Genomic DNA, 285,990 nt, shown 5'->3' with positions numbered 1-285,990 from the left:
TCTCTGTGAGTTTGAGGACAGTCTGGTCTACAAGTAAATCCCATGACAGTCAGAGCTATGTAGAGAGACCTTTTCTAAAACAAATATTCAAAAGTCTATAGATAATTATGAACATTAATAAACTACTCCCAATACTGCTGGCACCCATAATTTGTGTTTCTATCTAACAAAAATCACACAAAAATATAATTTTAAAACATACAATTTCACCCGGGTTGGTGGCGCGCACCTTTAATCCCAGCACTTGGGAGGCAGAGGCAGGCAGATCTCTGTGAGTTCGAGACCAGCCTGATCTACAAGAGCTAGTTCCAGGACAACCTCCAAAAAAAAAAACCAAACAAAAGAAAAACCCCATACAATTTCAGCCAGGCAATATGGTATATGCCTTTAATCCTAGCAGGCAAAGACAGACAGATCTCTATGTGCTCAAGGATAGCCTGATCTATATAGCAAGTTCCAGGACAGCCATAGTGAGACCCTGTCTTAAAACAAAACAAAACAAACCAATCAAAGAAACAAAAATAACATTTATTGGGCTAGAGAGATGAATTAGTAATTAAGAATGCTTCCTATTCTTCCATAGGACCTGAGTTCAGTTCTTGGTACCCACATAGGATGGCTCACATGTGCTTGAAACTCCAACCCCATGGAATCCAACACTATCTTCTGTACTCTGAGGGCACATGCATACACATGCATGTATACACACACACACACACACACACACACACACACACACACACACACACACACACGCACACACACCAAAAACAAAACTCAAAATTAAAAAAAAACCTCTTTATTGTGATGTCTAAAACAGTCAAATATCTAGGGATTAATGGACTACGTATGTGTCCTTCATGGAGAGAAGCATAAAACTCTACAGAATTAAAGAAGAGTTACGAATGAAGACATAATTTGTGTCCATGATTTAGAAGACTCAATTTCTTCAAGTTGTCAGATCTGAATCTGTTCTATAGATTAAATGCAATCCTTGAAAGTTTATGAAACTTACCAATTTTTTGATATGTATGGAGTTGTAATAAAACAAGAACAGCTAAAGTTGCCAGGGCATGGTGGCACATCTTTATAATACCAGCATTCAGGAGGGTAAGGCAGGAAGATTTCCATAAATTCAAGGTGAGCTTGAAATACACAGTGAGACTATCACATAGAACAAATAAAAAGAAAGGGAACTGGAGGTGTGTTTCAGTGGTTAACAGCACTTGTTACTCTTGCAGATGAGCTAGGTTCAGTTACCAGCACAAACATGGTGTCTCACAACCATCTATAACTCCCATTCCAGGGGATCTGACACCCTTTTTTGGCTTATACATATCTTCAGGAAAAACACTCAAACACATAACATAAATTTAAACAAATTTAAAATAAAAATAGAAAATAGAGGAAGAGGAGAAGGAGAAAGGGTGGAATAGATCAAATTAGCCAGAGTACTGTAGAGAAACAAAGTCGGAAAACCAACCTTCCAAACTGTAGTACCTTATGGTATGGCAATGAAAGGAGTGTGATTTAGGCATGCAAAGTGAGCCAATGAAACAGGAGAGAGAGAGGGGGGAGCCTAGAGACACATTTACACATATTCAGACACTTGATAATATGAGTGAGGTAGCTCTTTTCACAATAATAGGAGAAGGATAGTCTTATTAAGTAGTACTAGGCATACCAGGTACCCATATGAAAACAGAAACTGAGACTAATCAGGGGTGAAGCAAATACTGGATCCACACTACTGTAGTTAGAATAACTGAATACAGAGTGACTCCTCAAGCAAATATTAGCTGATATGCTTCCTGGGGCAAAGGTAAGAATGGAAAAGTACTGGATGGTAAGATGGCTGATTCAGAGCACAGGATAGGTATTCACACAGCTGTCTTTCAACATGTCCATGCCTTTTATGGTCAGCCAGCTACAGTTCAAGCTAGTCATTGTTCAGAATCTGCTTTTGCTCCTTGGAATTTATTGCTTCTTGGAATTTATTGCTTCTTGGAATTTATGACAACTGTTTCTTTTTCTTTATTCCTAGAACTGCCTTTAGGTGCAGAAGTTCAGCTCAGAGTTCATGTGTGGAAAGTTGTAACTTTCAACGATATGAAATAATGAGTGGAATCATACTACAAAAAATCAGTTTCAAGCAACTTAAGGACATAAACATGAAAGGCAAAATTGGAAACTTTCAGAAAGACAGTATATTAGAATTCCTTTATGCCTTTGGTGAAGAAAAGGATTTTGTAAATACCAAAAGCAACAATTATCTCATTAAATACTTTTCATTAAAAAATATCACAGTGTGAGGCACATACCTTTGATCCCAGCACTCAGAGGCAGAGGCAGGTGGATTTATGAGTTCTAGGCCAGCCTTGTCATCAGAGTGAGCTCCAGTTCAACCAGGGCTACACAAAGTAACCATGCCTTGAAAATCAAATCAAATCAAAATGAAAAAAAACAAAAATAATGAAATAAAATGTAACACAAAAATAAATGACCCTGGGGCGGTCGGTGGTGGCACATGCCTTTAATCCCAGCACTTGGGAGGCAGAGGCAGGCGGATCTCTGTGAGTTTGAGGTCAGCCTGGTCTCCAGAGTGAGTGCCAGGATAGGTTCCAAAGCTACACAGAGAAACCCTGTCTTGCAAAACCAAAATAAATAAATAAATAAATAAATAAATAAATAAATAAATAAATAAATGACCCTGTGACTGATATTTGTATTCAAGCTTCAAGCTGGAGCTTGGAAAAACAAAACAGCTGGCCACTAGCTCTTACCTCTACCTCAGCTCAGACCAAAGGGGCCATCCTCAAACTGCTTCTGACTTCACTGCTCCTCAGATTCACTCAGACTGCTATGCTCTCCTCAACATGTCTAGAGACTCCTGAGACTGACTACTGAAGACACTGCTCCTATCTTTTATACCCCTCTAGTGCTGGGATTAAACGAGTGAGCTCTGTAACTCTCTCATAGCCTTGGGTGTCCTTGAACTCAGAGAGATCCATCTGCCTTTGTCTCCTGAGTCCTGGGATTAAAGGTGTGTGCCACCACTGCCTAACCTCTATAGTTTGATGCTGACTTTGTTTTCTGAATCCTCAGGTAAGCTTTACTAAATCATAAAAATTATATCACCACAATTCCCCTTTTTCATTTAATACAAAAAGAAGGCTACAACTAACATAAGAAAAACAATATACAATAAACACAATAAATATATACATTATATGCAGGCAACAATTTCATTAACAATGTCTAGTCCATTTGCATTTTGACAAATTCAGAGAAAATATCTAGTTCTTTTGCATTTGACAACTTCAGAGAAAATGTCTAGTCAATTTGCAGTTGAGAAATTCAGAGAAAATATCTCCGTTATCTATTCTATCTTGGTGAGTCCAAAGTCTTGTACCTAATTTATTTTCTATTGTAATTTGCATTATCAAATTATCTTTTTACGTCTCTCAACTTTATATATTTTACATCTCTTTAGTGGGTTTCCTTTCTGAGTCTGGTAAACAAGGAAAACTATCACTATAATTATCTAGTCTTAAACTCCCTCAGATAATCAAGAAAGAAATATTAACTGAATAAACAGGAAGTGAAAGCAAACAACTTCCATAAATGTGAGAAATGACAAAACAGGTGGCTGCCTGGACAGTCACCCAAGGTCCTGTTTATACAATTTGGACAGCATACTGTCAGCAGTTGAGGCAAGGGCACTTTCTTGCCCCATGGCTACTTTTGCCACAAAGAAAGTGAACTCCATGTGTAGTTTCTTTGATGCCCATCATCTTCTCTGAAGTAGATTGGTGCTGCCACAAGCAGATATGTCTCATTGTCATAAATATACCTATGTTATTAAAATGTTTTAAATGACATATTCTGTAGATCTCTTGAAGTGTTTGAAGATGACCTGTCCATCTGAAATATATCTCTGACTTTGAAAACATACCTAATGTGATTACAAGTTGAATTGTAATAGGTAAACTACTCACCTCTATTTCCTTTTTATCTTTTATATTTGGTAATATTACTTTCAAGAACTAGAAATTTTCATCACATTGATAATTGAGCTATATAGGTATAATATCTTGAACAAGATTAGAAACATATGTACAATATATCTTAACAAATTAATCTCAAATTTGTATCAATATACAATATTTATATACAATATGTAGAAGTCCAATTAATGTAAAATATTTAAAACTAGAAGTTGCTTTTTAAAAGTAGATTCAATAATCTACTTTTATATCTCATGATATCCATATTTTTAGAAGTAGATTCAATAATCTACCTTTTTATCTTATATCTATATCCTCCCTTGTTTCCAGAGTAGGTTCAATAATCTACTCTTTTAACTTATTATATCTGTATCCTTTGTTTCAAAACAAAAGCCTTGAATCTAATCTCCATTAGTCAACTTTCTTCCTGACTGTAACCAACAACATTTTGTAGCCAATCCCCCTAAACAATGACAAACATCCATAACAAATGAGTGACCAAAAATGAGTGACCAAAAATTACCCACCCTACCCCTTGGGAATGTGGGCATTGTCTTCTTAAAGTTACTTCCTGCTGTCAGAGGGTGACAGCATCTTTAGGGGATCCTGAAAAGAAAAATTTTGGGTTAACTGTCAAGCTGTATTATTTTTGTTCAGTCTTTCCATAATGAGAAAGTGCAGGGCTTATATCATTTCCTGGTTAGAGTAGTCTGTGAGGCTGGATCATCTCATCTAGCTTCCTTGAAATTGCTATGAGCAGTGTCTGTGAGGCTGGATCATCTCAGTTGTCCTCGAAATTGTCTGAGCAATGTTTGTCAGACTGGATCATTGCAGTTGGCCACCTTGAAATTATTCTGAGCTGTTTGTAGTTCAAAGGCAATCTTTAGTTGGTATTGTTAATCTTGATGGTGTTATTAAAGTCCTTGGTTCCTTCTTCTTCTTCTTCTTCTTCTTCTTCTTCTTCTTCTTCTTCTTCTTCTTCTTCTTCTTCTTCTTCTTCTTCTTCTTCTTCTTCCTCTTCCTCTTCCTCTTCCTCTTCCTTTTCCTTTTTCTCCTCCTCCCTCTTCCTCTTCATTTTTGTTTGTTTTGTTTTTCAAAACGGGTTTTCTGTCTTTTAATAGTCCTGGCTGTTCTGAAACTCGCTTTGTAATCATGCTTGCCTGAAATCACTGAGATCTGAATGTGTGTGCCTCTCAAGTGGTGGTATTAAAGGCATCCATCTGTAATATAAAAAATAAATGACCCAGAGACAGATATTGGGGTTCAAGCTGAAGATTAGGGAGGCAAAGCAGCTGGCAACTAGCTCTCACCTCTCGCTCAGGCTGAATGGATTGATCCACACATGAACTCTTCACCAAGTCTCAAACTGCTGCTTCTCCTCAGTGTGGCTAGAGAACTAATGCCTCCTGAATATTGAAGACACTGCTTCTATATTTTATGCCCCTCTAGTGCTGGGATTAAATGTGTGTGATCTGTTATTCTTTTAGACTGATTCAATGTCGTGTATCCCTGGGTGGTCTTAAACTCAGAGAGATCCATCTACCTCTTAATCCTGAGTCCTAGGATAAAAGGTGTATACTGCTACCTCCCAGCTTCTGGCTGCAGGGATTAAAAATGTGTTTCTGGCTTCTATGGCTTGTGGCTGACTTTGCTTTCTGAATCCTCAGGCAAGCTTTAATAAATCATAAATAATACATCACTATATGCATCATCACCACCCTGTTGGGATTCTGTCCTCTTTTTGGAGACATCAGACCACATTAGGTCACATTACTTCTAATCTTGGTTATTATTTTCTTGGTAGTTCTCCCTTCTTCTTTGGATGCATATTTGTTCCACTGTCTCTAAATTCTTCAAGATGGTTGTTTTTATTTTTCTGAAAAAACAAAAACAAAGCCATTCTCCAATCCTAACTTTGGGAAGGTTCCCAATCTAATCCTTAACAATTTAAATTATGGTTTCTCCTGAAAATTTTGTTTTACTTTTAAAGCTCTTCTATAATCCAGAAAAATATGTTTTCTTTCAATAGGCATTAGGTTATTTAATTATACTGGGAAGTATTGTCCAGGCTTCCATGAAATGAATGAACTGAATTTGGCATGGGTTTTTTCAAGAGCCCCTCAAGGCATTTCCCAAGGCAAAGTAGTCCCTTGACAATCTCTTGTTGACCTACATTCCTTTGTTAAATGCCTGCATTTACCATGCCTTATGCATAATCCAGAAGGGAGGGGCATTCTGTTTGAATTATATTTATAAAAAGAGTTGTTTCAAAATTTACAAAGAACTCAAGAAGCTAGTTTCCACAACACCAAATAATCCAATTAAAAAGTGGGGTACAGAACTAAATAGACAATTCTCAATAGAAGAATAGAAAATGGCTGAAAGACATGAAAGAAAGTGTTCAACATCCTTAGCCATCAGGGAAATGCACATCAAAACAACTCTGAGATACCATCTTACTCCTGTCAGAATGGCCAAAATCAAAAACAACAATGACAGTTTATGCTGGAGAGGATATGGAGGAAGAGGAACACTCCTCCACTGCTGGTGGGAGTGCCAACTTGTACAGCCACTTTGGAAATCAGTATGGCTATTCCTCAGGAAAATGGGAATGAGTCTACCACAAGATCCAGCAATTCCACTCTTAGACACATACCCAAAAGAAGCACATTCATACAAGGACATCTGTTCAACTATATTCATAGCAGCACTATTTGTAATAGCCAGAACCTGGAAGCAACCTAGATGCCCATCAACTGAAGAATGGATAGAGAAAATGTATTTACACAATGGAATACTACTCAGCAGAAAAAAAAATGGAATCTTGAAATTCACAGGCAAATGGATGGAACTCGAAGAAACCATTCTGAGCGAGGTAACCCAATCACAAAAACACAAACATGTTATGTACTCACTCATATATGGATTTTAGGCCTAGAACAAATGATTACCAGCCTACAATGCATACTGTCAGAGAAGCTAGGAAATAAGGAGGACCCTAAGAGAGACATACATGGTCCCCTGGAGAAGGGGAAAGGGACACCATCTCCTTAGAAAATTGAGAGCATGGGGGGGAGGGAGCTAGGAGAATGAGAAGGGGAGAAGAGGGTGTGAGGAGGACATGAGGGAGCAGGAAGGTTGAGTCGGGGTAAGAATAGAGGAGAGCAAGATAAGAGATAACATAATAGAGGGAGCCATTATAGGTTTAAAGAGAAATCAGGCACTAGGGAAATGTCCAGAGATCAAAAGGATGACACCAGCAATAGTGAAGAGGCTACCTTAAATGCCCTCCCCTGATAATGAGATTGATGACTAAATTATTTGCTATCCTAGAACCTTTATCCAGCAGCTGATGGAAGTAGAAGCAGACACCCACAGCTAAACACTGAACTGAACTGGAATCCAGTTGCAGAGAGGGAGGAGTGATGAGCAAAGGGGTCAAAACCAGGCTGGTGAAACCCACAGAAACAGCTGACCTGAACAAGGGGGAGCTCATGGTCCCCAGACTGATATCTGGGAAACCAGCATAAGACTCTCCAGACCCCATCAATGTGGGTGTCAGTGAGGAGGCCTCGAAAATCTATGGGGCCTCTTGTAGTAGATCAGTACTTATCCCTAGCATAGGAATGAACTTTGGGAGCCCATTCCACATAGAGGGATACTCCCTGAGCCAAGAAACATGGGGGAGGGCCTAGGCCCTATCCCAAAGGATATGACAGACTCTGAAGATCTCCCATGGAAGGCCTCACTCTCCCTGGGGAGCAGAAAGGGTATGAGATAGGTAGGGTGTTAGTGGGGGGCACGGGAAAAGGGGAGGGAGAGGAAACTGGGATTGATCTGTAAAACAATCTTGTTTCTAATTTAAATAAAAACTGAAAAAAAAGAATTGTTTCTAGAAATATCCTGATTACAATTCCGTTTCAGGTGACCTTGTCTGCCACAACTAAAACATTTGATGAAGGCAGGCTTAAAGGAGTCCACAAAACCCAGATTAACAGGTATTTGTTAGGGCAGGACTTGCACAATGTTGGTAGATAACCACTGTGGTCTTCCTGCTCCTAAAGATGTAGTCTTTGCTCTTACAGATGCTCAATGACAATGAGAGAGAGAGAGAGAGAGAGAGAGAGAGAGAGAGAGAGAGAGAGAATGAGCCAGTCTCTCCTCTTTCTCATGAGGCGTCACATCTGAACACCTGAAGCTATGCCCCTAAGATGCAGCCACCACCCCAAGTCCATTGGTGGAACAAAATATCACTGTAATTTGACATTTTGATTTTTTTCAAACCTCTTGAAATCATGTCTCCTATCCATGTATTATCATCATGGTCATGTGCTTCAATATTAATTGTATCTCAGATCCAATCCTCTAAAGATGCTGACCTTTCTTTTAAAGGCCTAATTATTCTTTTGCATTGAGAGCATTTTTCAAAATCCATTGTTTCAATTATTACTTTTCTAATTTCTGTGTCTGATACCATTCTACTTACTGCTAATGACAATCTTTGTACAAAATCTGTGAATTCTTCCTTTGGGCCCTGTATTACTTTTATAAATGATTCAATTTTCTTTCTTGCTTCTCCAATTCTTTCCCAAGCATTCAAAACTTCTGCATGGCATAAACCCAAGAGATTATCATCATACTGACATTGCCTTTCTAAAGTAGCAAAATCTCCTTCCCCAAGAATTTGATCTTGGGAGATATCTATGCCTCTAGCTTTATTTAGCCTGTTGTTCAATATTCTTAGCCTCTTCTCTGAACCAGAATGTCCATTGTAATTATGGTCCAGGCTCTAGGACAGCTTTACTCAAACCTATCCAATGTACAGGGATAACCCTATTACAAACTGACCACGTATTTATCATCTGCTTCATAATGGTGAATGGATGGCATACGAGGCTACAGCTTCCTTGAATTCCCTAAATCTAACATTGGCATAGACTTCCAAGTAGCTCTTATGGGATCTTTTTCATTTGTCACTTCCTGTAATGGTTACTGGATATATTAAGGTTGGTTTTCTTAAGACTTTAGCGTGTTCCTTTTTAACCTTAAAATGCAATGCTGAATTTGTTTACCCATGTAATTCCTCAGTCTGTGTTTCAATATCTCTATAATCTATTTTAATCAGTTTTTCTAAGGCCCTAATCTTAGCACTCATATAAGCCAACATTTTTAGAGATAAATCAAGAATTATCAAAATGACAACAAAGATTATCAAAATGATGATTAACAGTATGTCAAACCTGGTTAAGTTGATTATCCCTTCATGTTCCATTTTTAATCCATCAATTATGTAATCATATGCAACCTAATTGTCTCCATTTTAATAGTGTTTTCCATTTTTAGTGTGGGAGAAAAAAACTTTTTTAAAAGATTTTATTTATTTATTATGTATACAACATTCTGTTTCCATATATATCTGCACATCAGAAGAGGGAACCAGATCACATTACAGATGGTTGTGGGCCACCATGTGGTTGCTGGGAATTGAACTCAGGACCTCTGGAAGAGCAGTCGGTGCTCTTAACCTCTGAGCCATCTCTCCAGCCTCCCCAAAAAACTTTTTTAACTAATCCCTTCCTTTAAGAATTTCCAATTAACTTACCAAATCTGCTGGCAATGTCAGTGAATTGTGAGGTGTAGCACATCTGAATCAGAGAATTAGCTTGTGGCCATGAGCTGAGAGTGTCAGCCCAAGGAAAGGAGCTCTAAGTAAAAGCCCAAAAACCTCTGGTGTTTTGATGGCAGCTGAAGACTGTTTAGAAAAGCTACAACTGAAAAATCCCATACTTGCTCAAAGATTTGAGGAGAAAACAAAAGAAACCTAACTGGTTGTGCAGGCACTCAGATAGGCAGGACTCAGGCAGGATTCCAGTTTGCAGCTCAAGCTTGGGGCTGGGCCAGTGGCCTCAAAGTGGCTTTTTCATGAATTTGTATTTTAATGTTGGGTGCCAGTTGTAATACAAAAAAGAATAAATGACCCAGTGACTGATATCTGGGTTCAAGCTGAAGATCAGAAAAGCAAAGTATCTGGCCACTAGCTCTTACCTTTACCTCAGCTCAGACTAAAGGGGCCATCTTCAAACTGCTTCTGACTTCATTGCTCCTCAGATTCACTCAGACTGTTATGCTTTCCTCAACATGGGTAGAGACTCCTCAGACTAACTACTGAAGACTGTGATCCTATCTTTTACACCCATCTAATACTGGGATTAAAGGTGTGACCTCTATTACTCTTTTAGACTGATTCACTGTACCTCAGAGTGGCCTTGAACTCACAGAGATTCATCTACCTCTGTCTCCTGTGTGCTGGGATTAAAGGTGTATACCACCATTGCTTGGCCTCTATGGCTAACTAGTGTGGCTGCCAGGATTAAAGGTGTGTGCCATCACTGCCTGACCTCTATGACTGTGTCTAGCTTTGTGCTCTGATCTTCAGGCAAACTTTATTTGTTAGATCATAAACAAAATACCACCACAGGGAAATTTAATCAAAAGGCCTTATACATATTGTAATTTCACAGTGTTGCCAGGTATTGGTGGTACATGCTTATTATCTCAGCACTTGGGCAATAGAAACAGGAGGATTTCTTCAAAGCCAGTCTGGTCTACATAGTGAGTTTCAGGCCAGTCAGGGGCTACGTAGTGAGACTGTGTCTCAAAATAACCCTAATTTTATGAAATTAGTATATCTTATTTTAAAAGGATTATAAAAAACTGGAGGCACTAAGCAGAAAGACAAATGGTATAATTAAACATATTTTTAAAGCCAGAAATTCCGGGCATTGTGACAACTGTCTACTACTAGCTACTCAAGAAGATGAAAAAGGAAGATTATTTGAGTCTATGAGTTTGGGGCAGTCTGGCAATATAGTGAAATCCACCTTCAAGGAAAAGAATCCTGGGTGTAGTAGTTCATCCCTGTATTTTCAGTACTAATGTGGCTGAGTCAAGAAATTGTTGTGAATTAAAAACCAAACTGGCCTACATAGTAAGTTTCAGGTCAGCCAGAGCTACAGAAGAGTACCTTGTCTCATACACAAAACAAAACACCCCAGGCCCCCTGAACATGGGTGTCAGTGAGGAGGGCCTCGACAATCTATGGGGCCTCTGGTAGTAGACCAGTATTTATCCCTAGTACACAAATGGACTTTGGGAGCCCATTCCACGTGGAGGGATGCTCTCTTAGCCTGCGCACATGGAGGAGGGCCTAGGCCCTGCCCTGGATGATATGACAGACTTTGATAATTCCCCCATGGAGGGCCTCACTCTCCCTGAGGAGCAGAGCAGGGATGGAGTGGGAGGTTAGTCGGGAGGGGGGAGGGGAAGGAGAGGAGGGAGAGAGATCTGGGATTGACATGTGAAGCAGGCTGGTTTCTAATTTAAATAGTAAAAAACACCAAGAAATTAACACAATATTATGTTTTTGCAGATTTTTGTGCGTTGTTTTAATTTTTATAAAAATAACATATCCATCCCCCCATTCCTTCACCCTTCCCTACTCCTATGTCCCCACCCAACCCCCCCCAACCAACCCCCCTGACTCCTCCTCTCCAGGGATAGTGGGGCCCTCTACGAAGGACCTACAAAGTCTGTTATATGGTTTGGGGGAGGGTCTAGACCTTCCTTGCTGTATCTGGGCTGTGACAGTATCCCTCCATAGGGAATGGACTCCCAAAGTCCATTTGTGCTCTAGGGATAAAGACTGGCTCCACCGTTAGAAGTCCCATAGACTGTCTTGGCCTCCTAGCTGGCACCCACATTCAGAGGGCTTGGTATGGACCAATGCTGTTTCCCCAAGCTTTATGACTAGGATCTCCATTCTATCAGTATGTCAGGTTCACTGTTTCTGCAGGTCTCTCCAGCCCTGTCTTGGCTCCTTTGCTCAACCCTCTTCCCTCTCCACAACTGAATTCCAGTAGTGTGGTTCAGTGCTTAGCTGTGGGTGTCTGTTTCTGCTTCAAACAGCAACTGGTTGAAGACTCTCCTTCCTCTCCCTACCCCCGGGCTCCAATTTGGTCAGGGGTTCTTGTCCCCATCTCTTTCTTCGAGGGACTATGCAATCTACTCTTGGGGTCCTCCTTGTTTCCTAGCTCCTCTGGGAGTGTGGATTGTAGGCTAGTGATCCTTTGCTCTATGTCTAAAAACCAAAAATGAGTGAGTACATACCATGTTTATCTTTTTGTGATTGTGTTACCTCACTGAGGATGGTTTCTTCTAGTTCCATCCATTTGTCTGCGAATTTCAAGATTCCATTGTTTTTTCCCACTGAGTAGTACAGTAGATTTTTTAATTTGAATTAGAAACAAGATTGTTTTACATGTTAGTCCAGTTACCTCTCCCTCCCCTACTCCCCTACTATCCTCCCCTAACTAAAACAATGAAAGATTTTAGTTTTCTGAGAGAAAAAGTTTTGAAAGATTTTAGTTCACAGAGAGAAAAAGTTGCCCACAGGCCTTGGCCCATTACCAGGAAGTGGCCCCCAACCCCGGGCACGTCCTATGGTTTAGACAGGGGCAATCGCCAAGACAACACTCTTTGGGTCACACCTGGCTGGCCAACAGACAATCAAGGACCTTTCAGGGTACGTTCTATGGTTTTTCCTTTGTAGAAAAGCAGGTCACACCTGGGTGACCACTCTAACATGAGATCATACTTTGTAATCAATCACTTTGTGCCCCTTGCCTGTGTGCTGATCTGCGGTTTTTTCCTATATAAGGAGCCTGTAACCCTTGCTGGTGTGTGCAGCTTCCCCTATATTGCTGACACCCGAATGTACATTCGTTCAATAAACTCTCTTGCTTTTGCAGCTCTTGGTCTGGTTTCTGAGTCTTGGGGGCTCCTCGGGATCCTGAGGCCCTTAGGGGTCTGGGGGGGTCTTTCATTTGGCGAGCCAGCCAGGAGCTGGGAATTTGAGGAGACCTCAGACTCATTGCCACAACTGAGAGAAGCTAAGTCTGGCTGGCACATTTACGTTCATGTTCTATGTTTGTCTGTCCATCTGGAAGCCCTGTATAGGCTATGCAGGCTCTGTAGAGACTCACGAGGTAGACTGACGAGTCGTTCCTCTCTGAGTCCGACCCTGGAGGATGCTCCACGGGTGATCTGAATGGCAGAGGGCAAGCAGGCAACCCTCGTCCCTGGGAGCAGTCGACCAAAGTCTGTGCCCCCCCCACCCCACCCCACCCCACCCTACTCCCCCCCCATCTGAATCTTTGGTTTCGGTTTGGCGCCAATCTGTAGCAGTGAAGTCTGTTTTTGCCCTGACTGTCTGTCTCAATGTTTGTCTTTTTTGTTTTTTGTTTTTTTTTTTCATCATCTGACCACCATGGGACAACAACTAATAACCCCCTTAAGCTTGACTCTAGACCATTGGGGAGACGTTTGAGACTGAGCCAACAACCAGTCCCGGACGTCAAGAATAAAAAATGACAAACTTTCTACAGTTCCAAATGGCCAACATTTAATGTTGGCTGGCCTTGGGACAGTTCTTTTAATCTTAAGATTATTTTACAGGTAAAACAAAAGATGTTCAATTCTGGACCCCACGGACACCCCGACCAGGTTCCCTACATCATAACCTGGGAAGACCTGGCCCACAACCCTCCACCTTGGGTGTGCCCTTTCATTGTAACTTAAATTCCCCATGCAGCACCCCACCCTGATCCTTCTGCAATATGTAGATGACCTCCTGCTGGCAGCCCCGACTGAACAGGACTGTAAACAAGGTACTGGGCCCTTTTGGAGAAGCTAGGGACCCTGGGGGTATGGTGCCTCAGCTAAAAAGGCACAGATTTGTCAGCAGAAAGTCGTAAAAGTGTCAGAGAAGAATGTAAGCTATTTACTATGGGCTCTCATATCTACAAATAGTAAATTTATAATAATAATATGGGTTAAAAATTTTAACCACACCAGATTAATTCTGTTTAAAAGTTTTATTTATGTCCCCCCCAAATTAATTCTATATACTTGTTAAAAGGTTCTATCTGTGTTTTCTGGTATAAACGTAAATTTTATTATAAGCCAAAAGCCAAAACAAAAAACAAAAATGGTTCAAATATTTTTACTGTCTAATTCTAACAGTAGCCAGTCATTTGTGGACATAGCTCCGAGCTCTAGTCATTAAATTTGGGTTATCAGGAATTCAGATGTCTTTTCAATAAAGATAATATTAAAACTGTTTCATGGTTAAATCTGTCAAAAGTTAAAACTAGTAACCCTAAAAAATGACAATATAAATTTAATAGTCACCCAGATGATAATGATTTTAAACACATCAAGGATATTTTATTTTTGATATTCTTACAAAAAGACATTAAAAGATTTTTAATTGTTTAAACTTATAAGGTTATAAGATATTTATGCTTCTGTTATATTGCAAATATTTATGCTTAAATCAAAAGAGCTAAAATTTAAGATCACAGCCATAAGTTCCATATGTTAATAAAAATTTAAGCTGTTTATTTCTTATGGTACAGTAAGACAATGACCTAAGTTTAACAAAGGGCTTAAAATAACTGCTAAGCCCATAGGTCTCAATTCTTTAGAGTTTTAAAAACAAAACTCTTTTATAAGGGTAGCCTAGGACCATCTATATGTCAGATGTTTACATTGATAACAAAAAACACAAGTTACTAGCCATTCTTATAAATAAACAAGCTGCCAGACTTACCTAGGCAGACTTCTAATACTACAGAGATCTACAGAATATGACATTTAAAATGGTAACTAAAAAGTTTATAATATCAGACAGAGAATTCCAGATCCTGACAGTGACCCAAGGTCTCTAAAGAAGATTATGGGGCTCCATAGATTATGACAACGCTGACCAGTGAACATGATGCTCAGATGCTACACCTGCTGCCAGGTAGGACCAGGCTCAGACTGTGGACAGGCTACAGGACACTGGAGAATTGATTGCACCATCTTTGCCTAGACAAAATAAGGTCAGTCTTTCCCATGTCCCTCTTCCACAGAGAGAAAAAACTCTCACTATATGGACCTGGCAAAGATTTACTTCTGCCCCCAACACTATTGAGACTTGGGTATGGCTAACTTTATATGTACTGGACCCTGTCATTTTTAATAGATTCAGAAACTGTGTAAAATTTATCCTTCTCAGATCTCTGATAGTATTAATGGTTAAACTATAGCCAGCTTAATAGCTCATTTAATAAAGTTCTGATAAGCTGATAAAACCAACTACCTGCTGTTCAGTCACAAGCTCAAGGTTTACTTTAGTTGTCATCTAAATATAAACTTAAAGGGCTTTTCATCAGAGGCACCTCTGTCCAATCTATACCTGACTCTCTGGACAGAAGAAAAATGTACAAGCTTCTAGCCCAAATCTATAGTTTTTACTAGAACTCAAAGGTATAAATATATTTCTGCCGTTCTACAGATACCCAGTATCTGCTTCTTCTACAATAAAGATTTCAATACAGATTATTAATAATAAAATGTCTAAAACTTCTATGTCCTATTATATAATAAAGTTCATACAAGCTTCAGAGGATCAAAAGTCATAAAGCTTGGATCCACTTCTCACAGGTAAAAAAGACTCCAGATAAGTACAACTTTTGTTATCCCATCTATTTGTTCCTGAGGATGGGATTTTCTCCCTTGTCTTGGAACTCCTGTCCTTCTTGGTCACTAAAAATATGGGCCTAAGAGTTACAGTAAGATATATAAGTTTTAACTTCTGTTCCCAGTTTAAACATGTCTCAACAGATTTCCACTTCTGGCTGACAATTATCAGTTGCTGACTACAGCCTGCTCCTAAAGACTGTGAGCCCTACCTAGACTTGCTATGGATGTGGACCAGTCCAGCTGATATGGACACCTCCTATCTCTGCAACAGAGTCTGCCAACCAGAATCTCCTGATGGATTCCCCATTGCCTAAATTCCCTTTTTTGCTTTTGACTAGCATTTCAGCCTTCTTGGTCCCTAACTTCGTCCCAAAGTCAGCAGGAAGTAGCTGGGAAAGAATACGTCACCTATTTTCCCTGGTTAAAATGCTAAGTCAAAAGGAACTCCCTTACACGGGGGAATGCCAATATCTCTCACTCCCTGATGGGGACACTGGAGAGACAAAAATTCCATGATTACTCTATGCTGCCATAAAAGAGGAGTGCTGTTTCTATGTTAACCATTCTCGAATTATTAGGGATTCCATGGCCAAGCTCAGAGAAAGACTCAACCAGTGGCGAAAGGAACGGGAGTCCCAACAAGGCTGGTTTAACAGCTCCCCTTGGCTCACTACCCTAATCTCCACCCTTTTAGGACTTTTGGGCCATGCATTCTTAATCACCTACTCTGATTTATTAAAGAAGGCTTATCCATAACCCAAGCCCTAGTTCTAAATCAGCAATATCAGGCTCTCAGACAATAAGAAGGACCATAGGTTTTAGGGTTAAAACCTCACAAAAAAATGGGGGAATGAAATATTTTAGTTTGCTGAGAGAAAAAGTTTTGAAAGATTTTAGTTCACAGAGAGAAAAAGTTGCCCACAGGCCTTGGCCCATTACAAGGGGGTTGGCCCCAACCCCGGGCACATCCTATGGTTTAGATGGGGGCAATCGCCAAGACAATCCTCTTTGGGTCACACCTGGCTGGCCAACAGACAATCAAGGACTTTTCAGGGTACGTTCTGTGGTTTTTCCTTTGTAGAAAAGCAGGTCACACCTGGGTGACCACTCTAACATGAGATCATACTTTGTAATCAATCACTTTGTGCCCCTTGCCTGTGTGCTGATCTGCGGTTTTTTCCTATATAAGGAGCCTGTAACCCTTGCTGGTGTGTGCAGCTTCCCTGATATTGCTGGCACCCAAATGCACATTCGTTCAATAAACCCTCTTGCTTTTGCAGCTCTTGGGCTGGTTTCTGAGTCTTGGGGGTTCTTCGGGATCCTGAGGCCCTTAGGGGTCTGGGGGTCTTTCAACCCTACCTATCACATATCCTTTCTGCTCCTCAGGGATGGTGAGGCCTTCCATAGGGGGTCATCAGAGGCTATCATATCCTTTGCAATTGGGCCTAGGCCCACCCCAGTGTGTCTTGGCTCAGGGAGTATCCCTCTATGTGGAATGGGCTCCCAAAGTCCACACCCATGCTAGGGATAAGTACTAAACTACTATAGGAGGTCCCGTAGACTTCCGAGATCTCCTCACTGAAACCCACATTCTTGGGGTCTGTATCAGTTCCATGCTGGTTTCCCAGCTATCAGTCTGGAGACCAAGAGCTCCCTGTTGTTCAGGTCAGATGTTTCTGTGGGTTTCACCAGCCTGGTCTGGACCCCTTTGCTCATCACTTGTCCTTCTCTGCAACTGGATTCCTGTTCAGTTCAGTGATCAGCTGTGGGTGTCTGCTTCTACTTCCACCAACTGCTGGATGAAGACTATAGGATGGCATGTAAATCAGTCATCAATCTCATTATCAGGGGAGGGCATTTAAGGTAGCCTCTCCTCTGTTGCTTAGATTGTTTTTTTCAACTTTTTTTATTTGAATTAGAAACAGGATTGATTTACATGACAATCCCAGTTCTCTTCTCCCACCCTTCCTCCCTTACCACCACGCCCCCCCCCAACAAAAACCCTATCTATCACATGCCCTTTCTGCTCCCCCTGGATGGTGAGGCCTTCCATAGGGTGTCATCAGAGTCTATTGTATCCTTTGGGATAGGGCCTAGGCCCACCCCTGTGTGTGTTGGCTCAGGGAATATTCCTCTATATGGAGTGGGCTCCCAAAGTCCACACCTAGGCTAGGGAAAAATACTGAACTTCTACAGGATGTCCCGTAGATTTATGAGGTTTCCTCACAGAAACCCATGTTCCTGGGGTCTGGATCAGTCACATGCTGCTATTCCAGCAATCAGTCTGGGGAGCAAGAGTTCCCCCTTGTTCAGATGAGCTGTTTCTGTAGGTTTCACCAGCCTAGTCTTGACCCCTTTGATCATCATTCCTCCCTCTCTGCAACTGGATTCCAGTTCAGTTCAGTGTTTAGCTGTGGATGTCTGCTTCTACTTCCACCAGCTGCTGGATGAAGGCTATAGGATGGCATATAAGTTAGTCATCAATCTCATTATCAGGGGAGGGTATTCAAGGTAGTCTCTCCTCTGTTACTTAGAGTGTTAGCTGGTGTCATCTGTGTAGATCTGCAGACATTTCCCTAGTACTTGATTTCTCTGTACACCAAAAATGTGTCCCTCTATTATGGTATCTCCGTTCTTGTTATCATCTATTCTTCCCCTGACTCAACCTTTCTGCTCCCTCATGTCCTCTGCATCCCTCCTCTTCTCCCCTTCTCATTCTCCTAGCTCCCTCCCCCCTCTTCCCATGCTCCCAATTTGCTCAGGGGATCTTGACCCTTTCCCCTTCTCCAGGGGACCATGTATGTCTCTCTTAGGGTCCTCCTTGTTTACTAGCTTCTCTGGCAGTGTGGATTGTAGGCTGGTAATCCTTTACTCTATGTCTAAAATCTGCATATGAGTGAGTACATACCATGTTTGTCTTTTTGTGATTGGGTTACCTCGCTCAGAATGGTTTCTTCTAGTTCCATCCATTTTCCTGTAAATTTCAAGATTCCATTGTTTTTTTTCTGCTGAGTAGTACTCCATTGTGTTAATGTTTTTTCTCTATCCATTCTTCAGTTGAGGGGCATCTAGGCTGCTTCCAGTTTCTGGCTATTACAAATAGTGCTGCTATGAACATCGTTGAACAGATGTCCTTGTTCTATGAATGTGCTTCTTTTGGGTATATGCCTAAGAGTGGAATTGCTGGATTTTGTGGTAGACTGATTCCCTTTTTCTTGAGGAGTAGCCATACTGATTTCCAAAGTGGCTGTACAAGTTGGCACTCCCACCAGCAGGGGAGAAGTGTTCCTCTTTCTCCACATCCTCTCCAGCATGAACTGTCATTGGTGTTTTCGATTTGGCCATTCTGACAGGAGTAAGATGGTATCTCAGAGTTGTTTTGATGTCCATTTCCCTGATGGCTAAGGATGTTGAACACTTTCTTATGTGTCTTTCAGCCATTTTATATGCCTCCTTTGAGAATTCTCTATTTAGTTCTGTACCCCACTTTTTAATTGGATTGTTTGGTGTTTTGGAGACTAGCTTCTTGAGTTCTTTGTATATTTTGGAGATCAGCCCTCTATCAGATATGGGGTTGGTGAATATCTTTTCCCAGTCTGTGGGCTGCTGTTTTGTCTTGCTGACTGTGTCCTTTGCCTTACAGAAGCTTCTCAGTTTCAGGAGGTTCCATTTATCAATTGTTGACCTCAGTGTCTATGCTATTGATGTTATGTTCAGGAAGCTGTCTCCTGTACAGATTAATTTAATGGTATTTCCCACTTTATCTTCTAGTAGGTTCAATGTGGCTGGGTTTATGTTGAGGTCTTTGATCCATTTTGACTTAAGTTTTGTGCAAGGCAATAGACTTGGGTCTAACTGCAGTCTTCTACATGTCTACAACCAGTTATGCCAGCACCATTTGTTGAAGATGTTTTCTTTGTTCCATCGTATAAGTTTGAACTGTTTATCAAAAATCAGGTGTTTGTAGGTGTGTGGGTTAATATCAGGGTTTTCAACTCTATTCCATTGGTCTACCTGTCTATTTTTGTGCCAATACCAAGCTGTTTTCAGGTCTATAGCTCTGTAATAGAGCTTGAACTCAGGGATGGTGATACCTCCAGAAATTCCTTTATTGTACATGGTTGTTTTGGCTATCCTGGGTCTTTTGTTTTTCCATATAAAGTTGAGAATTGTTCTTTCAAGGTCTGTGAAGAATTGGGTTGTGATTTTGATGGGGATTGCATTTGAATCTGTAGATTGCTTTTGGTAAGATTGCCATTTTTATTTTACTATGTTGATCCTACCTATCCAAGAACATGGGAGATCCTTCCATTTTCTGGTATCTTCTTTAATTTCTTTCTTTAGAGATTCATAAATTCTTATGGTACAGGTCTTTCACTTATTTTGTTAGTGTTACCCCAAAGTATTTTATGTTCTTTGTGACAATTGTAAAGGGTGATGTTTGTCTGATTTCTTTCTCCACTAATGTATCATTTGTATATAGTAGGGCTACAGAATTTTTTGATTTTATCTTGTATCATTCCACTTTGCTGAAGGTGTTTATCAGCTGTAGGTGTTCCCTGGTAGAGTTTTTCAGGTAACTCATGTAGACTATCATATCATCTGCAAATAGTGAATGTTTGACATCTTCCTTTCTGATTTGTATCCCCTTGATCTCCTTTTGTTGTCTTATTGCTCTAGCTAGAACTTCAAGGACAATATTGAAGAGGTATGGAGAGAGTGGACAGCCTTGTCTTGTCCCCGATTTTAGAGGAATTTCATTGAGCTTCTCTCCATTTAATTTGATTTTGGCTGTTGGCTTGCTGTGTATTGCTTTTATTGTGTTAATGTATGTTCCTGTTATCCCTGATCTCTTCAAGACCTTTATCATGATGGTGTGTTGGATTTTGTCAAAGCTTTTTTGACATCTAGTGAGATGATCATGTGTTTTTTTTCCTCAGTCTGTTTATATGGTGGATTAGATTACATTGATAGATTTTCATATGTTGAACCATCCTTGCATCCCTGGGATGAAGCCTACTTCATCACGGTGGATGATTTCTCTGATGTGTTCTTGGAATCGATTTGCCAGTATTTTATTGAGTTTTTTTTAAAGATTTGTTTATTTATTTTATGTATATGGTGCATATAGAGCCTACATGCCAGAAGAGTACATCAGATGGCTGTGAGCCACCATGTGGTTGCTAGGAATTGAACTCAGGACCCCTGAAAGAGCAGCCAGTGCTCTTAACCACTAAGCCAACTCGATAGCCCCTTATTGAGTGTTTTTGCATCAATGTTCATGAGGGATATTGGTCTGTAGTTCTCTTTCTTAGTTGTTTCTTTGTGTGGCTTGTGTATCATGATTACTGAAGCCTTGTAAAAAGAGTTTGACAATGACACTTCTGCATCTATTGTGTGGAATACTTTGAGGAGAATTGGTATTAGCTGTTCCTTGAATTTTAGTAGAATTCTGCACTGAAGCCATCTGGCCCTGGACTGTTTTTTGGTTGGGAGACTTTTGATGACTGCTACTATTTCAGTAGGGGTTATAGGTTGCTTATCTGTTCTTGATTTAATTTTGTAAGTGTAATCTATCCAGAAAATTGTCCATTTCCTTTAGATTTTCAAATTTTGAGGAATACAGATTTTCAAAATATGATCTGATGATTCTCTGGATATCCCCTGTGCCTGTTTTTATGTCCCCTTTTCATTCCTGATTTTACTAATTTGCATGTTAACTCTGCCATTTGGTAAGTTTGGATAAAGGTTTGTCTATCTTGTTGATTTCCTTGAAGAACCAACTCTTTGTTATATTGATACTTTGTATAGTTCTCCTAGTTTCTACTTTATTGATTTCAGCCCTCAATTTGATTATTTCCTGGCATCTGCTCCTCTAGGGTGCATTGGCTTCTTTGTGTCTAGAGCTTTCAGTTGTGCTGTTAATTCTCTAGTGTGATTATTCTCCGGTTTTCATGTGGGCACTTAGCACTATGAACTTTCCTCTTTGCACTGCTTTCAAAGTGTCCCATAGTTTGAGTATGTTGTGTCCGCATTCTCATTGAATTCTAGGAAATCTTTAGTCTTTTTTTTATTTCTTCCTCAACCCAGGACTTGTGCAATTGTGCTTTACTTAATTCCCATGAGTTTGTAGGGTTCCTGCAATTCGTGTTGTTGTTGAATTCTAACTTTAAAGCATGGTGGTCTGATAAAATACAGGGGGTTATTTTAATTTTTTGTACCTGTTGAGGTTTGCTATGTTGCCAAGTATGTGGTCAGTTTTACAGAAGGTTCCATGTGGTGCCGAGAAGAAGGTATATTGTGTTGTATTTGGAAGGAATGTTCTATAGATGTCTGTTAAGCCCAATTGGGCCATAAGTTCTATTAGTTCCTTTGTTTCTTTGTTAAGTTTCTGTCTGGTGTTCCTGTCCAGTGGTGAGAGTGAGGGTGTTGAAGTCTTCCACTATAAGTGTGTGCAGTTTTTTTTTTTAGGGGGGGGTTTCGAGACAGGGTTTCTCTGTGGCTTTGGAGGCTGTCCTGGAACTAGCTCTTGTAGACCAGGCTGGTCTCGAACTCACAGAGATCTGCCTGCCTCTGCCTCCCGAGTGCTGGGATTAAAGGCGTGCGCCACCAATGCCTGGCTAAGTGTGTGCAGTTTTATGAGCTATTTTAGTAATGTTACTTTTCTGAATGTGGATGCCTTTGTATTTGGGGCACAAATATTCAGAATTGATGAAATCAATTCAGAAATCATCATCCTGATGGATTTCTTCTGTGATGAATAGGAAGTTTCCTCCTTCATCTCTTTTGATTGATTTCAGTTCAAAGTCCAATTTGTTGGATATTAGGATGGCTACCCCCACTTGTTTCTTGGGTCCATTTGATTGGAAAATCTTTCCTCAACCTTTAATTCTTAGGTACTGTCTGTCTTTGAAGTTGAGGTGTGTTTCTTGTATGCAGCAGAAGGATGGATTCTGTCTTCTTATCCATTCTGCTAATCTGTGTCTTTTTATAGGCGAGCTAAGACCATTAATGTTGAGGGATATTAATGACCATTGTTTGTTCATTCTTGTTTGTTTTGGATTTGGTGGTGGTGGTGAAATTATGTGTGGGATTTTATCCCTTTTTCCTTTTGGCTGTTGGTAAAGTGGGATTATCTATTGCCTATATTTTTCTGGTTGTAGTTAACTTCCCTGGGTTGCAGTTTTCCTTCCAGAACTTTCTGTAGTGCTGGATTGGTGGATATGTATTGTTTGAATCTGGTTTTGTCATGGAATATCTTGTTTTCTCCATCTATATTTATTGAAAGCTTTACTGGGTATAGTAGTCTGGGCTGGCATCCATGGTCTCTTAGTGTAGGTAGAATATCTATCCAGGACCTTCTGGCTTTCAGAATTTCCATGGAAAAGTCAGGTGTAATTCTGATAGATTTGCCTTTATATGTTACTTGGCCTTTTCCTTCGCTGCTCTTAGTTTTTTCTCTATATTCTGTATGGTTGGTGTTTTGATTATTATGTGGAGAGGAGACCTTTTTTTTAGTTCAGTCTATTTGGTGTTCTGTAGGCTTCTTGTATTTTCATTGGCATGTCCTTCTTTAGGTTGGGAAAGTTTTCTTCTATGATTTTGTTGAATATGTTTTCTGTGGCTTTGAGTTGGATTTCTTCACCTTCTATTTTTTTTTTTTTTGGTTTTTCGAGACAGGGTTTCTCTGTCTCGAAGCCTATCCTGGCACTCGCTCTGGAGACCAGGCTGGCCTCGAACTCACAGAGATCCACCTGCCTCTGCCTCCCGAGTGCTGGGATTAAAGGCATGCACCACCAACGCCCGGCAAGTGTATTCTTCTTTTAAAGATTTTATTTATTTATTATGTATACAACATTCTGCTTCCATGTGTATCTACACACCTGAAGAGGGCACCAGATCTCATAACAGATGGTTGTGAGCCACCATGTGGTTGCTCGAATTGAACTCAGGACCTCCGGAAGAGCATCCAGTGCTCTTAACCTCTGAGCCATCTCTCAAGCCCTTCACCTTCTTCTATACATATTATTCTTTGGTTTGGTCTTTTCACGGTGTCCCATATTTCCTGGATATTTTGTGTTAGGGATTTGTTGGACTTAAGATATTCTGTGGTTGATGAGTCTATTTCTCCTAGTGTATCTTCAACTCCTGAGATTCTCTCTTCCATCTCTTGTATTCTGTTGGTTATGTCTATATCTGAGTTTCTGATCATTTACCCAGCTTTTCTATTTCCAGCATTCCCTCAGATTGTGCTTTCTTTGTTATCTCCATTTCAATTTTTAGGTCTTAAACTGCTTCCTTGAAAGATTTGTTGGTATCTTGTATTTTTTGGTTTGTTTTTTCTTCCATTTATTTATTTATTTATTTATTGATTGATTGATTTATTTTAAAAGATTTTATTTATTTATTTATTTATTTATTTATTATGTATACAACACTCTGCTTCCATGTATTCTGCACACCAGAAGAGGGCACCAGATCTCATAACGGATGGTTGTGAGCCACCATGTGGTTGCTGGGAATTGAACTCAGGACCTCTGGAAGAGCAGTCAGTGCTCTTAACCTCTGAGCCATCTCTCCAGCCCCTTCTTCCATTTATTTAAGGGGTTTTCACATATCCTTTTTGAGGCCCTCTATCATTTTCATAAAGATTTTTTGAAGGTCATTCTCTTTTGCTTCATCTGAATTGTGATGTTCAGGTCTTCCTGGTGTATGGTCCCTAGTCTCCGGTGTTGTCATATTGGTTTTTCTGTTGTTGAATGTGCTTTTACATTGTCTTCTTCCCATCCTTTCTTCCGGTGGGTGTAGCAGAATTCTCTTCCTGTCCTGGTGGGTATGGGACCAAGGTTCCCTTCTGGTAGATGCAAACAGTTCCAATACTCTGATGTCTGTCCTCTTCTCATGAATGGAGGCAGGATGTTACCAGGCCTTGGCAGTCTTTGGATGTGTTGGTTCCCACCAAGTTTGGATCCCGTGAGCAGACCCCTGGCATCAGTTGTCCCTGAGCAGGGCAGGGGAATCCCCACAACATTATTTTTAAGATTAAAAAAATTAAGCTGGACATAGTAGCACATGCCTTTAATACCAGCATTTGGGAGGCAAAGGCAGGAGGATTTCTGTGAGTTCCAGGCCAGCCAAGGCTATATAGTGAGACACTAGCCCCAATTTACTTTATTTTAATGAAAAATTATTTTATATGTATGAAGGTTTTGCCTGAATGTATGTCTGTGTACCTCATGCATGCCTGGTGCTCACAGAGGCCAGAAAGAGAGCATCATAGTCCTTGTAACTGAAGTTAAAGACAGTTGTGAATCATCATGTGGGTGCTGGGAACTGAAATTAGGTCCTTTGAAGAACAGCAAGTGCTCTTAACCTCTGAACCATCTCTCCACTTTAAAATAACATGATCACAACCTCTCTTTCAACAGGGAGATTCTCATGATGTAGCCTTGGCTGTTCTGGAACTCACTCTACAGACCAGGCTGTCCACTAACTCAAAGACCCATCTGCCTCTGCTTCCCTGGTGATGACATTAAAGGTGTGCACCACTATGCCCAGCTAAAATAACTTAGTCTTAAGGATACCTTAAGGAGAGCTGAGGGCCTAAAATGCGAATTGGTACAACCAGTATGTGGAATAATATTTTAAAACCTCAATATGATCATGCAATATAACCCAACATTTCTACTTTTAGCAATCCATGTTAACAGACATAACATAATATTTAGAGTATATGGCTGTAACAAATCCTCTAATAATAATAGGCAGAGCTATAGTAACATACTCAGAACAGTGCCCAGTTTACAGAAAACATTCAACACACATTCCTGGAATGAATGATTTTAAACTCAACAGCAAGAGGGAAAAAGAAAATTAAAATTTAAACTATTACTTGCATTACATTTATAATACCAAATACACAGAAATACCTTAAATAATATATTTGGATATAGTTAAACCACATATTCACTATGTTAAAAAATCAGTTTATAAAGGTTCTTAAAATTTGGGGAGTAAATGAGCATATTTGCATGTGATTAATCTAGCATCCCCGAAACATTATTGATGACAGAGCCCTGTTGTTTTATAACACTTATTTAGACAGAACTAATGTTTTACAGTCTTTGAGAAGCAAGTAATATATACATTAAAAAAATCTCAAAAGAAGTGTGGTGGTTTGTATGAAAATGGCCCCCATAGGCTCAGAGGGAGTAACTTTATTTGATGTGTGGCCTTGTTGGAGTAGGTGTGGTCTTTTTGGAGGAAGTATGTTACTGTGGAGATGGGCTTTGAGGTTTCTCTCTTGCTTCCAGCGGCCTGCCAATCCAGATGTAGAACTCTCAGCTCCTTCTCCAGCACCATGTCTACCTGCATGTCACCATGCTTACCTCCATGATGATAATGTACTAAACCTCTGAAACTGTAAGCCAGCCCCAATTAAATGTTTTCCTTTATAAAAATTGCTGTGGCCATTATGTCTTTTTACAGCAATAGAAATCTAACTAAGACAAGGTGGTACATTAAATTGTTAACATTTATCCTAGGTGCCATAATTATAAAGACTACTTTTTCTTTCTGCATTTTCTGTAATAATACTACTTTCATAATAAAATCTATAGCAAAGCTATTTATATTTTCCAACTGCATCTTTTTTTAAAGATTTTATTTATTTATCATGTATACAACATTCTGCTTCCATGTATATCTGCACACCAGAAGAGGGAACCAGATCTCATAACGAATAGTTGTGAGCCACCATGTGGTTGCTGGGAATTGAACTCAGGACCTCTTGAAGAGCAGTCAGTGCTCTTCACCTCTGAGCCATGTCTCCAGCCCCCTCAACTGCATCTTTTAAAGGGAAAAAATAAAGCAAAGGTATTTTAAGATGGAAAAATAATTTAATCTCACTTTAAGCACATAGCACATTCTCCAGCTCTTTGAATCTGTTGAGTCAGATACTACACTTTCCCCAAAAGTCTTCCAGTTCTTCAGTGGACTGGTTCACCTACAAAAAAGCTAAGAAAAGAAGATATGATGGTTAATGCTGAACTGTTTGCATCCATATCCACTCTCTTGATCTGCCTGGTGTTACCATATAATCATATTATCTGTTTTGATGTGGTGTGTATGGGGGTGTATGCACACATATGTGCAAATGTATTTGGGAGTGAATACTCTTCTGTAAATTTCTGTAGAGGCCAGAGATTGGTGTACATGTTCAAAGTCTAGGTTCAGTGAAGAGTCTTTGTCTAAAAAATAAGCAGAGGGGCTGGAAAGATGATTATATTGATAAGAGTGCTTGCTGCTATGCAAGCTTACTGAGCCACATTTAGATCCCAGCACCCATGTAAAAAGATCAGCATAATCATGCTCACCTGTAATCCAGTACTATGGGGGACAGAGACAAGAGTCTTGGGATTGTTGGTTCCTACCCTTCATCCTGATACAGTGAAAGACACTGTCTCAATAGGAATAAGGTTGACAGTGATACAATATAACACCATGCCCTTCTTTGGCCTCAGGCACTCCATTTGAGAACATACATATGTACATGTACCACACACATATACCATACTCACATATATTGACATAAAGCTCACACACACACACACACACACACACACACACACACACACACACACACACACACACGAATGTGCTTGTGGTAGTATTCAGAAGTTGTGGTAGAGTATGATCAAATTACTTATTGAGCCATCTCTGCAGCCCCCACATTTAGTTTTTAATAACAATTTGGGTAAACTGTATGCTTATTATAATTTGTTTGTTTTACTCAATATTCTTTCATAAATATGTTTCCACGTAAGTATCCTTCCACATGAACATTATAGTGTCTATATGAATACACAATGTTTTATTTCACCAGCTCAGACTGATGAACATTTAAGTCGTCTCTGTGATTTTTTTCTCAACATTATAAATCATGCTACACACTCCTTGTTTATGAATGTTTGTATACTTGTTAGAGCCAGTGAGTCCTCTTGGCTGCCAGCACTGCTTCCAGAGCACTGGGCAATTTACCAGGTTTCCCAGGTGATTGCCTTAGGTAATGAGCTTATGGCCTAACCATTCATCTTAGCTGCAGCTCATGGTAAATAGACATATACAGGATGCTCAGCCTAGACACAGGGGGGAAGGCCTTGGTCCTGCCTCAACATGGTAATGGGGCAGACTTCATTGACTCCCCATGGGAGGACTTACCCTCTCTGAGGAGCAAAATGGGGGTCAGGGGAAATTGGGGGGAGTAAGAGGAGGGGGGAGAGAGGTAACTGGGATTAATAAGAAAAAGAAATAAAAGCTTTACTACCAAAAAAGGAAAAGGAAGGAAGGAAGGAAGGAAGGAAGGAAGGAAGGAAGGAAGGAAGGAAGGAAGAAAGAAAGAAAGAGGCACAGAGAGGTTATTGCAGTCCTTACTGTGAAATGTTCTAGAAAAAATAGTGTTACTGAGACTCCACTGTGTGTCCACTACCATGCTCCCTTTATGACTATAGACTCAAGACTTCCTTTATTTCTACAGTGAAAAAATTATCTTTAAGTGTTTTATATTTCCTGGTTTTTGTTCTCTTTATCAAAGAAATCATGTATCTCCTGTATAGACTATTTTTAAATGTTATTTTCACTAAACAATTTATCTCCATTAAAGCTCTGCTTGCTTTTTAAATCATGTGTGCTATGTCTTTTATATGTTTTTATCAATGTCTCTTGTGTTTTGTGTTTCATTTAAGTGAGGGTTTTCTTTCAGATTGTCATATTTTTTCTTGAGAAGAAGGAACAAGATCTTTCTTACCACTCATTATCTGTGTACTTTTCCTTATACAAAGAATACAGCCACCATGTGATATATATGGAAACCTGCCTCCCAGATGCTCCCTTGAGAAAAAACTTGTTACTCTAGCTGCTCAGCGTACGGTAGGTAAACAGCCTCTACAGTTAACTCCTTTAAAGCTTGCCTCTGTTGGAGAGGGCTGCCTTGTACTTCTTACTACAACCCTTGTCCAGTAATTTTCAAAATGGGGTTATGATGGTGTGATTCAGGGTACTAAAGGACAAATCTGATGAAGTCAACCAAGGCTTGCTGAAACTTGTAAGGAAGTTCACATAACTCCCTCTGCCTTCTATAGGTATCAATACCTGGTTACAATACCCTGGATAGCAAATTCTTGCCTCCCTGTGTGCTTCTAGAACACATGATACATAACACACCTTTTCCACAAGACTACAGTTTCTTTCATCCAGTTCAAATTCCAGTGTGGTGATATATTATTTATGATTTATTAAAACTTGCCTGGGAGTTCAGAATGCAAAGCTAGCCACAAGTCATAGAGCCTGGCATTGATGATACACATCTTTAATCCTAGCAGCCATACTAACAAGCCATAGAGCCAGGTGGTGGCATCACACACCTTTAATCTAAGGACTCAGAAGACTGGCAGATAGATCTCTGTTAGTTCAAGGCCACACTGAACTACACGAAAGTGATCCAGTCCTAAAGAGAAACAGCTCACACTAAGGTGATCTCAGCACTTGGGATCACATGCCTTCAACCCCAGGATTTGAGAGGTATTAAAAGAACAAGCAAAGTCAGTCTCTTAGGATTAGTCTCCAGCAACGTTAACAAGAGGCAGCAGTCTAGGATTGCAGTCTGAGGATTCATGGAGCTAGCTGGATCACCCTTTCAGTCTGAGGTAGAGGTAAGAGCTAGTGGTTGGCTGATTTGCTTCTCTGATCTTCTTCTTGAAGCTTGAAACCCAATATCAGTCTCTGGCCTTTTATTTTCATGTTACACCAGAGTATTTGGATATTTCTTGCTTTTTCTAGTATGGGAATTGTTCTGCTTGGTTAAGTGAACTGAAGCTTTTTAAAAGGCTGTTCGGAGTTTTGCTACCAGAGTGTTTTTCCTTCAAACTCTCCCTTAATTTCAAATGAGCAGTTGAGGGGAAGCCTGAGTATTTCTATCCCCCAACCCCTCACATTTCCTCTTCTTTCATCTCCTCATTGTATAGTAGCTTACGTGAGGCAGCAGAGGATCCCCATTAATGCTATGGTGACAAAAAAAGCAAAAATGGCTGCTCGAGGTATGGAGCTCTTGAAGAAATCTGACAGATGGTTTTTAAACTTGCTCATCCAAGATCTCTGGAGTCCTGCAGAAAGCATATGCATTCATTGAGAAGTCAAGGCAATCAAACAGTTGTCTCAGATATTATGGTCTTAGAGTTGTCCAGAACACATGATATATGCACTTTGCTGTGTTGCCTCAAGCTAAAACCATTATTTTAGAAAGGTTCTCTTACGTGGATATAATTTTGTCATCAACCAAATGGGAAGAATTATGTCCACCTCAACTATCTGAAGTTCTACTTTGTGAAAGAGAAGAATTGGTAATAAGACAATCTTAACATGTTGCTACCTAGAGTATATCTGAAAGTGTTAAAGGAGACTGATGGAAACTAATGTCCCAGAAAGAGAAAGAAGGCCATCGGCCCTGTAGGATTAGAAAGGGTAAAGACAATTGAGAAAAATAACTTTTTGGAAAGTCTGGTGATTAATATGAAGCTGGAGATGTTGGGTCTTCCCCTTAGATCATTTGGGAAGGGGGATTTGATGCAACTCCAAGGAAAGAGGCTGAGGAAAACTAAACTGTCTACTGCATGAAGTTCAGAGGGCACAACCACTTATGGAACTTGAACTCCAGAACATAACAGATCAGAATGTATGTGTCTGGTGGAAATGGTGCTTTGAAGGGTTCCCACTCCAGATCAGTTGACTATCACTTATATATTTACTTTCTTTTACAAATTTTACTACCCTTGTGAAACCTTTCCCTAGTCCACCCAGAACAACTTTAGTTTCTCTCTTGTCCTCAGAGAGCATTTTTCAAAACAGCATGAAAGCATTTTTTTCCTGACCTGAGACTTGAATCTTTTGTCTTTTGAAGTCGGGAGCATTCATCCTAATAGCAAATACACTTACTGCACCGGATTTCACTCCTGCTTTTTCTTTCACTTCAAAGGTAAGTAAAGCTGAAGGAGTAGCTGCCTCTAACAAGAGACAAACCACGGGGTACAACAACAGTCCTATGCAGAACAGCTTCAGAGGCTTCATGTCTGAAGCCCGCTTTGTCTGAAAAGTAAAAAACACAATTGTTCATTTATTGCAAAAAGCTTCCTGAATGCCATACAAGAAGGTAATTCATTGATTTATACCAGTGGATCCTGAACACAGTCTGTGGGTCTCCCAAACAAAATGTACTCCCTCCTCCAAAACAATGAAACAACCTCCACAGAACTATGTTCTGTTGAGTGCCATGCAAGTATATTTTCTCAACTTTGAATCCTACATCTTATCCATCAGAGTAATTCTGTTAGCTTCATGAACTTCATAGACCCCTCATCATCATCCTTGTTCTTGCTTCCCTTCAGCCTGTTCTACAGTATGCAAGCAGATCTTGTAAGTAGAAGTCAGATTATGTCTGTGAGTTCATGTCCTACTAGGCTTTCCTTGATCACTGTAATCCAGCTCCATGTCTTCTTGAATAAGCTTGACTTATCCTTGCCTTGGAACTGTTTCACTTCCTATCCCCTCTTCAAAGAATTCTCCCCAACCCAGACATGTTCATGTTTTATTACCTCACATGTGTAAAGTGCTCAAATGTCATTTTCTCAAGGTAGATTTCCTTGGGATCCCTTTTATTAAAGTTGTCCTACTTTCAAATAAACCACCTAGTCACTTTGCCTGTTTGAGTTTTTGTTGTAGAATATTATTTGAAGATGTGTTACATTCATTTATGCTGTGGAATATTTAACAATGCAAAGATGTGTTGCATTCTTTTACATTGCATTTGTTTAACTCTGTGAAGCTGTGTTACTTTGCCTGTCTAAAACACCTGATTGGTCTAATGAGATAAATGGCCAATAACAAGGCAGGATGGGCTAGCATGCAGAGAGAATAAATAGGAGGAGAAATCTGGGAAGAGAAGATCAAACATCAAGAAAAGGAGAAAGAAAGGTGGACATCAGGGGCCAGCCCACCCAGCCACTCAGCCAGACAAGGACTAAGAAGTAAAGAAAGGTATATAGAATAGAGAAAGATAAAATCCCAGAGGCAAAAAGTAGATGGGATAATTTAAATTAAGAATAGCTGGCTAGAAACAAACCAAGCTAAGCCTGGGCATCATACGAAAGAATAAGCCTCCATGTGATTATTGGGGAGCTGGATAGCAGGCTTCCCAAAGAGTAAAGAGAGAAAAAAAAAACTACAAGTTTTCTTTATCAACTTTATCATGTGGTGATAGCTTGTTTGTACAAATAAAACGAGTCTGAAGGCCAGAGAGATGAAGGAGCAAGGCACAGCCACACCTTTCCTCGAGAACTTCCCAGCTGAAAAGAGAGCGAGTTCCTGTTTCCTCCTGTCTATCATCCTTTCTCTGCCTAGTCATCTCACTTCCTGTCTGTCTGTTAGCTAGTGGCAAGTTTCACCCTCTGATCTTCAGACATGCTTTATTTGTACAAACAAGATATCACCTCATAGGTGAGGTAAGGTGTAGGGGAAGCTGTAGCCACGCGTACTTAGGGACTGGCTACAGCTGTGCCTGACCACACTTGCAAGGGCGTGGTCAGGGTGACGTAGGGTGACTGCATTTTCTCTTTCCATTTCACTTTTGGGCTTGCATACAGACCACTGCCACGCATGGCTGGCTAGGTTGCTCTGTAAGTAAGGCTTTTCCCTATTAAATACCCTTATATTTCTACCTGACTCCATATTGGTAATTTCCCACTATAGTAAGGTGTGGCTGTGGCTTGCTCCTTCATCTCTCTGATCTTCAGCATGCTTTATTTGTACAAACAAGATATCATCACATTATCAGATCTACTTAATCTATTTCATCATTTATTCTGTGTCTTTCTGAAATATGGCATGAGCTCCATGAGTACAGAGGGATTTTTTGTATTTGTTATTGAACATTACCTATAAAATATTCAGTTTTTAATACTTTTTTATTTTAATCTACTTATTGTGGTATTGTGTAAGTTTGGGAACATATTTGCCATGATGTGCATATAAGGCTAACTTTTGGGAGTGAGCCAGTTCTTGCCTTGTATTTTGGGATCTAGTGATGAAATTCAGGTTGTTAGGCTTGTGAGGTAAGTGGTTTCATTTGTAGAGCCCCAGTCCAATAAATATTTTTGAATGAATGAACGGTGTCTGCTATGAATGAGGAATAGTTATAAATGGCCATGAATGATTTTATAGTCATTCACTTTTTACTTTTCATTTCTGTATCCTACAGGCAAAAGACTGAAAAACCTGAATCCTACCTTTCCCAACCAGTCAACCTTGCTGTGGAAACATGTTTTGGCCTTGGAAGGCAGCATTCCTGGCAAGAAAAGCTTTGATGAGGTTTAGGTGACTTAACAGATAATCTTACTCAAGATGTGGGAAAGAGTATCTTCTCATAAACTCAGTAAGAATTCAGTCATTGTGGAACTGGAAGCTGTGCTTTCGTTTGTGCAAATGTAACCCTTCATTTGAATGTCATAATCATGTTGCACATCTCTTTCTGTCTATATAGCCAGGCTGTTCAGGTCATTTTTTAGTAAGCTAGGAGAAACTCTTCTATTTTGCGTTCCCACTCCCCGGTGTTACAACATTAGATCTATTCAATAAAAGGCTTTCCCAGAATGCAATTATCTTGGCTGTTTTTTTTTTATTCTGAGTGAAGTTGAATGAGCTAGTAGCAGTGGAGTATAGAAAAGGTTGTGGGATCAACAGCACAGAGGATGGCAGTGGCAGCAGAATAGTGAAAGAAGTTTAGAGAAGGCTGAGTGATGCGTGAACGACTACAAGTCCCAGGCATTGGAAAAGTTCCTGAGTGCTACCAAACATTAAAGGCTGAGAAGCTGGACACCCTAATGCTAGGAGTTGTAACATTATCTGCTTCTAACTGTTGTTGATTGTTATTGTCATCAGCTGCTGTTTAGAACTGAGAAGTTTTACTAATCGCCAAGTTATGTAGAGCAGTAAAGCCTGAGCACCTATAGCTGTAAGTTTTTGTTTCTAAGGCCAGGGGCCTTAAGTCTCTGGTTCTCTTAACTTGGCAATATATTCCTCTGATTTGGGCACCCTAGCCTGTAGGGCTTTGACACTCAAGTGTCCAAGACTACTAACACTAGGAAACTTTTTCCTCACATATCCACAGTTTCTATCCAAGTACAACAATAAAATCCCAGCCATCCCATTGATAACATAACTGGTACATTTATTTACAGTTTTGACAGGGCTTAAAGAGAGGTAGGTCTGTTGTGAATTCACTTACCTGAAAATTAACTAAGCACAAAGGTAGCCAATGAAGCAGTGGGACTGAACTGTGGTATTCAGAGTCTAAACACCCTCAGAATAAGCTAACCACTCATCCTCTCAAGTCTCTGGAGTTCCAGCTAGAATCCCACCACTCTATGATATCATTAACCATCTTTGACACTCATACAGGGTCTAGTTGGTAATTAAATGTACAGACACCCTTTTTCCACCTATGCTTGCAAATGTATGTTGATACTTAAACCCATTCTCTTAGTAACTATACTCTCTTAGGTGTGAAAGAATCCAAAATACATTTTTTACTACATGGTATTTGCTACATCTTATAATAATGCACATAGCAAACTCTAATGAATAAAGATGATATTTCATATTGTTAAGGGAAATCATTTAATATTCCAGGATTAGGGATAATTAGCTGGGAAATACAGGAGACTTGGGAAGGGAAAGTGACTTTCCCCTCATTTAGTTATGATTTCCATTTCTCACTAGCTGATACCCAGGAATTTTTATATAATTGACCAGATTACCTGCAAAAATAATTGTAATTTCTTTTCTGAGATATAAACAAAGTTATTAAGATGGCTAATAAACTATGCCTTAAGTCTTATCTCATTGTAAACAGAATAAATAACCTTTGTTTATGATTTTTTTATCTCAACTAGCATTCCTTTCACCAGCTGCTAATCTATATAATGTACTTTAAAAGATTTGCTCTTTGGAAATCTGGCACTAGGGAATTGTACAGAGATCCACAAGGATGACCCCAATTAGGAACCTAAACAATAGTGGAGAGGCTACCTTAAATGCCCTTCCCCTATAATGAGAATGATGACTACCTTAAATGCCATCCTAGAGCCTTCATAATGGAAGCAGAAGCAGAGATCCACAGCTAAACACTGAGCAGAACTCCTGGAATCCAATTGCAGAGAGGGAGGAATGATGAGCAAAGGGGTCAAGACCAGGCTGGAGAAACCCACAGAAACAGCTGGCCTGAACAAGGGGGAGCTCATGGACCCCAGACTGACAGCTGAGAAAGCAGCATAGGACTGAACCAGGCCCCCTGAACGTAGGGGAGTGGATGGGGGATGGGATGGAAGGTCGGTGGGGGGCATAGGAGGATGGGAGGGAGAGGGAACTGGGATTAATATGTAAAATAAGATTGTTTCTAATTTAAATAAAAATTATAAAAAAGTTTTCATCTTTGAGTATAAAATGCTTTGGAAAAGAAAAATAAATACATCAGCATGTATTTTCTGTAATAATTAAGCTTACTTGCAGACTAAGTAGCTTCAAAGCCGTCAAATCACCTATTGACTTGCTCCTGAGACATTTAGGAGTGGTTTCTAATGCTTACACTTGACTCTTACAAATGTATCTTATGTTGATGTTTAACAAATAACCCCACTAATTGTGCTTCTCTCTGATTCATCCTGAAATCTTTTAAAAGAGATTTTATTTATTTATTATGTATATACTGTTCTGTCTGTATGTATGCCGGCAGTCCAGAAGAGGGCACCAGATCTCATTACAGATGGTTGTGCGCCACCATGTGGATTGCAGCAAATTGAACTCAGGGCCTCTGGAAGACCAGCCAATTGCTCTTAACCTCTGAGCCATCTTTCTAGCCTTCATCCTGAAATCTTATGTTGTGGCAATCAAGAACATAGGTGTGTCTGAGCACAGGCCTTTGTGACTCTAAAGGAGTTTTCAGGCTACACTGGCAGCAATATTAAGTAGCATTTCTCACTTCTGATTTCAGAATGATTGGATATTCAGTGGAATGCACTGAAGCAACAACAGCCCTTTGTACAGTATGCAACATGATAAATACTATATGAGGTTAGGGACACATAGCTCAGTGAAAGTATGCTTTCCTAGTATGTGTGAGATCCTAGGATTTATTCCCAGCAATGAAAAAACTCTGTTGATCAGGGACTAAACAGAAATTAAAGTTTCTTTTGAGCTTAGAATATTTTTCCAAAGGCATTACAGATTACACATCGAAACCCTTTGATAATGGAATAGTTAATGTTCTAAAGAAGAGACCTTTAAGGAAGTGTTGAGCATTATGATACTGCAAACTTAATGAATTCATACATAAAGAGAACCTAAAAGGGAGGACACTACAGAAAGGGAATATGAAGTAAAGTTAGAAAAAGCAAGCTCATATCGGCAGTCTGAAGGACAAGCTGGAGCCCAGTAAGTTGATTTAAAGGTTTCATCAATTTTGTTACTGTTTTTAAATGTTTTTAATATTTTATTTATTATTATGTATACAACATTCTGCTTTCATGTATATCTGCACACCAGAAAAAGGCACCAGGTCTCATTACAGGTGGTTGTGAGCCACCATGTGGTTGCTGGGAATTGAACTCAGGACCTCTGGAAGAGCAGCCAGTGCTCTTAACCTCTGAGCCGTCTCTCCAGCCCCTTCTTACTGTTTTAAAGCATGATCTCACTATGTATCTTTGGCTATGTAGACCAGGTTGGCCTCAAATTCATAGAGATGTACCTACTTCTGTCTTCCCAGTGCTAGAATTAAAGATGTGTGCCACCACACCTAGCATATTTCAGTTCTTAAATACCTCCAAACTTTCAGATTTGATGTTGGTGTTATTTGCATGAGAAATTAAACTTCTTCAAATTGCTAAGTGTAGACCCTTCCTTGAATTTGGAAGAGCTGAAGGATCCAGCAGGAGCTGGAAGAGTTTCAAACTTGACCAAGGTCCTGTGTTCTTTAGGATTACTTATTATCTTATTCCTCTAGGTCAGAAAATTTGGAATTAATTAGCTGAATGGTTTTGGATGTTGGGTGACAGTACCAGGCTTTTTTTTTTTTTCTCTTGGGCCACCGATAATCTCCCAAATCATGACATGGAAACTCATTATTAGTTTTTTATCTTTAGTAAGCAATTTATTAAAGAGTAAAACATTTAGGGTGAGACAAACACATACCAGCTTAAAGATTTTCTTTTTAAATTCAATTTTTTTTAGTTTTAAAAATTTATATAATTCATTTTTTATTAGTTCAAATTAGGAACAAGCTTGCTTCACATGTCAATACCTTCTCCTTCTCCCTCCACTCCCCCCCAACATCCCACTTGCTCTTAGCCATCCCCCCCTCCACTCCCCAGGCAGGGTAAGGCCCTCAAAAGGGGCTCCCCAAAGTCCACCACATCATCCTGGGCCAGGACTAGGCCTTTCCCCATGTGTCCAGGCCAAGAAAGCATCCTTCACATGGGATGGGCTCTCAAAATCCCTTCTTTTTTTTAAAGACCTTACATATTTAATACAATGCATTACCCCTGTACAAATGGAAAAAAATTAAGTTCAACATTTCTAGACCAATATGGCTGTTGATTTTTGTACAATGCCAACTCAACATGGTAAACTGGGATACTTTTTTCCAAAGTTGACAGCACAGCTAAAGTTTCCAAAAATTCAAATTATATGTTTATACATATTTATATTTATATAAAAAGACCAATATGGCAGTATGTTATGCATCAATAGCAGCAACAGCTTTTCCAGGTTCTGCAGTCATTTGAACAAAATTGTAGAGACATCCAGTACTCTCCATTAAAAAAAAGTAAAAAACAAAATCCCAGAAAAAGAGCACACTTCTGTTATTCTTGTGGTACCTGGCACCATTTTTTTTAATTGGCTTCTCAATCATCATCTGGAAGGAAACCATTCTGAGCAACATCATTAAAAACAGCTCTGATAAAGCACGGTCACTACTATGTATCATAAAGCAGGTCCACATATGAGTGAGTACATATCATGTTTGTCTTTTTGTGATTGGGTTACCTCGTTCAGAATGTTTTTTTCTAGTTCCATCCATTTTCCTGCAAATTTCAAGATACCACTGTTTTTTTTTTTTCTGCTGAGCAGTACTCCATTGTGTAAATGTACCACATTTTCTCTATCCATTCTTCGGTTGAGGGGCATCTAGGCTGCTTCCAGTTTCTGGCTATTACAAATAATGCTGCTATGAACATGGTTGAACAGATGTCCTTGTTATATGAATGTGCTTCTTTTGGGTATATGCCTAGGAGTGGAATTGCTGGATCTTGTGGTAGACTCATTCCCATTTTCTTGAGGAGTCGCCATACTGATTTCCAAAGTGGCTGTACAAGTTGGCACTCCCACCAGCAGTGGAGGAGTGTTCCTCTTTCTCCGCATCCTCTCCAGCATAAACTGTCATTGGTATTTTTTATTTTAGCCATTCTGACAGGAGTAAGATGGTATCTCAGAGTTGTTTTGATTTGCATTTCCCTGATGGCTAAGGATGTTGAACACTTTCTTATGTGTCTTTCAGCCATTTTAGATTCCTCTATTGAGAATTGTCTATTTAGTTCTGTACCCCATTTTTTAATTGGATTGTTTGTGTTTTGGAGACTAGCTTCTTGAGTTCTTTGTATATTTTGGAGATCAGCCCTCTGTTAGATGTGGGGTTGGTGAATATCTTTTCCCAGTCTGTGGGCTGACTCTTGCTGACTATGTCCTTTGCCTTACAGAAGCTTCTCAGTTTCAGGAGGTCCCATTTATTAATTGTTGATCTCAGTGTTTGTGCTACTGGTGTTATGTTCAGGAAGCAGTCTCCTGTACCGATTAATTCAAGGGTATTTCTCACTTTATCTTCTAGTAGGTTCAGTGTGGCTGGATTTATGTTGAGGTCTTTGATCTATTTTGACTTAAGTTTTGTGCAGGGTGAAAGGCTTGGGTTGATCTGTAGTCTTCTACATGTTTGCATCCAGTTATGCCAGAACCATTTGTTGAAGATGTTCTCTTTGTTCCAGCGTATATATTTGGATTGTTTGTCAAAATCAGGTGTTCGTAGGTGTATGGGTTAATTTCAGGGTTTTCAACTCTATTCCATTGGTCTACCTGTCTATTTTTGTGCCAATACCAAGCTGTTTTCAGGACTATAGCTCTGTAATAGAGCTTAAAGTTAGGGATGGTGATGCCTCCAGAAGTTCCTCTATTGTACAGGGTTGTTTTGGCTATCCTGGGTCTTTTGTTTTTCCATATAAAGTTGAGAATTGTTCTTTCAAGGTCAGTGAAGAAATGTGTTGGGATTTGATAGGGATTGCATTGAATCTGTAGATTGCTTTTGGCAAGATTGACATTTTTACTATGTTGATCCTGCCTATCCAAGAGCATGGGAGATCTTTCCATTTTCGGGTATCTTCTTTAATTTCTTTCTTTAGAGACTCAAAATTCTTACGTACAGGTCTTTCACTTTTTTGGTTAGTGTTACTCCAAGGTATTTTATGTTGTTTGTGGCAACTGTAAAGGGTGATGCTTCTTTGATTTCTTTCTCCACCAATGTGTCATCCGTATATAGTAGGGCTACAGATTTTTTTGATTTAATCTTGTATCCTGCCACTTTGCTGAAGGTGTTTATCAGCTGCAGGAGTTCCCTGGTAGAGTTTTTCAGGTCACTTATGTAGACTATCATATCATCTGCAAATAGTGAGAGTTTGACTTCTTCCTTTCTGATTTGTATTCCCTTGATTTCCTTTTGTTGTCTTATTGCTCTAGCTAGAACTTCAAGGACAATATTGAAGAGGTATGGAGAGAGTGGACAGCCTTGTCTTGTCCCCGATTTTAGAGTAATTTCATTGAGCTTCTCTCCATTTAATTTGATTTTGGCTGTTGGCTTGCTGTGTATTGCTTTTATTGTGTTAATGTATGTTCCTGTTATCCCTGATCTCTTCAAGACCTTTATCATGATGGTGTGTTGGATTTTGTCAAAGCTTTTTTGACATCTAGTGAGATGATCATGTGATTTTTTTCCTCAGTCTGTTTATATGGTGGATTACATTGATGTATTTTCGTATGTTGAACCATCCTTGAATCCCTGGGATGAAGCCTACTTGAGCGGGATGGATGATTTCTCTGATGTGTTCTTGGATTCGATTTGCCAATATTTTATTGAGAATTTTTGCATGAATGTTCATGAGGGATATTGGTCTGTAGTTGTCTTTCTTAATTGTGTCTGTGTATGGCTTGGGTATCAAGGTTATTGTGGCCTCATAAAAAGAGTGTGGTAATGACCCTTCTACTTCTATTGTGTGGAATACTTTGAGGAGAATTGGTATTAGCTATACTTTGAATTTTTGGTAGAATTCTCCACTGAAGCCATCTGGCCCTGTGCTTTTTTTGGTTGTGAGACTTCTAATGACTTCTTCAATTTCATTATCCGTTATAGGTCTATTTAAGTTGATTATCTGTTCTTGATTTAATTTTGGTAAGTGAAATCTGTCCAGAAAATTGTCCATTTCCTTTAGATTTTCAAATTTTGAGAAATATAGGTTTTCAAAGTATGACCTGATGGTTCTCTGGATTTCCTCTGTGTCTGTTGTTATGTCCCCCTTTTCATTCCTGATTTTATTAATTTGCATGTTCACTCTTTGTTGTTTGGTAATTTTGGATAAAGGTTTGTCTATCTTGTTGATTTTCTCGAAGAACCAACTTTTTGTTTTATTGATTCTTTGTATTGTTCTCCTAGTTTCAATTTTATTGATTTCAGCCCTCAAATTGATTATTTCCTGGTGTCTGTTCCCCCCTGGGTGTATTGGATTCTTTGTTTTCTAAAGCTTTCAGTTGTGCTGTTAATTCTCTAGTGTGATTATTCTCCTGTTTCTTCATGTGGGCATTTAGCACTATGAACTTTCCTCTTAGTACTGCTTTCAGAGTATCCCATAGGTTTGGATATGTTGTGTCCACATTTTCATTGAATTCTAGGAAATCTTTAATTTCTTTTTTATTTCTTCCTGGACCCATGAATTGTGCAATTGGGTGTTACTTAATTTCCATGAGTTTTTAGGTTTTCTGTAGTTCTTGTTGTTGTTGAATTCTAATTTTAAAGCATGGTGGTCTGATAAGACACAGGGGGTTATTTCAATTTTTTTGTACTTGTTGAGGTTTGCTATGTTGCCATGTATGTGGTCGATTTTAGAGAAGGTTCCATGTGGTGCTGAGAACAAGGTAAATTTTTTGTTTTGGGGTAGAATGTTCTATAGATATTTGTTAAGACCAATTTCGCCATAACTTCTATTACATCTTTTGTTTCTTTATTAAGTTTCTGTCTGGTGTTCCTCTCCAGTGGTGAGAGTGGGATGTTGAAGCCTCCCACTATAAGTGTGTACAGTTTTATGTGTGATTTGAATTTTAGTAATGTTTCTTTTACAAACGTGGATGCCTTTGTTTTTGGGGCATAAATGTTCAGAATTGAGACTTCGTCCTGATGGATTTCTTCTGAGATGAGTAGGAAATGACCTTTTTCATCTATTTTGACTGATTTTAGTTTAAAGTCCAATTTATTGGATATTAGGATTGCTACCCCCGCTTGTTTCTTGGGTCCATTTGATTGGAAGATCTTTCCACAACCTTTAATTCTTAGGTACCATCTGTCTTTGAGGTTGAGGTGAGTTTCTTGTATGAAGCAGAAGGAAGGATTCTGTCTTCTTATCCATTCTGCTAATCTGTGTCTTTTTATAGGGGAGTTAAGACCATTAATGTTGATGGATATTAATGACCATTGATTATTGTTCATTCTTGTTTGTTTTTGATTTGGTGATGGTGGCAAGATTATGTGTGGGATTCTATTCCTTTTTTCTTTTGACTGTTGGTAAGTTAGGATTATCTATTGCCTATGTTTTTCTGGTTGTAGTTAACTTCCCTGGGTTGCAGTTTTCCTTCCAGAACTTTCTGTGGGGCTGGATTGGTGGATATGTATTGTTTGAATCTGGTTTTGTCATGGAATATCTTGTTTTCTCCATCTATAATGATTGAATGCTTTGCTGGGTATAGTAGTCTGGGCTGGCATCCATGGTCTCTTAGTGTAGATAGATATCTATCCAGAACCTTCTGGCTTTCAGAGTTTCCAAGGAAAAGTCAGGGGTGATTCTGATAGGTTTGCCTTTATATGTTACTTGACCTTTTTCCTTTGCTGCTCTTAATATTTTCTCTTTGTTGTGTATGTTTAGTGTTTTGATTGTTATGTGGCTAGGTGACCTTTTTTTGGTTCAGTCTATTTGGTGTTCTGTAGGCTTCTTTTATTTTCATTGGTATGTCTTTCTTTAGGTTGGGAAAGTTTTCTTCTATGATTTTGTTGAATATGTTTTCTGTGCCTTTGAGTTGGATTTCTTCACCTTCTTCTATACCTATTATTCTTAGGTTTGGTCTTTTCACGGTATATGGGATTTCCTGGATATTTTGTGATAGGGATTTGTTGGACTTAAGATTTTCTTTGGTTGATGAATCTATTTCCGCTAGTGTGTCTTCAACTCCTGAGATTCTCTCTTCCATCTCTTGTATTCTGTTGGTTATGCTTACATCTGTAGTTCCTGATCGTTTACCCAGCTTTTCTATTTCCAGCATTCCCTCAGATTGTGCTTTCATTATTGTCTCTATTTCAGTTTTTAGGTCTTGAACTGATTCCTTGAGAGATTTGTTGATATCTTATATTTTTTTGGTTTGTTTTGTCTTCAATTTCTTTAAGGGATTTTCTCATGTTCTCTTTGAGGACCTCTATCATTTTCCTGAAGATATTTTTAAGGTCATTCTCTTCTGGTTCTTCTACATCGTGATGTTGAGGTCTTACTGGTGTATGGTTCCTAATCTCCAGTGGTGTCATATTGGGTTTTCTGTTGTTGGATATGCTTTTACCTTGTCCTCTTCTCATCTTTTCTTCTCGTGGTTGTAGCAAGTGTTTCTTGTTCTCCTGGTGGGAGTGGGACCCTTGTGGTAGATGCAAAAAGATCCAATACTCTGATGTCGGTCCTCTTCTCATGAATGGAGGTGTCACTGTTCCCCGGTGTCGGCAGTGTTTGGGCGTGCTGGGTCCCTCCCGGTGGGCAGTTGGAGGCAGAGCTGTCACCAGGCCTCGGGGTGTCGGGTTCTGCTGCCGAACTCCTTCTGGCAGGCAGGTCGCTTGCGTCAGGTGACTCTGAGCAGGAGCCGGAAACAGCCCCTGGCCTACCTGGGCTGGTGGATGGAGGCCAGGCTGCCTCTGGGTGTTCGGTGTTCGGAACCTGCCGCCGCCGAACTGGGTCCAGCATGCAGGTTGCTTGCCTCAGATGACTCTGAGCATCGATGACAAAACCTCATTATTAGTTTTGAATGCTGGGCCTTAGCTTAGCTCTTTTCTGGCTAGCTCTTTTAACTTAAATTAACTTGTTTTTCTTCATCTCTTTTTGCCTCAGGGATTTTTACTTTTTTCTGTATATCTTACTTTCACTGCTTCTCATGTCTGTCTGTCTGGTGGCAACTGCCTGTTTTCTTGCCCTGGGTGTGTCCTTCATTTTCTCCTCTTCCTCTTCCTCCTCCTTCTCCTACCCATCCTAGATTTCTCCTCTTATTTATTTTCTCTGCCTGCCGGTCCCACTTACATTTTCTCTGCCTAGCTATTGGCCATTCAGCTGTTTATTAGATTTAGGCAGGCAAAGTAAAACAAACACAGGACATCTTTACATATTTAAACACTCATCCTTTCATCATTAAAGAAATACAGCACAGACAAATGTAATATATTGTTACATGGTTAAAGTAAGATTCTGCAGCAAAACAAATGTAACACATCTTTACATATTTAAAACAACATTTTACAATAGGTGACCACCAAACAGAGGTAACCTGTACTTGCATTAATGCTCTGATATCACTGTGTCAATGATTTTATCATTGACTTTTTGGTTTTGTAGGGAAATTTGATGGGGCCATGGAGCACAAGAATAAGCAGAATAAATAAATGAAGTATATGTGTTCTCTTCCATTCTTTGTAACAGTTTGTACATGGTGTTCAGAATAGAAGTTCAGAAAGATTCATTGGGAGTATGGAACAGGAGATTACTTTGAACCAGAAAAGGGCAATGGCACTCATAGACAACAAACAACTAGAGACTCTATGATTTCCTTTCTTATTTACGCTACCTTCTTGTATTAACCAGCCATCCATCCCAAAACTAATGATGTAGAAGGAAAGAAAATGTTGAGATAGTTTCTTGGTTCATTGCTATCTAGTAAATTTTAACAATTTCAATTTATTAGCAGAACTTTACTGTTCAAATTCATTGTAAAGTGTCCCTTTCAAATGCAAATACAAGTCCAATGAACTAATATGTAAAACTACAGAACTATACAAATTATGTTTTATAGTTTGTACCTACACATCTTTCTTTTCATAACAGTGGAAAGGATGAATAAAGATAATTCAAGTTTTTCAGGACTATTTTACACTTCTTGACATGGTGTATTGCATCAACATTTTCTACCTTGTGTATGCGTGTGGATGTTTATGTTTGTGCAAGTGCACATGTGTATTCCTGTGCATAGGTCATAGGGTAACCTTGAGTGTTGTTCCTTAGGGACCATTCATCTTAGTTTCTTTGAGACAGCTTGTGCTGCTAGCCTGAAACTCGCCATATAGGCTAGGCTGGCTGGCCAGTACGCTCCAAGGATTCTCCTATCCCTACTTCCTAACCACAGGTTACAAGCACATGCCTCTATGCCCAACTTTTTGTTTTTAATGCAAATTCTGGGGGTCAAATTAATATGCTTATGCTTTTAAGGCAAGCACTGTACAAACTGAGTTATCTCTGCTGCCCAATATTCTTGAACTTTTAGGTGAAAGGTTATTTCTTTACAGTACATTGATATTCCACTGTAATCTGGCTTCCATTGTTGCCAATGATGTATCAGTCAGTTTTATCTTTTTTTTCAAAAGTTATTCCTTTCTTCCCCGTCTTCTCTTGTCTTTCTTCCTTTCTAAATACCAACTTCTCATGTCCCATCTCTCTATAGGCTCTTGTCACAGACTGAAGCTCCACTTGTGATTTTCCTTTCCTCTCTCATAAATTATATCATACCTTGATTCAGAATATTTGTTTACTGTGTGAAGCTGTGTCTATGTTTTGCCTCACCTGCCTAAGGCCACTGATTGGTTTAATAAAGAGCCAAATAGCCAATAGCTAGGCAGAAAAGGATAGGCAGGATTTCCAGATAGAGAGGGGGAGGGAGCGAGGGAGAGGGAGAGGGAGAGGGAGAGAGAGAGGGAGAGGAAGAGGAGAGGAACCTGGGCATGCAGGGGACACCAGAGAAACATAGAGCAAATCAGACATACAAAATGAAATTGAGGTAAAAAAAGTGCTGATATCCCCTTTGTTGAGCTGTTTCTTTTATGACTGGATCAATTTCGTGTAGTCAGTGTGGCCTTGAACTAACAGAGATTTGTCTACCTCTTAATCTTGAGTTCTGGGAGTAAAGGTGTGTACCACCACCACCGTGCTCTAGGGCTTCTGGGATTAAAGATGTGTATCACCACTGCCTGATTTCTGTCACTTGAGGCTGGCTTTGCTTTCTGAATCCTCAGGCAAGCTTTAATTAATCCTCATTAATAATGTAATGCCACATAAACCCTTTCCTTTTTATTTAGACAAAAGGGGGAAATGTTGCAGAATATTTGTGCACACTGCAAAGATGTGTCTTTGCCTAAGTCACCATCTGATTGGTTTGTAAAGTGATGAATGGCCAATAGCTAGGCAAGAGAGAATAGGCAGGATTTCTTGGGAGAGAGAGGAAGAGGAGGAATTTAGATCCTCAGATTCACCAGAAAATGTGAAGAATTTAGACATATGGTACAGAACAGAGGTAACTGAGTCATGTGGCAGAATGTAAATTAATAGAGACTGGTTAATTTAAGTTAGAAGAGCTAGTTGGAAAAAAGCCTTAGCTATGGCCAAGCTTTCATAATTAATATTAAGTCTCCCTGGTGTTGTGATTGGGGATCTGGCTGTCCCACAAAACATAATCTGATAAGAAAGCTTCCTACAAACAACCCTAAGATAAGGTCAAGCTTTCATATTAATAAGAAGTCTATTGGGGAGCTGGCAGTCTGACAAAAAGGACCAATTACACTTTCTTATTCTGGATTCAATTTAATCTGGTGTTACAACACACAAATTGGGTTTTCTAGTATCCTCTATACTAATGAATGCCTTTATTTGTTTTTACATATAATATTTTAATAATTTATTGAGAATTACACACATGTATTTTGATCATATTCATTCCACATTCTCCCATCTCCTCTCAAGTCTGCCCTTACCCTCTTATACCTTACAACTTCATTACTTCTTTATTTTTAAAGTATCAATCATTGTTCACATTTTTATTTCTAGTATAAAAACAATTTTCAAAGGCATTTATTTGTATGCATCAATGTTTTATTTAACTGATGTCTGAAGACAAAACAGATAGTTTCAAGAACGTTTGAGAAATAGTGCTGCATCACCAATGGAAAAAGACTGTCAAAATCAGATTATTTTTAGATATAAGTGGTTAGAATCTTATAGGCAATAAAACCATATCATCTGTAGTTTTGTCATTTGTGGATAATAACAGTTGTGACAGTGGTATCATAATTCTCAAAGAGGTCACAGAACGGTCAAGTAGGAATACTAGAAAATGCACTAGGATGAAACAACAGCCACATGCATTCTTTTGCTTTTTCTGAGACTGAGATACATTTTTTTCTCTCCTATTTTCAAATCATCCTGGGCTGCAAAGTTTGAATGTATACTCTGGTGGACTATCATTTGCTACCATGGTGTGTTTCTGTAGTATATATGTAGAAGTATAGATGTAGTATAGATTTGTTTTCATGTAGTCCCATCTGTTGATATTTGGGGTTAGTTCCTGTGCTGTTGGTGTTTGATTAAAAAAGTTCTTGCCTGCCCTGATATCTTGAAGGGAACCCCTGTATTTTCTTCTAAAAGTTTCAGTGTTTCAGGTTTTAAATTAAGGTTTAAATGAAGGTAAAGTGTGCAGGAACATGGATAGACTTAGAATGTATATTATTAAGCTAGGTCATACAATCCAGAAAGGAAAACCCCTACATATTCTCTCTCATATGCAGAATCTAGCCAATAGCATATGTATATATGTAAACAAATGTACATCTGGGTACTATATAACATTAAGAAAAGAGATCAAGAAAGGGTAAATATAAGGGAATTAGGAATGACTGCAAGTAATGGACATGAGTTATTTAAGAAGGGCATAAGCTGATTGTTTTTCTAGTTTTGATTCTGACACAGAGTTTTTTTTGTTTGTTTTGGTAGTGCATAAAGTATATTTGATACTGAAAGTATAAAATTTAGTGTGATGCTTTACAACTTCCATTATGAATCTCTTGAGACTTAAGTTTTCATAAAATGTAGAATTAATAATTTGGAGTCTTTCAGAGTAGAGTCATATATGATTGTACGGTTTTAAAAATGATGGGGGCATGAGCAGTGGGGGGCAATACGCATGTGGAAACTTTAGAGAGATGCTGGTCTTGAATTGGTGAGGGGATATCCTTGTGGTTTGAAAAGAAAGGCCCCCGTAGTCTCATATATTCAAATTATTAGTCATTAGGGAGTAGAGTTACAGGGAAGGATTAGGAGGTATGGTCATGTTGTAATAGGTGTGGCCATGTTGGAGGAAGTGTCACTGGGGATGGACTTCGAGGTTTAATAAGCCCATGCCAGCCCCATTCTCTCTCTTCCTCCAGTCTGTGGATCCAGCTGTAGAACGCTTATCTATTTACTTCTCCAGCACCATGTCTGCCTACATGCTACCATGCTCCCCACCATGACAATAATGGAGTAAACCTCTGAAATTACAAGCAAGCCACAATCAAATGCTTCCTTTGATAGGAGTTGCCATGGTCATGATGAATCTTCACAGAAATAACACACTGACTAAGACAATCCTGGAGCTGAAGAAGGAGGCAAAGGGTAACAAGCAGAGGATGCAGAAACCACCTCAGTACAGCGGCTGTGCTTCACATCCCAGGATCTCAAGCCTAAGGGCAATTTGGTGCTCCCAGATCTGGGGGTGAATTCGAAGATATCTAGTGAGTAATGGTGGGTCTAGAGAATTTACCATAGGTGTGGATGAGTCCTGATTGCCCCGAAAAACCTGAAAGAGAATAGATACTATTTATTAACTGACTGACAAAACAAAAGTACCATTTATACCACCACATTCTTGCTAGAAGCCTCAAGTTCAGTTTCTCATTGCTCTGTCACTCATCCATATCTCCTCTCCCTCATGGCCCTTTCCCCTCTTTTCATCTGTCATAATGCTTATCACAACATGTGAGTGACTTACTTTAATTTGCTTTTAGCATTTTAAGATTGAACTCTGGGAGATTAAATGAATCCATGGACCAAAAAGTTGTTTTGACTTGTAGAATTGAGATCAAGCCACTTATCTGCTATGTAGGACTGCTCTAGCTAAGCCTTACATCTGAAATATTCTAACCCATGTCCAAAAATCTCAATAAAACAAAATGCTTTGCCTGAGGTCATAAACAATATTCCTGTGCCAGGTAATCTGGAGGTGGGAGTCAGGACTCAACTAGTTGACTCCACAGTCACTGCTGTAAGGTGAGTTATAGCACAAAAATTAAAAGACCCAGAAACTGATACTGGGGTTAAAGCTTCAAGCTGAAGATCAGAAAAGCAAAGCAGCCAAGCCAGTAGCTCTTCCGTCTACCCAGCTGAAATGGCAATCATGTCTCCACAAATCCTCAGAGGCAAAAGGCTCTGAATTCCTGTCTCCTCCTTATATTCATTTTTCTTCCCAGCCATATCACTCCTGTCTCTACCTCTCTAGTGGTGGGATTAAAGACATGTGATCTCAGGTGCTGAGATCACGTTTGTATGAGCTGTTTCTTTCAAGACGGGATCAATTTTGTGTATTCAGTGTGGCCTTGAACTAATACAGATCAGCCTACCTCTTAATCCTGAGTCCTGGGATTAAAGGTGTGTATCACCACTGCCTAGCTTCTGTAGATAACTAGTATGGCTGCTTTACTATTTTGATCTCTAGTGGCTTTAATAAATCATAAGCAATATAATACCACAATGAGTATATAGTAAATGGTAGGTAGTGTTATTAGTCACATATGCTGTTTTCACACATTTTAGCAGCAACACAACAAAGTGTGTAACTTTACAAGACAGGGTGAGGAAGAGAGAAATTTGGGAATAAAGTCCAAGATTCAAGGTGTCTTGCCACATTGAGATACTGGAGGTAAATCCACTTGTAAGCCAGTCATATTTGAGGACATAAAAGTATGTTGTAGAATATTATTTTAAGTTGTGTTATTTTTGTGTATGTTGCATTTAACTCTGTGAAGCTGTGATGCTTTGCCTGTCTAAAACACCCGATGGTCTAATATAGAGCTGAACATCCAATAAGTGAGGCAGGAGCAAGGGTAGTCTAGGTTGGCAGTCAGAGAGTATAAATAGAAGGAGAAATGAGGAAGGGAGGGAGTAGCAAGAGAACAAGGAGAGGAGGACATCAGGGGCCAGTCACCCAGCCAGCCACAGAGAAAAAGTGAAAGTAAGATATACAGAAATAAGAAAGAAAAAGTCAAATAAGTAAAAACATCTCACAACAAAATGGTGCACCAATGTGGGACTAGGATATCCACCTAGAACCTGAGAAAGCTGGAAAGAAGACACTGCTCCTTTAAGAGGCAATGCTGTTTAGCTGGTAGTGCTAAAGAGAAGCTAGAAATGGCAAGTTAAGTAAAAGCCACTTGTGGCAATTCAGGTACTGGCTTCATAGCTAGAAAGGTTTAGGACAGTTCTCAGCCATGAACCTCCAACCACACTGTGAGCTCTAGGCTTGGCTTTTCCTGACCCAAGAAGTAGGTGGAGCCAGCTGATAGAGTTGTACTTGGAGGAGCCACATGTAGCTTAACTTGTTTGCTCGTGCAGTTTGCAAAGACTAGAAGAGATACTCAGTAAAAGAGATCCAGATGGAAAATCCTCTAAATAGGTTCCAGGGTGTTTTACAATGTATATAGGCTTAAAAAAAAGAAAAATGGTATTGACATTTATAGAAAGAAAGAATTGTGAAAATTAAGTCTGTAAAGAGACAGTAAAAGTAATATCAAAGAAAAAAGCCACATAAAATGGGAAATATACAGGGAGTCTGAATCCTGTATAATATTGTGATGATTTTGAATTTTTTGATTGCCGAAAAACAACAGACAGTTACGAAGAGACCTAGAATTGAAAGAGTGACTGTGGAAATAAACCAGCCTAGTTATTTTAAGAATGCCTTAACTCTAAAAAAGTAAAAAATGTATTTGTCAAATGGAACTAAAAAAATGGTTTGGAAAGCAGTTTTGCTTTTGTTTCCACAGGAAACAAGAGGCTATGGATTTAACCCAGGTTGATTTGGATCTGGTCTGATCAAGGGAGACTCCTGAAACTTGAAAGGTGACAATTATCAACAAAGGTAATAACTGTTCTTCCCAGGTTGGTCATTATTTCAAATTTCCCCTCTGGAACCCTAAAAACACTTCACCCCCATTCAGCAAGAAGAAGTCCAGAAAATATAATGTCACATTCCCAAGACAAAAGGAGTATGGGGGGGTCTTTGGTTATTTTGTTGGTCATGGATGTTTGTTATAATTTAGAAGGAGAGACTTCATCCTGTTGCTGTTCGAAGCAGAAACAGACACCCACAGCTAGGCACTGACCCACACTACTGGAATTCAGTTGTGGAAAGGGAGGAGGGTTGAGCAAAGGAGCCAAGACAGGGCTGGAGAGACCTGCAGAAACAGTGGACCTGACCTGGCAAATGGAGACCCTTGTCATAAAGCTGGGGAAACAGTATTGGACCAAACAAAGCCCTCTGAATGTGGGTGCCAGCTAGGAGGCTAAGACAGTCTATGGGACCTCTAACGGTGGATATATATATATATATATTATATATATATATATATATATATATATATATATATATATGTCTACTGTTGTTTAAAGGATTCTTGTATATTTATAAAAATTTAAGGTTATTTTTGTTGCAACAAGTTGTATGTATGTTTCTGCTCTTGTGTAAGGTATTGTACCTAGGCAGTTCATTTAAAAATTCAGGGTAAAATTCTAGTTTTGAAAGCTACTACTATGAACTATTTATGATAATCAAGAAACACAGGTCAGTAGTTAGTCATCAATAATAATCAAATTTGTAGATATGTTAGGTATGCTTCCATATCATATAGATGTATTTTAAATAGATGATCCTCAAAACTTTCAAAGATGTACAAAATATGGCATGTTTAAAATTTTTGTTGGCCGGGCGTTGGTGGCGCATGCCTTTAATTCCGGCACTCGGGAAGCAGAGGCAGGTGGATCTCTGTGAGTTTGAGACCAGCCTGGTCTACAAGAGCTAGTTCCAGGACAGCCTCCAAAGCCACAGAGAAATCCTGTCTCGAAAAAACAACAACAAAAAAAATGTTTTGTTATCCCCTTGATCTCCTTTATGACCCAACTGGGTCATAACTTCTGTTATTTCCTTTGTCTCTTTGTTAAGTTTCTGTCTGGTGGTTCTGTCCAGTGGTGAGAGTGGGGTGTTGAAGTCTCCCACTATAACTGTGTGAGGTCTTATTTGTGATTTGAGTTTTAATAATGTTTCTTTTACAAATGTTGGTGCCTTTGTATTGGGGCATAGATGTTTAGAATTGAGACTTCTTCCTGATGGATTTTTCCTGCGATGAATATGAAATGACCTTCTTCATCTCTTTTGATTGATTTTAGTTTGAAGTTTAACTTGTTAGATACTAGGATAGGTACCCCAGCTTGTTTCTTGGGTCCATTTGATTCAAATATCTTTTTTTTTTATTTTATTAGTTCAAATTAGGAACAAGTTGATTGAAATATCTTATCAAACCCTCTACTCTGAGATAATGTCTGTCTTTGAATTTGAGGTGTGTTTCTTGAATACAGCAGAAGGATGGATTCTGTTTTCGTATCCAAACTGTTAGCCTGTGTCTTTTTATAGGCGAGTTAAGACCATTAATATTGAGGGAAATTAAGGTCCATTGAGTGTTTATTCTTGTTTGTTTTTGATTTGTTGTTGGCAGTGGTATTGTGTGTGTGGATTTACCCTCCTTTTCTTGGCTTTTGGTAAAGTGGGATTATCTATTGCCTATGTTTTTGTGAGTGTAGTCAATTTTCTTAGGTTGGCGTTTTCCTTCCAGTACTTTCTGTATGGCTGGATTAGTGGTTACATATTGTTTAAATCTGGTTTTTTTTTTGTGGAATATCTTGTTTTCTCCATTTATAGTGATTGAAAGCTTTGCTGGGTATAGTAGTCTGGGCTGGCATCCATGTTCTGTCAGAGTTGGTAGAATATCTATCCAGGTCCTTCTGGCTTTCAGAGTTTCCATGGAGATAGGTTTGCATTTATATGTTACTTGGCCTTTTTCTTTTCTTGCTCTTAATATTCTTTCTTTATTCTGTACGTTTGGTGTTTTAATTATTATGTGACGAGGGGATTTTCTTTTGTGGTCCACTCTATTTGGCATTCTCCAGGCTTCTTGTACTTTCATTGGCATGTCTTTCTTTAGGTTGGGAAAGTTTTCTTCTATGATTTTGTTGAATATGTTTTCTGCGCCTTTGTATTGGATTTTTTTCACCTACTTCTATACCTATTATCCTTAGGTTTGGTCTTTTCACGGTGTCCCATATTTCTTGGATGTTTTTTGTTAAGGATTTGTTGGACTTAAGATTTTCTTTGCTTGATGAATTTATTTCCTCTAGTTTTATCTTCAGCAACTGAAATTCTGTCTTCCATTTCTTGTATTCTGTTGGTTATGTTTGCATCTGTGGTTCCTGATTGTTGACTCAGCTTTTCCACTTCCAGCATTCCCTCAGTTTGTATTTTCTTTATTGTCTCTATTTCAGTTTTCAGGTCCTGAACTGTTTCCTTCAGCTGTTTAATTGTATTTTCTTGGCTTTCCTTGATTTTTTGCATCTTTTGGTTTGTTTTTTCTTCCACTTCTCTGAAGATTTTCTGATTTCCTCTCTTAGGGTCTCTATCATCTGCACGAAGTTGTTTTTAAGGTTGCTCTCAGCTGCTTCATCTGTGTTGGGATGTTCAGGTCTTGCTGGTGTAGAGTCCCTAGACTCTGGTGGAGTCATATTGGTTTTCCTGTTATTGGATGTGTTCTTATATTGTTGTCTTCCCATCTCTTCTTCCAGTGAGTGCAGGTAATGTCTCTTCCTTTCCTGGTGTGTATGGGTCCGGAATTGTCTTCATTTGGTTGCAATTGACTCCAATACTCTGATGAGTCTCAAGGTGGGCGCAGGCAGGTCTGAGGCACTTGCTCTCCAGGTGGGTGAGAGCAGGACTGGGGCAGAGATGTCAGTAGACTCTGGGTTGCTTGGTCCTCAGGAGCCAAGTCGACCTACCTGCAGACCCCTGGGCAGGAGTTCCCCGAGTGGGAAGGCAGAAGTTGGGCCCAAGTCAGAGGCCAAAACAGCTCACCCCTGCACTCTCTGCACTCTGCACTGCTCCAGGGCAGAGAAGCCCAGCAATCTCAGCATGTGTCTTCCACTTTCATGTGCAGCAAATTCTTAGTTGTATTTTGTTCTTTCTTTGGAATTTTACTTCCTTGCTTGCAGTTGCTGTGTTCTCTCAGAATGTCATTCACAGTGTTCTGTTAATGTATGGACTTAGTAAAGTTTGTTCTGAGAGGGTGGTCACAAATCATTCTAGTTCTATCTTTAAATGTCAAGATCTATGACAGGCATTATGCCTTTCATTAATTTTTTTACGGCAGGGTCTTACTCTGTAACTCAAGTTGGCCTTGAACCAAGTGACAATATTATAGGCTTGAGTCACCATATCCACTGTACCTTTCTTGTGAGAACATACCTTTACTTTGCCATTGTGTAAAATGTGAGTCCAGTGATGGCCATCTTGACTGCTGGAGATAAGGAACTCTTTCACAAACATGCTGGTAAAGAGAGATTTCACTCCCTGGGTTATTATTCCAGTGACTTTCATTGTCTTTTGTAAGTCCACTTGCAACCATTCTTTTGGATCATTCACCTGAGGAAGAGATATTGGAATAATATTTCCTTTGTCACTATTTGCTTCCAGAAATTTACAACTCTCTTTTTAACCACACTGCAGTTCTTACTACCATAGATAATGGTTTGCCTTCTTTCTTTATTTGACTAAGAATCCTGAGAGCCACATTTTTCAAAATTATTTGTTTTAATCTTCTTGGGTCACCCACTTAATAAGTTCCTAGAAAGTGCCAAATGAGTATCTACTAGAATATAAAGCCTGGCAATATAATAGACAAACTCTTTCATTCAAAATAATAATACTCTGGACTTTAAATTTTTTATTGCATTTACTTATTTGTTCTGGTGTGTGTAGTGTGTGTGTGTGTGTACACTCATGGGCCATGGAGCCTGTGGGGGGGTGAGGACAAATTAAAGGAGTTGGTTCTCTCCTTCCCCTATGTGAACTCTAAGGACTGATCTCAGTTCATCAGGTTTGGTGGCAAGCACTTTGATCTGCTGAGCCATCTCACCAACTCTGTATTGGGCTTTAGCTACCATGATGAGTTCACAGATATTAGCCTAGTATTCTTCCAGGTAGTTAATTAATGATCACTTCTTTCTTCAGTGAATGCTGTGTAAAATCACATGGTATATCAACTAAATGCCTGTGGAGAATTGTTGACCTCCCTAAACATTCTTCTTAGGAACAGTGAAAAGAACCAACTATGAAAAACAAGGGCTTATCCTATTTTTCCCAGGCTCTATTATATATTTTTTATTAGTTAAGTGGTAAATATGTTGTTCTTACCTGAGGTCGCCAGGCATTAGTCCTTCCCTGGAGGTGAAGTCGAGCTTGTGAAGGATACCAACTGGCAAACATATTGGTGAAGTAGGATGAGGCAGTAATTTGTGTATCTGATATTACTTTATTCTCCATTCCCAATGGTATGCTACAACCTCAAAGAAACAAAATTGCAATGTTGTCACATGGGTAGGCTGCAGCCTAGGTTTCACTGACTGGACTGCCTTCAATCCTCTAGAGATATTGTCATCATGATAATTTTCAGGCATCAACTTTTACACAATTTCTGCCGTTGCTAAAATGCCTAGATTTTGTTGTCAGTTTTGCTTATCACTGCTTGATTTTAATTTCCTTGTTGATAGAAGTATAAGAGATGACTGCTTCTGATGAACCCTATAGTTAGTATAACTACAGTAACAAAGTCCTATTTTTTGTTTATTTCAGGATTGTGCTGGGGTTTTTGTTGTTGTTGCTGGTTTTTTATCAGTGACAGTTCTGTATTCTGTGATAGAAATCCTCCTCACAGTCTCAGGATAACTAAAACAGGTATTCTACTTTTGGTTGAGAAAGAAAAGAATATGGGACGACTTGGCACTTACTGTTTAAATCACAGCCCATCAACTCCATTCGAAGAGTACTGCGGATACTAGAATGAGTGGGATGTAAACGAATATACCGAGCAATAATTGGAGGATTAAAACTATTGTGCTTAATCCCAGATGAATCCACATTGCCAAAGAAGACCTATTATAAGAGATTATCAAAAATATGTGGAAAGTAAATACAAAGAATAAGGAAAAGTGGTTTTATTTACATTTTCCTTCTGGCATTTTTTTCAATATACTGAATAGATAGATGTATGCATGGTATACATGAAGTTTTTTTAAAGCACCAAGAGGAAGAGTAGAACAAGGTAGTTCAGTGTGGTCTAGGTGAAATGAAGTGGTTTTCTACCTTGGGTACTTCATAAAAGTTGAGGAAGCCATTAGCACTTTGTAACTCCAGCACAGCATCACAGAGCAATCAGAAAGGCGGAGTTTGAATAGTTACACCAGTAAGCTGGTGAAATAAGAGATATCTAGCTCTCATTTCACAGGAAAAACAATTTGCCAGGCATCTTGGGATGCACATAGGAGGCTGAGAAACACTATGGAATCACCAAACCAGGTATAGATGTTTGACATCAGCCTACTGCCTGTAATCTTGATTTTACACTCAGAAGTAGACTACATTTTGTGGACTGAGATACAACCCCACTCATGTGTAGTCCTAACACTAGCCCTATCCACCCAACTACTTTGGAAGGGCCATTTTCATCAGCACCCCTAGTAACATGTAGCTATTGTTTGGGTTAGTTTTTTTCTTAATTTTGTGTGTTGGTGCTGATGCTGAATGTGGTGGTATTGAAGTGTTGTGGTAGAGGATAAGAAGCTGGCCTGCTTAGTCTTAAATTATTCAGTTTGATAAAGCAACAGTTTTGTCCTGAGCTACTCCATTTTGAGAGTAAGAACCAAGTGATAATGATTCTATATCTTGTTTACACAAGTGATAACCACTATTTGACAGAACACTAGGAGGCATAAAATGACAATTTATTTACACCAGTAAATAATATATCCAAATATATTAAGACATACCAGAAACACCAGGCACATGAACTAAACAATACAACCACATAGAACCCCCTTACTTGGGACAGTGGAAGAAGGAGCACCTCAAGACCAATGTGTGGTAAGCACACTAACCAGTCACAAGGTCACTTGTCATGAGTCTTGTCCAGGAACTTTGCCACATCAAAAGACTCTGCCTCTGTTCCTGAGCTCAAGCTGTAGTGCAGTTTCCAGTTTCTCCTGATTGTGACACTTGGCCAACATCAAACTAACAGCTAAAATGTCTTGTCAACTGTAACTGCATCTGACATTTCTGCAACTGAAAACAGCTCTGTTCTGTGCTTCATAAGACTTCTTATTTGGTCCCCTACAGACTATCCCTTGCAGTTTGCATCAGCTCTCTTTCTATTACTTCAAGATGGTATCTCTGAAATCTACAGGCTCTTTAACCATTTTTAGTCATTCTGTAACCTTCATATTTGTTTATTATTGTGTGAAGTATTAATACATTTTTCTGAGAATTAGTAATTATAATTATATTAATAATCAAGAATTAATATTAGTAAAGATAGAAATAAAAGAACCCATTTTTTTCCAATAGCCAATTATCAAGGTAAATTGGAACTACTTGCCAAACCATAGCTAATAAAATCAACATAATTTATGAATTTATTTTTCAATAAATTTAGACCTTGTAGAAAGATACAAAAAGTCCATCTAAATTTCATTTTTTGTTCTCATAAAATTTTTTTTCAATAAATTTTTTTTATTTAGAAACAATCTTATTTTACATATCAATCCCCCATTCCCTTTCCCTCCCATCCTCTCATGCCCCCCACTGACCCCCCAACCCACCCCCCAACTCCCCAAGGATAGTGAGGCCTTCCATGAGGGATCATCAAAGTCTGTCACATCATTTGGGGGAGGGCCTAGGCCCTCCTTGGTGTATCTGGGCTGCAATAGTACCCCTCCACAGGGAATGGGCTCCCAAAGTTCATTTGTGCTCTAGGGATAAAGACTGGCTCCACTGTTAGAGGTCCCATAGACTGCCCAGGCCTCCTAACTGGTACCCACATTCAGAGGGCTTGGTTCTGTCCAATGCTGGTTCCCCAGCTTTACGACTAGGGTCTAAGATTTTTCTTTAGATTTTATTTAAATTAGAAACAAACTTATTTTTCATACCAATCCCATTTCCTTCTCCCTCCCATCCTCCCACCCCCATCACCCCCCCATCCCATCTCCCATCCACTCCTCAAGGATGATTGAGGCCTTCCATGAGGGATCATCAAAGTGTGTCACATCATTTGGTACAGGACCTAGTCACCCCCTACCCCCCGTGTATCTATCCATCTAAATTTGTAGCATAGCATCTTCATGATAGGTAGGCAAGGAATTAGAGAAGTGGGAGAAAAGACAGATTCTTTTTTTTTTTTTTTTTTTTTTTTTTTTTAGTTTTGCCTGCATGTATTTCTGTGTAAGGATATCAGATCCCCTGCGACTGGAGTTATAGAGTGTGTGGGTGCTGGGGATTGAAACCAGGTCCTCTGGAAGAGCAGCCACTGCTCTTAACCACTGAGCCATCTACCCCGAACCTGAGAAGACAGATTTTGTTTTGTTTTGTTTTTTTTGGTTTTGTTTTGAAACAAATTTTCTCTGTGTAATAGCCTTAGCTGTCCTGGAACTAGCTCTGTAGACCAGGCTGGCATTGAACTAACAGAGATCTTCCTAATTGAGCATCCTGAGTGCTGGGATTAAAGGCATGCACCACCACCACCACCACCACCACCATCAGGCAAAGACAGGTTCTTAATGAAGCAGTTAAAATTTTTTTAAGATTTTATTTATTTATTTATTATGTGTACAACATTCTGCTTCCATGTATATCTGCACACCAGAAGAGGGCACCAGATCTCATAACAGATGGTTGTGAGCCACCATGCGGTTGCTGGGAATTGAACTCAGGACCTCTGGAAGAACAGTCAGTCAGTGCTCTTAACCTCTGAACCATCTCTCCAGCCCCAGTTTAAAAATTTTTAATGCCAACTTTCTCAGCAGAATGCAATTTTCAGGCCTATTTAAATAAAACCCTTAATAAACAAAGACTTGATACTACTTCATTCTTTGTTATTTTCCTAAATGGCTTGCCTTGTCCTTCCTTGCAAGATATAATATCCTTTCCCTAAACTCTGGTTTCATTAAAAATTTCCTTAACATTTCTTCTGGTCTCTGGTTCTTCTTCTGGGAAGGTACTCTAGGAAATGTGTCCCCAACCTTTAAGGCCATACCACAAAGGATTGAAGTGACTCCAATTATCCATTAATAGCAGGCCCTTTGAGAGATAGAACCTAAGCCTGGCATGATGGCATGTAACTTTAATTCAAGTACTCAGGAGCCAGAGGTGAACTGATTTCTGAGTTTGAAGCTAGCCTGGTCTACTTCCACTTAGGGAATCTACGACAGCTGGAGATACACAGTGAGATGAGAGGAGAGAGGGGGCAATGGTGAGAGGAAGAGAAAGAACCTAGTAAGAGGACATGGGGGGGCATTGTCTTCAGATGGAATTGGGGTAGTTCTTGTTGAATTCTTGTTCTTATGCAAGATTAAGTTGTCATAAAAGAGAAAACCTCATCCTGAATCATTCTCTTATTCCCTATATTGCCAATATGATCTTTCTCATAGATACTTCTACTAATGTGATGCTATGTTCCATCTGGATCTCAGCAGAGATGAACAGAAGCTAATACCATGACACTGAACCTTTAGAAGTATGAGTTATACAAATATCTTGAATTTATAAAGTTCTGAGATATTGTAGTTTGAATGCAGATGGCCTTCAGAAGCGTTCATGTTTGGAACATTTGGTCTCAAGCTGGTGGCACAGTTTTGGAAAATTTTGGTAACTTTGGGAAGTAAAATCTTGATCCAGGAAGTAAGTCACTGGGGTTTTGGCCTTGAGGTTTACAGCCTGTCCCTACTTCTTTTCTGCTCCCTCCTTCCCAATGCAATGTTATTAGTGTGACAGATCGTTAGTATCCGGATTACATAAATAAGTAAAAAACAAAAGCAAAACAAAAAGCACCTTATATATTGAGAAAACAAACAGCCAGTGTGCCCACCTTTAATTTTAGCACTCTGGAGGCAGAGACAGGAATATCTCTGTGAATTAGAACAGTGGTTCTCAACCTATGTGTCACAATCTCTTTGGGGTTACAATCAGATATTCAGCATATCAGATATTTATGTTAAAATTCATAAAGTAGCAAAATCATAGTTATGAAGCAGCAATGAAATAATTTTATTTTGTGGGTCACCACAACACAAGGAACTGTATTAAAGGGTCACGGCATAAGGGAGAGTGAGAACCACTGAGTTAGAAGCTAGCCTTGTCTACATAATGAGTTTCAGGCCAGCCAGGGCTACATAGTGAGGCACTGTCAAAAAATACAAAAAGAAAGAAAATGAAAGAAAAATTAAAAACCACCAAAAGAAGGGAAAAACACTCAATTGAAAAATACAGCATGTAACTAAAATGAGAGTTCTCAAAAAGTGAAATATAAATTCCTCAGAAACATTTTTTAAATGTCCAACATTCTTAGCCATTAGGGAAATGAATTTTAAAACTGCTTTGGCTAAGATTTAAAGAAAGGACAACAAATCTGGCATGGATTCAAAGAAAGGGAAATACTTTTTCATTGCTGGTGAGAGTACAAACTGATGTAGACAGTATGAAAATTTATGTGGAGGTTCCTAAAAAGCTAGAAATAGACCTACCACATGATCCAGATATATTACTCTTGGGAATATACCCAAAGGACCCCATTTTATACTACAAAGATGCCTGCTATTCATTCATATTCATTGCTGTTCTATTCACAATAGCTAGGAAGTGGAAATGGCCTAGATGTCTATCAACTGATGAATAGACAAAGAAAATGTAGTACACAATGGAATATTACTCAATCACTAAGAAAAACAAAATTAGCCAGGTGTGGTGGAACACACCTTTAATCTAAGCACTTGGGAAGTAGAGGCAGACAGATACTTGTGAGTTCAAGGCCAGCCTGGTCTATATAATGAATTCCAGGACATCAAGGGATATGTAGAGAGACTCTGTTTAAAAAAGAAAAGAAAAACAAACTTATGAAAATTTCAGATATATCAATGGAGCTGGAAATAATCATTCTGAGTTGGATAACCTAGACCCAGCATAACAAACATCATTTTTTCAAATTTGTAGATTTTTGGCTTTGAATCAGATACATGTATTCTATGTGGAATACCCATGGAGGTCAGGAAATTAGTAAGGGGCTATAGAGGGGCTTTCAAGAGAGGGAAAGTAAAACTCACTTGTATATAGGGTTAAAAGGGAATAATGGAACAGGAAGGGTTATATTTGAGTGGGAGTGGGTAAGTCAGGTTAAGAGGAGGGAATATGAAGAGGTATAAATGACATGAAGGCCATTTTGAATAAGTCATATGAAAACCTACTACTGTTGATGATACTAAAATATACTTATATGGAGAGAGTTATAATGGAATTACCTTATAAAGAGACAGCAATATCCCCACTAGGTAGCAGAGGCTAACAAAGTGAAAGCCCAGTGTGAGGAATGGGCTATGATTTTTGCATGGCCAGTGAGTTTACATAGGCTCCCAAACATTGCAGGCTGTTTCCAACGTTATAAATTACCCCACAGAACTTTATGGTAAGACCATATTGCTGAAGACACCACACACTTCAGTCATATAACATAAAACTAAGCTGGCTCTGACAAAAAAGATTTATTCCTATTAGCTAGTTTTTATAGTGATGTGATGCAATGTATGCACACTTCCAGGGCAGAGACATAATCAACAATCTTACCCAGCTATGTACCCTGTGAGCTGCAATAATGACAGGTTTGGCCTGATTTTTTTTCTACTGGTTTAATAATGGCATAAATCTTATGAAAGTAACCAAACACTTTGTGCTTAGATCTAAGGCCTGTTCCACAAGATGAAACCCATAGCTAGCAACATTTTCAGGCCAAGAACCTGTTACTAGAGAGATTATAGGCCCTAGAAGAGAACTCAATACTATTATTCTGCCAAATTAACAGTATTAAACCACTCATCATCACTTATTACTGTCAACGCTCATCAGAGAAGCCTCTCTTTAAAGTAGATGGTGATTAACACAGAGACCCACAACTGGCCAAGGTGCAGAGAATAAGAGACTGCAGAATGCTCACAGCCCTACATGTAATGTACACACACACACACACACACACACACACACACACACACACACACACACACACACACAGCATTATATATATATATATAATGCCCCTCCTCCCAAGCTCAAGGATTATTGTGGAAGAGGATGTATAAAGAGTATAAAAGCCATAGGTAGTTGATAACTGCAAGGAAATGGTGTCTTCCAGACATAGCAGGACAGTTACACATATGAACTCTTAGTGGTTGTGTCAATATGCACAAGACCTACACAAGTTCAAGTCAGACCAAATCTCATCACAGAGAGGGGAGGTGGACATGAAGTCTCACTCCTAGTCAGGGAACTATTTATAACTGATAGCTGCTGGGAAATGTATAATCTACACTTTCTTTAAAAGTGTAGCTCAATCCAAGAGACTACAAAAACATACAGCTTACTGCTGTTGCCCTTGGTTGATCCCAGAAGCGGAAGGTAAGTTGCTACTGCTGAACACAATATGTACTTCAGAAACAGGACCCAGAGACTCTTAAGCTGAATGTGCCCTCTATGAGGACTAGCTTTCATGGTACCAGAAGGCACCATGCAAGCTTCCAAAGGAGGGAGGCAACCAATAGTCATACCCAGCTACTATGCCCATGAAATACTTCAATGACCAAAATGGCACAATAACCCTAAGGGTGCAATAGTGACATGCATAGCTTAATGGTAATCAACAGCTCTCTAATTGAATTTAAGACCCTCTCAGAAAGAGGGATATCATGCCTGGCACTGGAAACCTAGCTAACTACTCAGTGCTAATGAGGTATGGTTATTAGAGGAAAAGAATCTATAACCACTACTTTATGAAACCAGCATAATACCTAACAACAATCTATAAACATTTTTCTAATACCCATAGATAAGTGTAGTCTTGATCCCTCACCACTTATGGAAAACAACAACCAATCAATATTCAGAGTTGTGGATATATATCTACAAAACACTCCCACACCTAAGACTTAGGGGACATTGTAGAAGAGGGAGTGGAAAGATATTAAGAACCAGAGGATCAGAGAGTTTGCTGTGAGATTGTCTCTCCCAGTAATGTCAAAATCTATACCCATAACATCTCACCAACATGACTACCCAAATGTGAGTGGAACAAGGATGACACTAATGGACATGCTAAAATAGACAGGGAAACGCCCAAGAGGCTTCAACCCTAAACAAAGAACGATAGACAACTGAGGAAAGCCAGGAGTATTTGCTTGTTCAGTGCCAAATGGCCAGCCCTGAAAAAATAAATGCAAGTAATATTATACAGACTGAGCAGGTTATATTTAGGAACATATATTCATGCAATAACAATTGAAAAGGAGGACATGAATTTGAAGGATAGAAGGGTTATATGGGAGGATTTGGAAGGGAAAAATGGAAGAAAGGAATGTTATATAATAGTATGATAATAACACACACACACACACACACACACACAGAGAGAGAGAGAGAGAGAGAGAGAGAGAGAGAGAGAGAGAGAGTCAGACAGACAGACAGACAGACTGACCGACCGACCCCTGGAAACTCATCAGACTTCAGCAGGAGGCTCCACATTTAAAAGTATATGGGCAACATAAATTGGTGTAAAAAAAGTAAAGAAAAAGAGTAGCATTTGCTGCCATTGAAGTCTTAGACCCACCTGCACCCTCCAGAAGAGGTGAGCGTGGGGCCTTCTCCAGCCCACCTTCTACCCCTCCTTGGAGTCTCCTCACCCAGGGACTGCATGCAGTAGTCCCATCCCATGCATTGAATCCCTCAGAGACCTGGGGGCAGGCCAAACCATCCAGCATTTGCAGCCATTGGAGTTTTGGACCCCCCTGAACCCACTTGGAGAGAGCCTTACCAACTGGGAGAGGGAGAGACCCTACCTGCACCCACTGGAAGAAAGGGTGGGAAGATGATAGTAGAAGAACACATTCAACAACAGAAAGACTGATATGACACCACCAGAGCCTAGGGATTCTACACCAGCAAGACCTGAACATCCCAATACAGATGAAGAGAATGACCTCAAAAACAACTTCATGAGTCGGGTGATGGTGGCGCACGCCTTTAATCCCAGAACTCAGGAGGCAGAGGCAGGGGGATCTCTGTGAGTTTGAGACAAGCCTTGTTTACAACAGCTAGTTCCAGGACAGCCTCCAAAGTCACAGAGAAACCCTGTCTCAAAAAACAAAAACCAACAACAAAAAACAATTTCATGAAGCTGATAGAGACCCTCAAAGAGGAAATGAGAAAATCTCTTAAAGAAATAGAAGAAAAAACAAAAAATGCAAGAAATGGAGGAAAAGACAAAAATGCAAGAAATAAACAAATGATGATAAATGGGCTGAGAAAGAGATTAGAGAAACATCACCCTTCACAATAGCTACAAACAACATAAAATATCTTGGAGTAACTCTAACCATACATGTGAAAGACCTGAATGACAAGAACTTTGAGTCTTTAAAGAAAGAAATTAAAGAAGACACCAGAAAATGGAAAGATCTCCCACACTCTTGGATCGGTAGGATCAACATAGTTAAAAAGGTAATCATACCAAAAAAAAAAATCCAAAATTTAAAACAAAAAAACCTACAGATTCAATGCAATCTCTATCAAAATCCCAGTAGAATTCTTCATAGACCTTGGAAGAACAATATTCAACTTCATATGGAAAAACAAAAAACCCAAGATAGCCAAAACAAGCCTGTGCAATAGAGGAATTTCTGGAGGCATCACCATCTCAGACTTCAAGCTCTATTTTAGAGCTGTAGTCCTGAAAACAGCTTGGTATTGGCACAAAAATAGACAGGTAGACCAATGGCATCAAATTGAAAATCCTGATATTAGCCCACACACCTGCTAACACCTGATATTTGACAAAGAAGCTAAAGTTTTACAATGGAATAAAGAAAGCATCTTCAACAAATGGTGCTGGCATAACAGGATGCTGACATGTAGAAGACTGCAGATAGATCCTTATCTATCACCATACACAAAACATAAGTCCAAATGGATCAAAGACCTCAACATAAATTTAGCCTCTTAGAAGAGAAAGTGGGAAGTACCCTTGAATGAATTATTACAGGGGACCACTTCCTGAACATAACACCAGTAGTACAGACACTGAGATTGACAATTAATTAATGGGACCTTCTGAAATTGAGAAGCTTCTGTAAGGCAAAAGACACAGTCAACAAGACAAAATGCAGGCTACAGAATGGGAAAAGATATTCACCAACCCCACATCTGACAGAGGGCCGATTTCCAAAATATACAAAGAACTCAAGAAGCTAGTCACCAAAGCACCAAATAATCCAATTAAAAAGTAGGGTACAGGGCTGGAAGAATAGTTTAGATGTTAAAGGCTAGGCTTACAACCAAAAGGTGGGGGTATTAAACTAAATAGAGAATTCTCAATAGAAGAATCTGAAATGGCTGGAAGACACTTAAGAAAGTGCCCAACAAAATGGATGGAACTAGAAGAAACCATCCTGAGTGAGGTAACCCAGTCACAAAAAGACAAACATGGTATGCACTCACTCATATATGGTTTTTAGATATAGAGCAAGGGATTGCCTGTCTACAATCACACTGCCAGAGGAGCTAGAAAACAAGGAGGACCCCAAGAGAAGATTGCATAGTCCCTCGAAGAAGTGGGGGGACAAGAGCCCCTGAACAAAGTGGAGCACGTGGGGGGGGGAGGAAAGAAGGAGGTGGGAAGGGGAGAAGGGGAGGGGAGAACAAGAGGACTGAGACAGGGGAGGAATAGAAGAGGGCAAGAAAGGAGATGCCCTGATAGAGGGAGACAGTACAGGTTTGGAGAGAGGTCTGGCACAGGGAAAATGTTAGAGGATCCACAGGAATAACCCCAACTAAGAATCCAGGCAGTGGTGGAGAGGATACCATTGATACCCTTCCCCTATAATGAGATTGGTGTCTACCTTGGTTACCATTTGTAGAGCCTTCATACAGTAGCTGTTCAAAGCAGAAACAGGCACCTACAGCTAAGCACTGAATCATACTCCTGGAATCCAGTTGTGGAGAGGGAGGTGGGATGAGCAAAGGAGCCAAGATGGTACTAGAGAAAGTCACAGAAACAGTGGACCTGACCTACTGAGAGCATGGAGACCCTAGTCATAAAACTGGGGAAACAGCATTGGACCAAACCAAGCCCTCTGAATGTGGGTGCCAGCTAGAAGGCCAAGGCAGTCTATGAGACCTCTAACAGTGGAGCCAGCATTTATATGTAGAGCACAAATGGACTTTGGGATCCTGTTCCCTATGGAGGGATACTATTGCAGCCCAGGTACAGCAAGGAGGGCCTAGGCCCTCCCCCAAATGATGTGACAGACTTTGATGGTCCCCTGTGGAGGGCCTCACTATCCCTGGGGAGGAATTGGGAAATGGATTCGGGGGGTTGGTGGGGAACATGGGAGGATGGGAGCGTGAGGGAATGGGGAGATGGATATGTAAATATGAGTAGTAATTAAAGAATAAAAATGTTCCCAATAAAGAAGGAAATTAAGAAAAAAAAGTGCTCAGCATCCTTAGCCATCAGGGAAATGCAAATCAAAACAACTCTGAGATACCAACTGACAGATACCTGTCAGACAGCTAGAATCAGAAACATAAATGACAATTTATGCTGGCGAGGATGTGGAGAAAGGGGAACACTCCTACATTGCTAGTGGGAGTGCGAACTTGTAAGACCACTCTGCAAATCAGTATGGTGGTTTCTCAGGAAAATGGGAATCAGTCTACTTCAAGATCCAGCAATTTCACTCTTGGGAATAAATCCAAAAGAAGCACATTTATACAACAAGGGCATCTGTTCAACTATGTTCATAGCAGCATTATGTATAATAGCCAGAACCTGGAAGCAACCTAGATGCCCCTCAATTGAAGAATGGATGGAGAAAATGTGGCACATTTACACAATGGAGTACTACTCAGCGGGAAAAAAAAAAACAATGAAATCTTGAAATTCGAAGGCAAATGGATTGAACTAGATGAAACCATCCTGAGTGAGGTAACCCAGAAACAGAAAGACAAACATGGTATCTACTCACTCATAAGTGGATATTAGACATAGAGCAAAGGATAACCAGCCTACAATCCACAACTCCAAAGAAGCCAGGAAACAAGGAGGACCCTAAGAGAAACATAGATGATCCCATGGAGAAGGGGAATGGGACAAGATCTCCTGAGCAAATTCGGAGCATGGGGGAAGGGGGGAGGGAGGTAGGAGAAAGAGGAGGGGAGAAGAGAACATGAGGGATCAGGAAAGTCTAGTTGGGAGGAGAATAGAGAAGGAGAGCAAGAAAAGAGATACCTCAATAGGGAGAGCCATTATAGGCTTAAAGAGAAGTCTGGCACTTGGGCAATGTCCAGGGATCCACAAGGATGACCCTGACTAAGAAACTAAGCAATAGTGGGGAGGCTACCTTAAATGCCCTTCTCCTATAAGGAGATTGATGACTACTTTAAATGCCACCCTAGAGTATTCATCCAGTAGCTGATGGAAGTGGAGACCCACAGCTAAGCACTGACTGAGCCAAAGTCCTGGAATCCAGTTGTAGAGAGGGAGGAGTGATGAGCAAAGGGGTCAAGATCATGCTGGGGAAACCCAACTGGTGACCTGAGCAAGTGGGAGCTCACAGATCCCAGTCTGACAGCTGGGGAGCCAGCATTGGACTAAACCAGGCACCATGAAGGTGTGTGTCAGTTGGGAGACCTGGGCAATCTATGGAGCCTCTGGTAGTGGAACCAGTATTTCTCCCTAGTGCACGAAAGGGCTTTGGTAACCCATTCCCTATAGAGGGATACTCTGTTAGCCTAGACACATGCGGGAGGGCCTAGGTCCTGCCCCAAGTGATGTGACAGACTTTGATGACCCCCCATGGAAGGCCTCACCCTCCCTTGGGAGTAGATGGGGGTGAGAATGGGAGGACAGGAGGGAAAGGGCACTGGGATTGGTATGTAAAATAAGATTGTTTCTAATTTAAATAAAAATTCATTAAAATTTAAAGACCCATAAAATGATTGAGTGTATATATGATAAAAAGAACTTATAGCTATTTAATTTCCTTGAACTTACTTTTAGAGAATAAATTTCCAAGGTTTTCCCATCCTTTCATGTACAAGATAGATCTTAATCTCCATTCATGGTTTTGGCTGAGAAACTATAGATCCCTAAGAAAATTCACATTGTCATAATACAACATGTTTGTATTTTTATCATGTATGAAAGCATTAACACTTTGACTTTTTTGTATGTCCATAAACATTAATATTAACCTACAGGAAGAAAATTCATTTTGGGGGATTTTAGGCTGTACCATCTGTCAAACTCTCTTTAAAGTTTTCATGCACTCTCATGAAAGAACTAATTACATACCATTAAAGTTCCAGTGGAATTTCCTCGATAACTCAACCACTTCTTTCCATCAAGACTATACATGATGATAAACTGTGAGATGTAGAGGCTGGAAAATTTCTGACGGGCACCCTGAGTCTTGATGCCATGAATAATCATTGGTGTCAACAGATCTACCTACCAATTAAAACAACAACTTATTTTATTGGTTTTAAAGTGCATATTACACTCTGAAAATAAGTATTTATTGTTATTAGTTATCTACTTAGGAAGACTCTAGTGCTACAAATTACCTTGCATGGTAAGGGGAAGCAGGCACCAGTGTTGAAATATGAACATGTATGTATTTAAAGCCATGTAGGAAAGATATTTATTGAATTATCGATTTCCTGGTAAACCAGGTCACTTTCAAATCACTGAGTCATTTCCTCCTCATATACATCCATGGGGCTGCACATAGAAACCAGAATGGTCTAATGCTTTACCAATACTTTTGCACCAACTAAAACTAATTTCCTCCCCTTCCTAGATAGAACTATCTCTGTAATACTATCAGGAATAAACCATTATTGTAGCACGAATTCTAATTGTTATTAGCTGGGGTTAAAGCTGAAGATCAGAGAAGCAAAGCAGCCAGCCACTAGAGAGTTCTCACCTCTACAGGCGGTCCTGTCCTCAGACTGCATCTCCAGACTGCATTTGTCTCCACCAAACCTGAGACTGCACTGAGCTCCTGTCTCCTCCCACTTTATATTCCTTTCTAGTGCTGGGATTAAAGTTGTGAGATACCGAGTACTGAGATTACCTGTGAGTGAGCTCTGTTTCTCTTTTAGACTGGATCAATTTCATGTAGCTCAGGGTGGCATTGAATTAACAGAGATCTGTCTGCCTCTGTCTCCTGAGTGTTGGGATTAAAACTGTTTACCATCACTGCCTGGTCTTTATGGCTAACTAGTGTGGCTAGCTTTGCATTCTGATCTTCAGGCAAGCATTATTTGTTAGATCATAAACAAAATATCACCATACATTATACCTCTTTCAAATGTTAATTGAAAAAAATATTTTTCATGCTTAGTCTTCCCTGACTCAGACAAATTAAGTACTGCTTTACCTGAGTTTCTACTTCATGTTATATATAATACCTTTATTCTAGCAAATTATTGTACTACATAATAAAGGTGCTTTGCTTGTCTTCCTCTCTTATATTGGATTGAGTTCTTCTTATGTCCTTGTTTATATGTAAAGTGAAGGTAATGTTTATCTCGAAGGATTAAAGAGGTAATAAATGTAATATGATGAATCTAATAACTAATACACACTAATAAATAAGCAAGTATTTCATCTATCTCTGGTATCTAACATGGTAGTATGTAAATGTTGATACTTAGAAAATGTTTTGGAGCCAGGCGTTGGTGGCGCATGCCTTTAATCCCAGCACTCGGGAGGCAGAGGTAGTCAGATCTCTGTGAGTTCGAGACCAGCCTGGTCTACAAGAGCTAGTTCCAGGACAGCCTCCAAAGCCACAGAGAGAAACCCTGTCTCAAAAAAATGTAAAAAAAGAAAATGTTTTGGGTCTGGGTTACCTCACCCAGGATGATTTTTTCCATTCCATCCATTTGGCTGCAGATTTCATGATGCCATTGCTTTTTTTCTACTGCTGAGTAGTACTCCCTTCTATAAATGTTCCCACTCATAAGTAGATATTAGAAGTAAAGCAAAGGATAACAAGGCTATAATCCACAACTCCAGAGAACTATGTAAAAAGGAATACCTTAATACCTCATTTTGGCCAAAGAAGCTAAAATTATACAATAGAAAAATGAAAACATCTTCATCAAATGGTGCTGGCATAACTTGAGGTTGGCATGTAGAAGATTGCAAATAGATCCATATCTATTTCCATGAACAAACCTCAAGTCCAAGTGTATCAAAGACCTCAACATAAATCCACACTGAGCCTCATAGAAGAGAAAGTGGGAAAGTAGCCATGAATGGATTGGCACAGGAGACAACTTGCTAAAAATAAAATGCCAATATTACAGACACTGAGAGCATCAATTGATAGATGGGACTTCATAATACTGAGAAGCTATTGTAAGGCAAAGGACACTGTCAAGAAGACAAAATGACAGTCTACAGAATGAAAAAATATCTTCACCCACACCACATCTGAAAGAAGGCTGATTTCCAAAATGTACAAAGAACTCAAGAAACTAGTAACAAAAACACCAAATAATCCAATTAAAAAGTGGTGTACAGATATGAACAGAAAGTTTTCAACAGAAGAAACTCAAATGGCTGAAGGACATTTAAGGAATTGCTCAACACCCTTAGCCATCAGAGAAATACAATAACTTTAAGAAACCATCTTACACCTGTCAGAATGGCTAGAATCAAAAACACCAATGACAGCTTATGCTGGAGAGGATGTGGAAAAGGGTGAATACTCCTCCATTGCTGGTGGGAGTGCAAACTCATACAGCCACTTTGGAAATCAGTATGGCGGCTTCTCAGAAAATTGGGAATCAATCCACCTCAAGACCCAGCAATACCACAAGGACATCTGTTCAACTATGTTCATAGCAGCATTATGTGTAATAGATAGAACATGTAAGCAACCTAGATGCCCCTCAACCAAAGAATGGATAAAGAAAATATGGTACATTTACATAACAGAGTACTACTTAATGGTGAAAAACAATGACAGATTGAAATTTGCAGACAACTTCCCCTATAATGAGATTGATTACTATCTTAAATGCCATCCTAGAGCCTCATCCAGTAGCTGATGCAAGCAGAATCAGAGATACACAGCTAAGAACAGAGCCAAAGTCCTGGAATCCAATTGTAGAGACAGAGGAGTGATGAACAAAGGGGTCAAGACCATGCTGGGGAAACCCACAGAAACATCTGACCCTAGCAAGTGGGAGCTCATGGACCTCAGTCAGACAGCTGGGGAACCAGCATACAACCAAAGCAGGCCCCCTGAACGTGGGTGTTAGTTAGGAGGCCTGGGCAGTCTATGGGGCCTCTGGAAGTGGAACCAGTATCTATCTCTTGTGCACAAATTGACTTTGGGAGCCCATTCCCCATGGAGTGATATACTCTCAGTCTAGATACACAGGGGAGGGCCTAGGGCCTGTCGTGAATGATGTGACAGACTTTCATGATCCCTCATGGGAGGCCTCACCCTCCCTGGGGAGTTGATGGAGTTGGGCAGCGGGCATGGAAGGATGGGAGAGAGAGGGAACTGGGATTGGTATATAAAATAAAATTGTTTCTAATTTAAATGAAAATTATATAAAAAAAGAAATTTGCAGGAAAATGGACAGAGATATAAAAAGAAACAGAGAGAGGTAATACAGATACAGAAAGACAAATATGGCATGTACTCACTCATATGTGGATTTTAGACATAAAGCAAATGATAACCAGCCTACAGACCACAACCCCAGAGAATCTAGGTAACAAGGAGTACCCTAAGAGAAACGTACATGAATCTGCCAAGGAAGTGGAAATAGACAAGAGCTCCTGAGTAAAATGGGAGTATGGGAGGGAGGGGAAGAGTAGAAGGGGAGAGAAGAGGAGTGAGGAGGTGTGGTGAGAACAGGAGAGAATGAGATGTTCAAGTTGGGGGAAGGACAGAGAAGGAGAGCAAGGAAAGAAATATCTTGATAGAGTGAGCCATTATGGGGTTAACAAGAAACCTGGCACTAGGGAAATTCCAGGAATCCACAAGGATAACCACAGATAAAACTCTAAGCAATAGTGGAGAGAGTGCCTGAACTGGCCTTCCCCTGTAATCAGATTGAAGACTATAGTAATTGTCAGCATAGAACCTTCATCCAGTAACTTATGGAAGCAGATGTGGAGATCCACAACTTACCATTGGGATTCCTGGAATTCAGTCAAAGACAGAGAGGATCAGTAATATGAGCAAAGGGATCAAGATCATGATGGGGAAACCCACAGAAATAGCTGACCCGAGCTGGTAGGAGTTCACTGACTCCAGACTGACAGTTGGGGAACCTGAATAGGACCTAACTAGGCCCTCTGTATGCAGGCGACAGTGGATGGCTTGAGAAGTTTGTGAGGCCACTAGCAGTGGACCAACATCTAACTCTAGTAAATGAACTGGCTTTTTGGAGCCCATTTCTTATGGAGAGGTACCTTGCTCAGTGTAGACACAGGGGGGAAGGGCCTTGGTTCTGCACCAATGTGGTGATGGGATAGACTTCATTGACTCCCCATGGGAGGCCTAATCCTCTCTGAGGAGCAGATGGGGGGAAAGGTTAGAGGAGTAGGAGGAAGGGAGGGGAACTGGGATGGGTATGTAAAGTAAAATAAAAAAGAATGCCCCCCATAGGCTCATTTAATTGAATGCACAGTCATTGGGGAGTGGCACTACTAGGAGATGTGGCCCTGTTGGAGTAGGTGTGGCCTTGTTGGAGGATGTATATCACTGGAGGTGAGCTTTGGGGTTTCAAAAGCTCAAGCAAGCCCCAGTGCCTCTCTCTTCCTGATGACTGTGGATCCCGATGTAGAGCTCTCAGCTCCTCTTCCAGCACCATATTTGCCTGCATGCTGCCATGCTTCCCAACCATGATCATAAAATGCAATAAACCTCTGAAACTGTAAGCTAGCCCAATTAATTGTTTTCCTTTATAAGAGTTGCAGTGGTCCTGTTGTCTCTTCATAGCAATAGAATACTGACTAAGACAAAATACATATTACTATGATCACTTGACTTTTTGTTTAATGACCATCTTCTGTTGATTATAAGTAACATTCATATAGCTACCCATTAAAAGAATATTTCTAGTGTTTACTATGCATAAAACATTTATAAAAAAAGAAAGAAAATTCCTCAGTCAGGAGGGAGGGAAAATTGGCTGGGAGATTCATATATATATATATATATATATATATATATATATATATATATATATATATAATGATTGGGCTATACAGAAACTATACAGAAACCTGTATGACATTTTCTTAATTAGTGCTTTAATGGGGGAGGTCCTTCTGTGTATATGATTGTCTTATTGGTTGATAAAAGGTACTGTTGGCCAATAGGAAAAAAAGATAGGTGGAACTAGGAGTCAAGGAGGATTCTGGGAAAGGTAGGAGAAAGTGCAGAGTCACCATATGAGCCTGGGAAGATAGACATTTGCTGCTGGCATCCAATAAGTCTTATAAAATATATAGATTTATGATAATTAAGACTGAGCTAGAAGATGAGAAATCCTAGTCATTGGGCAAGCAGCATTTGTACCTAATATAAGTCTCTGTATGTTACTTGGGACCTTAACGTGGTGGCAGGCAGAACTTGGGTGTCCTGGTGGAAAGTGCCCACGTGGCAGCAGGGCTTGGGCGGCTTGGTGGAAAGACTTATTGTTACAGTGCTTGATGTGATAGGGCCCATTCTATTGGGGGTGGTTCCATCCCTGGGTAGTCCTGGGTTTTAAAAGAAAGCAGGCCAAACGAGGCATATTGAGCAAGCCAGTGAGCAGCACCCCCTATGGCCTCTACATCAGTGCCTGTCCCCAAGTTCCTGCCTGTTTGAGTTCCTGTCCTGATTTCCTTTGATGATTAACAGTGCTATGGAAGTGTAGCCAAAAAAACGTTTTCCTCCCCAATTTACTTTGGTCATGGTGTTTCATCACAGTGATAGAAACCCTAAGACAAGATCCTCCCTTTCTTCCATTTTGGAATTGTAATGTATATTCTGTACTATTGTACATTGGAAGTATGCGATCTGCTTTTTGGTTTTGATTTTTTACAGGGGTTACTGTTAAGAGATTGCTCTGAGTCTCAGAAGAGACTTTGAGTTGTGGATTTTTAACAGTGATAAGCCTGTGGGAGCTGTACTGACTGACTGACTTTATGTGTCAACTTGATACAAGCTAGATTCATCAGAGAGGAAAGAGTACCAATCAAGGAAATGCCTCCATGAGATCCAGCTTTAAGATATTTTATCAATTAATGATAAATGGCAGAGGGTCTAGCCCATAGTGGGTGGTACCATCCCTGGTATGGTGTTCCTGGCTTCTATAAGAAAGCAGTTTGAGCAAGTCAGATGGAGCAAGCCAGTAAGCAGCACCCCTCCATGACTTCTGCATCAGTCAGCTCCTGCCTCCAGGTTCCTGGCCTGTTTGATTTCCTGGCCTGACTTCCTCCAAATGATGTACTATTGATGGGGAATGTACTACTGTGTATGTTTATCTTATTGATTATTGAATAAAATACTGTTTGGCCAATGAGACAGCAAGTTAGACGGAACTAGGAATCAAAGAGGATTCTGGGAAATGTAGTAGAGAAGTGCTGATCCAGGCAGGAAGTGACATAGCAAGGAGACTCATATTTAAGCGAAAGAGAAACAGAAAGGGCCCTCTTTTTTCCCCTCGGCTCCTGCTCCAATGGCACGATGTGATCCACCAGCTAGGAGGGATGCCAATAAGGCGTCCGATAAGGTAAGTCTTATAAAATATATAGATGTATGATAATTGAGACTGAGCTAACAGATGAGAATCCTAGTCATTGGCCAAGCAGCATTGTAACTAATACAAGTCTCTCTGTGTATTCATTTGGGCCTAACTCGGGCAGGCGGCTGTCGTAAAGCTCACACGTGGCAGTGGGGCTCAGGCGGCTTTTGGCAGAAAGATTTATAGTAACAGACTATGATCTGGAAGTGTAAGCCAAATAAATCATTTCCTCCCCAACTTGGTTTTTGGTCATGGTGTTTTGTCTCAGCAATAGAAACCCTAACTAAGATAGGAGCTTTAAACTTAGTGTAGTGGAAACTTCCTGAAGTTTATGAGGGTGATCATACTAAAGACTCCTAGTAATGAAAGATATGGAGCCTGAACTGGACATCTTAGGTAACCTGGCAAGTCTCTCTGTGGTTAGACCAGGGCACCAACCTAGCCACAAAACCTTCAACCCACACCTGTCTAGCCTGCAAGATGTGTTGAGGCAATGGTTGCTCAGAGCTTGTGAGAGTGGCCAACCTTTGACTGGTATAACTTGAGAGCCAAGCCACAAGATGGAGCCTATGCCTGACAATGCTTGGATGACCAGGAACCAGAAGCTGATGCTCAGGGTAGAACCAAAGATAACCTACAGAAAAAAGGAAATAATTCCTAACAATATTCTGCTATACTCTATAGACCAGTTCCTAGTCCAATTGTCATCAGAGAGCTTCCTCCAGCAGCTGATGGGATCAGTTGCAGACATTCATAACTAAACATTAGGCAGAGCTCAGGAGACCCTGTGGAAGTAGGGAAAGAAGGACTGTAGGAGCCAGAAGAGCCAAGGATACCAGAAAAACACAGCCCATAGAATCAACTAAGCATGGATCATAGGGGCTCACAGAAATATAAGTGGCAATCACGGAGCCTGCATGGGTCTGCAAAGGTCATTTGCATACACACTGTGGTTGTTTAGCTTGGGGTATTTGTGGGATTCCTAATAGTGGTAGAGAGGGTATCTCTGATTCTTTTTGCCTGCTCTAGGGACCATTTTCCTCCTACTGGATTGCCTAGTCTTTTTACATCTTGTTATGCTATGTTTGGTTGCTATCCCTGGGAAGCTTGTTTTTGAAGGAAACAGAGGAGGAGTGGATCTGGGGGAGAAGGGATGGAGGGCTGGAAGGAGTGGAGGGAGTGGAGGCTGCTGTCTGGTTGTATTGTATGAAAGGAAAATATATTTTCTGCCTTGTGATATGACTACAAACCTATAGGGGCCAGGGAGTGGAATACTGTGGTTTGAATAAGAATGGCCCCCATAGGCTCATACATTCAAATATTGGTCATCAGGGAGTGGCACTATTTGAGAGAGATTAGGAGGTATGACAATAAGCAAGCTCCAATTAAACATTTTCCTTTTTAAGAGTTTCCATGGTTCATAGTGTCTCTTAACAGCAATAGAATACTAAGACTACTATACTAATTACTACTAAGACTACTACTACTAACCTACTAACCTACTACTGTAGAAGATACACATACATACAGAGAAGAGGGGGATGCAGGGAGAGAATGGGAGAGAGAGGAAAAGAAATAGAGAATATTAAAATGGAGTTATTCTACAATAGAGCAACAATGCCTCTACTAGATTCCACAGATAACAAATAAAAAGCCCAGTGCTAGGAATGGGTTACTATTTTGGAGTTCTTAGTCAATGAGGTCACACAGATCCCCAAACATGGCAGGCTATTTCTAATGCTATTGTTTACCCTCTAGAACTTGATGGTAAGACCCAACTGCTGAAGACACCATGCACTTGAGTTATAGAACATGGACAAAATCAAGCTGGCATTGACCTGGAAGCTTCACCCATAGTGGCCAGCTTTCATAGTGCAAGAATTTTCTATGCACACTGCCTGGAGAGAAAAGTAGTCAAAATATTTTCTAACTATGAACTTTGTAAACTACAGTAACAACTGATCTGACAAGATATGTCCACTGGTGTGATAATGGCACAAATGTTATTGAAGTGACCAATAACTTTCTGCTTGAATCTAAGACATGTCCCATGACTCAGAATCCATACCTAACACTGTTAAAGGGTCCAAGAACTTGTGTTTAGATAAGTCATAGACCCTAGAGGAGGACTGTTGTATAATAAATAAAAGACCCAGAGACTGATATTGGGGTTCAAATTTAAGCTGAAGATAAAATCAAAGCAGCTATTCACTAGCTCTTACTCTATCTCAGACTGAAAGGAGATCCTAACTCTACCAAACTTCTGACTGTAACCTCTCTTCAGCATGACTGGAGAATCCTGGGATTTCAATGTCTTTCTATCCTCAATGTGGCTGGAAAATGAATCCTCCTATCCTCAATGTGACTGGAGAATGAGTGCCTGATCCTGACTACTGAAGACCCTGCTCCTGTCTTTTATACCTCTCTAGTGCTGAGATTAAAGACCTGTGATCCCAGGTCCTGAGATCGTCTTTGTGTGAGTTGTTTCTCTTTTGGACTGAATCAATCTTGTGTAGATCTGGGTGGCATTGGACTCACAGAGAGTTATCTACTTCTTAATCCTTAGTTCTAGAATTAAAGGTGTGTACCACTACCTCCTAGCTTCTGGCTGCTGGGATTAAAGGTGTGTATCACCACTGCCTAATCTCTCTATTTTGAGGCTGACTTTGCTTTCTGAATCCTCAGGCAAGATTTAATAAATCATAAGTAATACATCACTACAATCCCCCTTTTTATCTAATACTAAAAGAAAAACTACTGACATAAGAAAAACTATATACAATAAGTATATTCAATATATACAGGCAACAAGTTCATCGACAATGTCTAGTTCATTTATATTTGACAAATTTAGAGAAAATATCTAGTTCATTTGCATTTTGACAAATTCAGAGAAAATCCTTCATTATCTGTCCTATCTTGGTGAGTCCAAAGTCTTGTACATAATGTAATTTTTCAACAAATTTTAAAATTAATTTTTTTACATTCCAATCCCTGGCCTCTTATCTGCTCCTCAGAGAGGGTAAAGAATCACCTAGGTAATCTACTAAGTCTGTCCCATCATCTCATTGAGGCAGGACCAAGGCACCTCCCCACCCCACACTCCTGTGTCTGGGCTGGGCAAGGCATATCTCCACATAGAATGGGCTCCACTAAGTCAGTTTGTACATTAGAGTTAGATCTTGGACCAACTGCCAGTGGTCTCATATAATGCCACAGCTGCACCATTGTCACCTATATTAAGGTACTCTAGTTTGGTCTTATGCAGGTTGTCCATGTAATTTATTTTCTATTCTAATTTGCATTATCAAATTGTTTTTAATGTTTCTCAAGCTTTTACACTTTACATATCTTTTAGTGAGTTTCTTTTCTGAGTCTGGTAAACAATGAAAACTTATAACTCTTCAATTCTGTCAAAGACCCAAGAAGGAAATAATATTAACTGAGAAAACAGGAAGTGCAAGCAAGCCACTTCCAAAAATGTGAGAAATGACAGAAATAGCTGACTGCCTGGACAGTCACCCAAGATTCCTCTGCATTGTTGGTGCATCCATCTTTGGACTATAGACCTAGCATCTCTGACAGACTTTTCTGTGAAGTAGGATTTTCTGAAGGCTGTCTCGCCTTGCCTTGGCAAGGTTTTGCAGTCACACTCTTGTGTCCTGCTAGTCCAATTTGGACAGCAAACTGTCAACAGTTGAGGCAAGGGTACTTTCTTGCCCCATGGCTACTTTGGCTACAAAAAGTGAACTCCATGTGTAGTTTCTTTGATGCCCATCATCTTCTCTGAAGTAGATTGGTGCTGCCAGGAGCAGACATGTCTTGTCATAAAAATATCTATGTTATTAAAACATTTAAAATGACATATTCTATAGATCTCTGAATTGTTTGAAGATGACCTATCTATCTAATATATATATATGTTTGAGTTTGAAAACATACCTAATATGATTACATGTTCGATTGTAATAGGTGACTAGTTACTCACCGCATTTCCTTATTATCTTATATAGCTGGTAATAATAATTTTCTAGAACTAGAAATTTGCATTACATTGATAAATGAACTATATAGGTACAATACCTTGAACAAGATTAGATACATATGTACAATATGTTTTAACAAATTAATTTCAAGTTTGTATCAATATACAGTATTTGTATATTACATACAGAAGTCCAATTCATTGTAAAATATTTAAAAGTAGTAGTTGCTTTTTAAGAGTAGATTCAATAATCTGCCTTTTCATGTCATATCTGCACTTCTTAGAAGAGATTCAATAATCTATGTTTTTATCTTATGATATCTGTATCCTCCCTTTTTTTCAAGAGTAGATTCAATAATCTATCCTTTTATCCTATCTGTATCCTTTTTTCCAAAACAAAAACCTTGAATGTAATACCCTTTGTTCAACTTTTTCTTGACTGTAACTAATAACATTTTGTAACCAATCCCCTTCATCAATGACAAATATCCATAACCTATTGAGTGGCAAAAACCCACCCACTCCACTTCTTGGGAATGTGGGTGCCATGTTCTTAAAGTTACTTCCTGCTGTCTGAGGGCAACGACATTTTTAGGGGATCCTGAAAAAATGGGTTAACTGTCAAGCTGTATTATTTTTGTTCAGTCTATGCATAATGGGAAAGTGTAGGGCTTGTCTCAAGTCTTGGGTAGAGTAGTCTGTGAGACTGGATCATCTCAGCTAGCCTCCTCAAAATTGTTCTGAGCAGTGTCGATGAGACTATATCATCTCAGCTGGTCACCTTGAAATTGTTTTGAGCAGTGTCTGTGAGATTGGATCAACTCTGCTGGCCACCTCAAAATTGTTCTGAGCAGTTTGTAGTCCTAAGTCGATCTTTAGTTGGAATTGTTCAGCTTAATGATGTTGTCACAGTCCTGGTGAAATTATTGTGAGGTTCCATATTCTTTTTTTAAAAATTTGTTTGATTGTTTTGTTTTGCAAGACAGGTTTTCTCAATACCATTATTTTGTTAAATGGACATAGTATTAAAATGACTTCTAATGACTTATTGCTATACTTATAGCTCAGTGTATTTCTCAACCCTCATCCTTTCTTTATAAGAATTTCTGTGGTCATGGTGTTTCTTCAAAACAATAAAAACTCTATCTTATCTATCTATCTATCTATCTATCTATCTATCTATCTATCTCTATCCAACTGGTCAACATCCAAAGAATAAGAGACTGTGGAGTACTCAGCCTTAAGTGGGACATACATATCAAACCCCTCCTGCAACTCAGGAATTTTTATGGAAGATGGGTTGGAAAGATAGTAAGAGCCAGAGGTACTCAATAACAACAAGGGAATAGTGCTTTTCAAATATAACAGGGTAGTTATATATATGAATTCAAAGCCATTGCGACAATATGCACAAGATCTGCACAAGCTCCAGGCAGAAAAATATCAACATAGAGGGAGAGGCGAAGTGGGTGCAAGATCCCACCACTAGCTGATGAGCTTTTGGCATTAAAAAGCTGCTGGAAAAAGAAAGTCAGTGTTCTTCAAGATGAGCTGTACAATACAAGCTAGATTTGAAATGGAAAGAAATAAAAGAAAAAATCTTAAAAGTTGGGTGGAAAGGTAAGGGAGAGTAGAGAGAGTGATTAAGGAAATGGTTGTGGGGAGGTTAATATGTTCAAAATGCATTATAAAAAATTCTCAAAGAATTAATAAAATATTTGTAAAAATAACATGAAGAGTAACTGACAAATACAACTGACATTAATCTCTGGTCTCCACATGCATTATGCATAGGTGCACACATACATGTATATAAATACATACATACCACATATGCATTCACACAAAGATTAAAAATAAAAAGATAAATTTCATGTTCATTTTAATATGGCTTCTAAAAATGCAAAATAATACATTTGATTTGCATTTGTGGTGCACATCATATCTCCATTAGTTAGGGTTCCTCTATAAGAAATAGCAAGGTGAGACAAGTTGAAAGACTGCATGCATTTAAAATAGTTGAGCTAACCTGCCTAAAGCATTACTCCATTTAGTTTACCATATTTGACTACATTAATAATTAATACACAAGGGATACAAATTCCTGAAAAAGACATATTTAATTATACAAAAGAAGCTACAATGTACTTGCCTTTAAGATGAAGGACTGAACTACTTATTTTGTACAAAATGAAGATCATCAGAGGACTCAGGGGTACCTACTCAGGTGGAGATATATATCATAGAATGTAGAATATATGGTCTTGAAAGGTAGAAAATTCAATTATAGAATCATTGTGATGCTATATTCCAAGTAGAAAGAAATGGGACACATCTGTATATTTAATTCTATTCCCAAGTGTCTTAATTAGGGTTTTCTTGCTGTGAAGAGACACCATGACCACAGAATCTCTTATAAAGGACAACATTTAATTGGGGTTGACTTACAGTTCAGAGGTTTAGTTCATTATTGTCATGGCAGGAAGCATGGTGGCATGCAGGCAGACATGGTGTTGGAAAGGTAGCTGAGAGTTCTACATCTGGATCCACAGGCAGCAGAAAGAGAATGTCACTTGAGCATCTAAGACCTCAAAGCATGCCCTCATTGACACCTTCTTTCAATGAGGTCACACCTACTCTGCCAATGCCATACCTCCTAATAGTGGCATTCCCTATGGGCCTATTGGGGTCATTATTATTGAAACCACCACACCAAGTATTCATTTGTGAATATTTTTGCACAAATTAATAAGTCACTCTATTCTACAATTTCCTTCTAAGTTATTGGATGTTTTATGGGAGACACTACAGAATAAAAGGGCATAATATCATGGTTTGAATTTGTCGAATATTGATATATTTCTCATAGTTTTCTGACCTTGATCCAAGAAAAGGGCTCCTTGGTACTCCAGGCATTGATTGATCCAGAATGATGAAGTCTGGCCAGGTTTGGGGTCCACTGACCTTTGTCCAAGAAAGAAGAGAGAGATTATATTATTTTATATTCAACTGTATCTTAAAAACGTTGGAACAATAGTATTATCTAGAGAAAGCTTAATACTTGCTGTGGAAGAGATAGAGAAAAGCATAAAAGTTTTGTAGTATGATAATATTGATTAGTGTTTAAATAATTTGTTTTTTGATATTATATATACCATACTTTATTTTTTATGGGGTGCGGTACCAGGGAATGAACCTGGGCCCTTCCATGTGTTAAGCAAGTACTCTACCACTGAGGTATATATGAAATCTTCAAGTGGTACTATAGTATTTCTTTATCATATAATGTACATTTATTATTGTAAAGCCAGAAAATTTAAAAATAGTAAAAAAACAAAATGAAAAACATAGTCTTTCCATCCAGAAATTCCTTAAATAATACTCAAACCTTTTTTTTCTTTCTCTTTTAAAGTAGAGGTTGACAAAATTTTCATGTCAAAAGACGGATAGCAAGTACTTAAATAGTGGTAGATTAGATGGTCTCTGTTTTAACTACATAACTATCATTTTAGCCATAGATACTATGTAAATGAATGGGTATGACTTTGTTGCAGTATAAGACTTTTATGGACATATCAACTTGAATTGTATAATTTTAATGTGCCATGAAACATTTTTAAATTCATTTAAAAATGGAAAAGATGGGCCAGTGAGATGCCTCAGTGAGTAAAAGTGCTTGCCACTAAGGTCGATGACTTGAGTCTGATCTACATATCAGAAAAGAAAGGACTCATGTAGACTGTCTTATGACTTCTACATGTGCACACAGGCATGAATGCGTACACACATACACATAAATCAGTATATTTTTTTGTTTTTCAAGATAAGGTTTCATTGTGTAGCCTTGGCTGTCCTGGAACTAGCTCTGTAGACCAGACTAGCCTCAAACTCACAGAGATCCACCTGCCTCTTCCTCCCGAGTGTTGGGATTAAAGGTGTGTGCAACCACTGCCTGACAGTATAATAAATTTTTTCAATGAATAAATTAACTATTTTGGAAGAGGAAGCAGACTAGAATAGTGGGAATAGGAGTATAAGAGTGTAATAGAAGACTGTGAGTACAATCAAAGTACAATATATTCAAATAGGAAAACAAAAATGTCACAATGAAATCCATACTTCTGAATATGTAATATACACTAAAAATGGAAAATTATTCTTAACTCACATATGAAAATAGGTAATGGGCCTATATACAAGGATCTGTAAATGTTCATTCTAGAATAACATGTGAGAATTTTCTATAGCCTCTATTCAAGCTTTACTAGCACTGTTCCAAAGAGAGTGTAGCTTCTTACTATGCTCAGTAGAATGAACTCACATGAACAGTACTAAAGTAGGGAGCTTTTTTCAGGAGTTAGTGCCATTGTCCAGGTAAGAAATGAAAGTGGCCTGAATTAATATGGTCACAGTGGAAAATGGAAAGAAGGATACAGACTTGAGAGGAATATACTGAGCAGAATTAAGAAAAACATGGAGAGGGCCGAAGAGATAGCTCAGCAGTTAAGAGCAATTGTTGCTCTTCCAGATGACCCAGGTTCAGTTCCCAGCACCCACAAGGAAACTCACAACCACCTGTAACTCCAGCTCCAGGGTATTCTATGCCATCTTCTGGCGTCTGCAAGCACCAGACATGCCAGTGATGCACAGATGTATATGAAGGCAAAACATCCATATACATCTATATCTATATCTATATCTATGTCTATGTCTATCTATATCTATATCTATGTAAAAAGAGAGAGAAAATCATGGAAGGCAGTAGATTGGTTATTGTGGTGATATTTTGTTTATGACCTAACAAATAAAACTTGCCTGAAGATCAGAGTACAAAGCTAGCCACACTAGTTAGCCATAGAGGCCAGGCAATGGTTGCACACACCTTTAATCTCAGTAGCCATACTAGTTAGTCATAGAGGACAGGTGGTGGTGGTGATGCATGCGTTTAATCCCAGCACTCAGGAGACAGAGGCAGATGGATCTCTGTTAGTTCAAGGCCATTCTGGGCTACATGAGATGAATGTGTCTAAAGGAAAAACAGAGCTCACGCAAAGGTGATCCCAGCACTTGGGATCACATGCCTTTAATCATAACACTAGTAAGGTGGAGACAGGAGTGATATGGTTGGGTAGAGAGAGGAATATAAAGCAGGAGAAGACAAGAGAGAGAGGCAGTGTGAAGTTTCATAGAGACAGATGCAATCTAGGCAGTCAGTCTGAGGAGGCAGTCTGAAGACAGGATCATCCCTTTGGTCTGAGCATCGGTAGAGGTAACAACTCTCTAGTGGCTGGCCACTTTGCTTCTCTGATATTTCAGCATTAACCCCTATATCTGATTCTGGGTTTTTATTATTAAGATCAATTAGAATTTGTGTTACAGGTTATTTCAAACTCTCCAATAGAAATAAAAAAATAGCTCAGATTCTTATAGCAAAATTAATAGTATTTACCATAGTGTCCTGAAGCTGTAATCTGAAAATCTTTGATGCTTCCAGAAGCCATTCCCAGAGGAATCTGGCACTCTGAAATTAAATACAGAAGCCAGGAATGACACAGAACCCATGAAAACAAGGATTAATTATAATGTTTTTAGGTGAGTGGTGGTTCTCTTGTTTAAAGTTATATCTCCAAACTCTTCCATGTGAAGTTTTTAAGTTATCTTTGGTAATTGAATCAAAATTAAGTCCCAGAATTTACTACTGTGAAATTGAAGATTGTTTAAGCACAAGTTTGTTAAGTACCACAGATTCATATTCAAAGGGTCAAAAGCTTCTATCTCTTCTGAAGACTGATGGTTTCTACCAGCAATACTTAATTTAACTTTAATAATAATGCAAGGCTGCATTTATTTCTTGACCAAGGCACCACTTGAGCAGGAGGAAAGTTCTACAGAAATAGACTGAATAGTTAGTGAGCTTCTACCCAGAGTTACTCACGCTTGCTGTACACCAGAAAAAGAGTGCTCATTCCAGACTGTAAGTGCTTGCCAATAAGGCATTCTACTCGCCAAATTCCAGCTCTGGATGGTAGCATTTCCACTGTCTCAAAAACTCCTTTTAAAATCAAATGAAACAAAATTATTTTTCATTAAAAATGGGTATGAAATACATTGGCTTATTTGTTGTGGAATATTATTTTAAGGTGTGTTACAATTGCTTATCCTGTGGAACATTTGTTTTAATGATGCAAAGATACATTGCTTTTGTTTAGGCTGCATTTGTTTAACTCTGTGAAGCTATGTTACTTTGCCTGTCTAAAACACCCGATTGGTCTAATAAAGAGCTGAATGTCCAATAGCAAGGCAGGAGAGAGAAATAGGCGGGGCAGGCAGGCAGAGAGAATAAATAGGAAGAGAAATCTGGGAAGAGAAGGAGCAAGATAGAACAAGGAGAGGAGGATATCAGGGGCCAGCCACCCATCCAGACAAAGAGTAAGAGTGAAAGTAAGATTTACAGAACTAAGAGAAGTGTAAAAGCCCAGAGGCAAAAGGTAGCCAGGTTAATTTAAGAAAAGCTGGCTAGAAACAAGGCAACCTAAGGCCAGGTATTTATAAGAAAGAATATGACTCTGTGTTTGACTTATTTGGGAGCTGTGTGGCAGGGCCCCCCAAAAGATCTCAAAGAGCCAAAGAGTAATAAAACACAAACAACACTTATTTACAATATGTATCATCACAAGAGTTATGAAATTCAGTTCCATCATTCTCAGATATCTCAAGCACAAAAGACTTTTCATGTACATTTTTGCTATGAAAAGTCCTATAGGTGTCTTTACTAGTGACCAGATGTAACCTGAAAGGGGAAGAAAAACCACAGTAAGATCATCTTGGATCCACAGCACTAGGTAAAGGGACTTCAAGTTGCAAGAAGCTGGAAGGAGGGGAGAAGCTGGACAGGTAGCTCAGCAGTTAAGAGTGCTAGTGTTCTTGCAGAGGACTTGAGTTTGGTATCAACTTCCTATGTCAGGTGGTTCACAACTACCTACAATTACAGTTCTAGGAGTTCTGATGACCTCTTCTGGTCTTCATGGGCACCAGGCACTTATATGTACATACATACACACACACACACACACACACACACACACACACACACACACACACACTGTTTAAAAATAAAATTGTGTTTTGATCAACACTTTCATTAGTGCTTCACCAATATATTGGTTACATATATAAACAAATAAGCCTTGATAAGTACTGGTGTCATGTGGGATTTGAGGGGAAATGATAAAGGATTCTTAGGAAAGTACTACATGGTACTAATTATTCATTTCTAGTAGTTTTATGCCCCTAAAATTATCTTGTTCATTTGCTAATTTATTTCTCTGTATAGGATAAAATTACTTGAAAAAGCAAGGCATTTTAGAAAGGAGATTCTCTCCTGTGTTATTGTTTATATTACCAGTACTGAAACCATTTAGAGTAAGTATTCAATACAGAGAGCAGGTAGAAAAAAATGAACAAACTATCTCACACCTGGATAGAGGTTGTACACTGCCATTTTGTACTCCTCTTTTTTCCGTACAGTGAACACATGTCCACTGAAATGAATAGATTGGATGTTCTCATTGCTACCCATGCTGAGAAGATACCATCGAATTCTTTGATCTTGAGCCATTACTAAGCCTGGTAGGGTATCCATCACATAACCATTGATTGCTGGAAAAGAACATAGAGAAAATTATTAAACTATATCACTAAATTTTGCTTCCTTTTTCTACACAGAAAATCCTAATACCCATCAGGATTTAACTTCTCATTACTGTTCAAATCTCTGGCTCAAAACTCATATGAAATAATACACACTACATTTCACAATGAGTAATATTTATGTGTCGATTATGTTACCATGAAAGCGATAATTCTCTTTCAAAGTGGGGTCTTCCATCTGGATATTGCATGGTGTCTTGCAGTTCCTTTCTACATTTTCAGTGAAGTACCAGCTCTTGGTCTCATCAAAGATAGTGAAAAACAGAGCAAATTCCTGTACTGCCACTTGTCTCCCATGAGCAGGATTCAGTGTGTTCTCATGGCAAATCAGTATGGGTCCAATTAATCCTGAGTGCATATCTTTTTCCTAGAGTCCCAGGATGACATTAATTGTATTAGTGTATGTTCTCTCTTATCAACTTGTATGCCAAAGTAACATTTATTCTCTGCAGTAGATTCCAGAGTGATATTTCTAACACAGAAAAGGGACATCACTTCCCTGACTTTACAGATATACACTGAGCCGAAATCGGGAATTTAGTTGAAGAGAGGGAGGAATGAAGAACGATGGGGTCTGTACCAGGCTGGAGAAACCCACAGGAACAGTTGACCTGAACAAGGGAGAGCACATCGACCCTAGTTGTTGTCCGGGAGGCCAGTACAAGACTGATCCAGACCCCTGAACATGGATGTCAATAAGGAGGCCTCTGCACTCCAGGGAGCCTCTGGTGGTGGATTAGTATTTTTCCCTGGTGCAAGAAGGGACTTTGAGAGCCCATCCTACGTGAAGGGTTACACTCTGGTCCTGGACACATGGGGAAGGGCCCAGGACCAGCATAGGAAGACTTGGTGGACTTTGCAGAGCCCCAGTTGAGGGCCCTACCCTGCCTGGGGAGTGGTGGGTGGATGGGGTGGGGGGTAGTCTGGGAGTGGGGGAGGAGGGTTGGGGGTGAGGGGAGGGAGAGGGAGAAGGGACTTGAAATAAGCTTGTTCCCTAACTAGAACTAATAAAATAAAAAAAAAACTTCTCATTGTGTTTAGGATAAATAACATAATTCTTATCATAGAAGATAAAAATCAGGCTAGAAAATGGCTCAGTTGTTAAGAGCACCAGCTGCTCTTCCAGAAGATCTAGGTTAAATTTCTAGCACCCACATGGCAGCTCACAACTGTTTCTAACTCTAGTTCCAGGGAATCCAAAGCCTCCTTCTAGTCTCTAGAAGCACCAGGCATGCACTTGATGCACAAGCATACACACAGGAAAAACACCCATACACATTAAAAAATTAAAAAAGATAAAAGCAATTTCTTTTAAGTAAGAATATGACTATACCAATAAAGAACCACTTACAAGATCAACATCAGAGAAATAAGCCCAGGCCTTGCAGTCAAACTCATCTTCCGTGGGTGCCATATGGTGTTGTACTTTCCAAAAATAAATTTTGGTTTCATTAGGCTTGACAAAGTTTCTTCTAGGTTCTTCTTGTCTCTGATCTTCCTTATAAGAAATGAGGCTAGAATAGAAGGAGTAGGGACGAGAGGCCTGGTTTCTGAAAGTTACCTGAAGAGGAAAAAAAATCCAGAAAGAATAATTTTTTAGAATAATAAAATCTTCAAGAGTTTTAAAGTTTTATATCTGTATCCCTTTAACTTTTGGTCTTTATCCAATTTTTATTACCTCAGACCTTAAGAACAAAGTCATGAGAAAATTTTGAATTCTAATTTTATAAATGAAAATTATGGAGAAAAATTCTTAATCACTTAAAAGTAATTCAAAAGTAAACAGAAAATGTCACTATAACTTCAAGAGTGACTAAGTTTTGCCATAATAAATTCCAAGGTGGATGTGAATTATCTTTTTAAATTTTCTAAACAATGTATTTTGATTATAGTTACCTCCACTTTTCTTCTGTATCAAACCCTACATCCCTACTCACCAAAATTTGTGTCTTCTTTTTTTTAAAGGTTTGCTTTTTAGATTTAAAAACCTATGCATATTCATCATAGAATACATGCAAACTAATTGTAACATGAATAATAAAAACCCAGAGGCAGATATTGGGGTTCAAACTTCCAGCTGAAAATCAGAAAAGCAAAGCAGCCAGCCACTACCTTTTACCCTACCTCAGGCTGGAGAATAAATCTCTGAGACTGACTACTGAATGCCCTGCTCCTATTTTATATACCTCTCTAGAGCTGGGATTAAAGGTGTGGGATCCCAAGTACTGAGATCTCCTTTGTTTGAGCTGTTTCTCTTTTAGACTGCTTCATTCTAATGTAACCCTGGGTGGCCTTGAGCTCACAGAGACCCACCTGCCATTGTCTCCTGAGACTTGGGATTAAACGTGTGCATCACCACTACCTAACTAGTGTGGCTGGTGGAATTAAAGGTATACTTTACAATTTCCTGGTTCTATGGTTGTGGCTAGCATTGCATTTTGATTTCTAGGGGCTTTATTAAATCATAAACAATATATTACCACTCTTCCCCTTTTTTGTCTAATACAAAAAAGACTACAACTAACATAAGAAAAAAATATATAATCTCTCAGTGCACGAATGAGCTTTGGGAGCTCATTCCCTATGGAGGGATACTCTCTCAGCCTAGATACATAGAGGAGGGCCTAGGCTCTGCCCCAAATGATGTGTCAGACTTTGATGATCCCTCATGGGAGGCCTCACCCTCCCTGGGGAGTGGTTGGGGGATGGGATGGGGAGGTCTGTGGGGGGAATGGGAGGAGGGGAGGGAGAGGGAACTGGGGTTGGTATGTAAAATAAGATTGTTTTTAATTTAAATAAAAATTTATTTAAAAAGAAAAACTATATACAATAAGTATAATAAGTATATACAATATATACAAGCAATAAGTTTGTCAACAATATGTAGTACATTTGCATGTGAAAAATTCAGAGAAAATATCTAGTCTATTATCAATCCTATCTTGGTGAGTCCAATGTCTTGTACCTAATTTACTTTCTATTCTAATTTGCATTATAAAATTATCTTTTAATGTCTCTCAAGCTTTTACACTTTGTGCCTTCTTAGTGGGTTTCTATTCTGAGTACGGAAAACAATAACTAGCCTTACACTCCCTCAGAGACACAAGAAGGAAATATTATCTGACTAAGCATGAAGTTGGAGCAAACAGATTCCAAAAAATGTGAGAAATGATAAAAATATCTGGACAGTCATCCAAGGTTCCTCTGCAATGTTGAGGTATCAATCTTTGGCCTGTAGACCTAGTATATCTGACAGACTTTTTAAAAATTTTATTTATTTAATTATTTTTAGTTCAAATTAGGAACAAGCTTGCTTCACATGTCAATCCCTTCCCACTCCCCTCCCCCACAACCCCCCACCTGCACCCCCACCACATCTACCCTCCACTCCCCAGGCAGGGTAGGGCCCTCAATGGGGATCCCTAAAGTCCACCACATCATCCTCGGCCGGGCCTAGGCCTTTCCCCATGTATCCAGGCGAAGAGAGCATCCCTTCACGTGGGATGGGATCTCAAAGTCCCTTCTTACACCAGGGAAAAATACTAATCCACTACCAGGGGCCCCCTAGAGTGCAGAGGCCTCCTCATTGACATCCATGTTCAGGGGTCTGATTCATCTGACAGACTTTTTTATGAAGCAGGATTTTTGAAAGACTGTCCCACCTTGTCTTGGCAAGGTTTTGCAGTCACACTCTTTTGTGTCCTGTTTGTCCATTTTGGACAGCATACTGCCAGCAGTTGAGGAAAGGGCACTTTCTTACCCACTGGCTTACTTTGCCACAAAGAAATCAAACTCTATGTGGAGTTTCTTTGATGCCTATCATCTTCTCTGTAGTAGATTGGTGCTGCCAGGAGCAGACATGTCTCATTGACATAAAGAAGAACCTATGGTATTAAAAACTCTTACAAGCCATATTCTGTAGATCTCTGAAGTGTTTGAAGATTACCTGTCTTTCTAAAATATATGTTTGACCTTGTAAACATACCTAATGAGACTAAAAGTTCAATAGTAACAGGTGACTACTAACCTGTATTTCCTTATTATCCTATATTGTTGGTAATAATAACTTTCAAGGACTAGAAATTTGGATTACATTGAACAAAATATATAGGTACAATACCTTGAACAAGATTAGAAACATATACAGTATGTTTTAACAAAATTAATCTCAAATTTGTATCAATATACAATATTTGTATACAATATACAGAAGTCTAATACAATGTAAAAATTTTAAAAGTAGATTCAATAATCTACTTTTTGCCTCCTCATATCTATATTCCCCCCTTTTTTCAGTGATACAATACTCTACCCTTTTTATCCTGTAACATCTGTATACCCCCCTTTTTGATCATTACCAACACTACTTTGTAACCAATCCTCCTAAACAATGAGAAATATCCATAACCTATTGAATGACCAAAAACTATCCACCCCACCTCTTGGGAATGAGGGTTCTGTGTTCTTAAATTTACTTCTTGCTGTCTGGGGGCAACAGTATCTTTAGGGGAACCTGAAAAGAAAATTTTTGGGTTAACTGTCAAGTGGTATCATTTGTTGTCCAGTCTCTGTAATGGGAAAGTGCAGAGCTTGTCTTAAGTCTTGGGTAGAGTAGTCTGTGAGGCTGGATCACCTTAGCTAGCCACCCCAAAATTGTTGTGAGCCATGTCAATGAGGCTGGATCATCTCAGGTGGCTACCTTGGAATTGTTCTGAGCAGTGTCTGTGAGGCTGGATCATATCAGCTGGCCACCTCAAAACTGTACTGAGCAGTATCTGTGAGGCTGGATCATCTCAGTTGGCTACCTCAAAATTGTTCTGAGGAGTTTGCAGTCCAAAGCTGATCTTTAGCTGGTGTTGTTAAGCTTAATAATGTTATCATAGTTCTGGTGGGATTGTCATTGTGGGGCCCCATCCTCCTTTTGGAGATTTCAAAGGTTGCTGTTAGGCAAGGTCATGGTTCACTGTAGAAAACTGGTAGAGAATCAAACCCAAAACCATTAACAGGAAGGTAGATGAACCCTTTTTCTGGAACTAGTTAGTACTCTATACGACCATTAATATGATGACAAAAACTTTAAAATACAGGTATATTAATTTCATAAATTTTAAAATAATATACCTCAAGAAAAGCTTCAATGATTAAAAATAAAACCAAAGGATTATGAGATTAGTGGCAATACAATAGTCCCTTAATTTTTTTCTTCTGTTCCATATCAGGTGGCTCTTCTGACATGAGACAGAGATTTTTGATTTTACTTTAACAAGCAAGCTTGGGTTTTGAGAAGGAGAGAGCCACACTCCAACTCCAAAGCCAGCTTTAATCTTCAATTGGACTGGGACTACAAAAAGATCATTTGCATTATATATTTGTAGAAAAAAAACAGAAACAAACATTTGGGAAGATTTATAAAATTTGATTTTGTTGGAGATGTGATATACCAATAGGCCAATTTATTATTTTTCTTGGGACAATTTTTCTGGATGATTTGTCCTTTTTCTTCAGATGTCTCATTTGTCCAGTGGTCTCCAGATTCCATAGCTGGATAACTTTATTCTCCTGAAAAGGTTAAATAAAACCTTTCCCCAACCCTAATTTTGGGGAGGTTCTGTTTTGGCAAGGTATATCGGATCAAATGAAAAGCATTTGTTAATTTTATAATTCATTTAGATTAAACATCCATACTGTTTGATAAATTATCATCTCTTCTAATTAAGGGGTCTCTTGTTCAAATAGAATCTTCATAAATTTTGATGGTATCCATAGATTTTCTTCTCCAGTGGAAACAAAAAGCAAAACCTCTTCCCCAATGTAACACATATCCTGGTTTCCATTTGGAGGTCAACACATCTTTAAAGTATACAAGCTGATTTAATTCTGTAGTTTTTTCTATTATCCAATGTCTCTCTGAAGCTGTTGTTCCTTTCTCAATAGCATTTAGAAAATTCAAAATTAGTAAAGCACCATTCAATCTATTTCTGGGGTTCTTTATCATCCCTTTCTGTTTATTTAGCATACCCTTTAGAGTTTTATTTGATCTTTCTATAACTGCCTGCCCTGTAGGTCTGTGTGGTATACCTGTAATATGTTTTAGTAAAACCTTTTTCATTTTCTTAGAGACATATGTTGGAGCATTGTCTGTCTTAATTTGTACAGGTGTAATTACGAAATCAGCCTTTTCTGAACTCAAAGCAGTTGCCCATTAAAAACATGAATAGGTATCAATGGTGTGGTGTACATATTTTAATTTTCCAAGTTCTACAATAGGAACACATCCATCTGCCAGATTTCATTCCTTTGAGTACCATTTCAGTAACTTCCTGCAGGTAGTGGAAACTGGTTGTATAAAGAATAATAAGGAAATTTTCTTTTAAGTTCCTTGGCTTGTTGCCAAGTGATAGAAAAGTCTTTTTAAAACCTTTGCTATTGACATGGTGCTTTTTATGAAATTCTGAGGCCTTTAGCAGATTTCCTATCAATAGTTGATCAATTTCATCAATATTTTGTCCTAGAGGGCCTGGCAGACATGTATGAGATTGGACGTGTGATATATATATATATATATATATATATATATATATATATATATATAGAATGATTCCTATTCCTGATTATGTCTTGTAATTGAATAAATAATGAAGTCAATTCTGTATTGTTTGGTATAAATTCAGCAGTTTCAACTCTTTCTGGATGCAAAACAACTCTTTCTGCATACTATGGATCAGTAACTCTGTTGAATGGATATAATCCATTACCACCATGAGAATAGTGCATAATTCTGACTTTTGGACAGAATTATAAGGAATTAGATCCATTTTACTTAAATTTTCTGATCTGCAACCTGCCTTTCCTGATTTATTTATATCAATATAGAATGGAGTGGCTCCAGTTTTTTGTGTTTCCTTACAATGCAAGTAAGGATCCATTCTTTATAAGTTAAATTCTATTGCTTTTGTGATAATTGTTGTTAATCTCTCCCTGAAAATTACCACAATCTCTTTGCTAGGGTTCACTTTCTACCAATAATTTGACAGTTTCATCGTTAGTGAAATGTAGTATAATTTCTGCTTAATCTATTCCTGCTAAATGACGAAGTATCAATTTTCCTTTTAGAATCAACTCAGAGATTATAAATTTTTAATTTTTTACTCAGTTTATGTGGTAAAAAGATTCATTCTATGATAATATCTTTCTTCTGCATTAAAATTCCTGTAGGTGAATGCTTAGAGGGTAATATGAATGCAGTTTATCTTTGGGTCCACATAATCCACATGTGAAATCTGTAATTTCTCTTCCATCAAAGCCAATTTTCTCTCATTTTCACCTTTGAAACCATAAGCCAGCCCAAAATAAATGTTTTCCTTTATAAGTGTGGCTGTGTTTGCAATTGTACTAGGAATAGTTAAATCATTTTAAGTGTAATTATGACCTTGTTAAATATATAATGCATATGCATTTGCACTTGTATGTGGGATAGTTATGTTTAGGTTATTGTTTTCATTTGGAAATTAACCATGACATAAGTAGATGATTGTGTGTCACGTTGACAAGTTGTGGACTTGTGATGGCTATTCTTGGTTGTCAACTTGAATATATCTAGAATAAACTACTATCCAGAAATGGATGGCACACCTGTGATCATGATCTTTAGGTGAGAGAATAACACACCTTTGATCCAGACCTTGAGGCTGGAAGACACAGGCTTTTGATCCAGATCTTGAGGTGGAAAGACACACCTTTAATCTGGGCCACACCTTCTGTTGGAAGCCTATATAAGGACATGGAAGAAGGAAGGTTTGGTTCTTTGCCTGCTTGCCCTCTCCTTGTCAGCACATTCATTCTCTCACTGGCATTGAAGCCTACCTCTTTGGGGTTTCAGCATATACAGAAGACCAGCTGAGACACCCAGCCATGTGGGACTGATCAACTACTAGAGTCTCAGACTTTCCCTTCACAGCTAGCCATTGTTGGATTAGTTGGAGTGCAGCTTGTAAGTCATTACAGTAAATATATTATATAATATATATATATATATATATCAGTAAATTACACACACACACACACACACACACACACACACATTCCATAAGTTCTGTGACTCCAGAGAACTCTTGACTAATACACTGGGTATGGTGGCATTCACCTTTAATAATAGCACTCAAAAGGCACAGTAGGATCTCTAGGATCCTACTGAGTTTGAGGCCAGCCAAGTCTACATAGTGACTTTCAGGTCAGCAAAGGTGTAGAGGTTAGACTAAAAATAGCCTCCATAGGTTCATAGGGAGTGGCACTATTAAGAGGTATGGCCTTGTTGAAGTATGCGTTGATTTGTTGGAGGAAGTGTGTCACTAGGGGCTGGGTTTTGTGATGGGGGATGTCCTTCTGTATGCTGTTAATGTGTTTCTCTTATTGGTTGATGAATAAAACACTGATTGTCCAGTAGCCAGGCAGGAAGGAAGTATAGGTGGGGCTATGAGTTGAGGAGAATTCTGGGGAGAGAACACAGAGAGAAGCTGCTGGAGTGCACCATGTAGCTGCCAAAGGAGTTACATGCCAGAGCATTATGGGTAAATCGCAGCCTTGTGGCAATACATAGTTCAATAAAAAATGGGTTAATAATTGAGAGAAAACTAGCCAATAAGAAGCCTGAGCCATTGGCCAAACAGATTATAATCAATATAAGCCTCTGTGTGTATTTATTTGGGACTAATAGGCTGTGGGACCTAGCTGTAAAGAAACTCTGTCTAGAGTTTTGAGGTTTTAAAAGTCCATGCCAAGCCTATTGTCTCTCTCTTTGCCTGTAGGTCTTAGCTAACTCTCCAGCACCACCATGCCTGACATGACTGCTGCTATGTTTCCCATGATGATGATAATAGACTAGACCTCTGTAAGAAATTACTGCAATTAAATGCTTTCTTTTATAAAAGTTTCTTTGGTCATGGTGTCTCTTCACAGCAATAAAACATTGACTAAAACCCAAGGCTACGTTGTGAGACTGTGTCTCAAAGAAACAAAGAAATGAAAAAAGGAAATTATCTAAAAGATTATTCAAAGCACAAGGTTAAGTAACCTATGGCCCCATCAATTTATGTGATAGAATATCATGTAGTCATTCTTTTGTTGTTTGTTTTCTGAGATAGAGTCTCTCTGTCACCATGGCTGTCCTTAAATTCCCTACATAGACCAGGCTGAACTCAAACTCATAGAGCTCCACCTGCATCTGTCTTTGCCTTCTGAGTGTGGGGGTGGGAGAAGGGAGAGGAGTAAAGGCATGTGCAACCATGCCCAGACACATAGTCCTTCCTTCTTACTTAGGAAGTGTTTGGATGATGTGAAATATTTATTGCATAATACGTAATTTAAAAGAGGTAGAATTACACATATTACATATGGCATAATTTCTAATACATAAAGAGAAAAATCAGGCAACAGATAAGGAATATACATCAAATGATAATTATAGGATTATTTTAAACTTCTTAATTTTCATGTACTTTAATTTTTTTCAGATGGTAGAACACATTATTTTTCCCACTGGTGTATAATCATCACTGCACATGGTACTGTGTTATACAAGGATAGTTTCATACATGTACATAATACATTTGAACATATTCCTCACACAGTCCTCTAATCTCTCCTTCTTTTCCTCCTCTCTCCAATTAGTTACTTTTGTTACCATAGACAGACCAGGTGTGTCCAGCCTTTTCACACTGTGACATGATAACTACTAATGTTCACACTGAAGAACTGTACAACTGATTTTCAAAAACAATGCAAAAAATTCCATAATGTTTTAAGTAAGTTTGTGATTTTTGTGCTAGAATACACATATCTATATTTGGTTGCATGTGGTTTAAAGGCTGTAGGTTGGCCATAGACTAGTGGTTCTCAACCTTCCTATTGCTGTGATCCTTTAATATAGTTCCTCATATTGTGGTAACCCCTAACCATAATTTTTTTTTCATTGCTACTTCATAACTGTAATTTTGCTACAGTTATGAATTTTAATGTAAATATCCATGTTTTCTGATAGTCTTAGGTGACCCTGTGAAAGTCTTTAGACTCCCCCAAGAGGTTATGAACCACATGTTGAGTACCACTGGCCTAGACTGTTTAATGTCTACTTTCAAACCATATATACATGTTATTTTTATAATCAGAAGCAAACCAAATATATAGAATTGTTTTTGTAATTCCATTGTTCTTAACTTACCATAATGTTGTCTTCAACTTCTGCTCTTATATATGGCCCCAACAATCCCAAATGTTCATTTAGTTCTCCCCGGTATAAGGGTTGACTAAAGGAGCCATCAGTAAATTCCTGAAAAACTACTTTCTTGAACTGAAGTGCATTACCACTTTGATCCCTGGAGAAAAAGCAGAAGAAAAGCAGTATTTTGATGGACCAATGAGGAAGGATGCCTCATAAGTTTGCTTTCCCTTTATTTGAGATATGCTTAATAAAATTGATAATAGATAATAAATGCAATGTTGTAGGGAGGAGAGAAAAAGATGAAATATAATTTTCAGGGGCAAAAGAGGTGTCTCAGTTGGTAGATTGCTTGCCTATCTGGCATGCAGGGAGTTCTGGGTTCCATTTCCATTGCAACATAAAGTGGGTATGGTGGCCATAACTCCAGCACTCAGAAGGCTGAAGCAAGAGAATCACTACAAGCTTTAAGCCAGCTTGGACTACACAGCAAATCTGAGAATAGCTTTAGGTACCTAAGACCCTTTTACAAGATAAAAGTTAATCTTCAGGTTTCTAGTTTGAACAAATCAATGCATGGTGATGCAATTTTTCAAGATGGATAATACTTGAGGGTTAGATTTTGGTTTGGTTACACATAACACTATGTGAATTAAATTGGCAAATGCCAACTATCTAGAGGTCAGCAGCTCACAAAATTTTTATGTCCTTATTTTGTTAGACAACTAAGAAATAATTTGCATAATTGTTGTTGTTTGAAAGATAATGGACCCTAAAGGCAGTGGCACTTTTAGGAGGTGTGACCTTGTTGGAGTAGGTGTGCCCTTATTGGAGGAAGTGTGTCACTGGGCTTTGAAGTCTGTGCTTAAGTTACACCCAGTGTTACAGTTCACTTCCTGTTACCTGCAGATCAAAATGTAAAACTCTTAGCTTTTTCTCTCCAGCACCTTGCCTGCCTGCATGCCACCATGTCCTGCCATAATGATAATAGACTAAACCTCTGAAAATGTAAGCCAGCCCCAATTAAATGTTTTCCTTTATAAAGTTGCTGTGGTCATGGTGTCTCTTCAAAGCAATAGAAACCCTAACCAAAATAATGGTTAACCATTCCATCTACCTAGAAATATTCTCTTAGGATTATACTAGTATGTAAGTTTCCTAAAAGCAGGTTTCTTTTTTCTATTTTGTCTACTGCTTCATTCCCAGTAGTTGGAACAATATCTAATACAAGGCACATACTCACAATTTATTGTGGAATGTTGAATAAATGCAGGCTTTAAAACATACTCTAAATATAAGAAATTACAGTTTCCATTTTTGTATCTCTTAAATTTAAAAAATAACATTTTAAAGTCCTAAACTGAAACATACACATAAATGTCTTTCATTCAGAAATGCAGACATCTCCCAGAAAACTATATATCCCTTTCCCACTCACACTCTGTTATCTCTCCACTAAAGGTAACCATTCTTCTGATGTTTAGAAAAACTTATTTCTTTGCTTTTTTTTATAAGTTTATCTCTTTTAACTATATATTTTTTTTTCATTTTTCATGACAAGTTTTCTCTGTGTAACTGCCATTGCTGTTTTGGAACTAGCTCTGTAGACAAGATTGGCCTCGAACTCACAGAGATCTACCTACCTCTGCCTCCCAAGTGCTGGGATTAAAGTTGTGAGCCCCTGCAGCCCAGCTCTAACCATACCTTTTAAAAGAGCATAGTTCAGTTTTGCTTGTTTTTTTTTTTTAAGTATATAAGATGCAACAGTGTACATATCCTTGTTTTTTTCTTTCACTAAGCATTACAATTGAGATATTCATCTATGTTGTAATTATAGCTTATGTATTCTCTGTTTTATTGTATTTCAATAGATTAACATACTCCAATTTTGGGCATATGAATTACTAATAAATTTGAGATGTGCAAATAGTCTTGCTATGAATCTTCAGGTATATGTCTTTGGTGAACAAATGAATGTATTTCCTTTGGTGACGCATGCAGGAATTGAATTGCTGGACAGGCATATTTTAGGCTTAGTATATACTGCTACACTGTTTTCTAAATCAGCTGTTATATTTCCATTTTAACAACAATAAAGTGTGGGAGTTGCATTTGCTCCAAATCTTCACAAATACTTAACCACATTTTTACATTTTGGTTAATCTGGTGTTTGCACAATAGTCTCATTGTGGTTTTATTTTACATTTCCATGATCAATAAGGTGGTGTGCTTTTCCATTCTATAGCCAATATCCTCATTCTCTTTGGCATACTTTTTGATGCACACCAAGTTCATAATTTTGTTCATTTAAATTATTTTTAAAGTCTTATTTTTATTTATGAGTATATATGCCCATGTCTGTGTGTTGCATGCATATCAGTGTCTACGGAAGCCAGAAGAGGGTGTCAGAATTCCTGGAACTGGAGTCACAGGCTGCTGTGAGCTGCCATTTGTGTTTGGGAACCAAACTCATCTCCTCTGCAAAGGCAATAAGTCATCTTAAATGCTGAACCATCTCTAGAGCTCCAAGTTCATAATTTTAAAACAGTGAAATAGATTTTTTATATTGGCTAATTCTTTGTGTATCTTGAGCTAATCACTTTTATTTCCCTACCCTGAGATTAATACATCCTGTTTTCTTCTTTCTTAGATGTTTATTGTTTTAACTATTCATTTGATGGCTTTACTCCAAGTGCTTGTTGAAGTAGAATTTCTCCTTATTGGCTCTGATGGAAACATTTTTATGTACAATGATATAAGAAGTCAGTTCATTCAGGTCATTTTTCACTTTTAGTGATATCACTCCATTCTGTAAACTTCAATTTAGATTAACTGCAGGCTTATATAAATCTAGGAAGGCAAGTCTATTTTATTCTTAAGGCTATATATAATAGTTCATCTGAACCAGTTCAGGGAGATATGGAGACAGTAGTCAGTTCAGCACGTAGGTGGGGTGTGGAGAATTTAGTCCACCTCCAGGAATCATCACCAAGTTTCAGCCTGATGGAGCAGCCTGTGATTTTATTATTATTATTATTTATCCCAGTCATCCTTACCTTCCCATTTCACTATATTTTATCATCTAATATTTAGTCCATTTCAAAAATTGGTTTTGTAAAAATATACTATAATGATCAAGATTTCTGGTGAATTAGATCTGAATATGAGGGAAAAGAGGAGTCAGAAATTACTTCAAAGTTTGAAGTCTAAATAAATGAAATGAAGGAATGGCCATTAATAACATGATAAGCAACTGGAGAGATGGCTCAGCAGTTTAGAGTACTTGTTTGAGGAGCCAAGTTTGAGTTCTAGAACACACATGGTGGCTCACAACTGTCTGTAACCCTAGTTCCAAGGGATTGGCAATTTTTCTGATCGCTGTGGGCATCAGGCATGTATATGATGCACATATATATGTAAACACTCATACATAATATAAAATATTTAAAAATGATAACATGATTTTGATAACACCAATCTAGTGGAAAGGGAGAAACTGTGTAAGAGAGAAAAAGAGAAGCTTCTAGAGCAGTGTTTCTCAACCTGTGCGTGGCAACCCCTTTGGGGGGGTCACATATTAGATACCCTGTATATTGGATATTTACATTATAGTTCATAACAGTAGCAAAACTACAGTTTTGAAGTAACAACAAAATAATTTTATGTTTGGGGGTCATCACAATATGAGGAACTATATCAAAGGGTGACAACATTAGGAAGGTTGAGAAACATTGTTCTATAGAAACATTTTTAAGAGTGGGAAAGGAATGAAATAAAGTCCAAAATTTGTATGGTGGGCTTTATATAGGAGTACAGATGGTCCATTTATTATCAGGCTTTTTGTGAGTCAGAGTAATGAAGGGGCTGTATTCTTTCTCTAGGGCCTGTATTGTGTGTTTGGTGCTCAATTCTGCCACCCTTGTGTCCTGCATACCTTGAACTTTTCACTGTACTCCAGTATTACATGTTTTTGTACCTCAAAAGTGTTAAACATGCCTCATTCTTAAAGCCTTTGTGTTTTCTCCCTGTCTTTTCTGAGCTCCATCACTTGGCCTCATTATCTTTATGTCTCAATTCCTCAAAAGGGATTTCTTTTACCATCATAGCTGAGTGGCCCCCAGTCATTGTTTTATATTATTTTCTGAATAGCTCCCTTGAAATAATCTTAATTCTTTCTCTTTTTGTATATGTGTTTACATGTATGAACATTTGTGAAGGCCAGAGATCAACCCTGGATATCATTCTTTGGGAGCCATCCACATTGTTTTTTGAGATGGATATCTCTCATTGAACTTGGAGCTCACCAATTGGGTCAGGCTGGCTGGTCAGTGACCCCACACAAGATATCTGCCTGCTTGTTTTTTCATTTCCAGTACTAGCATTGCAAGTATGTGCTACCACATTCATTTTAAATACTTATTTTTATTACTTTGAGAATTGTGTGTGTGTGTGTGTGTGTGCACGTGCACACACACACACACACACACACACACACACACACGTGTATTCACATGTGTGCATGCATATGGGGATCTGTGCATATGAGGGTGTATGTCCATGGAGGCCAGAAGAGAGCAACAGATCTCTGGGAGCTAGAGTTACAGGTAATTATAAGCTACCTGACACCGGTAATAGAAACTGAACTTGGTCCTCTACTGAACTTAGGTCCTCATGTTTCCACACCAAGCACTTTATTGACTAAGCCATCTCCCTAATTTATTTTTGTACTAGTTGTTATCTCTTGTTATAAGAGAAGGTAAACTCCTGATATGCTGTACTCAAATTACTGCAATATTATCTGTCACACAGTAGGTGTTCCATTATGTTTGTTGACTGATTCTTCATATGTCTTTCCTCTAAACTTGTCTGTGCTTTCTCTCCCCCATCACAACCTCCTTTGGCTCTCCTAAAATCAAATGATTCACTTTTCTTTTGTATTTCCAGTATTTTAGAAAACATCCCTACCTACATCTTTAACTTCTTTACCACACACTTCACGTCTCCATTTTCAGAGATCTTTCATGAAAAGATTGCTCTTGCAGCTCATAAGGTTGCTGGATGATGGTGACTTTTTTTTGTTTTCCATTTTGGCTCATAGTAATGTCAAAGGTCACAATAGCATAGGAAAAAACCTCAATAGATACAAACCTATTTTGTAGAACATGAGGAGATGTACTCATCCCATAGTCCCAGAGCCGCTCCACAGCTGCAATAAAATAATGCCGTGTCTTCTGTTGAAAGCTGCGGGGATCCTGCTTTATATTTTCACCATAAATGTCAAAATCCTCATTTGTTTCAATGGTGATAGAATCATCATAGTCAGTTGCTTCTTGTTCTGACTGAAGTGCACTAAGTTCCCTTTGATGGCGTTTTAAGACTGGTGCATTTTGAGAGTACAACCTTTGGATCTGACCTTGCTTTACCAAAGAGGCTTCTATTTGGGGCCACTTTTGTTTCTCATTTGCCACTACTGAATGATTGTCTTCATGAGGGTTCAGAGACAAAATGGTGTCCTCTCTCTTAACAGATGTAATTTCTGGTGACTTCTCTTTGGATTTCCACTTATCTTTTGGTATCTGTGCAGCATGATGGTTATCCCAAGCAAGATTATCCAGCAGTTTAGAGGGAGTCTTTTCAGAGCTCTCCCTTGTTCCTTTCAGACTTTTCCCATGTCTCTTTGCTTTATCCCATTTAATAGGCCCCCGTGTTTTCTGAAGAAAGACTTCTTTAATGAGATCCAGGTGCCCAGGAGATTCATGGCTAGTTTTTGTAGGTAAAAGTTGTTTCTCATGAATCAAAACTTGAGGAAGCAACTCAACTTTGCCAGATTCTTCAGACAAGACTGGTTTAAAGAGAACAATGTTTCCAAGTTTCTTATATGTGACTGAGTTTGTATTACTTGTCCCTGGGGAGGCAAATTTTCCTTGATTTATGATCATCTCCCATGGTAGGATGGTTAAAGAAGAGTTATTTATTTTGATTTCTTTTAAGAAATGACTGCTTTCTTGAATTCTAGAACTTTTTGTCTTAAAGTCATAAGTGTAGGATGATGCTAGAACATGAAAAATTTTGTCTTGGAATGGAATCCTCCTGAGATCTGTTGGTGGAAATGCTGATGCTTTTACAATGTGTAATCCAGAACTATTGGTCTGAGTGGTGCTTTTAGTCATAGAAGACTCTGATAAGGAAGACTGAATAATGGACGTTTCCCCTTCTTTGCTGTGGTCTATCTGTGTCAAATAGTTCATGGTTTGAGGCCACAGAGTTGAGTCATTATTTACAATTTGTTGCTTTTCAATCTCCATTTCTTCTAGTGGGAGTCTGAATTGTCCCAAAGTTCGTTTACTACGAAGAGCAATAATATTCTTCTGGCTTGGATAGTTCTTTGCTGTTTCTCTGGTTTTATTTACCAAGCCTTCTGAATTTGTTTCCTCATCCTCCCTTCTTTTAAAGAAATGGACCATGTGAATCTCTACTGTATTTGTTGAGTTGTTTATTGATCTGATATCTTGACGTATTGGTATATATATATCTCCATCTAAACTTACCTTTTGCCTAGTGCCTAGAGAGAAAATGTCTTTCAGGAAGTTCTTAGAGCTAGTTGCTATATGCACCTGAGGCAAAACTACTTTTTCTTTGATTGATGCTTTCTTCTCTATCTCTTTCTGAATATCTTTTTCTTGATTGTACATATCATTTTCTTGTACATTAGCCAAGGTGGTAAGAAATATGCTCGTTTTGCTTGGGAAAACCCTGTGTTTGAGTCCCGTGTCCTTTGTGAATTCATCCTTTGCTACTATCATTTTATTCTTCTCTGACAAAAAATTCTGATTTTTCATAGACTTATCTAACATTAAATATACTAATTGCTTTGGACTAGGCCCTTGCTCAGAGATCAAGGAGTTATTTCCATTTGTTTGTTTCATCCAATTTTCTGATTCTGATAAGAATAGAATCTTGGAAAATGGCATGATTGTATTTTCTGTATCTTGTGGAACAGGATCCTCATCTTTTTGATGAAATATTTCTTTATTTTTTGATGAGGCAGTTTTATTTAGCATATGGTTCAGCCCCAAATATGTAGTATTTTTGCCTGAAAGTGTTCCATCATGAATCAAAGATGTTAATTCTTGAATTTCACTATTGATTTTTAATATAGTATCTTGCAAGACTGCTGTACTATTCTCAATTGAAGTTGGGCTGTCAATGTGAGCTTTTTTATTAGTTGCTGAATGATTGTATGTCTTGTTTATTTTCATCAAAGAGGTAATATCTTTGAATAAAGTGTTATCTTTGGCTAAGAAAGCAATTCCATGAAATCTCTTTTCTTTGAGTAATCTATCGCTGTCCATTGATGACATATTATCTCCTGTTGAACTTTGATTATTCATTAAAGTTGTATCCAACAGGTTGGAATCACTATTTACTCCACTAATGCTTAGAGGTACATGAGACCCCATAGAGGGACATGGTTTTTTACCAAATGCAATTGTGCTTAATTTACTAACATAGTGAACTGACCTATCTGGAGATCCTGAATCATCTGTCTTTTCAGAAATTGCTGTCAAATTGTCTGACAGAATTGTGGTCATCAGATTATTTGGCAAACTAGAAACTTGCAAATCAAGTTTCTTCTGCTTTACTTCTATAGTTGTCTCCAACTTTTTATTTGATCTTGACTGGAGGCCTGGCTCAGGATTAAATAGTATTTTCCTACTTTGATAGGGTTCTGCCCTGACTTGGGTCACTTTAGATGGGCCTTCATTGCTGTCGATTGTGTCAGGTGAATGATCATCAGGAATAGCCTCATAGATGGGTTCTTGGTCATCTGATAAAGATAAACCATGTGGAGTAGGATGACTCTGCCCCAAGAGCATCAACAAGTCACTAGAGGAGACACTTTGTACTTTTAGCCACTCTGCTGTCTCTCCAAACTGAGGCTCAATCTTCTCTATATAGTTTTCTAGAATTGTGGTGGCTTTGAATTTTTTTCTAGTGTTAGGATGATTTGAATTCTGGAAAAAGCTTCTAGGTTCAATGACATTGTTATCATTCACCAACTGTGTTGGAATATCTTCATATATTTCTTCATAATAATCACTAGTGCTCTTGTCACAACTGGAAACTTTCAGCAAGGCTGTCATACCTCTTTTCCGAAAGTCAGAATTATGACATCCCAAGACCCATAGCCCTGAAAATAAGAAAGAATAAAACTCTGGTTACTCATAACCTAGGTTCTAGGTAAGTTCTCTATTGGGAGTTCTCTCCTATTACTAGACAAATGAAGAAACGCTAGCCAAGACTATTACATCATAGGTTATTTGGTCAAATTCTCAACATATATAATAATTCAACAATGGTGGTAAAAGTCATTATTGTATTACTGCTACTATGCTATGTATATTTAGATCATAAGAAAGAGATAGAGAGCTTTGTGGGTATAAGTGCTTGATGCCAAGCCCGATGACCTGAGTGCAATCTTTAGAATCTACATAGTAGAAGGAGAGAATTGAGTCCTGTGGTTGTCCTCTTACCTCTACACTTATGCTATGGCATATGTACCCCCCACACATAGTAAAGAAATATAATAAAACATTTGCGATGTTCAGACTATTCCCCAACAAAATAGTGGAGAAAAGATCAGTTATACAAACCAGGGACAAGGTTTTAATTCTGAAGTGGAGAAAAGTCCCAAGCTGATAATTCAGCCTCAGGTCTAGAAAGAACAAGCTCAGAGTTGATGACATTCAGATTATAATACATTATGCTTTCACTCTCTATGGTGTGTGTTTATGTATGCATCTATATGCCATGGTGTAGGTTTATAGGACAGAGCACAACACTGAGTGTCAATACATGCCTTGCCTACCACCATGTTTGAGACAGGGTCTGCCTGTTTTCCTTTGCATATACCAGGATAGATGGCCAGCAAGCTTCTGAGGACTCTCCTGTCTTGGATTTTCTGCCTTGCTGTAGGAGCATGGGGATTATGGATGTATGTGATCATACCTGGCTTTTTCCATGGGTTCTGTGTGGTGATCTGTGTGACAAGTACTTTACTCACTGATCTATCTCTCCTGCCCAAAGTATCTATTATTTAAGGTATTGGATTGAGATGTAAGAACTAATTATAATGTTATTTTTGTTTATATTTAGTTATATTTGTAATGCAAGAAGATGGCTGTATTACAAATGTTCAGGTAATATAGCTTAACTAAAGACAAAAATCTCTTCCTCTCTTCCCACTTCTCTTTCATTTAGAAACTGGGCCTGTGTGACCCCTGCCTGATATAAAGCTCACTGTATAAACTAGGCTGGCCTCAGACTCAGAAATCTGCCCCATCTCTCTCCTGATGCTGGGCTAAAGGAAGGCATTAACAGCCTCACCCTTAACCAAAGAATCTCTGGATTAGAATTCTCCATGTTTAAAAAACTGCACGTCTGTAATCTCAGAGGGTTGGGATGCAGAGACAAGCAGATTTCTAGAGCTTATTGGCCATCCCATCTAGTCAATCAATGAACTCCAGGTTCAATGAGAGACTATGTCTCAAAAAACAAGGTGGAATTGAGAAGGAAAACCTTATCTGATCTGGAAGACTTACTCTTTGACTAAGATTATTCATCTAACAGTGGTTTTATAACTATGGCCTGGGATGAACTTTGTAAAACAGATGCAAAAAAATTGAATATTACATGAAATGAAAATAAATTTTAGAAGTTAACTGGAAAACTACGAGAGAAACTAATAAAACCCCCAAAAGAAACAAAAAGAACATACATATAGATAACGATAACTCTAGAAGGAGGAGAGTACCAGAAAAAGTACTTAAAGAGATAGACAAATATTTTTCAAAATTGATGAGGCAACAAATTACATAACGAGGTAAGACAAAATCACACAAAATAAACTACCTCTCTGTCTCTGTCTCTATCTGTCTCTCTGTCTGTCTCTGTCTCTGTCTCTCTCTCCCCCTAATAATAGAAACATAATATTCAAACTATTGAAAATCAAAATAAGGAAACAAACACACAGAGGCTTATATTAATTAGAAACTGTTTGGTCTATTGCTCAGGCTTCTTATTCTTATTGGCTAACTCTTAATTTTTTAGGGCTAATATTTATTTTTTATTTCTCTAATAAAAATATTAGGTTGTTTAACATGTTCATGTTAACAAGTTGCAAAAATGGATTCTGTGGCTCTAGACTATAGCAGAAAAATATTTAGTTATGCTATTTTAATATTATTGCCAAGAAGATATAATAGAGATACTTTAAGAAATACATTGAGTCATTTTTATTTCTGCATACCACACTAATTAGAAATAGAATACATTTATTAAATCTCTTGATACTATGTACAATAAATAAATCTATAAAGTTTTTCAGTGGCTACACTATTATGATACTTTTGTTATGAATAACAAATAGTGTATTTCCTATACATATTCCTTCTAGCTCAATTTTTCTTTTCTTTTATTAGTTCAAATTAGGAACAAGCTTGTTTCACATGTCAATCCCTTCTCCCTCTCTCTCTCCCTCCCTTGACCCTCACCCCTCCTCCCCCACCCCCGACCTACCCCTCACCCCATCTACCCTCCACTCCCCAGGCAGGGTAGAGCCCTCAATGGGGGCTCCCCAAAGTCCACCACCTCATCCTGGGCAAGGTCTAGGCCCTTCCCCATGTGTCCAGGCCAAGAGTGCATCCCTTCAAGTGGGATGGGCTCTTAAAGTCCCTTCTTACACAAGGGAAATATACTAATCCACTACCAGGGGCTCCCTAGAGTGCAGAGGCCTCCTCATTGACATCCATGTTCAGAGGTCTGGATCAGTCCCGTGCTGGCCTCCCAGACAGCAGTCTGGGGCCGATGTGCTCCCTCTTGATAACTCTTAATAATTAACCCATTTCTATTAATTTGTGTATATCCACATGGTCTTATCTTGCCAGAGAGTGCCTGGGCATCCTACCTCCCCAGTGGCTACATGACATATCTTTGACTCTGCCTCCTACCTTTCTCTATCCCTATTTTCATTTCCAACCCGGCTAAATCCTGCCTACCCACTGGCAGAAACAGCTTTATTCATCAACCAATAAGAGAAACATATATTCACAGCATACAGAAGGACATCTCCCATCATCTCCTCTTTCCTGTCTAAATAAAAAGGAAGGCCTAACTTTAACATAGTAAAATTATATATAACAAAACAGTTATCAAGCAAGAACTAACTATAATTAACAATATTTAGTCCACTAACATTTGGTAAACTTTAAAGAAAATATCCTATCATCTATCCTATCTTTGTGAATCTAAAGTTTTATATGTAACTTTTCTTTTATTATAACTAAAGGAAACCATAGCCACAACTATCTGTGTCAACTCCATCAAAGAACTCAGAAGGATAATATATAAATTCTAAAATTGACAGAGACATGTCACTGCCTGGAGAGTCACCCAAAGTAACATTGGGGCATCCATCTCCAGCTTATAGGCACAGAATATCTGGCAGAGTTTTTGATGAAGCAGAGGAACCTTGATGGACCATCCTATCTCTTGGCAAGTTCGGCAGTCACTTTTCTTTGTAACCTGGTTGTCTAGTTTGGACAGCGTGCTGTAAAGCAGTCCAGGCAAGAGCAGTTTCTTGTCCAAATGGCTATTCCTGTCATGTTGAAGGCAAACTCCACAATGAGGTTTTGCAATGCCCATCTTCCTCTCTGACATAATTGGTGTGGTCAGGAGTAGTTGTGTCTTATTGTCATGAAAATCCCTAATAAACCATTTTAAATGCCATATTCTGTAGGACTTTGAAAGGTTTTGAAGAATGCCTATCCATTCAAAATATATCTCTGTATCTCTAGAAAGCCTAGCCAGCATAAGTTTTGACTATTATAGGTGACTATCTATAATCTGTATTTAATTACACATTACATTTTTAAAAGAGCTGTATAAACACAATACTTAAACAAGAGTGGAAATGTACATATAACAAAATTGACCTTAAGTTTGTATCAATAAACCAAAATCCATACCAATGCAAAGTATTCATTTCCATATCATATTCCCCTTTTTTCTTTAGAAGGAGATTGACTGTGATCATTAACCATTTTAAACCAACCCCTTTAAATGAAAACAAACACTTATAAAAAAATATTTGGGAATTTGGGAATAGTTCTTTCAAAACTGCTTCCTGCTGTTTGGGGGTACTGTCAATTCCATGGGGATCCTGAGAAAACCTAGAACCCTGGCCAAATCCTGGCTGTAGTGGTCTTCAAGGCTTCATGGTCTCAGCTGTTTTGGATTTTGGATCTCCTGGGCCACTGCTTCAGGTGGTCTTGCTTGATCAAACCATATTAGTGTGGAAGGGATCCACAGCTTTTCATGGAAACAAAAACACAACTTCTTTTCCAAAGTAACATGTCCTTAGACTTAAAATTTGAAGTCAAGGCATTTTTCAAAATATATAGGTTGGATTAATCCAGCAGCACTTATAATCAAATGTCTTTTAGCAGCTAGTTCTCCTTCCTCAGCAATCAAACAATTCAAAGACAACACAATAACATACAGTATCCATACTCTCTGTGTATTTTCCATCTTTACATGTCTTTTTCTTATTACTCTATTTCTTTTAGTTTTATCTTTTATTTTTTTGGTTTTCTGAAACAATGCTTCTCTGTGTACTTGAAGGCTGTCTGGCACTCGCTCTGGAGACCAGGCTGGCCTTGAACTCACATAGATCCGCCTGTCTCTGCCTCCTGAGTGCTGGGATTAAAGGTGTGCGCCACCATTGCCTGGATCTTCTATTTCTTTTTAAATGACTTTTTCTTTTTTCTCTCACAAGCTACATATATTTTTAAAAACACTGTAAACTGTTTAGAGGTTATTTTTTAATCCTCTGAATCTGTCTTTACAGTATATTCTCTATCTTTTTTTGACCACATGAGTCTTTAATCTAAACTGCATGTCTAAAATTAAAGCTGTTGCTTTGGTGACTGGCATTGTCCCATTCCTTGGCTTCCTGAGAGTCTAGTTTCATGGTGGAGATACTGGTGAGAACCATGTTTATTGCCACCAATCTGCAGAGTTTCTAGGTCCATGCCACTACCAAGAAGCATGTTGTCTGTTACTCATAAACATCATATAAGTGTTTAGAAGCAGGGCCTCTTAAAAGAGCCATGCAATTTTTGCCACTAATGGTGTTGCTCTCTTAAAAGGAGCAACACCTCTACTTGCCTCTAACAAACAGAACCTGCTTGAAAAAAAATGCTGCTATGAAGCAGCCATACTTGATTCTATTCTTTTGTGTTTAGAATACCTTTTAAGCTTTTGTCAGGTTTTATATGGAAATTCTTGCTAAACATTTAGGCGCCACCTCTTGATGGAAGTTTCTGTCCTGGCTGGTCCTGCAAACATTTAGTCCCAAATAAAAACACAGAGGCTTATATTAATTATAAACAGTTTGGCCTATGACTCAGGCTTCTTATTGGGTAGCTCTACTAAGTGAAGGTTTAGAAATTATTGGCAAGCTAGAGCCCACTGGTATCATTTAGCAAACATACTTAAAATTATAACTCATGTCAGATCTAAAGAAGTCTCTTTTATAGGAAAGGTTGCTTTGCTGCTTTTGTTTTTCAATGTTGAAAATTTAATAAAGAAACTTGTATATAGTAGGCAAGCACTGCAGCACTGAGCTACAATACTTAATTGGTACTGTCATAGATTACCAATGCCTACAGTGGCTGTCATATAGAAGATCCTTAACAAATATTTTAGAAGAATGAATAGAATGTACATTTGAAAGTATTATAAATACAAAGGTATATATGGTAGCATTATTTATAAGCATACTAGTAAAATTTAGAAAAGAAATACCTTATTTATGTTTATGTGTGTCTTTATTGTCTGTAACTCAACCAAGTTCTAAGTTCTTTGCTCCTCATTAAAATACTTTCCAACTACTAAAGCCACATATCAAAGTCAGTTGAAATATTTACTGCCTGTCCAAATATGAGGTAGGAGGTAAAAGAACAGTAAAACAATTACAGTTGTTAGCAAAATGATAATATAAATAGCTAACCTGGGTTTTCCATCGACATAAAGACAGTTTCTCCTGAGAATGGGAACAGGGTAAGTGTGTCTTCATAGACCATTTTGTGTTTGAATGTATATCCAGAGAAGAAGATCGATAAGAAGTCCTTCTGTGCTCCAACACTAAGAATGTACCAGTAGGCCACCTCATGCAAACAAATGGTCAACTGCAAGCTACCAAAGACATAGCCATTGATGCCTACAAAAACAATAGGGAACAAGAGATTGAGCTGTATCCTGAATTTATTATTTTGGATTATGATTGTTAGGATATAATTAGAAAATTATCATATATTATACTCAATACTTTACCACAGAGAAGAGTTATCAATCAGGTAGACTGTTAATATTTAATCACCCAACTCCAATCCCAAAGTAAGGAGAGAGTCACATAAAGAGATTTGGATGTACACTATGGGAAGTTTGATGAGGAACAAGGTATTTGCAAGATCTCGAAGCATTTTTCCTACAAATTATTAGTTGCAATAGAAAAAGGAGTAACTTACATAAACAAACCCAAAACATATGATTAGTGTTAGTATTGTATAATGCTCCATATTCTAAGAAACAAAAGACTAAATACTTGTACTCTGTATCATATGGGATAAATGCAGTGGTAGACACAAATAGAATATACACAACATTACCAAAATGTATTGTATCAATGTGAAGTATATAGAATCTCATGACACTGGTAATCTAAGACAACACATATCTTTATTCAAAGGAAATACATGATGAGTTATGAAAAATAATAGGGCATATCTCCAACCTATTCTCAAGTGGAAAATAACTGGCAAGAGAGTCAACTCCAAAGAATTGTCCTCAGACCTCCACAAATGTACTTTGGAACCATCATGCCAGTATACATTCATTTTCCACATGTTGTCTCTATCTTTCTTTCCTTTCTCTTATACACACATACACAAAATAAATTTCAAAATGTATCACATTTAAAGACTTTTATTTTTAATTATGTGTATGTGTATGATGTGTACATGAGTGCAGCTACCTAAAGAAGATGTTAGATCCCCCTGGAGATGAAATTACAGGCAGTTATGAGCGGCCCAACATGGGTTCTGGGACTCAAACTCTCAGGTCTTCTGAAAGCAGAACACCATCTTAACTGCTGAACAATTGTTCTCATTAGCTTTAGTTGTCAACCTGACAAAGTCTATAGTCATCCAAGAGAAGAATCCTCAATTGAGGAATTGCCTAGATCAGGTTGGTTTGTGGGTGTGATAGCTATTCTTGGTTGTCAACTTGACTACATCTGGAATTAACTAAAACCCAAGAGGCTGGATACACTGGTGAGGAATTTTTTCTTAAATTATTTGTAATGGAAAGGCCCAACTTTAATCCAGATCTTCTGAGGTGGGAAGATAAAACTTTAATCTGTATCGTTTGAAATGTGAAGATCTACTTTTAATCTGGCCCATGCCTTCTGCTGGTAGCCTATATAAAGAACATCGAAAAAGGAAGCTCTCTTTCTTTGCCTCCTTCAAGTTCATTCTGATCTCAAAGAACCTACTTTTTTGGGATTCTGGCATATACTGAAGACTAGATGAGACATCCAGCCTTATGGACTGAACAACTACTGGATTCTTGGAACATCCCTTGGTAGAGAGCCATTGTTGGACTAGCTGGTCCACAGCCTGTAAGACATTCTAATAAATGTCCCCTTTTATTAAAAAATAATTTTTAAATTTAAAAATCCTATTTTACTTACCAATCCAAGTTCCCTCTCCCTCCCATCCTCCCATTCCACTGTAGGCAGCGGGACTCCTCAAGCAGGCAGTCCTAGGATATATAAGAAGCTAGCTATGCATGAGCCAAAGAGTGATCCAGTGAGGGAGCCAGCAAGCAATATTCCCCCATGGTTTCTGTCTCTAGGTTTCTGCCTTGACTTCTACCAGTAGCAGACTGTGGCCTGGAAGTGTAAGCAAAATAAACCCTTTCTTCTCCAAGTTTCTTTTGATCAGATTGTTTTAATCATATGCAGAGGACCATAAGACTGTACAGCAGTGACAACTAGTATTTAACAAGTCAACCCACCGGACATTTTGGGGAGTCCTACTTGGCAAAGCTGATTCACCCGATGTTATTTGGGACCTCCATTTGGTTTACTAACTGGATGACTGGTTGTTCCTGTAACTTTCTCAGGTACCACTGCTATGCCTTCCTAATAACAGCTGTAGGGTTCTTTCCACAGGCCCTTGGTGGTGTGTTTTATACTTGTTGGTCACACATATAGCTATGGATGTCAGAAGGATGATTTCTACTATCTGTATAAATTTTTTTTGATTTCTACTATCTGCATAATTTTTTCATTTTTTGAAGTTTTATTTATTTTATAAAATGTGAAAACTTAATATCATTGGCAACATTTTTTAAATTCACATAAGTTAATGTGCTGTCTACAATCCAGGAGGCAGGATAGAGAAATAAGAGTAGCTCAGACTGGGAACTAACCCATAGAGGCTGTCTCTTCCTCATCACTGCCATCAGGAACTGCATCTGCCCCAAATTATCGATCACCAAAATTCCCAATGCTTGGGATGATACTATCTGTATAATTTTAATGAGTAGAAGTACTAGAATATTTTACATTACTCAGAATGGCATAGGATCCTCAGTCACAAAGACAGCCTTTTCACAGACAGCTACTTTAGACTTCAGAGAAGATTCAAAGCAGGCTGGTTGCCCCTGGAGACAGTATCTGGTTGCTCTTAGAGACAAATACACAAGGTCATTCTCCCAGGTGTTGTTACTGATTCAAGGTCAGAGTTTGAAGCAACTTTAGTTTGCAGTTACTCCCTAACCTCAAGATTCAGCCAATTGTTTACTATCTGGGAACCCTCACCAACTTAGAGCTACATGCAATGCCACTTGGTCACTGGCTGGTCATTGTGACATTCCTAGCCTAAGAGAAACTACGTGACTTAACATTGGGCCCTAAAACATAACATATTTTTCCAGAGTTTGGCTGTGAGAAAAGCAGAGGCAGGGTGAGATAGGAGAGGACAACAATGTAGGGAGGGAGAAAGCAAAGGGCAGAGGCAGCAGGGAATCAGTGGAGGGGCAGAGAAAGAAAGATGTAGAACTAATTAGGGAGAAGCTGCTGAATAGAGCATTGAGAGGAGAGCAAGAGAGATTTTCCAGGGAGGATTTTTTTTTCAAGATGAAATAAAGAGAAAGGTACCATCAGAAAGTATCTGTGCTTTTTTATTTTTTCATCAGATAAAAAAAAGCTCTATTAGATAAGAACTTTTCCTAAGGTATTGCTGCATTCATGGATTTTCTCACATACCCTGTTGCTGACTGGGGGCTGGCCCCTAACAGTCAGCTTTAATCATAGTCACAGTATAAAATTAGTACAGCCATCTCTCCAGCTCCCTTAAAACCATTAGTGAGCAAATGCACCAAACAAAATATAGAGGTCAGAAACTGACATAGATAAAAGTAGAAATTAAATATAATGAAAAACGCAGCAGCTCAGAAAAATAGGTAAAATAATGAGCTAGTTGGAAAATAATTATGGAAAATACAACTGTCTATTTGGAAAACTATATGCCACATCATTTCATATCACTAACAAAAGTGGTTTTCACATGGATTAACACATGTCCTTTTTGAATTATGAACAATTGGAGGTGGGGTAATGTTACTACATTAGCCTGCTAGAGATGTCATAATAATATACTACAGAGTAGGAGTCTGAAAAGACACAAACATATCTCTTCACAGCTCCCAAGGAGAGTGAAAGACTCATTCTATAAGTTCTGTTACTCCAGAGAACCCTAATATACTTGTTTCACTATTTTTAGATTCTATATAACCTTCTCTCTCCTGATTTAAACATTGCATCTATTAAAATAATATAATTTTGCTTACCCTAGTATTTGAAACAAGCTATAGTAGGAAATGGAGAAGTGATGGCTAGAAAAATAAAATTATAGAGAGATCTATTTTATGCTACACTAAAGAAATAATAAAATGCAATTTTCTGTCAGATGGGAAAAATCAACAATAACATCATGAACTTGGAGTGAAGAGGAAGAAAAATGTGTCATCTGAATTAAATAGTATGAATTAGACTCTCAACAAAATAAGACATGTTTTGAGCATATGAAAAAATATAAATGCAATTGAAGGGACTATCAAAACCAAAAGTTTTACAAGAAGGGAGAATAAAGTACTATTGCTCTAGAATGCAATAGGAAACTATTACCAGAAATTCAAACTAAATGTGAGGCTCAGCTTGACTTGAAGCTGAGGACTATTACTATGAGATAAGGGGCATGGAATTCTGATAGAAGGCACATCCTGGAAAGTGAGTATAGCCTACAACCTAAGTTTCCAAGGTTCTCTTCTTTCCATGATTTGGTTAGGAATTTTATTTATACTATATGAAATAGACAGGGTGCTATATGCTTATTCTGACTTCAAAAGCATATATTTAAAAATTTAATACATGAGGTACTCTTCAAAAGAACTATTAGTGTTACTGCCTAGTACTGTATGACAACTCTCTTTTACCCATACCCACTAATAATAATGGCCTCCTAATTTTGCATTTTGATAGGTATGCCATGTTATCTGTCTCACTGATAGAATCCTTTCCTAGTAGTATAGTAAGACTAAACTTTTATTATGTTTTGACTATTCAGATCTGTTTATATAAAAATAATACACATGAATAATTTATATGCTGAATTGTGTTCGCCCAGTTTTTATGTTGATGCTTATATTTCCAAATGTGGTTATATTTGGAAATGGGTCTTTAAAGAGAAAATTAGTCAAAATAAAGTTATTAGTGTAGATGCTAAGTTTTTTATAATAAGTGATGATTATAATACAGAAAGACAGGTACAGAGAGAAGATCATGCAAGGGTACAGGGGCAAGAGAGATTGAAGAAGTAACTAGGTCTTCTGACACTGTGATCTCAGTGAAGAGAGAAATCTAACCTTTTTTACAGGCTAATGCCATGCATATAATATATGATTATATAATAATAGGAAAGTATTTTGAAATGAGCTATCTTGGTATGGAATGGTTTGCAAAAATGAGTAACATAGGAGATAAAATACAAATTAAAAGGACAGGGTAGCTAAATAAATATTGAAAGGAAAAGTGGTTAGTGAATTTTTAAAATACACATTATATGGTCACAGTTACATATTTATTTATAGTCTATACATAACAGATATTATCTAGACATCAGTTGGGGCCATCAATTTCCCTTTGCCAGATGTGCATTAAATACAAACGGTTTTTTTTTTTTTTTTTGAGACAGGGTTTCTCTGTGTAGCCTTGGCTTCCTAGAACTCACTCTGTAGACCAGGCTGGCCTCAAACTCAGAGACTTGCCTTCCTCTGCCTCCTGAGTGCTGGTATTAAAGGGGTGCACCACCACCACCCAGCTAAAAGTGATTCTTTACTCACTGTGCATGATGTTGGAAGTCTGGAACTCAGGGTCCTGGGTCTGTGTATCAGCTGCATTGGGGAGGAAGCGTTGCATGTTCTCTGTGATGTACCAGCTTTGGTTCTCATCAAATAGAGAAAACAGGATGACATTTCTCTTGTCTGACATCATCTATTAATAACATATATTAAAAGGGAGAAAGAAATATCACTTGTAGGTAGGAGCTAGCAGTGTAGGATGGAGGGAGAGCATATACTAATCCTTTAGCTCAATTCATTTCCTCTGAACTGTCACTATTATGGCATGTCATGGAAGAGGGATGGGCATTTTGAGTGATGAGTATATGTTTAGAGCTAATGCAACCTCAAGGCATGAAGGTAGGTGGAACTAGTAAATTTCATTCTTCCTGGACCCAAGATCATATACTGGTACAGTTTATAGTCTCATTTTCTCCATGTCTAATGTAGAGAAATATATACCTTAAAGATAAGTTATCCAAGTCAAATAAAATCAATACCATTCCTAACTTCCTATCTTGCAACTATCTTTACATAAGGCTACCAGCTTATAGGAAACTAAAAATGTGAAACGGGAGTCAGATATGATAGGATGAACACTGAACAACACTAATACTTTAAATATTTTGTTCTAAAATATCCAGTATCTTGGACTTTTGCTTTGTATGGTAAGCCAAATTCATGAGCTAGTTGCCTGGTAATTGAGTATAGGATTTAATATCTAAACTTCACATGTGTAAATTAATTTTGTATAATCCATTGTTGCAAAAGCCAAAATGCCAAAGAGGAAATTGGAGAAAATATATTTCAGTCATCTTCCAAAAAGCTGATGGGAAAAGTATAATTAGGAAACATTTTCAGGACAGATATTTATTCATATCCAAATATTAAGTTCCAAGTCCCATTACTCTGGATTTGTATACCATTTTATATCTGTGTTTAAGTCCTTTGCTCATTAAACCTATGAAATGCCTTCTAACTAGTAGGAATTGACATATCCTAAATAGCCAAAATGAATGCATGATCAAGCCTAAATGTATAGCAATGTGTTCTTCTAGAGCCAAGAAATGAGTTTTTTTAAAACAAAACAAAGCAAAAACAAAAAATCCTAAGTTTTTCTTACTTAGACAATTTTCATTTTTGGTTTGTATTTTCAAGATGGGATTTCTCTGTGTAACAGCTCTGGCTATCCTGGAACTAAGCTCTGTAGACCAGACTGTCCTCAAACTCACAGAGATCCATCTCCTGAGTGCCAGGATTAAAGGGGTGTGCCACCACTGCCAAGCTCAGATTATTTTCTAGAGCAGCCAAAATAATCTAAATTCTAGGCATAATCAAAATAATTTTATATTTTCCTTTATTTTATTAAAAAATATTGGTGCCTTACTAAGTGCCACATAGTGTTGTAGATACTACATGTGTATTACTTTTGTTTTCTGACAGAGTTTTGCTCATAGGAGAAGCTGAACTAGAGCTCCAGGCTTAACCTTGAAATCAAAATTCACCTCTGTCTCCCTGTACTGAGATTGGAGGCATGTGTCACCTCCATGGCTAATTTTAAGGTGGTTTTGATTCATTCATAGTGAGATGTCCAGGAGAGAAACATAGGCTGTAGACATAATTTTGTAGGTTTAAAAAATGATAGAGGCCAGGGAAGTATTTCAGTTGGTAGATGTACTTCAGTTTGCCTAGCATGCACAAAGCCCTGGGTCTGAGCCCCAGTACTGCCTAAACTGGGCATGGTGACACACACCTACTATTCCAGTATTCAGAAGGCTTAGGCAGGGGGACCAGAAATCAAAGACCATCTTCAGCTACATAAGGAGCTCGAGGCCAGCCTGGGACACCTGAAACCCTGTCTCAAATAAAATTGGTCATCTAAAAGTAGGTGACAATTGGAGAGGTAAAAATGGGCAAGATCCTTGGGGGAAATCAAAATCTTAGATTGGGACTGAGTATTATAGAAAGAATCTAGGGTTCTGATTTTTCTGTTTATCCAGAAGGCATCTCTCTCCTCTCTCTCTCTCTCTCTCTCTCTCTCTCTCTCTCTCTCTCTCTCTCTCTCTCTCTCTCTCTCTCTCTCTCTCTCTCTGCTCCTTTTCTGCCTGTCTCTCCTCTCCTCTCCTCTCCTCCCCTCCCCTCTCCTCTCCTCCCCTCCCCTCCCCCTCTCCTCTCCTCTCTCTCCATTCTCTCTTCTCTTCTGATGCTCCTCTCCCCAGAGGTCAGTCTCCCCTCTTCCCTCCCCTTTCCTTATTCACTTTCCTCCAATAAAAATCCCCTCCATGTGAGCTCTGTTGCGTGATGTCTTTCTCGTATGTGCCACTTTTAAAAATTACAACAATAAAGCTAAGTGGAACTCAGCTTAATCACTTTTATTGGGTTATATTTTCTATAGGTTATAGAGGTACCTATATTAAGAGAGTATGGGGGAATATCTAGAGGTTCATAGGCATTTTATTCTACTTTTAGTTTCAAACTTAATACTTGGTAAGGGAAGATCTCACCTGGTTTCCTCTTTGATCTACAGATTCTTTGTAGCAGATGAGAAGAGGGCCAATCAGTCCTGAAGCTAGATCTCTCTCAGGATTAATGAAACTTGAATAATAGCGGGTCAGGCACCGTGGATCTGATTTAGTTGGTCCATCTTCTACACTAACTGTCCATTTATATTTGAATATCTCTCCTGGACGAATTGGCAAATCCTTCACATGCTTTATACCTACCCATACCCCAAACAGAAATAGATCAATTAGAGTATAATGAGCTACATATTTAGTATGTGTTTCAAGTTTGTGTTAAAGGTCTCTGGGCATAGAAACTGCAATATAACTTGGTATACAGACAATTTTAACCTAACTTGAAAGTATACTCTTGTAACAAGTAGCTGAGACTTATCAAATCACAATAACTGAACCTCAAGCTCATTTAAGGGTGAAGCTGTGAAAACACCATACAAGACAACTTCTAGTACAAAATTAATTCATGAATTATTACTTTTCTCAAGTAAATTCTGACAAGTTCAGTGTATCTAAATTTCCCCCTTTAAAAATAATCATGTTTTTATTTCAAGGGAGGTACTAATCCACATGTATAGGTGAAATTTTTCAGCAAACAGAAAGTAAAATGGCACCTGTTATAAATTGAAGATTCAAAAAATTATTTTATACAATAAAAATGGATTCAGGAGACTTAAAAAAACTTTTTATTGATTCTTTGTGGGTTTTACGCCATACATCTTGATGCTATTCACCTCCCCATTCCTTTGTATCTGCCCTAGCACTGCCCCCCCAACAAAATAAAATAAAATTTAAGAGAAAATAAAAACATCATAGTGGAAGTGGTACTGTGATACAGTGAGTCACACATACCCTTTTGTCCATATACCATTGCTTTCAAGTGTTTGTTGCAAAGAGTCATTGGTATGGTTCAAGACTTCTGGTTTCTACTACACTATCAATACTGGGCCCTCAGTGGGACTCCTCTTAGATATCCTGTTGTTGCCCTGTGTTGTGGAGATTCTACAGCTTTGGATCTGCTCCAGCAGATCATATATGGGGTGGATGTTGGGGTGGCCAACTCTATAATCCTGGTTCTGGGCCTGGATGGTTGCAGGGTTGGTCAGCTCACCAGCTCTCCCCTGTCCTCACCACTAGGCTGTGCTCTCCAGCACTGCCCTGGCTAGTTCACCATATGCAACAAACAGCAAGGGGCAGGGCAGTTTCTTCTTCTCTGACACCCACAAGGCCAGCTGACCCACACCTATATCACCAGGGCCAGCTCTACTGTGCTTCCCAGTTGAGGTGCAGGGGCCACTAATTCTAAGTGCTGCAGCTGGTGAGGGGCAGGGCCAGCTCTCCTGCTCTCATGACTGCAAGACCTGCTCTCCTACCTGCCACAGGCAGAAAGGGGTGGGGGATAGGGCCAGGAGGTTTCCAGGGGCAGGCATCTCTCTCTCACATATACCATATTTTCTTAACATGTTAGTTTGAACAAGTTTACCTCTTACTACAAATAATAGAAATAATAAGAATATTTGCACAATACTGCATATAGAAGAAGAATCTATTTTATTTTAATAATAAAATGAATAGGACTGTGAACAAGAAAATAATCATAGCATATTACTTAGTTCTATGGTAAATATATTGATAAAATGACCTTGCATTACTAAAATGATACAAATACTATTTTGGATTTATTATCTTTAGAATAAATACTTAGAAAAAGCAAAGAAGACTTATGTAAAATTACTGTAAAAAGTGTGTGTCAGCTGGGCAGTCGTGGCACATGCCTTTAATCCCAGCACTTGGGAGGCAGAGACAGGTGAATCTCTGTGAGTTCAAGACCAGCCTGATCTACAAGAACTAGTTCCAGGACAGCCTCCAAAGCCACAGAGAAACCCTGTCTTGAAAAACCAAAAAAAGTGTGTCAACAGCTGGAGAAGTACCTCAAGTGAATCTACATGAAGAAAGATCTATAAATTGAGATACTATTTACCTCTTGGCAATCTTCTTAAGTGTAGCGGGCTGACATCAGTGATTCCATGAGGGTAAATGTTATATGGTCGGCTTGCTTGGTTCTTAAATACAATCTGAAAGTACAGGTGAGATATGAGATCAACTCCTATGACAACTGGGATCAATAAGAAAACTGGCCTAGCTCCAGAAAATCAAAAGCTTCCTATATCCACATTACAGGAGTCTAAGGCCTCAATGAAACTTAATATATTCATTCTTTTCATGAAAAGGAAGCTTAGGTAGCTGCTTAGTTTTGTCACAACCCTTTTCAATTTCAATTACTTCAGTCTTGCTCTCACATGAAGTGAAATTTGGGTGTCTGCTAAGGACATTACTTTTCCTCAGCCTTTCTGTATTCTTGGCACCAAATTCCTCAACACTGGAGAAGGAGACAGTGATTCAGGTTATAAGATTTATCACTTAATAAGCAGGTATAACAAGGAAGACAATAAATTTCCTCAGCAAGGGTGGCAGGTGACACTGTCTGATTACAATAGATTTACAGAATAATACAAAAGAAAAATACTAATATGGAAAAAGTACTGAAAATACCTGAAGATTACCTCTAGATCTCAAGGTGTGATTTCTATTTTAAAAGTTAATGAAGGAAAAGAACAACTGATGAAGAAAGTTCTGGAAATATATGTATGTATCAGCCTAAGTAGTGAGTATTTAAGAGAAGTTGAGAGTGTGATTGGTCACATTATATTTTTATTCCATATACTCATTATATATGAGTATATTTTATTTGTAAAGCATTCATAATCTTTAAAAGATTCTGTCCATTGGAGACAATACTGAACTTTGAAGGGTCACATAAACTCAAAACCTTCCAGACTTTTAAAAGAAAGATTTATTTTATTTATGCATATGAATGTTTTGAGCATGTATGTATGTGTACAACATGTATGCTTGGTACCCATGGAGGTCAGCAGAGGGTTTTGGATTCCCTGTAACTAGAATTACAGATGGTTGTGCACTGTCATGTGAGTGCTGAGAGCTGAATCCAGTTCCTGTGAAAGAATAACAAGTGCTCTTAACAACTGAGTTATCTCACAAGCCTTGAGACTTCTTTTTTTTTCTGAAGCAATCTCATATTTTTCCCTTGACTTACCAACAATGTGTCTCCAACTTCCCCATAAAGTAAAGGTCCCAAGATTCCTGATTCATGCTGGATAGTTTCACGGGTCTTAAAGGTTTCATCTGTGTACGCTATAAATCTGACTTTTTTGTATTTCCTACCAATTCGATGAGGACCATTGCTCAGATACTGGCTTTTATAACTTCTGTATGAGAGGCAAAAAGTTGAGGGGTAAGGATAAAAAATTCAGATAGTCAAAAATCCAATTCTAATATGATTTACTCAAAGCAAAGACTGAGAGAAGTATAAGTAGTCTTAGGCTTACCTATGCTAATATTTAATGTTCTATGAATTGTCACAGAATACACATGTATTAAAGGCTTAGTTATCAGGATATGGAGCTAGTGGGAAGTTATAGAACATTTAGAAGTTGGAACCTAGTGGGATAAACTTAGGTCATTTGGGGTATGCTCTTGAATGGATCATATTGGAACCCCAGACCTTTTATCTACACTTTGTTTACTGACAGCTGTGTATGGAACAGGCCCCTTCCACTGTGCACTTTATTGTGAATTTCTGTGCTGTCACAAGCCCAAAGCAGTAGTCAAGAAACTATAGGCTGAAAAATTCTATGAGTCAAACCCATGAGTCAAAACAAACCATTTCTGATCCCCCAGCAGCCAACTAGCTGGTGAGTCCTGCTGGAAGGCTGCTCCACCATTGTCCCCACCCATTGGACACTGTAACCTACAAGACCACTCTGACTCCCAAACCCACTGAACCTATTGTGCTCCCCCTGGGCAAACACCCCTGCAAGAGCCCCTAGAGACACAAGCACTACCTGAACCAATCTGAAAAAGATGTGAGTGATTGTTCTCCCAGAAAAACTACCCCAATCCTTAGACCCTAAGCTCCAGGGCACATTCCCTGTACGTCCCCCTCCCAGTTCAGCAGCCAGCTAGCAGGTAAGAGTCCTGCTGGCAGGCTGCTCCACCACTGCCTCCACCCACTGGACACTGTAACCTACAAGACCCAATGAACCCATCACCCTCACCCTCGCTAAACATATCCCACAAGAGCAGCAGCCCCTAGAAACACAAGCACTGCCTACATCAATTGGAAAAACATCAGTGCCTAGAGAAACAAGCATCACCTGCACCAACTGGAAGAAGTGACCAGTAGCCCTTAGAGACACAAGTACCACCTGCACTAATTAAAAGAAGAGATACGTAGATAGCAATGTAAGAATACACTCAACAACATCAAGAGCAATATGACACCAACAGAACCCAGTGGTTCTACAATAGCAAGACCTGACCATCACAACACAGATGAAGCAAAAGAAAATGGCCTAAAATGGCTTTATGAAGATGATAGAGGCCCTTAAAGAGGAAATAAGATATTCCCTTAAAGAAATTGAGGAAAAGACAAACAAAAATAGGAAGAAATCAATAAACCCCATAAAGGAAGCCAAGAAAACAACAATCAAACAGGTGAAGGAAATGGTTCAAGACTTGAAAATTGAAATAGAGGCAATGAAGAAAACAAAAGTCAAGGGAATTCTGGAAATGGAAAATCCATGAAAATGAACAGGAACTACAGATGTAAGCATAAACAACATAATACAAGAGATGGGAGAGAGAATCTCAGGCATTGCAGATACCATAGAAGAAATAGATTCACTGGTCAAAGAAAATGTTAAATCCAACAAATTCTTAACACAAAACATCTAGGAAATCTGGGACACCATGAAAAGACCAAACCTAGGAATAATAGGGATAGAAGAAGGAGAAGAATACTAGCTCAAAGGCACAGAAAATGTATTCAACAAAATGATAGAAGAAAACTTTCCCTACCTAAAGAAGGACATGACTATGAAGATATCCCCACATCAAACCCCACACACTAATTGAGGGAGGCTTCAACACCCTACTCTCACCAATGGAAAGTCTGACAGACAGAAAATTAACAGAGAAGTAAAGGAATCAACAGAAGTAATGGCTCAAATGTTCTATAGAGATATCTATAGAACGTTCCACCCAAACAGAGAAGAATATTCCTTCTCCTCAGAACCTCATAGAACCATCTCTAAGCTGATCACATACTTTGTCACAAAGTAAATATCAACTGATAAAAAAATTGGAATAACCCCCTGTATCTTACCAGATCATCATGGCTTAAAGTTAGAAACCAACAATAAAGCTAATTACAGAAAGCCTAGAAACTCATGGAAACTAAATAAGGCTCAACTGAATCACTTCTGGGTCAAGGAAGAAATAAAGAAAGAAATTAAAGACTTCCCAAAATTTAAGGAAAATGACCACACAACATACTCCAACTTATAAGATACAATGAAAGCAGTGCTAAGGGGAAAGTTCAAGCACTAAGTGCCTACACAAAGAAGGTGGAGAAATCTTACACTGGTGACTTAACACACACTAAAAGCTCTAAAACATAAATAAGCAAACTCACCCAGGAGGAGTAGACACCAGGAAATAATAAAATTGATAGCTGAAATCAATAAAATAGAAACAAAGAGGACAATACAAAGAATTCATATAACAAAGAGTTGGTTCTTCAAGAAAATGAACAAGACAGACAAACTTTTATCCAACCTAACCAAAATGCAGAGGGAGAATATCTAAATTAAAAATCAGAAATGAAAAGGGGGATATAACAACATACAGAGAGGAAATCCAGAGAATCACCAGGTTATACTTCAAAAACCTGTACAACACCAAATTGGAAAATTTAGAAGAAATGGACAATTTTATGGATAGGTACCACATGCCAAAGTTAAATCAAGACCAAACAAACAGTTTAAACAGACCTATGACCCCTAAGGAAATACAAGCCTTACCAAAACTCTCCCAACCAAAAAACAAAAGTTCAGGACCAGATGGCTTCAGCACAGAATTATACCAGAATTTCAAAGAAGAACTAATACCAAATTGTTCCACACAATAGAAACAGAAAGAACATTGCCAAACTCCTTTTATGAGGCTATAGTTACCCTGATACCCAAACCACACACAGATGCAACAAAGAGAGAGAACTACAGACCAATCTCCCTAATGAACATTGATGCATAAATATTCAATAAAATGCAGGCAAACCAAATCCAAGAACACATAAAAAAGTCATGCAACATGACCAAGAATGCTTCATCCCAGAGATGCAGGGTGGTTCAACATATAGAAATCTGTCAATGTAATCCACCATATAGACAAACCGAATAAAGAAATGAATGATTATCTCTTCAGATGCATCAAACACCCCTTAATTATGAGGGTCTTGGAGATACCAGGGATACAAGGAGATACCTAAACATACTAAAGGCAATTTACAGCAAGCCGGCAGCCAACATCAAGTTAAATGGAGAGAAACTCAAAGACCCTGACATTAGTCCACACACCTATGAACACCCAATTTTTGACAAAAACCCAAAGTGGTACAATAGAAAAAGGAAAGCGCTTTCCGCCGACCAACCCAGGAACTGGGTGAGTGAGTCTCTGCCATTACCCAATTCCGGAGCAAAACATCACTCACCCCGACCACCCACCCCCTCCACGCCCAACCCCCCCCCCCAATCTGGTAGCAGCCCACTCTTTAATCCTTTCCGCCAACCTACACAGGAACTAGGTGAGTGAGTCACTGCCCTTACCAAACTCCTGTGCAAAACATCACTCACCCCGACAACCCGTCCGCCCCCACCCCCACCCCGCCTGCACCTGCCAGCTTGGAGTACACACATTCAGGCAGGGAGGAGCTTCCTGCTCTCTGAATCTGGTAGCACCCCACTCTTCCATCACTCTTCCATCCCTACCACCGACCGACCCAGGAACTAGGTGAGCCTCTGCCCTTAACCAACTCCCACCCAAAACATCACTCACCCCGACCACCACCACCCCCTGCCCCCGCCTGCGCCTGCTGGCTTGGAGTAGACACACCCAGGCAGGGAGGACCTCCCTGCTCCCTGAATCTGGTAGCACCCCACACTTCCATCCCTTTCTGCCAACCGACCCAGGAACGAGGTGAGTGAGACTCTGCCCTTACCCAACCCCCACCCAAACCATCATTCACCCCGACCACCCCGGGCATGCACCCGCCTGCTTAGGGTAGACACGCACAGACAAGGAGGAGCTCACTGAATCTGGAAACACCCCACTCGTCCATCTCCTTCTTCCAACCGATCCACAACGAGTGAGGAGACTACCAGGAGAGGCAAGACCATCCAGAGTTGTGGACACTGAATTCCTGGCCCCCACACACCACTGGGTCACAAGAGGAGATAGAGAGACCCCACCTGCACCCACTAAAAGAAGATATGGGAAGAAGACAGAATAAAATTTCACTCAACAACAGAAAGACCAATATGACACAACCAGAATCTAGGGACTCCACTCCAGCAAATCTGAAAAGCCCAACGCAGAGCATGAAGATGAGATGGACCTCAAAAATTATCTCAGCAAGATGATAGAGACCGTTAAAGAAGAAAAAAGAAAATCCCTTAAAGAAATAGAAGAAAAAGCAAACAAAAAATTACACGAAATGGAGGAAAAGACAATCCAAAAAAATTCAAGAAATAAACAAATCTCTTAAAGAATCTAAAGGAACCCAAGAAAAAACATCCACACAAGTGAAGGAAGTTCTTGAAACAGTTCAAAGCATGAAAGCTGAAATAGATACAATAAAGAAAACACAGAATGAGGAGATGCTGGAAATGGAAAGGCTGGATAAACGATCAGGAACTAAAGATGTGAGTATAACCAATAGAATTCAAGAGATGGAAGACAGAATCTCAGCTATTGAAGACTCACTAGAGGATACACATTCATCCACCAAAGAAAACCTCAAGTCCAACAAATCCCTAACACAAAATATCCAGGAAATATGGGACACCATAAAAAGACCAAACCCAAGAATAATAGGTGTAGAAGAAGGTGAAGAAACACTGCTCAAAGGTACAGAAAACATATTCAACAAAATCATAGAAGAAAACTTCCCCAACCTATGGAAGGATATGCCTATGAAAGGACAAGAAGCTTACAGGACACCAAACAGACTGGACCACAAAAAGAAGGTACCCCCCCCACACACATAATAATCAAAACACCAAATCTACAGAATAAAGAGAAAATATTAAGAGCAGCAAAGGAAAAAGGCCAAGTAACATATAATGGCAAACCAATCAGAATCACACCAGACTTCTCAATGGAAACTCTGAAAGCCAGAAGGTCTTGGATAGATACCCTACAAACACTAAGGGAGCATGGATGTCAACTCAGACTACTGTACCCAGCAAAACTTTCAATCACTATAGATGGAGAGAACAAGATATTTCATGACAAAAACAGATTTAAACAATACATATCCACAAATCCAGCAATACAGAAGGTTCTGGAAGGAAAACTCCAACCCAATGAACATAACTACACTCTCAAAAACACTGGCAATAGATAATCTAATTTTACCAAACACAAAAAGAAACAGGAGTGCGAACCCCATACGCAATGACACCACCAACAATAAATCCAAAACAAAGAAGAACCAATGAACAATGGACATTAATATCCCTAAATGTCAATGGTCTTAACTTACCCATAAAAAGATATATGCTAACGGAATGGATACGAAGACAGAATCCAGCCTTCTGCTGTTTACAAGAAACACACCTCAATTTCAAAGATAGGCGATACCTCAGAGTAAAAGGAGGGGAAAAGATTTTCCATTCAAATGGGCTAAAGAAACAAGCTGGTGTAGCTATCCTAATATCTAACAAATTAGACTTGAAACTAAAATCAATCAAAAGAGATGAAGAAGGGCATTTCATACTCATCACAGGAAAAGTCCATCAAGATGAAGTCTCAATCCTGAACATCTATGCCCCAAATACGAAAGCACCCACATTTGTAAAAGAAATATTACTAAAGCTCAAACCACAAATAAAACCACACACACTTATAGTAGGAGACTTCAACACCCCCCTTACACCACTAGACAGGACCACCATACAGAAACTTAACAAAGAAACAAAGGATCTGCCAGAAGTTATGACCCAACTGGGTTTAACAGATATCTATAGAACATTTCATCCAAACACAAAAGAATATACCTTCTTCTCAGCACCACATGGAACCTTCTCAAAAATTGATCACATAGTTGGCAGCAAAGAAAACCTCCACAGTTACAAAAGAATTGAAATAACCCCCTGTATATTATCAGACCACCATGCATTAAAGCTTGAATTCAATAGCAATACGAATTGCAGAAAACCTCTATTCGCATGGAAAATGAATAACACCCAATTGCACCATTCCTGGGTTGAGGAAGAAATAAAAAAAAAACAAATGAAAGACTTCTTAGAATTTACTGAGAATTTAGACACAACATACCGAAACTTATGGGACACTCTGAAAGCAGTGCTAAGAGGGAAGTTCATAGCACTAAGTTCCCACATGAAGAAACTAGAGGAAAGTCACATTAGAGAATTAACAGAACAACTGAAAGCTTTAGAGCAAAAAGAAGCAAACACACCAAGGAGAAGTAGACACCAGGAAATAATAAACCTGAGAGCCGAAATCAACAAAGTAGAAACTAGGAAAACAGTACAAAGGATCAATGAAACAAAGAGTTGGTTCTTTGAGAAGATCAATGTGATAGACAAACCTCTAGCCAAACTAACCAAAAGTCAGAGAAAGTGCATGCTAATTAACAAAATCAAAAATGAAAAGGGGGATATAACAACGGACACTGAGGAAATCCAGAAAATCTTCAGGTCATACTTTGAAAACCACAAAATTTAAAATCTAAAGGAAATGGACAGCTTTCTGGATAAATATCACTTACCAAAATTAAACCACAATCAGATAAACAGTTTAAATCGACCTATAACCCCTAATGAAATAGAAGCAGTCATCAAAAGCCTCCAAACCTAAAAAAGCCCAGGACCAGATGGCTTCACTGCAGAATTCTATCAGAAATTCAAACAAGAGCTAATTCCAGTACTCCTCAAACTGTTCCGCACAATAGAAGCAGATGGGATATTGCCAAACACTTTCTAAGAGGCTACAATCACTTTGATACCCAAGCCACACAAAGATATGACTAAGAAAGAGAACTACAGACCGATATCCCTCATGAACATTGATGCTAAAATACTCAATAAAATATTGGCGAACCGAATCCAAGAACATAAGAAAAATCATCCACCATGATCAAGTAGGCTTCATCCCAGGGATGCAAGGATGGTTCAACATATGAAAATCCATCAATGTAATCCACCATATAAACAAACTGAAAAAGAAAAACCACATGATCATCTCACTAGAAGCTGAAAACCCTTTGACAAAATCCAATATCCCTTCATGATAAAGATCTTGGAGATAACAGGAATAACAGGAACATATCTAAACATGATAAACACAATATACACCAAACCAATAGCCAACATCAAACTAAATGGAGAGAAACTCAAAGCAATTCCTCTAAAATCAGGAACAAGACAAGGCTGTCCACTCTCTCCATATCTCTTCAATATTGTACTTGAAGTTCTGGCTAGAGCAATAAGACAAGAAAAGGGGATCAAATGGATACAAATTGGAAAGGATGAAGTCAAACTTTCACTATTTGCAGACGACATGTTTGTCTACATTAGTGACCCGAAAAACTCTACCACGGACCTCCTGCGGCTGATAAACACCTTCAGAAAGGTAGCAGGATACAAAATTAACTCAAAAAAATCAGTAGCCCTACCATATACAGATGATAAATCCAATGAGAAAGAAATGAGGGAAACATCACCTTTCACAATATCCACAAGAAACATAAAATATCTTGGGGTAACACTAACCAAAACAGGGAAAGACCTGTACAGTAAGAACTTTAAGGCTTTAAAGAAAGAAATTAAAGAAGATACCAGAAAATGGAAAGATCTCCCATGCTCTTGGATAGGTAGAATTAACATAGTAAAAATGGCAATCCTGCCAAAAGCAATCTACAGATTCAATGCAATCCCCATCAAAATCCCAACACAGTTTTTCACAGACATTGAAAGAACAATACTCAACTTTATATGGAAAAATAAAAAACCCAGGATAGCCAAAACAACTCTTTACAATAAAGGATCTTCTGGAGGCATTGCCATCCCCGACTTCAAGCTCTACTATAGAGCCATAGTTCTGAAAACAGCTTGGTGTTGGCACAAAAATAGACAAATAGACCAATGGAATCGAATTGAAAACCCTGATATTGACCCACGCACCTACGAATACCTTATTTTTGACAAAGGTGCTAAATCTATACAATGGAAAAAACATAGCATCTTCAACAAATGGTGCTGGTACAATTGGATTCAGATATGCAGAAAATTGCAGATAGATCCATACCTGTCACCATGCACAAAACTTAAGTGCAAATGGATCAAAGATCTCAGCATAAATCCAGCCACACTGAATCTTCTAGAAGAGAAAGTGGGAATTACCCTTGAACAAATTGGCACAGGAGACTGCTTCCTGAACATTATGCCAGTAGCACAGACACTGAGGTCCGCAATCAATAAATGGGCCCTCCTGAAACTGAGAAGCTTCTGCAAGGCAAAGGAAACAGTCAGTAGGACAAAACGACCACCCACAGAATGGGAAAAGATCTTCACCAATCTCACATCTGACAGAGGACTGATTTCCAAAATATATAAGGAGCTCAAGAAGCTAGCCACCAAAACACCAAACAATGAAATTAAAAAGTGGGATGCAGAACTAAATAGAGAATTCTCAACAGAGGAATCTGAAATGGCTGAAAGACACATAAGAAAATGCTCAAAATCATTGGCCATCAGAGAAATGCAACTCAAAACAACTCTGAGATACCACCTCACACCTGCCAGAATGGCTAAAATCAAAAATACCAATGACAATCTATGCTGGAGAGGATGTGGAGGAAAAGGAACACTCCTCCATTGCTGGTGGGAGTGCAAACTTGTAAGATCACTTTGGAAATCAGTATGGCAGTTGCTCAGAAAAATGGGAATCAGTCTACCTCAAGATCCAGCCATTTCTCTCTTGGGTATATACCCAAATAGTGCATGTACATACAACAAGGACATATGTTCAACCATGTTCATAGCAGCATTGTTTGTAATAGCCAGAACCTGGAAGCAACCTAGATGCCCCTCAACTGAAGAATGGATAGAGAAAATGTGGTACATTTATACAATGGAGTACTACTCAGCAGAAAAAAGCAATGGAATCTTGAAATTCGCAGGCAAATGGATGGAACTAGAAGAAACCATCCTGAGTGAGGTAACCCAGTCACAAAAAGACAAACATGGTATGTAGTCACTCATATATGAATTTTAGACATAGAGCAAAGGATTACCAGCCTATAATCGTCTTCACCAAAGAAACTAAGAAACATGAAGGACTCTAAGGTATAAATGGTCCCCAGGAATGGAAGTGGCATTAACTCCTGAACTAATTGGGAGCATGAAGGTACAGGGGAAGGAGTTGCTACAATAAGAGCAAGAGAAGAGGAGTAGATGAGAGGAAATAGAAGGGCAGAAATATTGAGTTGGGGGAAGAATAGAGAAGAGAGATACCATATCAGAGGGAGCCACTATAGGTCCGAGAAGAGATCTGGAACCGGGGAGATCTCCAGAGACCTACAAGGATGACATGATCTGACAATCCAGGCAATGGTGGAGAAGATAACCTAAAGCCCTTCCCCTAAAATGCGATTGATGACTTCTCTTTAATTCATCCTAGAGCCCTCATCCTGTGGCTGATGGAAGCAGAGACATGATGAGGAATGTCATGTGTATGTTTATCTTATTGATTGTTAAATAAAATACAATGAGACAGCAAGTAGACGGGACTTGTAGTCAAAGAGGATTCTGGGAAATGTAGTAGAGAAGTGATGATCCAGGCAGGAAGTGACCTAGCAAGGAGACTCTTATTTAAGCGAAGGAGAAACAGGAAGGGCTCTCTTTTCCTCTCTGCTCCTGCTCTAGCAGCACAATGTGAGCCACCGGCCAGGAGGAACACCAATAAGGCGTCCAATAAGATAAGTCTTATAAAATATATAGATTTATGATAATTAAGACTGAGCTAACAGATAAGAAATCCTAGTCATTGGCCAAGCAGCCTTGAACCTAATACAAGTTTCTGTGTATTCATTTGGGCCTAACACGGGCGGGTGGCAGGCGTAAAGCTCAGACATGGTGTTGGAGCTCAGGCGGCTTTTGGCAGAAAGATTTATCATAACAGAGACAGACATCCACAGATATACACTGAGCTGAAATTGGGAATTTAGTTGAAGAGAGGGAGGAATGAAGAATAAAGGGGTCTGTACCAGGTTGGAGAAACCCACAGGAACAGGTGGCCTGAACAAGGGAGAGCACCTCGACCCCGGATGCTGTCGGGGAGGCCAGTACAAGACTGATCCAGATCCCTGAACATGGATGTCAATAAGGAGGTCTCTGCACTCCAGGGAGCCTCTAGTGGTGGATTAGTATTTTTCCCTGGTGCAAGAAGGGACTTTGAGAGCCCATCCCACATGAAAGGTTACACTCTAGCCCTGGACACACGGGGAAGGGTCTAGGACAGCACAGGGAGATTTGGTGGACTTTGCAGAGCCCCCATTGAGAGCCTTACCCTGCCTGGGGAGTGGTGGGTGGATGGAGTGGTATGTGGACTGGGGGTATGGGAGGAGGGATGGGGGTGAGGGGAGGGAGATGGAGAAGTGACTTACATGTGAAACAAGCTTGTTCCCTAACTGGAACTAATAAATAAATTTTAATAAAAAAGGAAAGCATCTTCAACAAATGGTGCTGTTATAACTGGATGTCATTATGCAGAAGATTGCAACTAGATCCATATCTATCAGCCTGCACAAAACTCAAGTCCAAGTGGATCAAAGACCTCAACAGAAATCTAGTTACCCTGTACTTGATAGAAGAGAAAGTGGGAAGTAGCCTTGAACACATGGGCACAGGAGACCACTTCCTATATATAACATCAGTAGTATAGACACTGACAGCAACAATCAATTAATGGGACCTTTTGAAACTGAGAAGCTTCTGTAAGGCAAAGGACACTGTCCATAAGACAAAACAAACAGCCTATAGAATGGGAAAAGATCTTCACCAACCCTCATCTGACAGAGGGCTGATCTCCAAAATATATAAAGAACTCAAGAAACTAAACATCCAAATACCAAATGGTTCAATTTTTAAAATGGGGGTACAGAGCTACACAGAGAATTCTCAACAGAAGAAACTCAAATGGCCAAAAGACATTTAAGGAATTGCTCAACATCCTTAATCATCAAGGAAATGCAAATCAAAACAACTCTGAGATACCATTTTACACCTGTCAGAATGGCTAAGATAAAAAAATACTGAGGACAGCTTATGTTGGAGAGGATGTGGAGTCAGGAAAACACTCCTCCACTGCTGGTGGAAGTGCAAACTTGTACAGCCACTTTGGAAATCAGTATGGTGGTTTCTCAGAAAAAAATGAGAGTCAATCTACTTACCACTCTTGGGCATATACCAAAAGGATGCTCAATCATACCACAAAGACACTTGCTCAGCTATGTTCATAACAGCATTGTTCATAATAGTCAAAATCTGGAAACAACCTAGATGCCCCTCACTCAAAGAATGGATAAAGAAACTGTGGTAATTTACACAATGGAGTCTTACTCAGCTGTAAAAAACAATCACATCATGAAATTTGCAGGCAAATGGGTAGAACTAGAAAAAGCCAGCCTGAGTGAGGTAACTCAGACTCAGAATGACAAACATGTTATATATGCACTCATATGTGAATAGCAGATAGAATCAAATTATAACCAGTCAACAATCCACAGCTCTAAAGAGGCTAGGTCACAAGGAGGACCCTAAGAGGGATACATTGATCACTCTGGGAAGGGAAATTAGATAAGATCTCCTGGGTAAACTGGGGGTGAGGGAGACAGTAGAGGGGAGGGGATGGGGATGAGAACATGAGGGAATGGGATGGTCAAGTCGAGGGAGTGACTGAGAGGGAGAGCAATGAAAGAGATATCTTGACAGAGGGAGCCATTATGGGGTTAGGGAGAAACCTGGTGCTAGGGAAACTCCCAGGAATCCACAAGGATGATCCCAGCTAAGTCTCCTAACAAAAGTGGAGAGGGTGCTTGGACTTGCCTTTTCCTGTAGTCAGACTGGTGAATATCCCAACTAGAATCATAGAGCCATCATCATCCAGTAATTGACAGAAGCAAATGCAGAGATCCACAACCCAACACCCGGCAGAGTTCCGGGAATGTAGGTGGAGAGAGGAGGGAATACACGAGCAAGGGAAGTCATTATCATGTCAGGGAAATCTACAGAGACAGCTGAACCAAACTCGTGGGAACTCAAAAACTATATTGACAACTATGGAGCCTTCATGGGAAAGAATTAGGCCTTCTGCATGTGGGAGATAATTGTGCATCTGGGTCTATTTGAGGGGCCCCTGATTGCAGGACCAATATCTATCCCTGGTGCATGAACTAGCTTGTTGGAGCCCATTCCTTAGGATGGGATGCCATGCTCAGGCTTAATGAAGGGTGGAGGGACTTGGTCTTGCCTCAACTTAATGGCCCTAGCTTTGTTTAACCCCCCCCCCCATGTGAGCCCTTACCCTGTGATAAGAGTGGTTGGGCTGGGTTGGGAGGAGTGGTGGGAGGGATATCTTGTTGGAATGCAAAAATCAAATAAAAACAACTTAAAAAAAACAAACCTTTCCCACTTATAAGCTATTAATTTAGGCATTTTGCCACAGTGATGGAATGGTAGCTAGTAAAACATCCTTACCATTTGATTCCATGACATACTAACTCTTAAATATGGCTTAAGGATTTTTTGGCTTGAATAACTAAGAAGATTTTGAGTACACAGGAGGATAGTACCAAGCATCCAAAGGTGTTTACCCATCATCTGAGGTGAGAACTGAAGGAGCATAGTCCCAGTCTTCCTCCTCAGCAGAAATATAATGTATCCAAGTTTTAGGGTACTTCTTGGCAACAGAGCGAATTTGGATAAAAGGAGAGTTGCCATCATCCAATATGAACATGTCCATTTCTGAATCAAGATCATCATCATAATCTTCCATTTCCTCATTATTTTTCTTCTGCCATTGGGGTTCCTCAGGGCAGCTATCTACTTTGACATAAGCTTCCATGCCATCTGTAGTCAGACAACCCAAACAATGTCAGGAGATTGTTTCTCTCCTTCCTACCTTTTCTTCTTATTTCTCTATAGCCCCTCTATCATGTGTATCATTTTCCTGTACTATAACATATGGATAAACCCCCCATTAAATGACAGTATTTTGATATTGAACTTCCTGGCCTCTTCCACTGTGTGAAACAATAACTTTGTATATTATAAATTATCCTATTTCTGATATTCTGTTCTGGCAATGTAACAGACTAAGCCTTAAATGGACATAACTAAATAAGAGTTATTAGGTTGATCCAAGACAAAAAAATGAACAAAGTTAATAAACAAGAAGAAAATGAAAGTAAAATGATTATTCGATATGAATCTGCACAACTACTACCTACAATGTCTGGAATTGATACTATAGACATACTTGTTTACACAGGACCTTTGCTCATTGCAAAACCTCTATCAAATAGTCCTTTAAAACTTCATGTGATACCTCATTTCCTTGGATTTCTCATCTCTTCTCATAGTACTGAAGCCTAGTTAAAGGGGTCAGGCTGAAAAACTAACAACATACTGTCCTCCATTTTTCCTGTATCATTCATCTCTAAACTATGTCTCTTCCTCCTGTCACAGATATTTAACTAAAAACCCACAATTATATACTCAAGATAAAAATCTTTACACTAGAAGATTTCAGTAGGCATCTAACAATCCTAACTCTATAAATGGCATTTCTGCAACACATTGTATTGTACACTGCCCAAGAAATTACATTAAAATTCGACACAATATTTTATAATACTCATTTTAAGATCCAAAGTAGTAGTACCATGCCTATGGGAAGAGATATGACAATATATCAGGAACTGTCCAAGATCTATCAAGAGTGTCTGAGCAGTAAGGAAAGTTATTGGTGATATTTCCAAGGATGCCTGGCGGTGGTTCCTCACAAGAAATGTGTGACCTTCGAGGAATATTGAGTGTATTTCAGGGGCAGTTCCCATTCCAATCACATGCCAGTAGACTGATTTCCTATGGCATCCAATCAGACCTGTAAAATGGGAATAAGACAGTTATGGCAAAGAAATAAGGAACTTGAAATTGAAAGTACTTGCTAGAAGAGGATGGGCAAAAGGACACTATAAATTTTACTGTTACCTTAACTTATAAATAAAGTTACCAAGGAAGTTAATTATGTCACTGTTAAACCAACAGCTCTTGCCAAAGCCATGGATGACTATCATACTGCTAAATATGAGCATGTTTCTTGAATTTACTTTTTAGTTTTGCTGTAGTACATATTCAGCAGTTGCTAAGGCCTTCCATGGCAGACAACAGTTTTTATTATTCCCCAAAGCTGATCCATCATTTGGCTCTAAATTCTAGCTTGAAAATAATCTTTCATCTAGATCTCTTTTAAAAAATATTGCTCTACTATGTTGTTGGTCTAATTCCTCTTCTTTGGTATATAAACAATTTCTTCCAGGAAAAGCTTCAAACATCTTATCTTGGCACTCCAAATTGTCACAATTATAATTTTGTGTGGGGTTCTGTTTTTATTTATACCAATAGTAGTAGTATTTCTGAATATTCATATCTTTTATTTGTTAGCATTTGTTTTTATTGTTTTCTTAAAGTCAATTTAAAATGTATTCTCAACAAACAGTGACTGCACTGAGCAGACCAAAATGTGACTAACCTCCCAGCTGGACACTAGGCTCTAGGCCCTAGGCCCCAGGGCAAAACAGAGGACCTTCCCTAACCAATCTCAGGTGCACTAGTGGGTCAACCCGTAAGGCTTCTGTGCGCAGGCTGCTCTACCCCCATCCCATCAGACTCTCAAACTCTGTAATCTATAAATCCCACTCCATCCCAAACCCACCTATCCCCCAAGACCTACCTATGCCCCAAGAGGTCAGCAGCTCCCTGAGACACAGACAGTGACTGCACCAATAGAACCAAGAGTACCTCCCTGAGACACAGATACCCATTGCACTAACTGGACCAAGAGGAACAGACACTGCCTGCACTGACTGGAGGAAGAGATGGGTAGACATTAGTGTAACAATACTTTCAATAACCTTAAGAGCAATATGGCACCATAACATAGTGGTTGTACAACAGTAAGACTTGAACATCCCAATGCAGAAGAAGCAGAAGGAAATGACCTTAAAAATAATGGCTGTAAACAAACTTTATGAAGATGATAGAGACATTTAAAGATGAAATGAAAAATTCCATTAAAGAAATAAAAAATCAAACAAAAACCTGGAAGAAATGAATAAATCTCGTAAGTAAAACTAAGGAAAGCAATCTAAGTGAAGGAAACACTTCAAGAACTGAAAATTGAAATAGAGGCAATAAAAAAATAAAACATGCTTTCTGCCGACCGATCCAGGAACTAGGTGAGTCTCTGCCCTTACCAAACTCCTGTGCAAAACATCACTCAGCCCTACCACCACCCCACCTGCACCTCCCGGCTTGGAGAAGACACACCCAGGCAGGGAGGAGCTCCCTGCTCCCTGACTCTAATAGCACCCCACTCTTCCATCCTTTCCGCAAACCAACCCAGGAACGAGGTGAGTGAGCCTCTGCCATTACCCAACTCCCACCCAAAATATCACTCACCCCGACCACCCCCCCACTTGAGCCTGCTTTCTTGGGGAAGACACGCCCAGGCAGGGAGGACCTCCCTGCTCCCTGAATCTGGTAGCACCCCACTCTTCCATCCCTTTCTGCCAACCGACCCAGGAACGAGGTGAGTGAGACTCTGCCCACACCAACCCCCACCCAAACCATCATTCACCCCGACCACCCTGGGCATGCACCCGCCTGCTTGGGGTAGACACACACAGACAGGAGGAGCTCCCTGAATCTGGAAACACCCCACTCGTCCATCTCCTTCTTCCAACCGATCCACAACGAGTGAGGAGACTACCAGGAGAGGCAAGACCATCCAGAGTTGTGGACATTGAATTCCTGGCCCCCACACACCACTGGGTCACAAAGAGGAGATAGAGAGACCCCACCTGCACCCATTAAAAGAAGATATGGGAAGAAGACAGAATAAAATTTCACTCAACAACAGAAAGACCAATATGACACAACCAGAATCTAGGGACTCCACTCCAGCAAATCTGAAAAGCCCAACACAGAGCATGAAGATGAGATGGACCTCAAAAATTATCTCAGCAAGATGATAGAGACCGTTAAAGAGGAAAAAAGAAAATCCCTTAAAGAAATAGAAGAAAAAGCAAACAAAAAATTACACGAAATGGAGGAAAAGACAATCCAAAAAAATTCAAGAAATAAACAAATCTCTTAAAGAATCTAAAGGAACCCAAGAAAAAACATCCATACAAGTGAAGGAAGTTCTTGAAACAGTTCAAAGCATGAAAGCTGAAATAGACACAATAAAGAAAATACAGAATGAGGCTATGCTGGAAATGGAAAGGCTGGATAAACGATCAGGAACTAAAGATGTGAGTATAACCAATAGAATTCAAGAGATGGAAGACAGAATCTCAGCTAATGAAGACTCGCTAGAGGATATACATTCATCCACCAAAGAAAACTTCAAGTCCAACAAATCCCTAACACAAAATATCCATGAAATATGGGACACCATAAAAAGACCAAACCTAAGAATAATAGGTATAGAAGAAGAAACACTGCTCAAAGGTACAGAAAACATATTCAACAAAATCATAGAAGAAAACTTCCCCAACCTATGGAAGGATATGCCTATGAAAGGACAAGAAGCTTACAGGACACCAAACAGACTAGACCACAAAAAGAAGTCCCCCTGACACATAATAATTAAAACACCAAATCTACAGAATAAAGAGAAAATATTAAGAGCAGCAAAGGAAAAAGGCCAAGTAACATATAAAGGCAAACCAATCAAAATCACACCAGACTTCTCAATGGAAACTCTGAAAGCCAGAAGGTCTTGGATAGATACCCTACAAACACTAAGGGAGCATGGATGTCAACCCAGACTACTGTACCCAGCAAAACTTTCAATCACTATAGATGGAGAGAACAAGATATTCCATGACAAAAACAGATTTAAACAATACATATCCACAAATCCAGCAATACAGAAGGTTCTGGAAGGAAAACTCCAACCCAATGAACATAACTACACTCATAAAAACACTGGCAATAGATAATCTAATTTTACCAAACACAAAAAGAAACAGGAGGGTGAAACCCACACACAATGACACCACCAACAATAAATCCAAAACAAAGAAGAACCAATGAACAATGGACATTAATATCCCTAAATGTCAATGGTCTTAACTTACCCATAAAAAGATATATGCTAACAGAATGTATATGAAGACAGAATCCATCCTTCTGGTGTTTACAAGAAACACATTTCAATTTCAAAGACAGGTATTACCTCAGAGTAAAAGGAGGGGAAAAATTTTTCCAATCAAATGGGCTCAAGAAACAAGCTGGTGTAGCAATCCTAATATCTAACAAATTAGACTTGAAACTAAAATCAATCAAAAGAGATGAAGAAGGGCATTTCATACTCATCACAGGAAAAGTCCATCAAGATGAAGTCTCAATCCTGAACATCTATGCCCCAAATACGAAAGCACCCACATTTGTAAAAGAAATATTACTAAAGCTCAAACCAAAAATAAAACCACACACACTTATAGTAGGAGACTTCAACACCCCCTTACACCACTAGACAGGACCACCATACAGAAACTTAACAAAGAAACAAAAGATCTGCCAGAAGTTATGACCCAACTGGGTTTAACAGATATCTATAGAACATTTCATCCAAACACAAAAGAATATACCTTCTTCTCAGCACCACATGGAACCTTCTCAAAAATTGATCACATAGTTGGCAGCAAAGAAAACCTCCACAGTTACAAAAGAATTGAAATAACCCCCTGTATATTATCAGACCACCATGCATTAAAGCTTGAATTCAATAGCAATACGAATTGCAGAAAACCTCTATTCGCATGGAAAATGAATAACACCCAATTGCACCATTCCTGGGTTGAGGAAGAAATAAAAAAACAAATGAAAGACTTCTTAGAATTTACTGAGAATTTAGACACAACATACCGAAACTTATGGGACACTCTGAAAGCAGTGCTAAGAGGGAAGTTCATAGCACTAAGTTCCTACATGAAGAAACTAGAGGAAAGTCACATTAGAGAATTAACAGAACAACTGAAAGCTTTAGAGTAAAAAGAAGCAAACACACCAAGGAGAAGTAGACACCAGGAAATAATAAACCTGAGAGCCGAAATCAACAAAGTAGAAACTAGGAAAACAGTACAAAGGATCAATGAAACAAAGAGTTGGTTCTTTGAGAAGATCAATGTGATAGACAAACCTCTAGCCAAACTAACCAAAAGGCAGAGAAAGTGCATGCTAATTAACAAAATCAGAAATGAAAAGGGGGATATAACAATGGACACTGAGGAAATCCAGAGAATCTTCAGGTCATACTTTGAAAACCTCTACTCCACAAAATTGGAAAATCTAAAGGAAATGGACAGCTTTCTGGATAAATATCACTTACCAAAATTAAACCACAATCAGATAAACAGTTTTAATCGACCTATAACCCCTAATGAAATAGAAGCAGTCATCAAAAGCCTCCAAACCTAAAAAAGCCCAGGACCAGATAGCTTCACTGCAGAATTCTATCAGAAATTCAAACAAGAGCTAATTCCAGTACTCTTCAAACTGTTCCGCACAATAGAAGCAGATGGGATATTGCCAAACTCTTTCTATGAGGCTACAATCACTTTGATACCCAAGCCACACAAAGATATGACTAAGAAAGAGAACTACAGACCGATATGCCTCATGAACATCGAGGCTAAAATATTTACTAAAATATTGGCGAACCGAATCCAAGAACATAACAGAAAAATCATCCACCATGATCAAGTAGGCTTCATCCCAGGGATGCAAGGATGGTTCAACACATGAAAATCCATCAATGTAATCCACCATATAAACAAACTGAAAAAGAAAAACCACATGATTATCTCACTAGGCACTGAAAAAGCCTTTGACAAAATCCAACATCCCTTCATGATAAAGATCTTGGAGAGAACAGGAATAACAGGAACATATCTAAACATGATAAACACAATATACACCAAACCAATAGCCAACATCAAACTAAATGGAGAGAAACTCAAAGCAATTCCTCTAAAATCAGGAACAAGACAAGGCTGTCCACTCTCTCCATATCTCTTCAATATTGTACTTGAAGTTCTGGCTAGAGCAATAAGACAAGAAAAGGGGATCAAATGGATACAAATTGGAAAGGATGAAGTCAAACTTTCACTATTTGCAGATGACATGATAGTCTACATTAGTGACCCGAAAAACTCTACCAGGGAACTCCTATAGCTGATAAACACCTTCGACAAGGCAGCAGGATACAAAATTAACTCAAAAAAATCAGTAGCCCTACCATATACAGATGATAAATCCAATGAGAAAGAAATGAGGGAAACATCACCTTTCACAATATCCACAAGAAACATAAAAATATCTTGGGGTAACACTAACCAAAAAAGGGAAAGACTTGTACAGTAAGAACTTTGAGGCTTTAAAGAAAGAAATTAAAGAAGATACCAGAAAATGGAAAGATCTCCCATGCTCTTGGATAGGTAGAATTAACATAGTAAAAATGGCAATCCTGCCAAAAGCAATCTACAGATTCAATGCAATCCCCATCAAAATCCCAACACAGTTTTTCACAGACATTGAAAGAACAATACTCAACTTTATATGGAAAAATAAAAAACCCAGGATAGCCAAAACAACTCTTTACAATAAAGGATCTTCTGGAGGCATCACCATCCCCGACTTCAAGCTCTACTATAGAGCCATAGTTCTGAAAACAGCTTGGTATTGGCACAAAAATAGACAAATAGACCAATGGAATCGAATTGAAAACCCTGATATTGACCCACGCACCTACGAATACCTTATTTTTGACAAAGGTGCTAAATCTATACAATGGAAAAAACATAGCATCTTCAACAAATGGTGCTGGTACAATTGGATTCAGATATGCAGAAAATTGCAGATAGATCCATACCTGTCACCATGCACAAAACTTAAGTGCAAATGGATCAAAGATCTCAGCATAAATCCAGCCACACTGAATCTTCTAGAAGAGAAAGTGGGAATTACCCTTGAACAAATTGGCACAGGAGACTGCTTCCTGAACATTATGCCAGTAGCACAGACACTGAGGTCCGCAATCAATAAATGGGCCCTCCTGAAACTGAGAAGCTTCTGCAAGGCAAAGGAAACAGTCAGTAGGACAAAACGACCACCCACAGAATGGGAAAAGATCTTCACCAATCCACATCTGACAGAGGACTGATTTCCAAAATATATAAGGAGCTCAAGAAGCTAGCCACCAAAACACCAAACAATGAAATTAAAAAGTGGGATGCAGAACTAAATAGAGAATTCTCAACAGAGGAAGCTGAAATGGCTGAAAGACACTTAAGAAAGTGCTCAAAATCACCATCAGAGAAATGCAACTCAAAACAACTCTGAGATACCACCTCACACCTGCCAGAATGGCTAAAATCAAAAATACCAATGACAATCTATGCTGGAGAGGATGTGGAGGAAAAGGAACACTCCTCCATTGCTGGTGGGAGTGCAAACTTGTAAGATCACTTTGGAAATCAGTATGGCAGTTGCTCAGAAAAATGGGAATCAGTCTACCTCAAGATCCAGCCATTTCTCTCTTGGGTATATACCCAAATAGTGCATGTTCATACAACAAGGGCATATGTTCAACCATGTTCATAGCAGCATTGTTTGTAATAGCCAGAACCTGGAAGCAACCTAGATGCCCCTCAACTGAATAATGGATTGAGAAAATGTGGTACATTTATACAATGGAGTACTACTCAGCAGAAAAAAGCAATGGAATCTTGAAATTCACAGGCAAATGAATGGAACTAGAAGAAACCATTCTGAGTAAGATAATCCAGTCACAAAAAGACAAACTTGGTATGTACTCATTCATATATTAATTTTAGACATAGAGCAAAGGATTACCAGTCTATAATCCTCTTCACCAAAGAAACTAGGAAACATGAAGGACTCTAAGGTATAAATGGTCCCCAGGAATGGAAGTGGCATGAACTCCTAAAGTAATTGGGAGCATGAGGGTAGGGGGGAGGGAGTTGCTACAATAAGAGCAAGAGAAGAGGAGTAGATGAGAGGAAATGGAGGGGCAGAAATATTGAGTTGGGGGAAGAATAGAGAAGAGAGCAGGATGAGAGATACCATATCAGAGGGAGCCACTATAGGTCCGAGAAGAGATCTGGAACCGGGGAGATCTCCAGAGACCTACAAGGATGACATGATCTGACAATCCAGGCAATGGTGGAGAAGATAACCTAAAGCCCTTCCCCTAAAATGCGATTGATGACTTCTCTTTATTCCATCCTAGAGCTCTCACCCAGTGGCTGATATAAGTAGAGACAGACATCCACAGGTATACACTGTGCTGTAATCCAGAATATAGTTGAAGAGAGGGAGGAATGAAGAATAAAGGGGTCTGTACCAGGTTGGAGAAACCCACAGGAACAGTTGGCCTGAACAAGGGAGAGCACATCGACCCCAGATGCTGTCCGGGAGGCCAGTACAAGACTGATCCAGACCCCTGAACATGGATGTCAATAAGGAGGCCTCTGCACTCCAGGGAGCCTCTGGTGGTGGATTAGTATTTTTCCCTGGTGCAAGAAGGGACTTTGAGAGCCCATTCCATGTGAAGGGTTACACTCTTGCCCTGGACACATGGCGAAGGGCCCAGGACCAGCACAGGAAGATTGGTAGACTTTGCAGAGCTCCTGTTGAGGGCCTTACCCTGCTTGGGGAGTGGTGGGTGGATGGGGTGGGTGGTAGGTTGGGGTGGGGCAGGAGGAATGGGGCTGGAAGAGAAGGGAAAGTGACTTACATGTGAAACAAGCTTGTTCCCTAACTAGAACTAATAAATAAATTAAAAAAAATAAAAAATAAAACAAAACACAAGCCGAGGGTATTCTGGAAATGATAAATCTGGGTAAAAAAAAATAGGAACTACAGCCCTCCCTGGCAAATCCCCCCCCCACCCTGTGATCTGCAGGCAGACTGAATCGGTCCCTGAGGACCCTGGGATCCTGTGTCTGCTGAGTTCGTTGGGCCATTCCGGGCCTCCACAGAATGCAGAGAGTCCAGAGGTGAGTTGATTCGGCCCTTAACTTGGGCCCAACTTCTGCCTGCCCGTCCTGGCAAATCCCGCCCCAGGAACTGCAGGCAGACAGAATTGTTCCCTGAGGACCCTGGGATCCTGACTCTGCTGAGATCACTGGGCCAGTCCGGCCCCCACAGAGTGCAGAGAGTGCAGAGGTGAGCTGATTGGCCCCCTAACTTGGACCCAACTTCCATCTGCCCACCCTGGCAAACCCTCCCCAGGAATCTTCGACCAGACAACTCGAACCCTGAGGACCAAGTAACCCAGAGTCTGCTAACATCTCTGAGCAAGTGCTGCTCTCACCCACCTGGAGAGTGAGTGACTCAGACCTGCCTGCACCCAACTTGAAACCCATCAGAGTAACAAAGTCAATTGCACACACCTGAAGAGAACACCAGACCCATACACACCAGGAAAGGAAGTGACACCAACTGTACCCACTGGAACAAGAGATGGGAAGATGACAATATAAGAACACATCCAACAACAGGAAAACCAATATGATACCACCAGAGCCTAGGGACTCTACACCAGCAAGACATGAACATCCGAACAGAGAAGAAGCAGAAGAGAGCAACATTAAAAACAACTTCATGGAAATGATAGAGAATCTATGAGAGGAAATCAGAAAATCCTTCAGAGAAATGGAAGAAAAGACAAACCAAAAGATGCAAGAAATCAAGGAAAGCCAAGAAAATACAATTAAACAGTTGAAGGAAACAGTTCAGGACCTGAAAACTGAATTAGAGACAATAAAGAAAACACAAACTGAGGGAATGCTGGAAGTGGAAAAGCTTAGTAAACAATCAGGAACCACAGATGCAAGCATAACCAATAGAATACAAGAGATGGAAGACAGAATTTCAGACACTGAAGACAAACTAGAGCAAAGAAAATCTGAAGTCTAACAAAATCCTCAAGCAAAGAAAATCTGAAGTCTAACAAAACCATAACACAAAATACTCAGGAAATTTGGGACACCGTGAAAAGACCAAACCTAAGGATAATAGGTATAGAAGAAGGTGAAGAAACCCAACTCAAAGGTGCAGAAAACATATTCAACAAAATCATAGTAGAAAACATTCCCAACCTAAAGAAAGACATGCCAATGAAAGTACAAGAAGCCTAGAGAACGCCAAATAGAGTGGACCACAAAAGAAAGTCCCCTTGTCACATAATAATTAAAACACCAAATGTACAGAATAAAGAAAAATATTAAGAGCAGCAAGGAAAAAAGGCCAAGTAACATATAAAGGCAAACCAATCAGAATTACACCAGACTTCTCCATGGAAACTCTGAAAGCTAGAAGGACCTGGGTAGATATTCTACCAACTCTGACAGAACATGGATGCCAGCCCAGACTACTATACCCAGCAAAGCTTTCAATCATTATAAATGGAGAAAACAAGATATTCCACGACAAAACCAGATTTAAACAATATGTAACCACTAATCCAGCCCTACAGAAAGTACTGAAAGGAAGACTCCAAACTAAGGAAATTAACTACACTCGCATAAACATAGGCAATAGATAATCCCACTCTACAAGAACACAAAATAAAAGGCAGGGTAAATCCACATACAATACCAGTACCAACAACAAACCAAAAACAAACAAGAACAAACACTGAGTGGAACTTAATTTCCCTCAATATTAATGGTCTTAACTCACCTATAAAAAGACACAGGCTAACAGATTGGATACTAAGGCAGAATCCATCCTTATGCTGCATACAAGAAACACACCTTGAATTCAAAGACAGACATTACCTCAGAGTAAAGGGTTGGGATATGATACTCCAATCAAATGGACCCAAGAAACGAGCTGAGGTAGTTATCCTTGTATCTAACAAGATAAACTTCAAACTAAAATCAATCAAAAGAGATGAAGAAGGTCATTTCATATTCATCACAGGAAAAATCCATCAAGAAGAAGTCTCAATTCTAAACATCTATGCCCCAAATACAAAGGTACCAACATTCGTAAAAGAAACATTATTAAAACTCAAATCACAAATAAGGCCTCACAAGTTATAGTGGGGGACTTCAACACCCCACTCTCACAACTGGACAGGACCACCAGACATAAACTTAACAAAGAGACAAAGGAACTAACAGAAGTTAAGGCCCAATTGAGATTAACAGACATTTATAGAACTTTCCATCCAAACACAAAAGAATATACCTTCTTTTCAGCATCACATGGAACCTTCTCAAAAATCGACCACATTCTTGGCAACATAGCAAACCTCAACAGGTACAAAAAAATTGGAATAATCCCCTGTGTCTTATCAGACCACCATGCTTTAAAGATAGAAATCAAAAACAAATCAAAGTGCAAAAAACCTACCAACTCATGGAAATTGAACAACATGCATTTGCAACATTCCTGGGTCAGGGAAGAAATAAAGAAAGAAATTAAAGACTTCTTAGAATTAAATGAAAATGTTGACACAACATACCCAAACTTATGGGAAACTTTGAAAGCAGTACTAAGAGGAAAGTTCATAGCTCCAAGTGCTTACATGAAGAAACTAGAGAATACCCACACCAGAGATCTGACATCACAGCTGAAAGCTCTAGAAAAAATGGAAGCAAATACACCCCGGAGGAGCAGATGCCGGGAAATAATCAAACTGAGGGCAGAAATCAATAAAGTCGAAACAAAGAAAACAATTCAAAGAATCAATATGACAAAGAGTTGGTTCTTTGAGAAAATCAACAAAATAGACAAACCGATATCCAAATTAACCAAAAGGCAGAGAAAGATCATGCAAATTAACAAAATCAGAAATGAAAAGGGGGACATAATAACGGACACTGAAGAAATCCAGAGAATCTTCAGGTCATACTTTGAAAACCTGTACTCCAAAAAATTGGAAAATTTAAAGGAAATGGACAATTTTCTGGACAGTTATCACTTACCAAAATTGAATCAAGAACAGATAAGCAACTTAGACCTATAACCTCTAAGGAAATAGAAGCAGTCATCAAAAGTCTCCCAACCAAAAAAAGCCCAGGGCCAGATGGATTTCACCAGAGAATTCTACCAGAAATTCACAGAAGTGCTAATGCCAATACTACTCAAATTGTTCCACAAAATAGAAGCAGAAGGGACATTGCCAAACTCTTTTTACGAGGCTACAATAACCTTGATACCCAAGCCACACAAAGACACAACTAAGAAAGAGAACTACAGACCAATATCCCTCATGAACATTGATGCAAAAATTCTCAATAAAATCCTAGCAAATCAAATACAAGATCATTATCAGAGAAATCATCCACCATGATCAAGTAGGCTTAACACATGATCATCTCACTAGATGCTGAAAAAGAATTTGACAAAATCCAACACCCCTTCATGATAAAGGTCTTGGAGAAATCAGGGATAACAGGAACATACCTCAACATGATAAAAGCAATATACAGCAAGCCAACAGCCAACATCAAATTTAATGGAGAGAAACTCGATCCAATTCCTCTAAAATAGGGGATAAGACAAGGCTGTCCACTCTCTCCATACCTCTTCAATATTGTCCTTGAAGTTCTAGCTAGAGCAATAAGACAACAAAAGGAGATCAAGGGAATACAAATCGGAAAGGAAGAAGTCAAACTCTCACTATTTGCAGATGATATGATAGTCTACATTAGTGACCCGAAAAACTCTACCAGGGAACTCCTACAGCTGATAAACACCTTCAGCAAAGTGGCAGGATACAAGATTAACTCAAAAAAATCCGTAGCCCTACTATACACCAATGACACATTGGTGGAGAAAGAAATCAGAGAAACATAACCCTTTACAATTGCCACAAACAACATAAAGTACCTTGGGGTAACACTAACCAAAAATGTGAAAGACCTGTACCATAAGAATTTTGAGTCTCTAAAGAAAGAAATTAAAGAAGATACCAGAAAATGGAAAGATCTCCCATGCTCTTGGATAGGTAGGATCAACATAGTAAAAATGGCAATCTTGCCAAAAGCAATCTACAGATTCAATGCAATCCCCATCAAAATCCCAACACAATTCTTCACAGACCTTGAAAGAACAATTCTCAACTTTATATGGAGAAACAAAAGACCCAGGATAGCCAAAACATCCCTATACAATAAAGGAACTTCTGGAGGCATCACCATCCCTGACTTCAAGCTCTATTACAGAGCTATAGTCCTGAAAACAGCTTGGTATTGGCACAAAAATAGACTGGTAGACCAATGGAATAGAAGTGAAAACCCTGATATTACCCCACACACCTATGAACACCTGATTTTTGACAAACAATCCAAATTTAAATGATGGAACAAAGAGAACATCTTCAACAAATGGTGCTGGCATAACTGGTTGCAGACATGTAGAAGACTGCAGTTAGACCAAGCCTATCGCCTTGCACAAAACATAAGTCAAAATGGATCAAAGATCTCAACATAAATCCAGCTACACTGAACCTATTAGAAGACAAAGTGGGAAATGCCCTTGAATTAATTGGTAATTAATTCAATTAATTACCGGAAGGAGAAAAAGCGGAAGGAGACTGCTTCCTATATATAACATCAGTAGTATAGACACTGACAGCAACAATCAATTAATGGGACCTTTTGAAACTGAGAAGCTTCTGTAAGGCAAAGGACACTGTCCATAAGACAAAACAAACAGCCTATAGAATGGGAAAAGATCTTCACCAACCCTCATCTGACAGAGGGCTGATCTCCAAAATATATAAAGAACTCAAGAAACTAAACATCCAAATACCAAATGGTTCAATTTTTAAAATGGGGGTACAGAGCTACACAGAGAATTCTCAACAGAAGAAACTCAAATGGCCAAAAGACATTTAAGGAATTGCTCAACATCCTTAATCATCAAGGAAATGCAAATCAAAACAACTCTGAGATACCATTTTACACCTGTCAGAATGGCTAAGATAAAAAAATACTGAGGACAGCTTATGTTGGAGAGGATGTGGAGTCAGGAAAACACTCCTCCACTGCTGGTGGAAGTGCAAACTTGTACAGCCACTTTGGAAATCAGTATGGTGGTTTCTCAGAAAAAAATGAGAGTCAATCTACTTACCACTCTTGGGCATATACCAAAAGGATGCTCAATCATATCACAAAGACACTTGCTCAGCTATGTTCATAACAGCATTGTTCATAATAGTCAAAATCTGGAAACAACCTAGATGCCCCTCACTCAAAGAATGGATAAAGAAACTGTGGTAATTTACACAATGGAGTCTTACTCAGCTGTAAAAAACAATCACATCATGAAATTTGCAGGCAAATGGGTAGAACTAGAAAAAGCCAGCCTGAGTGAGGTAACTCAGACTCAGAATGACAAACATGTTATATATGCACTCATATGTGAATAGCAGATAGAATCAAATTATAACCAGTCAACAATCCACAGCTCTAAAGAGGCTAGGTCACAAGGAGGACCCTAAGAGGGATACATTGATCACTCTGGGAAGGGAAATTAGATAAGATCTCCTGGGTAAACTGGGGGTGAGGGAGACAGTAGAGGGGAGGGGATGGGGATGAGAACATGAGGGAATGGGATGGTCAAGTCGAGGGAGTGACTGAGAGGGAGAGCAATGAAAGAGATATCTTGACAGAGGGAGCCATTATGGGGTTAGGGAGAAACCTGGTGCTAGGGAAACTCCCAGGAATCCACAAGGATGATCCCAGCTAAGTCTCCTAACAAAAGTGGAGAGGGTGCTTGGACTTGCCTTTTCCTATAATCAGACTGGTGAATGCCTCAACTATAATCATAGAGCCATCATCATCATCCAGTAACTGATAGAACCAGATGCAGAGATCCACAACCCAGCACCAGGCTTAGCTCCAGGAATCTAGTGGAAGTGAGGGCAGAGGGAGTATATTTCCAAGGGATTTCAAGGACATGGAAATCTACAGAGACAGCTGAATCAAGCTTGTTAAAACTTATGAACTCTATATAGACAGCCAGGGAGCATCTAGGATACTAAACTAGGCCCTCTGATACGGGAGATGGTTGTGAAGCTTGGACTATCTGAGGGGCCCCTGGCAGTAGGACCACTATCCATCTTTGGTGCATGAGCTAGCTTGGTGGAGCCCATTCCCTATGGTGGGATGCCATGCTCAGCTTTAATGCAGTGTGAAGGAGCTTTGTCGTGCCTCAACTTAATGTGCCAGGCTTTGTTTACTTCTCTTGGGAAGCCTTACCCTATGTGTGGAGTGGCTGGGGGGTGGGATGGGAGGGAGGCAAAGGGGGTGGGAGGAGGAATGGGAGGGAGAACTGTGGTTGGATGTGAAATGAAATTTAAAAATACATAAAAAATAAAATGTATTCTCAACTTTTTAAACTCTTTTGATTTTACTTTATTGGAGATTTTCTCTACTTGCCATTGTTTGTATTTTGACAATCATATTTCTAATTTTATGAACATCTACTTGTTCTCATTGGTTTTTTTGTCCTTGAGATTTTTTTATTATCTTTGTATATTCCTCTCATCTTTCCAGTTCCTCTTAAATATCTGTTCATCCTGAAAGTCTCCTTTGGGGTTACTTTTTTGTCTTTGCATATTGGTCTCATGTTTCCAGTTCCTCTTAAATATATGTTCGTCCTGAAAGTCTACTCATTTAAGCAAAAAGAAAGAGCCTTAATTTTGGGGCAACGTAAGGAGGAATCAGCTGCTATATTTAAATGAACAAGCAACAAAAAAACAGAGGCTAGAATTTAGTGGACTTTTTACTTGGATGCAGAACTTTCTGAGAGCTGGAGAAAAGAGTTATGGTTTGAATTCCCAAAACCCTGATGATTGTTGAGTAGTCCCGTACATACCTGGCAGAGACCTGTTTACATAGCCGTTCACTGTGTGCATTTTAGGCCAGGCTACAGTAGATGTTGAATCCATAGCCTGTGTGAAGGAGTCCTTTGTTTCTGAATGCCAGCTCTTCCCTGGTGAAGTGGGGGAGATGGTGGGTAAGTCAACTGAGCTCTGTTTCATGAATTTGCTCCCCCCTTTCCTCCTTTGTGACATTGACTATTCATACTCTGAATTTTTGTCAACAGAGTAGGCACAAACTCAGAGTCACTTAGAAGAAAATTACATTTTTTTCAAACAAGTTCTCCCTCCCTATGTTTGTTCATAATGATAGTGGGAAAGAATAATAGAACATGATACTAGGGGAAGGAAGAATACTGGCTAGTTTGAGCCACAAGAATTTCATTTTTCAAGTTAGATTTTAGATTTAAAAGGATTGTTAGTCCTTGCCCTATCATAAATTGCTTCATCCCATTTTGTAGGAAGGAAACCCCAGGAACTTGAAGGTTTCTCAACCTCCTCTGCAAAACTAACAAAATCTCAAGCACTGAAAATTACTTGGGCTGCTTTATTAAAAAATGGAACCAGATGCAGATATCCACAGCCAAGCATGAGGCTAAACTCCAGGAATCCATTAGAAGAGAGGGAGGAGAGCATACGTGAGCAAATGAGGTCAAGATCACAATGGAGAAATCTACAGAGACAGCTGAACCAAGCTCATGAGACTCCAGAGGACTGAACTAGGCCCTCCATATGTGGGAGACAGTTGTGAAGCTTGGACTATCTGAGGGGCCCCTGGCAGTAGGAACAGGATCTGTCCCTGGTGCATGAGCTAGCTTGTTGGAGCCCATCCCCTATGGTGGGATGCCGTGCTCAGCTTTAATGCATGGTAGAGAGGCTTGGTCCTGCCCCACCTTTATGTGCCAGACTTTGTTGACTCTTCATGGGAGCCCTTATCTGTTGGGAGGAGTGGATAGGGGGTGGGCTGCAGGGAGAGGTGAGGAAGGGCAGGAGGAGGGATGGGAGAGAGAACTGGGGTTGGAATGTAGAATGAAACTTAAAGAAAAAAATAAGCTATAAAAAATAGAATGTGAAAATCAAAAAGAGACTTGTCAGGATAAAAATGATGTGGCCTCAAATAAGAAGATAATAGTGCAAATGGATAAAAGGGGAGAGAGAATTATATAACCTATTCTGTCACACAGTGTTCTGAATTACTTAAGTGAAATCAATTAATCCCTACAACAATCCTATGAAAAATACTACTATTTTAATTTTAGATGTGAGGAAGATAAGGCAGAGAGAGAGAGTTAAGTAATTTGTCCATTGTTGTTTACTTAGAAATAGACAATTATAAAAAGAAGCTATTTAGGGGCTAGCAAGAATTCTCAGTGGGTAAAGGTCCCTGCCACCAAGCCCAGTGATCTGACTGCAACCCACATGGTGAAGGAGAGAACTGATTTCTGAAAGTTGTCCTTTGACCTCCACACAAGCACCATGGCATGGACACTCCCCAAAGTCATTCAAATAAATGATTAAAATGGAACAGAAGATTTTAAAAGATATTTAAGAAGTAGAGGCAAAAGTATTTATTACCTAAAACCAAGTTGCTCTGTCTTTTTACTTCATAGATGCAATTGGAACTTAGGTTGCATTTTTGTCTTAAAGTCATTCTCATCCCCCATTTCCTTCATACCTGAGCAGTAATACAGTTTGTGGTCTTCCTATAATCAACATCATCTGTTTTTTGAACATATGGAGCCCACATTCTCCAATGTGGGATAAATGTAGTTGTTATATATTTGAATCTCACTTACCTTCATCGAACACAGCAAAAAGTAGTACAAATTGATGCAGCATCTGTGTTCTTTCTTTGGACAGACTTCCTGAAAAAGAAGTGAGAGCATTTATCTTCCATTTCAAATGCTATTGTACAAAATTGCCACAAGGAGGAGCCATTTCTTCACAAATCATTTAAGCATTAAAACAAATGCTTAAATTAGAGTAGCTGAGCAAGGGAGGTAAAATCAGGATGGAGAAATCTACTGAGACAGCTGAACCAAACTCGTGGAAACTCATGAATTCTAGATGGACAGATATGGAGTGCCCATAGGACTGATCTAGGCCTTCCATATGTGGGAGGCAGTTGTGAAGCTTGGACTAGCTGAGGGACCCCTGGCAATAGGACCACAATACAAACCTGGTACATGAGCTAGCTTGTTGGAGCCATTCCCTATGGCGGAATGCCATGCTCAGTCTTGATGTATGGGAGAGGGGCCTGACCCTGTCCCAACCTATAGTGTCAGACTTTGTTGACTCTCATGGGAGCCCTTACCTGTGAGGAGGAGTGGACTGGGTGTGGGCTAGAGTGGAGGTGAGGGGGGTGGGAGGAGGCAAGGGGGGGTAGGAGGGAGAACTGTGGTTGGAATGTAAAATGAAATCAAAAAACAAAAAATGAAAAAATGAAGTCCTTTTCCTAATGTTTATTTGCTGTAATGTTCTTTGATGTAAGGTCCTTTAAATTGATGTTTCTAAAATGAAAAATGTGGCTATTGAATGAAAAAAAAGAAAAGGAAAGGATATAAATTGCTCCTACATATGTTGGAGGAGAAACTTTATTATAGCTATGTGGGAGAATATAGCCAGAGGTAAGGACACCTGGGAGAGTCCAGAAAGGACGTGACCAAACTGAGCTGAGCCATGTGGTAGAGGGGGAGGGGAAGGGAGAAGAGAGGAGAGGGTAACCAAGTGCAGTAGCCAGGAGGCCAAAGGTCCAAAATGGAAGGGTAACCAAAATGTCTGGATTATATAGGGAAGAGCCTGTGGGGAAAGGGTAGCCCAGACCCTGGCTAGAGAGTTCAGGGTAAAGGTCAGAGTAGGTAAGCCATACCCTGTAACAGGTAGGGACTGAGGGATCCTGGGAGAACCTAGAGGCCAGCTCTGGCTTGATATGTTAAATAGGTACCTCAGCCATTTGTCCCAGGTTTGAAAATTAACAGTTATTTGCGTGAGTTTCCAATTTCTTCTAAATCGTTACTTTTGTAAAATTAAAAAAAACTGAATTGCTAGAAAATGGAATTTAAAACAAAAAATACAAGCCCAAATAATATACATGGATACAGATTTATTAATAGATTGATCAATAGCTAGATAGATAGATTTCATAGCAGAAAATAACAAAACCATAAGCATTGTTAATGAAATGTGTATTTGGGCAATTAATGTAGCAATCCTCTATTGCTCTTATAACTTTTATACATATGTAATTGCAAAGGAGTAAAAATTATGGGTTAAAAAACAACTAAACTCACATTTTAAACATTTATCAATATAATTTTTTAATTGTGCGTATATGTTTGCATGGTGTGTGTGTATGTATGTCTCTCTGTGTGTGTGTACATTTGTATGTTGGTACAGATGTGTTGCCATGTCTGGATTTCCTCCCCATTCTCCTAACAGTGTATTTTACAAAGCAAAAGTTATTTATTTTGACACTGTCCAGTTTATACACTCACATTTTTCAATTTGTTGGCAGCTTCATACATGTATATAATGAATAGTAGTCATTTTACCTACCACTCACTCATGTCATCCTCTGCTACTGATACCTTTCTTTACAACAATTCCCCCTCCCACTTTCATGTTTTCTTTTTGGTGTGACTTTTAATGGCATTTTGGAATCAGTTTTAGAACCCTCTTTTCCCAATAATGAAGACTTTCTGCTAAGTTTCTTTAAAAAATTAAAGTATTACATTTTATATTTTAAGACATTGATCTGTTTTGTTGTAATGTTTGTATAAGGAGTATGATTTAGTTGTGATTCATTTTTGCATATGAATATCCAGTTATTCTAATACCATTTATAAAGAAATTACCCTTTCTCCATTGACTGTATTTTATATCAAATCAACTTTTTGTGGATCTACTGGCCTGTCTATCCTATTTCATTAACTTGTGAGGAATGTGTAATAATAGTTCAGCTATATAATAAGTTATAAATTAGGGAAGAGTGATTAATAAACTCTATTATTTAGTAAAAATATGTTTAACTAATTTAACAACTGTAAGCTGAACACCCTAACTTACTTTTGGTCATGGTGTTTATCACAGCAATAGAAAGCAAACTTTAACAGTGGGCTACAAGATTCAAAATAGTAAAGATACCTGTTCTTGCCAATGTACACCTTTAATGTAATATCAGTCAAACTTGAAGTATTGTTAAGATAAATCTTTCTGCCAAAAGCCGCCTGAGCCCTACCGCCACGTGTGAGCTTTACACCAGCCGCCCGCCTGAGTTAGGCCCAAATGAATACACAGAAACTTGTGTTAGGTTCAAAGCTGCTTGGCCAATGACTAGGATTCCTCATCTGTTAGCTCAGTCTTAATTATCATAAATCTATATATTTTATAAGACTTATCTTATCAGACGCCTTATTGGTGTCCCTTCTTGCCGATGGATCACATTGTGCTGCTGGAGGAGGAAGGGGAAAAGGGGGACATTTCCTGTTTCTCTTTCTTTTAAATATGAGTCTCCTTGCTATGTCACTTCCTGCCTGGATTACTACTTCTCTACTACATTTCTCAGAATCCTCTTTGGCTCCTAGTCCTGTCTAACTTGCTGTCTCATTGGCCAACCAGTATTTTATTTAACAATCAATAAGATAAACATACACAGTACATTCCCCATCATCTCCTCTTTTCTGTCTTAATAAAAACAACGGTAACTTATCTTTTATAATAACTGAAGAAAACTATAACCACAACTATCTGTCCTCAACTCTATCAAAGACCACAGAAGGATACTATATAAACTCTAGAATTGACAGGACATCTCGCTACCTGGACAGTCACCCAAAGTTCCGCTGTAACGTTGGGGCATCTATCTTCAGCCCATAGGCCACAGTGTGTCTGGCACACGTCTCCATTTCAACAGGAACATAGTAAACTTTACAGCTGTCTCTCAGAGAACTCTATTTCTCTTTATTTCCTAGTCCCTATTCAATTAAACCAATGCTGGATTTGGAGGTGGATTTGGCTTTCCTCCTCTAAAATCCAAGCACGTTGTTTAACTAAACTTTAGAGTTTCTGTATTTTATCAAGAAGCCAATTGATGTAATACAGAATAAAAGAATTTGGGGACTGTCTTTGTTTTCTCTTGGATCTTTCTTTCAAGGTGTGCACCCTCTCATAATTGTTATGCTCCCATGGTTGCCTTCCCCAGCATGTGTACATACACAAGCAAACATTTCTCTGCTAACTGTTTATGTTTGAGTCCCACACAGCCAATGAAGACTTGCCTGACAGCAATCCCTGGACACCCCAGAAAGAAAATGGGCCACACCTCCTCGACTGCATTGGATCCAACTTACTCCATTTCAACTGACACTCCCAGCAGAGCTTTGGGTACTGACTTCAATCAACTTGAGGATTTCAAGCGAGATCTTCAATCAACCAAACCCCATCTAACATGCACTGGATACAATTCATTCAAGACTTTTACTATACTAACATTTTCTTCCTACAGGACCCCACAAGGATATCATTATCCCATTTCAGCAGGAAGTAACTTGGAGAGTGCTACATCCCCTTTCCCCATTGTTGTCATTTAGGATAGTGTATATACCTAGTTAGGGATAGCTTCTTATTGTTTATGGTTGGGATTGGAAGGAGGTGTTCAGGCTTGGACACATCTTTCAGATGACTTTAGGGTTTAGTTAAAATATATAGTTAGGATGTGACATAAGCAGATTGTTGTATCTTCTTATATTTCACCTTTATGATTGTTAAGTTTGGATACTTTGCACTGTTAAATTTTAATCCTCTTTTAGACTAAAAGGGGAATTGTAGGGGAACCTGTAACCATGCCTGCTTAGGGGCTGGCTACAGGTCTGCCTGACCATGCCTGCGATGACATGGTCAGGGTGACGTAGAGTGAGAGGGTCAGGGCTGCATTTCACTTTCGTTTTCCCTTTTCGGCTTGTGTATAGACTGCTGCCATGCTGGCTGGCTAGGTCGCTCTGTAAGTAAAGCTTTTCCCTATTAAATACCCTTATATTTCTACTTGGCCCCATATTGGTAATTTCCCACTTTAAAATATAACTTGTTGATGTACAAAAATTTAACCTAGAATTTCTTACAGTTGTAGTCCATCACTGAAGAAAAGTCAGGGTAGAAACTGAAGCAGGAAGCATGGAAGAACACTGCTTACTGGCTTGCTCCCCATACTTTGTCCAGCCTGCTTTCCCATAGCATCCAGGACCACCTGCTAGTGGTGGTACCACCCACAGTGGGCTGGGTTCCCTCATAGCAATCATTAAGAAAATGTCTTACAGGCCAGCCGTATGAAGGTATTTCCTCAACAGAGGTTCCCTCTCTCATATGACTGTAGTTTATGTAAAGCTGACAAAAAAACTAATCAGAACGTCCATGAGAATAGTGTGTTTCTCCACTTAAGCCTTTGCTTTCTTTCACTTACATTCTGTAGTTTTAAATTTGCAGGCAATGGTTCATTTTTTTTTTAGTTTTAAATTTTTGAGTGCAATTGTATTCTTCTTAAAATTTTGTTTCCCAGACCCAGAAAGACAAACACAGTATGTACTCAGTCATAAGTGGATATTACATGTAAAACAAAGTATAACTATATAATCCTCAGCCCCAGAGAAGCTAGGTAATAAGGAGGATGCTAAGAGGAGCACATGGGTCTCCCTGAGAAGAGGAATTAGATGAGATGTCTTGGGTAATCTCAGGGCAGATGGGAGTATAGGCAAGGGTATGGGGGATGGGAACATGGGGGATCAGGATGGTCGAGTTGGGGGCAGGAATGAAGGGAGAGAAATGAAAGAGATATCTTCATAGAGAGGGCCATTATGGGGTTAGGGAGAAACCTGGTGCCAGGGAAACTCCCAGGACCTACAAGGATTACCCCAGCTAAGACTCCTACAGTAGTGGAGAGGGTGCCTGAACTGGGTCTTTTTCTGCAATCATATTGGTGACTATCCCAATTGTCATTATAGAACCTTCATTCAATATCTGATGGAAGCAGATACAGAGATCCACAGCCAAGCACTGGTACCAGCTCTTGGAGTTCAGTGAAGAGAGGGTGCATGGATTATATGAGCAAGGAGGGGTTGTCAAGATCATAATGGGGAAACTCAGAGACAGCTGACCTGAGCTTGTGGGAGCTCATGGACTCTTGACAGCTAGGGGGCAGGCATGAGACCAACCTAGGCCCTCTCATCTGGGTGACAGTTATTTAACTTGGTCTTTTGTAGGGCCCCTAGCAGTGGGACCAGGACCTGTCCCATCCCTGTTGCATGAGCTGGCTCTTTGGAACCTATTCCCTATGGTGGGATGCCGTGTTCAGCCTTGATGGAGGGGGAGGAGCTTGGTCCCGCCTCAATTTGATATGCCATGCTTTGTTGATTTCCAAGGAAGACTTTACCCCATATGAATGGAGATGGAGGAGGAGTGGATGGGGAGGGGTAAGAAGAGAGGTGGGGGTAGGGAGCAGAAGGAGAAGAGGGAGGAGAAACTTTGGGTAGTATGTAAAATAAATAAAAATGATGAACATGAAAAAATTGTTTCTAATTATTCTTTGATAGTATGTTGAGTACAACTGATTTTTATATGTTGATCTTGAGTCCTGGAAACCTCCTAAACTTATTTATAGGAGTTTGTTTAAAAGTTCTCTGGGATTTTTATACATAATTATGTTTTATGTAAATAGGGACAATAGTACTGCAATCTATGCCTTTTAATCTTATCGTAGGCAAGATTGCTAATGCTATATCAAATAAAAGCAGTTAGTTTTGTCCCAAGTCTTATTAGTATGAAAACATTTAGTTTTTCATCACTGAGAGATTAACTGTAGGGTGCTGTTGATCTTTTAGAATTTTATTTTTGAGACAAGGCTCATGTATCTCAGGCTGCCCTTGGATTTGCTATGTAACAGGATGGCATAAATTCCTGATGTGCCTGCCTCCAGCTCCCAAATACTGGGATTATAGACATATAGCACCACTCCTGGTTTAACCTGGAGGGTTTTGTTTTGTTTTGTTTAAGGTATCAGATTGAGCAGTACCATTCTTTTGCTAGTTGAGGGACTTTCCTTCCTTCCTCTCCTCTCCTCTCCTCCCTCCCTCCATTCCTTCTTTTTTTTTTAACCATAACTCATTGCCTGTTCTAGTTAACTTCTGTGATTAGTTCTGCCATGATCATTCATTTACATGGTTTTGTTTGAGTATTTGTTTTTCTGTTCTTTTGTGCTTATATATAGAAATCATTAGATTATATGGTATATGTTTATAAAAATTTGAGGAACCACCAAACCATCTTCTAAAGCAATATTAGGGTTAAAATTTCTCACATACCCAAAATTTACTACTTTTCTTATTTTTTTTAAAAGATTTCATTTTTTATTTATGTGTACTTGTGTGTCTATGTGTAATGCAGGTACCCATGGAGTCCAGAAGAGGGCACTGGATCCCTCCAGAGCTGGAGATTCCAGGGGTTTGTGAGCTGCTTGTCATATATGCTGGGAACCAAACTCAGGTCATTTGCAAAAACAGCAAATCCTGAGTCATCTCTCCAGCCTTTACTTTTCTTATTGTAAAAAAAGATAGATCCATATTAGTGGATATGAAGTGGTATCTCATTTTTATTTTGATATGCTTTTCCTTAACGGCTAATGGTATTTGTGTCTTTTGTGTGATTGTTGGGCATTTCTATATTTTTCTGATTTTTTAAAATTTTTATTGTGGCAGGGATGGAAACTAGGGCCTTTCACAAGCTAGGTAACGGTTCTACCACTGAGCTAAATCTCCAGGGACTATTTGCATATTTTCTTCGGATATATATCCTTACAGATCGTTTACCCATTTTAAAACTGAGTTGTCTTTTTATTATTGACTTTAAGATTTCCTTGCATAATCCAGTTATGACTCACTTATCAAATATGATTTGCAAATATTTTCTTCTTTTCTAAGCATTATCTTTGCTATTTTCTTGATAAACTTTTTTTGAGACAGGGTTTCTCTGTGTATGTAGCATTGGAGTCTGTTCTGGAACTCACTCTGTAGACCAGACTGGTCTTGAACTCTCAGAGATCCACCTGCCTCTGCCTCCCGAGTGCTGGGATTAAAGGTGTGCACCATCACTGCTTGGCTATTTTCTTGATAGACTTTAAAGCTCAAAAGCTTGCTGGGTTATCTAAAAAACTATTGCTAAACCTATAGTTATGAAACCTTAACTCTGTTTTCTTTTAATTATGTGTGTTATATTTATGTCTTTGATACATTTTGAGTTAAATTTTATATGTAATATGAGGGAAATCTCAATTTCATTACTTGTTTTGCCTGGGTATAGCCAGGTCTTCCAAAATTATGAAGAAGCTAGTGTCTACCAAATCAAATGACCATACATTTATGGGTTTATTTTTGAACTCTCATTTCTATTGCATAGGTCTTTATATCTATACTTATGGTAGTGTCACTCTTTCTTGATTATGTGTTCATAGTATTCTAATTTTCTTTATATTTATGTTTGCTTTGTATGTCTTTTTTCCACCTTTATGCTTGTAATCTATGCTATTGTTTTTGAAATGTGTTTCTTGTAAACAAAATATAAAAGTAGTTTGCTCTTTTATATACAGTATGATAGTTTCTGGTTTTAGTGTATTTAGATAATTTACATTTAATATAATTACTTATGTTCAAACATAAATTTATTATCTTTTTAAATTTTTTCTTGCATTTTTTCCCTCTTTCTCCTTTTATACCTTATTTTAATGTCTTAATTTCTCTATTTTAACCTTGTGATATATCTTCATATAATATTTTATTGCTTCTTCTAGGTATTAAAAATGCATATTTAAGTTTTTACTCTTTTACATAAGTATATGCCAGTTGGAGGCAAATTCAAATTCTTTTAAATACCTTTATGGGAGATCTTTCCTTTTTCCTTTTTTTGTGATACACACACATACACACACACACACACACACACACACACATGTTTTATTCAGCCACAAGGAAAAATAATAAAATTATGTCATCAGCAAGAAGATGGATGCCACTATCTGTGGAGGAAAGGGGACTAGTAGGGGGACATGGTAAAGGGAGAAGATAGTGGGGGTCTTTTTTTCTTATCTTTTTATTTTCTAGTTTTTTGGGGTAGAAAGCTCAGAGCTATCTCTTTTTGGTTCCTTAACCAGAAGATGTCAACTGTTACATCTGAACCAGATCCTCTTCCTTTGATTTTGATTCCTGTTGGCTTTTGTTGCCAGTCATTATCTGTACAATAGACATAGCTGGAGCTGGGACATGAAAGAATAGAGGAAAGGAGTGAAAAACTGTTATTTCTCCCTATCCTCTGAGCACTAACAGTTACCTTTCTCATTCCCAGAGGCACAACATTCATTTTCAAGTTTCAAGCTATGTTTTTAATACAGGTTAGAGAATCCTACAGGGGAGAAAAGGTTAACCTTTCTATGAATTTGCTGGTTCTTTGAATTCTGGTACTTCCCTTATCTACAGCCTGTTTCACTTACTTTTAGAAATTTCAAAGAGTTAGGTTGTAATTTTTTTCAAGTTTTTTTTTTGTCAAATCACTAAATTTAGTCAAAGATAAAGAGTAAAATGTGTTTACTCCATCTTATCCAGAACTAGACCTCTAGTGATAATTTAATTCTGCCAAAAACTATTTGCAAGCTGGGCAGTGGTGGCACATGCCTTTAATCCCAGCACTTGGGAGGCAGAGGCAGGTGGATCTCTGTGAGTTCGAGACCAGCCTGCTCTACAAGAACTAGTTCCAGGACAGGCTCCAAAATGCCATAGAGAAACCCTGTCTCAGAAAAAAAAAACACAAACAACAACAAAAACTATTTGCTTGTAAACTTGCTTGTATGTTATATGTGGAACCATACCTTACATCACACAAATAACACATTGTGGATTTTGCTTTGTTATTCATTTTGGCTATGAACCTGAACTCAATATAAGAGATACCAAGTTTCTAAACGAAGTAATTATAAACTTTAGTCTTCTCCCCCTCCTCTGAAACACACTCATTATTATTGAGAAACAGCATGTTCCTAGATTCTTTGTCTATCCTCCATAAAATATGGAGTCCTATGGACCAGCTTGGTATGATATAGCAGAATGAAATAGAAGTGATTAGAAATGTAATGCATCTTCCAATGGACTCTTTCTTAAGACCGGATAAAATGTCTCAATCCCTTGTAATGCTTATGCTAAAGACATCATGTGGAGATGATTTCAGTTAAGTCTTTCAAGCATAGATATAAGGCATATGAAATACTTTTGAGGTAATCTCAGCTCTGACTACTTTTTTTTACTGTAACTTACATATCCATACACAAGACAGTTCCAAATTCCATGACACTAAAGAAAACTATCAGAAATAACATATTATTGTTCCACCAAATGATTGAGTTATTGAGCAATAGATAACTGGAACAAAAAGGTTCTAATAAAGCTGATTTTCCATAAAATAATTAGAATAGAATTATAAGTTTACTTCTTTGTAAGTTTATGGTATTAAATTATAAATTAAATAACAGATGAACAGAATTAAGATAATCTTTAGAATAACAAGTTATAAGTAAATCCTTACTTTCTCATATTTCTATATACCTTTGGTTGACAAAATAAGCACCTGAATCAATCAATATGTCACTGATCACAAACTAAATGTGCTTGCCTCTATGAAACTTTTAAGAATATTCAAAGTTTTCAAAAAAACAAAGAAGAAAAGAAACACTTCTGAGATAGCCCACAGACTTCAGGTGGAATATAACAATTATTTGGAAACAGAGACCTAATTATAGATCTTCGATGTTCTTGAGCTAATGTTCAATGAATCACATAGAAATGATATTATTGCTTTAAAAAACTGGGTCATTCTCCTCTGGAACCTAGTTGCAGAGAGGGAGGAATGAAGATCAAAGGGGTCGGTACCAGGCTGGTGAAACCCACAGAAATAGCTGGCTTGAACAAGGGGGAGCACATGAACCCCAGACTGCTGTCTTGGAGGCCAGTACAGGACTGATCCAGACCCCTGAACATAGATGTCAATAAGGAGGCCTCTGCACTCTAGGGGGCCCCTGGTACTGGATTAGTATTTTTCCCTGGTGTAAGAAGAGACTTTGAGCCAAGCGGTGGTGGCGCATACCTTTAATCCCAGCACTGAGGAGGCAGAGGCAGGCGGATCTCTGTGAGTTTGAGGCCAGCCTGGTCTCCAGAGCAAGTGCCAGAATAGGCTCCAAAAGCTACACAGAGAAACCCTGTCTCGAAAAACCAAAATCAAAACCAAAACAAAAGGACTTTTTGAACCCATCCCACGTGAAGGGATGCACTCTTGGCCTGGACAAATGGGGGAGGGCCTAGGCCTGGCCCAGGATGATGTGGTGGACTTTGGGGAGCCACCATCAAGGGCCCTACCCTGCCTGGGGAGTGGAGGGTGGATGGGGTGGGGGGCAGGTGGGGAGTTGGGGGAGAGAGGAGGGAGAGGGAGGAGGATTGACATGTGAAGCAAGCTTGTTCCTAATTTGAACTAATAAAAAAAATAAGAAAAACTGGGTCATTGTCCTTTCTAAGTGTATAATTCCAGAGAAAAGAAACCCTTTTCAGAGCAAAGAATTCAAAGGCTCACAGTAATCAACAGATTCTGTTTGTCCTTCTCTGTTTCATTATCAACTCCTTTTTTTGTATAGTTACCTTCTTTACATACTAGCAAAGCTCCAATGAGGCCTGAATTTAAATCCTTCACCAGATCCACATGAGATAGATATGAATACGTGAGACATGGAGGGTCAGAGGTCATTGGGCCATTCTCTTTCAGGACATGCCAAACATAGGTATGACTTTCACCAGGAAAAACTTTATCATCTTCCTTCTCCCTTTGGCTTGTCTGATCTTCATATTCAGCTCCTAAAGGAAGAAGGCATAAAATTGTCCTTTTTGTGTGTTTACTGTCAACTCAGAAACATACTAAAGCCCATAGTTGCTAATGGATTCAACATAATAAATATACTTTCAGGATTTTGAAAGCTCTCACTATAAGAAATGATAAAATGAGGCCAGGCAGTGGTGGTGGATGCCTTTAATCCCAGAACTCAGGAAGCAGAGGCAGGCGATCTCTGTGAGTTCGAGGCCACCCTGGTCTCCAGAGCGAGTGCCAGGATAGGCTCCAAAAGCTACACAGAGAAACCCTGTCTCGAACCCCCCCTAAAAAAAGAAATGATAAAATGTTCAAGGACATAGATATGTTCAAGTTGTTTTAAATATTGTACAATATGTATCTGTATTAAATATCATATATTATACCATTACCATACACTATATACATATGATAAAATAACATTTATCTTTTAAAACACTGTGTATTAAAACATTATACTGTACCTCCAAAGCATATGCAACTTGTTGTGGAATATTAGTTTAAGATGTGTTGCATTTGTTTATGTTGTGAAATATTAGTTTAATGATGCAAAGATGTGTTGCATTCTTTCATGCTACATTTGTTTAGCTCTGTAAAGATGTGTTACTTTGCCTGCCTAAAACACATGATTGGTCTAATAAAGAGCTGAAATGCCAATCGCTAGGCAACAGACAGAAATAGGTGGGGCTGCCAAGCAGAGAATAAAAAGGAGGAGAGACATGGGGAAGGGAGGATTGAGAAAAGGAGGACTGAGGCCACTAGGTCCAGCCACACAGTCAGCCACTGAGGAAGGAAGGAAGGAAGGAAGGAAGGAAGGAAGGAAGGAAGGAAGGAAGGAAGGAAGAAATCTAAAAGCCCAGAGGTAAAACATAGTTAAAGAGAAATGGGATAATTTAAGTTAGAAAAGCTGGCTAGAAACATGCCAAGCTAAGGCCAGGTATTCATAAGTAAGAATAACTCTCTGTGTATTTATTTGGGAGCAAGGTGACATGTGGCTGCCCTTGGCCACCACTAAGTCCAAGTATCAGGCAAAAGTCTAGAGATTTGGATGAAGGACAAGATGCCTGGTCCACTTTCTGAGAGAACGCCTCTCACCTTTATTGTGGAGCAGCCTTATATACAAACTTATACAAACCCCAGATCAAAGGGTTCACAACAGGATATTGATCCTAGTGGGGTGAGGTTGGGAAAACAGGAGGTACCTGTGATTATGCTGGAAAACAACTCTTAGAGAACCCGTGGGGGCTGGGTCCCCACAGTGACAGGTTCCCAAAGAGTAAAAAAAAAAAAAAAAAAAGCCAACTACAGGAACATTATAGTAATACTGGATGTTTAGCCTACACCAACCTTCCTGGCTAGTTTTTATTATCAATTTGACACAACCAGAGTCACCTTTTGTTGTGATAAAATAGCATCAACAAAGGCAACTTAAGGAAGAGTCTATTTTGGCTTATGGTTCCAGTGAGTTAAATGTCAATAATGGAAGGGAAGACACTGACACATGCATCTGGAGAAGGCACTTGAGAGATCATGTCTCGGTTGCACAAAGGAAGTAGAGAAAGCTAACTAGAGGTAGGGGTGGGTATGTGTATAAATTCTCAAAGCCTATTCCCAGTGACATATTTTCTCTAGAAAGGATCTGTGTTCTAATAGCTCCATCACCTCCCCAAACATCATCACAAATGGGGATCAAGTGTTCAAACAAGTGAGACTATGAGGGACATTTCTCATTCAAACCATTATACTGGACATTTTGGGTTCACAAGGAAACCATGAAGAAGTGAGAACTTGACTTTGTCCTTAAAAAGTTACACGATTACCTTTATCAAAAATTTTAAAGTCCTAAAGGAGGGAATTTCTTTCTTTGTCCCAGCTTAAGTTAGAAAAGATATCCATCTTTAAGCCAATTAACTACAACCAAGAGGATGGGATACATGGATCAATTGCTTATCTCTATACCAATAACTGTGACCATGGAGATTTGGGCTTTTGAAAAGTGGCACATTTTGTTTGAAATATATTTAGAAGGGGCAATATTTTTAGACCTAGAAAAATAATTAACTTTATATACTTCTTAGTAACTCATGCCCTTATGTGAATAAGTGCATAAAACACATTCAATGCTGAAATTGTAAAATTTAATGTAAAGTTCCATAGATTCATTTCAATGCTAATTCTATTTTTAAATTAGAAACAAGCTTTTACATGCCAATCTCATGTTTCCTCTCCCTCCCCTCCTTCCCTGCTCCCTCAACCCTCCATCCCAACCCCTTTCTGCTTCCCAGGGATGGTGAGGCCTTCCATGGGGGATCTTCAAACTCTGTCATATCATTTGGAGCAGAGCCTAGACCCTCCCCCATGTGTCTAGGCTGGGAGAGTATCCCTCTATGGGGAGTGGACTCCCAAAGTCGATTCATGTACTAGGGATAAATACTGATCCACTACCAGAGGCCACATAGATTGCCCATATCTCCAAACTAACATCCTCTCTCAGGGGGTCTGGAACAGTCCTATGCTGTTTTCCCAGGTATCACTCTGGGGTTTATGCACAACCCCTTGTTCAGGTTAGCTGTCCATGTGGGTTTCTCCAGTCTAGTTCTGACCCCTTTGCTCATCACTCCTCCCTATCTGGAACCGGATTCCAGAATTCAGCTCAGTGTTTACTTATGGGTGTCAGAAGGGGCAATTTTTTTTAAATACAGGGTCTTACTTTATAGCTCAGGTTAGCCTAGAACTTACAGTGATCTTCCTGGCTCAGCCTCATGAGTGCTGAGATTAGAGATGTGTACTACCAAGATTTATTAGCAATACTTTGGGGCTTCTCTGCTCCCAATATTAAGAATGTAACATGCTTCCTTCCCTCTTGGCCACCCCAACCTTTCCTGAGCCCTACTCCTGCACAAGGCCCCCATCACCCCAGGATCTCTCTGGCCCTGTGCCTGCATAAAGTAGATCCACCCAGACAGGGAGAACCTCCCTGAGTCTGGAAATACCTCACCCTTCCTTCCCCCTCTACCAGCCTGACCACTCCTGAGTGAGACTACCAGGAGAAGCAAGACCATCCAGAGCTGCAGACATTGAAGTCTTGGCCCACAAACACCACCGGGTGACAAGAGGAGATAGAGAGACCACATATACACCCACTGGAAGAAGAGATGGGAAGAAGGCAGAATAAGAACACACTCAACAACAGAAAGAACAACACGGCACCACCAGAATCTAGGGACTCCACACCAGCAAGATCTGAAAAGTCACAACACAGAAGAAGAAGAAGAGATAGACCTATGTATCTACTTTATGAAGACATTCGAGACCCTTAAAGAGGAAACAGGAAAATCTCTTAAAGAAATAGAAGAAAAAATCAAACAAAAAATAAAGAAATAAGTAACTCTCTTAAAGAATCTAAAGAAAAAACAAGCAAACAAGTGAAGGAAGCATTCAAAACAGTTCAAGGCATGAAAGCTGAAATAGACGCAATAAAGAATGAGAGGAAGCTGGAAATAGAAGGGCTGGACAAACAATCAGGATCTAAGGATGTGAGTATAAACAGTAGAATATAAGAGATGGAAGAGGGAATCTCAGGTGTTGAAGACTTGCTAGAGGATACACAGTCATGGACCAAAGAAAATCTCAAGTCCAACAAATAGCTAACACAAAATATCCAGCAAATACGGGACACCATAAAAAGGCCTAATATAAGAATAATAGGTATAGAAGAAGGTGAAGAAATAAGCTCAAATGTACAGAAACTTATTCAACAAAATCATAGAAGAAAACTTTCCCAACCTACAGAAGGATATGCCTATGAAAGTGCAAGAAGCTTACAGAACACCAAACAGACTGGACCACAAAAAGAAGTCCCCCCGACACATAATAATCAAAACACCAAACTTACAGAATAAAGAGAAAATATTAAGAGCAGCAAAGGAAAAAGGGCAAGTAACATATAAAGGCAGAACTATCAGAATCACACCTGACTTTTCAATGGAAACTTTGAAAGACAGAGGTCCTGGATAGATATCCTACAAACAATAAGGGAACATGGATGCCAACCCAGACTACTGTACCCAGCAAACTTTCAATCAATATAGATGGAGAAAAAAGATATTCCATGACAAAACCAGATTTAAGCAATACATATCCACAAATCCAGCACTACAGAAAGTTCTGGAGGGAAAACCCCAACCCAACGAAGATGACTATACTCACAAAATAGGCAATAGATAATCCAACTTTACCAAACATGAAAAGAAACAGGAGGGCAAAATCCATACACAATGACACCACCAACAATAAATCAAAAACAAAGAAGAACCAATGAACAATGGACATTAATATCCCTCAATGTCAATAGTCCTAACCTGCCTATAAAGAGATACAGGCTAATAGAATGGATACGAAGACAGAATCCATCCTTCTGCTGTATACAAGAAACGCACCTCAACTTCAGAGACAGGAGTTACTTCAGAGCAAAGGGTTGGGAAAAGATTTTCCAATCAAATGGACTCAAGAAACTAGCTGGTGTAGCAATCCTAATATCTAACAAATTAGACTTCAAACTAAAATCAATCAAAAGAGATGAAGAAGGCATTTCATACTCATCACAGGAAAAGTCCATCAAGATGAGGTCTCAATCCTCAACATCTATGCCCCAAATATGAAGGATCCCACATTTGTAAAAGAAACATTACTAAAGCTCAAACCACAAATAAAACCACACACACTTACAGTAGGAGACTTTAACACCCTCTTTCACCACTAGACAGGACCACCAGACAGAAACTTAACAAAGAAACAAAGGTCTAAGAGAGTTACGGACCAATTGGGATTAACAAATATTATAGAACATTCCATCCAAACACAAAAGAACATACCTGCTTCTCAGTGTCACAAGGAACCTTCTCTAAAGTTGACCACATACTTGGCAACATAGCAAACCTCCACAGATACAAAAAATTGAAATAATTCCATGTATATTATCAGACCACCACGTTTTAAGATTAGAATTCAACAGCAATACAAATGGCAGAAAACCTACAAACTCATGGAAATTGAATAACACCCAATTTCACCATTCTTGGGTTAAGGAAGTAATAAAAAAAGAAATTATAGACTTCCTAGAATTTAATGAGAATATAGACACAACATATCCAAACTATGATGAAAGTTCATAGCACTAAGTGCCCACATGAAGAAACTGGAGAATAGTCACACTAGAGAATTGACAGAACAACTGAAAGCTTTAGAACAAAAAGAAGCAAACCATGGAGGAGTAAATGACAGGAAATAATCAAACTAAGGGCTGAAATTAATAAACTAGAAACTAGGAAAACATTATAAAGAAACAATGAAACAAAGAGTTGGTTTTTGAGAAGATCAACAAGATAGAGAAACCTCTAGCCAAACTAACCAAAAGGCAGAGAGAGAGAATGCTAATTAACAAAATCAGAAAAGAAAGGGGGATATAACAACAGGCACTGAAGAAATCCAGAGAATCATCAGGTCATACTTTGAAAACCTGTACTCCACAAAATTTGAAAATCTAAAGGAAATGCACAATTTTCTGGATAGATAACACTTACCAAATTTAAACCAAGAACAGATAAGCAGTTTAAATCGACCTATAAACCCTAATGAAATAGAAGCGGTAATAAAAAGATTTCCAACCAAAAAAAGCCCAGGGCCAGTTGACTTCACTGCAGAATTCTACCAGAAATTCAAACAAGAGCTATTACCAGTACTCCTCAAATTGTTCCACACAATAGAAGCAGGAGGGACATTGCCAAACTCTTTTTACAATGTTACAATTACTTTGTTACCCAAGCCACACAAAGATACAACTCAAAAAGAGAACTAGAGTGCAATATCCCCCATGAACTTCGATACAAAAATACTCAACAAAATATTGGAGAATCGAATCCAAGAACACATCAGAAAAATCATCCATCATGATCAAGTAGGCTTCATCCCAGGGATGCAAGGATGGCTCAGCATAGAAAATCCATCAATGTAATCCACCATATAAACAAACTGAAAAAGAAAAACCACATGATCATCTCAGATGCTGAAAAAGCCTTTGACAAAATCCAGCATCCCTTCATGATAAAGATCTTGGAGAGAACAGGAATAACAGGAACATATCTAAACATGATACAAGCAATATACAACAAACCAACAGCCAACATCAAACTAAATGGAGAGAAACTCAAAGCGATTCCTCTAAAATCAGGAACAAGACAAGGCTGTCCACTCTCTCCATATCTCTTCAATATTGTACTTGAAGTCCTAGCTAGAGCAATAAGACAACAAAAGGAGATCAAGTGGATACAAATTAGAAAGGAAGAATTCAAACTTTCACTATTTGCAGATGATATGACAGTCTACATAAGTGACCTGAAAAACTCTACCAGGGAACTCCTACAGTTGATAATCACCTTCAGCAAAGTAGCAGGATACAAAATTAACTCGAAAAATCAGTAGGCCTACTATATACAGATGATAAACACAATGAGAAAGAAATCGGACAAACATCACCCTGCACAATATCCACAAACAACAAAAAATATCTTGCGGTAACGCTAACCAAAAAAGTGAAAGACCGCTTTTTTTTTTTCCTCCGACTGATCACAAGGAGGTGACTCTCTGCTCTTACCCAACTCCTGTCCAAAGCGCCATTCACCCAGATCTCCCCAGGCTTGTGCCTGCTTGAAGTAGACACGCCCAGGCAGGGAGGAGCTTCTGAATCTGGGTACAGGCCACTCTTCCTTCCCTTTCCACTGACTGATCACACCGAGGTGAGTGACCCCTTGCTCTTACCCAACTCCTGTCCAAAGCGCCATTCACCCAGATCTCCCCAGGCTTGTGCATGCTTGGAGTAGACACTCCCAGGCAGGGAGGAGCTCCCTGAATCTGGGTACAGGCCACTCTTCCTTCCCTTTCCACTGACTGATCACACCGAGGTGAGTGACCCCTTGCTCTTACCCAACTCCTGTCCAAAGCGCCATTCACCCAGATCTCCCCAGGCTTGTGCATGCTTGGAGTAGACACTCCCAGGCAGGGAGGAGCTCCCTGTATCTGGGTACAGGCTACTCTTCCTTCCATTTCCGCTTACCAATCCGCAACGAGGTGAGTGATCCACTGCTCTTACCCAAATCCCTTCCAAAGCCCCATCCAACCCGATATCCCCAGGCCTGCTCCTGCTTGGGGTAGACCTGCCCAGGCAGTGAGGAACTCCCAGAGCCAGGAAACACGCCACTCTTACTTCCTGTCCTGCCTCCACACACCTGACCCCAATGGAGGCCTAACTCCTTCAGAGCAAGGAGACTACCAGGAGAGGTAAGACCATCCAGAGCTGAGGACATTTAATTCCTGGCCCACACATACTACTGGGTCACAAGAGGAGATAGAGATACCCCACCTGCACTCACTGGAAAAAGATATGGGAAGAAGGCAGAATAAGAACTCGCTCAACAACAGAAACACCAATATGACACCACCAGAATCTAGGGACTCCACTCCAGCAAGATATGAAAAGCTCAACACAGTGCATGAAGAAGAGATGGACCTCAAAAATTATTTCAGCAAGATGATAGAGACCGTTAAAGAGGAAACAAGAAAATCCCTTAAAGAAATAGAAGAAAAAGCAAACAAAAAAATTACACCAAATGGAGGAAAAGACAAACCAAAAAATTCAAGAAATAAACAAATCTCTTAAAGAATCTAAAGAAACCCCCCCCCAAAAAAAACCAACAAAACAAGTGAAGGAAGTTCTTGAAACAGTTCAAAGCATGAAAACTGAATTAGACACAATAAAGAAAACACAGAATGAGGCAATGCTGGAAAGGAAAAGACTGGATAAACGATCAGGAACTAAAGACATGAGTATAACTAATAGAATCCAAGAGGCAGAAGAGAGAATATCAGCTATTGAAGACTCGCTAGAGGATATATATTCATCCACCAAAGAAAACCTCAAATCCAACAAATCCCTAACACAAAATATCCAGGAAATATGGGACACCATAAAAAGACCAAACCTAAGAATAATAGGTATAGAAGAAGGTGAAGAAACACTGCTCAAAGGTACAGAAAACATATTCAACAAAATCATAGAAGAAAACTTCCCCAACCTACAGAAGGATATGCCTATGAAAGTACAAGAGGCTTACATGACACAAAAGAGACTGGACCACAAAAAGAAATCCCCCTGACACATAATAATCAAAACACCAAATCTACAGAATAAAGAGAAAATATTAAGAGCAGCAAAGGAAAAAGGCCAAGTAACATATGAAGGCAAACCAATAGAATCACACCCTCAATGGAAACTCTGAAAGCCAGAAGGTCTTGGATAGATATCCTACAAGCACTAGGGAGCATGGATGTCAACCCAGACTACTGTACCCAGCAAAACTTTCAATCACTATAGATGGAGAAAACAAGATATTCCATGACAAAAACAGATTAAACAATACATATCCACAAATCCAGCAATACAGAAGGTTCTGGAAGGAAAACTCCAACCAAACGAACATAACTACACTCACAAAAACACAGGCAATTGATAATCTAATTTTACCAAACACAAAAAGAAGTAGGAGGGAGAAATCCACACACAATGACACCACCAACAATAAATCCAAAACAAACAAGAACCAACGAACAATGGACATTAATATCCCTAAATGTCAATGGTCTTAACTTACCCATAAAAAGATATAGGCTAACAGAATGGATACGAAGACAGAATCCATCCTTCTGCTGTTTACAAGAAACACACCTCAACTTCAAAGACAGGCAATACCTCAGAGTAAAAGGATGGGAAAAGATTTTCCAATCAAATGGGCTCAAGAAACAAGCTGGTGTAGCAATCCTAATATCTAACAAATTAGACTTCAAACTAAAATCAATCAAAAGAGATGAAGAAGGGCATTTCATACTCATCACAGGAAAAGTCCATCAAGATGAAGTCTCAATCCTGAACATCTATGCCCCAAATATGAAGGCACACACATTTGTGAAAGAAACATTAGTAAAGCTCAAACCACACATAAACCCACACACAATTATAGTAGGAGACTTCAACACCCCCCTTACACTACTAGACAGGACCACCAGACAGAAACTTAACAAAGAAACAAAGGATCTGACAGAAGTTATGACCCAACTGGGGTTAACGGATATCTATAGAGCATTCCATCCAAACTCAAAAGAATATGCCTTCTTCTCAGCGCCACATGGAACCTTCTCTAAAATTGACCACATAGTAGGCAACATAGCAAACCTCCATAGTTACAAAAGAACTGAAATAACCCCCTGTATCTTATCAGATCACCATGCATTAAAGCTAGAATTCAACAACAATACGAATGGCAGAAAACCTGCATACTCTTGGAAAATGAATAACACCCAACTGCATCATTCCTGGGTTGAGGAAGAAATAAAAAAACAAATTAAAGACTTCCTAGAATCTAATGAGAATGCAGACACAACATACCCAAACTCTGAAAGCAGTGCTAAGAAGAAAGTTCATAGCGCTAAGTGCCCACATGAAGAAACTGGAGAAAAGTCACATGAGAGAATTGAAAGAACAACTGAAAGCATTAGAGCAAAAAGAAGCAAACTCACCAAGGAGGAGTAGACACCAGGAAATAATCAACCTGAGAGCTGAAATCAATACAGTAGAAACTAGGAAAACATTACATAGAATCAATGAAACGAAGAGTTGGTTCTTTGAGAAGATCAACAAGATAGATAAACTTCTAGCCAAACTAACCAAAAGGCAGAGAGAGAGCATGCTAATTAACAAAATCAGAAATGAAAAGGGGGATATAACAACAGACACTGAGGAAATCCAGAGAATCTTCAGGTCATACTTTGAAAACCTATACTCCACAAAATTCGAAAATCTAATGGAAATGGACAGTTTTCTGGATAGATATCACTTACCAAAATTAAACCAAGATCAGATAAACAGTTTAAATCGACCCATAACCCCTAATGAAATAGAAGCAGTCATTAAAAGCCTCCCAAACAAAAAAAGCCCAGGGCCAGTTGACTTCACTGCAGAATTCTACCAGAAATTCAAACAAGAGCTGATACCAGTATTCTTCAAACTGTTCCGCACAATAGAAGCAGATGGGATATTGCCAAACTCTTTCTACGAGGCTACAATCACATTGATACCCAAGCCACACAAAGATAAGAATAAGAAAGAGAACTACAGACCGATATCCCTCATGAGCTTCGAGGCTAAACTACTCAATAAAATATTGGCGAACCGAATCCAAGAACATATCAGAAAAATCATCCACCACGATCAATGAGGCTTCATTCCAGGGATGCAAGGATGGTTCAACATACGAAAATCCATCAATGTAATCAACCATATAAACAAACTGAAAAGGAAAAACCACATGATCATCTCAATAGATGCTGAAAAAGCCTTTGACAAAATCCAACATCCTTTTATGATAAAGATCTTGGAGAGAACAGGAATAACAGAAACATATCTAAACATGATAAACACAATATACACCAAACCAATAGCCAACATCAAACTAAATGGAGAGAAACTCAAAGTGCTTCCTCTAAAATCAGGAACAAGACAAGGTTGTCCACTCTCTCCATTATCTCTTCAATATTGTCCTTGAAGTTCTGGCTAGAGCAATAAGACAAGAAAAGGGGATCAAAGGGATACAAATTGGAAAGGATGAATTCAAACTTTCACTATTTGCAGATGACATGATAGTCTACATTAGTGACCCGAAAAACTCTACCAGGGAACTCCTATGGCTGATAAACACCTTCAGCAAGGTAGCAGGATACAAAATTAACTCAAAAAATCAGTAGCCCTACTATATACAGATGATAAATCCAATGAGAAAGAAATCAGGGAAACATCACCTTTCACAATATCCACAAGCAACATAAAATATCTTGGGGTAACATTAACCAAAAAAGGGAAAGATCTGTACAATAAGAACTTTGAGGCTTTAAAGAAAGAAATTAAAGAAGATACCAGAAAATGGAAAGATCTCCCATGCTCTTGGATAGGTAGAATTAACATAGTAAAAATGGCAATCCTGCCAAAAGCAATCTACAGATTCAATGCAATCCCCATCAAAATCCCAACACAGTTTTTCACAGACATTGAAAGAACAATACTCAACTTTATATGGAAAAATAAAAAACCCAGGATAGCCAAAACAACTCTTTACAATAAAGGATCTTCTGGAGGCATTGCCATCCCCGACTTCAAGCTCTACTATAGAGCCATAGTTCTGAAAACAGCTTGGTGTTGGCACAAAAATAGACAAATAGACCAATGGAATCGAATTGAAAACCCTGATATTGACCCACGCACCTACGAATACCTTATTTTTGACAAAGGTGCTAAATCTATACAATGGAAAAAACATAGCATCTTCCACAAATGGTGCTGGTACAATTGGATTCGGATATCCAGAAAATTGCAGATAGATCCATACCTGTCACCATGCACAAAACTTAAGTGCAAATGGATCAAAGATCTCAGCATAAATCCAGCCATACTGAATCTTCTAGAAGAGAAAGTGGGAATTACCCTTGAACAAATTGGCACAGGAGACCGCTTCCTGAACATTACGCCAGTAGCACAGACACTGAGGTCCTCAATCAATAAATGGGCCCTCCTGAAACTGAGAAGCTTCTGCAAGGCAAAGGAAACAGTCAGTAGGACAAAACGACCACCCACAGAATGGGAAAAGATCTTCACCAATCCCACATCTGACAGAGGACTGATTTCCAAAATATATAAGGAGCTCAAGAAGCTAGCCACCAAAACACCAAACAATGAAATTAAAAAGTGGGATGCAGAACTAAATAGAGAATTCTCAACAGAGGAATCTGAAATGGCTGAAAGACACATAAGAAAATGCTCAAAATCATTGGCCATCAGAGAAATGCAACTCAAAACAACTCTGAGATACCACCTCACACCTGTCAGAATGGCTAAAATCAAAAATACCAATGACAATCTATGCTGGAGAGGATGTGGAGAAAAAGGAACACTCCTCCATTGCTGGTGGGAGTGCGAACTTGTAAGACCACTCTGGAAATCAGTATGGCGGTTGCTCAGAGAAATTGGAATCAGTCTACCTCAAGATCTAGCCATTCCTCTCTTGGGTATATACCCAAATAGTGCATGTTAATACAACAAGGACATATGTTCAACCATGTTCATAGGAGCATTGTTTGTAATAGCCAGAACCTGGAAACAACCTAGATGCCCCTCAACTGAAGAATGGATTGAGAAAATGTGGTACATTTATACAATGGAGTACTATTCACCAGAAAAAAGCAATGGAATCTTGAAATGCGCAGGCAAATGGATGGAACTAGTAGAAACTATCCTGAGTGTGGTAACCCAGTTACAAAAAGACAAACATGGTATGTACTCACTCATATATGAATTTTAGACATAGAGCAAAGGATTACCAGCCTATAATCCTCTTCACCAAAAAAACTAGGAAACATGAAGGACTCTAAGGGATAAATGGTCCCCAGGAATGGAAGTGGCATGAACTCCTGAACTAATTGGGAGCATGAGGGTAGGAGGGAGGGATCTGCTACAATAAGAGCAAGAGAAGAGAAGTAGAGGAGAGGAAATGGAGGGGCAGAAATATTGAGTTGGGGGAAGAATAGAGGAGAGAGAGCAGGATGAGAGATACCATATCAGAGGGAGCCACTATAGGTCCGAGAAGAGATCTGGAACCAGGGAGATCTCCAGAGACCTACAAGGATGACAGGATCTGACAATCCAGGCAATGGTGGAGAGGATAACCTAAAAACCCTTCCCCTAAAATGAGATTGGTGACTTCTCTTTATGCCATCCTAGAGCCCTCATCCAGTGGCTGATGGAAGCAGAGATAGACATCCACAGATATACACTGAGTTGAAATCGGGAATTTAGTTGAAGAGCGGGAGGAATGAAGAGTGAAGGGGTCTGTCCCAGGTTGGAGAAACCCACAGGAACAATTAGCCTGAACAAGGGAGAGCACACCGACCCCAGATGCTGTCGGGGAGTCCAGTACAAGACTGATCCAGACCCCTGAACATGGATGTCAATAAGGAGGCCTCTGCACTCTAGGGAGCCTCTGGTAGTGGATTAGTATTTTTCCCTGGTGCAAGAAGGGACTTTGAGAGCCCATCCCATGTGAACGGTTACATCTGGCCCTGGACACACGGGGAAGGGCCCAGGCCCAGCACAGGAAGATTTGGTGGACTTTGCAGAGCCCCCGTTGAGGGCCCTACCCTGCCTGGGGAGTGTTGTGTAGATGGGGTGGGGGTAGGCTGGGGGTCGGGGAGAGGAATGGGCATGAGGGGAGGGAGAGGGAGAAGGGACTTACATGTGAAACAAGCTTGTTCCCTAACTAGAACAAATATTAAATTAAAAACGTGAAAGCCCTGTACAGTAAGAACTGTGAGTCTTTAAAGAAAGAAATTAAAGAAGATACCAGAAAATGGAAAGTTTTCCCATGCTCTTAGATAGGTAGAAAGAATCAACATAGTAAAAATGGTAATCTTGCCAATGCAATCTATAGATTCAATGCAATCCCCATCAAAATCCCAACACTTCTTCACAGACCTTGAAAGAACAATTCTCAACTTTATATGGAAAAACAAAAAAACCAGAATAGCCAAAACAACCCTGTACAATAAAGGAACCTCTGGAGGCATCACCATCCCTGACTTCAAGCTCTATTATGGAGCCATAGTCCAGAGAACAGTTTGGTATTGGCACAAAAATAGACAGACAGACCAATGTAATCAAAATGAAAATCCTGATATTAATCCACGCAACTATGAACACCTTATTTTTGACAAAGATGCTAAATCTATACAATGAAAAAAAGATAGCATCTTCAACAAATGGTGCTGGTACAACTAGATTCGAACATGCAGAGGATTGCAGATAGATCTGTATCTGTCACCATGCACAAAACTTAAGTGTAAATGGTTCAAAGATCTCAGCATAAATCCAGTCACACTGAATCTTCTAGAAGAGAAAGTGGGAGATACCCTTCAATGTATTGGTACAGAGACCACTTCCTGAACCTAACACCAGTAGCACAGACACTGAGATTTACGATTAACAAATGGGACCTCCTGAAACTGAGAAGCTTCTCTAAGGCAAAGGACACAGTCAGTAAGACAAAACAACAACCCACAGAATGGGAAAACATCTTCACCAACCCCACGTCTGACAGAGGGCTGATTTCCAAAATATAAAATGAACTCAAGAAGCTAGCCACCAAATCACCAATCAATGAAATTCAAAAGTGGGGCTCAGAACTAAATAGAGAATTCTCAACCAAAGAATCTAAAATGGCTGAAAGACACATAAGAAAGTGTTCAACATCCTTAGCCACCAGAGAAATGGAACTCAAAACAACTCTGAGATACCATGTTACACCAGCCAGAATGGCTAAAATCAAAAGCACCAATGACAATCTATGCTGGAGTGGATGTGGAGAAAAAGGAACACTCCTCCATTGCTGCTGGGAGTGCAAACTTGTAAGATCACTTTGGAAATCAGTATAGCGGTTGCTCAGAAAAATGGGAATCAGTCTACCTCAAGACCCAGCAATTCCTCTCTTGGGCATATACCCAAATAATGCACATTCATACAACAAGGAAATATGTTCAACCATATTCATAGCAGTGTTGTAACAGCCAGAACCTGGAAGCAACCTAAATGCCCCTCAACTGAAGAATGGATAGAGAAAATGTGGTACATTTATACAATGGAGTACTATTCACCAGAAAAAAGCAATGGAATCTTGAAATTCACAGGCAAATGGGTGGAACTAGTAGAAACCATCCTGAGTGAGGTAACCCAGTCACAAAAAGACAAACATGGTATGTACTCACTCATATATGAATTTTAGACATAGAGCAAAGGATTACCAGCCTTCAATCCTCTTCACTAAAGAACTAGGAAACAAGAAAGACTCTAAGAAAAAAAATAAATGGTCCCCAGAAAATGGGAAAGGCCAGGATCTCCTGAGCTATTTGGGAGCATGAGGGTAGGGAAGAGGGAGCTGGCAGAATGGGAGGAGGAGAAGAGGAGGGAGAGGAGGAAATAGAGGAGCAGAAAGTTTGAATTGGGGGAAGAATAGAGTAGAGTAGGATGAGACATATCATAACAGAGAAAGCCATTATAGGTCCAAGGAAAGATCTGGCACTAGGGAGATTTCCGGAGATCTACAAGGATGACACCAACTGACAACCCAGGCTTGGTGGAGAGGATAACCTAAATGCCCTTCCCCTATAATGAGACTGATGACTACTTTATATGCCTCATCCAGTGGCTGATGGAAGCAGAGGCAGACACACACATGTATACACTGAACTGAACTCTGGAACCCAGTTGCAGAGAGGGAGGAATGAAGATCAAAAAGTTTGGGACCAGGCTGATGAATCCCACAGAAACAGCTGGCCTGAACAAGGGGAGTATGTGGACCCCAGACTGATGTCTGGGAGGCCATCACAGGACTGATCCAGACCCCTGAACACGGATGTCAACGAGGAGGCCTCAGCACTCTATGGCGCCCCTGGTAGTGGATCAGTATCTTTCCCTAGTGTTAGAATGGACTTTGAGAGCCCATCCCACGTGAAAGGGTGCTCTCTCTGGGCCTGGACACATGGGGGAGGGTCTAGGCCCGGCCCAGGATGATGTTGTGGAATATGGGGAGCCCCTGTGGTGGGCCCTACCCTCCATGGGGAGTGGAGGGGGGAGGGAGCTTGTGAGGGGCTGGGGGGAGGGGAGGGAGAGAGTGAAGGGATTAACATGTGAAATAAAACTAAATTTAAAAAAATAAAACCTGGCGTTGGTGGCACATGCCTTTAATCCCAGCACTCAGGAGGCAGAGGCAGGCTGATCTCTGTGAGTTTGAGGCCAGCCTGGTCTCCAGAGCAAGTGCCAGGATAGGCTCCAAAGCTACACAGAGAAACCCTGTCTTGAAAAATCAAAAATAAATAAATAAATAAAAATAAAAAAATACAAAAAAGAATATAACAAGTGCTAGACAAGTGCTGTATCACTTAGCTATATCCATTCTCCCAAAGAAGTCCTTCTAATGGGTGAGGTGTGTGTGTATATATATATATATATATATATATATATATATATAATTTATTTTCTACACCTTTGTTCTTTTTTTAAAAATTTAGTTTAGTAACAATCTTATTTTACATATCAATCCCAGTTCCCTCTCTCTCCTGTCCTCCCATGTGCCCCAAACCAATCCCCCATCCCACCCCCTATCCATTCCCCAGGGAGGGTGAGGCCTTCCGTGGAGGATCATCAAAGTCTGTCACATCATTTGGGGCAGGACCGAGGCCCTCCCCCATGTATCTAGGCTGAGAGAGTATCCCTCCATGGGGGATGAGCTCCCAAAGCCCTTTCGTGCACTAGGGATAAATACTGGTTCCACTGTCAGAGGTCCTATAGACTGCCCAGGCCTCCTAACTGACACCCACATTCAGGGGGCCTGGTTTGGTCCAATGCTGGTTCCCAAGCTTTACAACTGGGGTGTGTTAGGATAAATCTTTCCACCAATAGCCACCTGAGCCCCACAGCCACGTGTGTGCTTTACGCCAGCTGCCCGAGTTCTGCCCACCAAGTTAGGTCCCCAAATAGTATACAGAGACTTCTATTATGTACAAATGCTGCTTGGCCAATGACTAGAATTCTCATCTGTTAGCTCAGTCTTAATTATCATAAATCTATATATTTTATGAGACTTATCTTATAGAGGATGCCTTCCGCTGGCGCCCTCTCTTGCCGGTGGATCACATGGCGCCTCTGGAGGAAGTGAGAAGGGGGAAAAGGACCACTTCCTGTTTCTCCTTCCTTAAATATGATTCTCCCTGCTATGTCACTTCCTTCCTGGATCACTTCTTTACTACATTTCCCAGAATCCTCTTTGACTCCCAGTTCCGTCTAACTTGCTGCCTCCTTGGCCAAACAGTTCTTTATTCAACAATCAATAAGATGAACATACACAGAAGTACATTCCCCATCAGGGGTCTGTGTGCTCCCACTTGGTCAAGTCAGCTGTTTTTGAGGAGGGATGAGCAAAGGCGTCAAGACCATGCTGCAGATATACCTTTGTTCTTATACAGAACAATGACTATATGCTATTATGTTATATTCTAGTGAAAGAACAAATATATGTAATAAACCTATCTTGAAATATTTGCATTCTAGTAATTTTGAAATACAAATTGAAGAACTAACATCAGAGACTGTAAATGATAGAGGTCTCAATTAAAGATCACTTTGCTTCTTGAGTTTTTGCCTTTCTTGGGAACTACTTATAAAAGTTTATATTAGTGAAACTCTCTTTCTTGTGTGACAAGACCTTTTCATAGGCAGATTAAATATGGCTGATGTTTTTCCTCCCTCTATAGCTTTTCCATATTGTTCAGCATCAAGACATATAGGAAAATATTCCATTATCATCACCACCATCTGTAAAAATCAAAGCAAGTTTTCAGTGGCTATCTTTGTCATAATGTTAAAGAATTCTGCCCAAGAATGAAATAAAAAAGAAGGAATACAGAGCAGAAATTGTGAGAAAAAATGATGCTGAAGGCATTATTGAATCATTGGTCCTTTCAGTATAGAACAGTGGTTTAGAGCACAAGTTTTAGGGTTGGATAGGCTTAGTTGTGGACCTGATTCTGTCACTGGCAAGCACATGGCCTTGAACCCAGCACATATAAGTAATTACTGCTGCTACTGTTATTAAATTTCAATGCATCTATACCAGAGAGAATCAATACAATTCAAGGTGTGACACTGTTATGGTTTAGACATGCCCCTCAAAGTTTCTTGCACTGGAGACTTGGTCCCAATGTAATAGCATTGAGATATTTAAGAAGGAAAGGTTAATTTTGGCTCACTGTTTCAGTTGTTTACATCTATGATCCCTTATTATACTATATAACATGGAGCTGTCATAATAGCTGATGCTCTTCGAACTCAGAACTATTACTTATATAATCCTCTTACTTTGTAAGGTGTCCAGCTAAGTGTAATTTTGTAGTAATCCAAAATGGAGTGACATTGCGCTTATTACCAAGAACATGTTTATAATCTTTCTATAACCAGAATGACAAGGCAATAGGAGAGAATTTGACTTACCCTCAGAAGCTTTCCAGTAGGAAACACCAACAGCATGGAGACTGACAGGATGAGAAGCCATGTTTTTAAGTGTAATGACCACAGTGTCATGAACTTCAGTCCAAATAGTAGGACCCAGAAGACCTGTTGAAATGAGATGCCCCTCAAAAGTTACTTGAAGGATAACCTACCAGAAAGCCTGTCATCATAAAAGTGAGGGTTAATGTCACAGTGGAAAAGCATGCCACTTTGAAATTGATGAATAGCAGTTATACTTTCCACTAACCCTAGTTCAGTCTCAGGGTTATTCTGAGGAAATATTTCTGATAAGTCATTCAATGTTTCATTAATTCAGCTATCTAGGAGAAAAACATTAAAAGCAAATAAAACAAATGCAAAAGTCTTGATGCATAAATAAACTTGGCATAGTTTAATAATATGGCTGAATTAATGTCAATGACCAGTAGAATAATAAAAAATAAGATTAGAGATGTATACAGGGAACACAGTATATAGGACCTTATGGGAGGGAAGGAGGGAGAGAAAAAATGGAGAGATCATAGGTGATTCCTATGACTGAATTTAGATTATAACACAGAAATCAAGAGGAAATTAAGAGTGATAGTATGTGGGTGTTTTCATAAGATGCCTGTAAGTGGTTTTTTGAATTAACTGAAGTCAGTGGTATGAAAATATGAAATAGTTTTGTTTTTCCAAGATGACTACAGGGTTTTTTTTTTGCTGCATTCTGTAGAACTTTTCTTTCTTGCAACTTTGATCAAGCCTAAATCTTTTCTAGTAATCTTCAGATATTAATAGACACTAATGTTTTTAGGTGTTAACAATTTCAGTCCCTTTTATTGACAAACTTTTATGTCCTCTGAATCTTTTTATTGTTTATTTTATTTTGTGTCTATGAGTGTTTTTGCTTGCATGTCCATGTACACCAAATGTGTGCTTGGTGCCCAAGGAAGTCAGAAGAGGGTGTTGGATTGAGGAGTGGAGTTCCAGATGGTTGTGAATCACCATGTAAATACCAGGCCCTCTGCAAGAGCAACAAGTGCTGTTAACCTCTGAGCCATCTCTCTAGCCTGATGTCCCCTGAATGCTAAAACTCTCTTTATCCTCCTGCTAAGTTTTAAACAACTCAAAAAATTTCAACAAGTAAAATTACTTTTTTAGGCAGCTTCATACAATTCTTGACTTCTTTTCCTAATCATCCTTATCAAGTGGCCTCACTCCCATTTTTGAGTAGGGAGCAGACCAAGAGTGTTTTCCAAAGAAATTCTCAATAGTAAAGCTTATATGTTTTTATCCTTCTTTCATATAGGCTGCAGAAGGATCATGGGCCAGGGTTTGAAGAACCAGTTTATTGCTACTACATGAAAAAAAATTCTTAATCAAGGCTCAGATCTCTCTTTAAACATGACAGTATTTGTCTCCTAAAATTCTCAGCAACATTTCTAAGACAGGTAATAGTGGTGTTGCTCAGTAGTAGAGAACTTGCTGAACATGTTCAAGGCTCTAGATTAGATGGCTAGTATTGATAAAAAACATTGTTAATGCAATAAATATCTTAAGATCTTGTTACATGCTTATTTGACATCTAAGTGGAGATAAAGAGTTGATATTTAGAGATGGGGTTAAAATTAAATACAGAAGTGGAGTTATTAGAATATAGGTGAAAATTTAAAGCTTTAAAACTATAGAAGATACAACTGGACTGAAGAGAGAGAGAAAAGGAAATAATTCAAGACCAAGCTTGTAGAAGCCAAGTAGAGAAGATAGAAAATCTAGTCAGCATATTTTCCCGAAAGTAGCAGTTAAGGACACCTGGTTAAAGAATATAACCTTTGGTAACTACCCTCTATAAGTACAGCGTTGAGGTTAGGCATTTTTGCTAGGAAATTAGCAATTCAGTATTATTTTCATTACCCATCCAAGGTGGCCTGGGCTTAGCCATGTTGAAGAGGTGGTCCATGTATTCTACAAACACAGTCTTTTTGTACATGATGGAGGTGTTGAATGGAAAAGATGTTGGCATTCTAGGAAGAAATCTGGATGAAGAAAAGAAAAGGTCAGTCATTTTGAAGGTCTTTATTTGATCCCACTTCAAAAACCAACTGGAAATATTTTCCTTCATCTCACTTTCCTCTAATATCTGTAAGCAAATTATAACATGCACATGCATCCTGAACTTGCTTCCTTCTCTTCCCTGTAGTTGTTGATATAGATGTTGCCCTTCCTCTCCACAATAATTTCCTGCATGTAAAAGAAAGAACAAAAACGAGGAAAATGCAGACAGTAATTTTTTGCGTTCCTTTCAAAAGCCATAAAATCAAGATTAGCTTTTGTTCAAGCATTTACTTCATCAAGCAGGACATTTATACACCCAAAGCTATAAAAATCATATAAAGATGAACAAAAACTATCAGTATTTTAACCATGAGAGTTGGAGGTATTTCTGTCTAATTTGGTTTGCACAATTACTGCAAGCTATAAATGCATAGAAACACTAATCCTTAAGCTGAAAACTTAAATGTGCAACTGCATTGCACGTGCAAAGCTTGGGAGCAAGGTAATAAGACCTCCTTCATAAAGGGACTGGAGAGATGGCTAAGCAGTTAGAACACTTGTTGCTTCGACAGAGAACTCAGGTTCTATTCCCAGCATCCACATGGCCACTCTCAACTGTCTATAAGTCAAGTGGCAGGGGATCCAATACCCTCTTCTAGCTTCTGTACATACATGGTGCACATACATACACATTCAGGCAAAACACTCATACAGAAAATAAAAATAAAATATTTTTAAAAAGACCTCCTTCATGAGACATACAGACATCTAAACCATGGAGACACTATGGCGACCATGGGAAAATTCATCTGGGTACATACCATGGCAGAACCACCTAGCAGGTCCCTGTGTTTGTACCCCAAAGTTGTAACAAGCAGTGTGGATGAAAGATGTGATGTCTGAACTCTTTCAGCAAAACATAAAACTGTCCATCTGCCTATAGAAAAAACTCTTCCCTGCCCTGCCACACATGTGTGTACATGTCCTCTGCAGTTATATACTACAGGAACCATAAGGGATGAACAGTAGAAAGGAGACAGACTGACACAGAGGCACATCAGACAGAAGACTGTACCATCTCAGAGGGAGGCTCTGTGGCTCCTAGAGTGTGTAAATGTAGAAACAAAAGTGGGAAGTAGTAACTGAAAGAATGAAGCAGATCTTCCTAAGGTAACATCTAGAAGGGATCTCTTAAGTGGTGACCAGCTTTGGCTCCATTCACACAAAGAAAAACCTAATAGAAGAGCAATCCAGTCCTCTAGGATCTAGCAGTCAAATGTCTGAACTGATACTTTATATTTCAGAGACCTCTGTCAAGGACTCTGACAAAGCAGGACAAGGTGGAGCTGACCTAACCCCTACCATATTCTGCTGGCCCACTCTTCCATTTAGCCCTGAATTTGACTCCATTCCAGGGTTTCCAAGATACCCGAGAGCCAGTTGACTGGCTCTGCCAAAGGAAGGCCTTGACAATGAACATTCCATACTGGCTGTGGTCCAAGGGCAAGGAGTTGATAAGGAAGCTCTTCCAGTAAATAGAATTTCCTTGCAGAAAAATGTATGGGAGAACTGCATGGGTCAGAAGGCTAAGACAACTGTATAAACAGGGGAAAGGGGAACCTCTAATCTTTTGCCTCATCACACTTGTGGTCTTGCAGGAGATAGCTGATGACGACCAGTTTCTGGGGAGAGCCACTCCCCCAAGCTTACAGATGGGTCAACATCATACACTAGTACTACTATAAGATAAAAATTGACTATTGGTATACCACAACCCATTTGTTGATGGAATTGATATATAGTGGTAGAGGCAAAATACCCGCAATGGGCCAACATTTAACCAGTGCTACTAATTGTTTGATATATTAAAAGAGAAATCACACAGGGTTCAGTTATATACAGACTGCCTGTTATATAAGATTGTGTTTGGCAACAAATGTCTTTGTTTTCTTGTCAGTAGCTTAGTAAGGGCTAGAAGAACAGTGACAAAGATTTCTGGGGTAGAGATATATTAGTGAGTGCAAAGAAGAAAGATCTTCACACCACATGTTAATTCTATTGGAAAATTTCCACTGTTGAAGAAGCACAAAACAACACAGATAAAATGTCTTACAATTCATGCTAACTTTATTTCCTCCTTACTTTTGAAGGCATTGTTTTTGTTTCCCTTGGAATTTGATATATAAATTCTGCCAAATGTACTTGGCAATAATTATCCCTGACATGAATTGTTCTTTCAAATTTTATCTAAAACCCATTGGAAAAACCATTATATTTTCTGACCCTTGCTTAGAAGAAGCTGAGCAGCTGCAGGAACAGATAATATAAATTTGAATTTCCTTAGCTGTTTATTTTAGACCTTGGCAGAGTCTGTCAGGATGTGTTTAGAGTCATCTTATCCTGTTGTCAAAATAATCTAGATTATAAAATGTTAACATAAAGACAAAAATTCTACTTTTTTCTGGTAAATACATGTGACTTACTGCTAATGAATTATTTACTTCATTAAATACATTTTTAGTGTGTGTGTGGTATAGTTTGTGTGAATATGGAGGTCAGATGTTGATGTTGGATGTCTTCTATCTCTCTCTACCTTATTTTTATCTTTATGTATCTGTGTGAGTATATGCCACATGAGTGCAAGTACCTGCAGAAGCCAGAAGATGGCTTTGGATCCTGTAGGCCTGGAGCCACAGGTGGTTATGAGCCATCATGTGGGTGCTGGGAATTGAATTTGAGTCCTGTGTAAGAGAAGAAACAACTCACCCTCTGGGCCATCTCTCAGGATTCCACTTTATGTTTTTTTTAGATTTAACCTGGAGCTCACTGACTATACAGTAAGGTCCAAGGATTTGCCTATCTCTGCTTCCCCAGTATTAGAATCTTTATGTGGGTGCTGGTGATCTGTCATCAGTTCTTCATGCTTGTAAAGCAAGCACTTTACTGCTTGAGTCATTTCTCAACCCTCCTAAATAAAGTTTTATACCAAATGTATTATTCATTGTGCCAGGCCTCTAGGTTTACATTCTAATGCAAAGCACTTCATGATGTATAATTCTCTCAATATTAATTGTTAACAAAACCAAACAGATAAGTGGCCAACTTTTCAATAATATACCAGATACCCAATTTTCTGGGCTGCTACTCAGGGTACTCAATTGTAGGCTATGTAAACTATAGAATGAACCTGTATCCCTTTCTCACACCATACACAAAAACAAACTTCAAGTTAATCAAAGACCTTAATGTAGGAATTAAAAATGTAAACTGCTTAGAAGAAAATGAAGCCTAAGATCTGTCAACTATTTCTTACATATGATGTCAAAAAGTATATGTAACTAAGGTTAAAAAAAAAAAACAGGTAAGTTGGTTTTCATCAAAATGACAGACTTTGAGCTTGAAAGAATACTATTAGTAATGTGAAAAGATTACTCACAGCATGGGATAATATAAATCTTATAAAGTTGTAATATCAACACTATATAAATAATTTTAAATCTCAATATTAAAAAGACAATACAGGGGCTGGGGAGATGGTTCAGCAATTAAAAGTACTAGCTACTCATCTAGAGGTGCCAGGTTCAATTCCCAGCACCACATGGCAGCTCACAACCATCTGTAACTACAGCTGCAGGGAATCTGATGTCATTTCTGCCTTCTGCAGCCACAAGCAACACACATGGTGCACAGATATACACGTACTTTTATCAATAGCCTCTATTAGTCTCTCTTCATGGCACCAAGCCTTAATTTCTCTGCATGATTCCTTTAATCCTGGAACACCAAATATTACTGAGGCTGCATCTTCACTAATGGTCTCTTCTGGCACTCACAGTGCCAAGCCTCAGCTGCAAAATAATCAGGGGAATGATCCAATTAACAATAGCCTCAAAAATTACCTAGGATGGGGGCTGGAGAGATGGTTCAGCAGTTACAAGCACTGGCTCCTCTTAAAGAGGGCCCAGGTTTGGTTCCCAAACCCATGTGGTGGCTCACAACTGACTGCAATTCCAGTCCTAGGGGATCACTCTTCTGACCTCTGTGGTGGGTATTAGGCACTCAGGTGGTGAACTGACATGAACACAGGCAAAACACTCATATACATAAAATAAATAAAGCCATAAATTTGTTTTAAAACTTACCTTGGTATCAATCTAACCAAGGAAGTGAAAGACCTTTCAGCAAAACTTTAAAACACTGAAGAAAGAAATTGAAGAAGATATTGGAAGATCGAAAGACCTCCCATGCTCAAGGACTGGAAGAATTTGTATTATGAAAATGACCATCCTATCAAAAACAATCCACAGATTTAATGCAATCCCAATTAGCATTGCAGCTTCATTTTCATAGAAATATAAAATGACTATATTAAAATTCATATGGAAACAAAAGGATCCCCATGACCAAAGAAATCTCGAGCAAAAAGAATACTTACTGCAAGAGGTACTACTATTGCTGATTACAAGTTACCCTACAAAGAGATGGTAAAAAAAAAGCATAGTACTAGCACAAAAGAGACAAAGACAGACAGATAAATGGAATTGAAGACCCCAATATAAGTCCATGATCCTACAGCCACTTGATTTTTGACACATGGGCCAAAAATATGCACAGGAGCAAAGATAACATCTTTAACAAATGGTGCTGGACAAGGTGGATATCTACAACTATAAGAAATGAAATCCTATCTCTCACCATATGGAAAATAAACTCTAAATAGCTCAAAGACCTCAATATTAGATATGAAACTGAAATTTCTAGAGGAAAAAGTAGGGAGCACACTTCAAGATATAGAAATAGGCAAGGGTTTTCTGAATAAAACATTTTTGATTGCTTAGAAAATAAGGCCAATAGTCAACAAATGGGACCTGTTCATCAAAGGAAACCTTCTGTCCAGTGAAGAAACAGCCTATCCAACAGAAGAAAATCTTTGCCAGCTATACATTGTACAGATCAATTTAGAATATACAAAGAAAGTAAAACAAACAAAAACAAGAAACAAACATTCCAAAGGAGAGAATCAACCAAGTCCTACCCAGCTATGACACCTATGAACCACATTAGTGACCAGAATGGCATGATAACCCTAAGGGTGCAGTAGTGACATGCTTACCTGGGTGGTAACTAAAACAGCTGTCTATTTGGAATTAAGACCCACTCAACAAGAGGGAAACCATGTCTGGTACTGGAAACCTAGCTAACTACTCAGTGCTAGTCCAGTTATGGATATTGAAAGAGAATTTGAATCAACTATTTTACTAAACCAATCAGCATAATCCCTAATGACAATCTAAACATTTTTCTTGTACCCAGAGATAACTGTAGTCTTCACCTGTCATCAAGGAAATATCTCTTTATAACAAATGGAGATCATAACAGAAAACCACAACCAATCACAGTACACTATAAAACACTGCCACACCTATGATTTAAGGAACATTTTGGGAGAGTGGGTAGAAAGATTATAAGAGCCAGAGAATCAGGGACTTTGCTATGAGATTGTGTCTCCTAGTAATATCAGAAGCTACACCAAAAGGTCTCACCAATATAACTGTCCAAATGTGAACTAAATAGGATGACACCAATAGACATGCAAAGTGAACTGGGAAAATCCCAGGATGCTCCAACACTACACAAAGAACTACAGACAACTAAGAAATGATGAGAGAGGTAGAAATAGTCTTCCCTGGGAAAGAGCATACCAATTGCCATCCAGTATCAAATGGTCAGCCCTGAAAAAATAATATGAGTAACATTATAGACTGAGAAGTTTATATTTAGGAATATATATGCACATACATATATATATATATATATAGCCAATCAATAATAATTAATGAAAAAGAGACCATGAATTTGAAAGTGAGCAATATGGTCGAGGATTTGGAGAGAGGAAAGGGAAGTGAGAAATGTAGTTACATTTGAATCTCAAAAAAAGTAAAACAGGAAAGGTGTAAGAAAGAAATAACTCATTTTTTAAAAGGCAGTAGAACTGAACAGAAAGTTCTCACTAGAAGAAATACAAAAGCTAATAAACACTTTAAAAAGCATTTGACATAATTAGTAATTCATTAGCAATTAGAGAAATTCAAATTAAAACTATGTTAAGATTCCCTCTCATCCCAATTAGATTGCCCATCATCCAAAATAAATAAATAAATAAAATAACAACAAATCCTGGTGAGGATGTGGGGAAAAAGGAACCCTTACCCATGGAGTATAAACTGATGCAGCCACTTTGGAAATCAGTGTGGAAGTTCTCAGAAAGCTACAAATAGAACTACTATATGAACCATATACACTACTCCTGGGTATATGCCTAAAAGAATACATATTCTACTACAAAAATATTTGCATACCCATGTCCATTGCTGCTTTATTCACAATAGCAAGGAAATGGAATTAGCCTAGATATCCATCAGCTGATGAATGGATAATGAGAATGTAGTACACCAGTGGAATTCTATTTAACTATAAAGAAAAACAAGCCTGGCAGGTGGCACACATCTTTAATCCCAGCACTTGGGAGGCAGAGGCAGGTAGATCTCTGTGAGTTCAAGACCAGCCTAGCCTATACAGTGAGTTCCAGGACTGCCAGAGTTGTTACATAGAGAAACCCCGTCTCAAAAAAAAAAAAAAACACAATGAAATATAAAATAAGTAATTTCAGCATTCAACTTGATAAACAAAAATAGAATAACAGAGTGATTCAAATAAAATTAGAAAGAATGGATTAATGAAATTAAAAAGCAGAAACTGAAGTAATAGAAAAAAGAATTGACAAATAATCTCAAAAGATACTTGTTAACAAAAACCAATAAAATCAGGAAATGTCCTGTCTTATTTTTAAAAAGAAGGAGAGAAAAAGAGGGAAGAATGTAGGGGGAGATAAAGGTCAAGAATGACAAAGGAGATGTAAGTACAGACATTACTTTAACAAAATCATAGATTAGTTTATAATTCAGTTTCAATACCTTATACAATCAAGGTATAATATATTTACAAAGAAGTAGAAAAATTGAAATAAATCAATGATCACTATAATACCTAGGAGCTCATTTAATGGCCTAGTCTCATCAGATAAACCACAATCCCTTCAAAAGATGAAAAGCTTCTGATGCCATGGCAAATATCATATAAAAAGTCTATCACATGCATACTCCTGAGAATTTCACTGTAGTTCTTTCTATGGAAGGTTGGGGTAGGCCAAGGGAAAGTCTACCTTTTCTCTCTCGTGCTCCTTGCCTCTTCACTCTCCCTCATCCCATCCTTCTCTCTAAATCACAGTGATAGCATGCAACAAAGAATCAATGAACAAACAACAAAAATCAACGAGTAGCTTAGGTCCTTGAGAAGAAATGGCAAGCAGCATGGTGCAAATAATCAGACTGCATACACACCTTACCTGCAAATATTTGAAGGACTTAACTAATTATCAGTTATCCACCCTTGCCTAGTGTCTGCACCTTTTTCTAGGCAGTCATATCCTTACAATGTTACGTTCAACAGAGCATTTTTACCTTGTGTCCATGTGCAGCACATTGAGCATGTCACTCTGTCTATAGTTCCAGTACAGTTCCACTGCACCCAGGTAATATCTTCTGGTGGCACTAGAGCAGAAATAGAAAAGGCTTGGAAAGAAGCAAGTGAAGAATGCTATTTGCATGGCTTTTATTACTAGAAAATATTCAAGTAGAGAAAAAAATTAACTCTTCTCTAAAATATCTTTAGTTCTCAAGAAGAAAAATGTAAAATTTTTATGAGTTAGCAAAAAGTCCTAAATATTTTGTAGAGGATTTTATGGAAGTTTATCTTATGAGAGTGACAGTAGCATTAGCACTAAGCAGAGCTGAAAGGATTGCTTCCCTTTTGGCAGTTGGAAGCAGATACAGGAAAAACTGGAATAGGAATAGGGTGGCTGAGCTAAGGCTTAACCCATTCCCCTCTGAGAGCCTCCTACCAAGTTTGAATCTTTGAGAAAAAGGAATAGAATGCTGAAGAAGAGGTCTCAATTGTACTCAGATTCCTAGACTGTTGTAAAAGTCTCTTCCTCAGTACCAACAGCAAAGAAACTACATGGTGAAGATTCTGGAATCTGAATGAAATGTTGTTTGTAGTGATACATCATTTATGATTTATTAAATATTGCCTGAAGATTCAGAAAGAAAAGTCAGCCTCAAGCTACAGATATCAGGCAGTGGTAGTACACACCTTTAATCCTAGGACTCAGAATTAAGAGGTAGATGGATCTCTGTGAGTTCAAGGTCACACAGATCTACACAACAGTGAATCAGTCTACAAGAGAATTATAGCTCACACCTTTAATCCCAACATTAGGGAAGTATATAAGACAGAAGCAAGGTCTCAGAGAGGCTTTTCATTCTCCAGCCACACTGAAGAGTAAGAGTATTCGTTCTCCAGCCACACTGAGGAGAAGCAGCAGTTTGAGACTTTGTGAAGAACTCATTTGTCAATCAGCCCTTTCAGCCTAAGGTGAGAGGTAGTGGCTGCTTTGCTTTTCTGATCTTCAGCTTGAAGTTTGAACCCCAATATCAGTCTCTGGGTCTTTTATTTATTCATGTTACAAATAGTAAAAGCTTCTCAGTAGCAGCCCCCTTTGGGACTAACCAGATCCCAGACTGCTTCCCCCGCAGAAACTCTTTAGCTTCCTACATGACCTAGAGACCCAGGTAAGAAACCAGTGCCCTCTGTCCTGTTTGTTGTTTTTGTTGCTTTGTAAACTTAACATAAACTAGACTTATTTGTGAAGATGAGCCTCAGTTGGCAAAATGTCTCCATCAAGTGGCCGGTGGCAAGTCTGCTGGGCATTTTCTTATTTAATGATTAATATGGGAGGCTCCAGGTCACCGCAGGCAGAGCCACTCCTGGAGAGGTGGTCCTGAGTTGTATAAGAAATCAGGCTGGTCAAGCTACAAAGAGCAAGTCATTAAGCAATACCCCTCTATGGTTTCTGCTTCAGTTCTTGCATCTAGGTTCCTGCCCTAAGTTTCTGCCCTGACTTCCATCAGAGATGGATTGTTATCTGGAAATATAAGTTGAAATAAACTCTGTCACCCCAAGTTGCTTTTGATCATGGTGTTTTATCACAGCAATAGAAACCTTAACTAAGACACCCTTTCTCCCCAAAAAGCTAGGAACAAACTTAGCATATGTCCCATCTATATTGAGCATACATCCAAAAGGACTCTACATCATACTATAGGGATACTTGTATATCCATATTCATCGTTATTCAATTAACAATAGCCAGGAAATGGATGTCCATCAGCTGAAGAATGGATAATGAAAATGTGGTACATTCACACAATGGAGTATTATTCACCTGTAAAAAATGAAATTATCAAATTTACAGGTAAATGGAGACAGCTGGAAATATTCATTCTCACTCAGCTAACCTAGACCCAGAAAGACAAATTTCTCAAGTTCTCTCTCATATGTGAATATAACTCTGAATCTTTAGATATATGTTTTTAAATTGTAGTGTCCATATAGATCAGAAAACTAGGCAAGGGCCAGCAAGGGAAGGCAGATTTCAAGGGAAGTAGGATAGACTGCAGGTGATATGAAAAGAGAACAGGACTAATTGAATAAGAAGGGTTAAGTGAGGGTAAGGATGGAAGGGCCAAATAGAGAAGGAATATGGGGAGTGATTACTAACACTAAAGGTATCTGAAAAAAGCCATATGGAAACTCGCTACTGTAGAAGCTTTCTAAAATATGCATATAAGAGTTGAAATGTAGTTCCCCCTGCAACAGGGTGGCAATGCCCCTACTAAACACCACAGGCTAATAAATATAAAGCCCAGCGCTTTATATTTATATTATTGGCCCCATAGACCTCCAAACATGGTAGGCTATTGCCAATGTTATCGGCAATTATTCTACAGTACTTGATGGTAAGACCCTATTACTGAAGTATCTTGAGTCATAAAACATAGGAAAATCAAGTTGACACTGACCTGGCTAATAAAAATAGAGGTGGGGGAAGAAAGAAAAAAGAGAAAAAAACAGCTTTATCCCCACTGACAAGATTTCACAGTGCTGTAAGATTATATACATGTTATTGGGTGAGACAAGTTGCCAACAGTCTTAGGCAGCAGCTATGAACCTTGTGAGCTATAATAATGGCTGCTGTGGATGGCAAGGTACTCCCAATCACTTTATGTTTATGTTTAAAGCCCACTCCACAGGACAGAACTCATACATGTTATGGGTCCAAAACTCCATGGCTGCCTAAGTCAATGGGAAGAACCTAGTACTACTGCTTTCCTAAATGGACACAGAAATAAATTGCCCCCCAATATCTTACCGTTGTACCCATAAATAGGTCATCTTTCAACCCTCCTCTAGGAAGCTTCTTTTTGCAATATACTCACAACTAGTAAACGTACAGAAAATAAGAGACAATGAAGTATTCAGCTCTAATTGAGATATCTGTATCACATCCCCTCTCCAGTTCCAGGTGATTCTATGCCCTCTTTTGGCCTCTGAGGGTTCGGCACACACATGCTGCACAGACATATATGCAAGCAAAACACCCGTATACATAAAGCAAAAATAAATCTCTTAAAAATACATAAACTTTAAAAAGAGGGGCAAAAGAGCCGTTATAATACAAATGTACATTATTAATGTGGCTGGAATGCCTTAAAAATGTTTAAGATAAGTTTTTCAGCACTGAAACAGCATTGGAATGAGCACTGGAATGAACATACTCTCACGGCTTACATAAATACGCACAATCTGAAATAAATAAACCTGAAATAAACCCATCCCTAAGGCGAAGAGGTTTTCTGCAGGAATAGCTAGCATTCCTCTGCGCGAGTGTGGGGCTGCAGCTGAGGTTGGTGAAGCAGCTGCTCCGGGACAGGAAAGCTGTCTCATTGTGCCAGGCCCGCCCTCTTTTGCTGCCACGGGACTGGAAATATCTGCCCCACTTGCCGGAAGCCAGCTGCGAATGACTAACGCCTAGTCCTCCGTCCCGCGATCTGCAGCTGTATCCTCGCGATACTAGAACCCCCGAAATGGCCGCGACCAGTCAAGGTAAAAGCTGGAGCACGCGCGTGGAGGGCAAAGGGTGGAATCACCTTCCTGGTTTAGGATGAGGGATGGCTGAGGGCCTGCTGCATTATTCATGTCCTAGGGAGCCTCAGTAGCGCCCAAACAGGGCGACTCGGAGATTTTTCTGGTGGGTGCTCTGGGGCCTGGCCAAGGTCATGCTCAGGCTGGTAGAAGAGATTTCCTGGGATGTTATCTGAGCTCATCCAGCCCTTCTAGCACCGCCCCTACTGAGGTATCCTATGGAGATTCAGTTCCTGTTGTCAAGCGATTTGGCTCCCAGACACAAGAATGTTTGTCTCTTAGGACTTGATTGTGGAATGCCTGACAGTTTTCATTTTCATTGTTCCTTTCCTAATTGTATTACTGATGTGTGGTGTGTGTGTGTGTGTGTGTGTGTGTGTGTGTGTGGTGTTTTGGTTTTTTTTTTAATAGTAAAAGGTACAGAATGGTACTTTTAGTCAGCCTACTCAAAAGAAAACTCCAGTGGAGCACTTCATTTAAGTTATGCTTCTTACTCTAAGTGTGTGTGTGTGTGTGTGTGTGTGTGTGTGTGTGTGTGTGTGTGTGTGTGTGTTTTGTTTTGTTATAGTAAAAGGTACAGAATGGTACTTTTAGTCAGCCTACTCAAAAGAAAACTCCAGTGGAGCACTTCATTTAAGTTATGCTTCTTACTCTAAGTGTGTGTGTGTGTGTGTGTGTGTGTGTGTGTGTGTGTGTGTGTGTGTGTGTGTTTTGTTTTGTTTTGTTAATAGTAGAAGGTACAGAATGGTACTTTTAGTCAGCCTACTCAAAAGAAAACTTCAGTGGAGCACTTCATTTAAGTTATGCTTCTTACTCTAATTTGGTTAACGTTTAGTCAGCCAGTTCATCAAATTTAGGTGGTAACCAGCACAGGCGATGCAATTGCTAAAGAGAGTACTTAGGAATTTCTGAGAAGTTTTGAGGCTTACATGAATTGTAGTGCTTATAGTAATTATAATTGTTTTATTGGGCTTATAGACAATGCTTGTAAATTTTGTTTAGAAATGTTTAATGAGTGATTGAAGAAATTGTGTGGGCTAGAGGGCAGTCTGATTTTTATCCACACCACTCCACTCTTCATCATCATCAACAGAGAATTTTGTGTAGACCAGTCTGACCTCAAACTCAACAATTCTCCTGCCTCAATAGCAATGTTGGCATTACAGGTGCATGGCACTACACCCAATTTAATCTCACTTTTTGAGTGAATGGGGTTGGTTGGTAAAATTACATAAAAATAATCTTTTGTTTTCAGTGATATTTTCTTCAACATAGTGGTGATATTTTACTGTTATGTTACATAGATTGTTTTATTGTGAATGGTGTAAGGTAGACCTTTTCTTTGAAAAAAACAATGATTATCTACTGCTTCTTCTTATTTAAATCAGAAACAAGCTTATTTTACATGCTCTCCTATTTTTGTGCATACTTGTGTCAATGTAAAATCTTATTAAATAATGTAGCTTTATAAATCTTTAAATTAAGTGGCTGTATATTATGCTGTAGTTTTCTAAGTATTGAATGCCCTTAACCTTTCTTCCTAAGATTATTATGGCCATGTATCATATTATATTTTCCCACATGGACTGTTTTAAGTGAGAATTTGATATTCTGTATCCTTCTTCCTGAATCTGGATGGGAACTACTATAGCCCAATTTGATGGTAGTAAAACTGTACGGCTTCTGAGGTCAGGACTTAAAATGATGACACAGTTTTTTTTTTTCTTCAGATCCTTGATCTTTCCTCCACTTGAGAGGAACCTAACTATTATGGTATTAAGGAACACCCCCCCCCCCAACTATAATGGTATAAGGAAGCCCTCTCTAGCCTCTGAGAGAAGTAGCCTATACATGTAATTGTAGATTTCTCATATTATTCCAGATCCTGCCCTATAAGTTTTCTAGCTAAAGCCTCAGATATCACAGAATAATATAGAAGCCTTAATGTTGTGACTGAATTCCACATACAAAGAATTGGAGACTATAGATAAAATAGCTTTGTTTCATGATGTCTGGGGGACAGCTTGTTGTACAGCTGTTGTAACTGGAAAACTATTGTTGGTCCTTTGCCTGTCTATGTAAATTTTAGGATCCCTTAACCAAGTGGTTCTCACCTTCCTAATGCTGTGACCCTTTAATACAGTTCCCCATGTTGTGGTGATCCCAACCATAAAATTATTTTCATTGCTACTTCATAACTGTAATTTTTCTACTGTTATGAATTGTAATGTAGATATATAATATGCAGGATATCTGATGTGTGACCCTTCCCAAAGGGGTTGCCACCCACAGGTTGAGAACCTTTGCCTTAACCTGTGATGGACATTTTTTGTTAAGGATTATATTATAAAGACAATGAACATCTTAATATTGAAAGTCAGGTAGGAGTATATCTCATAGGCTTGGCTTTCTTAATCTCCATAAATTTAGAGGGGTGGATATAGGTGGGTAGTAATGAATTAGCCAGACCTGGTAGAATAATAGATGGTGTTTATTTGGGGAAAGAACTTACACAGAAAACAAGTGACTGACTGTCACAGCGTTCCTGCCCCAAGGATGCAGACTCTGCCTCCCAGATGCTCTCCAGGATCCGAAGGGGACCCTGATTTTCAATCCTCTCTATCAAGTCATGTCCACACCTGTAACCACGCCCAAGGGGCATGGCCACTCTTACTGGTGCACAGGCAAATGTATCACTACAGGGGGGTGTTTCATAGTTTACCATTTTTCTGCCTGCTGATAAATTAGAAATCACTTGATTAATTTTATGAATATTTTAAGTTTTACAAGCTATTTTAGGTATTGTTTTATACAATAGCATTCATTTATATATCAATCTGGGTTCTCATTCAAGTACCCTTCATTCCTTGTTCATTTCTAGAGTTCCACTTGGCATTTTGTTGTTGTTTTCGAGACAGGATTTCTCTATGTAACAGCCCTGGCTGTTCTGAAACTCACTCTGTAAACCAGGCTGGCCTCGAACTCAGAGATCCACCTGCCTCTGCCTTCTGAGTGCTGGGATTAAAGGTGTGCACCACCATCACCTGGTCTACTTGGCATTTCTTGCTTGAGTCACATCAGCATGCCTCTTGAATGTTACTTCTCTCCTATTCTAGTAATTTTTTTGGGGGGGATGTAAATGTTTTTAATCACATTCTGAGCACTGAACAGTAAAAGAAGGAAGAAAAGATACAAATCACATGTTAAAAAATAAGATCTCAAATTCTGGAGTCCCAAGTCCTACATCAATGAACATTTTAGAATTCTTATCCTGTCTGTCTCTAGCTGTGTGGCAATCACTGTCCCTCTCCCCTCAGAGGCAGGCAACAGATGAAACAAGAACATACAGAAATGTAGGTGCAGACGGTCTGAAACCGAGGATCAGGAACAACCACAATGTCCACATTACACTCAGAAACAATTTTCCAAATTTTCCTACATTAGGACTTTTGGGGGACATGACATGAATACATTAACTTAAACCTTTGTCTTTGAACTTCAACTATGAACTCATCACAGTGTCGCGCACACGGGGACAGCAGATGATCACAGTTCCAATCTCAGTGGCTCCCGGAGCCCATCAGTGCCTGAAATATGGAGCTGAGCTTTGAAAGTGTGTTAATCCCAGAGCACAGCTGTCCTGCCCCCTTGGCTCAGTGACTCACCCTTTGCCTCATACTGTTGGTTGCTGGGCGACCCTAGTGCTGAATACTGCCCTTGGCCAAGTAGCGTAACAGATTCATGGTGTATACATAAAAACAAAAAATAAAAAAGCAGACCCTGGCAAACAAAGTAAGAGCAGAAGAGAACATCTGAGAGTGTTTCCACCCACAGTTCTTAGACACTGACTTTTAGTCTGAGACACCATTCTAGAACTTTCTCGAAAATTTTTTTAAGTTTTTTTTGGCGGGGAGGGGAGGTGAAGGGACAACATGTAACAGATCCTGCTGAAAGTAAACTGTCACATAATACATCTCAGAAGAAAATGGAAACTTTGACCCAGAAGGTAAACCTTGGCTCTACCAATATAGCTGGCACTTCCTATACCCTCCCCCAAATTAATAATTACACACATTTTAGAGAGGAAGTGGTCAAATTGCTGTTTTGACATAATTAGTTTGACTCATCTTCGCTGTTATAAAGTTATCATCGTTGCTCAGTAGTGCTTTGATGTGTACACGTCAATCAGGTGAGTGGAGGACGGGACCTGCAAGCGATTTCCAGGAGAAACGCCATTCGTTTTCATGGTTGTTGCATAAACATGGCACAAAGCGTCCACACAGCGCTTTGGAGGAATCCAAGAGAAGGAGAATCCGTCATTGCAGCGCCAGAGCTGATGATGGACAGGGCTTCCAGCCACATAAAGGTAGACGTGGTCCTGCATCTGCAACCCTGATAGGCTCCTCTATGGTCCAAGGAGAGGAACTCAGACAACCCAAGTGTGGCAACTTTAAGAGACAAGCTCCGCCCACTCTTGCTCTCTCCTTTTCCTGCTATCTTCTGAAGAGGCAGGCAGGTTTTTCCTGTTTGATTTATTCTAGTATTTTTAAAATGACAATTCTTGGCTTTTTCTTTTGTGTCTACACAGTCTTGGACAGTAAGCTTTTGACATTTTTTGTCTCAATGTAGTATGTTTCCAGGGAAGAAGGACTGGACATAGTAGGTAAACTCAAGATGATCTCTGTACAAAAAGGGGATTAGACATTTTTTGCAGATTTTTTTTATTAGAATTAGAATCAAGATTGTTTTACATGACAATCCTAGTTCCGTCTCCCTCCTGTCCTCCCCTACCACCCTCCCCAACTAAAACCCTACCTATCACATATCCTTTCTGCTCCCCCGGATGGTGAGGCCTTCCATAGGGTGTCATCAGAGTCTATCATATCCTTTGGGATAGGGCCTAGGCCCACCCCTGTGTGTCTTGGCTCAGGGAGTATTCCTCTAATGGAGTGGGCTCCCAAAGTCTACACCTATGCTAGGGATAAGTACTGAACTACAGGAGGTCCCATAGATTTCCCAGGTTTCCTCACTGAAACCCATGTTCCTGGGGTCTGGATCCGAGCTATCAGTTTGGGGATTAGACATTTTGTTGGCTTGTTTTCCTTTCCTGGTCTAAGCATTACATTCCAAATCTTTGTTTCCTGATTACAAAATGAGATTAATAAGTGTTACCTACATTTTTATGTGCATTTAATTAGATAGTTTGTTATTAAGCATATTGTTTAGTAAATTAGTAAGCACACAGTCAAGCATTATTTGCTTTATTCTCTGGAGATCCATATAATACAGAAAATTGGTTTGTAGGTGACTCCTAAAGAGGTAAATTATATATATATATATATATATATATATATATATATATATATAATGCTTTTATACAATAGTACTTGTTTTTCCTAGGTCAGTTTAATTGCTTTTAAATTTGAGAGGAAGAACAATAGAAGATCAATACAGATATTCAAGGTTCTTTATTTTAGTCAGAGTTCCCAAAATTCTAACCCAGAATTTTCAGAGATAATTTACTATTTAAAATAGAATATTGTGTTTTCTGCATTACATTTGCTTGCTTGCTTAAAAATCTCTTAATCTAGTTAGAAATAGTGATAATTTATTATAAATTCAAATATTTTCTTATCTTAGTTTTAGTTTTTATTAATATACTAATCATAAATAATGATAGATTTATTATGACTTTTCATACATCTATATAATGTTTTGATCATATTTACAACTCCTTTTTGTTCTTCCCTATTCCTGCTGATCCCACCCTTTTCCAAAATAGTCCCCATTCAATTGTTATGTCTTGTCTTCACTATACTTTATTTTTGATGGCCCATTGAGTTTCATTAGGGTTGTTTACAGGAACATGGCTGAGAGTTTATTTACTAGAACATAGGCACCTTACTATTGGCTATACCACTGAAGAAAATGTCTCCTCCTTCCCCAGCAACCATTAACTGCATATCTTAATTCTCTTATAGGAAACTTTGATGGAAAATTTGAGGCACTGGATCTTGCAGAATTGACTAAAAAGCAACCATGGTGGCGTAAGTTGTTTGGGCAGGAATCTGGGCCATCAGCTGAAAAGTATAGTGTAGCAACCCAGCTGTTAATTGGAGGTGTTACTGGATGGTAAGTGGTGTTAAAGATTTTCAGTTATTTTGTGCCTAATTTAGTAATTAATTAAAACACACTGACTTCACTGAAATTGGTCAGCACATGTAGTGAACCATCAAATTAAAGTACTATTTGATATGTATGTCAGGCCCAAAGGATACTCTAATCCCCCAAATTCCAAAAGGCAGTCCAAATATCCAGAAATGAACTCAACCTGAACTATAGAAGGATTTCTGGTGGTTAGATAAAGGCCAGCATTCCTCAAGTACTTTTGCCAGAAAAGGTCATTTCCCTTACCGCTAGCAAAAGAGACATATGGCTCTCCAATTAACATATCCCAGTGGCACCTATCAGCATATCAAGGTCCATGCTAGCCTCCTTTACTCACAACTATGTGTTATACTTTTCAAAGCCTCCACCCCAATCTCACAGCCTTTTCTCCCCCCCACACACACAGCTACTCACCCTTCTTATAATCTGGGTATTCTAACTATTCTCTGCTCTTGCTGTTCTTACGATTCTCTCTCTATTTTCTATCCCCTGTTATTCTCCTCTTTCCAGATACCTTAGCCATGTCCAGTCTACTGGCCATGTTTAATCTACTCCTCTTTCTGTTTTAGACTCTTCCAGATATCTCTGGCTGTTCTTTCTCTCATATCTACAATAAATACTGTACCCTTAACTATACCATGGAATGGTCATGTCTGGTGCCAAAACCCTTGCTACAAGTTCGGTACTTGTCTTGTTATAAGTCAGGTATTAATTTTAGTCATTTCCTTCTTAAAATGACTCTGAACTTGGTACTTTTAATATCTATACTTTTTATAGAAACTGAGGCTCAGAATGTTTATCTAGGATCTAGATTCTAGATCAAGGCAATACAGCAAGTAGTGGATTAAGAAGCTATCCACTTAGATTAGCTGTGTCAAATATTAATGTGGAAGTTTTCATTTGTTGATATGTTTATTTTGCAAGTAGCCAGTTCAGTGAGTAGATAACCAATCCATCAATTTAATAAACTCCATTTGAAAAATCTTATTCTAATGCAACTACACAGAACAGCTATCTATAAGGAATAGTTGGAGACTAAACTCCCATTTAACAACCATGGAGGCTAAAAATTATAGCTAGTATTCCTCAGAACTCCAAAAGTTGTTGGGAGTTGTTTCTTTCTTTTTCTTCATAATTTTAATAATTTATTGTAGTTAATCTAGTTTTGAACTTTGAATAAACACAATCACTATGAATTCTTTTGATTCTTAACATTTTTATGTTTTTTTGTATTCTTATTGTCATTTGTATTTAGAATTCCATTATATGAATATACCATAGTATATTTTTGCCCAGGTGATGTCTGATATTGAATAATACAAGCAATGCTGAATTTTTTGTGATAGGGTTTCTCTATATAGCCCTTGCTGTCCTGGAACTATCTCTGTAGCCCACACTGGCCTTGAACTCAGAGATCCACCTACCTCTGCCTCCTGAGTGCTGGAATTAACCTAGCAATATACAAATTTCCTATTGTGCATGGGTACATATTTCTTTGGTATCTGTACCTAGTAGTTGCTAGGTCATTGGGTATATACACATATATATGTCTTCAACTTGATGAGGTAATATCAGGATGCTGCTCAAAAGTTGACAAGGACCAAGTGTTTCTGTTGTGCTACATCCTTGACATTTGTTGCTGCCATACTAGTAAATTCTTGCCAGCCTTTACAGATAGTGTTTTCTCATTGTGATATTGGATACCATTTTCCCAAATAGGGGTAAAACCTAAAAAGTTTTACGTGTATTTATTTACCGCTTAGATTTGTCTTTTATTAAATTTCATGTTTTCCCCCTATAAAGCTGTCATTTTTGTAGTATTGAGTTTTAAGAGGATTTTTTGTGTGTTTTGGTTTTGTTTTGTTTTGCATTGGGGTCTATGGCTCAGCATGGTTTAGAATTTGTGATGCTCTTTCCTCTGTCTCCCAAGTGGTGTTGTATACCACCACACTTGTAGTATTCTCAGCCATAGTATTTGTTGGCAGTTAAATATAAATGAAAGTAGATGTTTATACAAAAATTTTCACATAAATATTCCTAGTTTTATTTGTAACACCTGAAAGTAGAAACAATCTAAACATACACGAAATGGGAATGGAACAGGGCATGATTTAATCTTATGTCTTTATACTTGTATTAAAATCACTTTACCATTTGTGCATTAAATTGATCTGTCATTTGGCTAGCAAAACAGCTTAGTTGGTAAAGGCACTTACCATCTAGCCTGAGTACCTAAGTTCAATCTCATGACCTACATGGTAGAAGGAATGATCTGACTTGTACAGGTTGTCCTCTGACTTCCACTGTATGCCATGGCAACCTACACATGTGCACATATGTATACACATATACACATAATATACACACACCCCAAAATAAAATACTTAAAAAATGAAAATAGTTCATTTAAAAAATGATTTGTCTTGATGCCAGTCTGGTATTATTCTGATTACTATCACTTTGATTTTTTATCAGCTTGTAGGTTATATACACTCTATTTATATGAGAAAAATATATCACAATATATAATCAACATAGATTCTTAAATATGTATAAATATTTCATATTTTGATGTTATTATAGCTTAAATTTTTCATTTTCCTCTTATTTATTACTTCTATATAGAAATACAATTTCCTAAAGTCATTTATTGGGTTGCCAAGTTTTGGAGTCCTCAAGACATTCTTGTGTTTGATAATCCTCCAGGATGGCAGTTCTCAACCTGTGGGTTGTGACCCCTTTGGGAGCAGAATGACACTTTTATAATTTTTAATTTTTTTTGTTTTTTTTTCCAAGACAGGGTTTCTCTGTATTGCTTTGGAAGTTGTCCTGGAACTCTCTCTGTTGACCAGGCTGGTTATTTTTTTATTAATTATATTTTCATTTATTTTACATGTTGGCCACAATTTCCCCCTACTTCCCCTCCTCCCATCCCCTCCATTTCTCTTCTGTCTCTGGTAGAATGCCCCTTGTATAGGGATTTGCCTAAAACCATTGGAAAACATAGATTTTTACATTATGATTATTATCAGTAGCAAAATTACAGGTATGAAGTAGCAATGAAATAATTTTATGGTTGGGTCAGCACAACATGAGGAACTGTATTAAAGAATCACAGCATCAGGAAGGTTGAGAACCACTATCTTGGAAGATTCAGAGAACTTCATAACAAAATCAGGCAAAAAAAGAAGCACACAGGGCAGCATCCAGCAGAAACACATGAATGGATTTACCACTTGTCTATTATTTAAAGTAGGTTTCTTGTACATAGCATATAGATAGATTTTATTCTTTTAAAGCACCCAGTTATATGGGTTTTGTGGATTCAAACTTAAGTCCTCATGTGTATACAGCAAGTACTTTCACTCACTAAACTATCTTCTCAGCCTGCATCTTTTAAAAACCCAGTTTGAAATGTCTTCCTTTTGAATAGTATTCAGACTATTGGAATATAATTTTTTGAGGCAGGGTCTGTCTACATAGCCCTGGATGTCTGGAACTTTCTATGTAGACCATGCTGGCCTCAAACTCACAGAGAGCCACCTGCCTCTGCCTTCTTACTGCTGGAATCAAAGATGTACACCACTATGCCCAAATTGCATATATATTTTTAATTGACAAACTTCATATGGTGGTACATGCATGCATTCTTAGTATATATGAGTGGTGCAGTAAAGAAACCACTGAAATGGCTGCTTCTTGGTTGTGGGTGGGGGAGATTTTTATTGTGGATAAGAGAGAAAGAACACCTAGAGCTATCTGAAAAAGTCTAGAGCCAAGAGAAAAAGAAGCAGATAAGACATGACCATATCTACAAGATAAGGAAGAATAACAGGGAATAGCAAGAGAGAATAGTGGAGATGGCAGGGAGAAAATAGGACAGTGTGAATAGCGAGAATAGGGGGAAAATCCTGGCCTATGTAGAGAACAAAGGGGTGTCAGGGAAAAGAGAAACCTGCTAACTGATACAACCTGGTGGTTTAGGTAAGAAGGGGAAGTGAGATGGGCCAGGATGCTAGTGTGGACTTTGAAATGTATGATGTGTACTTAGGAACGGGGACTATAGGAGCCTGAAGGCTAGCATGGCCTTCCTCTTCTGAAGATGGTAGAAAGGAGCTAGATCATCTCAAGGTAAATATATGAACATTGCCAAAAGTTCAGGTTTGTGTACATCTAACAGCCTGCCACTTTGTATGATATTGGTTTGGTTTCACAGGTGCACTGGTTTCATATTCCAGAAAGTTGGAAAATTGGCTGCAACAGCTGTAGGAGGTGGATTCTTTCTACTTCAGGTTTGTCTACTGAGTTTCCTAGATGTTTGGAAATTCCACTTGCCCATTAACATATTGTGAGAAATTGTAGTCTTAGCTATAATGCCCTAAAACAGTATATGCATTTGTTTTTGTGTACTATTTTTAACGCTACTAACCATTTGAGTGAGGTCTTAATCACTAGTCTCATTTTATTTCACATTTATAAGGGTGCGAGCCACTATGTTGTTGCTGAAAACTAAACCTGGTTGCTCTGGAAGAGAGAAGCCAGTGCTCTTAACCACCGAGGCGTCTCTATAGCCCAAATGTTTTTCTTTTTCTCATTGATAGAAATCAATAAGATTTCTATCTATAAGAAATTCTATAAGGATTTCACTGATTATGAGTGATAAAGTTTTACTTATGATATGTACATATTTTCTCCAGTTTATTTGGGTAACTAATTCAAGGAAAGATTCTAGATAGGAAGATGGAGAGTTTCAGTTTTAGATATATCAAAAATTTTATAGGAAATAAAAAACTATTGTTGGAGGATTAATTGATGGGCTGTAGACATTCTCTTTATTAGTTGGATAGCCCGAATTTATCAGAAACAACATACTTGAATCAATTTTATTTTATCCACAATTGTTTGAAAAATTGTTGACCTCAGCTTTATTTTTTAAATTTAAAATTTTTATTTTTTGAAAAATTGGACTTACTACTTTGACTTTTATTTTATCATCTTATTTTTTAATCTTTCTTAAAAGTTTGTAAAGAAGAGTTCAGCATATACATTAAGATTGCCAGCAATTGAGGACAGTTGTTTATTTCCATTACAAAGCATGAAACCTTGAATATAGTATGAACATTTTGCCTGAAGATCATCAAAAAACTCAAATAGCAAATGTCTCCAAAAATAGAAAGAAGGATGTTGGTTACCTATTTCATGATTTATCTTGACAAAAGGGAATATCAAAGACCATGTTTCTCATTTCTTTTTATCACTGTTAAAATTGTAGCTGGCAAACCATACTGGGTACATCAAAGTTGACTGGCAACGAGTAGAGAAAGACATGAAGAAAGCCAAAGAGCAGTTGAAGATTTGTAAGAATGACCAAATACCAACTGAGGTCAAGAGCAAAGCTGAGGAGGTAAGACTTGCCTTGTTCAGATTTAGTATATGAAAATATATGCTGTTTTGTGTGCAAAGTGGGATACATAACTGTCTCAGTAGTACAAATAGCTTTATGATTACAAAGAACTTGGAGCAGTGAGACAAAAGCTGTGTTTTATATGTCAATCTTATAATATCATTACTGTAGAAACAATTTTCAGAGGACAAGTCTTAAATTCCTGTCCCAACTTTTTGAGTGCTAGGATAGCAAGCATGTGTGATGGGGAAGTTCCTTCTGTATATATGTTTTTCTTACTGGTTGATGAATAAAAACACTGTTTGGCCAATGAGGCAGGAAAATAGGCTAGGAGATGAGGAGAATCCTGAGAAATGTAGGCAGACAGAGTTGCCATGAGGAACCGGGAGGATAGGACCTGCCAGGCATTCTCCAGTAAGATAAGGCCATGTAGAAATACTTAGATTAATAGAAATGGGTTAATAATTAAGACAGAGCAAGCCAATAAGAAGCCCTAGTCATCGGCCAACAAGTATATAACTAATATAGCCTCCATGTGTTTATTTAGGGTTCAAGGGCCACGGGGCCAGCTGGGACAGAAAACCTTTCATTACATATGCTACCTCACTCAGCTCATGAAGACATTTTTTATTAAATGAATTTATATTTTTAAGTGTGTGGGTGTTTTGCCTACATCTGTACACCATATTCATACCTGATGCTTGTAGGTGTTGCTGGAGTTTCTTTCCCACCATGTCCCACAGCCAAGAAATATATATACAGAAGGACATCCCCTGTCATGTAGGGGTGAGAAGAGGGCATCAGGTCTCCTGAAACTGGAATTACAGATGGTTGTGAGCTGCCATGTGGGTGCTCAGCATTTAACCCAGGTCTCTGGAAGAACAGCCAGTGTTCTTAACTACTGAACTGTCTCTCCAGTCTCTTGTAAATCTTAATAATCAAAATATTTGGTGGAGAATACAAAGTCAATGAAGATAGTAGTTGTGTTAACTAGTTCTGTTTTTTCATTGTTTTTTTTTTTCTTTGAGGCAGGGTTTCTCTGTATAACAGCCCTGACTCTTCTGGAACTCACTTTGTAGACCAGGCTGACCTTGAACTCACAGAGATCTGCTTATCTCTGCCTTCCAAGTGCTGGGATTAAAGGCGTGTACCACCACAGCCTGGCATGTTAACTAATTTTTATGGGAACAGGGGTACCATAGTGGGTCGGGTATACTGCCATTGTGAACATTTTGAGTTATATTTTATCTGTATGTCTGCTTATCTTTGAAATATCCAAACTCTATTTGTTCTGTGTATAACTAATAAAAATGCTTAGATAATGGGTTGGTAAACTTTTTCTGAAGATAGCCAGATGATAAATATTTTCAGTTTTTGAATTATGGTCTTTTACAAGAATCACACTTCCTCATATAGAATGAAAATAGCCATAGATGATATGTGGCCTCTACCCATCTAAATGTACACTCATATATAGAGATTTCCTCAGATACACATATAAAAATGTAAGTGAAAATTTTTTTTGTTTCCCTCTGGTGGTACTTTGTTTAAAGAAATGTGGAAATTTTGGAGAGTTAAGGACTATAGTGGAAGTGATGCAGGGAGACATAATGTCCTAGCTTCATTTTTGTTTCTGGGATGAAATATTCTTACCAAAAGCAATTTAAGGGAGGAAAGGGTTTATTCAGCTTACAGTTCCAGGTTCAGGCCATTATTGAGAGGAAGTCAAGGCAGAAACTTGGGCAGCTAATCACATTAATCCTAAATGGAGAGCAGAGAGAAACAAATGGATCTTTGCTGCCTGCTTGCTATCCCACACAGCATTACCTCTGACTAAGGAACTTAGTCACAGCCAAAGACCATGTGGCAAGAACCACAAAGAATGATGTTTGCTGGTTGGCAGACAGGCTTATGCTCAGCTAGCTTTCTTGTACAGTTCACAATCACCTGCCTAGGGAATGGTGCTGCCCACAGTATGGTGGGCCCTCCTAAATCAAGTAACAATCAAGACAGTCTCCCTACACACATGCCAAGATCAATATGATCTAGGCCAGTGATTCTCAACATTCCTAATGATGCCAACCTTTAATACAATCCTCATATTGTGTTACTGCTTCATAACTAATTTTGCTACTGTTACAAATTTTAATGTAAGTATCTGTGTTTTCTGATAGTCTTGAGCGATTCATGACCCACGGGTTGAGAAACACTGATCTAGGAAATTTTTCAATTGAGATTCTCTTCTCAGATAATTGTAGTTGTGTTTAGTTGATAGTTAAAGCTAACCAAGTCCTCTAGATACACTGGTAGTGAAGAGACACTGTGGACTTTGCATAATGGTGCAAGGAGGATGGACAGAGTGATGTAATGGTGCAAATGGCTTATTCAGTGAGAAAAATGAAGACACTGTACTTAAGTTCAAGAAATGATTTGGCCAGTGGCTGGGCATTGGTGGCGCATGCCTTTAATCCCAGCACTCGGGAGGCAGAGGCAGGCGGATCTCTGTGAGTTTGAGGCCGGCCTGATCTCCAGAGCGAGTGCCAGGATAAGCTCCAAAGCTACACAGAGAAACCCTGTCTCGAAAAACCAATAAATAAATAAATAAATAAATAAATAAATAAATAAATAAGAAATGATTTGACCAGGCCTAGGGATGTGGCTTAGTTGGTAAAGTGATTGTCATGCAAGTCTAAAGGCCAGAGTTTTGGTAGGTATGGTAGCCTGCTTTCAGTCCCAGGGCAATTGCAAAAATTACCAGAGCAAGCTGGCTAGTCAGACTAGCCCAAATGGTAATCTCTATGTCCAGCAAGAGAGCCTACCTCAAATATATAAGATGGGAGTAAGGTAGGAAGATACCCATCAATCTTGGTCCTCCACATGTATGTGCACATGTGCATGTACAACAAATACACACGTGTACACACACACACACACACACACACACACACACACACACACACACACACAAACACAATGCAAAAACAAAATGAAATGATTGGGCCAGGATATAGGATATATTATTTCACATTTACTTTGTAAGGGAAGTGGTCAGGAGAGATAATAAGTTGATAAGAAAAACATATAGGATGCCTATCTATGTATGTGCCAAATCTCAGATGAGTAGAAACTTTTCAGGAAGGTATAGGGGAGGTGGGAGCTTTGGAAAATAAGGAAATAAGATCTTACCTATAGTCATCAGTAATGGAAATGATCAACATTCTTAGCAAAATTACTCATTGTAACAAAATTTTATGTTTTTCAGGTTGTGTCATTTGTAAAGAAGAATGTTCTAGTGACTGGAGGATTTTTTGGAGGCTTTTTACTTGGCATGGCATCCTAAAAAAATACAACTTTACTTCATTGTTTCTTTTTTTCTTGCCAGCAGCTTCAACACTCAAACATAAAACAATTGACACTCCTCTTCCTCCTCTTCTCCTGTGCCTTCTTCCCTGTTATGGCAAATCTGAATGGCTTCCATAGGCCTTCTATGAGCTTGACATGTTGGAAAAGACCATAGATGTTAACTCTCCTAGTATAATCCTCACTACTTTGTCAATGAATAACTTAGTAAGAATGTTCCCTTTTCCTTATGTAAGATCCTTTTCCAAACTTCATTTGGAAAAGCAGCATGTAGTTACCTTAGTATGTATTACATGGAACGGAACCGAATACATTTGCCTTTAAGCATGAATGATTTTGGTTTCTTGGTGTATTCTTTCTTTTTTAGTTGATTTTAGATTACAGAAAGAGAGCTCATCCTCTCTGAAGAGTGGATGGGGGGTGGGATGGGAGATTGGTTGGGGGAATGGGAGGGAGAGGGAACTGGGATTGGTATGTAAAATAGATTGTTATTAATTTAAATAAAATTAATTTAAAAAGAGAGGTATTTATACTTGTAATTATCCTGCCAAAATGACAGTATAAGTACTATAACAAAAAAGATTGAATATGAAATGAACTTCTGCTAAAGAAATATGAAGTAATGTAGGTATTGCATTTGGTAGGTGGGACTTTATGGAAACCGACTGCTGGAAATTCATTGTTGGGTGGTCAGATGAGTCATTTGTAGGTATTAAGATCCAATCCGGCGTGGTGGACTTTGGGGAGCCCCCCATCGAGGGCCCTACCCTCCCTGGGGAGTGGAGGGGGGATGGATGGGGAGCAGGTGGGGGTTGGGAGGAGGGCTGGGGGGAGGGGAGGGAGAGGGAGAGGGAGAAGGGATTGACATGTAAAGCAAGCTTGTTCTTAATTTGAACTAATAAAAAAAAAAGATCCAGTCCGGAAATGTTTTCCACCATTACCACATACTGTGGTGTTATATTATTTATGATTTTATAAACATTGCCTGAAGTATCAGAAAGCAAATCCAGCCACACTAGTTATCTGTAGAAGGTGGGCAGTGGAGGCACATACCTTTAATCCCAGGTCTCAGGAGACAGGCAGATGGATATCTCTGAATTCAAGGCTACCCTGATCTACACAAAAGTGAAGAGTATCAGAGCTCATGCCTTTGATCCCAGCACTTGGGATCACATGCCTATAATCACAGCCCTAAGGATGTGGAGACAGGATATATAAGGAGTGGAGAAAGGAATATAAGGAGGAGGAGACAGGAATTCAGAGCTTTTACTTCTGAGGATTTGTGGACACAGGATTGCCATTTCAGCTGGGTAGAGGTAAGATCTACTGGCTTGGCTGGTTTGCTTTTCTGATCTTCAGCTTGAAGCTTGAAACCCAATGTCTGTCTCTGGGTCTTTTACTATTTGTGCTACAATTGGCACACAACATTAAAGTACTAATTCACGAAAAAGCTGCTTTGAGGCCACCAGCCCAGGCTCAAGCCTGGCTACAAACTGGATTCCTGCCTGAGTCCCTGTCCAACTGGCTAGGTTTTCTTTTGTTTTCTCCTCCAATCATTGAGCAAGGGTGGGAGTTTTTGGTTGTAGCTTTTCTAAAGTCTTTAGCTGCCATCCAAACTCAGGAGGCTTTTAGGCTTTCCCTATAGCCCCTCTCCTTGGGCTGACACCCTCAGCTCACAGTCACAGTCACAAGCTAGTTCTCTGATTGTAATGTGCTATACCTCACAGTTCACTGACATTGTTGTCAGACTTGGTAAGTCAATTGGGAACTCTTAAAGGAAGGAATTAGTTTTAAAAGGAGAGTTTTCCCACATTAAAAATGGGAAACATAATTGCAAAGGAGAGAGTTAGGTCTCTGATTACACAGTGCATGATTTAAAAATGGAACAATTAGAGGAAGGGATGATCAACTTAATCGGGATTGACATACGGTTAATTATCATTTTGATACTCTTTGTTGTCGGTTTGATAATTCTTGGTTTATCTCTAAAAAAGTTGAGGCCAGCCTCATCTACAAAGTGAGTTTCAGGAAAGCTAGGACTTTTAAAACAGAGAAGCCCTATCTTGAAAAACAAAACAAACAAGCAAACAAAAGAAGATGGAATCCCACAACAACAATTTCACCAGGATTATGACAACATCATTAATCTGAACAACTCCAACTGAAGATCAACTTTGGAATACAAACTGCTTAGAACAATTTTGAGGAGGACAGTGGAAATGACCCTGTCTCACAGATACTGCTCAGAACAATTTCAAGGAGGCTAGCTGAGATGATCCAGCCTCACAGACTACTTTAGCCAGGACTTGAGATGAGCCATGTACTTTCTCATTATGCTTAGACTTGACAAAAATGATACAGCTTGATAGTTAACCCTAATTTTTCTTTTCAGGATCCCCTAAAGATGTGGTTGCCTCCAGAGAGCTGGAAGTAACTTTAAGAACACAATGCCCACATTCCCAAGGGGTGGGATGGGTAGTTTTTGGTCACTCATTGGGTTATGGATAATTGCCATTGTTTAGGAGGATTGGTTACAAAATGTTGTTGGTTACCATCAGGAAGAAAGTTGAACAAAGGGTATTAGATTCAAGGGTTTTGTGTTGACAAAAAAGGAATACAGATATGACAGGATAAAAAAGGGTAGATAATTGAATCTACTTTGAAAAGAAAAAAGGGATGATATAGATATGATAAGATAAAAAGGTAGATTATTGAATCTGCTTTTTAAAATCAACTACTAGTTTTAAATATTTTACATTGGATTGGATTTTGCATATTGTATACAAATTCTGCATGTTGAAACAAATTTGAGATTAATTTGGTTAACACATACTATATGTATGTTTCTAATCTTGTTCAAGGTATTGCACCTATACAGCCCATTTAACAATATAATGCAAACTTTTAGTTCTTGAAAGTTATTATTACCAACTATATGGGATAAAAAGAAAATTCAGGTTAGTAATTGAAATTAGTCAACTATTATAATTGAACTTGTAGTCATATTAGGCATGTTATCGAGATCAAACAGACATATATTTTAGATAGATAGGTCATCTTCAAACACTTTAGAGATCTACATCTACAGAATATTGCATTTATGATATTTCAATTAATAACATAGGTCCTTTTTATGACAATGAGACATGTCTTCTCCTAGCAGCACCAATATACATAAGAGAAGATGATGGGCATCAAGGAAACTGAACATGGATTTTACTTTGTTTGTGGCAAAGGTAAGCCACTGGGCAAGAAAATTCCCTTGCTTTGATTTCTGACAGTAGGCTGTCCAAAATGGACAAGCAGGACACAACAGAGAGTGATTGCAAAACCTTGCTAAGACAAGGTGGGACAGTCCTTCAGAAAATCCTGCTTCACAGAAAAATCTGTCAGAGATGCTAGGCCTATAGGTCAAAGATGTATGACCCAATGTTGCAGAAAAACGTGGGTGACAGTCCAGGGAGCCAGCTGTTTTTGTCCTTTCTTTGGAAGTCACTTGCTCCAATTTCCTGTTTACTCAGTTAATATTATTTCCTTCTTGGGTCTCTGAGGGAGTTGAAGACTAGATAGTTAGAGTGAGAGTTTTTCCTTGTTTACCAGATTCAGAAAGGAAACTCACTAAAGAAATGTAAATTATATAAGATTTGAAAGACATTAAAAGATATTTGATAATGCAAATTAGACTAGAAAGTAAATTAGGTACAAGACTTTGGACTCACCAAGAAAGAATAGATAATGGACTATTTTCTCTGAATTTGTAAATGTAAATGGACTAGACATTCTTGACAAACTTATTGCCTACATATATTCTATATACTTATTTTATTGTACTATTATATACAGTTTTTCTTAGGTTAGTTGTAGCCTTCTTTTTTGTATTAGACAAAAAGAGGGAATTGTAGTGATATATTATTTATGATTTACTGACGATTTCCTGAAGTATCAGAAAGAAAAGCCAGCCACTCTGGCTAGCCATAGAGCTAGGCAGTGGTGGCATACACCTTTAATCCCAGGAATCAGGAGACAGGTAGATGGATCTCTCTAAATTCAAGGCCACGCTGTCCTACATAAGAGTGATGAGTAGTAGAGCTCACACCTTAGATCCCAGCACTTGGGATCACACAACTTTAATCCCAGTACTAGGGAGGTAGAGACAGAAGGATATGGCTGGGCAGAAAAAGGAATATAAGGAAGAGGAGACCGGAATATAGAGCTTTTTGCTTCTGAGGATTTGTGGAGACAGGATTGCCATTTCAGCTGGGTAGAGGTAAGATCTACTGGCTTGGCTGGTTTGCTTCTCTGATCTTCAGCTTGAAGCTTGAAACCTAATATCAATGTCAGGGTTTTTATTTTTTTGTGTTACAACACTGCATCTCATGGCCATTTTCAAGTGATTTAGGTGGGAGAAGGGAGAAACTGTTAGATGTTTATTACAAAAAAGTTTCTGTGCTTTGAAATTTGAAGTATTTTTCATATTTGTTGAAGTATAAGTAGTAACAGTATTTCTCTATGGAAATACTGTTTCTTTGTCCAGTTAGTATGAAATATAACATGTAAGCCAGAATTTTAAAGAGATGTTACAGGCATTCAGAATTTAGAAAAACAATGATGGTGTATGTGAAATAAATTATTTCCATCAAATGCAATCTCTATCAGAATTGTTCTTTAAAAATAAAAGCCTGTGTGCACTTAAGACTTTGCTGTAATGGCTGTTACCATAATCTCAACTACAACTAGGAAATAGTCTTCCAAAAGCTAAGTCTTCTGCCATCTTCACTGTACCCACAGGGCCTACTACTTAATAGATTTCACATATTTATTAAATATATTTATTTGTATAAAGAAAACTCTTTGTTAAAGATTATGTTTAGCTCAAATGAATTCTTAGATATGTAGATTATCCCATGTGAAACAGTGTGTTTTTAAGGTCATACATTAAAGATAATTACTTTTTTACATACCTTAACAATGACATCTTGAACTTTAAAATTGAAATTACCAGAGGATGTGTAAAACTTTTTAGGATTCACCTATTTGTATTTCCTTATTACATTTTGATATTGTTTCAGGCAATATAAGTTATTCTATTAGTAATATGTATTAATCATCTTTCCTTGCATGGTGGTATAACCCTCCTTGGTATATATATTTTTTTAAGAATTAAGAATGATTTTTCACCATTTATTTTGGAAACATAAGAGACTATAGCCGGGTGGTGGTGGCATACACCTTTAATCCCGGCACTGAGGAGGCAGAGGCAGGTGGATTTCTGTGAGTTCGAGGCCAGTCAAGTCTACAGAGGTGTTAGGAGCCGTTACAAGCTGTGCACATGCTCACTAGGTAACTTTGTAACTTTCCAGCCCTTAGTCTCCGCCCCTCCAGTGACGTCATATGGTCCAACGAGCTTCAGCCAGTCAAAAAGTAACAGTCTGAGGCGACGGTTGCCAGCCTATATAAGGAGGGGTTTTTGGGTGTTCAGAGTCTCCGCTCTGTAAGCTGATGCTCTCCCTCTCAAGTAGCATTAAAGCTTTACTGCAGAAGGATCCTGAGGAGTGTCCCCGTGTCGTTTTTTTCTGGCGAGATGGTTAGCGCGGGACACAGAGGGAGTTCCAGGCCAGCTCCAAAGCAATACAGAAAAACCCTGTCTCGAAAATAAAACCAACAAAAAAGAAAAAAAAAAAACAGAAGCTATTGCATTTTGGTATGTGGTGGGGAGTGGTCCTCTACTACTTCTCTAGAGGATTGGTAGCTGACTTCTGGTCCATTTGCTTTTGTGGAGGAGCACAGATCACATCCTGGCAGGAGGGGGAGTGTCCCAAAGTTGACAACTGGTTCCATTACAAGATGGCTCTGGGAGGAAGCTATGGAGGTGAGGCTTCAAGTGTTTACTAAGAAAAACAATTGGCTGCCCAAAGTTACACCGGATAAGGTCATCACACTCGCAGACTGTGCCCAAGAGGGCATAGGACACTAGATACATCACAGGAATACCTTTAAATTTATTGGGTAATACTTTTCCTGTCCTGCGGTTTTTCACTTTAAGAGAGTTCCACTGGGCCCTGCATTGGTAGCGCACGCCTTTAATCCCAGCACTTGGGAGGCAGAGGCAGGCGGATCTCTGTGAGTTCCAGGCCAGTCTGGTCTACAGAGTGAGTGCCAGGATAGGCGCCAAAGCTATACAGAGAAACCCTGTCTCGAAAAACCAAGAGAGGGGAGGGGGGTTCCACTGTTACACAATAAGGAGATCTTGCTTTGATCTGGCTCCCTGTTGCACCTGATTATCTCCCAGTTTCAGGGAGGCTGCGGGATAGGTGTGTTAGACCCCGAAAACTCAAGTATCCGGGGTCCCAGGCCACGTTCGCGGTCACCCCAATCACCAGGCGGATTCGAGAGCTTGCTGCAAACTGCACGAGGCTTTATTGTAATTTAACGAGCTAACCCCATGTTAGCTCGGGTCTTTCACCCACCCGCCATGGCGGATAGCTAGAAAAGACGGCTCCTAGGGGCTCCCGAGAGATCTTATAGGGCAGTGTAAGGGGGGTGTCTAGGGGTATGTACAGGCTCAGGATCGGTGTGCCTCCAGGCTTGGAGGGCTTGCCCTGTGTTGATTGGTCAACTGGTTGTTATGGCCCATAGGCCCTCCCAGGGTGGTTGCTATGCTCTCTACGTCATTGCTGTGCGCTTGTCTGTAAAGCACACCCAGGGTCGTAAAGCATAGCGCCACCAGCTAACTTCCAATTGGCTCCGTGTCACGAGACAGGCATCTGACTTCCTAGTGTTTAGACAAGGTCACAGAAGCATGTGTTCGGCCGTTATGGCTGCCAAAAGGGAAGCTGGTCCCTTCAGGTGAACAGCGCATTCTACCCTCTCCAACTTTGACCCAGGGGGGCTTTCTTTGTGATTTTTGATGATTTTTTATGAGTATTGTTATTCTTTTGCTTAAATTAGAAATGAAGACGAGCACAAGATGAGACATGAGACTAATTAACAATAGTTTATTATATCACGAGAGAGCAAGCGAGTAAGAGAGAAATAGAAGAGTGTTGTGGCCTGGTTTGTTTCCGCTTTAACCCACGACAGCCATGAGGTTCTACCTGAGTGGGTGTGTGTGGACTTGGAAGCTTCTAGTAACCCAACGGCGATAAAGACCAAACACAGGCATCTTTTCATCTTCAGAGAGCTCTCAGTTCCATGTTGTGGAACTAGAGCCATTCCTTTATTAATCATCTTTTCCGGTGTCCCTTAACCACCATGCTAGTACCACGAGGCAACCATTTCTCTCTTTGTCCTCCTCTCTCCCTCTGGCCCTCGCCTGCTTTGTTCCTCTCCTTCTGTCCTCCTCTATTACTCACATATCTCTAGCCCTCTGCCCAGGTGAGGGCCTATTCAGATGCTTAGGCCCATACAGATGTAAAATAAGAGGCATATTACCCTTAGGCCAGGTAAAGTTACAGCCTGGTGTTAATTAACAATACAATGGTGACTCGGAGTTTCTTGGTGCCATCACTGTTTATGTCAGCCAGGGCCTGAAGCCAGAATATTCCATAACAGGGATATTCGGTTCCCCACAGAAGAGAGGAGAAGAGGCAGAGAGGAGAGAGGTACAGAAAGAGCGTAAGAGAAGAGAGAGAAGAGGGTGTAAGTGGGCAGAGGTCTGTCTTTTAAAGGGGTCCTCTACACCTGGGTGCCTGAGTAGATTCTGCCAGGTAACAGAGGCAGTACAGCATAATGCCTGAACCTTTCAGTTGTCATAAGAGTTTTTATCAGAAGGCTATGTTTCAGTGTTAGTCTTGGTCAGTGTTACATAAAAAGTACTCTGTAATGGTTAAGCCTTCTCTGGTGGCTATTTATTGTTTCATTATGCCATAATAGCTAAAGAGAATAAGATTTAAGTCAATATCTTTCAATAGACCCTATGACATAAATTAAGACAGGATAGTTTAAAGAAAGGAACAAATACTTGGAAGCTTTTGAAATTCAAAATAAGGTAGTATTGAAGGAACCAGCTTCCTTTTGGCAGCCATAACAGCCGAACACGTGCTTGCCATAAACCTGCCTTGGTCACGTAGAGGTCAGATGCCTGTCTCGTGACAAGGAACCCATCAGAAGTTAGTCACTAGAAAGTCAGATGCCTGTCTCGTGACACGGAGCCAATTGGAAGTTAGCTGGTGGTGCTATGCTTTACGACCCTGGGTGTGCTTTACAGACAAGCGCACAGCAATGACGTAGAGAGCATAGCAACCACCCTGGGAGAGCCTATGAGCCATAACAACAAGTTGACCAATCAACACAGGGCAAGCCCTCCAAGCCTGGAAGCACACCAATTGTGAGCCTGCGCGTAAGCCTGTGCGTACCCCTAGACACTCCCCTTACACTGACTAATAAAGATCTATGTGCAGCGGCTTCAAGCCGTCTTTTCTAGCTATCCGCCATGGCGGGTGGGTGAAAGACCCGAGTTAACATGGGGTTAGCTCGTTAAATTACAATAAAGCCTCGTGCAGTTTGCAGCAAGCTCTCGAATCCGCCTGGTGATTGGGGTGACCGCGAACGTGGCCTGGGACCCCGGATACTTGAGTTTTCGGGAGTCTAACAGTATAATTTAGGAAAGAAACATTTAAAATGCTTTAAAGCTTGATTAATTAAGTATGCATAACTAATAAAACAGAAAAATCCACTTATTTGATTTTGTGAGTCATATATAAGTCCTAAGCAATCACTATCAAATGTTATTTTTAATGCAATTTAGATTCATAGGTGATGTAAACATTATAATTGTAAAGTGCCTTATTAAAATGGTTTTACTATTAATGAGAGTTCACCTAAATTACTTTCATGGGAAATTAGAATTGTTATCCTCCTTTGTGAACCAAATATCTCTCAGGCAACATAATCTCAAACACTCTCTTTGGAGGAAAATCACTCAAAGAAATACTTGTCTACAAAAGAGGTTCAATTTGTCAACAGGATAATACTACAAAGAATTATATATCATATTAACATATGAAAACTAAACTCTTGTAGGAAAGTAATCACTTACAGGTGTCTAGGCTAGCATTATTCAAGTTTTTAACCACAGAAGAAGCCTTTTTTATTTCATTGTTACAATGATTCCTAGAAATGCTTTTGAAAAAAAAATGTTGCTTTGAAGAGTAATATTGGGGAGGGTATGTGGAGTTGAGGGTGTGGTGGTTTGAAAGAAAATGGCCACCAAACGAAATGGCACTATTAGGAGGTGTGGCCTTGTTGGAGGAAGTATGTCACTGTGGGGGCAGGCTTTGAGGCTTCCTATGCTCAGGATACTGCCCAGTGTGTCAGTTGACTTCCTGTTGCCTGCAAGATGTAGCACTCTCAGCTCCAGCACCACACCTGCCTGCATGCCTCCATGCTTGCCATCATGATGATAATGGACTGAACCTCTGAATCCCATAAGTGAGCTACCTTAATTAAATGTTTTCTTTATAAGAGTTCCCATGCTGTGTCTCTTCACAGAAAAAAAAAAAAACAATTAAGACAGAGAGTTAGGCAGCGTTCACCAGTCTACACCATTGTGGGATGAGAACTGACTCGAGAAAGATGTTATTTAACTGACACATGATAAGAGACTAGGATTTGGACTCCCTGGTGGGCATACAGATAGGAAGAGGGGCCAGCTTCTTTCTCACACTTCTGACATGAGATAAAAGTTTGGTCCCTTAATACAAGCCTCCAGTCTTGATAGACTGGCTCAATAAGTTCAAGACCTGATCAGGTTATGTTATACAACAGTTTTGGACCAATCAGCCATCCTATATTTCTTCAAATTGACCAACCCTAAATTAGGGGAGGAATACTCTTTAGAGATTTTAAAATCCCCAGCCCCCAAGAAGAGACTGCACTTTTCATCTTCCTAAGGTCTCACTCTGCTTTGCAGAGGGTCTTTTTCTCTGTGTGTCTGCTGTATGTATATGTCTCCTCAACCACAATAAAAAAAGCCTTTCTTCAACTGCTGATTCTGTCTGTGGTGGTTGAGATTTCCCCAATGCCACCTGTTGCCCTTGAGATTTTTTCCTGCCTTTTAGTTCTTTATGTGACAGAGAAAATGAACTCAATCAAGACCCCTAGATTGTATCAATGGCATGCATATGCTTGCATTCACATCACACACACACACACACACACACACACACACACACACACACACACACACTTAAAATTAAAAGAAAAAGGATAAGATTTTTGTGCATGGAAGTTTCTGTCCCACCCAGTCCTGCAGCCATTTAGCCCCAAATAAACACACAGAGGCTTATATTAATTATAAACTGTTTGGCGGATTGCTCAGGCATTTTACTAACAAATCCTTACCACTTGAATTAACCCATAATTCTTATCTATGTTTAGTCACGTGGCTTGGTACCTTTTCTCAGTAAGGCATTCTCATCTTGCTTCCTCTGTGTCTAGCTGGTGACTGCCTCTCCGCCTTTCCTCTTCCCAGAATTCTGTTAGTCTGTTAGCTCCACCTATACCTCCTGCCTGGCTACTGGCCAATCAGCCTTTTATTAAATCAATGTGAGTGACAAATCTTTACAGTGTATAAAAGCATTATTCCACATCAGATTTCTTATCAAATAATGGTATTTGGACATCAAGGAACTACCAGAATTTTCTCACTCATAGTCTTACAAAGGAATCTTTTTCCTTTTTTTTTTGAGATAGGTCACACATAGTCTAGGCTACTACCTATGTAGCTGAGGATGACCTTGAACTTGAGTTCACCTGAGTGCTGGGTATCCAGTGCTGGATGCAGTGCTGGGGGGGGTCAAACCCAGGGCCTTGTACACATTACCAAATACTCTACCAACTGAGCCATATCCCCAGCCCCAAAACACATTTTTATTTTTTTGGGGGGGTGAGGGACAACAGCGGTACTAGCACCTATTTGAGGAAAGCAAATGGATATAAAATACCTCCCAGCTATCAACAGGTTTCCTTCAGCAGTTTTGTTTTGATATAATCTTGATCTACTATATTGGGTTTTGATTATAAGAACATAGATAAACCACCTTAAATTTTTAATTCTGTTGCTGCCTGCTTGCCTGCCTGTTGTATAACAGTGTTCTCTGAGATTGAAACATTCTATTCTACAGAGAAGCTCCTTAAGCAGGAAGGTAAATAACTCAAAATAGCGCTAACAAGTCCCTGAAATTGACCAGATTCACTAGGCTCCTCCCTCCCAGAGTAAGCAATAAAACTGCAAAGAAGACTGGCTCAGACTAGCTAGACTGCAAAGAAGACCCTAAGACCAGACCAGCTGCCCGGAAAAATCAGAAACCACAAGGACTACCTGGAGGTGGTTTGGACCAAATGAATCACTTGAGATACTCAACCTATTGAATTGCCTACAGGCTGTGCAGTGTCCTCTTCCAGATTCCCAGCTTTTGTGAGCTGTGGTGGGTTTTTGGAGATGCATCTGCTTGAGTCATGTCGATTCCTTACTTATAAGTAACTCCAATAAAACTCATTGGTTCTCCAAGTTGGACTTTGGTAGTATCTGTACTTTGATCTGTTATACACTCTCTCTCTCTGAGTTGAGTAGATATGTGTGTTGCATCTCACCAGGAAGTTTTGTCATAATGCTGACTGTAAGGCTAGCCCAAGATGGACTTGCTGAACACACTAATCTGGTGGGTCCTGTCCCCTTCAGGAGAAATGGAAACTGAATGTTATATACATCTCAGAAGTCATCTGACCCTTATCTCAGTAGAGTAGCTTAACTACAGCATCCTGTTTTCTTAACAAAAGTCCCCTTGTCCATATCCTGCTATCCTAATGACCAGAAGTCCCTCATGATTTTTTTGCTCACATGATGCTCTCTCACCCAACTAAGACCATCCTATAAAACCCCCAAACTCCCATTTTGTGGGGTTGATCTCCCTCCCTCCACTTGAAGACAACTTGGCAGTTCATGCCTTGAATAAAAACCTTTCAGACTCAGTGCAGCTTTGATGACTTGGCTCTCATTAGGCCTCACAGTAACTTGCAATGAAAGTGCTTCTCCCATTCTTTCATGATAAATTAGGGATCACTGCACATTAGAAGACTCTATGTTCAGGGTAACTATAGGGTAAAAAGTCTGAGCTTACACCTGGGTTTTGAAAACCCAACAATCCCTGAATTCAAAATCCCAACAATTCCTGGGCTTGCCCCAAGCTCAGGACTTTAAGTCCCACCTTGTGAATCTAAAACTCTGCCCCCCTCCCCAAGAAACCCTATATAAACCCTGCCTCCCTTTTAGTTCCTCATTGCTTCCCTCCTAAGCAGAGTGCCAGCCTCTTGTATTTTTCCCAATAAATCTTGTGTGAGGTTTGTTGTATGGACTGAATTTGTGGTATTCCTTGGCTCCCAACCATCAGCCTTGTCCTTCAGAGCTGTAACACTTGAATTGGGGAAACATTTTCCCTCAGAGCGGCATCACTTGTTTTGGGGAAAATTTTCCCCTTAGAGCTGTAACGCAGTAATAGACCAGTAGAAATTCACCCAGCCCCAATGTTCCTACTGGCATTTGGAAGGAAACTGAATTATTGGTATTGAGTTAGGTCAAAAGAAACTTTAATGTAGCAAGAAATCTAGGAAGGGTATTATGATTCTAATGCTGGTGGACCTCATGTGACTTAGGTTTTATCACTGATACTACTGGTCTTATTATACAGCTAGTCATATATTATGAGGCTTGAAGGTTATTGAGGATAGCTTCTTCCATAATCAGCAATTTGTAAAACCAGGAACTGAAACTGTAGGACTTACTGATCCAAAGAATGTGATCTGAGTACCTTTGGCTGGGGGTAGATTACATTCTGAACTGTTGGGAAGATCATAAGATTACTACCTAGCCAGGGGCTTTCTTGTAAAGAAAAAAGTCAAAACTTTGTTCCCTCATTCTTGCAAGTTAATCCAAATGAGTCTACCAATCACCGGGACAGTAAAATACCCCTGGGAAAGCTGCCTGTTCTAGAAACTTAGAAAATAGTATACAATCAGAGCTGGAGAGACTTCTCAGAGGTTAAAATATTGGATGCTTTTCCAGAGGACCTGAGTTCATTTCCCAGCACCTATATGGCAGCTCACAACTGTTTGTAACTCCACTCCTAAGAGATCAATACACACATGGTATTCAGACACACTTGTAGACAGAATACCTATTCACATAAAATAAAAATAAAGGTTAAAAAACAAAAGAAGAAAGTAGTATACAATCTACCTCAACATGTATGTTGGCATAATGGTCTCTGCCCATTCTCCACTTACTCTTCAAAGTGATTCATGCTATTCTGTAATAAACTCTGTTTTCTACCCAATGCTCTGTGTATCTCATCAATATTCAACAGAGATCCAAGATTTGGCAAGCAAGGTCAAGATACATATAACAAGTCTGAATTCAGGGATTATAGGAGAATTCAGTAATGTCTGTATCTAATAGTCTCTTAAAATACATTCAGTAACAAACCAAAATTTTCATGTAAAGCAGGTTTATTTTAGCAGCTCCCTTTTACATTATACATATTTATTTTCTAACATAGGTTATTTTGGTCTCTTTTGCGTAGACGGCATATTTTCTAACTCTTACAATTGACTTTTCATTTGCTGTTTGCTGCTACCTGGCTTGAAGAAGGGGTAGTAAATAAAATACACTTGAGGGAAACATGAAGCAGAATTTAACTTCTCAGCACAACTTTACGTAGATCCAGACTTCACTGTCAGGTTTTCTTCTTCTTCTTTCTCAAATCCTGAGCAGACAAGAGATCTTCCCTTCGGATATTGAGCACAACACTTACGGAGTTCTTGGATGACAGCCTGACACTTTGATTCCATATAGTTGTTGGCTGAAAAATAGGCAACTCTTAGTAATGATACCATAGAACTAAAAAGGTACAAGGAAGATATACTCAATTCTATTGAATACTTTCTGATTTAGAAACCTGTCAACAGGTCAAGAAGTAAAAGGAGAATTCATTAAAAACTATCTAAAAATCTAATAAGAAAAAATCACAATTTATAAGTGGTTGAAATCTATTTTAACATAATTTCTGTTTCAGTCAAGTGCCTTTGGCAGTAGTTTTTTATATGATTAGTAGTCACTAGTCCCATTTTGTAATTTGATAAATTAGAAAAATGCATACAACCCACATTTTCATAGTTTCATAGCAAACTGCAGCTTGAATGTCAAATTTAATGCCCCATCTTATAAAATAAAACTTGGAGCTAACAATGTTTTTTTTTTAGGTTTTGAAGGAGTTATAAAACAAAGATATGGTGACCAAGGTGTGTGCTTTACTATGGGTTCTAAGGCTGAGAGTGCCAAGACCAACACCTGTGGATTGCTTAGTTTCTGCATTCCTCCACCCCCACTCAGAACTCAGTGATCAGTTGGCCTCCATGCTCATTCTTGAGTCACCGGGGATACAGTATGTGGCTAGGGCATTTTCCAGTCTTCTAGCTATGCAGACTGAGGACCTCTAATGAATCCTCACTTGGATACATATATACTTGGGCTAGTGGTGGCTCAGACTGGCTGTATATAACAAAAGCTCTTGGAATGGGGAACAAGATACCCTTTAGCCAACCAGCCTGATGTAGCTTAGGGAAAGTTCCATAGGCTGATGAAGATAATATGTATTCTGCTGCTGTTGGACAGTATATTCTGTATAAGTCTGTTAAGTCTCTTTACTCTATAATGCATTTTGACTCTTAGTTATAAGTGACCATATTAAAAAATAAGATCTCATATGAATATCTTTGAAAGAATCTCAAGATTTTAGAAAAAACAAAAGCAAGCCAAACTCAAAACTAATAGATGGAAAGAAAATAAAAACAAAGTAGAAAATTAATGGAGAACACAAAAAGTAAAAAAAAAAATCAATGAAACAGTTGACTTTTTAAAAAGATAAACAAAACTGACAAGCTAAACTAATCAAAAGAAAGAAGACTCAGTCTCAAATTAATAAAATTAAAATCCAAGACAGTGATATGGAGCTATAGTCCTAAACTACTCAGGAGGCTGAGGAAGGAGGATCTCAAGTTCAAGACCTACCTGGGCTGTGGAGTGAGTTCAAGGCTAAACAGTATAACTTCAAAGTTTAAAAAGTAGCATGAGACATTCAAGTATAACTCATTGTTAGAATGTTTGCACAAGGCCCCAGGTTCAATTCCAGGACAACAGCAGCAATAATAACAATATTAATAATGATAATAGGAATAACAGGAGACAAAAGGAATAGTACACTAGAAACAACTGAAATAATGAATATTTTGAAAATTGATATATCAGCAAATTTCAAAGTCTAGGAAAATGAACAAATTTCTGCATATATAACCTATCAAAATTGAACCCCCAAATATGAAAAATCTAAATAAATCTATAGCAAGCAATGAGACTTAAAGTATAATAAAAAGAATCTCCCATCAAAGAAAAGCACAGACTCTAACACATTTGGTAGTGTGGATTGAATTTAGGGTTTTGCACATGTCATACAGATGCTCTACAACCATTATGTTAAAAACAAAACCAAAAAACTAACACCGACGGTCCTCAGACTAGACCATAAAATAGAAAGGAAAAGAATGGAGATGGAGATAGCTCAGCAGATAAGAGCACTGGCTGCTATTCTAGAGGACCTAGGTTTGATTCACAGCATCCATATGATGGCTAACAACTGTCTATAGCTCCAGTTCTAGGAAATCTAAAAATCCTTTTTTGGCCTAAAGGCACTGGGCACCAATGTGACACACAGACATATGTGCACGCAAAATACCATATACAATAAAATAAAGGGAAAGAATTCTTCCAAATTTATTCTACAAACCAATATCCTTTAATGAACATACATGTAGAAAGCCTAAATTAAGTATTTAAAAACTTAATTCAGTGACACCAACAAAACGTTGGTTTCATTTCAAGGATGTAAATATGGTTCAACATACAGAAATCAATAAATACAATATATAGAATCAAAACAACCACACTAATCCCTCACTAGATGTAGAAAAAAAACATTCAATAAGATTCAACATCCTTTCATATAAAATAACCCTGAAGAAACTAGGTATAATAAGGTTGTATCTTCACATAATAAATGCTAAATATAACCTATAGTCAATATCATACTGAATAGGCGAAAACTGAAAGCAACCTTTCCTCTCAAAAAGGGTTTCCATTCTCTCTACCTTTACTTAATATAGTACTTGAAATGTTAAGCAGAGAAATCAAGCAAGAGAAAGAAATAGAATAAATACAAATAGGAAAGCAGTAAGTCAAATTATTCCTGCTTATAAATACTATTCTATACTTGGAAATGCCTAGGACTCCATCGAAATCTTTAGGACTGATAAAGTCAGCATAGTATCAGAATACAAAGTAAACATAGAAACCAGTAGTTTTTCTTTCTTTTTCCTTTTTTTTTTTTTGATTTTTTGAGACAGGGTTTCTCTGTGTAGCTTTGGAGCCTGTCCTGGCACTCGCTCTGGAGACCAAGCTGGCCTCCAACTCACGGCGATCCACCTGCCTCTGCCTCCCGAGTGCTGGGATTAAAGGCATGCGCCACCAACGTCCGGCTAGAAACCAGTAGCTTTTCTACATACTAATAAACTCACTAAAGAAATACATCAGGAAAACAATAACCTCAAAAAGTAAAATGCCTCTGAATATTCCTAACTAGGTGAAAAAAAAAAGACCTTTCAATGACAATTATGAAATACCGAAGAAGAAATTGAAGACATTGGGAAATGGAAAGATCTCCCATGTTCATAGATCTGTAGGATACTGATAAAATGGCAATACTGCTAAAGGTGATCTACTGACTCAATGTAATCCCCACTAAAATGTCAATAATGTTCTTCAGAAAACTAGAAAAAATATTAAAACTCATTTGGAAGAGCAAAAGACCTCGAGTAGCCAAAGCAGTCTTGAGAAAAATTAATGGAATACAACAGAGGGTCCAGAAGTAAACTGTTGTGGGATTTTGATCCATTTAGCCAATGACTTTTGGGGCATCAAGCCTACACTACAACTTAAAAGCTGAAGGACAGGATCTCAGATGTTCTTGCTCTGGCTCTTGCTTGGCATCAGGGAGACCCAAATGCCAGAGAGGCAGTGAGGGATCAGCGGCAGCTTCAGCCCTTCTATGTATTTTGTGAGTTTGTCCTGTTCAGTGAAATTCTTAATAAATCCATTTTTATACCTTTTTGAGTTCAAGAATTAGTAAATCACACAGCTACAGCAACCTGAGTTTTGACACAGATGCCCCAAACTTGTTAGAATAGGACCACATGAATACTAGGCAATTAGTCCTCCACTGAGCTAATTCCTAGTCCCTGAGGTCTAATATTAAAACCTGTCTATGTGGTATGTATATATGTAATTTTGAGTTTTTGAGATAGGCTGTCACTTTGTAGCCCAGGCTAGCCTTGAACTTGTTTTCCTCCTGCTTCTGTTTCCGAGGTATTGGGATTATAAATATGCACCATCATGCTTGGTTCTTTCTGTTTGTGTATAGAAACTGTGTTTATGATGAAAACTAGGGACTAGTACATTCTGGGCAAGTGCTCTATCCGTGAGCCATATCCTCAACTCCAAACCAGTCTTTTTACAGGAGGACTTTGCTTAGCTCAGTAATTCTTTTTGTTGCTTTTTTTTTTTTTTCAAGACAGGGTTTCTCTGTGAATTTGGAGGCTGTCTTGGAACTAGCTCTTGTAGACCAGGCTGGTCTCAAACTCACGGAGATCTGTCTGCCTTTGCCTCTGCCTCCTGAGTGCTGGGACTAAAGGTGTACACCATCAAAGCCCGGCAGCTCAGTAATTCTTAACTGTGGTTGTGCATTAAAATCACTTGGTTAGCTTTGTAAAATGATTCCTGCTCAGACCCTACCTTCAGGACATCTGCTTTAAGTGTGCTAGACAAATTTTTAACGTTCTTCAGGTACAGTTGGGAGGCAGAGGCAGGTGTGGAACTCTGAGCTTGAGGCCAGCACAGTCTAAAAAATGAGTTCCGGGATAGCCAGAGCTGTTACACAGAGAAACCCCATCTCAAAAAAACAAAACAACAACAACAACAAAAAGTTAGGTAATTCTAATGTACAACGGGACTCAAGAACCCATAACTTAAATGAAATCACTTTTTTTTGTATGTGTGGTGCATAGAACCCTTGGTGCTTTGCACATGTTAGGCAAGTGCTCTACCACTGCAGCCTCCCATTCCCTATATAACATCACTTTTAATATTTTAAACATTTCATGATACAATGATGAAAATATTCATGATTAGTTAATTATAGAAATGTTACATTTAAAATTAATGAAAGTTGCTGACAACATAGTTAGTTTCTTATAGTTAGTTGACAGGTAAAGTTTCAAAATATTATTTTAAAAAATCTATATACTACCTTGTAAACATTTCTGTATTTCACAGGCTTGTTTCTGGCATGGATCCTTTTGTGGCATATCCAGAAAACTAAAACAAAAAAAAATTATTACAATTCTGCTTTTTAGTTATAAAGACTTTGATGCCTATTTACTTGGAATTTTCTTCTGGGCAAGTAGAATGACCTTATAATTGTTAGAAAAACAGTTGTTCTAAAAATATTCTTTCTTAATTGATAGAATGAATCAACTATTTTTATATTTCCATATCATTAAGTATGGAAGATATAGCATGAAAAAGTTCAGTCTAGCCATCTTGAATTTTGTAAACAAATGTTGAAATGACACCACAGTTTTAAATGCCTGGCCCAATGCCTGGTTCTATGATCCACAAAAGAAACCCTTGGTAAATGATTAAACTTCTTAAACACCTTTTTCTTTCAATAGTCATGTCAATAGGAATTATACATACCTCTAAGAACTGATGGAAGGATAATCATGATAAAATATATAAAATGCACAGAACAGTAACCGGAAGGCAATAAGAACTCAATACACAGTAGCTATTATACCCAAGTGCTTTTTGTTTAAGACAGGGTCTCATTATGTTTCTTAGACTGATATCAAACTCCTGAGGTCAAGTGAACATCCTGCCTCAGTCTTCCAAATAGCTGGGATTATAGGCATGCACCATTGCTCTGGGTCCAAGACTTACTTTAAAAAGAAAAACCTTACTTTAATATACATAAATTGTCATGACTGCTTTAATTCAGGAAATTCTTTACAAATAATGTAAACACTTTCCCAGAAATTAGCAATGTTAGTTGCTATTACCTCTTGAGAAAAGTGCCAATTAAAGTTAATACCACCTTTTGAGCTCAAATGGAAGCCAAATATGTAAAATATTTGTAATCAAAGAATTTAGATTCACAAGGTTTTGATGAGAAACTTGCAAAAACAATTCAAAGACACATTTCAGAAAGAAAGGCATAGGAGCCTTTGAAGCTAATTTTATCAGTACAAATAACCCCTTTATCCAAGAACTCCTTAAGTTCTCAGTAGATCCAAATTAGGTCAGTACTGGGATGGAAAACACTAGAACAAAACCTCAGATATTTACAGGATGGAAGAAAGAAAGGCAGGTGAATTTGCTGCAGGGAAATAAGTGGCAAACACATGTTGATGCTGACAGAAGCTGCTCTCTTCTCTCTAAATGAGTACCAAGTCCTTGATGATGAGGGCATCTGTTCTGTAGCATGTGCTGATTTTTGAGAGATTCACCAGATCCCAGGTTCAGCTGATGAAGTCCATTAAAGGTTCTATGGCAATTTCCAAAGGAGGAGTCAATTTCAAGTTACAGTTCCTGACTAAATGCTTTTGTTGGCTTGATTTCTACCCTGTGTAACCCTCTCTCTGTAGTGTCACTGGAAGTGTTCTTCATGACCCTTCCTAAACATCTGTAGTTTTTCAAACTACTTCTTCCCCACCCAGTGCCAAGGGTGGGAGCACTGTAGTGGTGAATGATGTGACTGACATATAATGAATAGAACAGAGGAGCATATCTTCCTAGAATTCCAGCACCTGAAAAAAAAAATCATTCAAATCACTACAACTGAATAGAGTGAAAACAAAGAAGGGGAAAGAAAAAAATAATAGAAACACATACCATGTTATTCATCAGGCAAAAGCTTAAGCAGTAGTTCCTGTACTCCCCTGACCTGTCAGAAAAAGTAAAGTTTATAAAGTACTCTGTTGTAAAATCCCCAGTACAAAGGAAAATGACTGAGCAAAATGTGTACCATTAAATGATGCTGAATCTGCCACAATCGAGAGTTGTTATCCATGTAGCGCTCCTCTGGGTAGAGTTGCCACATGAGAGGTAGTTGGGAAGTAAGTAGGTGACTTGGCTTAGTTGCATCACCTAAGGGAACCTGAACTTGCTGGACTCGAGCCTTTAGGAAACTTGACTCCTAATGGGAATGATCAAAAACAAAAACAAGGACATCAGAATATTAAGACTAGACAGAAACCAGGTTAACTGAAAGCAAAAACAAAAAAATATATATATTAAATGAAAGCAGTTACCTCTTCCACCACAGCTACCCATGTGCGCTGATATTCGTCTCGGTAGATACCTTCTTGGTGAACCCAGAGATGATCGGGTGGAGCCCCCACATCCTCTCTTGCCATTCTGGGCTTTGGGTTCCAATTCTAGCCCTGCTTTTCTCCACCTAAGCCTGCAGCATCCGCGCACAGGACACAGGTGTGACTTTTGAGGTTTGGATGAACTTACTAGTGAGCAAGGTGACCTGGGACTAGCAACCACCAACCAGAACCAAGCCTCATACATATCTACTTGTACAACCTAAACATATCAAATGGCATTTTAAGCATTCTGAAAATGAAACGGAAGTGACACTAAGGCAAATCCTAGGTAATAATAACTTTCTATGGCAAAGCACTCAAGAATTCTAAGTTCATTCTGTGGGGAGATAAGATGAGAATTGCAGGAGGCTGGGTACTGGTTTCCCTCCCTCTTTTGCATCTACAAAGCAGCAGTCAATGGTAGTGTGTTAGCAATAGAAAATGCACAAAAGTGTACCTAAGGACACATGATTTCGGCAGAAAAGTAGTGAAACAGACACATGCAAGCCATATTCTTCAGATAAAAGCCACTCCCAAGCAGTTTACATTTTTATAAAGTTTCTAAAATGAGACTAAGTCTATTATAAGGGCAAACAAAATATCTGTCATTTTATTTTTTTTATACCAGCAAGGGTTATCCAGAAGGGGATTTTCATTTTAGGAAAAATATTTAGCATAGTTTCATTATTTTCTGAAAGCAAATAATAGCCATCCATCTAGCTCCCTGGCTCACTTAAGCAGGATGTCATAGAAGCCTGCTTTCCCAAAGGCATAGTTATAAATTTTTATTCTATAAACTAGAAGGTCAAAAATATCACTCTGCTCTTTAAGAGATACAAATAAAGTACAGTTCTCAGAGTTTGGGGTGGTAAGGAAACTCTCCATAATAGTCCTATGCCCAGCTTTGGATCTCATAACTTCACATGATTTTACAATCTTGTAGAAACCACTCATACCATTATAATGTAGATTCACTGTATTTCTACCTTTTATAAAGCAGAAATAAATCAGTGGGTACCTGTCCCATAATAGAGACCCCCCCATTCCCAATAAATAGCTATTAGTGGGAAAGGAATGAAGCATAGTTTGGGAGATTGTTACAGCCTTCAAAGTGATACTGTCCAGAGCAAACCAGATGTCAATCATGATGTGGAAGAAGAAGCCAGAAATAAAGGAATGAAGCTAAACCTAGTCCTTTTTTCAAGGATACCATCCTGAACTTGATTTTTCCCCCTTAATGCCCCTTTTCTGCCTACTCCCTAAAAGGAAAGTATAAACAAAAAATCTATTGTTTCAAAACAGATATGTTGGTGCATGCTTGAAATCTGAGCATGCCAGAGAGGCTGAGCAAGGTTCAGGCCAGTCTGGGCTATATACATACAGTAAGTTTGAGGCCAACTAGTATACATAGCTAAGCTCTAGGTTAACTACATAAGGAGACCCTGTCTCAGAGACAGACAGACAGACAGACAGACAGACAGACAGAGAGAGACAGAGAGACAGAGACAGACAGACAGAGAGACAGAGAGAGAGAGACAGAGAAAGGTGTCACATTTTTGTGACAAATAAATAGGTATGATAGCTATCCATTTATTCCCCGAGTGATTATAACCCTGAACCTCTTACATGTTCCCCCTTTCACCTGGATGCACTCTGTCATTTCCAACTTATTTATGATAGCATCCTTTCTCCTTAGCCAAGCCCTACTTTCTGTATGGCAATATCACCTCTTCTGTACACTCAAAAATTATGAGTTATCTTCATTTCTTCTTCTCATTCAGTTGTTACACCCAATGTCATCATTTCCAGCAAATATCACCATTACAACTGCATTCAAACCAAAATTTATTTCAAATACTAGGGTTGTTTCAAGCTGCATATCCTTGCTCTTCCTTTCTATCTGCCTAAAATGCATGAGTCTCCAGCTATACATTTTGTAAGCCATTTTTTCATTTAGCAAATACAAGTATTCTGCCTCTCTTGTAAAGCTTTAGAAATATATACAACATCCCCAGTAAATTCCAATATAAAAATAAAAATGAGCACACACACACGTTTTTTAAAAAAGCAGGAACCAACTGTTAAAGGTTTCAAGACAATCTCAACTTCATAGGTAGGTCCTAGCAACAACCAACATGTTGACATTTAAATTTCTTTTCAATAAAAACAAAACTTTATTGGTCATACTGACATTGGAAGGAATAATTTCAGTGGAAGAGAAGGCAAATAGCATGTGATATTCTGAATTACTTAGGCACTACAAAATAGTCTCAGAAGAAAGGCAGTATAATGTGCTGCTGTGACCTCCAAAGGTTAACAGGCTGGGCACTGACAAGATAAGCCTGGGAACAACACTTCAGCACATTAGCCTGAATTTCTGTGTGCTATCATTCAGAGCATAATGGCCCAGAGAAAGCCAACTGCAGTGATCAAGGGACTGATAAGCCACCACATAACTATGAAATATCAACACCTTAGTATATAGAGCCAAAGGCTAAGCAAAAGGCATTTAGATCAAAGTCTATAAAAATCACATGTTGGATGAATGGAACACCATTTCCAAAAATGTGATTCTTTAGAACACTTGATCCTAACATTTTCCTTGGTCAAATAAGTTTGGGAATATTGGAGATTATAAAATCATATTAGTATAGTAAAAACTCCCACTAAGTTATACTGTACAGAGATTTTATATAGTTTAACATTTCCCAATTTTATTTGACTAGAGAACATTTTGGCATATGGTATTTATTCACAAAATCGAGGATTCTCCAAACTAAGGAATATCTTTAAAACGCAGGATAAATTACAAGATACAATACAATATGTGGAATATAAATCTATGCAATTTAACTTAAAATACTACCAGTTTTAAACACAAAAGCATCTCAAAATATATTTGTATAACTTTACAGCTATAACATCCATTAAAAGAGACAGCCTCCATAGAAGTTGCCTTGATTCCAAAAGCCATATTGACCTTGACACATTATTTTTAGACACTTTGTAAATCAGGTTCTAAATGAATGACAGAATACAGAAGAGCTTTCTTTGGTTGTAATTTAAATAAAACCATCTTTTTTTCCTTTACAGAAAGAATGGTATTTTTATGTTTTCTTTTTTTTTTTCTGAGATGGGGTTTCTCTGTGTTTCTTTGTAGACCAGGCTGGCCTAGAACTCGGAGATCTGCATGCCTCTGCCTCCTGAGTGCTGGGATTAAAGGCGTGTACCACCACTGCCCAGCTTGTATTTTTGTCTTTATAAGAGTATGATTTGCTTTAATTTTGAGGTATTTGAGTTTTTAAATAGCATCAATAAGTTGAATATGCTAATTATTTGAAGCCATCTAATATCCTCATCCAATTATAATTTCAGTTGCCAAAGAACACAGGCCAAGGTATCAGCTTTGCTGATGAATGAATCCTGCTTGTGCCACTTAGAAGCTTTGTGACCCTCAGACAACCTAATATTTCTTTACCTCAGTTTCCCTGAGGTGTAAAATTATGAGCATATTGACTGCAGTGGTACTTATTAAACACTTCTCATATGTTTAACATATGTTTAAGTGCCAGGTGGTGGTGGTGGTGGTGGTGGTGGTGGTGTGGTGGTGGTGGTGGTGGTGGTGGTGGTGGTGGTGGTGGTGGTGGTGGTGCACACCTTTAATCCCAGCACTTGGAGGCAGTGGCAGGCTGACCTCTGAGTTCAAGGCCAGCTTGGTCTACAGAGAGATTTTTAGGACAGCCAGGGCTACACAGAGAAATCCGGTCTTGAAAAACAAATGTCAAAACAAACAATAAACAGAAACAAAAATATATGTTTAGGTATATTGACTCATTTGATCTTCATGGGATGCTATGAGATGGGCATTGGTATTATTCCCAATTGAAGGTAATGAAAGTAAGACACAGAGAAATTAGATAGCCAGTACACTAGTTCACATAGCTAGAGGTTGCAGAACTTGATTCCAGTTGAGGCAGTTTATACCCACTATGTATGTAAATTCTTAGTAGAGTCTTTAGCACATAATAAGCTTGCTATAAATGTTAATCATTATTTCCCTCTCTGGTTAAAAGTTTGGAGCTATAAAAGTTAGCATGAACATTCTAGAATATGAGACTGACTAAAAAAAAAACAATTAAAAGTATATTTCTTCTTGGAGGTGGCTAAATAAATTGATAAATTCAAAAATATCCCTTAAAGCAAATGTAATAAGATGAGCAGTCCTTGCTGCCCCACCAAGGCAGGACATGTTAACTCTGAACAATAACTGAAAATAACATACGACATAAAATTGAAACTTAAAAGAGAAAATGCAGATAGGTTCAATTACACCCCTGCTGTTTCTCCAACCATTATTATTATGTAGCTTAATCATGGAAAGATGTGGCATAAGCATAAGGTAAAAAGAGAGGTTGTTGGCATACATATTGCACCACAGTGCCCTGGATTTGGGACAGTATTTGTGGGGAGACTTGGGAGAGAAGAGCAAATCATCAGCACCTCTTCAAGTACTGCCATACCTGTTTGGCTTCAGAACTACAAAAGGAATTGAAAAAACAAATTCAAACAAAAACGTATGAGCTGTGGAGGCTGCACGACATATATTTTGCTTTCATTTATAATTAACACTAAATCCCTCGTGTAATTGATAAAGTTGTGAATTGAAAGTAAGATTTGTACATTTATCCTTTAGTTCATTGGCATATTTTAAAATAAAATTAATTTTAGATATAAGTTAATTATGTCTGATACCAGGAAAGAGATAAGAGGAAATTTGTAATTTCCTAGAATTAGTTACTTGATGTGATACATTCAAACCTGAATAAAAAGTGAAGTTCTTCCCTCAATCTTTCTTTTCCTGTGTCAAACAAATATACATCTAAAAGCTTTTGTATAACAACAAGCAAACTGGAGTTACTTTTTCAGACACAGCAAAACACTGTTTCTGTAAAAGGTTACTCACATGAATATAACGTTTCTTGGACTAATTACTTCTCCTCCAGAACAGCTAGGCTAAAACTTCCAGGTACCCCACCCCGGGACACTCAAGCAGGGACCGCGGCTTGAGCCCAGGACGAATCAAGGGGCATCCCAGGCCGAGGTCACTAGAACCGAAGTTTAGGCCAGCAGCCGGAAGTGGTCCAGAGAGATTCAAGGGCTGTGACTTGGAAATAAAACAAAATAAAATAAAACCTTAACTGTTTTAGGACCAACTTTCAAAAGAGGCCGTTGTTCGCGGCGATGTCGCCCCAAAGAGCTGTGTAGGCCGTGCAGGGTTTTCCTCAGCGGGCGGGCAAAATGGGCGCCAGCACTAAGGAGGCGTCTGTCCTTGCTCCCAGGAGCTACTCACAGCCCACGTCCGCCCCAGCGGAAAAACACCGCCTCCCTGTCAAGCGGCCTGAACTGCCTTGCAGACTGCCTTTCCCAGCCAACACCCAACGTCCCACTGCTTAGCTAGCCCAGACCGACCCGAGAGTCTCGCAGGTACTGCTAACAGGCACCGCCTCCGCGCCCCAGGCTCCGCCCTCGTGGAACCCGCACCGCTAAGCCAGGCCTGGGCGGAGCATAGTTCGCTGAGAAGGCTGCGTCAGAGCACCGGGTTGGCCAGGCTGCATTGGGCCCCAGGCGGACGTGAGTGTTACCGACAAAGATGGCGGTGCAGGTGGTGCAAGCTGTGCAAGCGGTTCATCTTGAGTCTGACGCTTTCCTAGTTTGTCTCAACCACGCTCTGAGCACTGAAAAGGAGGAGGTGATGGGTCTATGTATAGGGGAGGTGAGTAGGTCTGCCAACCAGGCTGAAATCCTGCTGAACAGTACCCAGTGGTCCCTGAAGAGGCTGGTAGGTTACAGGAACGCGATTTAGGTCTTTCGCGTTTTCTAATGCTGTCCCGGGATCCTTTTCTTCTGGTGTCCTCTGATTCATGCTTATGTTCCTGCATACCCTCAGAGGTCCACGGGTGTGTGTGTGTGTGGGGGGGGTAATCACACCAATGACCAAAGCAGCAAATCAGGCCAGAAACACATTCTGGTATAATGTGGGTATCGACATATGAGAAAACAAACACCCCACCGCCACCAGTTTTCTCTATGGAAAGCAGGGCCATCACTAAAGCATTTTAAAGTATGACAAAGTACTCAGGCCAGAAGGATTTCCTGGACTCCAAAGTCTCTGTTGTGGCTAAATATTACAGCGGTGTGAAAGTAGATGATGAAATACACTGAGTGTAGTAAAGTGCTTACATTGAATCCTCCAGTCTTTCATGCTGTTGTGTGTGAACATATGATCTATTTTTCATGTAAATTTGCATCCCTAAAACGAAACAATGTGTCAGTAATGTTTTCTGCTCTTTCCTACTCCAGTTGAATGATGACATAAGGTAAGACTATATTTGTTTACTTACATCATATTAGAATCTCTAAATTGATTCTTAGTGAAGAATTATAACAAACTTTGCTAATAGTATGTATGATTTATATGTTAACGTTAACAGTACAGAGCTTCCTCAACAATACAATCTGAGTTCCACCACAACCATAAAGTTTCATTTTAACTTTATATCACAGCATGATTTTATTTGAGATATTTAAGCTCCCATGTGGAAAAATCTGACTGAAAGAACCATCATCATATATGAACCTGTAAAAAGTTCCTATAAATACAATTTTGTTGGAGCTTCAGGAACCCAACTGATTACTGCATGATAGGAACATGAATAGAACTTTGTTGACTGAAATAAAGTTGACTTATTAAAAATGACTAACAATATACTTGACATTTGGTTCTATTGGTTTCCATTTTCTTTGTGTTTTATATTCTCCCCTGAAATGTCAGGGACATGCCAGTAACTTTCATTGTGGCAGATAATGTCCACACATTGAGAGGCTTTTCCCTTGTTGATTCATTTCTTCATCTAAATCGTCAGTGGATTTCTGTTCCCTCCCCATCCCCTGTAAACCCTATGTGATCCTAGAGGTTCCTAGTAACTTGAAAGCTTGAGAGATGATAAAACCTTTGAGTCCCCTTTGTTTAAACTGCAAAGCATAGCTTATTGTTTATTAGGTCCCCTCCTTAATACCTGGAGTCTGTTCCCCTTCCCTCCTCTTTTATTTCAGCTAAGGTTGCATTGCAAAAACTGTTTATCTTATTTTTTCTTAACTCTCTTTTCTATTCCAAACCCCAATTTCCCCTTTTCTAATCTATCTCCAATAGGAGTGACTCCAAATTTACATACACTGGGACTGAAATGCGCACAGGTGCAGAAAAGGTATGTATGCTAAAATTTTGCATGATGGAAATTTGCAGTTGGGGAGGAATTTCTGCAATCTGTTTGATCACTTCAGCCAGGTTATTAATCTGCTTTGTAATTGTGCAGCATGTTTTTTTTCCTGCTAAAACCAGATTAAAAATCTCACTAGAATGGGACCTAGTTAGTTTCTGTTCTTTGTAGGAACTTTACTTGATCAACAGGAATAATGTGATCAACATTACCCTGTTCCTCTCCTTGCTGTCTCTATTTTATAGCCTTTCTCCCACTTTCCTTAAGATTTTGAGGTTTGGTTCATATTCTTTTTACCTTTTTACCCACTCCCAAATGGTCTATTCATACTTCTCATATAAATCTATTCATGGTGTCATGATTTTTAGTCCACTGTCTGTTCTCCTGAGTGTGCACCCCCACCCCACTTTTCCTGCCATTTTTCTAAGCTAATTGTATAAAACCAGTTAGGTTTTCCTTCAATATATCAGAGTCTAATGGTTCTGTAAACTATTATAAAAATAATTGTTTCTTATTCTTTCTCCAAGCTATTAGGCAAAGCATCTACTTATTATCTTTATGTATAAACTTCTTCACCATAACCACTTAAACCACCTTTCTTCCTGTGTTAAAAATTTCTATAGGATTAGAAGCAATAGAATTGAGATCTCTTTCTTCCCCTTTCTATGATATTTGTTATAAAAGGCAATTTATAGGATGTCTTGCTCAGTTAGGGGCCTGGTGGTCCAAAAATGACTTTCTGCATGCTGGAGAGCAGGCTAATTCATATTAGCTAAACTGACAAGCTGGGAGCCTCTGCTCAAGGAGGACAAATGCTGCAGCCCCAATCCAGGCCTGGAAGCTCCCTGGTGTGTAGCTGCTGTGCATCTTCACTGGACAGCTGAAGGCTCTGGATTCTGGTGGCCATTGGTGATGATGACAGTGCTACACGCACTACCTCAGGGAGGATGGAACTAGGCTTCCCAGGCAGGCTTATTTTCCTTTTCTTGAATTCTGCCTGGGCTCCCAGACTACTGCTTGGAGAATCCCCTCTGAAAATGATGCTGGAACAGGCACATCAGAAGTGAACTTCCCTATTCTTACCCTAGGCATCTATCAATCCAGCCAAGTTGACAACTCAGAATAACTATTACACTTCTCCTATTTAAAAAATGTTACAGGGGTTGGAGAGATGGCTCAGAGGTTAAGAGCACTGGCTGATCTTCCAGAGGCCCCTGAGTTAAATTCCCAGCAACCACATGGTGGCGTACTACCATCTATAACTGTAGTTCCATGGGATCTGATGCCCTCTTCTGGTGTGCAAATGTACATGCAGACAAAACACCCATATACATAAAGTACATAAATTAATAAATCCTTTAGAAAAAGTCACATTAGACTGCATTGCTATACTTAAGTCGTTCTTATTTTCAAAAAGGAAACAAAACCTTATTCTATATCTTCCTTTATCACTAATCTTTTGTAAAGTTTTTTTCTTGGTTTTAGCATGTCTGTATACCAATATTTATAGTTCTTATTAGCAGCATATAAAAATCCAGTCTGATGAACTTTTTATTTGGAGTTTGTTATTTTTAGTAGTTGCTAATATGTATGAATTACAGTTGCCATTCTTTTGCTTCTCACTTAATCCACCTTTTACTCTAAATTATTCGTTTTCTCTTTTCTTGCCTTTTCTGTTAATCAAATATATTTTATTATTCTATTTTGACCCTCCATTTATTATAATATTATTTTATGTTTTAGTGGTTCTCCTACATATTACAATATGTAGTCTTCATTTGTTATAGTTTAGTACAACTACTTTTGCCATCTCTCCAATAATACAATTTTGTTATATCTTAATAAACTCACTATAAGTTGAAAATATCCTAGACCCCCAAGTGTATAATATACTTAAGGTACCAAACACCCTAGCACACTGCAGTATCCATTGTTTATCTTCATGATTGTATGGATTACTAAAAACCACAGTTCAGCATTGCAAAAGTCTATTATGTTACATGTTTGTCAACAGCCCAGGAGAAAATTTAAATTTGAGGTATGGTTTCTGCTGATTGTATACTATATCCCATCAATGTAAAGTTGAAAAATCCTTGGTTGAACAGTCAGAAGTTGTGAAGTATTTGCACTAAAACTTTAGAACATTTTTTATTTTAATTCATATCCTAATACCTTTTGGATTATTGTCATACATTTTAATTCTATATGTATTTTAAGCTTTATTTAACATAGCTATTACATTTTTGTACACTTTGAATTCATTGTGTTTATACAAATATTTTTATGGCACTTAGTCATTCCTTCATTTTTTGGAATTATCTTTCTGTCTGAAGAACTGTAACATTTCTGTCCTGATAATATATTCTCTCTATTAGGCAGCTGAAGATGTCTTTATTTTGTTTGTAGTTTAAGGGATACATTCTTTGAGTATAGAATTCTCAGTTTGTGTGTATTTTATTTTAGTTCTCTAAGATGTAATCTTTGGGATTTCATAGTTTCTGTTGAAAATTCAGCTGTTTGTTTCATTATTTGAGAGGGGCTGCATCTGTCTCTGTTCCTAGTTTTATTTTTCTTCTACTCTATGCCTGCCACACATTCTACTAATTGCTGGTAAGAAAATCATAAATGAAATATGGTCCCTGCTTTTGAGAAGCTTATATTCTAGTACAGGAGAAAAGTGTAAAAATAAATAGAACACAATGTGTGTTCTAGTGGAAATAAGTGCATATCTATTATGAAAAGAATATATACAAGGGGGAAAATGATTAGATTTGTAGTATGTTCAGGAACTTAATATGAAAGAGCTTACCAAGTGAAAATATTTACACAGAAGGGAGAATGTGTAAAAAGCTACTGACCCCCAAAATAGGAACACATGATTTATGGAAACTCTAAGTAACTGAATCATACGAAAACATAACAACCTTCTGAGATATAAGCTCTCTAGAGTTGTGTTGTGTTTTCAACAAATTATAAAGCCAGGTGGCTCACACCTATAATCTCAGCACTTGAAGAGACCATGCAAAGGATTAGTGTGAGTTTCAGGCTAACCTAAACTACATAGTGAATTGCAGGCCATCTTGGGCTATAGAGTGAAACAGTGTCAAACAACAAGAATAAAAAGAACAGGTTATTCCTTGAGTAATATTTATTAAAAGAATATTCAGTATTTGCTATGCAAATGATACCTTGTCTTGATTTTTGTCTATTCAGGATAATGTTTCATACCAAAATGCTGACTGTTCTTTTAACTATATTCACATTTTCTTTAGTAAGTAACTACAGCAAAAGGATGAAAATAATATTAATATAAGGGTATATTTTATTTAGTTCCAATGTCTAAAGTATTTCAATATATATTCAATATTTAAGAAATGTTGAGTTATTTCACATTCTTCCCCTCCCCTTTTTTGTATTAAGCCTTTTAATTACAGTGGGTATCATATTTATGGCTCATTTAAAATCAGACTTGACATATTTTAAGAGCTATGCCTAATGAATTTTATATTGTACAGTAGAGAGATCATAGCTTATGACAAAAATTTCCTCTCAGATTTCACTTTTTTTTCAGATTTCATCTTTGTCTTGCTACTTCTTTCATGGAAAGCCAACTGCCCCACCCCGATCCAAAACTTGAACTATTTAACTGTTCACTTTGTCTTTCTTTTCTTTTTTACTCTAGACTATCCTAAATGTGGGGCACCCCTCTTGATATAGGCCCAGACTTCTGGTTCCACTCTCCATACATTTTTTGTTGCCTCTTGAAAATTTTGATGATTTCCAAAATGATTCTGTTTGATCCTAAGCTTAAATACTACCAGAAGAACATTTCCATATTTAATTTACTTCTAGTTCATCCTGAAATCAACTACATGATATTAGAAACTTTGTACATCCTTTCATTCTTTCTTTTCTTAGCTTTACTAACTTATATTCTACCTCAAGCTCTACAATTACATTATTTAACCAACCTGTCTCCCAAACATTTTATTCACACTAACATCTTCTATAGCTCATATACCCACTTGGCAACTGTAGGAATTCTGTATATCCATAGGCAGCCATCAACAAATATATATTTATATTTGCCTCCCTTCTCTATGAATACTTTTTCTAATATAAATTACTCTTCTGATTTCCTCTAAACATTGATGTTTTCCACAATTTTAGTGTAGTTTCATGTATTATTCTTTCTCCTTAACCATATTAGCATTAGAACTCTGTTTTATATTACTTCATATGAAAATGCATTTTGTACATATTAGATGCTTATTCAAAAAGTACATCCTTGATCTAAATACTCTGAAATATATATCTTGATTGGGATATGGTGCATTGAAAACATTTTATTAACTAGGAATAGTAATGTATGCTTGTAACTCCAGCACTTGAAAGGTACAGGTAGGAGGATCAGAAAGGATCCCAGCTACCCAGCTACACAACAAGTTGGAGGCCAACTTGGATTACATGAAACTGTCTCAAAAATACTCTGTGTGTGTGTGTGTGTGTGTGTGTGTGTGTGTGTGTGTGTGTACACGTATGTGCGCGCTCTCGCCATTGCATCATTAATAAGAAAAGCATCGGTTTTTGAAACTGAAATTCTCTACTGCTACTTTAATAAAATGTAATCCTATAATTACAGGAAATTGGAAAGAGAAGTATAATTGGCCAGAGAGAGAAATAACCATTTCTTTGGATTTTCCTTTAGATGGATACCATCAGAATTGTTCATATCCATTCTGTCATCATCTTGCGACGTTCTGACAAGAGAAAGGACCGTGTAGAAATTTCTCCAGAGCAGCTGTCTGCAGCCTCAACAGAGGCAGAAATATCCTTACTAATACATTAGATGTTTTGTGTGTGGTGGGGCTTCTAGGCCACACTGATGCAATTGCTCTAGTCATCTTACTTTAGGTAGTTTCATAAATTTTCTCCCTGGTGAATGTTGCCTACTTTTCATATTGACCCTTTAGATCTAATTATTTGGTTAATCATCCTACCCCCCTCTGTCTCTCTGTCTCTGTCTCTGTCTCTGTCTCTCTCTCTCTCTCTCTCTGTGTGTGTGTGTGTGTGTGTGTGTGTGTGTGTGTGTGTGGTGTGTGTGTGTATTCAGGTATACTTTCTACCTTCAAAAATTTTACTTTACAAAGTAGTTTCCATATGATATTTGCCTACATGCTTATGTTAAGTTGACCCTCCCTCCTCTCCCTCTATTCTGCCATCTCCCTGCTCCCCACCCCTACTTAAATGTCTTCAATATTTTCTTTCTGCCTACACATGTGTTCTATTATCCAGCCTATTATGCTTCCTTAAAGCCCTATTCCTGTTCCTCATGGGCCTCTTTCTGGTTTCCTCACATCTACATACATTCCCACAAAAATATACATATGTAAAATTAAAAGCTAGGATCCACATATGAAAAAGAACATATGCCATTTATCTTTCTGGGTCTTGGTTACCTCACTCAATATTTTCTTTTTTTTTTGTTTCTTTTTTTTTTCAACACAGGGTTTCTCTGTGTAGCTTTGTAGACCAGGCTGACCTCAAACTCATAGAGATTTGCCTGCCTCTGCCTCCTGAGTGCTGGGATTAAGGGCTTGCGCCACTACTGCCTGCCTCAATATAATATTTTCTAATTCCACCAAATTTTAATTATCCATTCATTAGTTGATGGCAACTAGGCTGCTTTCATTTCCTTGCTGTTGTGAATAGAGAGCAGCAATGAGCATGAATGTGCAAGTATCTCAGTAGTATGCTATAGGGTTTTTAGAATATATGCCTGGGAGTGGGATAGCTGTGTCGTATGGTAGTAATATTTGAGTAATATGTTTGAAGAGCCTTCATACTGATTTTCATTGTCATGGTACCAGTTTACACTCCCACCAGTAGTTCCTTTTTCCCTATAACCTTGCCAGCATTTGTTGTAATTTTTTTTCTTTTTTAACTAAATTTTATTTCATGTATATGAATGTTTTGTTTGCATGTATGTATGTGCATCATGTGTGTACTTTGTGCCTGCATAGGTTAAATGGCATTAAATCCCCTGAAACCAGAGTTACTGATAAATGGCTGTGAACCACTATTTAGGTGCCAGGACCAGAACCTGGATCCTCTGCAAGAGCAACAAGTAATCTTAACCACTGAGCCATCTATCCAGGCTTGTTTACTTGTTTACTTGATGATAGCCATTCTGACTAGATTATGAGTTCTGGGGATGGAACATAAGGCCATGCATGCACTTAAAAAGCAAGTACTCTGTAAACTGAGCCATCTCCTCATCCCAGGTTAATCAGAATTTTATTTCCTCATTTCTTTTATTAGAAGAAATACAAATTTTGGACAGTCATGCTTGTAAATGTCCACAAGACCCAGGGTAAAATACCACAACGGTGAGGTGTATAGGTAGTCCCTTTTGCCTACCATCATACTTTCTACATATTGACTCTATTCCTTCCTGCCCTTACAATTTTTCAAATTTCTAGGTTGTTCACTATCCCTGAGAAGAGTAGTCTGTGAAACTTTCCCTCAGAAAATGCAATGAAGAGAAATGAACATGTTATTTCATGTTAAAGATAACCAAAGAATGATTTGTTTCCTGTAGTTTAAATTCCATATCTTATCTATGGCACATTAACATTACATCAGTGCCTCCAGTAGTTTATTGTTCTACTGGATTAAGTTAGTCTTGTCATGGTTCTATCTGTGCATAGGACTGGAGAAAATGACTTTTAAAATACTTCTTGTACTTTTGTATTTTGGGGTTTTTTAAAAGACGGTCTTATTCTGTAGCCTAGGCTGATCTAGCCTCTACTTCCTGAGTGCTGAGATATCAACTGCCATCACACCTGGGTCCTTTGTATACTTTTCAGACTTTACACTATGCATTTATACTACTTATATTTAAATTTTATGATTTTTGTTGTCTATAGGTCCATATTGGTTTGGGGTATTTTTGTTTGTTTGTTTGTTTTTTGAGACAGGATCTCTCTGTAACTCTGGCAGTCCTAGAACTCACTTTGTAGACCAGGCTGGCCTACGAACTCACAGAGATTAGCCTACCTCTGCCTCCTGAGTGCTGGGATTAAAGGTGTGTACTGCTACCTCCCAGTTTATAGGTCCATTAACAATTCATTGTTTTTTGTTTTTTGAGACAGAGTTTCTCTGTATAGCCCTGGCCGTCTTTGGAACTCACTCTGTAGACCAGGCTGGCCTAGAACTCAGAGATCTACCTGCCTCTGCCTCCCAAGTTCTGGGATTAAGAATGTGTGCTACCACTGGCTGGTCTAACAATATGTTCTTATTACTTGGAGTATAGTCTCCCAGTCAGACAGGAAATACAAAAGCAATAATGTTACTTTCTTTTTCCTGTGTCTAGATTTTAGGATTTAAAGTTTTTATGCATTTAGAGTATTTTGTTGACATCAAGTTTTTCTCTATTAAATTTTATATTTTATAATACTTTGAAATAAAAGTAAGATACAGAATATACTAGTTTATATATAACCTTTTAAAATACTTTTTTTCAAAGATCATGGATTGATTATATATAAAAATATATTCCCTTACTAGTCACATAATGTTTCATATTCAAGCATATTTATGCTTTGTGCATTTACATTACTTTTGAACTAATTTTTAGCTTTTAGTTGAACTATTTGTACAAATTTTTAAGTATTTAAGAAATTAGATAAAATAGAAAAGAAAATTGCCACTAAATAGTTTCTTAAAAAAGTTGTGTATATTTTTAAGTGTATGGGTGTTTTACCACATGTGTGCCTGGTGCCCAAAGAGGCTAGAAGAAGGTTTCAGATTCGCTGAAACTGGAGTTTATGAGCCTGGGTCCGTTGGAAATGCAGCCAGAGCTCTTAACCACTTAGACATCTCTTCACTCCCTCCTATAGCTTTTTTCATCTTTCCTTTTATGCATTTTCTTCTACCATGAAATCTCTTGTTCGTTTAGGACATTGATAGATTTTTATCTTGGCAATATCATCCCTGCTGCTTTCTTAGCCTGGTGTAGCAATCATTAGAGAGTTTCTGAACACATAGTAGTCACTCTGCTGTATCTGTTGGAGCACTGAAATCTGATAGCATTGGTATTCATTGTTTCTGGATATTTAAACTGTAGGCCACCTTATTTGCCACTTCTACAGAATTTGTTAGTACATCATGATAACATTTGTAATTCAGCAATCTTAAATATATGTTTTATTATTTTATATGTGGATATGTACACCACATGTGAATGCCAGTACTTCTGAAAAGTCCAGAAGAGGACGACATTGGATCCCTTAGAGCTGGAGTTACAGGCAGTTGTGAATTGCCTGATAATGGATTCTGGGAACTAAACCTGTATCTTCTGCAAGTGCAGTATAGGTTCTTAACCACTAAGCCATCCTCTAGCTCCCAATGTACCAACCTTGTCCCCAGAAACTGCAAGCCTTAACTGACAATCAAATCCTGTATTGGTATGGAAGAATTATCAACAGATTCTCCTAACAAGGCCTACTTGATTTCATCTTCCCTACCTGTCAACCTTTGCATGGTTATTTATTGACGAAATTAATTCAAGAATTCAACTGATCCAATTGTTGAGATACTTCATCAAAAACATTTTTCCAACCAAAGCTTTGGAAACTTTTTAAACATTTTTTAGAGTATGTACATATACACTCATTCTATTGAATCCCAAACAGTGTGATAATCTCTATAGAGAGCATAAGCCTGAACACAAATGCTATTAATTACTTTATGAAGCATTCATTACAAAGCAAGCTAGTTGTCAGCTTGTAGAGCTACTACAAGATTCCACCTCTGTGTGAAACTGCGGTGTTAGTGGACATGACAGCCCCCCAAATGTGATGGCTCATCTAAATGTTTCTTCTGTTTTTACTATTGCTAATCTGCCCAGGGAAATAATTTGTCAGCTCGGGTATGATGGCACATGCTTGTAATCCCAGTACTTACAAGGTAGAAGCCAGCCTGGGGTATGTAGTGAGACTGTTTCAAAATAAAATAGTTTTATTTCTTTTAACTTTATTTTTTTTCATTTTTTTGGAGACAGGGTCTTACTATGTAGCTCTAGCTGTCCTGGAACTCACTTAAATTTTTCTTATGAGTAAATTTAGGGGGTTTTTTTGTTGATGTTTTGTTTTTTTGTGTTTTCTTTGTCTTTTTATTTTTTTGGAGACAAGGTCTCACTCTGTAACTCTTGTTGGCCTGAAACTCACTGTGTAGACCAGGCTGTCCTCAAACTCACAGAGATCCATCTGCCTCTGCCTCCTGAGTGCTGTGATGTGTTCCATTATATGCAGCTTAAAATTAGGTTTTCATTTGTAAATTGATGATATTTTTACAAAATTGTCTGGTTATTTCTTTTGTTTTTCTATAGGTTTGATAATTTTGATTTTAATAGATTTTTTATAAATTATGAAAATTATCTTTTTGTAAGAAGGGTAGTGATTTTTTCCCGTTTACTTGGGAATGTAAATGTTTACTGTTATATGAGCTCCCTAATGTAATTATAGTTTTTTTTTATATTTCCTTATTGATTTATTAAACCTGTTTGCCCTTTACATTTTTAAAAATTCTATTTCTGAAATATTTATAAACCTATTAGAATTAAAAAAACAATAAAGAAACCTTGACCCAGTTTACCTGTAGGCTATATCTTACAAAATTATAGCATAAAAAGAAAGCAGGATATTGACAGTGGTAGAATATGGTTTTATGCTACCAAAATAGTTAACATTCAAACTTGGGGGCCAGTGGCATAGTTCCATGGGTAATGGTGCTTTCCCAACAGCCTAGTGACCTAAGTTCTAGCCCTGGAACCCACTTAATGGTAGAGAATTGACTCTAAAATTTGTTCTTTGGTTTCCACAGGCTCAGTGTGGCACATGCACACAATAATAATAAAAGTTTTAAATATATAAAACTATTTTCTCATGCTGCCTTTTCATGGCCACAACCAACTTTTCCCTGTTATACCTAACCCCTGACAATCACAAATGTGTTCTTCATCTCTTCCTTACCTTATATTTCCTGCTGCTTTGTATTCCTGGCCACATGAGGTTTGATGTCACAGTCTACCTTTTCTTATCTCCTGGATATTTCTATATTGCTATACAGACCCATGAGCTGGCTTCTAGGATGTTATTGAGCAACCTGGAGAACATCTGAGACTTTTCAGGATGAATTGTGTAGAGCTGAACAACTCTTGAGTGCAGGAGGTTTTCCTCACTACTAAGACAGGACCCTTCTAAGCACTTTATCCCCTGACTCCTAAAAGATGTCTCGCTACTTTGGCAGGGTATGTGTTGGGGGAAATAGCTGCTGGTCTCCATTCTGCTTCTCAGGTCCCAGTAGTTATTTACCATCACCCTTGTTAAGGAGCAGGTACTTTTTCTTAGGCCTCAGGTCCTTCCGTCACACACTTGTGTTTCTCTATGTCCAACTCAAATGGGACCTACTGGCCATATCTGTAGTCCAAAACAAATAGAATTATCTGCTGAAACAAAAATTCCTATAGTTCTGAAAATGATGTTTATTATTGAGATTACTTATTATATTCAAGTGGAAACCAACCCATTCCCAAACAAGTAATGGCTGGGTACATGACTGTACTTTACCATTACAATTACTATTTGCCAAGCACTTACTGGGAGCTAGGCACAGAGCTGAACGCCTTACACAGAGTGGCACATATACTCTTCACTACCATGTGGAACATTCTTCCCAGTCTACTGCTAAAGAGAGAGGCTCAAAGAATAAGCAATTTTCCTCATCATTTGAACATTAAAAGCACATTTAAGCAAGGTGTGGTGGTTCTACCCCTAATTCCAGGATGTGGCAAGTGGAGACAGGAGGATTGCAAATTCGAGGCCACCTGGCCTATATAGTGAGATCCTATCTCAAAAGGTGTACTGTTTCTTAGACTTAGTTGTATAGAATGTATTATGTCTGTGTGTTTAATTTTATGTATGTGGGTGTTTTGCCTGCATGTAAATATATGTATATGTATATGAACCTGGTGCTCAAGAAGCTCGAAAAAAGGTGTTGGATCTCTTGGAATTGAAGTTATAGATGGTTGTGAGCTGTCATGTGGATGCTAGGAATTGAGCCTAGATTCTCTAGGAAAGCAGCCACTGCTTTTTAACCACTAAGCCATCTCTCTCTGCAGCCCTTATATATACAGAATAGGAGAAAAATCTTTGCTGGCTGTTCTTCAAACAAAGCAGTTAATATCTGGAATGTACAAAGAATTGCAAAAATTAAACACCAGAAAACTCTGCCAATTAATATATGAACAATGAACTGAGTAGACAGTGCAATCCTTTAATTTTTATTTAATAAAATTAAATAATTTTATTCTAATTAGTTCACAAATAAAAACAGCTGGTTTAACGTAGTCACTCAAACAATTGCCCAGTCCAAAACTCTATACATCTCAATATAGTTAGAATGGCCATTCTGAAGCAGTGGAGCTTCAATTAGGTTTTTTTTAAACTTTCATTATCAATTACATGAATGTTTTGCCTGCACGTTTGTCTATGTACTATGTACATGCAATGCTTTGGAGGCCAGAAGAGGGTATCAAATCTCCTGGCACTGGAGTTACAAATAGTTGTGAGCTGCCACGTGGGTGCTAGACATTGAACCCAGACCTTTTGGAAGAGCAGCCAGTGAACCTCCTCAGTCCCTCAATTACATTTTTATTCACTTATTTATACAAAAAGAAGAAACTAACAAAGTTGAAACTAGGAAAAATAGCATTAAATTCTCTTTCATGATTCATGTTCTCAAATGAAGAAACCTCTGGGTACCTGGCACACACATGGTACACATACATACATGCAAGTAAAACACGCAGATAAACTAAAAATAAATAGATCTTTTTAGAAGAAGCATGACCATCCAATAAATATCTTAAAGGCATTTAACATCCAGTCATCGAGGATATGTAAATCAAAATTATGTTGTGATCCCATTTCACGTCATCAAAATGGCTATCATTGGTTGTGTTTTAATATAGGTAATTTGTAGGAAAACTAAGCAGCATTTTACAGGATGTGGGAAAATGAACTGTGGACTTTGTATGCCCAGCAACCACTTTACTTTGCTGTTTTTAACATCTGACAGCTTACTATAGAGAAATTAAATAAATTTTAAAAATTATTATGGCTTGAAGTGTATCTCCTTAGAGGTAGAGCACTTGCCTAGCATCCCTGTTCTACCTTACAGTGCACACATATTTGTGTGTGTGTGTGTGTGTGTGTGTGTGTGTGTGTGTGTGTGTGTGTGTGTGAGAGAGAGAGAGAGAGAGAGAGAGAGAGAGAGGTTCTCAACCTGTGGGTCATGACCCTTTTGGCAAACCTCTATCTCTAGAAATACTTACATTATGATTCATATCAGAACCAAATTATAGTTATAAAATAGCAATGAAAATAATTTTGTGGTTGGAGTTCACCACAGCATGAGAAACTGTATTAAAGGATTGCAGCATTAGGAAGGTTGTGAACCACTGGACATGAATATGCATGTGCACTTGCACACACACACATTTACTTGTTATATTTCCTTATTGAAAGTGGGAGTAGACAAAGAAGACAGGACTCTCAAATTGAAAATATAAATGAATTATGAAGATTTAAACAAGCTATTTTTGTAGAGTGTAAAGATTTGAGTGACCAAATATTTGCACAATTGCAGTAAGGCAATGTAATATAAATATGAGTTATATTTAAAGAACTGACTTTAAGTGAATAACATTGGAAGTTCTGAGCATCAACCTTATTTCACCTTTAGTTATGTATTTTGAGCCTTTATTATAAGTATCAGGGTTTTTCTTTTTTCTTTTTTCTTTTTTTGAAAATACCTTGACAAACATACAGGTTGGCTGAACTAACAGGCCGTCCCATGAGAGTTGTTGGCTGGTATCATTCCCACCCTCATATAACCGTTTGGCCTTCCCATGTTGGTAAGTGTTATAAGGTTGCAGTGGTTGTTTATTTTCCCTCAGTTACATAACATGGTTATCAAAACGCTTTTCCTTCTAAGAAATATTTTTTTCATTACCGAAGTCTGTCTTCTAGTCCAGAGGAAATTATCAAGTTTTGGGGCTAGCCGAAGCTTTCAATTTTTTTTTTTTTAAATCTATGCTACACTTTGTAGTAGGGCCACTCTTGGCCTAAACAGTCTAGTTACTACTTAATAGCAAACTTTTCATAATATTTCTTTAACTGGGCAAAATACGCTGACATTCATATTGTCATTACAATATATCCCTATTTTGCCTGTAAAATATCAATGTTAACAAGATAACTAACAGTCATTATTGTTATCTCTAAATAAAATCTGTTAAATACAGATTATTAACAGAATATTTTTATTTATATTTCAGATGTTCGTACACAAGCTATGTACCAAATGATGGATCAAGGCTTTGTAGGACTTATTTTTTCCTGTTTCATAGAAGACAAGAACACAAAGGTATTGTATATATAAGTGTGTTTGTGTGCATACACATTTGTGTGTGTGTATGTGTATTTGTACATAGAGTAGATACAGAATAGGGAAAAATCTCTTTGCAATTTTAATAGGATGGTCAGGGAAGTTTTCAATGGGAAGGCTTATTGAGTCAAGATTGGAAGAAGTTAAGGGAGTATTTTTTGGGGGGAAGATTATCCCTGACAGAGGAAATAGCAAGTGCAAGCACCCTATGGTGAGTGTGGCATTCCCAGGGATGGTGTGGCTGTAGTAGAGAGAGAAAGACCATGACAATGTATTCTAGTTTGCCTCAGTCTTAATTTTTATACTTATATTTCAATGCACTATTTAACTAGCCTTTTTATCTCTTGGAAGTATTCTGGTTTTGTCATCCTTAAAGATGCCCAAAATGTAACGGGAACTAGTTCTTATAAGGCTTTCACTTTGCCTCTTCAATGGGAAGCCATTATAGGGTGACTTTATGTATTAATAGAATCACTCTAGGTATTATATTGCGAATGGATTAGACAGGTATGGAGTGAAAAGGGTGAAATTAATGGCATCAGAGAAACTAGTTAGGAAGATATTGCCAGTAATCTAGGCAAAAGATAATAAAGCTTTGATCTTGGTGTAGAGAAGGTAAGTGTGCTAATAATGAATATTTTCTATAAATTCACTGTTCTCCAGAAACAGTATAATTCAATATCTGGAACTTTATAATTTTTTGAAATGCTTTTAGTTTTGTCACTATTTAATTTGCTTATTATCATCATAAATAAGTGAGGTTAATCACTTTCCTGGTTCTCATATTTGTTAATAATTCTATCTCATGAGAAGATGTTTAGCTATAACTCATACTGGTTATATGATCCTCATGGAAATTGATTTATTTATGGCATATTCTATAACCTTTCAAATCTCTTTTAGCCTAAGATGTCCATAAAAACCTTTGAGTTTTAAGTTAGAGTCTACTGAATTGCTATGAAATTTCCAACACAAAAAGGATTAATGGTCCACTGGGCAGTGGTGACTCATGCCTTTACTCCCAGCACTTGAGAGGCAGAGGCTCTACAAATTCCAGGACAGCCTTGTCTAGAGATTGAACTCCAGGACATCCAAGGCTACACCTTTTTGTCTCAAAAAACAAACAAAAAAGATTGATTATTGAAGATAGAAATGCTTATTATATTGAGTCAATTATTACACATTGTATATGTATATTGAATACTATAATGTACTCTGTAAAGATATCCAGATATTATGTCTCAGAAAAAATAAATAAAAAATGAATCCTTTTGTATATGACATTTCCTTTCTGTTTTTTTTAATAGACTGGTCGGGTACTCTATACTTGCTTCCAATCCATACAAGCCCAAAAAAGCTCAGAGTAAGTATGACAGAGATGTTATTATTGATGGACTAATGCCTAGTCATGGAATTGATTGTTCTGTCATTTAATTTTTCTCAAGTAAGACACTAATATTACTATATTTTAACTCTTTCTCACTAATAGTTCTAAGAAATATTAGAATTTCTTTATCAGTTTGGGTACTGTGAAAGTCTAGGAAACTGCAATCAGATATATAGTTTCTTTGTTATAGCTATATCACCATAGTCTTGTTCCACATTTCCCAAATTGTGTTGTACTGCTAGTTCCTTTTCTCTGGTGTGTTCTAAAACAAAGACCAGATGAGAAGAAATTTAGAGATTTTTATAGATACTTCGCTGTTGCTACATAAACTCTCAGGCTTCCATTAATACTAAGTAAACATTTACCATAGAGATGTAACTCTTCCCTTCCTGCCATAAAAGTCTTTTCAGAATTGTAATATTTCATTAAAATGTTTGTATAGATTAATTTTCTCATTAAAACATAGTAATCAGGGGCTGAAGAGATGGCTCAGTGGTTAAGATCACTGACTTCTTTTTCAGAGGACCTGGGTTCAATTCCTAGCACCTACATTGCAGCTCACAGCTGTCTGTATCACCAGTTCCAGGGGATCTGACACCCTCTCACAGACATACATGCAGGCGAAACACCAATGCTCTAAAAAAACAAACAAACAAAAGACATTGTAATATATTGCTGGGCATGGTGGTATACACCTTTAATCTCACCTTCCCACCCAGTGCAGAGGAAGCAGAGGCTGGTGAATCTCTGGAAATACCAGGCCAACTAGGGCTACATAGGGCTACATAGTAAGATCTTATCTCAAACAAACAAAACAAAACAAAACAAAAACAGACTCTACTGTTGTTTTTGTTTTATCTTGCTGTCTCAAATAAAGATGATGGTCACTGATACTGTTCCATTCCATTTCCATTCTCTACAATGTAGTTAACTATTTTTTTTTTTTAATTTTGGGAGGTTACTTTTCTAATCTTTAATGAAGTTTGATTCTTTTTATTTTTGCGTTTTGAGACAGGGTCTTATGTACTTCAGTCTGAACTCACAATCCTCCTGCTTGTGCCTCCTCTGTGTTGGTTTTTCCAGATATGGGAGACCACACCCACCTTAAGTTTGCCTTTGTATTGTATTAACAATTGACATCAGACAATATTGACTTGGCTCTTTGTGATTGCTAAATTTTTATAGTTACAAACATCTTTGCTCAAGATTGTAACCATAATTTCATTGTGTATATTTTGTGTATTGATTAATTATAATAATTAATTAATTATAGAAAATAAATTTCATCATTATAATTAGGTGAATGTTATTCCCTCTTCAATTAACTAGTACTGTGATGATTCTGCTTTTTTGCATAGGTTTTTTTTTTTTGCTTTGCTTTTTCATGTTTTGAATAGATTTTCTCTCTCATTTTTATCACTTTCTTGAGTTCTAAACTCTTAGGAATAATATGAAAACACTTGGAATCCCCACATTTTAAGGATTACTCCATGAAACCATCCTATCCTGATCTGACATCTCCCATAGGCTTGCTGCTCAACTGATATCCAGAGTGGTGGGGGGCTGGTTTCTTTACTTACTGAGTTTTATCCATTGTTGTTTGGATTCTTGATTCATTGTCATTTTGCTAAAGAAATCATCTTAGTAAGCTCCTAAGAATGGTGACACATTTTTTCTGAGTTCTACTTGTCTGAAATGTTTTATTCTTAATAATAGTTATGAGAATTGAGGCAGAAGTCCTGAACTCATGGCTAGAATTCTCTTTAACTTATCTAACACATTCTTCGTTTATAGAATTGACGTCCTAGCAGAAGCAGATCCCTCATCAGCTTCTTTCACAGATTTCTCTTCCTTAGGACACATGTCAAATCCCTTTTCCCCCATCTCTCTATAATTCCCCCTTTCTCTTTAGAGAGCTAGAAATAGAAGGGAACTTCCACAACATTTATGGGCACTTACTAAAACTGTAAATTGGATGTTATACTCATTGTTGACAAATAAAAGTTTGCCATATAACAACATAAATAGGATAAACATTTGCCACTGTTATTCACAGTATATATAGAGATTAGTTACAGATAAACCAGTGAACTAAATGTGCAAGCTAAAACCATAAACACTTAGAAGAAAACATAGATTAAATCTTCATGACATGGAGTTTCATAGATGTGACAGCAAAACATGAATAACAGAGTAAATACATTTGTAAAACATAAAACTTGTGTGTGAAAAGATTAAAGTGAAAAGACAGCCTATAAGGTGGAATTTTGGTATACTGTCTGAAATATTCAAAAAATCTTAGCATTGGACACGATAGTTCATTGCTGTAATCCAAATACTTAGGAGGCTGAGTCTGGAGGATTGCAGTGAGTTCAAAGAAAATCTCAGTTACATAATGAGTTATGGTCCAGCCTAGGCCATACCATGAGATCATTGCCAAATCCTGTCTCTAACAAGTCTTAATATTGGATTAGATGGTAAATGACTATAATCTAGTATTTGGCAGGTGAAGGCAGGAGAATCAGAAGTTCAAGATTACCCTAGCTGCAAAGCCAGTTCAATGCCAACATGGGCTATGTGGGATCCTGTCTCAAAAAGTCAAAATCAATAAAGACAGACAAGGTGGTACACACCTTTAATCCCATCACTCAGAAGTCAGAGTTAGGTGGATCTCTGTGAGTTTAAGGCCAGTGTGGACTACATAGTGAGTTCTAGGCCAGACAGGGCTAAATAGTGGGACTCTGCCTTGGGAAAGAGAGACATGAATTACCAATATAATAATATGATATAATTAATATAACATATAATAGTGGACTGGGGAAATGCCTCCATAGCAAAGTGGATAATACTTCTATCCAGAGCATAGAAGACCAAGATTATTAAGAATATTATGGACTAGAACTGGCCAGTGGTTACAAGATCAGTGATCCCACCACAAACAAGTCATAAGCAGTACTTGTCAGATTCTCCAAATATTCCTGGCTTAAGTCACTTACTTAAACATATGCTGTTTGGTAAATATCCTGAAGAAAATGAATATAGTCAGTTTCTCAGTGAACGCGATGGAAGTCAAAATGTCTTTTCTAGTGGAGAACATACCAATTACTACTTTAATGTTTCCAGTGGACAGGTTTGCTCAGTTTCTCCTGTGCCCCTTGTTTGATTCTACTTGTAAAGACAGAGAGGTAAATGCAGTTGATTTACAACATGGGAAGAATGTGATGAAAGACACTTGAAGACTTTTGCAGTCAGAAAAGGCTGCAGGGAATCTCAAACACCTCTTTAACAAATTTTGGATAGGTAACAGTATATTGTAGAAACTTGACCCAATCAAGAAGGCATTGACATAAGACCAAGATCTACTGGAATTTCATTCTACTTATTCATCCAATATGATGGCGATTTCTGTTTTAATTTAATGGAAGAATGTAACACAAAAGCTAAAAACCCAGAGATAGATACTGGGGTTCAAGCTGATGGTCAGATAAGCATAACAGCCAGCCAGCCACTAGCTCTTACCTCTACCTCAGACTTAAAGGGCGATCCTGGCTCCATGCATCCTCAGAATGCAATGCTCTCTCCACAAATCCTCAGAGACAATAGTACTCCCTGCCTGGAAACTAAATCTTCACATGAGACCATTTTCTTCTTCCTTTTATACCTCCCTAGTGCTGGGATTAAAGGTGTATGATCCCAAGTAAGTGCTGAGATCACATTTGTGTGAGCTGTTTCTCTTTAGGACTGGATCATTTTCATGTAGCTAAGTGTGGCCTTGAACTAACAGAGATCTATCTGCCTATCTTCTGAGTCCTGGGGTTAAAGGTGTGTATCACCAATGCCTGACCTCTATGGTTTGTGGCTAGCTTTGCTTTCTGTACCCTCAGGCAAGCTTTAATAAATCATAAATAATATATTACCACAGAAGAATGCTTCAAATGTTTCATAGAAAATTTTTCCCCATTTTGATATTTTTATAAAATATTAGAAAGAAATAAGTAGAAGTGTTTATCTGCTTATAGTCTTTAGAAAGTGATCTGCAGATGAGTTCCAATTTTAACTGACTGTGTTCCAACAAGAAGTTTAGATGGCTCTAAGTGAAGAACTGAAAAACATGTGAATTACTGGTAGTTTTCTAAGTATATAACATCAAGGGAGTGGAGCATGGTGGAAGATTGACAGGTTTGACCATATAACAATTCAAAAATCTGCAAACAAAATGAAAACATGGATGATAGTAGATGGTAGAAATTATTTTTAAGCTATAAATTAGTGATAGCATGTTGCTTTCCCTGTCAAATTGTCAATTTTATTTTAGTTTTGCTCTAAGTAATGCTCAGTTTGTATGTGGCTGCTGTTCTGTATTGCTGGTGGTAAATGGGACTCCCAGCTGCTCCAGTCTTTCTGAAGGGCAATTTATTTTATTGTTATTTAAAGCCATGTCTCACTGTGTAGACCAGGCTGGCCTCAAACTTATGGCAATCCTCTTGATCCTGCCTCCTGACCCAAAATTGTAACAGTTACATTTGTGCTGGGTACAAGATAGAATAGAAGCAATAATTTGTGAATGTATTGTGACAGTTATAACTCATACTCGGGAGTCCAACAACCTGACTTTGAAGGCTAAATATACTGTCTACTTAGCCTGTGGCTCTGATCTAGCACAGTTAGTGCAGTTTTCTAAACATGATTTTTTTTCCTTGAAGCACTGTCTCACTGTGTAACCTCTAGCCATCCTAGAACTCAAAATGTTGACCAGGCTGGCCTCAAATTCACAGAGATCCATCTTCCTCTGCCTCCCAAGTGCTAGGATAAAAGGCATGTGCCATCATACCCAGCTAAACGTCTGATTTTTGTATTTGTACAAGAAAGAGGTAATGGGCTGGAGAAGTGGATCAGTGGTTAAGAGCACTTGCTGCTCTTGTAGCATAGTTCCCAACACTTATGCAGTGACTCACAATCATCGGCTACCCCAGTCCCAGGGGATCTGATGCCTCTTGGGTACCAAGTACACTGTGGTGAACAGACATACATGTAGGCAAAACACTCAGTCACATAAAAAGTCTTTAAAAGTAAAAAGTAAGAGATAAGTAAATAAAACAAAGGTGGTATTGCATGCCTGTTGTCAGACTTAATTAAGGTAATGCAGATCAAATGTTTATCATATTTATATTTGGCACATAGCAGTGTTTCATATATGGTAGTGACTCCAGTACCCCCTAATTATGAGCTTATGTCATATATTTACTTTGTTTATTTGCAAATATGGAATACTTCATGAATTTCGTTGTCACCCTTGTGCAGGGCCCATGCTAATCTCTGCATCATTTAGTATATGCGCTGCCAAAGTGAACACTTTAACTTTATTGTGTTATTCATTTGTTTTTTGTTATTGATACTTTTATAAGTAGAAGTTAACCATGCTGAGCTGAGTGTGGTATTGCTACAAGAAGTTGGTACCAGGACTGGAGTATTGCTGTGATAGACTGGACCATGTGTTTGGAGAAATTTGGACTTTGGTTCTTTGGGTTATAAAAGCAGTGGAATGCTTTAAGCATGGAAGACAGAGGTACGAAGTTATTTGAACTGGTGGGGCTCACTCAAGAGGTTTCAGAGAAGAATTTTAGTATGTTACCTAGAGATCATTCTTGTGATAATTTGGTGAGGAAAGTGGCTGCCTTTTGCCCTTGTCCAAACAGTCTGCCTGAAGGCGAAGTGAAGAATTTTGTATTAATTTTGTTGGCAAAGAAATCTCAAAACAGCCTAGTATAGACTCTGTTGTGTGGATATTAGTGTTGACTCTAATGAAGATTTATAATGAAAAGTAGCAAGCTGAACATGGTAAATTACAAAAAAGTAATTTTGCTGAGAAAAAGAGCACCAGGGAGTGGAATGGACCTAAATCCTCTGCTCAAGGAGATAAACAAACTAAGAAATGGAATAAAGGGAGTAGTGACCTCAGGGCAAGATCCCCACCCAGCTAAATTTCCAGCTTGTAGAAAGGAATTAAAGAAAAGTTTAGAGCCAGTGTGGTAGTACAAGCCTTTAATCCCAGCAATGGGAAGGTAGGCTGGTGGATCTCTGAGTTTGAGACCAGTCTGGTCTAACGATCAAGGACAGCCAAGCTTAGGCAGTAAAGAAAAATAGAAAGCTGGTGAAGATGTAATTAAACAAGAAGGACATGTTCTAGCTCCAGTAAGCAGCAGAACTTGGCAGCTTTGGCCACATGGTTCTGTTTCTTCTGGAAACAGGTTATAGAAGTTGCCTCCTCACCTAAGGACAGCCAATGAGGCCAGACATGTGTCAGGGGTGTCCCTGAAGGAAGGCCTAGTAGAGAGGCCATTGTGTGAGGCTGTGAAGTTGCAGCCTGGATTGCCTTGGAGAACCCATGATGTTAGAGATGCCAGAATCATGGGATACCTGCCAAGGAGAACTGCTAACAGGGAGTGGAACCAGCCCAAGAGAAAGAAGTGTGTTGCAGTCAACAAAACTGAACAGAGTTGGAGATGTGGAGAGTGGTTTGACATCAGACATGGAGATGAAGTTTGGAGTTTGCCCAGCTGGTTTTCGGTCTTTCTTTGATCCAGCATTTCCTCATTTTGCTTGCTTCCCTGTGTTTTGGAATGGTAATGTATGTCCTGTGCCATTATATGTTGAAAGTATGTGATCTGCTTTTTGATTTTGATTTTTTGGGGGGATAGTGTTAGGGTTAGGACTAGTCCCATTGCTGGGACTTTTAATATTCAAATCATATTTTATTTCACTGCCATTTAGACTAATAGCATAATGTCCACACCATAGCTGATGAAGAAGTATACTTCAAATGTCAGGATATGAGCATCATCAATCATGTGAAATGGAAAGGAAATGTAAGATCAATCTTTTCTGGCTTTCCACTAAGTATATTTAATTTCCATATTGTCTAATTCATTTATATGCTTTCTCAGGTAATTCTCACTGCCCTAAATTTGACACACAGGTGGCTGTGTCACACATCACCTGACTCTACATACAAGCATCTAATTACTTAGCCAATGAGTACCATAATTGGCAATTTCTCTGAACACGGACTTTTATGGTAACTTAGTTGCAGTATCTTTAAAAATCTAAATTCTATGCATTGCTACAACTGAATTTTAATATAGTAGGAGAAAATGTCTACATGATTATCAGCTCACCACTGCCAACTAAGAAGAGTGTATCAGAGTTCTCTAGATTTCTCTAGAGCAGTTCCTCATGTTGTGGTGACCTCTAAGCATAAATTTATTTTTGTCCCTTACAAGAGAATCAGTACCCTTAACTTTCGAACCATCTCCCCAGCCCTATCATTGCCATTGGTTTTACTTATACTTTCCAACTCTAATTTTAGTTACTTGAATGATCCTTCCTTTCCCCCTTAGTTTATTTTGCTGAATTTTTTTTTGGTTTGTTCATCTTTTAAAAAGCAAATTTTTGTTTACCTCTGTTGATTTTGTGTCTCTGTTCTATTTTATCGACTATTTATAATCCAATTCTTTCTATTTGGTTTAGGTTCAGTCAAATTTTTCTCTTTGAGGTATGAAATTGGGATGTTGGCTTATTTTGTTTATTATTACTGTATTTGTGTATGATGTGTATATACACACATGGCATGGCACACTTGGCGTGCAAGTCAGAGAACAAGTTTTGGGGATCAGTTCTCTTGTTCTGCTGTAGTTTTCATGTGTTAACTTGAAGTTGTTAGAGTTTCATAGCAAAGGCTTTTATGCTCTGAACCATCTCACTAGCCCTAATCTCTATTTTAATGTGCTTGGATTTTTTGTTTTGTTTTCAGACAGGGTCTTAGATAGTTTTCTGGAACTCTATCTGTAGCAAAGTAGATTTCTTTACATTTATTTATTTACTTTGGTTTTTTTTGGAGGGGTACGGGGTTTCTTTTTGTAGCCTTGACTGTTGTAGAATTTTTCTGTAGGTTAGGCTGGCCTTAAACTCAAAGATCAACCTGCCTCTGCTTCCTGAGTGCTGGGATTATAGGCATGTACCACCACACCCAACTTTAAAAAATATTTATTACGTGTGTGTGCATATATGTGTTTTTGCATGCACATGTGTATGATGTGTCAAAGTGTCCTATGCCAAGGTCAGAGAACAAATTTCTGGAGTTCTCCTACTGTTTGAGTCCTGGAAATCTGATTTGGGTCATTATGCTTGTGCAAAAAATACCTTTGTGTTATGAGAGGTTCTTTGTCCCACCAGCCTGGTCCCACCGCCATTTCAGTCCCAAAGAAACACACAGATGCTATATTAACTATAACGCTGCTGGCTGATGACTAGGGCTTCTTATTGGCTAGCTCTGTCTTAATTATTAACCCATTTCTATTCTATGTATTTCCACATGGTCTTATCTTTTTGGAGAATGCCTAGTGTGTCCTTTCTTCCCGGTCCTTACATGGTGACTGTTCTGGCAGGCCCTCTCTGCCGACCTTTCCCAGATTCTCCTCATCTCCTAGTCCCACCTATCTCCCTGCCTCTATTGGCCACAGTGTTTTATTCATCAACCAATAAGAGAAACATATATACAGAAGGACAACCTCCATCACCTTTACCCACTGAGCCATCTTGCTTTCCCTATAATTCTTTTTCAATGTACATGTTCATGTGTTAACTTTCTTCATAATATTATTTTTGCTTCATCTCTTAATAGATTAAATGTGTTTTCATTTTTAATTTGTCTCAGGGTTTCTTCTAATTTCTCTTAGGAGTTTTTTAACCTATTTGTTTTTTAATAGTATCTTTTTAAATTTATTAATCCGTGGATTTTCTACTTTTCCTTGTGCCATTCATTTCTAGTTTCCTTATGCTGTAATCAGAAAAAAATGCTTTTAAATTTCGCTAAGATATCTTATGGCCTAACATGTGGTCTATCCTGGGGAGAGAGTTCCATGTGCATTTGAGAATAGATATGAGCCAGATATGATAATGCAGGCCTGTAATCCCAGCAGTAGGAAGGCTGAGGCAGAAAGATCACAAGCTAGCCTGAGATATGGAGTGAGTTCCACATCTGCTTGAGCTATATCAAGAGGCCTTATCTAAAGTTTTAAAAAGAGAATTAGTTCATTATTCATAGAAGTATTTCATATAAATGTTAAGGCTTGTCATTTTCATTCATTCAGAAGTTACATGGGTCAGAACTATATTCCTACTTTATATTTGACTTCTTTTTTCCCTTTCTTTTCATTTCCTCTCTTTCTCTCTCTCTGTTGTTGGAGAATGAGCACAAGGTGACAGCTGCCCAATGGTTATCACATTTCCCGTGTATAGCATGAATTTTAGATTTAAGAGTATGAAATGCTGAAGCTCTCTTTGCTTTTCAGCTCAAATCTCATTCTCCATGTTCTTAGTAAAGCTTGTGGCTTACGTTTGATAGTGAAGTTGAATCAATTCTATGTTTAAGGCTTCTACATGTTTCAATCTATCACATATGCCCACATAATCACTATTACAAGCCCCATTCATTTCTCCTTACTCCTAGCAAAGTTAAACTTCAGGCAAAGCCCTATTATGTACCTTTCTCAGTCTCAAATGAGAAGAATGGTTACTGATCTTTACTCATAATCTATTCATTGTTTCTTTCTAGATCATAATTTATTTGAAATTACTTTTGTACTCACACTTAATAGATATTTTTCCTTTATGTTATATATTTTCTTGTTATAGTGAGAGAAAGGGTTTTGGTGGCTTTCTATATTCTAGCTAGTAGAACTACCCGATCACATAGTATTCACTTAGGAATTGGGATAATTCAAGTTTAGGCTTCTAGTCCCTATATAGTTGTCTTAGTTAGAGTTTCTATTGCTGTGATGAAACACCATGACCAAAAAGCAAGTTGGGGAGGAAAGGGTTTATTTGGCTTACACTTCCAGATCATAGTACATCACTGGAGGAAGTCAGGACAGGAACTCAAACAGGGCAGGATCCTGGAGGCAGGAGCTGATGCAGAGGCCATGGAGGAGTGCCGCTGTCTTGTTCCTTCTGCCTTCCTCAGCCTGCTTTCTTATAGAACCCAGGAATACCTGCCCAGGGCTAGCACCACCCACCACAGACTCGACCTTCTCCCATTGATCATTAACTGAGAAAATGAATTATAGCTGGATCTCATGGAGGCATTTCCATAACTGGATCTCCTTCCTCTCTGATGACTCTAGCTTGTGTCAAGTCGACACACAAAACCAACCAGTACAATAGTGTCGTTCTATTTTTGTTCCTAGTATGTTTACCGTCATATAACTGAGAACACTTCACAGGGCTTCTCTACCCTTGCATGTCCTTAGCTATAATTTTGTCATCTAGAACTCATCTGTATTTTGAAAACTCTTTGCAACTTCTTATCCTATATAAGTTTCCTCATTTAGAAACAGCCTTTTCTAGGAAAACTGGATTTAACTGTGAGGCTCGTCTCTGAAATTTTCTCCCTCTTTAGTGTTGGCCCTGCCATTACTTATTGTCTTCAGTTTTTTCTGTAAGTGAGTTTTTAATTGTTTTTAGTAGGAAGACCTGTTATCACAGCTAGTTCATTATCAGAGGCAAAATCTCTATCATAAGCTTTAGATATCTATGGTTTTACCTTGGTTCTAGTATTTGAGTTTTGGTCAGCTGACAGAAACTCTGCAGTTTCTTCTGTGAATTTATGGAAATGTATGTTCAAATATGGTATAGTGTTGGGACCATTTCTGCTTATGTACCAAGGTACCTTATGTAACAAGGCACCTTGTTAGTTGGCAACCTTGTTAAGAAAATTAAGAGCAGCAGACTTGACTTCTTCAGTGTTTCTAGACCTATCATTAATAATAACCACTGTGTTTTACTCCCTAAAGTGGCATTCTCCAAAGGCTACTATTATATATTGTTTCATTAGCTCTCCCCTGATTATGTGAATATGGATAAGTGAAGGATAGTTGTAATGTCTTTTCATGTATGTTTCATCTAAGTAATGATTTAGGGTCCAAAGACACTTTGGTGGGTAAGGAGAGAAAGCAGAGAACTAGATCTTGTTCTAATTTACTACCATGTACCCATGGATTTCATAATGTAGAGGGCCCCAAGACTGGATCCTCCACTGACTCCACTGTTAATGTAGAGTTTAGGCATATTGGGAGTGAGAAATAAATACACGTAGCTTGACAGACCAAGCCTGTCTGTACCATCCATTCTATAATGAAATGGAAGTATGTGTAAACATCTTACCTAGTTTTATTCATAGACGAGAATAAAAATTGAGGGATGCTAGTTATTTGTGTCAATAGTTCCATCTACAAAATGACTCTGATAATGTCACTAGAATGTCTGCATTAGAGTCAGTTTATCAGCTTCATGCAACTTATTGACTAACAGCAGTATTAGTTGTTTCTTTTATTTGGGCATCTGGCCATATTGATTTTGAATTCCTAAAGGTTTCTGTGAAATTTGCAAAAATGGATTCATATTCTCTAAAGGACTAGAGAATAATGAGTATACAAATAGACTTCTAATTTGCTCTTCTGAAAAGCCCAATTTAAACTCTGTCCACTTTCAAATTGAGTAACTTAATGAATTATAGTAATATGTAATCTTTGAAGCACTTCATATTCCAAAGTCTCAGTTAAAGTGTAAAGAACTTATTTTAATTAAGGGACAAAATGTGACCAAAATTGGTTGTCTTGCAGGTATGAGAGAATTGAAATTCCAATCCATATTGTACCTCATATCACTATTGGGAAAGTATGCCTTGAATCAGCAGTAGAGCTGCCAAAGATCCTGTGTCAGGAAGAACAGGATGCATATAGAAGGATTCACAGGTAACAACTTTTAGTGGTTCTTGTTAACTTCAGTGAAGACCCTTTATCTTCTAGCAGCTTAGCTCTTGAGTCCCCTTTTGAGCATCACAGCAGCTTCAAATCATGTTTCTCATACTATATTATAATGATATCTTTAATATTACTATCTTGCCTCATATATTTTGGATCCTTTGAAACAAAACATGTTTCCTTTTCTGGTTGTGAAAATAAACCATAACATCCTAGTGGTCCCATTGTGTAGTACTTGCCCTTGTCTACTAAATGCATAGTATATTAAGAGCTTCATCCAGTGGGAGATAGTAATTTCATAATTATATATTTGAATTATCTTTTGAATTTTTAAATAAGACCATATCCCCCAAATAAATTTAAAATGAACAATGGTGGGAATTCAAATCATTATGTTCATCTAATCCAATTGGTAAAGGTTTGATGCAGATTATGATTTTGCTAAACACCTGACCATTTTGTTTCTGTTTTTTTGCTAACCTAAAGTACCTTTTCTCTTTAGCCTTACACATCTGGACTCAGTAACCAAGATCCATAATGGCTCGGGTAAGATATTTTTTCTTCTGGGGTATATGAAGTGATCTCTGACATACTCATTTTATTAGAAACAATTTTACTTTATCTTGGAATTTTCTTCTCAAGAAATATAACTAATATTGCTCCTTACATTTTTTGTAACCCTACAGACCCTTAAATACTATAAATGTGGCCTCATGATAAGACAGAAGGAAAACTAGAAAAGCTTTTTTATAAACTAGCACAGTGGTTTTCTGGTATGTCTTTAAACACTACCTCTTAAGGAATCCAAGTTTCCATAGTATTCCATAGCATTGATGCTCAGTAACTTCCAGAAATTTTAGCAATATGCCATTATGAGCTGGTTTTATCACATTACTACCAACCTATTTTAGTAAGAGTTGGAAGAGATAGGCAGGTAGAGGAAAGGGAATACATCAGGCAGGAAGTGAATAAATAGAGAAGGAGTTCCTGGGTTAAGTCTAAGGAGCAAAAAACTCAGTATAGTAGACCACCCTGTTCTCAAATTCACAAAGATCTGCCTGACTCTGCCTCTCAAGTGCTAGGCTTAAAGGCATGTACCACAACAACCAGTGGAAAGATTTCTGATTGGTAGGCAACTTCTTTGTGAAGACAAAAAGGGAAACATGGCTTCGTATATCACCTCATATTTATCTCAATAAAACATGACAGAGAGTTAAGATTGGTAATATATGGTATACAGCCATACTCTAAAATCACAATAAATTAAAAAAATATAGTAACAACTCAAACATAGACAAACTGATCAGTATACCTGGACAGTGCCTAGAGACAGGCGCATGTATATGAAAGAATTCATATTTAATCAAAAATTTCAAATTAGTGATGGATAGGTTATTCACTAAATAGCATCCATTCATTTGTTTATTCATAAAAAGAAAACATTTAAGTACCCTTTCCCTGCTAGATAGTCTCTAGGCACAAGACTATACTGCTGATCAAAAGAAACAAGCTTTAATTTCCATGGACTTAATTCTGTTTCCATTTGAGGAGACAGTAGAGTCCTACTGGAGAAAAGATTCCTTATGTGCTTTCTTAGCCCTTTCACTTGAAGAAATGAAGAGCTAGCCATCTTCCTACTTTTTATTTTTTGCATAGTTAGATTTTTATTTGGCTTATGGATCTAGAACTTCAGAAAATGTATCTGCTTTGCTCAACTCTTTCCCCCTAGTTGACTACTGAAAATCATTTACCAGTCCTACTTATTGTACGTTAGCCCTTTTTCCTGTGCCCAAAACTAAGGTACTGTTGGTAATATAGTAGGAACATGCCAGTGGATACTACTTTTCATAGTTATCTGTTTTTTCTTTTCTTATTGAAGTGTTTACTAAGAATTTATGCAGTCAGATGTCAGCAGTCAGTGGGCCTCTACTACAGTGGTTGGAGGACAGATTAGAACAAAACCAGCAGCATTTGCAGGAGTTGCAACAAGAAAAGGAAGAGCTTATGGAGGAGCTGTCTTCCCTGGAGTAAAGCAAGAGGACAAAAATGTGGTAATTTTTTTTTTCAGTTTATGTGCTGAATATGCTACAAAACTACATATGACTTCTATGTAGGCAGATAATTCAGGAGCACTTTTTATACCCTAAAAAACAGTTTTATGTATATAAAAGCACAAGATGTCTTCCTAAAATTTCCCCAGAGCTTATAGAATCCACTTACTTGTAGCTGCTGCAAAAGAAAACATTCAGGATGATTTAAGCAGAATATGAAAGTTATTTTGTAAGGAGTATAGGAGGTACATTAGCAAAGGGATATCTGGGAATAAAATATCTGATGAGTTTATTTTAAATTTTAAAGATATTCTATTTTGTTGAGCCAAAGTGTCAATGTGTATCCTTAGCTGCCCTGAAACTCACTATATATACCTCACTAAGCTGTCCTCAAACTCAGTATCCACCTGTCTCTGCCTCTGTAGTGCTGGGATTAAAGGAATGTGTCACCTACTATGCTTGGCATTAAATATTTATTCTCAATGAAAATATCTGACATAAGCTTTTTTTGAGACAATGTCTCATTACATAGCAGTGGCTGATCTGAAACTCAAAGAAATCCACTTGCTTTTGCTTCCTATATGGTGGGATTAAAGATGAGCAATAGCAACACAAGCTTTTAAGACTTTGAAGTCTTTATTTTTATTTTCAGATAGATACATCCTATATAATAAGATAAAGGAAGAACACCTATTTTATAGTTTGATGTTTTTGCTAGGCAAGTTAAATCCTAAGTACTGTAGGGTTAATGGAAAGACATATAGGTGGCTCATTGGCACCCACTTCTGTTGATTATTTTCGCTTAAAATCATGTTTCAGGACTTCCTTCTTGATCTCTGAATACATATTATGAGATATCTAAATTTCTATCTGTGAGGATGCTCTTTTAAACAAACAACTGAGCTATAGCTTATTTGAGTCTAAAACAAATTCTTACTGATTACTATCTTGTGTTTTATTATTCATTCATATGTAGCCACTAATTGTATATGTGTCTTCAGAAAAAAGTTGAGCCTGTTGAATACTGAAAACTAAAGTGGGAATTGGAAAAAGAGTAAAAAGAAAGAAAACAGATAATAACAGTCCAAACCACAGTGATAAGTGGGGTTTTTGGTTTGTCTCCTTATTTTCCTCTAGATTGTTTTTAAAAATCATAGAACCACTCGTATCAGAATCACTTCTGAAGTTCAAAGTTCAAATTTGGTCTAAATTTGAGGCTAAAACCAAGAAATCTACATGATCTACTTACCTGATTCTGAAGCATACTTATATTTAAAAACAAATATTCTTAGGGCATATAGACTATAAATGCTGTATTTTCTCTAATTTCCTTCTACTATAATTATTCTTTATTCATTTTCTTTTTTATAGGGCAGATGAAAATACCGGGCATACAATTTATTAAACTAAATCAATTTTGAAAAAAAGTTGGAGGACCCACATTATATAACTTCAAGACTTACTATAAAGCTGCAGTAACCAAGATACTATGATATTTGCAGAAGAATAGAAGTATAAATCAATGGAACAGGAAAGAAAATTCAGAAATAAACACAATAGTATGCTTAGCTAATTTTGAAAAAGTACAAGGTGACCAATAAGAAAGGACAGTCATGCCAGGTGTTGGTGGTGCATGCCTTTAATCCGAGCACTCGGGAGGCAGAGGCAGGCGGATCTCTGTGAGTTCGAGGCCAGCCTGGTCTACAAAGCGAGTGCCAGGATAGGCTCCAAAGCTACACAGAGAAACCCTGTCTCGAAAAAACAAAAGAAAGAAAGAAAGGACAGTCATTCAACAAGTTGAATTTCCACAAGCCAACAAAATATATTCTAAAAGTAACTCAAAATGTGTCAGGGATTTAAATGTAAGGTAGAACACTTAGGAAAAAACATTCAAGAATAATTTTCAGGAGTAAAAACCAAAATCTACAAGAAAAAAGAGTAGATATTTAGACTTCATCAAAATTAAAACTTTATTCTGCAAAATATTAAGAATAGGAAAGGCAAGAAATAACTTGTAAACTAAGTAATAATATCTGATCAATAGAAAAGATAATATGTTCAAAACTCAAAAATAAACAATCCCAGTAGAAAATAAAAATAGATATAAACACTGTCACTAAGGACAGTAAATAGAAGTAATTATGTGAAAATATATTGACCCTCATAAGTCATTGGGGAATACAAATTAAAACTGCATTGTGACATTCTTTATAGTTATAAGAATTGCTAAAGGAAAAATAGTAAAAATGCCAAATATGTTGAGGATGCAAACTAGATTTCTCATACAGTGACAGGAATGTAAAATACAGCTAGTTGCTGGGTAGAATTTGGAAATTTTTATAAAATTAAGCATACACTTAACATGACCTAGCAATCATACTATCTTGGCACAAAAACTTTTTACATATTTTTTCTTGGCAGCTTTATCTGTGATAGCTGCAAACTAGAAACAACCTAAATGTTCTGCAGTGGGTAAACCATTCTTATCATGGACTACTACTCTGTAGTAGAAAGGAACACATTGGTAATATCTATATAAATTAGATGAGCCTTGGGGCATATAGTAAATGAAAAAAGTGAGTCTTAAAAGGTCACTTACTATATGGTTGCATTTCTAGAGCATTGTTGAAATGTCAGAATTAATGAAAAGGAAGAACAGGTTTCCAGAGTCAGGGACTGGGCTTTGTATAGCATACATATTGTTATTATGGTGTGACATAAGAGTTCATTTAGTCTTAAGAAACAATTTTGTATCTTAAATTTAGTGTTGTTATAAATCTGTTCCTGTGTTAGCATTTTATAGATTTATATACATAAAAATCAATGTATATAAAATCTAGTAGAAGTGAATAAAGTCTGTAGCTACTTAGCAATATATATAATGTTGGTTTTGAAATTCTAAAGTTGTAGAAGTCCTTACAACTATGACAAACTGTGTAAAGGGTACATGGGATTTTGTACTATTTTTACAATTTCTGTTAAGTCTATAATTATTACAAAATACAAATTTAAAGGTTTAAATAATAGGAAGTAAGGTTCCATTTTATGAAATAATAAGACTGATTGATGAGCCATGTGTAATGGCACATGCCTATAATTCCAGAGATCAGGAGACTGAGGCAGGAGACTTACCACAAGTTTAGAGCCAGCCTGAGCGATATAGTTCCCAGCCAGTTGGGTTCCAGTGTGAGGCCTTGTCTTGGTAAAAAGGGGGAGGAGGGAAGGTGATAGAAAGAAGACCTGGGGTGGGGGAATAAAATGATTTGAATATTTAGCCAACTTATAAGCCAACTGTGAACACAAGACTGTTTCATTTTCATGAATAAAATGAGATGGTAGTAGTGACCATGAAGGGTACTTTTGATTCAGTGTTCATACTTTAAAAATGTTGATCATCAGAAAGAATAGTGATCTGCACAAGATACGATTATTTTCCCAGTTAGAAATATGTGGTTTACTGTAACAATAAGTCTTTACTCCATCCACTGGAGCCCTGCTGCCATGTGGGCGCTTTCCACCAGGCCACCTGAGTTCTGCCCACCACCACGTTATGGTCCCAAGTAACACAGAGAGACTTATATTAGGTACAAATGCTGCTTGGCCAATGACTAGGATTTCTCATCGGCTAGCTCAGTCTTAATTATCACAAATCTATATATTTTATAAGACTTATCTCATTGAGGACGCCTTCCACTGGCGTCCCCATCCCAGGATCACATGGCAGCTCAGAGCAGAGAGCAGGAGGAAGAGTGAAAGGGAATGGCTTCCTTCTTGCCCTTGCTTATATATGAGTCTCCCTGCTCTGTCACTTCCTTCCTGGATCACAAATTCTTTACTACATTTCCCAGAATCCTCCTTGACTCCTAGTCCTGCCTAACTTTTGCCTCATTGGCCAAACAGTACTTTATTTATCATCAAATAAGACAAACACATACACAGAAGCACTTCCCCCATCAGTTTACCTTTACACAAAATATTTTGTTCTAACACACAACCTTGAATCCTCTCTGATTCTGCCTTTTCAATGATTGTCAAACTGATTGAAACAGAAGGTACTTGTTTAGGTAGGTATGTTCTACCCCTGGTTTTTTAAAGCATCTTTTGAGATAGGGCCTCATGCTACAGCCCTTGTTAGCCTCAATCTAGATGGTTTCTTGCCTCTACCTCCTGAGTGCTAAGATTACAGACATACAACATTATGCCTGGCTGCTTCCTTATTTTCTATACATGGAATCTGCATTCTGAACTTATCCACACTGCCTTTGAAACCATTCCTCTAAAAGTCATCAATAACCTCTGTTAGTATACAGCTTGAGGGTGCCCTTTGAGTGGGGGACCATGGTGGATTCTATGGCAGGTGAGGGTGTCTGAGGTGGGGGACAAACACACCAAGCAGATAGACCTTAAGTGAGAAGTTTTATTGGAAAGGGAAGGGAAACAGATAAGTTTAAGGAAAGAGATGTAGAAAGTTTGGATATATGATAACTCCTTCCATTTAACTGTCCACTGGCAATAATTGGAAAGGTCCCATAAAATATCAGGATCTAAAGAGACATTAGGTGGCCAATTTGACTTATTATCTCCCAGTGGAGTGGATGGGTTTATTTTGTTGGTTTACTTTCCATGGGTGAGGCTAAAAATGGCACATGTCACTCTTGCAGCTCGTCACCTGAAAAGTGAGGGCCAAGGGAGAAGCCTGATAGGACTCCATAGTCTGAGAGTAGGCAGTAATCAAAAGTCGAATGCACTGCCCAGTGTAACAATGAGTCTTTCCACCAGCCACCCGAGCCCCGCAGGTGGGCCCCCAAATAACAGGTAGAGACTAGGTGCAATGCTGCTGGCCAATGACTAGTATTTCTTATACACTAACTCAGTCTTAATTATCAACCATAACTACTAATCTTTATATTTTATAAGACTTATGGAGGATGCCGGCGGAATGCGTCCTGTCTTCCTGGGATCACATGACGGCTCCACAGAAAGGAGGAGGAAGAGAACAACTTCCTGCTTGTCCCTGCTTATATTCTGAGTCTTCCTGCTATGTCACTTCCTGCCTGGATCACAGACTTTACTACATTTCCCAGAATCCTCCTTGACTCCTAGTCCCGCCGAACTTGCTGCCTCATTGGCTGAACAGTGCTTTATTCAACAACCAATAAGATAAACATATACACAGAAGGACTTCCCCATCATCTCTTTTCTGTCTAAATAAAACAAGGGTTTTACCATTAACATAGTAAAATATATAACAAAACAGTTATCAAGTAAGAACTGTAGTTACAATATTTAGTTCATTAACATTTAGCAAGATTTAAAGAAAATATTCTATCGTCTGTCCTGTCTTTGTGTGCCTAAGGTCTTATATGTAACTTATCTTTTATAAAAACTAAAGAAAACTATAACCATAACTATCTGTCTTCAATTCCATCAAAGACCACAGAAGGATAATATATAAACTTCAGATCTGACAGAGACATCTTGCTACCTGGACAGTCACCCAAAGTTCCTCTGTAACGTTGGGGCATCAGCCTATAGGCCACAGTGTGTCTAGCACACTTCTCAGTGAAGCAGGAACCCTTCAGGACTGTTCGTCTTGTTTTGTAAGCTCAGCAGTCACTTTCTTATGGGTCCTGCATGTCCAGTTTATACAGCAACAAACAGTCCAGGCAAGAGCAATTTCTTGCCCAAATAGCTAATCTTGCCATGTTGAAAGTAAACTCCATAATGAGTTTCTTCGATGCCCATCTTCCTCTCCGACATAATTGGTGTGCCAAGAGCAGTTGTGTCTCACTGTCAAGAAAAACCCTAAAGGTTTGAAGAATATCTATCCATCTCAAATACAACTCACAACTCTGTATATCTAGAAAACCTAACTAACCTAACTGTAATTTTTGACTCTTATAGGTGATTATATAATCTATTTAATTATGCATTACATTTTAAAAGATCTGTATTACACATTACCAAATAAGAGGAGAAATTTACATATCACAAAATTGACCTTAAATTTGTATCAATAAATGAAAATCCATACCAATGCAAAGTAGTCATTTCTATATCCTATTCCCCCTTTTTCCTTTAAAAAGAGATTGACTGTGATCATTACCATTTATAACTAACCCCATTTAAATGAAAACAAACATTTATAAACAATATTTCGGAATTTGGGCATCGTTCATTCCATACTGCTTCCTGCTGGTTGGGGAGCAATGTCATGGTCCTGAAAAAAAAAAAAAAAACAGAAATCCTGGCTATAGTGGTCTATGACTGCATCATCTCAGCTGCTTTGGATATAGGATAAGTTGGGCCACTGCTTCAGGGGGTCTTGCTTGATCAAACCATATAGTCTGGAAGGAATCCATAGCTTTTCATTTTCTGTGGAAACACAAGTAGTCTGTCATTAGACTTAAATTTTAAATGCTTAAATGACTTAAATGCTTAAAGCCAAAGCATTTTTAAAATGTATAAGTTGGGTTAATTCAGCAGCATTGATAACCAAACATATTGTAGCAGCTGTAACTCTTTCCTTAGCAATCTAACAATTTAAAGACAACAATATAGCATATACTATCCAGACTCTGTGTGCATTTTTCATATTTACGTTACTTTTTTATTACTCTATTTTTTTAATTTTATTTTTTCCTTTTATGAGACAGGGTTTCTCTGTGTAACTTTGGCTGCTCTTGAATTCACTCTGTACTCCAGGCACGCCTTGAAGTCACAGAGATCTGCTTGCCTCTGACTCCAGAATGCTGGGATTAAAGGCGTGTACTACCACTGCCCAGCTACTCTAATTTTTTTTGCCTCTGCTTCTGGAGTGCTGGGGGGACACCACACCCAGCTACTCTATTTCCTCCTGTTACTTTTTCTCTCACGAGCCTACATATACTTTTAAACACAGTGTAAAGCTTTACAGGTTTTTCTTTATCTGAATCTATCTTTATTGTAAATCTTTACCTTTTTCTGGCCGCGCAGTCTTTTAAGTGTTAAACAACACCGCCAAAATTAAAGTGGCGGCTTTTCTTTTTAAAGGAAAAAAGGGGAATAGGATATAGGAATGAATACTTTGCATTGGTATGGATTTTCATTTATTGATACAACTTTAAGGTCAATTTTGTGATATTTAATATCTCTCCTCTTATTTGGGTATTGTGTTTATACAGATCTTTTAAAATGTAATGCATAATTAAATACAGATTATATAGTCACCTATAGTAGTCAAAAATTACAGTTAGGTTAGTTAGGTTTTCTAGATATACAGAGTTGTATTTGAGATGGATAGATATTCTTCAAACCTTTCAAAAACCTACAGAAAACATGGCATTTAAATGGTTTAGGGTTTTTCTTGACAGTGAGACACAACTGCTCCTGGCACACCAATTAAGTATCACATGGCAGCTCAGAGCTGAGAGCAGGAGGAAGAGCAAAAGGGAACAACTTCCTTCTTGCCCTTGCTTATATATGAGTCTCCCTGCTATGTCACTTCTTGCCTGGATCACCACTTCTTTACTACATTTCCCAGAATCCTCCTTGACTCCTAGTCCCGTCTAACTTGCTGCCTCATTGGCCAAACAGTGCTTATTCAACAACCAATAAGATTAACATATATACAGAAGAACATCCACCATCAGCCCAGTAAGGTCGGCGCTAGACCTTGCTCATGGGGAGTTTACTGGAAGAGATAGTCATCGTGAGGGGATCAGCTGTAGCCTTGAAGTCTGTGGCTGGGTGCTCCCCTACATCCTAGAACACCAGAAGGGTGCCAGTCAATCAACAGTCACTCCTACAGGTCCAAGGATTGTTTACACTGAATGGGAGAAGTGGTACCTTACCAAATCATAGCCCGTGTTGTGTGGGTGGTCCCAGTGAACGGTTAGGTGGAAAGTGGGCTTTTGGTTCGGGATCAGGGTCTCCAAGTGTCTCTGGCTGCCAGCTGCTGGCTTTGGGCAGCAGGAGAAATTACAGAGAGCCATGCCTTCTTTCCTGCTCTTCTCCCTCTGCTCTCTTCTCTTTCTGCTCTTTTCCAGTTCTCTTTCCCACTCTTTTCCCTGCTGTTCCCCTGGAGCAGACAGGACTTTTCCTGCTTCCCCCTTCTCTTCTGTCCTCTGTCTGTCTCTGTCTCTTTACCTCTTTTCTCGTTCCTTCCCCCTACCTCTTCTTTCTAATAAAACTTCTCACTTAAGCTCTGTCTACTTGGCATGTTTGTCCCCCAACTCAGTGACACTTACCTGCCATGGAATCTGCCATGGTCTCCCCTCCCCCACAAGGACTCCCTCAAGCTTTATCCTAGCAAACTCCACATAGTCAAACTCATATTCTTTTTTGAAAACTGCCATTAATAAACCTCTGGCTTGACACAGTTGGTCATGCTTCTAAATCTACCACTTTTATCATGTATTTTATTTCCTGTAACCTATCTGTTCCTTCTAAAATTCATTCATAAACCTCTCCATGCTCCTCATCCATTTCTCTCTCTCCACCTCTATCTGAACTCCAGACTCAGATTTCTAGCTACTCATTATATATTTCCACTAGGCAGTCTTATTACCACATTGAATTTGATAAAGTCTAAATTTTAACATGTTTCTGACCCAACCCATATTCTCTTATATTTCTTACTCAGTGAAAGGGAGTATCTATATGTACAAACTGGAATACAAACAGGCAACCTCAACATCTCTGTCATCTTTTTAAAACAGTTTACATTGGGGCAGAGTTATAGCAATTTGGAATTTTTTATAATCTCATCAGAGTTGGAATGTATAGAATAGGTATGTGTGAGGAGGAATGGGTAGGTGAGGTGACATGGTGCCTTTGGCTTGGGCTACTACATGAAGGCATAAGTGTTCTTAGCTTTGTAGCAGCAGGGCAGGAGCAAAATCTAGTGAAAATTGTCCCGGGTCAGTACCCTTACAGTAAAGTGGAGACAATGATCTCTTACATTAAATAAAATAATAGAGCAAATAAGTAAATGTGTTGAGGAAAATTGGTGCTTGTTTTTTTATGCTTGAAACATTTTTTTACTGGTATGTAAAAAGGAAGGATAAACTTACCTCCATGATGTCAAATGGAAATAGAAAGTTGATATGATTGTTTTAAAAGGGAATTACGTATGTCTATTGAGAGAACGATCAGTGTGTCTGTATGCCTCCAGTTCTTACCTCTGCCTGTTATGAGGGAATGGAAATGGCAGGTCAGTAGCTAAGGAGCACACCTGCCACCAAGATGCTGGACTTCAAATATTATTCTCCACTAATAGTGAATAGAATTGACTCCAGAAATGAATGCATATGTTTATTGCATATTGCCAAGACAATTGAATGGCAGAAACAATAGTCCTTTGAACAGCTAGTGATTTGACAACTAAATGTCTGCACAGAATAATGTAGCTGGACCCCCACCCCATATCATGTATGAGTGTTAACTAAAAATGTATTAGTGATTTAAATATGAGAACTTGTAACTTGTAACTATTAAAATATTAAAACATCAGTAAATCTGACTCTGGTTTCAGCTATGGAATTTTAGAAAAACCACAAAAAATAGTTGTTAGACCTGATGAAAATTTAGAAATGTGTACATCAAAACCATAAAAAATGAAAACTCAGAAAATGGGTCAAAACGTTTACAAATAACATATCTAAGAATCTAGTATCCAGAATATATAAAGACCTCAGACAACAACAGCAAAAAGCAACCCAATTTATAAGTGGGAAAATCATACTAGTTGATACCTACATAGAATAAAAATGTATACCCAGGCTGGCTTTTAGGAGAATGATAGACTAGCAGCTGTGTGACCTAATGAAGAAGAGTGAGAATAAAATAACTATTCCAATGAGAGGAAGAGCTTCAGAAATTCACAAAGTTAGCAATAGAATATCTTTTTAAATTAAAGATTAGTTTTCATTTTATATACCAACCCCAGTTCCCACTCTCCTACCCCCATCCTCTCCTCAGAGTGGGTAAGGCCTTCCTTAGGGAGTCCACAAAATCTGTCATACCAAGTTGAGGCAGGACCAAGACCCATCCCCCCTGTATCAAGGATGAGTAAGGCATTCCACCATAGGGAATGGACTCCAAAAAGCCAGTTCATGCACCTGGGATAGGTCCTGGTGCCACTGCCAGTATCACTCCTAACAGATCAAATCACACTGATGTCACCCACATTCAGAGGGTCTAGTTTGGTCTCATGCAGGCTCCCCAGCTGTCAGTCCATAGTTCATGAGCTCCCACTAGCTCGGCTCAGCTGTCACAGAGCAATAGAATATCTTAAAAATTGGAAAAGAGATGGGTGATACACTGGAAAGAAACCAAGCTGAACAAAGCTCCACCCTCATTACTCTCTGTCAGGGGGAAGAGAAGTAGAAGCCTCCTTTAAGAGGTAATCTAGGCCACATAGAGGAAAATAGATGGGCAGTTCTCCCTTCAGAACACTCCCATAACCCTCACAAACCACAAATCCTGTTGTATGTTTGGTGAGGCAGTGTTTCCTCTGTTGGCTGGGTCAGCAGTGGAGAGGAAAAACATTTTGCTACTCTGTAAGACTTCAGAGCAGTGGCCTAGTGCCATCCTGAGAAAACCTAAAACCTGAGCTACCCTGTGGGCAAGAGAACAGGAAACAACCATAAATCAAGGATCCTAAATTTAACATGCCTCAACTCCAGAGTAAGAGACAGCTAGAAAGTCCATGCCTTCACTGGCAGTAGAGCCTACTTCTTCAGGATTCCAGCATATACTAAAGACCAACAGAGACATTCAAACTTGTGGATTGAATGCCTGCTAGATACTTGGACTTTCCATTTATAGCCAGTCATTGTTGGATTATCTGGACTGCAACCTGTAAATCATTCTAATAAATCTACTTTATCCTGCAAGTTCTATTATGCTAGAGAACCCTGACTAATACACATAATTTGGCTATTTTATGGTCATTGGTAATGAATTGATGAGTTCTAATCAACTCAAATGCATTTCCATATTGTATACAATTTGTTGTTTTTTCTATTACATTAGTTCATTTTAACTCCCCTACCTGTACATAAATAATAAACCCTCAAGAATAGGCTGCTCCACAGGGGTGGGCCTAGGCCTTATCCCAAAGGATACGATAGACTCTGATGACACCCTCTGGAAGGTCTCACCATCCAGGGGGAGCAGAAAGGATATGTGATAGGTAGGGTTTTAGTTGGGGGTGGTAGTGGAGGACAGGAGGGAGGGGGAACTGGGATTGTCAGTTAAAACAATCTTGTTTCTAATTCAAATAAAAAATCTGCAAAAAAAAGAGAATAGGCTGCTCAATAAGAAGATCCAAAAATAAAAACAAAAGGAATATCTAAGTAAACAAATGCACAAATCACAACACAGAAACACAGGTAGCATGAAAAACTAAGGCAGCATGATTCCTCCAAAAGCCCTTAACTACTGAATTCAACAGGTAAAATGCCAGATGATGATTTCAATATTTACTAGTAAAAATTATCAGTGTCTTCAATGATGGTATCTACAGGGAGATGAATTCCATCTAGTACACGGAGAAGAAAGTCAGCAGCATAAAGAAAAATGGTGAGGAAAATGGTGAGTAAGCAATATGAACAAAAATGTCAACAATGTGATAAATCACCAAGAAAATTGAGATTCTGGGAGAAAACTCAAAAACGTTGCAAATAAAAATCTCAATGAACAAAATATAAAACAACCTGGAAATCATCACTAATAGACTTGACCAATCAGAAGAAAGAATATTGGAGATGGAGGACAAGGTTGAAGAAATGAAACTATCAATAAGGAAAAAATGCACCGCAATGTCAAAGAAGTCTAGGATATAATGAAGAGACCAAACTCAAAGAATCTGCAGAATTATCTGAAATAAAAACTGAAAACATAAAGAAAACTGATGTGGGATAATGCTCTTGTTCACTGTAAAGATTTGTCACTTTGGGGGCTGGAGAGATGGCTCAGAGGTTAAGAGCACCGGCTGTTCTTCCAGAGTTCCTGAGTTCAATTCCCAGCAACCATATGGTGGCTCACAACCATCCATTATGAGATCTGGTGCCCTCTTCTGGTGTGCAGATATACATGGAAGCAGAATGTTGCATACATAATAAATAAATAAAGTCTTTAAAAAAGACTTGTCACTCATATTGGTTTAATAAAATGCTGATTGGCCAGTAGCCAGGCAGGAGGTATAGGTGGGGCTGCCAGACTAGGAGAATTCCGGGAAGAGGAAAGGCAGAGATGCAGTTGCAGCCAGACACAAAGGAAGCAAGATGAGAATGTCATACTGAGAAAAGGTACCAAGCCACATGGGCTAAACATAGATAAGAATTATGGGTTAGCTGGGTGGTGGTGGGGCACACCTTTAATCCCGGCTCTTGGAAGGCAGAGGCAGGCCCATCTCTGTGAGTTCGAGGCCAGCCTGGTCTACAAAGCTATACAGAGAAACCCTGTCTTGAAAAACAAACAAACAAAAAGAATTATGGGTTAATTTAAGTTGTAAGAGTTTGTTAGTAATAAGCCAACAATAGGACAAACAGTTTATAATTAATATAAACCTCTGTGTGTTTATTTGGGACTGAATGGCTGCAGGAGTGAGTGGGACAGAAAACTGCCTACAGAAGATTTGCAATGAAATTGTAACAAAATTCCCCAAATCTAGAGAAATTGACATCCAAACACAAGAAGCATTTTACTCTAAACAGATATAAGGAGAAAAGAATGTCTCTATGACATATCTTCACCAAGATGTCAAAAATATAAAGCAAAGAGGGTGGTGATTTCAGCAGTTAATAGCACTGGATGTTGTTGCAGAGGACATGGGTTCAATTCCCAGCACCTGCATGGATGCTCACAACCTTATGTAACTCCAGTTCCAGGGGATTGAATGCCTTCCTCTGGCCTCAGGCTCCAGACATGTAAGTAGTGACCATACATGTGTACAGGCAAATAACACATACCCCAAAATATCAAATACCAAAGTTCATTTTAAACACACCAAACCAAAAAATATTAAAGTTATAAGGGACCAACACTTTGATAGCTAAATCTTCCTTGTTGACTGGGTTTGGTTAAAGGATTTATTTAAGAGGTTATTGATATTTTTGCAACACTGAAGATTGAACCCAAGATCTCACACATACTAGGGGAGTGCTTTTGTCACTGAGCTTCACGTCAGCCTGACTTAACTGGATTTGAAATCAGCATATAAACACACGAGTGTATGAAGGTCTTTCTAGAAACATTTAACTGGAGAGAGAAGATTGACCCTAAATGTAGGTGGCATCATTGCATGGGTTAGGGTCACAGACTGAATAAAAACAAAGAACTGAACAGATCATCAGCATTTGTCTTTTTCTGCTTCTTGACTGTGGGTGTAAAGTGACTATCTGCTTAATGTAAATAGCTGCCTCATGCTCCTGGCACCATACCTTCCCCAACATGATGGAATATGTTTGCCCTCAAATTGTGATCCAAAATAAACCTTTCCTTTCTTAAGTTACTTGTGTAAGGTATTTTGTCACAGAAATGTAAAAAAAATAACTAATACAAAACCAATTCACCTATAAAGGTAAACACATCATAATGACATCAGATTTCTCATCAGCAACCCTAAAATCCAGAAGAACAGATGATATATTTAAAGCACAGAAAGTAAACAACTGTCATTTAAGATTGCTATACCCAGAAAACCTATGTTTTAAAGTTGATGGAGAAAAAGGACATTCCAAAATGAATTTTCCCTCACCACCCTAGTGACCTTCTTTTGTTTGAAATCTGCTCTATCAGATATAAGAATAGGCATGACAGCTTGTTTTCAGTTTTCATGTGCTTGGAAGGTTGATTTTCTTTCTTTGCCATTCAGATGGCAGGTTTTTTGCCAGTGACAAGTAGCTTCTTGGAAAAGATATCCCCAGCACATAGTTGGATCTTGCTTTTTAATCTAGTTAGCCAGTTTGCATTACTTTATTGGTGAGTCTGGGCTATTTGCATTTAAGATTATTCTTGGAAGATGAGTAATCATTTTTTAAATTTTGTCATTGATTTTATGTTTGGTTGGATTGTTTGTTGTTTTCTTTCTCCCCTATTAGTGTTTGTGGTTTGTTTGTTTACTTAAGGATCATCTGATTATTTCAATAGATGTATAAAAAGCTTTTTTAAAAGTTCAACATTCCAAAAACCCTTCAATATTCACTTATGATAAAAATCCCTGAAGGAAATGGGAATACAATAAACACAATTTGACATGGAAAAGGCTTTATACAATAAGCCTATGGCAAATGTGATACTAAATATTGAAAATCAAAAACATTTCTGCTAAAGTTAGGAATAAAACAAGGGTGCTCACTCTTTTCATTCTTAGTCAATATAACAATTAAAGTCATAGATAAAGCTGTAAGGTAAGAGAATAAAATAAAAGGATACAAATAGGAAAGAAGTCAAATTATCCCTATTTGGAAATAACATGATCCCATATTTCAAAAACCCTGAAAAACGCTTATAATTAATAAATATTTTCTGCAAAGTATCAGACCACAAAATATGCTGGCTAGTTTTATGTCAGCTTGACAGAAGATATCATTTAGGAAGAGGGATCCTCAATTAAGAAAATGCCCTTACCAGACTGACCTGTGGGTACAGCTGTGGGATATTTTCTTAATGATTGATGTTGGTGGACTCATCCCACAAGGGATAGTGACAACCCTAGGGGGGTGGTCCTTGATAGTATAAGAAAGCAGGCTGAGCAATCCATGAGGGGGAAACCAGTAAGCAGTGTTCTGCTATGGTTTCTGCTTCAGTTCCTGAATCTAGGTTCCTGCCTTGAGTTCCTGTCCTGATATCACCCAGTGATGGAGTGTGAGATGAGATTTGTAAGATGAAATAAGCCATTTACTTCCCAAGCTGCTTTTGGTCATGATTTTTTTTCATAGCAATGGAAACCCTAACTATGATACAAAATGAACACACAAAAATCAGTAACCTTTCATATGCCATAATGAACCTGTTGAGAATGAAATCAATCTGAAAAAATCATTCAATATACAAAAAATGAATAAATATAAGCCTAAAAAAGGAGTTAAAATATATGATGAAAGCTTAGTCATTAAAAAAAGAAATTGAAGACAAAAGTAGGAGATGAAAAGACTTCTCATGCTTGTGGACTGTCAGAATTAATATTGTGAAGATGGCTGTATCTTTGAAAGTGGTCCTTAGGATTCAACAAAATCTCTATCAAAGGTCCTATGTCATTCCTCACAGAAACAAAAGAAAGAAAAAAAGAAAGCAATCCTATGTTCAACCCTCAACACTGGTGTAAAAACCTGAAAAACCCAAGTCCTTTTAGAATGGAATGTACTCGCTAATGTCTGCAATTCCAGTATTCAGAAGACTGAAAAAAAGGGATTGTTGTTGAGGCCAGCCTTAACTATACAATGAGATCTTGTCTTAGTTTTTTAAGGAAGTCCTTATGGAGTTTGGAAAAACTTGTAGTAAAAGTTGTTTTAAAATTAGATTAACATTGTGAGTGTTACTTGTACTCATCCAGTGTTAGAGTTTATCTCTGATGTTAATATTTTCACTGTAATGATAAAATCTAGCCTATTGTCTTAATCCTAATGATTATAGTTGTCACTAGCTAATGACTAAGCCCCAACAAAATTGGGGTGACTACTTGCCAAGGAACATTTCCTGAAACAATGGGGTAAATGTTTTGTGCATCAAAGAAAAGTGGCTCTTTTTCACAAGGGGGAAAAACACTGTGTATGTTCCTGGTTTTATTTTTTAAAAAAATCTTATTTTACATACCACTCCCAGTTCTCTCTCCCTCCCATCCTCCCACTGACCCCACTATCTTCCCACTCTACCCCCTATCCACTCCTCAGAGAGGGTGAGGCCTCCCATGGGGAATCATCAAAGTCTGTCACATCATTTGGGGCAGGGCCAAGGCCCTCCTTCTTGTATATAGGCTGAGCAAGGTATCCTTCCATAGGGAATGGGCTCCAAAAAGACAGCTCATGGTGGCCCCATAAACCCTGGGTTTAAAAGAAGATAAAATGACAGACATTGACTGCACAGAGAGGACCAAGAGATGAGTGACTAGCCTCCCATCTGGACCAAACAATCTCTAGGCCTTAGGTCCTGGGGCAATGCCCCTGGCCCATCTCCCACACATCTCAGATGCTTTGTCCTGTCAGCAGGAAAGACTTCTGTAGGCAGGCTGCATCAACCCCCCTCACCAGACCCAGTAATCTACAAGTTCCACTCTGCCCCCAAACCCACCCATCCCCTGCAACCTCAGCAGCTCCCTGAGACAAAGACATCCACTGCACAGGGATGACCAAGAGATGAGGGGCCAGCCTCCCCATGTGGATCAAACAGCTTCTAGTCACTAGGCACCAAGGCAAAACTCTGAGCCCACCCCCACACCCATCTCACCCACAGTAGCCAGTCAACAGGAAAGGCTCCTGCAGGCAGGCTGCACTAACACTCCCCAACAGACCCCATAATCTACAAGTCCCAGTCCTCCCCCCAATCTCACACAACCCTGTAACCTCAGAGGCTCCCCGAGGTGCAGTGACTGCACATAGCTGACTGACACCTGCTCCTTGAGACACAGACAGATATCACACTGATCAGTCCAAGAGAGTATGCCTGAGACACAGACACTGACTGCAAGGATTGGACCAAGAGGGAAAGATGCTGCCTGTACTGATTGGAGGAAGAGATGGGTAGATACCAATGCAAGAATATATTCAACCACCAGAAGAGCAATGTGGCAACACCAGACATAGTGGTCCTACAACAGGAAGACCTGAACATCCCAATGCAGAATAAGCAGTAGAAAAGGATCTTAAAAATAACTTTATGAAGATGATTGAGACCCTTAAAGAGGAAATGAAAAATTCCCTTAATGAAATCTAGGAAAAGACAAGCAAAAAATTGGAAGAAATCAATAAATCTCTTAAAGAAAACTAAGAAAAAGCAAACAAACAGGTGAAGGAAACAGTACAAGACTTGAAAATTGAAATAGAGGCAAAAAAGAAAACAAACAAAAGGGATTCAGGAAATGGAAAATCTGAATAAACAAACAGGAACTACAGGTGCAAGAATAAGCAACAGGAAGCAAAAGAAGGAAGAGAGAATCTCAGGCACTGAGGATACAATAAAGAAAGTAGATTCATCTGTCAAAGAAAATGTTAAATCCACCAAATTCTTAACACAAAACAACCAGGAAATCTGGGACACCATGAAAAGACAAAACCTAAGAATAATAGGAATAGAAGAAGGAGAAGTGCAGCTCAAAGGCACAGAAATATATTCAACAAAATCATAGAAGAAGACTCCTTCTTCCCCCTCCGCCGGCCTGACCTCTACTGAGGTGAGTGTACCCTCTGCTCCTGCCCTACTCCTGCCCAACATCCCCATCACCCCCGGATCTCTCTGGGCCTGTGCCTTCATAGAGTGGTCCCGCCCAGACAGGGAGGATCTCCCAGAGTCTGGAAACACCTCACTCTTCCTTCCCCCTCCGAAGCCCCGACCCCTTCTGAGTGAGGAGATTACCAGGAGAGGCAAGACCATCCAGAGCTGCAGACATTGAAACTTGGCCCACACACACCACTGGGTGACAAGAGGAGACAGAGAGACCCCCACCTACACCCACTGGAAGAAGAGATGGGCAGAAGACAGAATAAGAACACACTTAACAACAGAAAGACCAATATGACACCACTGGAATCTAGGGACTCCACACCAGCAAGATCTGAAAAGCCCAATACAGGGGATGAAGAAGAGATGGATCTCAAATATTGTCTTAGGAAGATGATAGAGACCTTTAATGAAGAAACAAGAAAATCCCTTAAAGAAATAGAAGAAAGCTGGGCGTTGGTGGCACATGCCTTTAATCCCAGCACTCGGGAGGCAGAGGCAGGTGGATCTCTGTGAGTTTGAGACCACCCTGGTCTACAAGAGCTAGTTCCAGGACAGCCTCCAAAGCCACAGAGAAATCCTGTCTCAAAAAAACCAAAAAAAAAAAAAAAGAAATAGAAGAAAAAACAAGCAAAAATTACATGAAATGGAGGAAAAGATACACCAAAAAATTCAAGAAATAAAAAAATCTCTTAAAGAATCTAAAGAAAGCAAAAAAACAAAACAAAACAAAAAACAACCAAGCAAGTAAAAGGAAGCACTTGAAACAGTTCAAGGCATGAAAGCTGAAATAGAAACAATAAAGAAAACACAGAAAGAGGGGATGCTGGAAATATAAGGGCTGGATAAATGATCAGGAATTAACAATGTGAGTATAATCAATAGAATACAAGAGATGGAAGATGGAACCTCAGTTGTTAAAGACTCATTAGAGGATATACAGTCATCGACCAAAGAAAATCTCAAGTCCAACAAATCCCTAACACAAAATATCCAGGAAATATGGGACACCATGAAAAGGTCTAAACTAAGAATAATAGGTATAATAGGTATAGAAGGTGAAGAAATACAGCTCAAAGGTAAAGAAAACATATTCAATAAAATCATAGAAGAAAACTTCCCCAACCTACAGAAGGATATGCCTATGAAAGTACAAGAAACTTACAGAACATCAAACAGACTGGACCACAAAAAGAAGTCCCCCCAACACACAACAATCAAAACACCAAACCTAAGGGATAAAGAGAAAATATATAGAGCAGCAAAGGAAAAAGGGCAAGTAACATATAAAGGCAAACCTATCAGAATCACACCTGACTTCTCAATGGAAACTTTGAAAGCCAGAAGGTCCTGGATAGATATCCTACAAACAATAAGGGAACATGAATGCCAACCCAGACTACTGTACCCAGCAAAGCTTTCAATCAATATAGATGGAGAAAACAAGACATTCCGAGACAAAACCAGATTTAAACAATGCATATCCAGAAATCCAGCACTACAAAAAGTTCTGGAGGGAAAACCCCAACTCAACAAAGATAACTACACTCACAAAAACATAGGCAATAGATAATCCAACTTTACCAAACACAAAAAGAAACAGGAGGGCAAAATCCACACACAATGACACCACTAACAATAAATCCAAAACAAACAAGAACCAATAATCAATGGACATTAGTATCCCTCAATGTCAATGGTCTTAACCTGCCCATAAAAGATACAGGCTAACAGAATGGATACGAAGGCAGAATCCATCCTTCTGCTGTCTACAAGAAACACACCTCAACTTCAAAAACATTACCTCAGAGTACAGGGTTGGGAAAAGACTTTCCAATCAAATGGATCTAAGGAGCAAGCTGGTGTAGCTATCCTAATATCTAACAAAATAGACTTCACACTAAAATTAATCAAGAGATGAAGAAGGACATTTTATGTTCATCACAAGAAAAATCGGTCAAGATGAAGTCTCAATTCTGAACATTTTACCCCCAAATACAAGGGCACCCACATTTGTAAAAGAAATATTATCAAAAATTAAATCCTGCATCAAACCTCACACACGAATAGTTGGAGACTTCAACACCCCACTCTTACCAATGGACAGGTCTGCCAGACAGA

General features: G+C 38.7%; 5 protein-coding genes, 1 long non-coding RNA gene and 1 pseudogene across 23 annotated transcripts; 3 read left to right on the top strand and 4 right to left on the bottom strand.

Annotated features, from left to right (window-relative positions):
* Positions 1 to 46,140: 46,140 nt before the first annotated feature.
* F8 (coagulation factor VIII) lies at positions 46,141 to 195,115 on the bottom strand. Of its 11 annotated transcripts, none has more exons than XM_027432493.2 (28): positions 194,597 to 194,757; positions 194,166 to 194,234; positions 191,356 to 191,445; positions 183,695 to 183,816; positions 181,781 to 181,903; positions 163,365 to 163,577; positions 152,448 to 152,516; positions 150,648 to 150,764; positions 135,379 to 135,600; positions 134,309 to 134,564; positions 121,388 to 121,559; positions 120,254 to 120,347; positions 118,261 to 118,475; positions 115,760 to 115,910; positions 110,304 to 110,513; positions 101,381 to 104,423; positions 96,236 to 96,389; positions 87,371 to 87,580; positions 86,158 to 86,386; positions 85,786 to 85,968; positions 84,245 to 84,361; positions 83,759 to 83,830; positions 81,188 to 81,273; positions 67,855 to 68,010; positions 55,208 to 55,352; positions 54,615 to 54,763; positions 53,667 to 53,843; positions 46,141 to 47,903 (listed from the first exon to the last, which is right to left on the bottom strand). In XM_027432493.2, the coding sequence occupies exons 2-28, from the start codon at positions 194,186 to 194,188 to the stop codon at positions 47,748 to 47,750; spliced, it is 6,954 nt and encodes a 2,317-aa protein (XP_027288294.1). In that variant the 5' UTR covers positions 194,189 to 194,234; positions 194,597 to 194,757; the 3' UTR covers positions 46,141 to 47,747. The 11 variants fall into 11 exon arrangements, 9 of the variants coding, with proteins under 9 accessions (XP_027288294.1, XP_027288295.1, XP_027288296.1 ...); XM_027432494.2 differs by having other exon boundaries at positions 194,615 to 194,752; XM_027432495.2 differs by lacking the exons at positions 194,166 to 194,234; positions 194,597 to 194,757 and adding an exon at positions 194,944 to 195,115.
* LOC113837626 lies at positions 74,262 to 76,795 on the top strand. The gene is made up of 2 exons (XR_003488310.1): positions 74,262 to 74,312; positions 76,609 to 76,795. It is a non-coding gene; the product is annotated as an uncharacterized LOC113837626 (long non-coding RNA).
* Positions 194,770 to 210,201, top strand: Fundc2 (FUN14 domain containing 2). Of its 2 annotated transcripts, XM_027432502.2 has the most exons (6): positions 194,803 to 194,899; positions 199,128 to 199,304; positions 200,920 to 201,070; positions 205,323 to 205,398; positions 206,379 to 206,510; positions 209,773 to 210,201. In XM_027432502.2, exons 1-6 carry the CDS (start codon positions 194,881 to 194,883, stop codon positions 209,848 to 209,850), a joined length of 633 nt encoding a protein of 210 aa, XP_027288303.1. In that variant the 5' UTR covers positions 194,803 to 194,880; the 3' UTR covers positions 209,851 to 210,201. The 2 variants fall into 2 exon arrangements, with proteins under 2 accessions (XP_027288304.1, XP_027288303.1); XM_027432503.2 differs by lacking the exon at positions 199,128 to 199,304 and having other exon boundaries at positions 194,770 to 194,899.
* A 13,154-nt stretch (positions 210,202 to 223,355) lies between these two features.
* Positions 223,356 to 235,890, bottom strand: Cmc4 (C-X9-C motif containing 4). 4 transcript variants are annotated; one of them, XM_035450230.1, is made up of 3 exons: positions 235,872 to 235,890; positions 228,281 to 228,348; positions 223,356 to 223,726 (listed from the first exon to the last, which is right to left on the bottom strand). In XM_035450230.1, exons 2-3 carry the CDS (start codon positions 228,336 to 228,338, stop codon positions 223,578 to 223,580), a joined length of 207 nt encoding a protein of 68 aa, XP_035306121.1. In that variant the 5' UTR covers positions 228,339 to 228,348; positions 235,872 to 235,890; the 3' UTR covers positions 223,356 to 223,577. The 4 variants fall into 4 exon arrangements, with proteins under 4 accessions (XP_035306121.1, XP_027288312.1, XP_027288310.1 ...); XM_027432511.2 differs by lacking the exon at positions 235,872 to 235,890 and adding an exon at positions 235,602 to 235,737; XM_027432509.2 differs by lacking the exon at positions 235,872 to 235,890 and adding an exon at positions 235,366 to 235,504.
* On the bottom strand, positions 229,696 to 235,728 carry Mtcp1 (mature T cell proliferation 1). 2 transcript variants are annotated; one of them, XM_027432508.2, is made up of 5 exons: positions 235,602 to 235,728; positions 230,343 to 230,494; positions 230,057 to 230,227; positions 229,924 to 229,975; positions 229,696 to 229,838 (listed from the first exon to the last, which is right to left on the bottom strand). In XM_027432508.2, the coding sequence occupies exons 2-4, from the start codon at positions 230,445 to 230,447 to the stop codon at positions 229,928 to 229,930; spliced, it is 324 nt and encodes a 107-aa protein (XP_027288309.1). In that variant the 5' UTR covers positions 230,448 to 230,494; positions 235,602 to 235,728; the 3' UTR covers positions 229,696 to 229,838; positions 229,924 to 229,927. The 2 variants fall into 2 exon arrangements, with proteins under 2 accessions (XP_027288309.1, XP_027288308.1); XM_027432507.2 differs by lacking the exon at positions 235,602 to 235,728 and adding an exon at positions 235,366 to 235,504.
* Positions 235,891 to 236,037: 147 nt separating the features above from the next.
* On the top strand, positions 236,038 to 271,425 carry Brcc3 (BRCA1/BRCA2-containing complex subunit 3). 3 transcript variants are annotated; one of them, XM_027432504.2, is made up of 11 exons: positions 236,053 to 236,175; positions 236,763 to 236,779; positions 237,613 to 237,667; positions 242,388 to 242,507; positions 250,571 to 250,658; positions 251,082 to 251,170; positions 252,499 to 252,554; positions 264,257 to 264,388; positions 264,900 to 264,943; positions 266,277 to 266,448; positions 271,366 to 271,425. In XM_027432504.2, exons 1-10 carry the CDS (start codon positions 236,053 to 236,055, stop codon positions 266,426 to 266,428), a joined length of 876 nt encoding a protein of 291 aa, XP_027288305.1. In that variant the 3' UTR covers positions 266,429 to 266,448; positions 271,366 to 271,425. The 3 variants fall into 3 exon arrangements, with proteins under 3 accessions (XP_035306120.1, XP_027288305.1, XP_027288306.1); XM_027432505.2 differs by lacking the exon at positions 271,366 to 271,425 and adding an exon at positions 267,820 to 269,800; XM_035450229.1 differs by lacking the exons at positions 236,763 to 236,779; positions 271,366 to 271,425 and adding an exon at positions 267,820 to 269,800 and having other exon boundaries at positions 236,038 to 236,175.
* LOC113837630 lies at positions 257,835 to 257,931 on the bottom strand (annotated as a pseudogene).
* Positions 271,426 to 285,990: the final 14,565 nt, after the last annotated feature.

Source organism: Cricetulus griseus, chromosome X (assembly GCF_003668045.3).
Source record: "Cricetulus griseus strain 17A/GY chromosome X, alternate assembly CriGri-PICRH-1.0, whole genome shotgun sequence".
In the NCBI taxonomy this organism is placed as follows: Eukaryota; Metazoa; Chordata; class Mammalia; order Rodentia; family Cricetidae; genus Cricetulus; species Cricetulus griseus.
This window is presented reverse-complemented; position numbering and strand designations above follow the sequence as displayed.

What these genes read in the sequence shown, in the direction of transcription:
- Fundc2 (XM_027432502.2), top strand. An exon ending in GGGCTTCCAGCCACATAAAG is followed by an intron (nt 199,305 to 200,919) that starts GTAGACGTGGTC and finishes ATTCTCTTATAG; the next exon opens with GAAACTTTGATGGAAAATTT. An exon ending in TCAAGAGCAAAGCTGAGGAG is followed by an intron (nt 206,511 to 209,772) that starts GTAAGACTTGCC and finishes TATGTTTTTCAG; the next exon opens with GTTGTGTCATTTGTAAAGAA.
- Mtcp1 (XM_027432508.2), bottom strand. Translation starts at nt 230,447, where the DNA reads ATGGCAAGAGAGGATGTGGGGGCTCCACCCGATCATCTCTGGGTTCAC. An exon ending in GGGTAGCTGTGGTGGAAGAG is followed by an intron (nt 230,228 to 230,342) that starts GTAACTGCTTTC and finishes CATTCCCATTAG; the next exon opens with GAGTCAAGTTTCCTAAAGGC. An exon ending in AGATTCAGCATCATTTAATG is followed by an intron (nt 229,976 to 230,056) that starts GTACACATTTTG and finishes TTTTTCTGACAG; the next exon opens with GTCAGGGGAGTACAGGAACT.
- Brcc3 (XM_027432504.2), top strand. Translation starts at nt 236,053, where the DNA reads ATGGCGGTGCAGGTGGTGCAAGCTGTGCAAGCGGTTCATCTTGAGTCT. An exon ending in CGTTTGGCCTTCCCATGTTG is followed by an intron (nt 250,659 to 251,081) that starts GTAAGTGTTATA and finishes TTTATATTTCAG; the next exon opens with ATGTTCGTACACAAGCTATG. An exon ending in GCATATAGAAGGATTCACAG is followed by an intron (nt 264,389 to 264,899) that starts GTAACAACTTTT and finishes TTTTCTCTTTAG; the next exon opens with CCTTACACATCTGGACTCAG.
- Cmc4 (XM_035450230.1), bottom strand. Translation starts at nt 228,338, where the DNA reads ATGCCACAAAAGGATCCATGCCAGAAACAAGCCTGTGAAATACAGAAA. An exon ending in AATACAGAAATGTTTACAAG is followed by an intron (nt 223,727 to 228,280) that starts GTAGTATATAGA and finishes CCTATTTTTCAG; the next exon opens with CCAACAACTATATGGAATCA.
- F8 (XM_027432491.1), bottom strand. Translation starts at nt 191,501, where the DNA reads ATGCAAATAGCATTCTTCACTTGCTTCTTTCCAAGCCTTTTCTATTTC. An exon ending in CCTCATGTTCTACAAAATAG is followed by an intron (nt 96,390 to 101,380) that starts GTTTGTATCTAT and finishes CTTTTTCTCCAG; the next exon opens with GGATCAAAGTGGTAATGCAC. An exon ending in AGCCCTTTTCTTGGATCAAG is followed by an intron (nt 68,011 to 81,187) that starts GTCAGAAAACTA and finishes TTTAATTGGTAG; the next exon opens with GTAGATCTGTTGACACCAAT.